General features: G+C 40.7%; 2 protein-coding genes and 1 long non-coding RNA gene across 5 annotated transcripts in view; 1 reads left to right on the plus strand and 2 right to left on the minus strand.

Annotated features, from left to right (window-relative positions):
* Positions 1–4,641: 4,641 nt before the first annotated feature.
* Positions 4,642–158,204, minus strand: PTPRO (protein tyrosine phosphatase receptor type O). 2 transcript variants are annotated; one of them, XM_051784418.1, is made up of 27 exons: positions 157,773–158,204; positions 71,486–71,759; positions 61,281–61,439; positions 59,153–59,305; positions 57,073–57,519; positions 55,920–56,081; positions 52,976–53,175; positions 50,475–50,595; positions 48,429–48,622; positions 45,964–46,075; positions 40,065–40,216; positions 36,272–36,392; positions 33,218–33,357; positions 30,458–30,590; positions 28,975–29,095; positions 27,019–27,087; positions 23,523–23,606; positions 20,272–20,307; positions 18,600–18,681; positions 17,507–17,597; positions 16,913–16,989; positions 14,489–14,623; positions 12,942–13,064; positions 11,756–11,910; positions 9,314–9,449; positions 7,119–7,239; positions 4,642–6,040 (listed from the first exon to the last, which is right to left on the minus strand). In XM_051784418.1, exons 1-26 carry the CDS (start codon positions 157,986–157,988, stop codon positions 7,135–7,137), a joined length of 3,798 nt encoding a protein of 1,265 aa, XP_051640378.1. In that variant the 5' UTR covers positions 157,989–158,204; the 3' UTR covers positions 4,642–6,040; positions 7,119–7,134. The 2 variants fall into 2 exon arrangements, with proteins under 2 accessions (XP_051640378.1, XP_051640379.1); XM_051784419.1 differs by lacking the exon at positions 23,523–23,606.
* A 38,154-nt stretch (positions 158,205–196,358) lies between these two features.
* Positions 196,359–198,852, minus strand: LOC127469775 (uncharacterized). The gene is made up of 3 exons (XR_007904065.1): positions 198,757–198,852; positions 197,944–198,060; positions 196,359–196,458 (listed from the first exon to the last, which is right to left on the minus strand). It is a non-coding gene; the product is annotated as an uncharacterized LOC127469775 (long non-coding RNA).
* A 3,335-nt stretch (positions 198,853–202,187) lies between these two features.
* RERG (RAS like estrogen regulated growth inhibitor) overlaps positions 202,188–288,358 on the plus strand; it is a 103,787-nt gene continuing 17,616 nt past the window's right edge. The window contains exons 1-3 of one of the 2 annotated variants that reach the window (XM_051784494.1): positions 202,188–202,263; positions 203,860–204,034; positions 287,863–287,919. In XM_051784494.1, the coding sequence (XP_051640454.1) occupies positions 203,974–204,034; positions 287,863–287,919 (118 nt within the window). In that variant the 5' untranslated portion in view covers positions 202,188–202,263; positions 203,860–203,973. Of the gene's footprint in view, positions 202,264–202,862; positions 203,020–203,859; positions 204,035–287,862; positions 287,920–288,358 lie in introns of those variants that run through there. The other variant, XM_051784492.1, reaches the window with a different exon arrangement.

Here is a 288,358-nt window from a genome sequence, read left to right on the forward strand (position 1 = left end):
AGAGCTTTAGGGGAGAAATTGTCTGTCTCACTCACTGCCTGTCATTAAATGCCAAGCCCAGATCTCCAAAGGCTTGGCATATTCTCTTACTCAGAATTCCCTCTTCCCCACACTTTCAGCATCCATACCTAGCCTGAAGAGTGGAGATGTGAAGCTACCTCTCACTTTTAAGTACAGGAGTAGGAAACTTTTTAAAAGGTCTTGGAAATTCATATTTAAAAATTAGTCCCTGTCTTTTCTCATGGAAATTAGGTCTGATTCCATTAAAAGCATTGTGGCAGCAACCTGCACCTCTGTTTCCCTGCTAATTACCAAAATAGGAAGCCAATATTCATCCTCTCTGCAATCCTTATTCTAGCATTCAGCACATGGTCAGCTTTTGCCCAGAAAGAGGCATCAGCTCTGAGACTTTTCTGACTCTGTGGAGTTTGGCATGCTGAGGTCGTGGTGGAAGGACCCATAGTTCATCTCTGAGGAAAAAAAAAAAAAGAAGTGGCTTCAGAGTTGGGTTTTTTTTTGAATCTGGATTAATGTGTGACTGTTGTTTAGAAAGAGCCAGACAAGTTAAGTTTGAATGTGGTCAGTGTTCTCAGAGGCATCTTTGGAGATACTTGGGGGGTGGAGGGGAGGGAAACCCCTTCCATACACTGAAAGGATAAGCAGAATAATCTGGGGTTGTATCTGTCTTTTTTCATAGTTCCTAAATTAGCTACTAATGACTTAACAAGCCAGTACAACTTGAGTTGTATTTTACCCTTTAACTTTGCTGAACTAACCTTTATGATTTCTGTGTTACAGTCTGTGAAATCTGGGGCCGAGGCAGGTATTTCCCTTTTTTGCTGGAATTTCCTTGGTGGTTTAAAGCACCGTAGGGAGCTTCACCCCTATGCTGTGCAGTTTTTGATTTTTCAGTTTGTTGGCAGTTATAAGAAATCAAAAGAAGATCTCATCTGGGGTTCCTCAAATGAAAATGTTTACTTCAAAATATTCAGTGGTTTAAATGAAAACAGTAGTAAAATGCAGTGTTCCGTTCAAAATGTTTTCTTTAGGATTTGAGCAGTGAGGCTTATTTTTTAATACTAATATTAGAAGGATATGACACATGAAAAATGTCTGACAAGGAAACAAAACAGTTTTTTATATGTCAAAGACAGTGCCTTATTAGATGTTTGATAACATAGGGACTACTTTGCTAATTTGCTACCAACAATCTGCCTTTTTAACTGGGTGGAGGGAAAGAGTTTTAGCAGTGCGTGTTCACTCAGCAGTTTTATGTTTTCAGAGCACAAACCTTTTAATATCAGCAAGGCACTTCTTCCCACTCCTTTAGGCTGCCTGTTCCCTTGGGATGATGCCATGGAGAGAGCAAACCACTGTGAAACCTCACATTTAATTCAGAACGAACATTTCTAACCAATACTGATGGATAGAGCAGTTTAATTACCATCTAGCAATTCAAATGTTAAACAGTGCTTCATTCAGAGAAATTGTGATCTGTAAGTGAGATTTTATACATATTTGTATTGCTACAAAGCACTTTGCTGTATAAATGTTGGTGGGTTTGGAGGGGTCTGAGAAATAAGTGCAGAATTCCATGATTGATGTGTGCAGAAATCAATGGTTATGAGGCAGTAGATATCCAAAATGGTATGATAGTCTGAAATGCTCAGAGCTCCCAGTGATTTTGAGTGTATTCTTCAGTCTTTGTGAACCTCTGAAAGCATCTCTTGAAGGGCTTTGCTGGACAGTAACCTCAGTATTTTGATAATTCAAGGGAACAAACAAATATAAGCGTAAGATGTAAATTAAGTCCTTCTAATTAGGAAACTTGTTAATCACAGAATTTTTATTTTGTTCCTATTGTGGGAAGTGAAGGCATTTTGAGTTTTCAGCTTTTTAGGTCATATACAGAAGCAAGCTATAGCTTGAATACTAGACCCTTGTCCAAGCAGGTATCTCCATTCATTTTCCTGGGCTGTGTCTCATGTACAAGGGAGTCATGATTATGGGAACCCATATTTCTGGCCAAACTGCTGCTTCATAGGAGCCCAGGCTTTTTATTATATTTTCCCTCAACTGTGTGTAGTGTCTAAAACAGCCCTGTATAAGGATTGAGTCTGATATATCAAGAGTATCTGAGGGAATACTTTTGTGCTCAGCCTGCCACCTTTGCATACTTCCCAACAGCATTATGTATGGGAAATGCAAACATGAGGGACTCTTTATTGGGTTCTGTGTTTATTTCACAAACATGTTGAATTTCTTTGGCAGCTTTGTTAATTTTTTTAGCAATTAAGTGCCTATTTAACTGTCTTTGGCTCTCCTGTATCTTCTTTGAGTTTCTCTGAGTTGCTTAGGTTGCAGCTTCGGCCTTTAAGTACTTCCTCAGCATTCAGACCAAAATGAATATCAAAATACTCGTCTGTGCTTCTACTCCTTGATAATTTTTGCAGTTTAAAAGAGGAGATGAAAGAAAATAGGGAGCCTTCCTAGATGCTTCCTAGCCACCACAGCAGAAAAGCTCAATGCATCCTGATCCCACACACATCAAGAGCATTAACAACTTCAACCACAAGGAGAGGCTGAAAGCAACAGCTTTTGCTGCCTCAATGAAAATATAGTTTTCACACAAGCCCTTTAAAAAGTTAGAAGTGGGAGGGAGGTAGTGTGACACTGTGGTTAATGAATGGAGGGAGGGAAAGGCTGTTTTAGTGCATAGGATGATGATGTTGATTATTTGACAGGGGAAATTTGTCTTCTTTTGGTGTAGGAAAAAAAAAACAGTAAAATGAAGTAAAGCATAAGTAAGGCTTCCCCAGCCTGTTCTCGGTCCTGGTGTGAGATTTGAAGGAAACAGTTCTGAAGACCCAAGGATGTCAAAGCCTGCTGCACAGGACATGCTAAGAGAGGCAACACTTCCACACATGGCTCTAAAACCTTCTTAGCACTTCTAAATCCTGTTCTTAGGTTTACTTGTTTGCTCCTTCCCTGGCAGCACACACAGCATGAGGCAACAAGGAGAAAACCTGCCCTAGTTTCGATGGATGGTCACTCACTGTGCAGAGCTGCTTTGACAGACATCTGGGTCAGTAGATGCTGTAAGAGCAGCAGATCAATACATAACATCCATAGTGTCAGCAGAGCTATGGACATGAAACCCATAATTCAAAAAACCTGTTTCCAAACCTGAAGCTCCAGCCAGCTTTACAGCTGCGATGACTCGGGAGTTTTATTCTGACAGATGCTGGAAACAATATTAACATGCAGAATGTGTCCAGAACATCCTTTCAGGCTTCTTTTGACGAGGTAAAACCAAAAGTATGATGTGTCAATTCAGGCTTAATGGCTCTGCATGAGTCTTCTGAACCACATCATCTTCCAGACTTGTTTGCTACTTCAGTTATGTCTTGAACGCTGGGAGAGGTGGTTTCCACTGTCATCCCAACATGCCTGCTTATGCAGTTTTGCATATTGTGGAGAGTAGGAAAAGGTATTTTTGTGAATGAGTTTTCATTGTAATTGATTTTTGGGATTAAGTAGCTATTAAAGGCAAAATACACACCTGTTACTGTGCAAATGGAATAATTTTTGACATGCATTCAAAAACTGCCTAGTAAATTCAGGCTATTCAGGCAGTGTCTTTTGCAACAATGTGATTTTGGCATCTTTGCAGCAATCTTGTACCCTGTCATGTTCAGCCAAGCTTCTGTTACAGCTAGCTCACGCTGTGATATTTTGTGGGCTTATGAATGATTTAGAAGTAACCTGCTTACTCTGGTCTGTGATACAGAATAAATACAGACTCAATGGGCAATGGCCAGGAGGAGGCTGTACATGAGAAAGAACATTTGTAGGTTGGTTGCTTTTTTTTTTCCCTGCCAGTTCTCTAGAGGGGTGTGAACGTATTTTCTGAGTAAATATGTAACGAAACTCTGAAATACATTTTTTAAAAAAAGCATGGAGGCAAGGTCTAAACGGTCAAGTGCTCACTTATAATTCTCCCTTCTGCTCACATTAAGCCAGACAAATCTTTGCTGTTCCTACTGGAATGGGAAGCCCTCCAGCTGAGGCACACCAGTGAAACAAGAGAGAAATGTGTACCACTGAAGCCTTTCTTGTTACCAGCCTGCTCTGCCCTTTTGCATCCATCTCTATGCATCATACTTGGAGAAACAGCACCTCTGCTTTAGGACTGGGATTAGTGGAAACAGTGGAAATAGTATTAGATGCTTGGAAACAGAAGAGGGGGAAATGCACATCATACCCATTTAGTAATGAGAGGGGGAGTCCTGTTTCTTTAGTACCCTTTGCAAGGACCTGTTTTATTTGGGGTTTATGTTAAGTCTATGCAGTTTTGCATACCACATGTGGGATATTTTGAAAGAAGTTATCCCTTGTAACCAATACAACGTAAATGTAGATATTAAAGGAGTATACACCTATTTACCTGTTAGTGGAATAACTTCAGAAGAAAAAAAGAGGAATATCAGCTGAAGGAGATTACCAGGCTTCTGGAAGTAGCTGAGCTTCTGAACTACAGCCTGGTACCCTGCCAGGTGATAGCAGGCCCCAGGATGAATGAAATAAAAAGCACATGCAGGTGTGTTTGCCCTTTTGCCAACAGTGACTTCTTGACAGGTAAGCAATCCAGTGTGTTTACTTTCAGTTCGTTTTGTTTACATTGAGTACCATTGCTGCTGACTTCCAAGGAGGTGACACAAAGCAACAGGTTACAAAAAAATGCCATCAACAGCCATTCTGGCAGCATCCATGTCACAATACACAATGATGTACCGGAATTATACAAAGACCAAAAAAAAAAAAATATATATATATAGCTAAGTATTCTGACTAGAACAGAAACCGACAGCAAAAAAGAAAAGAGCCCCCCACCCTGACCCCAAAGCTCCTGTAGGAATCCATACTGACGCTTTGGCAGCCTTGTAGCAATAAAGCAATAACCAGCCCTTCACATGCCAAAACCTTGTTTTTGTAAAATTGTAAATTCCTGGTTCGGAGAAATAGTTACGTCCATTAAAGCACCTTTTTTTTTTTTTTTTTAACTCTTTCCACCCCTCCAACCTGAACCAGCTTCATGTTTTTACACAGGGTTAATAATTATTAAAAATAATAAACAAATGAGGGGTATAGGCACCATAGACTGCTCGGACAGTTAAATGCTATAGTATTATATGTTAACATATCCCAGCTTGAAACTCAGCTGCCCTGTGATTAGACTGATCTAAAACAAGAGCCTCATCAGGGGCATTACTGAAAAGGTTGGCAAAAAGAGCAATCCCTCTGCTTAATTAGTAGCAGCACAGTCAAGAACCGAAACCACCCCCCTCTCTCAGTGTCGGCTGCCTGCTCCAGGCTTCGTGGTTTGCATTTCTGCTGTCAGTCCGTTCCTCAGGTCTTGTGCTCCCCCCAGGCCCCACGTACATTAGTGCTGTAAGGAAACAGTCAAATCCATGTACCCAGCAACCCCACCCTCCCCCCACGCCCTCCCATCCCCTTTTCACAATCTCCAGATTTCTTCATGTATGTTCATGCCTCGCTATTCACTAATGAGGTATTATTAGATACTAACAATGCCTGCTCTCCTAGGGACGTTAGCACTGACCAGTGACACATGAAGAAAGCTCTTCAGTCAACCATTAAAAAAATATTGCACTTACTTTAACCTTAAGCCCAACCTGCACAGCAAAAAAAAAATTATCAAAGAAATGAACCAAGAGTACCAAACAAAACCCCAATACTCTGGAGCAATCTATCTTATGCACGTATAGTGTCTTTTCCTTCATGTTGTTTAGCTGAATTTGGTCCAGTATTTAAAAAAAAGTCCAGAAATTAAACAGTTCAAAAGACACCGCAGGCTTGTTAAGGCTTTGTCTCCCCAGTGCTTCAGAAAGGTAAAAGTTTCTTTCATTGTCCGTGTACTGCAAAGCAGCAATCTCTCCTGGCACAACACCTGGCCGTCCAAACCATCAACAGAAAAAAATCAGAAGCAAGGGAAGATGGGTGTGCTTCATGGTCTCACCTGGAACCGAACAAACAGAATGCTTTAGAAATAAGAAGAGGAAATAAATACAGTTCTTAGCATTTGGCTTTACTGACCCTCCCCACAGGCTGGGAATGCAGCCCACCAGCACAGGCAGCTGGGTTCTGGGACTCAGATTAGACAGAAAACTACCTGAACAAGTGAGGCAAATCTGGGTTCTTTTGCAGGCAGGGGAATGACGTTCACAGAGGTTAATATTGGGATATGGAACAGCACAGACACACACTGGACACAGCTGGTGGTGGTGCCTTCAGCCCAGCCCTCCACCAGCTATTTGAGGAACCAGTTTGAGTTGAAAGTCTGCAGCTTCCTGCTCCACCCAAAAGTGAATATTACAGTCATGGCTGGGTTACTGCTGCCACCTAATGAACTGAAGCTCAGTAGCTGGGAGAGCAGTGATGCACATCCTCACAGCTTGTCCCCAGCAGCAAAGCTCTCCCTACATCACAGCCTCGTGCTTTGCTCTGCAGCTGGGGACTGGGCTGGGCCAGTTGCACGCCACAGGCCAGGCACAGGGGCTCAGGGGAAAAGCAAGATTACTTACCCTACTGATAGAACCAATACTGATAGAACCAATGCTGGTTCCCTGGTTCTAGATTTATGAAAAAAACGTCCCCAGCGTTTCACGTCAGAGCTTTTTGGTTACCCCCTCGCCCTCCAGCAGAGCATCCCCCAAACTTTGCCGGCCTGGGTAACCTGGCACTTGGTTAAGTGACTTCAGAATAATCGAAGGTATTAAAGTCCTTCTCTCCTTTAAGCTTTGTAAGGAGTGGTAGGACAAGTGGCAGGGAATGGTGAGATGCCTTACTCAGGAGTTCTGGATTCTCTTTTTCTTTGAACAATTAGTGAGCCCATATATTCTTACACTGCTGTGGAAAGTGCAGGGGATTATTTACTGTGACAGGCTACACAGATTTTCCTTGCACTCTCCACGTGAACACCAGAGGGGAATAAGCCTCAGAAAGCTCCTGGAACAAACACCTGTGATGCTGGCTGCTGCCAGCAGCTGGAACGTGAGGCTCTGGGCGTGGAACAGGGCAGGGCTTGCCTGACTTACCACCCGTGGCTCTGAACTAGGACTTGCTGACGTTCTCATATATGACATCGCTGATGCAGAACTGCTGCTTCTTCTTTTGCCACATCAGTTGCACACACTGGTGGATAAAAATGTACTGCTCCTGGAAAAGAGACCAAATGAGTGGGCATTTTTGTGCCTCTGAAAGCATGGCAAAAACCCAAACAGTGAAACAGTTTGATAGCTCACAGTTTGACAGCCTGCACAGCTCCATCTCTCTCACCTCAGCCCATCATGATGTACAGTGAGTTATCAGCTCCCAAAATAATAGCCCACAACTGTTACAGGGGGGGAAGCATGAAATCCACCTGGCACCATAATCACTTATTAATAACCTGAATGATGGCAGAAGAGTTGAATCTGAGCTAAGGAGGGTCTACTTTACACTGCCTAAAAATGAATGAATTCCAAGAATTGCCTTATGTGCAACAAATTGCATCCATGCCACATATGCATCTGAAATATTTTAATGAGGTTTGTGATCCTTAGTGGTTTTTTCTCTACCAATAAAAAGATAAAACTTGATTTTGTTCACAGAGCAGTTAATTATTTGGGGAGTTATCAACATCTGTGCAGTTGACACTAGAAGTAAGTTGGGTCAATCACATGCACCACTGTATTTGTGGAAAGGTTTCTGTGCAACAAGAGTAGGGTTATCTTTGGTTTTGGTTACAGACTGACGTTTCTTAGCATCATCATTAGACAGATTAAACACTGTAATTCAATTTAGAATAACCCTAGTTGATGACTTTTTGATTTCAAAGAGAGAGAAAGCAAATCCTGATGTATCCTTACACTAACCTTTATGTAAATGAGGCACAGGGAGCAAGTGGATCCCAAGCAAAAACAGCTGTTCCAAACCCCAAGTCTGGATTTCAGCCCCTATCCCCAGTGGCCTGCTGATGCCAGAGATATCAGTGTGAGTTTGAAGCATGTTTCAGACCACAGAAATGTCAGGATTTCCTCAGCCCCACTAATTTGGAGTGACTGTTTCAATTCATGATACTCTTCCTTCTCATCCCCCTTTTGGGCCTATGTCATTTGTTTTTTTAAAGTGCTCACTGAGGCATTGCCAAGTTTCCAGCATACAAGGCAACATGAACTCAGGTCAGCTGTCGGTGGTTTCAGATTTTGTAAGAAAAGACTTTTCAGTGGCCTCTGTGCCTGAGTGTCAGTGTCACCCAGTGACCCCTAAGGCCAGGCTTGGCCACTGCCTGGAGCAGCAGGAGCTCAGCAACTGCCCTTGACATCAGCCCCAGGCAAGTAATGAGGTTGTACATGGAAAAAAAATTTAAAAAAGAAAAAAAAAAAAAAAAAAAAGGAGAAAAAAAAGGAGAAAAAGAAAAAAATTACCAAAAAAAAAGCTCCACAACCAAAAAACACAACAGAAAACTACATCCCTTCTGGAATGATTAACACAGTTCTAGCTGAAATCAACCATCAGGATTTTTTTCTCTGTTTTTTACGTATGGATCTGCCTTTGGTTTAACACACTGAATTGTGATGAAAGGTGGCAGTTTGATAGGAATGATCCAGGATGGACTGAGAATAATGAACTTTTTTTCATCTCCAGATGCTAGTTATTGTCACTGCAGGTTTTCTTACTCCTCTCCTCTCCCTGCTAAAACTTTTTTTTCCCCAGCACATTTTTCCAGTACATTTTTCTTAAAACCAGAAAAATAACTACCCAGTAGGTATTTGGGTAGGGAGAAGGGCGAGGAGGGTGTCTGGCAGACTCAAAGTCCTTCTTTTCTGTTTTGCTCGTTATTTGTATTTCCATTGTGTAATTGAAATCCTGTGCTTGGCTAGATGATACCAACGTGATACTTGAACAAGGCTGCCCGATACTGATATTTCATGAGCTATTAATCCCCTCAGCAAGCTCAATTCTTTTCAATGTGGTTTGAAAATCTCATATGTTAATCTCTTCTAGTGCATTGTGTGCGTATTAATTTCACAGAAGATGAGAATAACTCATCCCCTCTGGAAGATATCCATGAGATTGCAGATATATTATCAGACCCACCTATGCAGCAGATTAATAACGTGACAGTATTACAACAAAGATGAAAACTTAATTATACCTGTTCACAGCCATTTGGTCAAGTGTTCAGGGACACGAACACACTGAATGGACATGACAGTACTTTCACAATGTTGAAGCAAACTGATGTTACCTCTGTTTGCACCATGGACATTCTGTAGGAGCGCATGTCAGACACCAGGCCCAATATGTCGACGAACTCGTGGTCACGGATGTGCTGCAAGAGCCGGTCCAGGGCTATGAAGGTTCCTGTTCGTCCCACTCCAGCACTGCAACACAACACAGACACGCATGACATGCATCTCATTCCAGGCTTTTCTGGAGGAGGCACACACAGGACAGTCAGTGCAGAGAGCAGGAGTCCTGCAGCTGTGATAATCAGACAGAGCAAACCTGAGGTCAGGCGGGCTGGTTAACCTGTTGGATTTAATGCCATGCAATCCATCATTGTTTGGTTCAGCAGAGTTCATGGAGCGGGTGGCTCTGCAAATATTTCACCATTTTAAACTACTCTGTGCATTTACACACAGAATGTGCATGCACACGCTCATCCACCCTTGGCTGTCAGCTCTTCCTGCTTTCACTGCCACCCTCACAGAGTTCATGAGAACCCTCTAACTCCAGAGGCTGTAGGCAGAAGTGCAGAGATCTGCTTGGCAGCGATTGCTGCACAAAGGCAGCGAGGGTTGAACCTGCAGGACTCACTTCCACAGCTCTCCACACTGCAAAGCTCTTGGCTTGCACAGGCACTGCACTACTGCACTTCATCCTCACAGGACAAACCACCCAGAAGAGCCTACACTCCAGGTTCTGACTTAGGAGCACAAGGCAGAAATAGCAACCACTCAGCTGAAAATCTTCATTCCCTCAAAGGGAAGCTTAGTGACTAGTAAAAAAGTCATACCTGCTTTCATTTAGGGATTCTTATGTGTGTATGATTCTTTTCATTGTGATGTCACATGTAATGTTTAAATCTGATTTCAATGACTGTGGCTTTAGAGGTTGTATAGAGTTTCACACACCATCCCAACACCATACCTACTACTAAGGGTAGAAGTGTGCATCTTGGCAAAAGTTGCTTTTTCTGCCTTCTCATATTTTTTCTGAAAAGCCTTGAAAGTATTTAAGAGTTCATCTCAATACAGTTCAACATAACTGTCACAAAACAAGTTTGTTTTTTTTTTTTGCTTGTGTTGTGTTAATTTCTTAAATAAGATGAATACAACAGAACTCTGATGTGTTCATTTGACAGATTCATTAACTGAGAAATTCATTCTGTGCCTTCTTTAGCATTTGAGAACAATTGCTGCAGGAGTTGATCAATACTTTGTTTTTCTTCCCCCACACCAATTTCATATCATTTCTACTTTTATTCTGTGTGGTCAGTAAGACATACAATACAGTCCAAAAGTACTATCTGAAAATACCTCTCTTTGCTGCTATAAGCATCTTACTGAAAAAAGAAATACTGAAATTGTTACCCAGCTCTCTGATACTTGCTTCTGTTGCTTCCCAAAACAATTACTTAGTATAAATGGGGTTTGATTTCACAATGTTGTATATAAATATCTCCCCAGAACAATATCCCCCATGAAGTTACAGGGGAGAACTGCATGATTTGCTGCACTTACAAATGCTGTAGTTGTTTGCCTTCCAGTAGAACATTAAGTGCCATGTCTGGAAACTAGAAATTGTATTACTACACAAGACTGTTTTCTGAGAAGGAAAGTGTGCAAAGTGCTGGGAACAGTCAGTACTGACCATCACATCACCACCAGGAAAGACAGTGCTGGTAGGTGCTGACTCATAGTGCAGCGATGTAACTCTCCTCTCTGGGGTGGGAGATGCAAGCCTGGACTTCCATTAGAAGTATGTCACCATAATGTACACATATTCATCCACTACAAACACCTATATATGTATTTCTAAGAAACCTGTTGTGAGTTGCTCTCCCATGAGGAGCTACAAAGAGCTTTGAAGTCAGCTGGGAAATTTGCATCAGGAACCAATCTGGTATGATATCACCACTAACATGGCAGTTGCCCACAGAGAGGACAAATAAATCTTAATAAAAGGCCAGATGACATACAGGGGAGAAATCTGACAGTATATAAAACAGCCTTTCTCCAAAAAAATCAGAAAGAAACCCATATAACTGTTAGCATGGGATACTAGTGTTACTGCTGGCACACTGAATGTTCCAAAAGCTGAATGAGCAGAGGAGGATCTGCACATCTGCAGGGGAGCAGCACTCTGCAGCTGTGGAAATAAGAGAGCAGGGGCAGGCTCTGAGCTGCTGTAAATCAGGATCACCTGCTAGGCCTCCTGAAGCCATTTGTGGATAACACCCAAAGAGATGACTCTCCTTAGAAAGAAATGCCTTAGTACCTATGGCTGCAGGCTGAAATTCCAGCTCCTCTGCAATCAGAGCAGGGGACCAATTCTACACCTGTAACATGAGAGAGAACCATGTTCAGCTAACGCATGAGCAGAACCCAAAAATCTCTCCTTCTAATCTCTTCCCAAGCTATTTAATGTAACAACTTGTAGTTCTCTGTTTCCTTGAAGCATTTACCTGCAGTGTATGACCATGGGGCCTTTAGTCTTTGCTGATTTCTGCCTGACCATCTGTACAAACTGGAGAATGCTCTCGGCAGCGTTGGTCGTGGGGACACCGTGGTCTGGCCAGGCAGTGTAGTTAAAATGCATCACATCTTGCACCTCATCAGCCTAATGGAAGAAGCAGAACAGCAGCATGTTCACAGGAGTTTTAACAGTGCAGTCACGCTCAGTCACCCTGAGGGCTTTTTGTCATTTTGTGGTGGGTTTTTTTCCTCTCAAATACAGCCTAAGAAAGTGAAGTCAGCCAAAAAAGTGGTAAAGAATGTACATGCCATTTGATTAAAAAGGGGAGGGGATAGCAGGTCATTATAATCAAAGTGGTATGAACTTCTTGTTTCTGGGTTTGGGATTTGTATTTTGCTTTTGTCTCCGTGGTGGTTCCATTTTATTTTGCTTTCAAATCAAGAACTGTTGCATTTTTCAAGTTTAGACTTTCTTCCTCTTCCTGTTCCATTCCTTCTCCTTTTCTCATTTTGCCAGAGATAAAGAACAATGCTGTTGGCAAACAATCAACACTGGACTCTCTAGAGTTTTTCTTTTCAAGTTGTAAAGAAAAAAAAAACCCAAGACCTGGGCCAATGTGGAATTGCCAGTGCACAGCTTCTCCCACGTCCCCTCCATATCCCTAACCTTTCCTTCATGAGCTGATGCAGGAAACGAGAGTGGTAATGCTTGAAAGTCTGGAGGGCTTTAATTTGGAAATTCCACACTCTCACATGTGTTTCAATACTTTATGGGAAGACATGATTATTGCAGAATTGCCCTTTTGAAAAATAGTTTAAATTTCTGCATTGGTATTTTCAAGTTTTCAAGAACAATTTATAGTAAGAAGGTGTGCCTGAGATACAGAAAAGAAGAAACTCAGACATTTGTTGTCGCTAATTATTGGCACCACAGAAGTGTCCAGAGCTCTGGTTCTACTTTTGTTGCAGTTTTGCACTGTGCTGAGAAACTCACAGAGACAACAATTTTAGGGGAAAGTTTTGTGATTTGGTCATCTGCCTGTGTGGAGTGAGTCAGTACATCAATCTCCCTTGGGTGTTTCCCACAGGATGCCAAAAATGGACAAAAGTTAAGGAAAGGCTGGGCCGAAATTACTCCCACTCCTTTGGCAGGAGCACGCAAAGTGTTTCACTTACGTAGCTAATACGGAAGCTCCTATAAACCCAGTCTGTGTGCTCTTCCTCGCTCAGCATCTCCACTGTGATATCCCCATATGCCACAGGATCTTCTGTGAAAGGCCAGTAATGATCACACTTCACCTGGAAGGGACGTACATCCACACATAGTTGTATTTATATAAATACACACAGACATAAAGAAGTACAATCAAAAGACCCTCTGGTTTAGAAATGCCTACAGCTGCAATAAGAGGTGATTTATCCTGCAATGCCTTCCAGTCTGACCATTCCTGTTTGCGTAACTGGCCATCAGCTATACACTGTTTTTCCAGAGGGTAGCATTAGTACAGTGAAGAAAGAAAAAACAGTGTCGTTGTAGATTATTAATTTTCCTAATATAATAGAAAAAATGGAACAAAACATGGGGAATGAGAATGTACATATATGTTATATATATTCTGTTATATTCCAAATATTTCTATTATAACATCACGGAAAAATGTAAAGCATCGTCCTTCTATTTTATTAGTATTTAAACTGAAAAGAGCAGAATCACAGAATGCCTGAGGTTAGAAGGGACTCCTGGAGGTCATCTCATCCAAATGCCTCTCTGCTCAAGCAGGGTCACCTAGAGCCAGCTGCTCAAGACCATGTCCAGATGGCTTTGGAATATCTCCAAGGACGGAGACTCCACATCCTCTGGGCAACCTTTGCCAGTGCTCAGTCAACCTCACAGTAAATGTTTCCTGATTTCAGACAGAATTTAATGTGTTTTCCTAATTTGTTCACATCAACTCTTGACCTGTCACTGGCACCTTGTCTCCATTACCCTCCATCAGGTGTTTATACACAGTGACAAGATCCCCTGAACCTTCTCTTTTCTGGGGTGAGGAGTCCCAGCGCTCTCAGCCTCTCCTCATGTAAGAGAAGAGGCTTCATAAGGTCAGGGAAGGTCACAAGAAGGTCAAATAAGGTCAAGGAAGGTCAAAGGAGGTAAGAACAAAGAAGGTAAGGGGTAGTCAAAGAATATCAAAGAAGATCAGAAGGGTCAGGGAAGGTCAGGGGAATTCAAAGAAGGTCAAAAAGGTAAAAAAAGGTCAAAGATTGAAGAAGGTCAAAGAAGGTCAGGGAAGGTTAAAGAGGGTCAAACGAGGTTGAAGGTCAAGCAAGGTCAAACAAGGCCAAACAAGGTAATGGAAGTTCAAATAAGGTCAAGGAAGGTCAACAAGGATTAAAGAAGATCAGAATAGTCAAAGAAAGTCAGGGAAGGTCAAAGGAGGTCAAAGAAGCTCAGGGAAGGTCAGGGAAGGTCAGTGAAGGTCAGTGACATCCAGGGAAGGTTGAAGAAGATCGAAGAAGGTTAGAAAAGTTAAAAGAAGGTCAGGGAAGGTGTGGGAAGGTCAAAGAAAGTCCTGGAATGCCTGCCATAAGGGAAGTGCTATTCTAGGTCAGGTTGTGATACTGCCTTATGATCAGAAAACAATGCAAAGACATTCACTCACCAGAAAATAATGTCATTTTCAGAGTAGTTTCTTTTACACCACGCACAAGATTTTATTACATACCCGTCTTTTCTCATTGCACTGAGTGAGCATAACAATAATCTGAGATTTTTGCTGGAGAACCATCTTCCAAAAATCATTCCTAGTTTCTGGCAGTGGTCCTTGGGTTGCAATGTATTCCTGGGGTGAATTATAACCCTAAAAACAAAGAGATAGGTGCTGTTAGCCAACATGATTACTGCTTCAGAACATGTATTTCTCTCTGGCATTCATACTATTTTTAGCTTGCTCATGTTAAATTTGAATTTCTAAAATTGATTTCTAATATAAAGAAACTATTTTATGATCTTTTGTATTTATTTTTGCGGTGGAAACTTTTGCCAGATTTGGTGCCCCTGAAATGTAAGCAATTTAGAATGAAGGACAGAAGATGAAATGGTTACTATACAAATCATTTGCCCAGAGAGCAGAGAAGGCAACATTAAAAAAGCAAGTAATAAGAACCCTAAACCAAAGTTTCAGGTTCTTCCAAATTATGTAATTTTAGGGTTTGTTTAGTTACAGGTATAAACCCAGTTATATATGCTCAGCCTGCTCACCCCAAGCAGTGCCTGTGGTGTAAGTGGAAGGTAGCAATGAATGCATGTGCTTATGTCATAAGGACTTGAAATAATAAAATATTAATTAGAATTCTGCTTAAAATAATAGAGAGCATGCTGATTCAATGCTCTTAACACATGCTCAAATTTTTTATATCCATGTATTCCTTTTCCTATCCCTATCAATATGCTTTTAGTTGGAAAGATTCTTTCCATGCTCCAAAACCAAAAGACTGTTATTAAGACTATAATAAAAAGATCCACAGAATGACCATTTTGGCATCAGCTATAACCATATTTGCTGAGATTGTATTATCAAAACTGCATTTGGAAAGTTATTTTATATCCCTAGTAAGAGTAAAAAATACATACAACACACAGCATGATCCCATCCTGAGCAAATTGGACAATTTCTGTGCTACCACAGTATGCAGATAGTAAAATTATTTGTCATTTGGGAACACTTTCCACAAATGGCCTCCTCCAGACATCATTACCAGTCAGCTCAGTCTGAGTTTTTGCACTACACAGAATTTGCTGCCTGTTTGTCTGCATGGGCTACGTCTGACCTAAATGCCAAATCTCTCTGTTAGCACAGGGACACAGATTCCCCCTGGTTTATGGGTTTGGAGGCAGGAACTCAGTGGAGAAGCGACCCTCAGGAAAAGCTAAGCATTAAGATGACGTGTCTGTCCCAGTTTCTATGGTCAACATTGTGCTACAAGTAATACTAAAGAGATGTAAAGCAGAGCTGAACATCCAAAAGGGACAGCTACTTAAAATCCTATAATCCATAATCCCATGTCACAGAAGTTTCCTGTGTTGTTCACGATGCTTTTGAATGTTGGAACATTTTTCTTTCTTGATTCTCTGCGAGTTCAGGCACTTGCAGCCTGAGTGCTCAAGGTCATGCTCTTGGCACATAGGAGCCAAGCACAGGCAATTTGCTCAACAGTCCACACATGGGCAATGCCACAGTGACAGAGAAGTGGCTTCACTGACTCACCCGAGGGCTCCTCCCTTTTCTGTAATGCTGACTCAGCTCTCTTCAGAGCCAGCTCTGCCTTCCATTCATGGCAAGAGTGCAGAGATGCTCATCTGTCTGTGGTCCCCAGGTAAAAAAACCTTTTTCTAAGTGGATGCTGTAGTGCTCTACCTCCTCTCCACGCAGAGAAACACTGGATATTGCTCTCCAGCTTACACAGAGCCACAGTACAGGAGGGTAACAGAGGCACAAACCTTTGTGGCAGTGGCAGGGATGAGCCTAAGTGACTGCACAGGTGAGAGTGGAAAAAGCTGATGAGGTTTCAGCCAACCCCTCAGTGTCAAAACATTTGGCTACAGCTCTGTGTACACTTGAATTATCCTAAAACTGTGGGTGCTACTCCCTGCTAAGTGGCTGTTCTCTGCCAGGCGGAGAGAGGGAGGCCCTCTGGGAGCACCACAGATGAGGCAGAAAGCAGGAATTCCCTCCACGCACCATCTGGGCTCTGTGCATTTTGTCAGTTGTGGAGTGTTAACCCTTTTATCAGGTAGTGTAGAAATCTAGAAAAATTTCTCATTTAAAAGTTTATGGTTTTGTTAGCTGCCTTAAAAGGCCCCCGAATCACTCAGCATTTCCTCCCCATTTCCCTATCAGTCCAATCTGGGTTTCACAAAGCTCACCCAGTGCTGCTGTGGCAAAATTTGTCAAAGTCTTCCCCTCTGCCACCTTTTTTTTTCTTTTTTGGTGGCTGACATAACACACAGTTCCCTGTAGGCAAAATATTTGAAGCTGAAGGCGACGCTGAGAACATGACTGAGCTTCCAGGAGTTATTGTGCTGTTTGCAGGGGGCACACTGCTGTGCAGGACACTTAACTTTACACTGACCAAATCTCTGTACTCACAGGAATGTAGTTGGCATTAATGTAATCAGATCCCTCTTCTTCATTCATTGAGACTAAGCGGACACGACTAAAATCATCTGTAAAAGGAAAAATAAACCACAAAAACCTTTTCTCTCAAACACAGCACTCATCCCCAACCAGGCAAAATTAAAACCAGCCCTACAGAAACTGCAAAAAAAAAAATCTATTAAAAAATAGAAAATGCTTAAATTTACCAACAGAGCAATGTTTGATTCAGCAAACACTACATGGACACACCATCATTACTGTTCTGCAAAACACACCCTCCAAGTGCCATCCCTCTGGGCTCCCTTAGGTTTCATTAAAACCACAAGAGGAAAATAGTAACACTACTCAGTAGCAGAAACGACCTTGTGCTTCTCACCTCCAAACTTTTGTGATAAAACATCCCCAGGAAGCTATGCCTGTTCAAAGCTAACCAAAACCATCCCTTGCCCGGTTCTCTGCGAGAGCAGATTTTTAGAATGGACTTTTATCAGTCAGGAAATGTGCCCTGATTTTCCAGTTTTCTTATTAAAACTCTTCTTTCCCTGGCTAGGGATGTCAGCAGGATTTAGTGTGCGTTGTACTTACACGGCAGGATATTTGTGTAGCGGTTTTTGCAGCGATTCATGGGAAGGTCAGCAGCAAAGTGGGGTATGTCAAGCCCAATCAGTTTTAGCTCCTGGGGTAACAGGAAGAGAAACACCAAGGTCAAACTCACACACGCTCGAAAAATAGTTCTTTGAGAAGCAATTACTTGTAGCAGGTACCAGACAGAAAATGTTTATGAATCACTTTATAAACTGACGTAGGACTATACTGACTTTCCTTATCTGATGCCTCTGAGTTGGACTCCAAGCAGCTGCAGGGCAATGCTGGAGTCTCCTGCTGAATGCTGCCAATACACTGCTGCCTTCCAGGCTGTGACTGCAGCTTGTCCCTCTCTACCCACATTTAATTACCCAAAAACACTGTTAAACCAGTTGCTAAGTTACTTCTGTGGTGGTCCTCTGCCCACTTAAAGGGGTTTCTTCAAGTCCTCAAGTGGCTTTTAATTTTGGGGGAATGCTTGGAAGATCTTTCTAGTCATTACCTTCAGTAGTTACATCTAATATGTATTGCATTAGAGGAAGTTTCACTGCCAGGAAGGGATCCTGCCAGCCATCTCAACGCCCAGAGAATCCTCCCCACTCCCTTTCCATGTTTAAATCTTTGGAAGACAGCCCGAGGATAGGATTTTTTTTAGATTTATACTATTAAATTGACTTTAAATTCTGGGTTATTAAGAGAATGCACCTGAGCTTGTCTTAGAGAGATCTCCTTGCTCTTACAGAGACTTTTGATGCTGCTTTCTCATTCCAAAGGGCATTTAAGATATAAAATAAAGATATTAAAATCCCAAATTCAATTCAGTCTACCAGCACATCTTAAAGTAAATGCGTTGCTCTGACAATTATCTTGAATTGATTGTGATGAGGCACTCAAATGAGTTTACTAAATGCAGGCTTTAGCAACACCAACATCCACTTTTAAATTCTGCAGAAGTGGAAGTGAAGCTGACCCACCCAGCAACAGCTCACATCGATCAACACAGAGCACAGGAACACACCACACAAACTTAACATCTTGAAAAAGCTGATCTGGGCATGGCAAGTAGCAGAGGGAAGAATCCTCAGAGATTTACCTCAAATTGCAGAGAAAATTTGTAATCTGAATCTTTGGCCATATCCTTGATGTATCCGTCAAAATCATCCAGCTGGACAGGGCTTTAAAGGAAAAATACACAGAAATTAAGTAAAAAAAAAATTCAACTTATGAAGTACCTTTCATTTGTTTCCCCCAGAATAGTGTGACTCTTGGGGATAGTCCTGTACAGGGTTAAGAGTTGGACTCAATGATCCTTGTGGGTCCCTTCCAACTCAGCATATTCTGTGATTCTCAAGTCATAAATATGTATTTGCAACTGTTAATGCTAGAAAGCAACAATAAAGAGCAACCTTGTGTTTCAGGGCCACAAAATGTGGGTGTACTGCTCATTACAAAATGCAAGAGCACCAGAAAGAGAGGCTGAGAGAGGGGTACTGACCCCTCTGGGTGTCCTCAATGCTGCAGCTGCCAGTGCTGATGATAATAAGCACCCTGTTTAAAGGGATTGGGCTTGTTCTACCTGCAGGAAACCACTGGTCTGAATGGCCCATGCACCCTTCCTACAATTAATCACTAGCCAATGAACTGCTTTTGCAGGTGGGTGCAATCCCAAGGCACAGGTGGCACAGTAAGAGGTGGTGATTCAGGACTCCACTGCAGACCCACTCTCAGTGCCATCTCACCAATGTCCTTCTGGCACCAGAGCAGCTGCTGATGCTTCATTTAAGTTGCCTCTTGTGCCGTGAGAAATGTTGCTTTCGGATAATTTCACTTCTGGAAGAGACGCTTTTAAAACTCATCTGAGCTTTGCTCATGCAGAGAAATTGATTTCATATTTAGGCTTTGATTTTTTTTCAGAAGGTCCACCAGAAAAAAAAAATCCCCCTAAACCATCATTTTGGATGCCACTGTCCTGACTGCTTTCTTTGCTGGCTTTGGGAACTGCCCACATTTGTCATTAGAGGTCAATGTCTCAAAGAGATATGGTGGTTAAAAAAAAGTGGCACATAACTATAGAAAATCCTAGAGAGCTTCAGCAGGTATGAATTAGCCTTGATTTAATGACTCCCATCATTCTACACACTTTTTCACCAGGTGAGGATCTATCTGCTATAGCAGAGGCACAGCCTCTGAACATAACGCAGAAATAATTAGGCTGACGATCTGAACAACGAAACACAGGTAAACAGCTTCCCTCACCTAATTATCATGCTCTAATTTACAAGCTACTGAAGCATGTACACAGTAATCTTCTCATTTACTTTGAGGCAATATGCCCAAAGGAACCTGTCTTATCACCACTTAATTACTCCTGTTTACCCGTTAGCATTAATGATCTAATGTTCTAGCAACAACTGTAATGAGAGCCTGATGTCAGGAGGGAAATATCAGTAGAAATAAATCCATCCCAGTTTCCCCCCCTTTGTCATTTTTAACTAAGGATAAGCTCTGTCGAAATCACTAAGTTGAATAATTGATCTTTTCCCTGATGACTAATTTTCTATCAGTAAGGAGCTGTTTTATTACAATCTGGGAGAAGAATTGCTTTTGTCCAATTATTGTTTGTTTTCTGCCTGCAGATATCTCTCTGAGGATATGTTTATCTAGAAGTTTTCTATATCTGTAACTGCAATACCACTATGACATGTACTCCATAATGCATATTTAGTCTAAGTCTTACTCCTTTAAATATCAAAGAAATTACATACTTGGTCAGCTTTCTCTTCTTTAATCCATTTTTACTCCTGTAAAAAGAAAAAAAAAAACAAAAGAGAAGTGTTTTTCATTCATTAAACTATTGTCTATTCAAAGATAATACTGATTTAAGAATGTATGCTTCCTGGTCACCATCATACTCAGGAGGAGATTGATGATAATAACTTGGACAATTTTAAGCTGACAGCAAAATTTCTGTTGACTCCAGTGGGATGCATTTTCCACTCCATGGCTCTGAGAATGTGAAAAGGAAAACCCTTGGGAAAAGGAAAACCTGTGTCCTCTATAAATCCTGCCCCAAGAGCGTTGTTGGTTTTGGGTGGGCTGAGCCCAAAACCTTGGCAGGGGGCTGTGCTGCTGGGGGGAACGTGGCACCACAACATCCCCTGGGCTGCTCTGCTCAGTCTCCAGTGGGCTGGGAAACTGGATGTCAACACTGGAGAGCAACTGGGAATGAGAAGCATCTGTTGGGTAAAGGGAAAAGACCACCATTTGCAAACTTGAGAAAGGGTGAAGGAAAAAAAGAAAGGGCCTGTTTTATAACCTGCTTGTGATGATCAATGAAGACAGTGGCAAATATCCCACTGACCTCAGTGGGACTCAAGCTTAAACCTTAGATAATGTTAATTGACTTTTAACAGCTCGAGATAATTATGCCAGTCGTGTAATACAGTCTGCACATGATTTATAAGTGATATAATTCACTAGTGACAGTGATGAGCAAATTTTTCAATGTGTTAAGCAGTACAACCCAAGGGTTTGGACTTAAGAACTGCACTACACTAATTACCACCATGTGGTTTTTTGGAGGGGGTGTGTGTGTTCATTTCAGTTTTGCCACAAAAAGGTTAAGCAATCAATCAGACTAAATAGACAAAGTAAGCACCCTAGAATAATTTGGCTAGAGGTCTGAAAACACTAATCTCCTTTGTTAAATCAGCTAAAGAACAGATTCTTGCTTATTCAAAAAGAATTTTAGTAGTGTCATTTTTTTTCTTACTGGTCATTACACAATATCTGTTAATTTTCCATGTTGAAATAATGCTATTTTTAATTTCATGATGACATGAAAATGACTTCTAGATAATTTGGTTCATAGCTTCAATTAGGAAATCAAAGGAGAAGGCTTTTAAATTTAAAACGGTGAAAATATACAGAAATAAATACTAAGAAGTGAAGTATTTTTATTTTTCTACCCCACTAAGTTTAGAAGTTAAATTAAAAAATGAATTTCCAAAATTAAGCTTTAAGAAATATTCAGTTTCTGGAGCAGCCACATCCTGTAGTGATTTTGGTATTTTGTCAAGGTACATTTCCACTTAGATAAGGAGTTTTGCCTGCAGAGTTAACAAGAACTATAGTAATATCAGCTTTACATTAATGCAGAGATTTACTTTGCACAGCTTTACTTTGCAAATACTACAAACCTCTTCAGCCTACCATGTTATCTGTACAGATACTACCTGTATAGTATCTGTACATTCATGTGGACTGTACACATAAACTCTCCATCTTTGAAGAATTCTTCCAATGAAATCCTAAAATTAATATCAGTAAATTACTCAACACATCTCTATCCCCTGTGACTATGGTAAACCTTTTAATGTTGGGCACATTGGAATTAATTTGAAAAGAAAAAGAATACCTAAATGTTCTTTATGATGGGGATGCTTCTAAGAATGCTTCTCCAAGGAACACTTCAAGAGGCAATAAAACAAACGATTGATATACATTTGTCAGCAAGAATTTCATGTGCTTTGATAGTCTCAAGAGGCCTTTGTTTCTTAGCATTGCAATTGTTTTCTGAATGTTCATAAATATTTTAAGCCAACTTGTGCACAAAACAAAGACATTTGAAACGTTAGCTGGTGTTTCATCTGTTATTCCATTTACTCTACAGATTAAAATACAAAGAGAGGGATTAATCTCACCTCATTCAACTTCTGCTCCTGTGAATTTAATCATCTACACTAAACTAGGTAGACTGATTGAAGAGGAAACCTCTAAAGAAAGGTGCACATCTGGAAAGGTGAGTTAATGTATATTAAAAGAAAAAAAACAAAGGGGCAAAAGAAGACAACAATTCTTCTTGCAGGAGCTCCACCACTGTGCAGCTCGAGAGGTAGCTGGGTTTACATCAGACAAGTTACAAGTCAATATAATAGGAACCTTGGAGAGGTGTGGAAGACTTCCAGCTGCTCTTCAGCTGGGTGCGTGTAAAGAACATGATTTCATTTTCCTGAGAGAAGAAATGGACCTTTCTTCAGTTACATAAACGCTCTCATTTCTGGGCCCACTGAAAATTTAGATGGGTTTTTTTTCATACCTACTGTGACTCAAGGGAACTCAGCCTCAGAAATCCCTGTGTTGAAGATGTTGATATCTGCTTGCCAGTGCTTTGGTGTCATGTGGTAAGACCAGGAAAAATAAACCTAAACTTCCATACCACATGTTTTGTCAATCCCTATAGCTTGGACTCAAGACCATCAGGAAATTAGGTTTCTTTACATAAATTAAGTGGTTTTGGATCATAGTAAATTTGTAGTTGTTTCTTAAATGGTTTGTAAAACAGTTCTGGTTCTAAGTAGACCCATGGCTTTGTTAGGTATTTTCAAAAAAAGCCATCAGTTGTTTACTAAATCTTTATAAATTATTTACAGACTGAAGTATTAAATATACACAGATACACAGTGAGACGTGCACACGGTGATCCAATTTTTTCACTTTGGGACTTCTATTTGTATCAGTTCTCACTGAACTGGTTTTTTTTTCAAAAGCAAAACATTTACTGTGTCAGGAGAACGTAACTGCACCTTTAAAAAAACTAAGGTATTTGACATCACACACCAAACAGGTGGGACATGATCAAGCAATTTTAGTAATAGAACAGCATCCACACAAGTCAGTGCCAGGCAATGAACAGGTGAGTAACTGGGACACAAGAAGCCAGGATTTACAATGAAGTGGCAAAAATTGCAAAGACAGCAATGAGATGAATGTGATGACCACTGCAAGATTAGCTTTTTAATACCAAAATGGTTTGGAGCATAAGCAGACGAGCCAGATGAAGCAGGGTAGCAAATACTTTGGTACCCACATCCTCTCCAATCCATGTTCTAGTACAAGAAAATTGTATCTTCAAGAGCTTCGACCCGTTTGAAAACAAAGGTATCCCACATTTTTCATGTAATAGGAATTAACACTGTTTACACATTGCATATGGAAAAACAAGTAAATCACTTACCAAGGATTAATATAAAATGCCAAAAGATAATCAGTCCAAAGGCATGAGGGTAGCAGAGTTAGGAAAGCAAACACACTTCTACGCCTGTGAGCATTAATAGATAACATACATAAAGATGAAAAAGTGAGGAGAGTTAGTAAGACAAACAGAAATCAGGAGATCAGCAAATTCTATTTTAAAAATCAGCTAATCCCATAAATCCTTCTCCTTACTTACTTCTTAAGAATATTATTAGCATCCCTAGAATTTCTGATCTCAGCCTGACACCCTCTGCAGGTTTTTCAGCTATACAACATAAAATTCTATATGATTAAAATAAATGTGTTTTATAGTATTGATTCAGACCTGTTATTCCAAATTTTAAGAGTAAAAAGGGTATGAAAATATCATCAACAGGTTTATAGCTATTACATAGGTGGTACTAAGTCTATTTTCTGATGTTTCAAGATACTTCAGGACTGACAAGGCTTGTTTTTACCATATACAGCTATTATAATCTCCCATGTTTGTTCCTGCAAGTGATTCTGTGGGTACCAGAAGATCTATATCAGATATAAATTCAGATGCTTCTAATGTCTCCTAATACTCTCCATTGAGTCAGATTTCTGAAAGCATCCATACAACATTTTAGAGAGTGCTTTAAATTATCTCTTAGGTTTGCAGCTAAACATGGTTTAAACAGTTCTTCTAACTGTGGTTTCTACAAATAAATATTCACATCAGGTTTAATTGTGGCTAAAGGAAACTGGAGTACAAAATAATTCTAAACTTCTAAATCATTTACAAACCATTTACCAGATTCTGCTACACATTAACCCAGTAAACAAACATTTCTCCAGTGGAAGGATTTCTGTTTTGTGGTTTTTTTTTTGCCAAATACACCCTCAGTGTGTTTTTAACCCTTCAGCAAATCTGCTGTCTTAAGAAGCAATACCATCCTTCTGCAGCTGTTCTAAAGAGGAACTACAAAGTGAAATTTCCTTGTTCAGTACTCTTGGCTCTTAAAAGTCAGTAGATACTGTTTTTTTTCCCCTGACAAACAAGTCATGTCAAAATGTAATCATCTCTCATCTTAATCTTCCAACCAGTGGAGGAAACTTCTGCCCAAACATAGTGAAAACTGCAAGTTATGCTTTAATGGGTTTTGCTGCTGTAAAGAAAATGGGCAGTGCAGTTTCTGCAGGGCACCTTCCCCAGGCATTGGGAGGAATTGTGTGGGTCAGCCAGAAGCAAGAGCCTGTTCTAGTTAATCATATGCCATAGCAACTGCAGCATCAGGCCTTAGGGCTCATCAGTTGTTGAGTCTCTGTGGGACTGAACTGAGGATGAAATCTGGTTTTCTCTAAACAGATTTCTGCTGCCACAATTAGGTTTCCTTTAGGCTCAGAAGAGAGAAGTGATGATTTAGCTGGAATACACCTATTTCCTTTGGAAAACTCCAAGTGAGGTTTTTACTTCCTCTTGCCCTACAGAAGCAAAAGGAATTATTTAGGCCTGAGCCTCTTTCATCATCAAATCATCACAAGAATTTTCCACACTTTATCAAATCACGGGCTAATGTGCTTGCAAACCTAATTAATATTGTTCACTGATTAAGAGCTCTGATATCTAAACCAACTGATTTCATTCAATGTATGAAAAATGTGTAACTGCCCAGAAAATACAAAATTGTTTTCATGCAGTTATGTAGTCTTTCACATACTGCTCACATGTACTGAACAACTTTACTTAAAGAAAGAGAGGCAGAGACTGCTTATATCCTGAAAACTCTGCTGAGCTGATCTTCCCTTAGGAAGCAGTGGATATGCCCATACCTCCCTTACTAGGTTCCCTGGAATGACACCAAGCAAAATGGGTTTCCTTCATCCTTCTCTTTGGTACCATATTTACCATTTGGCTGCCTGGATTGATGGTGAATCTGGTCTTCACATTAGACAACAGAGGCAGACAAAACAACTCTCAGATAAATAGGGACCACAGGATTAGGGCACACTGCCATCAGTTACATAAAACTGTGGAGATATTAAGCAGGAATATTTTCCCCAATTTATATTTTTATAACATAATTTATGTGTGTGTATACATACGTGTATATACACATAGATATATACACACACATACATACACATGCACCAAATCAAGCAACAAGAACCTTCACTTTCACATCCAAACCTATTAATTCCCCTTCCCATTAAAAAAAAAAAGCCTTTTATGGTTTTAATAACGTCTGTTGCCAGTTTAATAATTTCATTCAAGCTTGGCTATTTAATTAACGTGAGTGTTTGATCTTCTGCCTTCTTTGCCATTAATATAGTCCAAGCAAGAGAAGCTGAAAGATGGCATACAGCATACAGCTGGCTGCTATTAAAGCTGAACCAAGCAAGTGAAGCTTGTTTAATACCCAGTTAATTAGCAGCACAGTGAGGTATTGACAAGATTCACTGGGCTTGTTAGTTCAGTTTGCATGCTTATTAGCAAAAGGCTTGTTGTACTGTGGTGTCAAACCATTTAATCCCGTCCCTGCTGGAAGGCTGTGTCCTATGAGATCACGGAAGCAGTTCCCTGCACACCAACTCTTCTTTCCAACTTCTTAGCTGTCAACAAAGTTGACCATGGCTGTAAAACCCAGGCACATGTTTTCTCCTCCTTACATACTGGAATGGGGCTGATGTTACGCTTTTAAATATCTGTGCTTGGACTTGCCTTGAAAAAGGTTTTTGCAGAGATTTCTGCTGACAAAACTGCAAACCTCGAGTCTGTCATCCCCACTCATTTGATTATCAAAATAGGAGTGGAAATGACCATGCTGGTGCCAGTCAGGTAGCTCTCAAAGCCTTTTACTGCTATAAAAGCTAATCCTACAGACTTTCTTTGTTCAAATACTTCTTTTCAGCTGATGGTGACAGTGATGGTTTGGAGTCCATAGTCAGTACTTGCAACCCTTGCAGGTGGTTTTCTAGACTAGCAAGAATATGTTTAGGATTTATTTTTTTTAACAGTACTGAACATTAAGTTACAGTATATTGGAGTCTTGCAATTGTAAGGAAGTTGTCTTGCAGTGTAAGGAAATATTAATTAATGCCACTGCATGAAGACAGTTGCTAATTAGTCATCTACAGGCAAGCTTACTCCTGGATATAAATATATGGAAGTGCTAATGGATTTATAGATCAAGTTTCCAAAGTTGTGTTATTTTAGAAAATATGTCTGAAAGAGAAAGGAAAAAAAAATCCTCCCAAAACACATCTATTCAACTTGGCTGACATGTATATACATCATTCCCTACTAAAAACAGCAGGTGACAGAATGCATGTCTTCAGTCATCATTCAAAAAATAAAATACATTCAAGGAATAAAATACCACATTAGCAGGTATAGTAGTTTAATCCTAAAGAGGGACAGCAATGACATAAAAAATAGGCACTTTAACATTATAGATAATATTTGCCAAAAAGCAGAGATGGGAGAAAACATAAGCTTTGCTTCAAACACTCACCAGTTATAGGGAAGCTTTCCATCTCTCTCTAAAGATGCAAAATTCACAAAGGTTCCAGCCCCACATTCCCTGTTTCAGGAAGACCATTAGATAAAAAGTTAACATTTTTGGATTCACAATGGTTGCAGTGAGCTTGATTTAACACAGAAATCTTGGAGTTGCAGAAAAGTGCTGAACACTCACATTTGTGACTAAGTCTGAGATAATCTGTAACAAAAGGAACTGAAATCCCTTAACAAAATCAAATCCCTCGTCCAAAACCAATAAATGTTCAGCACCACCTGAGATAAAATTACCTAAAAATGCTTACAAAGAGTGAAGTGAAACAAGGGAGAAGTTGTTAATAAATTTCTCAAATAGATCTCATCTTCTGTCCAGATTTGTGCTTTCCATAGTCCAGCACTAGCACTGTTTTCTGGCCTCAGTACCGATGCTAAATATTTACCTTTCTATACTAAATATTCACTGTCCCCACTCTAAGGAGAAGATGTTTAATTGTGTCCTTTTAGCAGGACCATGGTAATTTTAAGTTGAGAAAATAATTGGGGGGAAAAGAAAAAGAATTCCTGAATAACATTCCAGGGAATTTATCACAAGTCCATTATTTTTGGCTATGAATTATAAACTGACTTGACTGTTTTTGATTTCTTGATTTAAGCAAACAATTGATTGCAGCTTCTTATTGGATTTATTTTTTAAAATTTCCTTCTGGGATGTTTATCTTCTGTGGCTAGAAGCAGTGATGAAGAGAAAAAAATAAAAAAAGCTTTGGGCTGCCTGCACAGTAATTACATAGGAAAGAGAATTAATTTAGCTGGGATTTTCACAGAGATAGTTACATGTAAAAGGAATAAATCACATAATGTTCTCTGAAAGAGATAACCTGAAAAATATGTGTGATGTGGTCATCTGTTGTATGGAATACACAGACAAGACACAACACATAAAATACAGTATCTACTAGGTAGTTAAGAGCAAGATTTTTCACTAAAGTTTTTTTACATGAAATAACTTCCTTTCTTGACATGGTACAGTAAATTAATAAAAAATATATTACATAGATTTTTTTAAAGGATGAAGACTCCATGACACGTCCAAAACTAGGAGGTAAAACACATATCTAGGGTTTGGAGAAACTGCTGCAGATCACACATGCCATAACATAACCCAGACAAAAGCCAACTGATACAGGTAAGATCACCTAAAAAAAAGGAAATTGAGTTTCAATAGCCAGGTACACGTGACTGGTGCAGACAGCTGAAGGTTCTGTCAGAAAAAAGATAATTTTTCCCTTCCTCTGTGCGTCAGAACAAAATGGGATCATTAATGATATGAGTGAACAGCAGAACATGAGATCCTCCTGGGTTCATCTGTCTCTGTGCATAGATGGCTGCACCCTGACTGCATAGAAACACAAGATTTAGGTGAGCCCAAGCTGCAGTTCCCATTTGAGGGCAGACCAGCAAATACTCTAGAGAGAGATCTCAGGACACTGGGCACATCTTGCCTCACCCCAGGGGTTTGGCTGCCAGGGCTCAGGCCTCACATGGCCTCCAAAATGCATCATCCTGGACCTGATGAACAAACCATGTTATCTCCTCATATGGAAAATCTGTTCCAAACCATATGAAAGACTCATGAAACATCCTGGTGTCCTGCTTGTGTCTGGTTGCCTCAGATCCTAATTGTCATTTACATTCCCAACAGAATCCTTATAAATAAGTCTTGCAAAGCTCAAAATGACACAAAGGTTGAGGCTTATAACTCAGGTCAAGAATGAAAGTAGATAGAGGAAGAAGACATGCTACTCCTAAACAGCAATAAAACAACTATTCTGAAGGCATCCTGTTCACAAGCATCTTGAGTAGCACATTCTTAATTGAAACTATTGTCATGATGTGTTTGTTGTTGTCTGATTTTTTTTTTTTTTTGCAATTAGCATAAATCTGGACTTACCTGGCCATTTGTAGGTGTTTTCTTCTGAGTACAATAAGAGTCACCAGCAGCAGTCCAATCAGAAGGATACTCAGGATGGCTAACACAGAGATTACCACTACATTGGGATTCATCTCAGTGACTGTAAATGCAAAAAATGATTCTCAGTTATTCAATTCAGAAGCAGTGACAACTTTGTTTTGTTTTGCCCTGAATTATGATAGTGCTATTTTTTTTAAACTGAACTAGTTCAGAGTGTTGCAGAGAGGAAAATCTGCCACAAGAAATAAAGCAAGGTTTTAACCAGGTTTTTTCTCTTAGAATATTTCTTTGGCTTAAGAAATTTCTTTTGACTTCACTCTGGCATTTTTGTTAAACTTTGGCATTTCTGATTTGGTTTTTTTTTTCCTTCTTAACTGACATTCACAACGCAAGAGAAAATGGTGATGGTAACATAAAATACAGATATTCACCATCATCTATGTTGATCATCACATTTCAACTCAGAAGTTGTTCTTCAACAACAATCAATACTTTTTCTGACCCAGAAGCAAAATAATAGGCTGAGGCTCTGTAATTTGCTGGGTGGATTGAAACTGATTAATTACTCTGGAAGATAAATTTAAACAAAATATTCTGTTTTAAATAATGACTGAAATCAACTCTCAGTAACAACACCTTGATTTAATTTTGTTTCATATTACATGGTTATGGACTATACTACTATGAGACTGGATACCCTCTTCTGCTCACTGTATATTAAAATCTCTCTACTTTGTGTGCTCAGAATAACTTTACATTCACAGTTTCTATGGAAGCATTTTTTAGATTAAAAAGCACGGAGATTTTTAATCTAAGTATCAGCCACTGAACTCCATCATGGAGTGGTATTATGTACAGGACAAGTGACTAAAGCTGTGCAATTCCCCAGATAAGCAGAGATGACACTGAGCACTGAGAAGGGGAGATTTTAAAGGAAAGTCCAGTGCTCTGACCAGTTCAACACCATTATTTTTATTTCAGAGCCAGTACAGAGCCAATCTTCATTACAAGTCTAGGGATCTTCCATCCTTTGGCTGGGACTGCTCAATGTCCTGCAGTGGCCTTTCCCCTTCTCTCTCACTTCTTTGATGAATGCAGAAAACCTTAACAGCTCATGAATTTGATTTTTCCTCTTGTTTGGGATTGGCTGAGAACACATTTTTCTCCATAAATGTCATCAAGCATTACCCTGATGTTCAGTATTGACACCACAAATTAGGTCCCTGATTTCTAAAGCCCAGAACAGAATTGACCCTCTATTTTATATTTTCCCAAGTCAAACTCCCTAGTGGGGACTTTTCTAAGGACTTTTTAAAGCTGCTTCCCCATCCCATCCACATCTGGCAGCCTTTCCATGACATGAAAAACCCTTGGGGCCAACATGACAAAGAGCAGCTTTAGAAAGCAAGGGGAAACAGATGAAGCTGGATAAGGAAGAAGAAAGCAGGGAAGTGCTGCTTACCCATGGTGGAAACCACAATGAAAGTGGGGATGCTGGGGCTGTTGTGGCTGAAGGTGGTCACGCTGCAGTTGTAGGAAGTGGCAGGGGTTAGGCTGGAAATGGTCACGACGTGTGAAGAGACGGTGACAGGTTCCTGTGGACATGGGGAAAAACACACAGAAGTTTGTCTCTCCTGCAAATGCACGAGCACAAATCAGTGCTCCACATAATTGACCGGATAAAGCAAGATCTGGCGAAAGAAATCAGCACCTTGAAACACAGGGAAGGTGATCAGGACCTGCCCTTGAAAATAGACAGGTAGTCTGGCAGAAAAGGGGACAGGGATAGGGTGAAAACAGCAGCAAGAACAGCCCAGAGCAGCCAAAGGACCTCAATGCTTTTTGAGGAGGGGAGTATGGGTGCCTCACAGCAGGCTGGTCAGGCACATGCCTGGTGGGGGCAAGAGCTGTGACCTCCAGGACACCCTCAGAGGTGGGTAGTGCTCAGGAGCTCTGGTTACTAAGCCATACAGGCAGGAGGAAAGCAAAATTATTTTTATTCAAAGCACAGCCAAGACAGCCACAACCTCTGCACCCTCATATGAATGCATGTCATCTCTGCCTCTGAGGCAGCTCCTCTGGATGTGAGCCCTTTGAGTGGCCCAGGTGAAAAACAAAGCTAGAGCAGAGCCTTTTGGTAATAACTATGATCAGACATCCTACACCTCAGTTCTTCTAGCTAGAAACTCTTTAAATAACATATTTATAAAATGTTTTAATTACTATGACCCCAGTAAAGGCTTTTGTCATTTTTAGATGTCAATAAAACAAATGAAAACAAACACAAGTACTCCATGTGCATTGACTTAAAGTTAAAACTCCTGAAGGTCCTCAATTTTTTATAGTGTCCAGTAAAACCAGGGGTGGTTTGGAGTTGCAAAAACAGAGACACTGAACCAGTAGTTTAGAAAAGGAAGTGTTATGAATGAACTCCAGATGGAGAGTACAAGATGCTGTAACAAGTCTCAAGCATTATTTACAACAGCTTGTTTTCAGTCCTGGCCTAATCCTAGGCTTGCAAGGGCTCCTGTTGCAGTGCAATTCTGAGGTGCATTATGCAGATGAAATCACATGGGCATAAATAGAAGGGAGGAGAGTCTTATTGCCTGAGCTGAAAGGAGAGGCCACTCTTTGGCATTTGCACTTGGTTGGATGTTTTCCATTTTCCCCTCTGGGAAACTTAAATTAGTCAACCAAAATCCAAGATGTTCAAACCCGGAAAGCTCTTGCTTTCCACTTTGCTGATTTAAAGATGGAGGAAAGGGACAAAAAATGTCCATGTAATTAGCATGGAAAATCACAAAGAATTTTCACCAGTTTATTTGGAAAGCATCCCTTCTTACAGCTCAAAAAAGGAGCCTTTCCTATTTTCTTCATAGAGACAGAAAAGACAGTGATGAATCCAATGAGCAGTGAGCTGACAATCTCTGCGCATTACCCCGTGCCAGACATTCATGTCAACAAATGTGACATCCACTGAAGCATCTGCCAAGTGAAGCAGTCTTTTCCTGATGTTCTTAAACCAGATCTGCTCTGCCCTAAAGTTGCAAATCCTGTGGTACCTTCCTTACCTGATCGCATCGCTATTTTGAATCTCTGCTAAGTGATAATGAGTTCATGATCTTTAGCCATACAGAGTGAAAAACCAGGAATCTAGATGTGGATTCCAAACTATCCAAAAGATTAAAGTCCATTTAAAGATTTTTTTTGCCTTTAGTCAGTGTCTTTTTCTCTTTTAAAAGAATATTAGATAATTCAGATTGGTATGCCATAGGATTAAAGAGTGCACAAGTCTCTTTTGTGATAGTCAGTGGTTTAACTAGCTTATTTTTCACTTCTTTCCCGAATGTTTCCCCCTTATGTGTGACAGTCCACATGAGAAAATGATGTTTCATGGCATATGCTCACAGTGATTCACTATAGCATCAGCTAAACCACAAAGTAAACCTCACATGTTGCACTGAATGACAAGGAATTAAATCTACTACTGCTCTCTATTTTGCACTGAACAGCATTTTCAGTTTAAACACTCCTATATTCAGGTGGCCTCTGAGCACAAGTACCTAACTGGACAGAGAGAAAAGAAGGTTCATTTCTGAGGCTGAGAAAGTGAGTCTTGAAGAAAATACTCTGAGACAAAATGCATGAGGAGCAGCCACATTTGCAGCAGAAAGGTACTCTTTGAATAGCAATGAAGCTACTACTGAACTTAACTGGAACTACTACTTAACAGATCTCAAAACCAGAAATAAAGTGTGCCAGAAATAAATAGATGCTGCATAAAAGATCTCATGGCCTCTAAATATGTCTATTTTTTCCCATTCCTTATCAAGTTACCTGACCATTTTTCCCTTCTTGCTAATTGACATTCCCTTAGTTTTGTGGCCCTTTAGATTTTGCATGGCATTTTAGATCCATTTTCACGAGTAGCCAAAGCCTGACACCGTTGGATTCACATAGCTTCTGTCCAACTAGTTATCTCACCAATAAGAGAGAAGCCAATCTTAATATTGAAAAATAACAAAATATTTTAGCATTCGAAATGCTTTAGTAGTTTAGCTTTTAAAGGTTTAATTCTGAGCCACGTTATCACATTAGGTATAAAATGTCACTGGGCTTTACATGCACATGCCAAATAGCAGAAGCCAAACCAAAAAGATGCAAGGCCCAGTCTCAGTTTCAGAGATGAAGAGCAGAAACCAAAGAAGAGATGCTTACATACCTGGACTTTTGTTTCCTGACCAGATCCAGCCTGCTGGCAGTAGACTTCAAAAAAATCAGCCACTCCTTCTTCCACCCACAGCAGCGTCACAGACGTCTGAGTCTTGTTGACAGCAAACAATGATTTTGGAGGCGCTGGTTCTGATTAAGAGAAAAAAAATATCTCCTTTTATTAAGCTTATCTTTAAGTTTTCAGACAACTGAGAAAAATGAAAAAAAATGAAAGCAGTGCCGGATGCCCTTCTATCCTTCATTTCCTTCAGATAAAATCTACCAGTGTAAAACCTCTCATGATGATAGACTACCACTGTAAAATGGGAAGATGATGAAGTGTGTTGGTTTTTCTTCTCTATTTAAACTGTTCTCTATTTGGACAGATGGATAATTACTTCACTTCCCTTTTCAGCAGAGCCCTTGTTTGAGGATGATCAGTGGATTCTATTAATAGAACAATGTTAGCAGAGACTCTTTCAGAGAAGATGACTGTCCACCTGTTAGCAACACATTTGGCCTGAGAAAGCTCTTCTTCTCAAGGCCTGCCCCAGGAGATGATAAAGAAGCAGCTTCCCACAAGCAAAGACTGTCTAGGTTCATTTAATTGTTGCAGAAGAAATATTTAGTCAATTATCAGTTTAAACAAACACTTGCAGTCTTTTTGGTTTTTGTTTTTTTTTCCCCAGGCTAACATTTAAGGGCCTTAGGCATCCTGGCTCTTCTGGTTTGCCTCTAGAGGTTGTGAAGTTTGGGCTGTACACTTCTGAACTGTTCTCCACAGTTTTCAGATTTCCTCATCTATGGATGTTTAATTAAAGCTGTCATTCTCAATTATTGGACTGATTCCAGGATTTTGACACACTGCATAAAATGAGTGATGCACAAGAACGTTTTGGTTTTATTGTTTTCCTTCACAAATAATTTGTTAGTCTCATTCTGTGAGATGCTGTCACAGGAACCTGGATGTGATGTGTAAGATCCACTACATGAAAGGGCACAAAGGACTTGTTCAAGTAGTTATAGGCATTTTGGAGATGTATCTGATCCTGAAACAATCAGATCTGTGTTGGAGGCTGCCAAAATTACATTGGCATTATGGAGAGAGTTGGGCAGGGACTGAAGCACATTCACGTGTGTCACAGGGATTGCAGTGTATATATTATCCCAGCACTACAAAGGAAAGCATCCCTCTCCCATAATTACACCCATATATCTGCTCTTGGATTCAGAAACACATTCCATCCCTCACTCCAGGTAAAAAAATGGCCTCAATTAAAATATGAGGTTTGCGTTTGGGCACCATCCCAAGCAAATCCTCCCTTTGCCTCCAGCAAATGGCTCGATTTTTCTGCAAGTGGAAAGTTGCCAGGATGAAGCAAACATCATGGAGGGAAGAGTATTTGGCAGGAATGCTTAAATGACTGCCAAGTGCCAAGTCGTCTATCACTTAGACTCAGTTTCCACTACTGCTAATTACAATTCCCATTGCTCCTCTGAGAAACAGAGAGAAGGAAAACCTCTGGTAAAACACCCCTACTACTGTCTATTCAAAGTTCAGACATCATAAAGGAAAAAAAACCCACAACTCAACCCAATGAAGAACCCACAGGCAGAAGTCTAGAAGGGATTTATCAAAACATAATTCATTCCACCTTTTAGTTGTTGTAAATGAGAGGTGAAATACCCCCCTCAGTTCAATAAGTGCCTGTCCTTAAGGAAAGTACAGGAGGATACAACTGTGCTGCAGGGTGTACAACATGAATAAGTCTGAAAGATAAAGCTAGGTGGTATTTTGAAACACCTCCCAAGAATCTTTGGACAATTGTAGCACCCTCACACACTCACCCACTCAGCCACAGGGACAAACACACACGTAACTGCACACAGAAAAAAGGCATGGGGGAAACAGTGGACAGGGCTTGCAAAGGGAAGAAGAGATTCATAGAATTTGTCTACATCTTTCAAACATTGCCTTTGGTCAAAAGACCTGGAAGAACTTCAGATTGTTGTCTCTGCACTGCTTAGCCCAGCGCCGTTTAAGCAATTTGACTAAGAGTTTTGAAAAACATAAAAGGACAATGGTTGCTTCAATACCCCTAATCCAATTAGAAATTATAGAGTACTTTAAACTCACTTCTTTCACTGTGACTCACAAAAGGTTTATTATTCATGTAGGGAAGATAATCCAGTTTGAAATCACAAACTTTTCTTTACCCACCTTCACAGTGGAGTTAATGCCTGCTAGAGCAGTCTGGCACACTGGGAAATTTCACAATTTTAGGTACCTAAGACTCAACAATTCTAAGTACATTCAAAAGAGAAATAAAATTTCTTAAGGTACAATGGTGCAGTGTCTAGTCTTCCTCCCAGGTAAAGGAAGATGTTAGACAGAAAGTCACATTTTAAAGTCTTTCCTTAAGGATCAAGTTCTCAAGTCATCTTTCATTTCTTTGAGTACATTACACATATTTCACTTATAACAAAGGTGGATTCCACAAGCACAAATCTGACTGTTTTTCTCAAGAGCACTGTCATTGATGTTATTTAAGGGTATATTTTTGTTGTTTGAAGACTATGCAGATGTCCAGGAAGACAGGAGGGGAGACAGGAAAGCAGAGCAGGTGGCATCTGCCAGGAGTGCAGACCCAGAAATAGGCTTCTCAGAAACAAGGAAGGTTCTGCTTTTTATTGAAAAATCAATCTGTGAAGTCTGAGTTGCCATTCTCAAAACCTGCATGTGTTCAAGACCTTAGGGAAGCAACTATGAAGGTGTGTTGTTGTCTCAGAGAGGCACTAAGTGATTTCCACTCTCCTACTTCCATTTACAGTCAAATTCTGACACTCTTACTTGAGCAAAACTATTTTAGAAGAGTAGCTTCACATGCAGGAACGAAACAATATTCACAGCAAGGTGAGGTGAAAATTGCAGCTTTGCAAAAGAAATGGGGTCACAGGTACATAATTCTGAAACAAGGAAGGTGCTGCATCTGCTGACAGAGTTACTTTTACAGTCAAACGAGAGAAGGAGTGAGTTAATAATTTACAAACAAACTTTTCTTACCCAGTTTCACAAGCTGGGGCAGGGAAGTATTGCTGCCTCTTTCAGTACAAGCAATCACTGAAAGGTTGTAAATGTCCCCCGGAGGCAAGCTCAACACTGCAGTCATCACATTGCGTGTCACCTGAATAATTAGACACACACCAACTTAAATATGATGCACACCATACACCTTCCTTGTAAAATTAATCTGGTTACTTAATATATTACAAAGGAAGTTCTGTGCATCACAGCAGATGTCTCCTGCATAGTCCAGGCTTGCTACATGAACCAGTTCCCACTGACAAAAACTATGAAAGCATTAATGTTTGGCAGAATAGCACAATGCAAAAACAAGACAATCTCAGGCTGCACTTTCCATATGAAAATTTATGGAGAAAGAAAATCTCCCTCACACACTGAGAGGACTCTTGCATCTAGATTTTTCAAGTTGTGCAAAATGCTAAAATGCTAAACAAGCCATGGACTTGGGTCCCCTGCAATTCTAGAGGAATTTAAATCAGGTCAGATACCTCCAAGAAGAGCACACAAGCAACATGTAGGCAAAGCCTTTATATATCCTACAAACCTGAAAATTAAATCCACCTTGGCAAGTCTAACACCTGCCAGGAGACCTGTTGACTTGACAATAGATCTCAGGGTCTGAGTTCATTCATCTGCAAGTTTGAAATCAGATATGACTCAAAACTGAGCTGAGCTTCAGAAGATTGTGAATAACTTCTCCCTGTTATTATAGTGGTAGCCTCCTCATTTCTCCAGGGTCATGGAGAAGGACACAGAACTCAAAACAGACTGTTTTTGGAGCACTTGTACACTATCTACAAAGGGCATGTTCAGGAATCTCATGCTGGTTTTCATAGTCAAGTTTCAAGATTAAGTTTTCAGTTGCAAGAGAAATTGACAGTTGTGAATAAAGACTAACGGGGCTCTGCACAAACTTTTCATCACTTCTCTAAAATCTGACCAACTCCTACGGAGACTTGGGAAATACACAAGGAGCAGGAAGAAAAAGTCAGCATTGTCTGACAGTGTTTCCTATTTATTTCAATAATCCCCTAAGAAAAACAACCATAATAACAATCTTAATAATTTCAGTAAATCACATTATGAGATTGCAATATAGTGACTAAGAGTTTAGGAGAACAGGTACACTCTTATGCCTGCAAGTGTGTACCCGTAATTACCCATATGAGCAGGACCATAAAAGTTAGTTGTAAATAGGTCGTTGTAGGATTTTCCTAAAGAATGCTCTCTGTGTTCCCTTATCTTGAAAAGATATAAAGACAAACATTTCTAAAGACATCTCTAAAGCTTTTATTTTATTTGTGGATATACTGTATTGTAGATACCCTCTATTTTTAGTCTTTTGTTTAGGGTAAAATTACATATTTGATTTTGTTTTTAATTTGATTTCATATTAAATGTTTATTTTATGTTCATTTAATATACAGTTTTCATATTCAATGGAGGAACAATTTGAACTCAATCTTGCCACTTCTGTTAAGGATAACAAAAAGTCTTTCTACAGATACATAGCAAAAGGAGGGGCAAGGAAAACCTCCATTCTTTATTGGACATGGGTGGGAACATAGTTATCAAAGATGAGGAAAAGGCTGAGGGATTTAACACCTTCTTTACCTTAGTTTTCAACAGTAAGACGGGTTGTCCTGAGGACAGCTGGCTTCTGGAGCTGGTAGACAGAGATAAGAAGCTGAATAGCCCCCCTGTAATCCAGGAGGAAACAGTAACCTGCTGAGCCACTTGGATCCTCATAAGTCTGTGGGACCAGATGGGATCCACCCAAGGGTGATGAGGGAGTTGGCAGAAGAGCTCACCAAGCCTCTCTCCATCATCTACCAACAGTCCTGGCTCACTGGGCAGGTCTCGAATGATTGGAAGTCGGTGAATGTCACACTGATCCACAAAAAGGGCCAGAAGGAGGACCCAGGAAACTCCAGACCTGTCAGCCTGACCTCAGTGCCTGGCAAGGTTATGGAGCAGATCATCCTGGGTGCAATCACACAGCACCTACAGGATGGACAAGGGATCAGACCCAGCTAGCACGAGTCTGGACCCCTCAGTTCAGGAAGGACATTGAGGTGCTGGAGCAGGTCCAGAGAAGAGCAACAAGGCTGGGGAAGGGACTTAAGCAAAAGTCCTATGAGGAGAGGCTGAGGGAGCTGGGGCTGTTCAGCCTGGAGAAGAGGAGGCTCAGGGGAGACCTCATCACTCTCTACAACTCCCTGACAGGAGGTTGTAGCCAGGTGGGGGTTGGTCTCTTCTCCCAGGCAGCTATCAGTAAGACAAGAGGGCTTGGTCTTAAGCTGTGCCAGGGGAGGTTTAGGTTGGATATTAGGAGGAAATTCTTTCCAGAGAGGGTAATCAGACATTGGAATGGGCTGCCCAGGGAAATGGTGGATTCTCCATCCCTGGAGGTCTTTAAGATGAGACTGGATGTGGCATCAGTGCCATAGTCTGGTAACCACAGCGGTGTTGGATCAAGGGTTGGACTTGATGATCTCGGAGGTCCTTTCCAACCTGGCTGATTCTATGATTCTATGAATGGTAGAGAAATTAGATTTTTACTAGAAGAATAATAACCTTACCAAGATCATGACTTTTAGAAGGAAGAGAGGGATATAATTGCAAAAATTTTTTAGAATTTAGTTATTAGAATATTTTATTTGTAGGCAAAAAAATAAAATATAGAGTTTTCTTCTTTGTTTGGAACAAAGATCCAAATACTGAAAGTTCCTGCTGTTCAGAAACATTATCAGTTCTAATCACATAATCAGATTCATGCTGGAACTAGCTCCAGATGGATGCACTCTTGCAGCCATAAGGAATCCAATGAAAGCTATGCAGGTTACTGCACATAAACCCAAACAAAAATTGTTGATGAATTTGCACTTCTGCTGAAAATACACTTTCAATTCAGCATCTGCTAAGTCTTAAGTAGAATAGAAAACTTTCCCTTGAAAAAGACTAGACACCTTTCCCTTGAAAAAGACTGAACACTTTCTTCCTGCCAACTATTGAAAGGTCAATACTGGTGTAAAGACAGTCACAGGCCACAAGCTGTATGGAACTCCACTTCTGGCTGTACACATTCCTGTTCTGCAGTGCTCCACCACTATTGCAAACACTTCTCACTGTAAGTCCAGGGGCTGCTCTTTAGCTTAAACCTGCATCTCACTACCTTGCAGTGCCATGACTTTAATCCATAATTGGTGCCGCCAGATTTCTTTTTCTAAGTGAATTTTCAAAATGTTCAAGAGAATGTAGCAAGAAATCATCTAAATGTCTAGCAAAGTTTTCTAAGAAGTGCACACATTCTGTGTGAAATCCTCATCCCATTGGTTAGTGAAACTTGTATTCAAACATAAAATGAAAACCACATAATTTATAGGGATTTTTTAATGAAGTCAGAAAATGGAAAGTGATAGCACCTGGCTTGAATCAACTAAAAAAGCTCAGCCAGTAATGTACTCTGGTTATTAATACCTAAAAATTGAAAAGACTGCATCTGTTCAATAAAAAAAATACTGTTTTACTGTCTGCAGCTCAGAAGTTTATAAGATATTTTTAAATTATCCAAATTACTGGATTACCATAGAAACGTTTTGTTCTCTGGCTATTTTGATATCTGTGAAACTTTAAACTTGCTGCAACTTTGTAATACAAAGTTATCAGCTCAGGAAAGCAAGCCAAGCAAGCAACATCACCTCCCTCCCCCCCAAAAAAAGAATAAAAAAAGCCCAGAGAAATGAGCAACACAGTCCCTACTCATACTTACACTCTTCTTGATTTTCTTCTTTCCTTCTGCAATGACCATCCAATGCAGCATCCTGGAATGAGAAAGGTCAGTACCATCTCCTCCATAGGTCCAGGTGACATACAAAAGGTGGTTGTAATATTCTGTGGAGGTAATCTCTGGTGCCACTGGTGCTGAAGGAAGAAGGTACGTGTGTTATAGACAGGGTCTAACACAGTCGATTACCAAATCTAGTAATAAACTGGATCCTTCTTCAAAGGATACTGTTGTGAAGAGAATATCACAAAGTTAGCAGAAAAGTGTTAGTAAAAGCTACTGCATCTGAGCTTTAGCTGAAAGATGTGAAAGCTGTCACTGAACCTGGGAGATAATCAGAACAAAAATACACTTCTTTTTGCAATCTTTCAGTTTAAAAAAAAAAAATCACAAAGCTACTGGCTGATACAAATAATTTTTTGAGTCAGCATTTATAATTGGAATTCAAAATCAAGCTAAAAGCCTCACATATTGCTTCATCATGTTATTGCACTGAAAAGAAATACTGAATTGGTACATTAAATAATTGTAAAAGCTTTTCCACAGGAAAACATACTGTCTTATCACTGAGCTTACATCTTTCTAGGAGGAAAAGCCCAAAACCTGCAGTTTTACAAAGAACAACTTTTTGCATGGAAGTTATGACCACCTTTCTCCCAGGGTGAAAGTCCCACCACCACAGAGGGCAGCCACAGCTAAGTCACCTGAGCACCAAGTGTCCAACCTACAGGCACGTGGTAGCTACATTATTAGGTCTAAGGTGAAACAGCTCTTCTTCATCCTCTTCCTCCCCACACTCAGCTCCTGCCCAGTACTGTCCTCTGTGCTGCACAGCTCAGACTGCCCCACCACAGGCTGTTTGATGGCTTGTTTTGTGCTGGAGCTGCCAGCAAGTCCTTGGCTCTCTGTGCAGCCCAAGAACCATAGAATCACTTAGAGTGGAAAAAACCTTTAAGATTGAGTCCAGTCATTAACCCAGCACTGCCATGTCCATCACTAAACCATGTTCCTAAGCAACACACCCATGTCTTGCAAATACCTACAGGGGTTGTGAGTCGACCACCTGCCCTAGTTGGGTCTCTCACCATCTGTGTCAGGAAGTTTTACACCCCACATACTTTGCTTTGCTGTATTTCCAGCAGACATCTGGTAAGTTGGAGTCCCTCTAAAGAATGAGGGCTGGCAACTGAGAAACTTCTCCCAGCAGCTTCCCATGGAGCTCTGTCACTGAGCAGAGGAGTTCCCTACTTGGGCACACCTCCCATGGGGTTGCTCACTTCTGCTGTTGGTGCTGGCCTAAAAGCAGGGCACTCCCTGCAGCTGGCACCTGGGGCACCACAAATTCCCACTGGAGCTCTGCCTGGGCAGCTGCATTGGCCACGGTGGGTGTGGAGCTCAGGGAGTCTATGGCTTTCTGGCAGGTGGGCACCATTGCTCCCTGGTTGAGTTGGCAGGGCTTCAGCACTCTCCCTGCACGCCCTTCTGCACAAGCTGCCATGCCAGCTGCTGTGCCACATCCTGTTTTGCCTGCCCCGTTTGTGGCACTCCTGGTCACTGGCACTGCTCATATGTGGGACGGCAGAAGAAAGACGGCAAGCTCCAGAACAACTCATCTCCTCCTAAAATAGATATTTAAGATGAGAATTACCTCCTGGAGGTGTGTCCCCACTAACTGCAGAGGGAGTATAGTTGGTCAGCACACCTTGATTGCCTAATCAGAAGCTGCAGGTTCCCAGTGAGGAGTTAACACTGAGTGGAAACCCAAAAGTGAAAGTCAGTGATGAGTAAAGATCTCAACACGCTCTCAAAGTGATAGCAGTGGGATAACCTGGATAAAACAGGTTGAATCTCTATATGCTTGGCAGATTCTCAGGCAGCAGCGTAGGGGAAATGGTATGGACTGATTGATCTTCCTCTGAACATGCCCCGTGGAGTCCAGCGTGTTTGTGCAAGGGCAGGTCAGACGCAGCTGCCTCCCTACCACCAGGGTCCTGGACACCAGCACAGCTGCGGGTTCTTCCAGCAGCCGAGAGGAGACGCAGGACGGCCTCGGAGCTCGGGTCTGTCTGAAGGGGCCACAAGATGTCACTGCTGCTTTCACGGAGGCTCCTATGACTTTGGCACTGAGATATTCGTTGGCGAGAAGATTTACTGAAGTAATCGCTGAGGAAGGCAGCAAATACAACGCACGGACAATTTAGAGCCATTTAGAAACGTTTAGTAAGATTATTCTCCCAAATTCATCATGAAGATGCCCTTTTATGCTGTTGAGAGGAAAAAGCCTAGTTTATTCAAAGTAATGTTTCTTTTAACTTCTAGAGTTCCCAGTCCATCCCTTCTCACAGATTGTGTATTCCTTACAATTTAAGGTCACAACTGGCATGAATATTATACACTAATAGTAACTTCCCCCTGTACCTCATTATTGACGACATGCTTTCCCTCTTAATGTTCACACAAATGTTTGTTTTAGGTGTCTTACAGTGAATGTCCAGCACATGTCAAATGAGACCAAGGCTTGTGTGACACACTCCCCCAGCTCCACGTGCCACTGGGAGCTGAGTGGCACAGAGAGGCTGTAGGAAATTCCATCCCACTGCTGACCTGGTCCAAAGTGACAGCTAAAAGCATCCACAGGCAGCAGATGTGATGACAGTCCCCAACATCAAGAAGACTCTCTGTCTTTCTCACTCCTTTTGCTTCTCCAAAGATAAAAGCATTCTCATTGTAAAAACAAAATGCTGGTGGTTTAAAGAGTCCTTACTTTTGATTGCTTTAAATCCAGCTGTTTACAGCAGGTGGCATTAAACTCATTAGTCACCACAGCAACACTGGCAGCACCACAATCTCTCCCTGAGTTAAAATAACAGTGTTCAACTGCTGCTGCAGGAGCCTGAGAGAACAAATGCTGCTTCTGACAAGTCTCTTGGATCCCCCAAATCTCCTCGATGCTCCTGGGGACATCTGACTAGTTGTCATGGGAGAGAGCTATATATCATCTGGTGTCTTGTAATACCCTTTTTATTCAAGTACTGCAGTTCAGTAAAGCCCCAGCCTCACTAGAGACTCCATACAAGCAGTGGGATCCTGCTTTAGGGAAATGGTTTATCCACTCTGAGCTTTCTGCAAGGTGCATTCCCAAACTCCCAGATGATCCTTCTACTTTGTTTTTAAAACTCAAGCTTATGTTCCAGGTGCAGAGGTTAGCTCTCCAGTTATACACAGAAGAACTGACAGATGGTGTAGTGTCAAGACTATGAAACCTCCACTCCAGTATGTTAAAATTTAAGGGCTTTTTGGTGTGGTTTGTTATTTGTTTTAATTCCTGGCAACCTGTGCAGGGGAGTTAGTGCTTTTGGAATGATGCAGAAAGAGACCAAGTGCTCCATAAAACCATCTGTTCCCTCTCTGGAAAGAAAGAGGCCGAGGGTGATAAAGAACTCTGCATCCCCTTGATAACTAGAAAGAGTGAAAAGGCAGCACCTAGGGGGAACAAACATTTCAAACCTGCAGACTTGACAAACTGGCATGCCATGTTCTCACAAGTTAGCCCATCAGCAGTCCCTGGACAAAGTTGAAGAGATTGCAAGTAATAAGGCAATCAGAAGATAGGAGTGTGGTGACCATTTATTGATAAGCACTTGTAATTTAACCAAATCAGTTTTCTTTGTTAGGACTCTTCACTTAAAAATCATGGTGTGATTTTATTAGCTCATTGCTACTTAACATTTCCATCAGTATTCTGAAAAAGCAGCGTTGATGAACCACTCAAGTAATGTGGCAACTGGCAGGAGTGGAGGATTTGGACAGTGCTGTGCTTCAAATTTTGCCCCCTATGCTGGGCCTGCTCACACAAAATGTGTTTCAAAGTGCCAGGTGCAAAGTTGAGTCTTTTTGGAAAATGGCATGTAGACAACATTCCCCAAATGATAAATTCTGTTAGAAAGCCACATAGTAGAAGTAAATCAACACAGATCTCCAGTGTCATGCTACAGTAAATGCAATCATCTAGATACACAAATGGGAGAGCTTTGAATAGGGAGCTGATTTTGCCTCTAGGGGAGTATTCAGCAGGCTGGTATTATACTTCCAGTTTTTATGTACTTTAGTAAAGACAGGAAAAATTAGAAAGGCAGAGTAGGGAAAAAAAGTAACATGAGAAAACACCTTACAGTGAAAGCACCCAAAGAGTTCAATGGAAGCAATTTATAAACAGAAAAAAAGTGAAGCTAAATTCTGTATAGAGAGCAGAAAGAAAAGCTTTGTGTCTCTTCAAACAATATGATAAAAGTGCAATAAGAATTTTGAACTGTATATTAAAACTAGAACAATTCAGATCAGAAACACAGGGTGTAAACTTTTGATAGTGAGAGGAATTAACTATCAATACAACTTTCCAGCTGGATATTTTCACTAAGGACCGGGTGACCTTTTTTAAGAGAGATTTTGTCAATCACAAATGTATGACATTAAGAGAGTCATCCATTTCTGGTTTTGTCTACATCTGCTAATTAAGAAGTTGATCCATTTTTCATTTAACAGCAGTAGCAGTCCTTACTGTCATCATACAGAGATTCAGACTGATACTGATGACAGCTTATATTTTAGAAGAACCTTAGTCTCCCTCATTTCTCCTGCAGGTTTCCAGAGACACAATATTGAAGTGAGTGTCCCACTGGAACATTTCCACTCTAAAATGCTGAGCCTGGTACCCAAATCAGTTGGAAAAGACATTTCTTCCCTCATACAGCAACCAACCAGCTGGAAAATTGCTTCCTCACAGTGCTACAGAAAAGTTGATTGATGCCAAAGGACAATGAATATCCCTGGAGACCCTTTACGAGGCTGTGGTGGGTGTTATGAGTTTCTGATACACTGGAAAAGTGCCAGAATTTGTCTGCACTGTAGGTTAGGATCAGACATCTCAGCATGGGAAGGTTTCTGTTGGTTTCAGTGGAGCTATGACTTAACCCACTGATAAACTTTCTATTGTGGCTCTGTCAGGCACAGGCACTGTGTTGAATATAATTGCAAATGGCTCTTATTCAGTTACTTCCTCAGGTACATTCTTTCAGTCTCTCACAAACAGAAAATCTGGGACTAGGGTAGTATCTGCTTTGGAGTGAGTGGCTGGGACATTATAGCCTGATTTTTCTCACCTGTACTTCTGCAAAGTGAACTAAACAGTGGCACATAAAAGCAAAATGATTCAATGGGAAACTCTGATTTTGACCTAACCAGCCTGGATGCTAGGAACATGTGGCAAGGTGCTAAGAGGACCTGTTTTATGCCAGTCCCTCAATGGCTGATCTGTAGGAAATACTGAAGATTCAAACCCAAAGAATCTAACAAGAGATGCCAGAGCGTGTCAAATACATGAGTGATCTCCATTGGAAGAGGGAAATCCATGTGGTTATATCAATTTACTGCAGCTGAGAATCCAGATTACTAATGACTTGCCAGTAAATATACAGAAGAGTGTTTCATAATATTAGGAAACCTAAGAATTCAGGTTTACCTATTTACCTATTGCTTCTCCATGTGTCAAGTATATGGTGTGGTAAAAGATGAGCAGGACCACTGGCCCTCACTGGAGCCATGCATTCAGCTGATTGGAAGACTGGAACAGAGTAACCAAGCACTGTGCTTGGCATAGGAAAATTTTATATATATATCCATTTAAAGCAGTCCTCAGAGCCCTCCTTAAAAATAAAATAATAAAGTAAAAAAAAACACACAAACCCAAACCAAACCAAAAACCACTTGGTAGATAAATATCCTAACTTGTAGCTATCTGTAGGTGAAGCACAACACCCAAGCCAGACTCTCTCTGCTCTTCTGCTCCCAGGAGCACTCCCAGAGTTTTTTCCAGCTGGCTGCTTACCTGTTATGAAGCTGATGGTGGAACTGTCACAGCAGCTCAGCTCTGGGTCCCCCCAGGTCACCATGGTGACCCGGAAATTGTAATACCAAGCAGGCAGCAGGTTGGCTATTCTCTGTGAGGAGACAAAAGACAAAGAGCAGCTGAGGAGAAAATCCACCAGCATGAGTTGTGACTTAAGAAATACAACGATATTTATAAATCTGGTGCCCACACTCATTTTACTGAGCTTCCATACCTTACTTCGATCAAAATCCCTGGAATTTGGCCTTTCAATTTATTAAAAAATCTGTGCAGGGAGAGCAAACACAGTTGTGATGGCTCTGCTGCTCATGGGAACCTCTCATTGATTTCCAAGGTGGGAAGAACAATACCCACAGAGCAATCTTCCATCACAAAATTCTGATGTGATGAAGGCAAAATATTTAACTTTTTTATTTTGATTAAATATGTTTTGAGAATAAATTAGAAACCATGTTTTTGACTCAAATATTGTTACTTTAAAAGATGAATTTTTTCCCAATTTTTGAAGTGTTTTTCACTTTCCATTATCATTTGTTATAAATGAAATACGAATGAAACATAAATTACTTAAGAGACATACATTAGACATGCAAATATAAATGAGATATAAATGAAGTATAAAATGCAATATATGTTATATTATAATATCACATGTAATATTTAGGTTAAATTCAAGTACTTCCATTGACAGCACAAAACACTTCAAATACTTAATTTTTATGTTTAAACGAGAAGCCTCATGATATTTTTTAAAATTCAAAATAAAAGCAAATTGGAAATAATGGACATTTATCAACAAAGTGGAAATAATTGCTATTTTTACAGATCTCTGTTGTTTGCAGTGGCCTTTTTTTTTTCTCCAGATACTACAAGACAATGCAAATATAGGGTTTGTGATCTATCTTTATGATTTTTGGGAAAAGCTGTATCCAAATTGACACCAAAATCTTGAAGTTGCTTGGACTTCTTCTGACATGCCCTGGTGTAATATTTAAAATACCAGCATCACTTTGACAACTTTAAAATAAGTTGCAGAGCACAAAATTAATGAAGTAACTAAACAGACTAAAAAGACAAATTCAGTTCCAAAGGCTCTCACCAACTCTTAGGACTTCAGGAAATAATATTTGATGATTCAAGTGGTTGGATTTTGTTTCCCCTGCCTTCTCACTGTTGCTCCAGAATACACCACTCACAGATCATTGGGAAAGTTTTGGGACATGGTGGGATTCTGGAGCACCACTAGAGAACCCAAACAAAAATTCACCAGTCCCTACCTGTATGTTAAATGCCATAACAGAGGGACAGGGAGACATTCTTTTCCTAATTCAAGCTTACTCTTTAAAATTATTCTTTAAGAAATGCTCACTTTAGCTGAGGTAACATGCTGTCAAATTTCAGACTGAAATCCAGACAAAGGCTTCCTTGAGCAGGATTTGCAACAGTAAGGGCCAACATCATCTCATTTCCTAATGAACCACATTAACTCTGGATGATAGCTTTGCTTCTTAGATGACCCAGATCACTCAGTTATTAATCTATTTGTGCTGAGTCATGATTACCAGATATTAATTACTCATTTGGTAAGTTATTTTTGTTTTTAATTTCCCTGGAGATTTATTGTCACGTACCCAATTACAGTTAAGGCGCTGCAGCCAAAATGACTCCACAAATGGTATTATGCAAATCAATTACAGTAAATCACTGTGGCTCTCACCAGCAGCAAAAGTTATTGCTACCCTTTTTGCATACTCATAACTTTCTGAACTACTAATTTCAGCTAAAATTGCTTTCTGTCTTGCATTACAACAAAGTCTGAATAAAATCTGTTCACCTTGCCTAGGAAATAATGGAAAAGAGGACGAAAATTTCACTTCATATCTGCAAAGATGCCTGTGAATATATATGTCTGGGTTTTCTTAGAGAGACCAGTGTACAGCTGGTTAAAACCCTGGCATAAGTCTTTTTAGCTTCAGAAACATGAAGGCTATTTTCACAAAAACATCTCTGCATCTAAGCCTTCCAGATGGCACACTGCAAGACTAGCCCACAAGCCCCAAATCCATATTAGCAATATTAATTATGCAGATAAGGCTTTGGACAACACTCCCCAAGGAGATGATGGAACTTTTAAAGCCTTGACTGACAAACTGACCCACAAACCAAACCCGCCTCTGGACTTGCTGAACAACAAAAAAAAGAGGCTTATCTCTTGCCTCATCACTCTGCTGAAAATTGAGCATGCTTCAGCTGGCACTCCCTTACTTCAGAACAGAAAATGCCTCTAGCATATGGGCCATTTTCTCTGCTTTGCTTGGAAAAATTGTGCCAGGCTTAAAGGCAAATGTACGTAATTCATGGGGAAAAGGCTGGGCAAAGAAGTGTCACCGGGTGCCAGGACCACACAGGCAGGGCAAAGCAATAGTCAGGAATGGTCACTTTACCACAGAGGCAGTTAAGGAGACGGTTGCTGCTATTTCGTAGTAGGTTGTCCACTCAGAGGTCATTGTTGATGGGTTGAAGTAAAACATTTCTACAACGTATTTCCTGAACACCCCAAGGAAAGGTCTGTTCCAGCTCAAAACCACAGCAGTAGGTCCCAAAGGGTAAAGTGTCAGATCCTTTATTCCAGTGGGCACTGTAAACCAGAAATTATCATTAGTAACGTGCATGTGTTATCAGTTGCACTTTATTTTAAAACAATACCTTTCCTTAATCAGGTTCTACCTATTTCTGGTTTGTTCCTTACCTTAATTCCCAAGAGCTTCCTTGACATAGTTGAATATCATTTTTTAAGCATTTGTTCTCCAGTTTAAGACCACTTTTTCAGAAATGTCTACAGACCACTTGGTGTTGGCTGCTTAGCTTGAGATAAGGCACGGGGCTTGCTTTTTCATAAATGAGAGTTCCATTTTACTTTGAAAATCAGGGTGCTTAGGAGATATTTCAAGATGCTCAAAAACAAAAGCATCAAAAGCCATGACACCATAAGAAAGAACATTTTTTATCTCTAGCACTCCTTCCCTGGGGAACCTAAAGGTTCTGTCATGTATTGCTATTCTTGCCTCACAGGTGGTGACACTGAGAAAGAGGAGTCAAGTGATTTGAAAAAATGTCACATAAGGGTCAGCTTCTGCAACCTATACTGGTCTGGAAAGCAATTACTCTTTATGACTTAACTGAGGCTACTTAAGTAAGTACTTTGCTATAATTCACAAGGGTTGCAGAGCCCCAGCTATTGCACGCTGGGTCAGAACCCAGTGTGAGAGTGGGTTCTGAGACCAGTGCCCAGATTACTTCAACCCATGCTAACACATGATTGCCTTTACCTTTATAAATCATTTACTATGCCTTTTCTTTGCTTTCTCTAAAGTGCTAATACTCACACAGTGAAAGTGAGCCTTAGGCTAAACATGGGGAGAATTGAGCACTTTTTAAAGTGGATTTTATCTTATTTGAATTTCATTCATCATTAACCACTGCTGATAATATCACAGCACAATTTTTTTTTTCAGTTCTATTATTTTAATATCAAATTCAATATCCTTTTATGAAATGAAAACTCATACGACTGTTGTGTTAGTGCATAAAAATGTCCTCTTTATAATAATAAACCTATGAGATGTTCTGTTTAGAAACTGATTGCCATTTTGAGTTTAGTAAGAAACTTTTATGGAATTGAGTCCATAAAAAAGGGGAGAAAATTAAGGAATTTACTTTGGGACTACATGATTTTCCTTTCTCAAATAAAAATAGAATTCTTTAACTACAGTGAGAAAGAAAATCAAAAGCATTTATAAAAATTGTCCAAAGAGAGAAACGTCAATAATAACTAAATATATGTTTACTTACTACCTTTTTACTTTACTGAAATATACCATACTTTTCAAATTTTTACTCAACTTATGAAAATATACAAGGATATTGCCTAGAATGAAAAGGCCCTCATCATATTCATTTAGCTGTTAAAAGGTTGACTTCTTTTTCACTTTCTTCTCTACATCACAGAGAGGATGCAGACTTAAAAATACACCTGCTCTTCCACTGGGCAGACTATTTGTCAAAAGCAGAAGCTGGGTGACTCAGGTTGAACGTTTCTCTGCAAAAGTAACTCTGTACACTGAATCTCTTTCTCTTTGCATCAAAAACGAGCACCACTAGAGACAAACATATATTCAAGTGTCCAAGGGTGAAGGCAGTTCTTTCCACAGGGCACTCTCTGTATGATTCCTGTCCATAACTTATCTCTATTTAATTTTGGTAATAACATTTAAATGTGAAATATCTTCCCTCCACTGAAGGAGTATTTTCACCACCTCAGTAATGGGCTAGGCAACACAAGAAAAATATTCTCAGGAAGTGTTCATTAGACTTGAAATAACCAACATGACAATTTTTTACTCCCTCATGGGATTTTGGACTTCATGAATATACTACACATATTTGAAAACAAACTCAAACACTTTTCAAACAGTAGGTGCAGGGATTACCAATGGAAAATGTAACGGGGTCAGAAGGTGGTCCCACCAATGGTCCTTTCCGTAAGTAGACCACAACTTGGTACTGGGCACCAGGAACAAGATTTTCAATGAGGCTGCTGCTGGAATTCACCTAATAGGAGGGGAACACATCAGATATGAAGTATTTACTTGGTTAATTAGAAGAATATTGAGACTGTACTCGAATGACTCCAGTTACAGAAGGCATGAATCCGAACACACTGGCATCGACAGAAAAAATCTGTTCATTGAGTCCAAAATGGCAAAACTGTGAAAGTGGTCAGGACTGACTTGACAAATAATCTGACTCAGAGAATCGCACTTGCCTGGCTGCATAAGGTCAGCTATCACACTGTAGACCCACTCTCTCCTGCTGTCAAAGTTTATTAAAATATTCAGGCTACATTATTAATTCTCAGGTGATATTATTCAGGCTGGAGCATTTAGACCATGTGTTTTCAATCAAAGCCTGAGGCTTTTCATCCATCATCCAATGCAGCTATGTGAGCTGAAGGCAGCATTATGGGAAAAGCTGTCTTCTGAATGCATGTAGTAAGTGACTCCACAGTGAAATCAGAGAGGAATTATTCTCTGTCATTCTCCCCTCCATGGCATTAAAAAATGTGACTAAGGGGCATTGTGTTTTTTTCTTTACAAGTTTGAGCATCACCATTAAAATTTCTGCTGAGCCACACTAGGTTTCAGTCAGAGCTGGAGGCAGAATGCCTGACCAAGTGACTCCTGGTCTGATACAATACAAAAAATCTTATCTCCTGAAGACTCCGCTAACAGCAAACGCACAGAACAGCTTTGAGGAAAAGCCTTCACACATTCCATCTCGAGCTGCAGGCTGGTATTTCCTCCTAATATTTTCTTCACAACCTTTCCGAAGTCTGTATCACAGCCACCTCTGCACTGGTGGTTTACTGCAAAGCACATGAATGTACCAGTGCCAGCACAGATTTAGTGAGGAACAGAATTTGACTTTACCAGCTGCTTTGGAAAGCTAAATCACTTTTAAATCATGCACCATGTTAGAATGGGTAGAACTTTGCACTGCATTTTCCCCCTTTTCAGGGGCAAATTCAAGAAGAATTCAAACCAGCAACCATAATAAGCAGGTATATATATGTATAAAAACTGGCAGAATTTGATAAAAAAAAAATTTGTAATGGCAGAAAGAAACAAGTAACTGCAGTTAGACCTTTCTACCTACTGGCAATAAACACACATTTACTTTTACAGATATCTCGTTTATTCATATATTAGGTACTTATTTTTGAGTTTGTAGATGAATCCTGTAGTAATTACTTAAATCATAAGTGTATATACTTGTGACCTGTGGTTTTTAATCACCTACCATATTGTTTTGCTTCCCATTTAAATGACTGGACTTTTAATAAAGAACTTGAGATTACAAGCAGATTCTGAAAAACAATTCTCAAACTGTCATGAAAAGACACTTCCAAACCCTTTAAGTTCACAGCCATTCTTGAAATAAACCTCAAAATTTTTGATAGGGATTCATTTTAAAGGACATTTTTAAGGGACACAGACTCTCATATTAATTCCCTTGCAGTCCTAATCAGAGAGTTGAAGGAGACGGAGATTTATGGGGAGTGCTAGTGGTCCCCTTCCATTCTCATGGGTGAGCAGAGGGTGCAGCAGGGGCAGCACTGCAGTCCTTTGCAGACTCCATCATCACACATATTTAGGGAGCCAGACAGAAATCATGGCACTGCTCAGAAAATGGCCTTATCAACATCTTGGTAAGGTTACTGAGATGTGGGCTGAAACCTCTCTCTCACTGAAGCCACTCGCCACTGACCCATCATAGACACGGAATCTGATGTGGGGTTGCCCTCACTAAGGGCTTCAGGTAACAGAAAACTGGCAGAAAAAACAGAAAAATGTTTTGGGGTTCAGGATTTTTGATGATTATAAACATGTCCCACACAGCAGCAATAAAGAACTGTGGTCCATCCAAATCACAGGTGGCCTGAACTGCTATTTACTTCCCACTGCTGACATCTTTTCCTATGGATGAAAAGAAAAGCTGACTTCTGATCATCTCTAAACTTCCAGAAAGTTTACAGTCAGGTTCTGTATTCATATATAGGATAGCTAAGAAATAATTTATGCTAATTTGATTATAATAATGCATGTGAGCACTCCACTTAATACAAATGGATTACAGTACCTGCCCAAGTGCTATTATGGTATGGCACCATTTTGCTTACTGCCACAAAAATGTCTCAAAGGGTACACCATAACTCATAAGCCTGAAGAAAGGATTGGTCACAGTCAGTACAACAGAAACCCTGTTTTAACAATACTGTGGTGTATTGCACTCTTCTGTTCCTAAATGCTGTGCTCTCCCCTACTCTGCAGCCCTGAGCCTGAGAGAGCCCTGGGGCACGATGATTCCAAACAGCAGGACTGTGGGAAATTTTTTTCCTGGATTTGAAAAGGCTCCAGCTTCTGCTCCTTACCTCAGTGCAGTAGTGTTTTTCAAGCCTTTGACTTTCCTTTTGCTTCTGACAGGTCAGGGAGAGCACAGACACAATGGTGTTGTTGCCGCCGCCCTCGTGTGATGCTGTCCAGGATGTCAGGGCAGTAGTGGAGCTCAGCACTGTCACGGTCACATGCTGGGGCTTTTCAGTGAGCTCCTCTATCCATTCACCTGTGGGACCTGGGACATGTCCCAAAAGCATATGTGAGCAAGCCACTCTATCCATTTGAGGCACATATGTTAAAACACCCTTCCTTCACGGAATTATTTATTGCTAGTGAGGGAGGCTGGACTCACAGTTGTCCACCTCCACAGCCCTTAGGCAGCCAAGGTGGGAGCCCCTGGGAAGCAGTCTGTGGCTTGAGTTATTTTACCTGTAGCAGAGCAGATGACAAAAGAAATGTGACTGTCTGGAAATTCAGATTGCAGTATTCCCTACTGCCTACCAGAAACCACCCAGCAATATCAGATTTGCTTCAAGGGAATGTTTAAAAGCAGCGATAGGCAATAATGTACAGATCATTGACCAATATTAAAGGATAAGCACACAAAATTTTTCGCCTCTCCACATACTAACATACCCTCCAAGCATACTATTGAGCCTTGAAGCGTGAAAATCAAATTCACAGAGGTCACCACAGCGGAGAATCTCATTCTCCATCAGACTTTTTGAAGCACTTGCTAGACAACGCGGCTTTATAGATAAAATAGCAGTTTGGAAAATAACTTCAGCTAGACTTGGTCAAAATTTAAGATTTTGTGAAAATAGTTAGTTTTCTTGTCACTTTTAAGTGATGCCTGTGACAGCTCTCTCCTTGACATTCCTCCCTCCGTGCAATTCTAATGGCAATTTACGTTTATTGATAAAAATAAAACAACTGTCAGAGCAAGAACGTGGTGTGAGACCAGCCTATAAGATTTGGCAATCCATACTGCTATCTGGGTACAACAAAAATGTTGTGTAACACAAGCCAATACTTTGACAGGATGATTCACTGACTGAATGCTACAAGGATAAGATAAGACTGAAGCTATGGGCAAAATTTATTCACGGCAGCAGACCCACACCCATGCAGGTAAAAAAGAGGAATTTGATCATTAGATTAGTCTCTGGAGCCAGTGGATGCACAAGTAGCTCTTACCATTCAGAAACAGTTTCAGAACTGCCATTAAGGGAATTCAGATTGGAGATTGGAGATTGGAATTGGAGATACTACATGTCATGACCCAGAGTTGTAGTCCCCACACAAAGTGCCTACCTTCTCAAACTTACAAAGAGGAATAGAAAAGCAATTTCAATTTAAGACTACTTGTACACATCTCTGATTTGGCATTTTACCAGAAATACATTAAAAAAAATCTATCTAAAATACTAAGGATCTCGCGTTCAACAGAATAAATAAGAAAACTCTCAAGAATCCTCATCTGGTTCTAAAAGCCTGCAAAACTAACAGACGAAACCCCAAACCCCAAATGTTCTCATGTGTTATATGTAAAATTGAAATATTTTAGATTCCTGTAACATCTTAATACTTATACCCAATGAGATTCAAGTTCATCCTTTATTTTGCCATCCACACCCCTACACTGTGGATTAGTATGTCCTCATTTCTCTCAGGTCTCTGTCCACAGGGAGAACACTTGATGGAGGACCCTGAAGTGCATACTGCTTGACCAAAATAAGTCACACCTTGTAAAATGGAATAACGTTTGACAGTAATAGCAGTGCTACATATATGCACACGTTAATGCTTTTCATACAATGAAGCTAATAACTACTCCTAAAGAAAGCCAGAAAACAGTGAAATTATAGCAGCAGAGACACTTTCTCTCATCTGCTGTTTCCTCTTTTTTCTTTGTTTTTCAGTTACTGTTTCTTTCAACTATAAAGTTGTTAAAAAAATACTAGTGATAGTGGAATTGTTTGGTGCAGTCAAGCATTATTATAAATTAAGTCTAAATAGTATTTGTAAATGTTAGGAGCTACTAAAGACACAATCTTTATTCGTAATGTACTTAAGTGCTTGAGTGCACTTCCTTTTAATATGAATTTTTCTGTCAGTTTTAGCTACTGTGTCTTGTTGCAGCATTCATGATTTGGGGAGACAGGGTCTTCCCACAAGTAAAACTGTGTACTCCTTCAAGTATTCCCCTTTCTCATTGTATGGGCATTCTATAGTGTATATCTATTTCCTTTTGTAGAAAAAGGTACAAAGGTGACCACAGCCATCAGGAGGATAATGAGCTGAATTCACCAACACCTGTCTCGCTTGCTGATCTAATTGTCAGTCAAGGTATTAGTTTACACAGTAGTTTATTATTACTTTGCCTTTTACTAAATCACCAGTTAAGAAACTCTGGGGTTCTACAGGGAAATAATAAATGACTTTTACTTCTTTAAATTTAGCAGGCTGAACTGCTTCACCTACTGTGATTTACTCCATATTTTCTCAAAGACCATGCAATTTCAGAGTTCAGTGTTTAATTGTGCAATTCCCACACTCTCAGCCTGAGCTGCCCTTCATCCCTAACCTAGTACATACAGCATACTCCAAGAGTAGGGAAGTTAAATATTACCAAGACTCTCTACAACCACCAATTATTTCTTGGAATTAAATCCTCATTTTGAAAGATGAGAAAGGGTTATTTTTTTTCAGTGAGCCACTTCTGAACCCCAGGCAGTGACTCCATCACATCCCCTGCTTTCAGTTCTTAGGTCTGCTAAGATGACAGAATGAAGGCCCATCTGGACAGGATAAAATATATAACATATTTCCATTATATTTCCTTCACTGGCATGGGGAATTACAGAAGACCAAACTCTTCTGATCCTTCACCAGATGCCAAAGGTGCCACAGTGGTCAAACTCTACATTACAGTTATGCTATTCTGGAAGAAAAAGGTGGGACTGTTGAGGTACTTACTGATGTAAAAGCTAAGTGTTTTTGCTGATTGACTTCCACGAACTTCACAAGAGCCAGAGGAGCTAAATGTTGTTACAGACAACTTGTATTTTCCTGGTTCTTTCAGTTCAGCAACAAATTTGTGAGTGTCCTCACTTACTGTCAAAAATTCCATTGAGTTCTCTAAAGCAGGAGGGGAAAAAAAGTGTGGATTAATTGAAATTTGAAAGGCTCCAGAGTCTAAGAAGATTATTTACATAATGTTAATGTTTTTTCTGCCATGAGATTAAAAGGTATCCAAAAGAACTGGATTTACATTGATAGTTCCATTTTTTGACATCAGCACAAGAGTAATTAATGACAAATTTTGCAGTATAGGAGCAGAGTAACAATTAACCCAGGCCAAATTTTCATTCTGTGGAAGGCATGATAAAATAGGGTTGTCATGACTGAGCTAGTGATAAAAATCACACCATGAGAGAAAAGGAGCTTCCATTTTTCCACCTATCGCATTCTTATTCTGAAACAAAAAAGAATTTTCCCTCAGCATGGAAAGGCTTGTGAAAACTGCCAGAAAATAAAATTCATTGGGATAAAATAGATTTTAAACCAGAAAATCTTCGAGCAACATGGTAATTTTTTGTATCCCCATCTCTTAAAAAAATCTCCTCATTTGTTACCAGTCTCTTTGTGGTCAGAAGAATGTTTGGTAGCTGTAAACTGTGACAACTGCTGATCTGAACTGAGACTACCTTTTCTGCATGTCCCCTCCAGTCCAGCTCTCCCTGAGAACCTTTCTCAGTGACAGTCTATGGTATAATGCACCTTCTTTGTCTCAAATTTCTATCAGCTCATTTCTCCTTCTTTTTATAACCAGAATGGGTTTACAAAATCTACAGTGTAAACAGTGAGATGGTATGTACAACAGTATAAAAGTTGTTTAACAAAAGAGAACTGCAAACTGTGATTTACCTCTCCTGCCCTACTTTTATGATGTCCAGCCAGAACTAGATGCTATTCAATGCAAGAAACTTCTCAAGAAATACAGGGGATCTAACAAAGCCCTCTGAAGTACAGTACTAGATAATTAATAGAGAATTACTAGTTTACAGAGACAATCCATCAATGGAATTGGAGACAAGAGGTATGAGAAGGGTTTAAGGCTCTGCTTTACCTTCCCTTTCAATATTAATATGGAAACCATCAAATGCAGTAGGCGGCTTGGGGGGTAACCAGGTCAGCACCATCTGCACAGGAAGGAAGGGAGGGGGCTCTGGCGTGGGTCTCCCAGACTTGTTGGCATCACTGGCCTCGTAATCACTGGCAACTGCATTGACAAACTCCTCTTCACCCTCTGATGACTCAGCCTCGTTAGACCACCAGAACGGCTGCGACGTGGTTTCGTACTCAGTGCTGTTCGAGCGCTGCTCCCACCAGGCTGCAGACGTGTTTGCTGCTGGAATTTCAGGTGGGTTGCCAGAAAAATGGCTAAGCTTTTCTTTCCTCACGACTTCTTGTGGTCCCACAAACGATTCTTCTGCAAAATTTCCGCTGTGCTCTTCCCAGTTGTTTCTGTTGATTGGCACAATCTGAACGGAAATGTTTCGAGGTGGGTAAGGAACTGAAAGAGAAGCAAGGGTTAGCCTTTTAATATGTGTCTGGTGTGCACCTTCAACATGTGTTAATTCCCCAGACAGATAATATTTGCAAAAAAACAATGCAGCTAGGGATACTCTGAAAGAACTTGTTCTTCTTATTTTTCTCCCTTCTCTTACAAATACATATAGAAGGTGTGATTATAGTGGGATCAAGCTGAGTATAACTTCACAGAAGAATCATGATTCAAGAATATCAGGAAGAAAAGTAGATGTGAAGTCACAGTAAATGAGACTTCAGTGCTATTACAGCAACGAGGCTATCTGAGTGTGATTTTATAACAGTGGACCTTCATTTACTTTATTGTGTCTTCCAGGAAGACCTTGATCAAGGTAAAAAATACCTGTGTAGAAATGAATTGAAAAATATATGCAAAACTAATATATGACATGGCTCATATTTTAAAAAAATGACCTTCACGTTGCCGTAGGTCTTTTCATATGCTTTTAGCAGCCACCTTTTCACAAGCATTAAACATCAGTTTAAATTTTAATATTTGTGAAAGCTTGATCTTAAGATGTCTGGTCTCCAGAAGACAAGATTCTGGCACGCAAAGAAGTGCCAGGAGGGGATCACACAGCATTTTGTCTGCCTCACTGTAGTGGCTTGTCTGCCTCTCCTTACACACGACAAGCATGAGTAGCCTCTGCAAATAATTTTGACTGGCCCCTTTCATGCTGGCACTTTACAACTCACTAATTTGTTCACCTCCCCTGTCCCAGCCACAGCCACTAACACAAAACCAGATCCTATATTCTCATTGCAGTTTATGTGAAAAATGATGCATGGGAGGGCATCAGGAAAGAAAAACGGGATCCTGTTGGTTGCATTCTTATGGTCCAATATCTGGATAACTATATTTAGGATCTTCAGGACAGAACTCAGCTGGCATCAGTTGGCTTTGTTCTGTTCAAGGCAATGGACCAACACCAGTGTATTCATCAGTGGATTTGGCCTTTTGATTTTAACACTGGTTCATTTCACTTTGGACCCTGAAAACTGTCTGTGGTCCAACAGATTACCAGAAGAGTTTTGGGCATTGTCCCAGGACCAAATTAAATTAGTTCTGGACCCTGAACAAATGCAATTTTCAGCCTTCGCAATATTGGTATCTTGGAAATTAAAAGTTCATGCTTCAGGGCACAAACTGGCCACCAAGTGGGGCAACTATAATATTCTTCTCTGTGATAGAAAACTGCACAATGAAGAAGGCCTTCTCTAACAGTTTAGCTATGATTCACTGCACAAGGAGACAGGCCAATAGAGATAGATCAATAGTATGCTCAGTGCAGCTATTCCCTTGACTTAAAAATTAATTCCTGGCACAAGGCCTAGGATATCTCATGTGAAGCAGAATTTATTTTCTAAAAAGCAAGTTTTATAACAGAAACACTCACACAAATTTCCCTTTGCACTGTTTGTACACATAACCCTATGGAACAGCCACAACATTCTCTTCCCAGGCTCCTGGCCTGGAGCAGCTCCCAGGACTGCTCCTGCACAGACCCTCCTCTCTGTGGGGTCAATCCCCTACCCACAACAGAAAGAAAAGCTGCTATAAAGAGTTGAAAGAAATGGTATGGAATGATTTTCTTCACCTGTTCTGTGCTGTTTGGGTTCGTGCTGGACCCCGCTGTATTCCACCAGTGTGCTCTTGTTGAAGGTTGCTTCTGATACCAACTGGAAGGTGATGTTACTGTAGCATATACCTGGCAGCCAGTGATTGAAAACTGTTTTACCTTTAAAGAAATCTGCAAAAGGTTTAAAGAGAAAAGAAGAAAGGAAAATAGAGGATAATGCATCAAATGTTCACTTTCTGATAATGCAACTGCACATGCTGACCTGGCAGTGTTTCAGATGTTTAAACATTGCTCAGCCTGCTCTGAGACGTGAAATTGTAACAATTCAGTTTGCCAAAAATTTTCCTGGCTGTCAAAGCCCCTTTGCTACCAAAAAAAAAAAAAAAAAAAAGACAAAAAAGCCCAGCACAAGAAACATGAACTACTTTTCACAGGCAGGGGAACTGAATCTGGCAACCTGTTCCCCATGACACTGAATATCTCAAAGAGCATCTGACAGTCCCTGCAGACCTTTAACTGCTGCACGCAAAAGCCTCTTTGGTCTTTTGCTGACTGAGGCACAAGGCTCAGGGTAGATGTTCAAAGGAGCATCCACATGCAGCTGAGCACAGGCTGCAGGACTGAGGGCTCGGCTCACATCCACTGTCAGTGCACGTGTGGCCTGAAGAAAAGTTGCTCAGGGCTATTTGGCTATGGGAAGGAGTGTGCAAGCTGATTAGTGAATCTCTTAATTTAGGCTGACTTTTTTGTTTATCAGCAGCTTTAGCATTATAGCCCCTGGAACCATCTATTAGCTGTAGAAGATAAAAATTACTGCTGGTATCCCTTTTGTTCTCTGGAAAGAGGTCACCTATATTTTCTGCTGTGGTCCAGATTTGCCCTTCCTAACTTTTGACACTTCACAGCATTGAAAATGTGATTTCTAGACCCAATTTGTATCGAAGCTAAGAGATGCCAAAATTTTCTGACCTCTGTCTGGAGGTGCTTATTTCCCTCTGCTGATTTTAAAGAGAGTTTACAGCGACAAGTCTTCTGTTCTGGGAGCCTTAATTCAGTGCCTAAAATTCAATTCAGCACATACTGGATTCCTCAAAGGCATTTTACTGCCACTATGCAATGTTAAACCTTTGGGGTTTTAGGGCCCACAGAGTATGTGGGTCTTTCTTGCCCCCCAGGGTGCTTCCCACAGGACAGTCACATTTACATCTCTCAGACAGATGCTGTGATGAAGCTATACAGGCAAAAGGGAGTTCAGTTATAAAAAATGAAAAAAGAAAGCAGAATTTGCTCTTGTTAGATCATTTAGGTAGTTAGATTGGTTGTTTAAATTGTTTAGGTTGACTGTCTAGACTGTTAAATTGATTGCCTTTGATTAGATTATTTTAAGAAGATTGAAATTTATATTACCCAGCATGGTTTATTAGCTTAGGGACAATACTGAATGCTACAGTAATATACAGCATAGTACTATTAGCACTGTGTCATTGTATGATGATACAGAACAACCAGTTTTAGATCCTGTGCCAAGAATCAGGCATATTGAATGGGTTTCCCTGCTCTGTGGCATCCCTAAGCTTTCCTATCAGCTGTTTACCAGACAGGAAACCTTGGCCAGAGGGAAGAGACTGGGATCTTTTTTAATGCTTTCAACTGACACAAAAATCCAGGGATTTCAATGAACATATCTAGAAAGCAAAAATGTATCTGTCTCCTCCCTAATGAGATTTGAGTTTCTTTCATTTTTCCTTTTCTTTTGAATTGCAGGGAAGATAAAAAGAAATGGTGGAAATTATTTTTTAGATTTTAGTGTACATGTTAATTTGGAAGCACTAGAAATTGGGGATGCCTCCCCAGGTTGATTTCAGACTGATTAAAAAAATCCAGACCACCAAGTCTTCCTCTAAAATCCAAAAGAAAGGAAATATCACTAGAACTAAGACAAAAGCAAGTTTAAAAATCCCAAGTGAAAATACCAGCTCAAATCAAAGACCCACCCCTTACTTCATTATAAAAAACTATTATATAAAACATTACCAGAAATATAAATCATTATAAACAATACATGTCAACACCACATCCAAGACCACTGTTTAAAGTGTTTCCAGTAGAGTTAGCATTCAGTTTTAGTGGAATAGTTTTCTCCTACCTTTGTACAGCATTGTTCTGTAGTCTTTTCCTTCCCAATAGCTTATATTTACCCTGGTAAAAACATTGTACTTCTCTGGGTACTGAATTTCAAACAATACTCCTGTTTCTGGAGATGGTTTGTAATCATAGATAGAAACATTGCTCACAGGAAGGGGTTCTAAAGGATATACAAACAAAAGGAAAAGAAAGGAGGAAAGAAACAGATTAATAGGCAAACTGAGTTCATCACACATATACATCATTAATGAAATAAATGATTTTGCTAGGTATGGCACAGCCCTCTTAAAGCTACCTCAGGGTTTCACAGAGGTCCGGGGAAAAGCTACTCGGGATGTTGTCAAAGCCAATATTTCTGTGTCCACCTTCCCCCCAAAGTAATTTATGTTCTTGACACTTAAGCTTTAAGAGAAAAATTGCTGTATTTCCCATAAAAAAAAGGTTGACATATAGCATTTATTATTTAGAGCACTCACAGTCATCACCTCAGAAAGATTTTCATCTTTAATACTTGCCAATCATGTAAAAGTGCTGAGAGAAAAACAACAAAACACTTGAAATTGCTTGTGACTTTGGCATAAATGTAAGCTTTTAAGATTAACTGAGAAACTTATCAGTGTAATGGCCAAAGGAAGCTGCATGAAGGAAGATTTTCTATTTTATCTACACATTCCTTTATTTCATGGCTAGTTATACAGTCTCCATTCTTACTGTGTGAGAGGGCCACCATCTTCAACGTATTTATCCACATCAAACTTCTATAAAATATAGCAGAACCATGACCATTATTTAATAGATGAAGAACTGAGGTGCAGAGAAGTAAAATGGTTTACTGGAGGACACAGGGAAAGCCTGTGCACAGAAAGGAGGTGAGGCACTGCTTTGAACTCTGAGCCAGGTAGGCTACAAAAAGTAAGTAAAACATCCCTGTGTCCTGTGATGTGGAATCTAGACCAGTGTAGCTCCACAAGCTAAGGAAAACCATGTCAATTCACTGCAGCTGGGAGTTTGGACTGTTGCTAAAAATAAGAGAGTCACAGTTTTATTCATCCTTCTTTAGCCACCAAAAGAAAAAAACCCAAAACAAAACAAAACAAAAAAACCCAAACCAAAGCAAAACAAAAAAAACCACAACCCCCCCCCCAACCTTTTTTGCTTGATGGTCTCCTCAGCAAGAAAAAAATGATAGCAACCCAACTATGCATTGGTTAAGAAGGACAAGGAGATATCCAAAACAAGGTTATACCATTGGTTGAAATTTGTCACACTAACATATTTTAATAGAGATATTTAATGTAATTATGCCTACATCCTTGCAAAGATCAGCATGTTGATTTAGTTCTTGCACACTGTAGGGATCAGGCTGCAAAACTCAGGCTGTTATTAGCATGGCCTTGGAGAACCCATCTGAGTTCAAAGTTCTGTCCTGGAGAAAAACTACTAAAATATTTTTCCCCAAAGAGCATACAGTCATGATGGGTAAGAGAAAGAGCAGATGAAAGGGAAGATCAGTATCAGTATCAAAAGGGGAATTACCCCACAGAGGGTGGAACAGGTTAATCAAAGATAGAAAAGCAAGACTGTAATGTAAGAGAAAACTAAATCCCAATGACCAGCACAGTGTTTTCACTGCAGCATTAAGTTTCCAGTGTGATGAGAAGCAGAGAAGAAAAACAACTGGGAACGAAACCACAGATGCAAACAGAACCTCTCACCAAGTCTTAAGCAGTAAGTCGTGTTGTCACATTTAACTTTGTCAGAGCATGGGAATGCAATGGTGTGGGACTTTTAAACTGTTTCTCATGGCCAAGACACTTCATTAGCTTCATCCAGTATATATCAGTATATTTGTACATCACCCACTTACAAACAGAAAATCCCAATCTCACAGACACAAACAGGCACTTCAGTGATGGGATCTATGAAAACCCTGCTGACATTTCACGAGAGCCTAGAAATAAACAGGAGTAAAGCAGATCACAGGAAACAAAGCCTCTTCTTTCTTCCAAGACTCCTCCCATCGCTTATTCCAAAATAAATAGTGGATCTGACTATCCACACGACCAGAGGGTTCATATCACAGCTCACACAGCACATGACAGTAGTTTAAATGTCAGTAACCATCTCTGAACAGCACAACGTTTACACGCAGTCGTCTTTCATGTTAGTGGGTGTGCCCTGGGCTTTCTTCTGCTGTCTCACTCACATCTGAGGTCTTGTTTCCGAAAGAATTACTGAAACTCTCTTATGTCAGTGATTAAATTACCCCATTTATTCCTTCCTACAACAAATCAAATAAAGGATGGAAGCTATATTCATTTTTTAATCCAAATGATTTTTCCTCCTGATGCTTTGATTTAATTAACCAATAATTGAATTAAGTGGTAATCACCACAGACTCTCTTTTCGTGTTGTTATCTTCCACTCACTATCCTCTCCTTGCTCATGGCTGATGTTAGCAGAGTAGCATGAGTAATATAATGCAATTTAAAGATTCTACCATTATCTTACTTCCTTTGGCACCAAATCCTCACATCAAAAGCTATTTGCACGCTGTGAAATTAAAAGAACACTCAGCAGATAACCATCGTGTTCTGTTTTTCACTTACTAACTGCTCCTAGGGTTATTAAAATTAAAGAATATGTAAAATGTCACTCTTCACTATCTGTATTTATAATTAAAGAGTCTGGTCTTTTAAATTTTACATTTTCCAGTATTTAGGATCCAGCTTGTTACAGATTTCAGTAGTTCCCAAGAAATAACCTAAAGAAGGTGCAATTATAGAATCAGAGAAATACAATACTTAGGTCTTTATAAACACTCTGTACTACATTGAAGTCATATTACAGAAGGGACCTAGACCATTTCAGTGTCCCTCTAATAGCTTGTTTAGGGTACTTCTTCATGTACAATCTCTTTATTTTTAGACTTTCAGATTATATTTTTACACACACAGATAAGCTTGCAGGATCAAGACCTAAATTTGCCTTTTTTTTCTTAGTGTCTCAGAATCTGCTGCTCCTGTAGCAACTCCTTTCCCATTTCATCTGTTTATTGGAAATTCAGCTTCTCTGTTTCTCCAGGACCTTACAGCATTTTGCATTTAGTACATAACTTGCATTACACAAGAATCAAGGTAGCATAATAAATGCACCTAACATCTTCCTCAAATGCCTTGGAAAATTCTGGATGCTAAATCCTCCATTAATGCATTCAATTTGTGCCAGACACATCAATATTTGCAATTTGGGGAAGGGGAGGAGTGGCTGGGGGTTACATTAAAAATAAGCACTATATTTCAATCCTAATAAATTTGTTTGTAATATTTGTAGGTTGTGTCACTCTACAGATTAAATTAATGATTTATTATTGTTCTAGCTGAGATGCAAGCACTACATATGGGTAGCTGAAATGGGACTGAGATCAACTCTCTTGCTTCTCACACTCACACCCAGATTAATCACTATTTACCTCCATATTGTGACTTTTATAAAAAAGATGCCCCATTAATGGAGTGACCTAACTCCCACAGGAGTCCCCCTTATTCACATGAAGAAGTTGTGATTTATATAATTTTCTCCCCAGGATGACACTATTTATGTATCTATATGACCAGTGGGAATAAGTCACAGCCAGGGTAAAGCTTCCATTACGCTGTAAACTTTAGGATTGTTTTACCTCTTGCTGAAAGAAACCTCCTTTGAGGTTAAAAAGCTGTTTTTTTAATACTTTAGGAACATAATGTTCAAGTTATGATAGGTAGAAGAGATACCATGTGCTATTGCTTATGGAAGGGAACATAAGTGAAAATCTGAACAATGATGGTATATAGTGTAATTTCTACATGGCCACATAGGATGATAAATAAAAAGGTGATATAAAACTAAAAAATAATATTATCACAAGAGCAAAGGCATATCTATTTTTCTTGAACAGATTGAGGCCAGTCATTTAGATCATCCTTACAATGGAAATTACAGCAGGAAATCATATGGTTGCAGTTCTTTCTGTTTCTTTGACTGTGATAGAGAGGTTTTTTAACCTTAAAAAGAGGATAACATGATTTATTTGCTAGAGAATCCTGAGTATTAATGGACCTAGATGGTACTCTGAGTCACGTTTCAAAATTAGGGTTGCCACAGATAAGCAGCCTTTTAAAAGATGTTTCATGTCATCCTTTGAGGAAGGAAAAGCAACCAACCTCTGAAGCTCCCAGTTCAACAACTTTGATCCATTAACAAGCCAGAGGAAAGGATTCGACCTGCTGAATCACTTCCTGCAGCATCTGGCACAAGGACAACTGAGCATTAACTAAGTCTAATGCCAATCACTTGCTGAGAGCTGGAGATCAGAGTCCCAGGCAGCAGGCCTGTTGGTCTCTTGAGGAAAATATTTTTTGTAGAAGACACTGAGGCAGAACTCTCCCTAAAGGGAATATATTTTACAGTGATGTATGTAAGGAATCATCAGCTTTTGAAACAATGAGACATTTACCACTCAAACCTCCGAATCATCAGCTAAAATAAAAGTCAGGCAGAGCTGCTCTCAATTACCATCAGAGATCCTCAGATCTTGATTTCTCCAATTCCCAGTAGAGATACATTTTTCCTACAGCACACCATAGCTTTTCAATTGACTGCTTCCCCCATTCCTTCAAATCTACAAACTCTTTTGCCTTCACAACAAAAAGAAAAGTTGACTGTGAATTTAAAAAAAAAAAATTGAGGCTATATGAGTATGAGTCACCCTGGGAAGAATAAAACAGGGCTCCATAAAAAACAGAGGATGAGTGAGAATTTCAGTCACTTATTTCCCAGACATGTTCTTTATTTCTCTCATAAACTACTTTGAAATCAATCAGCAATAACGTGGAACTTTCCTTCAAATTTTGGAACACACTAAATGAATAAAAATTTTGGAGTTACTTCACTCTCCTTGAAAAGCCAAAGGTCCAAGAGAATAGGAAAGCAGGTTTGAAATAGTTGTGTTAGATACTAGAACTACTTCTAACACTGTCCAGACTGAAGACTGGAAAGAAAGTCACTTTGATAGGCACAATACAATTGCACTTATAGGAATCTGGACAGGACGGTTGTGATTCACATGACTATTCTCGTGAAAATCATCACAGGAACCTTTAAAAGGCAGTCAGGGTTTCAGGTTCTCTCCTGTAGGTAGGTGATAACAGTCAGTCTTACCCTGTTGACCATTGCAGTCACTCCATCACAGAAGACCAGGCACAATTTGCCCTTAGTGTCTTGGATCATGTCCTTGAGTGCATGTCATATATTCATGTAGGTATGGTAATATTTGAGGTTCCCATGTTAATTTGGGCCTTTTCTAAATTTATGTTTTGCTTGTCTCTTCAGGGCTTTCTCATGTTAATCAAAAGACCACAAACTATAGGGTTTCCTTGTTTAGGTCTCATAGTCCAGATTGTTGTAATGCAAAGGATATTTGTTGCAATACGTCTTATCAGAACCTGTCATGGGTTTACTTGTTCTAAAAGCCAAGTGGGGAATTCTTCTTTCCCCTGCATCACTGTGAAAGAAAGATGTTGAATGAGGGAGGGGGAGGGTGGTTTGGCTAGGGTGATTGACACACACAAAAGAACTAGCCAGTAGACTCACATTCCAAGCTGATGGTCCTCAAAAGACCTGGGGGGGACGGAGATGGTGAGGGTTTTTTTGTTCTCCCCTCAGGAAACTGCAGGCACTTCGCTTTTGCCCTGACTCAGGGAGGGTGTTTGTGTGAAGGGGTTCCAAAGTTCATTTTGGTTTCGGCCAGGTCATCTGGCTGCTTCTGGCCCCGGTTTGCTTTCATTTTCCAGTGCCCTGTTCTGCCCCCAGCCTGGACTTGCTCAGATTTCATGGGAGAGGCTTGGCCCTTCTGTGAAGGAACCTTTGGGGCAGCTGCCATGCTGGCAGTGGCTTGTGCCTGTCTACGAAGGGGGGGAAATCCCGGCCAGAGCCAGCCGCCGACAGTGTGAGGCTGTGGGAAAAGCCTTTCTTTTCCCCTTTTCCCCTTCTCCTTCTTGGTGAGGGGAGAGATCCCCATTTTCAGCTTCTCCCGCACACCGGGGCCCCACGCAGTGACCACCAGAGCCCAACAGTGCCTCCTGCTGACCGCAGTTAGAATTGCGCCAAAAGGCGGAAAGTACTGAACTGTTTTCTCTTTGTGGGGAACTTTGGGTGCAGGATTATTGTTTAGTTGGTTTTGTGTTCTCTTTTTGTTCTGCCAGTACACATATATCCTTTGACAAAGGGCTGTTATCTTTTTCTTTCTCCATACTTCCTCAGCTGGAGCCCCTTAATTTCGGATTTACAATCGCTTAAGAGAGAGGAGCTTGGTCTTCCTCATAACTCATCCTCCTTAGCAAAACACTTCAGTCTCATTGAACTGAGACAGAGCCCAAGGGTTTTGTCAGCTTGAGCACAGCCCACATCCTTGCATTGCTTCCTGACCTGAGACATAAGAAGGATGATATGAACAGAGAGTGTGCCTTCAGCTCTTAGATAGGAAACCAGTAACATGGAATTTGAGCACAAAATAGCACTTTTTCTTCTGATTCTGCAGCGAAGCTGTATTCAGCAAATTGGACTCAGTACTACTTACCTACAGAATTCTGTAAGGCCTTTGGCATGGTCTCACATGACATCCTTATCTCTAAACTGAAGAGATATGGATTTGAATGGTGGACTACTTGGTGGATAAGCAATTGGTTGGATAGACACTTCCAGAAAGCTGGAGGCCAGTGATGAGTGCTGTCCCTCAGGGCTCTGCCTTGGGACTGGAGCTCTTTTAAGACCTTTATCAATGACATAAGACAGTGAGATTGAGTCCACTGTCAGCAAGCCTGCAGCGACACAACAGAATGAAGGGATGCCCTCCAGACGGATCTGGACATGCTCTAGAAGTGGACCCATAAGAACTTTATGAAGTTCAACAAGTCCAAGTGCAAGATGCTTCACTTCAGTTGAGAGGCAATCCTAAACATGGCACCCTGGCTTGGATCAGAAATAGTGTTTCCAGCAGGACTAGGGTAGTGATCATGCTCCTGTACTCAGCACTGGTGAAGAGACATGGGCTAGTGGGGCAGTATTAGTTAATGGTTGAACTCGTTGATCTTAGAGGTCTTTTCCAACCTAAATGATACTATAATTCTATGTTATATGTATAGTTATATAACGTTATTTTATATTTTTGTATGTCCATATTTATGCACACATATATGTATTTACAGTTACACATATATATCTATATATGCACAGACATAATGTATAAATATATATTTCGTTAGCTTTTAAAAGCTTTTCTGGCCAGAAACCTTTAAGGGGTAATACAAGTCTTCTCTTACTCAAATGGAGTCTTCTCTTCAAAAGCTTCAACCTGTGAAGGGACATTTCTTGCCAATTTGCTTAGATGTAGCATACTGCTGAGAGATGTGAATAGGAGAAGGGAAATGTCATCAAGATATACCATCAGAAAGCAGAGGTCTTTCATGACTCTCACCGAATTTCTAAGTAGCCAGTGTCTTTGAAGGACCTTGGTCTCGTTTTGACCTGCTCAATTTGAATACACACTGCTCAGATCTGCAGCATATGGCCAAGTTGAAAGACTGCATTTCCCTGCACAGTTTCCTTTGCAGACATCAGAACATCCCAGAAAACTGTTGTGAAAATCCAAGTACAGCCTTGGGAATAACCACATTGGCATCACTGGCTATCCTGGTTGATTTATTCTGTACCAGTGCAATGAATGGGGCCAATCTGCCACTGGTAAAGCTCTCCTGATATCAATGAACTTAGAACAGGAATTAATTTGGTCATAGAAGTTAGCTGCAATGTGCCATTATTTCATGAGTAAGATATAGATGGAATAAATTAGTTCTATGTCTTTGCATGGTTAAAATAAAACAAGAATGCTAAACAGGCTGAGAGAGCATAAGGCATGAAATAAAATATGAAACTATCCTAATTACTGTCTGCCAAAAAAATCAAGTTAATTAGTAGTCATAAAATCATGTAAAACAGGCAGTGGACAATAACAATAAGAGGAAAATAAAACCCCAAGCCAACTATCGCCTCATGAATTTTTGTAGGAGAAGCCAGTGGTCACTACAGGAGTTTTAAGATCTCTTCTCAAAAGCTGAAAGGTACTGAAATGCCTTAAAAAATCCCACCCTGCCACACTGTCTTTTCATTCCAAATTTACTTTCATTGCTGTAGCCTTGTGCTCCAAAAGATGAACTGCCTTAGTAGCAGAGGCTGCTACATGAGAGCCAACACTCATCACTCTGCCCGACAGAAAATATTACGCAGGAGATTGGACCCTTTCCCTTCCGAAGCTCACAATTTACTTTTAATGCTCAGTAAAACATCCTTCAATGCTGCCTGCAGGAATGTGGTTTCTTTTCCATGAATCTGGTTGTCTTTCTGTTGAGACAAAACCAGAGAAACCCGTTGTTCCCTTTTTGTTACGTGGTTCCCCAAGCAGGGCTGGTTGACTGCCAAAATCATTGGTCCTTCAAAGGCGTGGGTGAGCAGCAGAGGCCACAGCAGGAAACCCCACGATGCTGCCAGCACACACCCACATAAGACAGGTGGTGAAAAGATGTGTGGGCTCCTTTCCATCAGGAAGGACACCATCAAGATGTGGAGGAGGGAGAGAGACAAGGGATATGCCCCTTGGAGCCATCAGCCTCACGCTTCTTCAGGAACACCTTGAGGAAATCCCTTCAACCAGAAATGGGAAGGCTGAGGCTGGCTTTGGTCGGCTTCCTTCTTCCCTCAGAGATTCCACAGAAGTGTGTATACCATCTGTCATCTTGGATCACACTTTCCCTGCTACCAGAGACCTTTCTGGGCTCTGGAAATGAAAGAGCAGAGCCCTGTTGCACAGCTGCAAATGCAGCATTCAAAACCCGCTAAAAATGCATACTGAGGCTCTTTTTTTTCAGTTGCATGTGACACTGGATGCTTCCATTATATTCTTTGAAGAAAACAAATGTAAAGTAGGAAATTGGATTAGAATTATTATTTTGTATGCAAGGTTACAGCAGTCAAAGAAGAGGACATTCAGGCTGCCTACAAACCCTGAAGTTGTTCACTATGCACAGCTGTTCTTGCACTTATGCCTTTAGACTTTCATTACCCAACAACATGATATTTTTCCCATGGTACTCTTCATGGTTGCCCTCATCACTGCACAACTTTAGCACACAAAGAAAGGCTGAAGAATATATAGATGATGTAAAATCTCGTTAGTCCTAAGTTTCAGGCACACTCAATAGCATATGAGTCTACTTTAATAGGCTTTGAATGCTATCACAGCAGATGATGTTTCCTCACTGAAAAAACAACAGAGGTACAAAAAATCATAATCATTCCTCACCTGTAAACCAACTAAAACCACCCATAGATTCCCAGGTGCCATTTAGCAACAACAACAACAACAAAAATCTGGAAATTGGTCTTGCTCCATCCAAATAATTTTTTGTCATTTTCCAGATGAAGAAATCATTTTATATTCTACAACTTGTTTTCACGTTGGCACATGCAAACAGTTCTGGAGCAATCTCGGAGCCAGAAACACAGCTGGAATCACACAGAAAATCTGTGCTGCTCTGCATGATGACAGAGCAAACAAAATCCCACATCTCCCCCATGAACAATGTACCTGGAGGTAGTAAGAGACAAACTACTACTACTACATTTTGGTGACTTTTAGTACTGCTTCAACATATTAGCAATCAAAGAACATTGTTATAGCATTTAAAACAGAATAAACTTCACCATGTAACAGGAGTGCTTTACATTGAAATGTCAGTCAACACTTTTCATGCCTTGTACTAGATTTTTACAACTCCTGGTTCGAAGAATTTAGGATGAAAATCTGAAAAGGAGGTTCATCCATCACACTATTTCAGCACGTTACGTCTCAGTGTTCAGGAACGGTCAGCCAGGGGAAACCTACAGGCATTCCTTTCTTCTTGCCCAGATCTTGTGAATTTTCACTCAAACCTTCTCAAGATATCTTCCCTACTATTCTTACACAGGGATGCATCCTACACACAAGCAGGTCCTACTGAAAAAAACCCACAAACACACCCAACCTTCTCCATAAGAAGAACTGTTCTGGGGAACAACCCCCTTCCCCCAAAAAGACAAGAAACAGAAGAAAAAAAAGAGTAAGGTGTTACTTACTGGTTAACACAGTGATTGATCTTGCTGACTTGGAAACCATATTTGAGTTCACTACCAAGAGAGTTACTATGTAATACAGGCCATGGTATTTGGCATTAAAAACAACAGGGGCAGGTAAAGTGCTATTGAATTCTTCGAACTGGAAAAAGTAGTTCTTGGATTCTCCAGCTATCTTCACAACATATACAGAGGACGAGCTCACCACATCAGATGCTTCCAGGGAGACAATGATACAATTGTCTTCTCGGACAGTAACTTGGAAAGGTTCTGCATTCTGTAAGACAAGAATAAAGAGTCTGCTGAAGTAAAATAAATTATTTTGCTTTCACACATTTCCCATAAGATCATAAGATACTCATATTATATTTGCAATAAAGTTGCATTTTGTATTCCCTGAGAGAGTTTACATAAAATCCTAGCAATTATTTCAGACTACAATTCACAGTCAGCCACATAGTTCACAGGCACTTGATTATCAGGCCAGTCTCTCTGCAGCACAGGTTGGATTCTGTCCCGTGCTTTCTGATGCTCTGGATACTTCATTCCTTACATCCCGAGGAACAAAGCCCCTGTCATTCTTTCCTGACAGAAGGTGAAGTGGAGCAGAAGAAGGATGAAACTGAAAAGAGTGTCAGGGCAAGAGGATTTCCAATAAAGTCTCAAAGTCATTTAAATCCTGAAAAACATATTATTAAACCAAGACTCCTTTATCTTGCAGAAACGGGATCATATATTCCTCAATGCAATATATTCTGAAAGCCTACAACTGCAGAATAATTCTTGGCACTGACTAAGCTTTTCCAATTATGCCCATTCCAGCAAGTACCAGATGATAAGCAGCTCTCAGCACTATGTCCGTAGTTTTGGCTGACATTTTTCACTTCCTAAGCTACAGTATTTCATTTTCAATATTTCTTTTATTAGTAGTAGAGAGAAAGGAGCAATTTAACCTTGTTTCCATGTATCATGAGCATGTTAAGTCACTGACAGCTAAAAAACCTTTCCTTTTTATTAATTTCAAACCAGCTATCAGGAGAAGTACTTGTTTCAAAATAGATTCACGGTAACTAATGAGAAGGAAAAGCTGAAGCTTACATTAAGAGTTGCTTCTTTGTTTATTAGACTACACCGCTCCTTAGAATTTTTTTAACCCCCATGAAAACTGTAATATCTGATATTTTCAGTTCCCAACTCTACAGTATCTCTTTCTCCTTCATCTTCACAGGTTGAGCTCTCAGGGTAGGGTGGGAACCCATGGCTAGGTTGCAACTTATTCAGTCAAGTTCTTTCTGTACCAAAAAGCTCAATACTTCCTTCAGAGATTAATTCTAGCAGCCTGGCTACCTCCTACCTTATTGTATTTTTGTTTAGTGGGGATTCTTCCAGGAGAATAATCTTTCTGGAATTTATGCTGCAGGAGCCAGGATCCCTATTTTGAAATCACACCTAAGGTGTTGCCAACTCCTGGCATTCAAAAAAAACAAACCCCAGCAACAACAACAACAACAAAACTCCCACCAAGAACAAAGCATTTGTTCTAGGAGTGTAGGATTTTAAACAACAGTAGTTCATCTTTTCACATATTTATGCTGTTATCATTGGGCTTTGACATTTGCAGTGTACCTAAGGCAATATCATCCTACAGGCAAAACTATAGAGTTGAGAAAAAGGACCTAAGCAAACCCACTCATCTGATCCAACATGAGGACAAGGCAACAAGTCTGGCCCAAATAGGAAAACTTCTCTAAACAGCTTCAACCCTTCGATTACAAACAGAGGCAATGCAACTTTAACTCCTGATTTGAGGTGTACTTTGATTAGTCTTTTTAAAAACTACTTTTAAGTTGTTAAAATTCTATAAGCCAATGCTATCAACGGAAGAATATTTTGGTGCAGAAGCCTGGGTAGTAGTTGATAGATGGCAGAGCGATTGCTCCAAGAGGTTTACAGGGTAAGGCTACAATTATGTAAAAGCTTCCATGTGTTCTCCTTAGCCTCACCTGAATTCAACAGCCTGACCCTTGAGCAGATCAAAACACCACAGATCAAGTGGTTGTATTTTGCCTAAAATCCCAGTCTAGCATTTCAATTCACACAGATTCAAACATGTTTAGATCTGGTCAAAAACAAGCAGAGATTCTCTTATCCTCCCTCCTCCCCATTTTCTGTGCACTGAGAAAATGTGGAATGAATCTCACTTCAGCCCTCCTGATGTGGGAAGACAGCAAAAGAAAGCCCCACACGAACTGGCTTATCAGAAGCATGTGTGTCATTGTATCACAGAAACCAAGGTTGTCTTTGAAGACCAACCAAGGATTCAGCAAGGTTATTTCTACATATTAAGCTTGAAGTGCATGTATAATCCCCATAGAAGTCTGTGGGTTTTGACCTTCCACAGACTTGCATTTGAATGATTCTCTAAAGGAAAAAGAATGCTGTTATCTCTAAAATTACTCTGGCCTTCCCTTGGCCTTGCCACTGAACCACATGGTCCTAACTCAATGTGCCTACCTGGTTGTGAAGAGACAGCCAAAAGTGCCAAACAAAATTTATATGTGCAGCAAACAGTTCAAAGCAAGTTCCTTGTAGTTGGTTGTATTATAAATCATTTGTGATGTTAATCGAGTACAGCTGGAAATTAGGCATATAATTGCGGAGTCATAGACATTCCTAAGATACAATTTGATGATTTCAGAGAGGGCTCATATGGGTTGTGATTTTATTCTTTGATTCATCCATGGGTATTGTATTACCCACGTTGAAGACTGTGGTTCCATTTTTTTCCCCTCTCAATGTTTTTGTGAATCCACAGCAAATATCATTGAACAACTGATTCACTAACCTTCTTGAACAGTCCTCACACAATTGGCACAGAATGCCTCTGCTAGCTAAATAAAACCTCTCAGACAAACGCTGTGGTTACCTACGACAACATCTGACTGGGGTAAATAACTTCTTCTGAGTCCCTTATGACCTTAAGCATGTGGGGACTGTGAAATAACTTCCCTTCTCCATGTCCAGATGCTCTTGAACCACTGCTGCCATGATATACAGGCATTTTTTAAGTGACATCTCTTTAGTAGCTGCGTGCCTCGTCCATCCCATGCCTGTGCCCACCAGCATAATGAATCCCTCTCTTGAGTGGTACCTTTTCAGTGATTATTTGTCCCTCTTCCACATCACTGTGTGCTCACGGGGTTTTAAACTGCTGCATGCATGGGACACATGGTTTGTGGGAGGCATCTGTTGCTTATTATCCATAGGCTCTTGAAAGAGCTCTTATCAATTAATTTTATCTCTAAGGTTTGGATTATAGAATGAAGTGGCAGATAAGGGATGGATAAAAAGACCTGACAATCAACGTGTCATAAGATGAAATCTCCTTTGGGATTTGAATTTGACTTTGGCAGCGTTTTAAAAGAACAGACCATTCTGGTCATCCTGTTTTCCACGTTGTACAAGGTGAGGGCTACCAGACAGAACTGGGCTGGTGATTTTGAAAGGAAGGCTAGGAAAAAACCTGAGCATTTTTCCTAAGCACCGCTGGAAGTGACAAACGTGCCCCACTTAACTGGATTGTAAAGCCAGTGTGTCTTAAGACTGACAGCATCAGTATGGTAAATACACATTTCATTACTTCTGGTCAGCTACCTCCAGGATTTAATTTGCTGGTGTCACAGCTTGAGCGGCTGTTTCATGCCTGTGGGGAAATTTGGCAGGGCTTGTGCATTCAGAACCAAATGATTAGCTCCTACTTCCTTCCTAGTTTATTATTACAAGCTCGTGCCATGATAAAGTACTTAGAAACTGAAAAAGAAGGGGGGGAGTAAATCCCACAATGTGATGCCTGTTCACAGTAATTTTCAGCTCAGGGATGAGTCATGCTAGTGGAATTTCCAGCCAATAACCAGGTCCCAATTAAAAAAAAAAAAAGGAAAGGGAGGTAAGGAGATATACAACATGTGAAATAAACAATATTCAAAGAGTAATAGGAAAATAAATGGTGTGCAGCAGAGCTCAGGGTTCTCTTTTCAGAAGTCTATATCCTCAGTTCATTTCCTTTTAACAGAATGAGGAAGACCTCAAAGTTGCAAAACTACTAATTTTAAGTACCCTAGCTTTTGAATGTCTCACTCTGAAATACATTGTGCCAGAACCCAATTACCAGAAGTGCAAGTAGTTACATGTTGTGCTGTCTTTAGGAGGAGCTGTGAATGCTCATCAGCTCTGTAAAATTAAAGTACTGGTGACTGCATCACGTTGTATAATGCTAAACAAGTGGAACTAAAATCCTGAACAAATCTGACTTTTGTCAGCTTTTACAGAGTAAATCCTGCAGTATCACAGTGTTTTCAAAGTGGGCATCTGAAATCCCCAAAGCTATGAGGATCTACTTCTTCGGCACCATTATAATCACCTGCTGTATAATGCTGGACAAAAATAACATCAATGCAATTACTACAAGAAAATATTGAACACTATGTCCAGATCTCTTGGATGTGTTGGAAATACTGGTCATTTTGTGAGTGATTCTGCTACACTCATATATTTTCTTCTGGTGGCCAATAATGTTAATTTCGTTCTAAATCAAATGATGATTCATTCTCACCACGATTCACCTTACTTGATTTTAGGTACTTAAATGGAATGACTAAGAGACAGGATGACCTTTTCAGGCAGAGTACCTGTGGATTCATCTGAGATTGGAATGACTTTTGAAAGTGCACTGAAAGCCGAAGGGACTGTGGCCCCAGCCTGGCAAAATTCCTGCAGTCCTCTATCACTGGCTGCAGCGAGTCCAAGCCTTACAACAAAGATGGATTTCACGATCTTGGCCTCTGCTCTAGTCTTGCAGAGGTACCTCCACAGAAATTACCTAAGAAATAAATAGCATTGCAAACCAGGTCTCTTTGGAATTGCTAACTATCATGCTTAGATCCTACAGTTTAGGCAAAAACATCCTTACAGAATTTAGGGAGTACATCCTAAGCTTTCCACATGTTGCAGTGAATTCTGGAGCAGTCATAGACTTGAGTGCCAACTCCCAGAAGAAAGGATTGTTTGAAATGGTCTTCAAGAGTCTGAACAAAGATGTTACAGCCTTGTAACAAAAAATGTAAAGACTTTTTGAAAATAAGGGTATTTATTTCTGGGGCTTTTGTTTTTATCTACACATCTCCACAGGTTGTGCAGAGAATGTCCCTTAATAAATAGTCTTTAGAAGAAATACTACATGGGAGAAATGCAAACCCAGATATTCAAGATTTTCCATGCAAAAAAAGAATATTTTAACAAGAGAAAAGATAGCAAAAGCAGCAGTTCTCAATAATTCATGATTTGTGATTCAGGTTAACACATCAATTCTGGCATTCTGCTCTATGAATAGTGTCCTCAGCACTGTTGCTATTCTCGGTCTCAAGAAGCCAGTAATAACAATCTGCTGGTCATATTTTATAAATGAGCTTCAACATTTCATTGCTCTGAGGAACAGTTTTAAAGGGACAGGTATTTTTCCCATTTCTGCCCACAAATGCAGAATATGCAAACATCATTATGGTAGGTACAGTCCACCATGTTTTGCTGTCATTCTGAAGTTAATAGTCTGAAAGGAAATATTTTTTCACACAATCAACTGGTACTACAATAGCATTAAGTAAATTCCAGAATGTTGATTTCAGTAAGGCTGATATCTTTTATGTATCACATTACTAACACGTCCAACATGTAATAAATTATTGCTAAAGATATACTTCTATCCCATCTTTCTAGTGCAAACTGGAGAGGACAAAGCCCAAGCACAGACATTCAGAGACAGTGATGCTGAAAAAGTTTAAAACTAGATTAGAACTTTACAGATGGCATTTCTCCCTATTATTGATTCTGACTACACATGTACACCCCAAATACAACACTAATTCACACCCAGGCAGATATAGTTTGGTTTCTCTCCACTCTAGATTTTTATCTTCTCCCTAGTACTAAAATTATATCAGAAAGGATAATTCTGCTGAAGAAATATATGAATTTGGTTCCCTTACCTCATTTCAGACCTTTACAGAGCCTCTGCAATTAAATATTAGCCATCCCTTGTGGATGTACTCAAAAACACGCCAGTTAAACCACATGCTTTAATTAAAATGCATCTTCCCTCTTGAGCCTGTGTGTGAATAACAGAAAAAAAAAAGGGCACAGAAAACACATCACATTGCCTCATCAATTCCCTTAACTCTACCAAACTGTCCCTTTTCCAGTCAACACTTGTTCTCTGTCTTTGAGAGAAGAGCAAGAGCAAATTTCTGCCTGAACAAACGTAAAATGATCAGAGTTGTACATATGCCAGGTGGGAGGATGAAGTTGTGTTAGGTGGTTCCTCTGTTAAATCCCAAAAAGAACAAGTTAGGGAGAATGGAAAAGAAAAAATTACTTCACATATATGTTATCCTAAGAATATACACATTCTCCATCAGTTGGGAGGAAGTGCTTTCACAGCACAGCATCTACAGGTCAAAACACACATAGCAACATTTCAGTCTGCTCTCCATCATAGAGAAAAGGATGAACAGGTCACCTCATGCTAAGGCTGAAGGAGAAGGCAGAGTGAATGAGTTAATTAATTAATCAATCAGTTAATTAATGTAGATTTTGAATAATTTGAAATATTAACAAGAAGTCTCTCTTTCCGTGGTGTGAAGCAATCTCTGAGGTGTCTTACATTCCAAAGCGTCCCATAGGAGATGAAAAGGAACACTGGAAAAGATGTGTTTTGTGGATGATGAAGAACAAATTCATTCATGCTGTTTAGTGCTTCAGCTCCAAAATTGTGGATTCACCTCTGCAGATAATGAAAGTCTGTAATATAAGCCTCTGATGTTGAAACAGCTTCTGAACAACTACTGATGCTGAAAGGTGACATTAGAAAGTCATATAGAAAATTTCTGATGTTCAGCAGAACATGAAGACTGATGTTGCATCATGAGAAAACTGTGACCATGACCTATTCCATCACTGTTGTGCAGCTGAGAGGAACTGGACTGGACTGGTGTCAGCTGAACTTCATCTTACATGCTCTGGCAGAGAGTATGGGAGTAGAAACCGAGCCTTGTGAGTACTAACAGAAGAGAAAATGCCTTAATTTTGAATTGATAGGGTGTATATAAACCCTCTTATGTACACAAGCAAACTAGTTCTTAAAGGTAGAATGCAATGTTTTGCCATTTGCATTATCTACAAAGACCAGAGTTGGAAGGAAGTTCTCCCCTGGAGAAAATGGAGACTAAGGTGGAAGAGAAAAAGACTTTATGTTCTCTTTCCATGTCAATCTATAATAAGAGAACAGATTAGACAAAATGAGTTTACTCTTTGACAGGGGCTATTCCAGAATCCTAACTCCTTGTTCCGTATCTGCAGCTGATTTTAATGGGAATTAGGTACCAAAGTGCTCCCAAGTATTTCCAAAATTCTGAGACTACTAGAGAGGTTTTGAAATTTGAAATCAGAATCCATTGATAGAAAAAAAAAATTCTGTTCCAAATCTGATTTTGTGACACAAAGAATTCAGAAGCAGATGTGGGGTACGCTGTGTCCCCATCTAAGCTGCTGACTTCACTCTGGTCTCCCTGTCACCTTAAACAACCAGTCTGCCTTATTGTAACTCATTTTTCTATCAGTCCCTGCCCCTTAATCAGCCAGAAAAAAAGCTCCAAACACTTGCCACTTTCTTCAAGGGTCAGAGGAGTCATGACATGGTCAGGAAAACAGAAGTCTAAATCTAGATCACCAGTTTTCATATTCTATGCTCAAAAATACTTATTATCTTTCTGCCCCAAGCCATAACTATAATGTGGGTATGGCTATCCCTGAAAGACTGCTTACTCAGGTTCAAGTGCAAGTTTGCTTTCAGATCCAAGTGGAATCTGATGTTCTGTACTTCGATTACTCTGGTGTTCACGTGTTCTCTAGATTGGCAAGAGCTGACAAGACAACCTGCTGAGATTTTCTCTTGTTATTTATACATAGTTCCTGCAGATGAATGGGTTTTTTTCTTAATTAAGTATTTGCTGTGCAGGTTGGGGGAGGGGGTGTTGGTGGTTGTTTTTCTTGGTGGGTTTAGTTTTTTGCTTTTTCCCGACCTGTGCTCAAGAAGAGGCAAGCAGCCAGTGCCATTTCCCTGATTACTAGAGAGATGTAATTCTCTGTACAGCACAGGCCAATTGCAAATCCACACAGAACATTTCAGTTGTGGTTACAGCTTGATTTTCAATTCATTTCTAGCGTGGTTTTAGGCTCAGTTCAGCCATATGTACAGATCTAATAAATTCAGAGCCACATAAGAATGCTCTGTCACACGTGCTGCTCAGAAGTCATAAACACCACCAAACTCCAACACTGCAGAAACTCATAACTTGTCACTGCCACCTTCCCCTGCAGGGATAACTCCAGCAGGATTTATTTGGCCCTAGTGTATCAAGCACCTGGTTTTTAGCAAAGGAAGGAAGCGAATGAGAGGAGTGAATACAAAGAGCTTAGTAAATGGGTTGGGATTCTCAGCTGTTAGAAAGTCTTTTCAAATGTGACACTGCCACCCCACCTGCCCAAAAGAAGAGACCAGCCAGGGGAGAAGGACTGCTGCTGCCTATGAGAGGGATGACAGCCCAGGTTACTGGGTGTTATATACCTTTCATGAAATACATAATTCTGCTACAATGTCCTCTCCTAGCAGCTTAATGGCTTCAACTCACTAAGCTGAATCTTCTGCAACAGTGTTTACCAGACCAGGAAAATAATAACTCCTTCTACTTCAACTCTAATACACAGTCACCACATTTACATTTCATGGGACCCACTTGTGTGCTGTCACAAGAACTTGCTTAAATATTCTGCTTCTGTGAGTTTAACTAAGAGACTAAACATGCTGTTGCCTTCAGAGTGAGGACACCTTAATGGCACATTGGTCAGAACATTTATGCTGAGACTTCTGTACTTGGTGTAGAATTAATCTGCCTCCATTTTATCAAAATAAAAATTGTGCATATCATCTAGGCTCCTTCTGTACTCTCTAGGGAGAGATGGATCTGAAGAATTTGATTTATCCACTTAACCTTAAACAAACTGCCTTCTGCAGATGCTTTTCTCTCTCTGTGCAACTTCCATTTAAACTCCATTAAGAGTCAGATGAGACCAGAAACATCAGCTGTGTATGGTACGACGGCAGCTGCAACTCAGAGTTGTAAAGCCATTTTGATGTCTTATGGCTCCTAATCTTTTTTGTATAAATTGATATTATAAAGTTCAAATTTTGTTTACCTATTCTCTTTTCTCAGCAGTCTAAAAGTACGTGATGGCCATGACTGAGCAAGACAAATAACCTTTAGCACACAAAGCGTTCTACTCAGCAAAAGATGTAAGCATGTCCATAAATTTTTTGCCTATGTGACAGTGGCAGGCCCTGCATACAAAGAATCAATCAGGAGGTCAAGGTCTCTTTTCTGGACTTGCCAAAGAGTAATAAACCCCTGAAACTTCCTTCTAATTTGTTTTGCGTCTTTTATGGAGTGAGGTTGCCAAAAAAGTCACTCGAAGGATAGTAAAATCTTGGTTCACTGGGTGATGCTGAGACCACTGTTCTGCGGGTCCAGTGCTCTCTTAAAAGAAATTATTACTCCCTGGTGTGGTCATGTGGTTTTTAAACTTGGCAGTTATTCAGTGGCCAAGAAGGATGCAGACAAATGGTTAGAAATACATTCATCAGCTTAATATCTTTGGCTGAGGTAGCTCAGTTATAATAGTATGGAGAGCATACAGATTAAACTTCTATCTGGTTTGGCAGCTACATACCCTGTGAACACAGAATTTAAAGTATTAAACCTTAGCCAATAGTTTTCTCTTATATATTTCTCTTTTAATACCTGACAGAGCTTTTCCCCAGGCATGACAATGGCTAGCCAGGCAAGAGAAGGCTTAATAAACTGAGAGATGAAATCAGCTGAGAAAAGGCTGTGTGGAAATCTTCAATGGGAAGCCTGTTCCCTATGGTAGAATTGACTGTAAAACAAAAATATATAATTTTAGAACAATGTTACCTCATTTTAACTCAGGATTCTAAACCTTTACAATCTCTTCTAAAATGGATGAATTTATAAACAGCATGACCTTAAATGAGTCAACATGACCTTTCCCAGACATACCCCACAGTAAATATTTACTGAGCTTTATTTCATAGGCATTAATTCATTGGTAACACAAAAAGCTTTCAGGACACTAGATAATGCAGTATATAATACTATCATTGTAACATTTAAAAATATGCATAGCTTAGAAGTGACAGTGATTTTCTTTCTTACTTAACTTCTAGATATGGGTTCACCATGTATTTGTTTATGTCATTGTTCTTCCATTTTATGAAGTATTTTTGTCACCAATAAAAGGGAAGTGTGAAGATGAAGGATGATGACACAGATTTCCTTTGGGCTTTTATTTAATTCACAGCAAGTGGTGCTTCCATACGTGAACACTGGTCATTCTGCATTATACTAATCCAGGCAAAAAATAGTCTAGTTGTCTGACTGCCACTTGCAGGTCTTAGTATGGTCATTTCTCAATAACTGCAATGTTATTTATAATATTTTATAAATATATAAAATATAAACAAAAATTATAAATATATTTATATAAATAATGTATAAATATACATGTGAATAAATATATTAAAAATATATAAATAGATCTCTCTTATCTCATCAATTCCTGCACTCAAAATTCAAGCAATAAATTCATTGCCTAAGCTCTTACCCAACTTATTGACTGAATCAAAGCTTTTTCTCGTGATCCTCCTATGAGCATACCAAAATACGTGTGGTTCTTCTTCCACAAATGGGATGATGAAAAGTCACTAGAATCAGTTTTGTAAATGTATACAGATGTCTTAGATATAGATAGTATCTACAAAATCATTAGAAAAAGCAGAGTTGGGCACGAATATATTTTTTTGTAAGGCAAGTGTGCCCCTTTAAATCTCTCCACCTTCAGAGCATGGTCCCTTATGTACATCTACAGACACAACCTACCCATCAGAATAAGATGCAAGAACATGCACACTGGCAGTGGTGGGCCCCAGTGGTAACAGAAGCTGTTTCATCTCCAAGCAAATGAGTGGTTTCTCTTAGTTATTTATAGCTTTTTAAAATTTTAATTACACTGCTTACTTATTCTTTACCAGGTCCTTACTGACATCACTGAGTTTTCTCTCCTTTGCCATTCCAGTGTGCTCATACAGCAATGAAAATTCTTTATCTTCAGTATCAGTCCACAATGTTGTTTCTAAGCCCAGGTTTACTCCCAGTGTAATTTTTGCCACCTAACTCAGGTACCAGGAGAGTCAATGGACAGAAGTACACTCCTGACCCAACTGTTTCCCATCAGACTTTAGAAATTTAAAGCAGCAGAGGAGGAGGAAGGTTTGGTATTTCATCAGGGTTCTTTTTGTGGCTGACAACAGATTATATTAAATATTTTAACTCCAGGCACATTTTCATAATGCAAGAAGTAGGGAGACCACACAGAAGAAAGCTGTAGGTCACTGATGCCATGGAGTTTTCTGTCCATTCCCCAGATTTTAGAGGAGAAACTCATCACCCAACAGCACCATGAGCTCCCTACAACTCACAGCACCAAAAGTTATTTGCAAGCAACAGCTTCTCCACAGCTTAATGAGACACCAGCAGTAAGAGACTGGGTGCACACCCTGAGTTCACTTCAAGCACCAGGTAAAAATGACTGGCTTAAATCACCCCAAAGATTTGGGTCATAAACACAATCAGTTATTACAGCTCAGTCTGCAAACAAAAGATGTATTTATCTCTGGTAACAAAATTAGCTGTGCTTTTCTTATCTCTGCTGCTGCAAATACATCTCCTAGTCTGTGTGTGAACATTCATGCTTGCACATTTATGAATAAACTATAATCAATTGACAGTATTCCTCTTCCTCATCTTATTAGCCCTGTGAGCTCTTCATTCAGTTCTCACACTTTGCATACTAAAAAGACAGAAAAACATCAATGTCCTTATAAAGTTGCACACAAGTGCAGAATGTCTACATAAACAAGAACATTAAACCCAAAGACCAGAAACCATAGTCTAAAAAGCAGGAATGTCTTAGTACTGGCCACAGTAAGAACAGAAGCAGGGGAAATCTTGGATTTTTTCCCCCATTTTTCTCTACTTGAAAGCAGGGAAAAAAAAGACACGCATGACTGATGGTAATGGAAGACCTATTTGTGTCCAATTCACCGGAGAAACAGTACAAGGACATATCATCCTTGTGAAATAATTTGTCCTGTATTCCTTGAGCCAGATGAAAGTCCTATTATGTACAAAACAACATGTGCAGATGAATACAGATTTGGGAGATCTATTATTCTCTCAGTACACTGCCTTGGTGTAACTTGTCTTCACCTCTGTCATAAAAAAAGGTTTCTCTCTGAGTGTCTCATATTGTCATAACGTGTGACATTTTTGACCAACCAAGAATAGGATTGAAAGTGCACAGCAGCACTGAGGGGTCATTCATGAGTGGGGCTCTTGCTGTGAAAGAAAACTGATGCATGCTCCTGAAACATGGCACAATTAGCAAGTGTGAAATCAAAAAAAAATCACACCACACCAGTTGTTAGCAAGGCAAACAGAGCAAAACTAAAATGAAAGAGCTACATCTTTATAGTCCTGGGCAGCTTTGCAATTCAGACATCTTTACAAGTAGATAACAGTTTCTTTCTCTAAGATGAGCTCTGTGCCTCATACTGATGTATTTGAAAATTCTCCTCTTCACACTGCTATGATCTACAATGTACTGTTATCTCAGACTGTCACCCCGTTACTCCCCTAACCTGACAAGAAGTTTGTGGAGGAAAAGAAGATATTTGAGATCTGAAGAAAGATTCAAGACCGTACCTGTGTCACTTAAGTTGTGACCAGTGTCACAAAGTTTTCTCTTGAAGTGCTAAGGGAAAAAAAAGCACAGCACACTGGAGCCTCTTCGGCCCATGAGCTATTCTGTTACCTGTAAGTTTTAAGGGCTTATAGAGCAACTCATTCTTCCATATGGAATTAAATAATTACAAAAGGAAAAAACTGTACTTCCTACAAGAACGAGGTACCACTCTTGGTTGAAATCTGCTACGATCACATTACAAATAATTCCAAACACACAAAACCACGTCTCTGCCAGAAAAAAGCAGCTGCCACCTGCACAGGGTAAAGCAGAGGTTGGAAAGTAAAGACCATGCTGTTGTATTAAGCTGTCCTAGAAAAGCCAGTAGCTATCATTCAGATGCAGGTCAGAAAAATGCAGTCACCCAACATGGCATGAATACAGCTTGAAATCAAATGCCTACAGCTATCATCACCTGATACAGTACAGTCTGATCACTGTAGATGTGAGGATGGAAACAAAGCCACCTTTTCCATTCAAACATGAATCCAGTCAGTTCTCCTCAGGTTCCAGTTTGCCAGGTTAATGGCAAGATCATCCCTCCTTCTTTCACACCAGGGAAGCTGGGATCTCAACACGAGGTCTCAGGATCATGCCATCCCTCACTGTGGCTAACCCCAGTGCTGCTTTGACTTTGCCTCATGGCTAGGCAAAGTACTGCCAAAGGTTTCTGCAGCAGCTGCAGAGCACTCTCAAATCTTTAAAGGTATTTACAGATCCAGTATAAAAATTTTTGCTCTTAAAAATCCCACTGGCACCAATTTGTACCTTCACAGACCTACAAATCTGGCCTTTGTGACTTCCATGCCATGGGCTAAAGTACAATTCCTGCAGAACTAGGCTAACTCACTGATGTTAATGTTGATTTGTATTTGTTAAGAGAACTAAAGTATTTTACCTAAAGCTAAAAAACTTGCATTTTTTTTATTCCCACTTAAATTTTGAAAAAATTATTAGGAACATATTTGATATCCACATCTTACATGGTTGGTGCTGGTTTGTTTCAATTTAAGTATTTCATGTTAGCTACTCCAAGAAATTCCAGCATGTTTTTGCAAAAGCAGCTCAGAGTGAGGAGGGAGAAAGACCAAGAGCACAGACAGAATAATGATTATAATTTAAACAAAACTCCTCAAGGGGTAGAAGAAGCTACAACTGTGATAACTAATTGATTTGATTCTATACAAAAAAATGATAAGAAGGATTTTGGCCTGGTTAGACAGATTTATTTTTTAAGAGGGATTTAATTAAATACTCCTCAGATTTTTTTCTTTGAGATTTTAACTGTCAGGCAGCATATCCAAAAGAAAAACAATACCATCCAGGAAGTAATTATCTGCTTTAAGTGTGCTGTTTGACTTCTTTCCTGCTACAGTGATCTCTGGCAGAAGGAGAAAGCAAGGAAGTTGGGGGAGGAGGAAAAAAAAATGATTCAGTAATTTGAGAAGCTAAATACATTTCCCTGTGTCTCAATTAACAGAGGGAGGGCTTGTTCTGCAGCAAGGTCTATTTTAGTGACTGTGTGTCATGTTAGACACTGGAGAAACGTAAGGGGCTTGACACAGCATTATTTGCTCTGAACAATAACCCCCTGGAGCCATTGCTGGTCAGAATTGTTACATGTAGGGTGATCAAATTCGGGGGCTGCATCCACAGAGCACAGTCAGCTCTGGGTGTGGGCAGATGTTGGCTCAGCTCTGCCCTGGTTCAGCTGCCTGCCTGGGGCTGCCACACCAGGACAGATGCACAGAACAAGCCATTCACACTCTTCCCCTTCTCCACTGGCTCCAGTTCAGAGCTACATGTTTGTTTGTAAGTTTTCAAGGTGGATGCATTGCTCATATTCTTAACACTCCATTTAGAAATGTTTTATTTCTTCTGACTTTGGTTTATCCCAGCTCAATAAAAGTTGAATTGAACACTTAATATTTATGATGATGTCAGCTTTCTTATAGAATCCCTTCACTGGTTCTCCTGCACAGACTAAGGTTTTGCCCTTTTCCCCAAAGACTTTTGCTACTGTTATTTGATGCTACCCTTTCCTTATTGTTACCTGCCTCCTGTTCTGCCAGCAACAAGAGATACAAGTACCTATTTCTGCTTCTTTCTCTACTTCTCCCTGTACATGATGCTGGCTTGCCATCAAAAATCAAGAATGCCTCCTTTTTATAGAGGTTTGTAATAAACCTCAACAGCTTGTGTCAATTTGCTTCATGTATATATTTAAAAGGAAACATATTTCATATAAAGCTTGCATGTGGTCTGCTCCTATGCTCCTCCCCCTAAAAATTAACTTAAAAAAACCAGTAGTTTAGAAATGTGTTTTGTATCTCTGATTGATTTATCTGTGTTGCTTTCTGCAGTCTCTCTCTTTTTCTTCTGTATTGCTTTTTTTTTTCTTGCTCCTGGCTGATGTGGATTGATGCTGCTCCTTTGGAGACCATGCTGGTTACCTCATCCAGTGGTGACAGCAACTGGCTTGGCAGGTTTCCAGCCCTACTGGGAGCTCTCACTGCTCCTTCAGTCTGCATTGCAGCCATCCAGCACAGCTACAAGATAATGAATCTGTTTCAATTTTCATTGTTTGCTCCCCCCAAAGGATAAAGGTTTTGCATCTCCTCTGTTCTGTGCAGAAGGACGTCATCTTTAACACACAAGAACCTGACCTGAAGCAACCCCACCAATAATCTTGTTTGAAAATCCTTCAGTTGTGAACTATTTTCTAATGTCAGTCATGGTGGCCCAGAAAATCCTTCTGCTAAGTTTCCACTTACTCTGTGCACAGAAGAGCAGTGCTTTCTGACAAGAGACCAAGAAAAGTCAGCCTGAAATAATCATGTACTCCTCTATGCATGATTGCTGCAGTGACTAATCCCAATTTGCTCCCTTAACTGTTTCTGTCTCTCTCCCTTTCAGAAGGCAGCACACCCGCTCAGATCTGAAAACAAATGAGAGTGGAGGAGAAAAGGCAATTTGTCCTCATGTTCTCTCTGCCACCATGCTTCCTCCCACTCCAAATACAGTAGGAGTATGTTTTGGTTGACTGGCTGAGCCTACATTTCCAGCTATTATGTTAACAAATTGTAATGAAAGAATATTTTTGGTTAATTATGGGCTCTGCTGTTGGTGTTGCAGCTAACAGCGAAAGACTGGAGAAAATCTGCATGGTCTATGGTACAAATGTAACATGGGAAGTGCTCAAACCACAGACTTCATGGACCATCATTAAGTTTCCCAAAAAGTCTGGGAGCACTTCAGTCTTGTAACCTTCTTGCCACCCTGAAGGAGAAGATCCTAAACTGAAGTTCAGGTCTAGAAAATTTAAACTGAAGAACTTATTAAAGCTGATGTCAAGAGTGGAAAATGTTCTGTATTTCTGTGATATGATAACTTTCTTTGAAGACTTTCCAAGTACTTTTCTAATACACCTTAATGAGACCTCACAAGAATGCTATAAATACAATATCATGAGTATATGACTCATGTGGCTTATTAATTTTACATCACCTACATTGCTGCTTGAACAAGAGTGACAGAGCAGCATTCAGGCAAATTCCTCTGTGAGAACTTAGCCAAAATAGCAGTACCTGTGTCTTCAGGGGTCAATCTGCCACAAGGCTGACTAGTTAACAAGATTCAGGCTGAGAGAAATATTCCCTCCCATTGCATTATTGCCTTGCAAAACAACAACAGTACAGTTCTCTTGAGCAAAAATTTAGAGCATTCTTCTAATAAGAAAATAATCTCTAAAGCAATGTATAACAGCTCCTATGCTAAACACATCATACTATGCCAATGATCTATAGCAGGGTGTAAGGAGGAGAAGGAACTTTGCTGGGGGGATGGACATGGATCCAAAAGGTATAGATCCTCTGTGGGACTTGATTTTAATTATAAAGCAGGAGGAAAAATCAATATATAATCTCTTAAACTTACCTACGTCCTTAATTGAAAGACATTTTTATTTAGCTGATCAACTATTAACACTAAGCTCCTGAAAAGCCCTTAGTAATTTTAAAGTGTTCACTCTACTCCTGTGGCAATTACCTACCTAGGAGGTTCTGCAAACAGAACAATAATGAAGACATGTGAAAGATTTGTTTGTGTGGTACTTTACAGGAACTGTGAGCCAGACAGATGCTTTTTAATTGAGATAAATAGGACACTGCAGTCATACATGCTGATGAGAGGTCAAGTATATTAGCATGGGGTTAGCATTAGCTAGTGTAGCTTCCTGCTAGCTTAGAGGATGGGTAAGCAAACTAATGTCTGTCAGTAAACTACTGTAAGATAAATAAAAGGTTAAAGGCTTTACAGGGGGTAAATAATAGAGCTGAAACCACAGCAACTACATTTCTTTAGCCGAGTCTCAGTGGATTCAAGAAAGGTGGAAGAAACCACCCATTTCACAGTGATTTATTTCTTTCCTGCATACAGGATGATTGGCATGGCAGAATTCGGCCAAAAAAAAAAAAAAACAAGGCAAATTCTGCAGCAGCATTCACACAGGTGAGAGCACTGAAACAGGGTGGAAGGAAAGTAAAAAACCCCAGTAACTGCACTGCTATCCCAAAGCAAAGAAAGCAGGAGAAGTAGGAGAGGAAGATGCTTCTTCCTACCCTCCAAATGGGAGGAAGGACAGAGAGACCATCTTTCCAGGCTTCAGCTGAATCCCAGGAGTCTCAGCTCCCACCCTTCTCACACTGAAAACCAGACTCATTTATCATCTTTATGAATAGTTCCTCTGTATCCTGAAGCTAAATAACTCCAAGCTTCTCCATATTCAAATCTGAGAGCAGATTCTATAGCTAGGATCTACCTCTGAACTCTAAACCATCCATAACCACTGCAAGTTTCATTCTGTAAGTTGCTATGATGGCTAAGAATTTAAGACTGCAAACTTTGATTTAAATGGAAAAATGTCTATTCTCTGCCTCTGAAAATTCAGAAAACCCACTGAAGCTTAAACCAAATTAAGTGATGCATTTAAGCCTTTCCTGTAGTAATTAAAGACTGACTTAAGAACTTTGCCATTTAAAAGGTTTCTGTCTCAGCCTGGTTTGCTGTACTGCAAGTGGTCTGCATGGATGTGTTCTGTTTCTTTGACAGCACAGAAACGCTCTGGCATTCCAAAAATTTCCGCTGGAACAGTGGTTGGAAACATCAGAAAATTCAAGTGCATCTGCTCGCACGTTGCAGCAACACAGCACAACCCTCACCCTCCCAGCCACTGACTGGCTAAGGATGATCAATCCATGAAAAGCTAAGAAAAAAACTGATGACAAAGCATGTGCAATCACCGAGATATGACCCAGGAGACACGGCAGAGCACTGGGATGGTCGATCACAGACTGTCTGGGAGGAAGCTGCTCCTACAGGCCCAAAGGATTTATCGTTGTTTGTGGCAGGGTATAATCTGGAAAAAGCAGCGTTCTTGTGAAACACCTGATAGAGTTAGAATTGAAGTGGCCCCTGTTCTTGTGAGTTAATAACTTGGGGGAGGGGGGGAGAGAGGAATTACCTTAGGACCCTACTGTATTTCAGGTGAGGAAAGAAGAAGACAGTTTGGGGTTAATGAGATGGGGAAAGGAGATGGAAAATCTCATGTGGTGGGAAGAGTAGCTTATTCCTTTGACCTGCAGAATGTTGGGTGATGCTTTGCAGCAATTTGCCAATGAGTCTACCAGTTTCTGAACTTAAGGCTCCCTTTTCCAAGACCAGGGGCTCCAAATTTGGTACTTTCCACTAATTATATCCGCTAGGGAGCCATATTATTTATATGTATTTTAAATTAGCTGGTGACCTGAGCTGTATCTATTACAGTCCAAATGCAGTTTGCATATCATTCGTTATATAAATGAGGTTTGAAATGAACATAACTGTTTACTCAGAAGACATCCATTTAGAGAGTTGGCATTTCTTCATTACCCAAAATATACGATAATTGTCCGTGTAATTCCTTCAGCAAGTTAATTGCACACAGTCCTGCTCCTCAATGGAAATTATCTGTCAACTTCACATAATTACTATGCATCAGTCTCAGTTAATACTCATTCATGCTACTGCATATGTTGGACAGTATTGAAACTGGACTCAGTTCACAGTAAGGTGAGCACCTTTTTAAAAAAACTACAGCAGTGAGGCTTTTGCAACAAAACTAAAATCATGACTCCTAATTCAGAGATTTAAGTGCTACTATGGCATATGATGGAGTCCTCAGCACACAAGAGGGAGAAAAACCCTTGGGGTGGGGAGCCCTGAGACATGTACCTTTCTCCAGGTGCTGGGTATCACCAAGTCTGGACCAGTTCTGGACCCCTCAAAGACAAAACAGTCCCCTCCTGTCATGGAAGTGAGGGTTTCTGCAGGGTGTGATGCCAGCCATGGGCAAGCTGGGAGAAGATGGCAAGCTGGGGGGCCTCGTGGTGCCTGGGCAATGCATGCTGGAATGCTCTCCACCTTGGAATGCTCCCTTCTCTCTGCACGGGCAGGCTTACTCCTGGAAACTTCACCAGAAACCGAGTTTCATTTCTAACATAGTTCTGCAACTGTATCTGTAGAGTTTTATTGTGCAAAGGGATTCAGTTCTGACAGGGAGCATTGTTTACCCCTGCCACGTCTGAGGCTGAGGTACAGATCTTGAGGGAAATCCTTGAAGGATGGAATCGACACTGCCCTCAGATCACATACAAGATACTAAATCAGGCACGTTGTTTACTGTCATCTCCAATTTATCGTGAGACAGCACAAAACAACATGTACCACAAAAGGAAAAGAAAAGCATGAAACAGTGTACGTGATATAACCTAGCAAATCTGTCAAGAACATCTTATATATATGTATGTGTGTGTGCACATCCCCAAAAAACCACAAAGAATATTCAGATGACTAGCTCAAAATAAATGCAAATCCCCAAGCCCCAAAAAAATCTGACAGAAGAAGGTCTTACAAGCTAAAAATGTAAGTTTTGAAACTGAAAAGGATAAAGTGACAATCTAGGTCAGGTTTTGTCAGGTTGGTGACTGCTCTCAGCCTTTCTGAACCTTTTTGTTCCTGATCCTTACACATCCTCATGCTACAACTTTTTAAAAAAATGCAGTGTGTCTCCAAATCCCATACCTTTTTGTTAACTAAATAAGGGGCTTTGTCAGCCAAGGCCTTATAATAGTATATTTTTTATTAGACATTTACAGAGAAAAATACTCTGCAATGGAGTCTGTATTCAGAAGGGAACATAAACTTCTGGAATACAAACCCCACCCAGTCAAACCCTTTATGATCATGAGGTCATCCAGCATTGATATGAAGTAACTTGAACAAGGAGCCTACATTTTATACTCTGTGCAGGGAGTAAACAGGAAGATCTAAATTAAGTGACTCTACTAAGGTTAGCATAAATCAGCTTCCATGGACTGCTGCATTCTCATCATACTCCTCAGAGGATTGAGAAGAGCACCTCCCTACCAAATTCACCTCCTCTTGTAGACATCAGATTTCTGTAACTGTCATGGAGAACAAGATATGACCAGGTTGCAGCAAATGTAGTCCAGTATTTCTCTTTTACTGGATTAAAAATGGAGGCAATTAAAATTTGTTTGATCTCAGCACCCAGCACCCAGGTGAATCAAAAGTCAGTGGTGCCCTCATGGGTCAGCTAGAGACCAGCACTAACTGAGACCTCAAAACCCAGCTTCTTTCTTACAGGGCATCAATAAGTTACAAAAGAAGGTTTCAAAGGAGAAAAGTTAATACAGAGAAACTGTTACCTCTTCCAAAATCGAGCAACAGACTACCTGTTCCCTCAGCATCTCACCAGCCCTCCAGCAGAAGGAAGGAGAATGTGAGTTTCCTTTTTAAAGGCTTCACATTTCACACAGGTGGGGAACATTTCTCATTCATTCCACCTCCCTATCAAGACACAGAGTCAACAGACAGCAAAAGGAAGTTTGCAGCACCAGTGCAACATTGAAGTGGTTTATGCTCCAAAAGCAGAAATCTTTGGAATAAACTTTCTCTGCGTGATCATAAAACTCTCTACTTCAAACCCAGGTCCCCGTGTCAGCCTTATATAGGCAGCCTCAATAGATTACATTTATTTTGGAGGAAATGTCTGACCATGCACAAAAATCAGACAGAATTTCCTGAATTTTGGTACATGTAGCTTTGTGTGTCTCAGAGAGGACATCAATGCACCTCTAGGGGTCAAGGGTGATACTTAAAAGTTGTCAGTAATGTGCTAGTAGCTCTCCTGCTGACTTCAGAAGGGCTTATATTTCTTAGACTCTGGGGAGGGGAAAGACTATGTGAATTCATTAAGATTTTTAATATCCCTAAAACAGGGGTCTTAGATGTACAGCTCAAGATGATTCAGGAATGAAAATTTTAATATTTAAAAAAATTTAATTCCTTATGTCAAGATCATAAAAAAAAAAAAAAGCTTAGAGCCAAGGAACTGCATCAGTCTTTCTAAAATGTTATATAGGTGTATTACAAGCACTTAAAGATTCTGTCTATTCAAGCCCATTTCTATACATTTAAGTAGGCCAAGGATCAAAAGCCAGGTTCAAATTTATGCCATTTTGAACTCAACATGGTGAATAACGAGTCTTCAGCTGGTGATCTGAGATACTTTTTCTGCTATTACAATTCTTCACCCAATTTTCCTGTTGCATTTCTGGTACATCCACTTCCTGTACTGAATGAATATCAGGCATGGAAAAAAACATGTAAAAAAAAAAAATCCACCAGCTGGAAAAAGTCTAGATTTAATAAGGAGCAAGGTTTATTTGCAGGACTAAAAAGAAAAGTTTTAATTATTTGGAAGTGCTTAGCTCAGCCCTAGTTATGGGATCTCATCAAAAAAGATAATGACAGGACAGCACTATAATATCAACTGCCACATAATAATAATAATTCTTTTTGCTCTCTAAGCAATTTCAAGGAAACACACAATGTGCTTTTGTACACTAACTCAGCATCGTATTTCATTACAGAATTTCTTTAAAGTGGTCTAATTATACTTTGCAGGAAATAAATAACTTTTGATTTTTTTCTTTATGGCCCAGGAGGCGGTTCCCTGAAGAGAAAGATCTGAAATTTGCAGCTTTTTATATGATCTCTAATTATATGAAAGAGAAATCTGTCACCTGAGTGGGAGATGTCCAAAAGAACAAAAGCATGGAAAAATTGTGGTATTTTTGCATCTTGAAATAAAGAAATAAAATATCTGGAAGGAAATTAGTTAGATGAGGTGTTAGATTAGATTGATGAAGTGTCTGTTTGATGACCACTGACAAGTGAACACCACTTTCTTGTCAAAGATATTTTACACATTTCAGCCAGTATAACCAAACAGTAATTAGCTTTCCTTGGACACTCAAGAAAAATAGAAAATAAAGAAACACAGCTTGAAAAATAGTTGCTGAATAATGTAATTCAATATTTTCTGTCTTTTAAGATAAATGAAAACCAGATTTTCACACCTTGGGGAAAAAAATTTTCCTTTTAAAAGTGAAGCACATAACTTATTATTTTTCAAAAAAATCTTGTCTTTAAATATACAAGAATGTTTCTAAGGTTATTCAATTAAAGGTGATTAATATAAACCCAACAGCTATCAACAGTTGAACTTGCTTCCTCATTAAAATATCATCTCCAAGACAACAAGAAGACAAAAACCTTGTTTATTCAATATTTTGTGTTTGCAACTATGTTCATATAATTCCTTTAAAAAGTTACCTATAGCAGGGGCCAAACCACGGATTTTATGTTAAAGCTCTACAGTGGAATAAACAGTTAAAACAGCATCGACCAAATTATTTAATGCCATCTGCTCTCTTTGCAGTGCTCCAACCAGGCAAAGAGCAAGGAAAATTGCGGGATTTTCTGTCTAGCTCAGAGCCAACACAGGCAGCTCCCTTTGCCCTTCCTGCAGCTGCCAGCACGCCCTGAGGGAGCCAAGGCAAGGGACATGGCAATGCTGTGCCCCAGCGTGGCTGCCTTCAAACACTGTGGCTGGAAAACACAGGTTGGAGCCATCCTGTCCCCCAGGTAAGGACAGCCGAGCTGCACGGACCAGGGAACTCATCCTAGTGCACTTTGTCACACCCTGCCTTCCCATCAACCAGTACCTAAAATGTTGGCTTGGAAATCTGGCCCTGAAGTTTTGGAAAAGCCATAAGAGGCCCAAAACAACAGGTATTGGACAGGGTCTGGAGCAAGTGCTGCTTGGATCACAGATGGACTAACACTGTGCCTTCCTTTTCTAACCAGGCTCTTTTTCCTCTATTACAAGAAAACGAAGCCTTTTTTGTAATTCCTTATCTTTCCTACTATCTCATCCTGCTGCTGAGCCCACACTAGCAGGTGACAGATTGTGGAGAGGGCTTTTAGAGATATTGTAAATGCTTATCTGCTGTAAATCATAGCTTCATTACCTCCAGTGGAATATGCTGAGCTGTATCAGCCCAGGGCCTGACTCTACATGCTGCACTCCAGATGCCATGCTGTCACTGTCTCTGCAGAGAAGCTAGTCATGTTTGATTTGTAATTTAAATTAATAAAGAATGAATGTTATTATTTCTGCCACAGAAAAGGAGCTCCCCACACAGCAAGAAAAAATAATGATACCAAGCTCATTCTTCAGCTGCAACTCTTCAGTGGTTTTACAAAGGAAGAGAGTATAGCACTATCCTGTTTCATAAATTAAGGCATGAAAAGGAACATGTAACCAGCAGAGCTACTAGCAGATCCAGGGACAGGCTCTCATAAAAGGCAAGAAAAAAACGATATCCACAAGAATGTAGGACAGATTAGAAAACTACAGAAAAACAATTCAGAAAACTCAGGAACTGGAGGCCTAATAAAGCAAAGCTGATCTGATGGCAAAACAAGGGAATAGTGTACACATTTCTAAACATTTTCCAGTTATCAGGGATTTCTTTTACTAACATGTTCCCTGCATTTGTCAATTTGGATTCAACAGTAACTGAATAAACTAACCTTTCTTTTGACAAGGCAGACCATAAAAACAAAACAAAACAAAAAAACAAACTAAACCAAACCAGAAAAAAACCAAAACAATTCCCCCTCCCCCCAAAAAACACCCAAAATCCCCAAAAAACAAACACCATATGAAATTATTACCCTGTTCCAGAAAACGGGTAAAGTGTAGCAGTCAAGAGCCAGGAGCACAGTGCCAGTATGGACCTTTGTTCCAAGGCTTGATAAAGATCCATACAAAGACCCTTAATGTAATTGCTCCAAAGAGTTACAGCACACAGGGTCACTTCCAGCTTGGCACAACTTCAAGGGAAATTCACCTCAGCTGCAAACTTGACCCACCATCTCTGCTCTGATGTGCACGGCCAGACTCTCTGTTCTGGTCCGTGGGGTGAGATGCAAAGCACAAGCGAGGCTGTGGAGGTCTCACACTGCTGCACTTCCTCTGGGTTTGCTCTTCTCAGGGCCCTCAGCTCCTCTGAATATCCCATCCCGAGACAAGTCATGGTCCATTCAGAATTTCACCGCTCTCTCCAAAAAAACCCTTCAGTAATCTCCCATTTAATGGTAACGCGAGGTCTCAACATACGATGTATAGGTAAAAGTTAAGATTTTGAATTTTAGGACTGCTGTAGTGGGTTGACCCTGGCCAGATACGAGGTACCCACTAAAGCTGCTCTCTCGCTCTCCCTCTGCAACTGGATGGAGGAGAGAGAAAAAAAACAGCTAAGAATTCATGAGTAGAGATAAGACCTGGGAGAGGTCAGTGACTGATTACCTTCATGGGCAAAACAAGACTCAAAGTGGGGATAATACCTATATTTATTACTAACAGGATAAGAGTCAAAGAGTGAGAAATAAAACAGTCTTAAAAACACCTTCCCCCTACCCCTCCTTCCTTCCATGTTCTCCCTCCTCCCCCGCAGTGGTGCAGGGGGACAGGGAATAGGGGTTGTGGTCAGTTGTTGTTTCTGCTGCTGCTCAGGGAGAGGAGTTGGAGTCCTTCTCCTGCTCCCATTGGGTCCCTCCCATGGGAAACAGTCCTTGAGGGACCTCTCCAAGGTGAGTCCATCCCACAGACAACAGTTCTTCATGAAACTGCTGTCCCATGGGTCACTCCTCCATGGGGTGCAGTCCTTCAGGAATGAGCTGTACCAGTGTGGGTCCCCACAGGGGCCACAAGTCCCACTCAGGAAAAGCCTGCTCCAGTGTGGGCTCCCTTCTCCATGGGCTGCAGGTCCCCAGCAGGACCCTGCTCCATCTTGGGCCTCCCACGGGGTCACAGCCTCCTTTGGGCATCCACCTGCTCCAGCCTGGGCTCCTCCATGGGCTGCAGGGGGGTCTCTGCACCCCGATGGTCCCCCATGGGCTGCAGGGGCACAGCTGCCCCACCCTGGTCTGCACCACGGGCTGCAGGGCCTCAGCTCCAGCACCTGGAGCACCTCCTGCCCCTCCTTCTGCACCGACCCTGGTGTCTACTTTGTCATTCCCATGTTTTCACTCCACTCTTCCCTGGCTGGGAAGTTCTTCCCCCCGCTACCAAAACCCAGCCACAGAAACCCATTACAACTATGTGTCTTTTTTTTTTTCTAACCTGAAAGGAAGACATCTGGATTAAAATCTTCTGGCTGTAGCTGCCAGTGAAGCTTAATTAGCGTTATTAATGTGTGACTGGTTGTCCCTGCAGATATAGCCCTTTCCAGTGATGAATGACAACATGTGTCTTTATGGCCGCAAGAGAATTCCAGATAAAACTTCTATCCTTTAACTACCCAGTTATTAAGACAATCTATATGACCAAGATGAAGAAGTTTATCCCATGTGAAAAAACCAAACCAAAACCAAACTCAACCAAAACCCCAAACCCAAAAAGTATGTTGGTATGATGTATAAAATGGCAATATGAGACTCTATATTTGGGTTATTAGTAAAGATTTTTGTGACACTGCTTATCAGTTTATCTCATAATCACTAAAGTGGAATGATTTACTAAATCCTTTAAAATAAGACCATAATCCTTATTTTGTGGACTACATTACTGCATAAATTCATACAGGGAGTTCATTTAGGAAGTTCCTAGCAGAGTTGGGAAGAGACTCGAGATATCCTATTTTCTTATCCTATGCTTAAACTTAGCAGCTTGTCTGGACTTTTACAGACAAACCTAATCCAATCAATCCTCCATTTCAATCTTCCAAAAGCTTAAATAGTCTTTATGTTAAACACATCCAGAAACCAAGAGTTTTCAAACAGCTGTCCTTGTATATTCACAGTAAAGGGGTTGGTGCCAAAACACCCAAAAGCATACCAAGCATCATTGGCTGTATTACAGCTTCACCACATGTCTGCTGGAAGCTGGCTCTTTGCACTTCACCTGACACAGTTTTGAGGAAAAACTCATTTCTTTCCTCCTCCTCCTCAGTTTCACTTTTTTACTTCTGTTTTATGTTTTAGCCAGGCCTCCGAACTACGGCATTGAAGTCATCCATGTCCTCATTACCTGACTATACACTCATCAGTGCACTTGAACTGGGAATCCAAGCATTGCTCTGGCCTAGTAAAACACACATCTGTTGAAGTCTCAAAAAGGAATTGTTTTTAAAAATGTGAGGACTCCCAACGCCGGTTTATTTATCCGCCTCCAATTGTAGCTCACCCTCCAGCACACTGCACTGACAGAGATTTGCTAATTATCTTTTGGAGGTGAGCTTGGCTACCCCAGCTTTGATGCTCTGCTTTGCAATTAAATGTATTCCAGCAGCCACATGGGGGAGAAGGAAAAAAATTACAGCTTCCAGTTCTGCAATGACCTACTTACAGCATTAAAGCACTGAGGGGAAGGGGGAGGGCTGGGGAGGAGAGGAGAGGTCTAACTACAGCTTAATGCAAGCTGACACTGATCTGTGCTTCAGACCACACAGAAATCAATATCAGATATGACTTCACATCCCACAGAAAATATTGGTAAGACAAGGAAAGTTAACGTGAGGAAGAAATTAATATGAGACCTTGATTCTCAAAACCTGCAGTAGTTTCAATATCCACAATTCCTTTCTGCTTTCCCTGCCATGCTCCATACCATGGCACTCCTACAGTTTGTGTTAAATTCATGACATTATTCAAGCTAGGGGAAGCACTGTATTGAGCACTGTACAGCCACAGGCTCCCTGTCCCAGAATACCTTCTACTGAGACAAGCACAGGCTTCTCATTCCTCCTTCTCATTGAATAAGGCAAGGCAAAGGAATAGAATCAGATTTATTTACCATCACTAAGCTAAGTCAATGTCTGAGCCACAGATTGACTCCAGACCTTCTTGTCCATGTTTTAAGCCTGGCCCCCAAATTTTTCCCCCTCAGATTGTCTTTAAGATTTAAGGCAATTAAGCAGAATCATTAGAGAAAGGTGATCACTGGAACATTTTTGCATTTTGTTGGGGATCCCAGAATGCACTGGATTTTTAAGCACAGGATGTATTTTGGGGTATGGTTTCTGTTTTCATTATTCCACTATCCTGGTGTATGGCAGGGAAAATTTAATTCCTGGACTTCATACTAACCACAGTCCTTATTGGTGACAAAGTAAAATGGAAGCCACACTTTACACTGCTATAATCTAGACTCTTCCAAAATGCCATATACTTGCAGTGTGTGAAATGCCTATTGTTTTAGTAACACAGCAAACATTTTGAAAGCTTAACTGCAAGAACTGAGCCATACACATCAGTAAGCATTTAAAAATCTGTTAATTCATTTGTAGCTTTTTGTACAATATAATATAAAACGAAGGAAAGAATGAAGGAAAGCCCTTTAACTTAAGCTGGCATAAATTCAGAGTAATTGCCTGAGGACAATCACCTGCTTCTTCTATTTTTTATTTTTTTTTGTGGTATCAGATGAAATATTAACCTTCAGTCCTGTTTCCAAAGCTTTACAAATATATTGGAAATATCAATGTACGATGGCTATTCTGAACTACAGCATCTAAGGAGGAAGGGAGAGAGAGAGAGAAGTGAACATGATTTTTCATCCCTTCAGTCCCCACTCAGAATAAGGAGCAGCATCCAGCAACACCACTTGCCCCAGCCTGAGGATTTTCAGCCTGAATTATTAGTTTCCTTCAGTATTCCCTAGCTCGGTAGCTGCATTGCTGGAAGGAATCATTCACATCTGTGGAATTTACTAATCCTCTTCTGCAGCCACCACAGAAATTGGCTGTTGTCCCTTTCCCCAACTATTTCTGAGTCACACTACCTGAGGCTGTGAGCTTGTCATATCTGATAACTGAGGCAGGGTCAGACACGGTCAGTTCTTTTGTAACAAGAGACAGCCAGAAACGGGCGAGATGCTGTGGAGACGACGCTGGTTAATCGATGGACAGCAAATTACACTTTACATGATTCTGCACAGAGCATCCTTCTCTCAGTACAGTCAGTTGTGATACAATTGGCACAGAGCTGGAAACAAAGAGAAATACTGTTTCTACTTGAAATGACAGAATAATTCAATGAACAGCTCAAAGTTAGTCAAAATCACTATGATCTATCGCTATGGATAAATTCCCGAATTAATGTCTCGCAAGAAAGTTGGCAAAAAAACCCCTCCATTCAAATCACAGCAAAAGTCCCATTGCTCAGTCAGAGGTTTCATTTAGCATTGTGGCCACACATCACTGCATTGTCATGGAATGGAGGAGTTCTAATCTCAGTTTTACTCAGCCTGCAGCATGGCATCAGATAAACCAGAACTTGCTACAGTCAGTCAACTGCACCTACTTGTAAATCCTTGTGTCACCAAAACTGAGGTATTAAAATGAGCAAACAGTTGAGAAGGTGGGGCAAAAGGTGTTGGTTTGCTGGTTTCCTGAAGTGTTCCTCCCTCCTAGTACCCCTCTGTAAATGTTAATACCGCTGCTTTTCTACAGTTTGGAGAGGAGGAAGAATAGAATTTCCTTTTTTCTTTGCTGTGCACCTGAGACCCTGTCATAGGCTGTCTTATTAGATATCAGTGTCTCATATCAGTACTGTAAATTATGTACTTTGCCTTGCAGTGACATTAAGCCTCAACAGTTGTAAAAACTTTGCAACACTTGGATGAAAAACATCATCTAAAGTACACTGTATAATTAATGTGACTGCACAGACTCTTCCTCCTTTTCAAGCAGCTTCTTCAAAAGCATTCTGAGCATCTAAATCCTTTTTTCTTTTCATATGAAGATGATTGATTGCATATTTAAAAATATTAATCGGTTCAATGACAAGGTTTCTTTTAAAAATCCGTAACACTTGAAGATATCAGGAAGAAACATTGTAATTGCTCAAACAACTTAAAATGCTCATACATTTTCACTGGTCCTTGATACATTCACCCAATAAAGAGACCCTTATAGGTAAGGAGTATAATATTTATTTGGAAAAGGCTGCTTGGAAGTAATGGACTAATAATAAATAATTTGTAGAACATTGTGCACAAATTATAAAAAGCATTCCAAACAACTGATCTCATTCCTTGGTTTAATTATTCAGTTCTTTTTAGGCTAGAGCTATGTGTCTGGTATATTTGCTTCAGATCTTGAGAGAGTATTGACCAGGTTTTCTGAAGTCTTCTGCATTATTTATCTCTTCCTACCATAAGGGGTCTGATAGGCATACTGTTTCAATAATTAAATGTCAACAATTCATGCTGTTGGCCAAAACCCAGAGGACCTTCATAAATAAATAATACCATCTTGCATTTTTATAGCTTCTTTTATTCAAGGGTCTCAAAGTGCTCTGTGAATATTCATAAAGACCCCCCAAAAGCCTTGTAAGGTAATTCAGAATTATTCTACTATAGGTTTTTCACAACCGGGAAAAACAGCATGGAGAAGGATCAGCTAGTCCAAGGTCACAGCTCAAGCCAGGGGCCAAGATGGGGACAGAGCCCAGACCAACAACCCCTTCTGCCAGCTTCCCTCACCAGACTCTGCACTGGCAGCAGCAGGAAGCAGATGTGACTCCGGGGAACTCACTGCCATGGAAGAGCAATGAAAGTGGGGCAGGATGGGGGGAAATCAGTGTCTGCTCTACTCTTGATTTTTGTTTTAAACGTGTTTTATCACCACACTACCACAGAAAATGAGGGAAAGCAATGCTGCATGGTCCACTCATGTGACCCAGCACTGCCAATTCTCTGCTACTAATTGTGGTGCTGCAGCCATCAGTGATTCCAGTCAGAGCAAGGAAATATCCTGTTTTCAACTTAATCTGTCAAAATGTTCATTAGAAGTCACACGGCTGAGTTTCGTTCGCCTTTCTCCAGTCATTCTTGTTAACATTATTCTCCATGACCTCTTTTTCACTCCATGCTGAGGAAAACAAGAATGATCATAATGATTTTACATTTCTATAGTGGCTTTCATCCTACTGACACGTTGAGAGCAATGATGAGCACAGAAATAACATAAGAAGCTTTTCCAGGCATCCTGTTCTTCAATTAGAACTGAGTTTCTGAGGAGAGAAAGGCTGAATCTGAAAGCTGAGTGCACACCCTCACTCTGCTCACTCAGGTAGTTTTCAGCCATTAATTCTGCTTCCAGTTCTCCAAAGAGATGAGAAAATCCACACAGACGTGATCTCAACAACTAAAACAAACTCCACATTATGATTCCCACAACAATTACCAAGTTCAAAAAAGTTCTGATAGCATGCTCTGCTCCACTGGAATTCATTTCTGGTTTGAATGCAACGCCTAGATAAATGCAACAATGAAATATATATTTTTAAAGAAAGGAAACAATATCCAGAAGTGCTTTCACTTGTATATAGTATATGTAAATATTGTGTAAGCACACACAGAGTATATCCTCAAATTGCTAAAGATGTTTTAGGCTGACTAAATTACAGCACAAGTGATCCCTTAATTTTCCAGTGATTTAGTACTGTTTTTCAGATGCTTCAATGTATACACCTCCTCCTGATGTGGCTTCCTGAAATTCTGCACCTGAACTTATGGCTGTTATTATAGCCAGGAATACTTACTAATTTTCCAGATCTAATACAGATTGCCTAACATTGTTGTAGACTTCACATCCATATTTTAGACATAAACCATCAACGCCTTCTTTTTTCCCTTCAAATAAATGGACCACTTTAATCTGTTGATTAGGGACTTTGATCAAAATGATGACATGATGCAGCATTCACAGATATTATCATGGGTCAAAATACACACACTGTCTTATCCAAACTTGATCAATGCTCATTGCCAGTAAGAACAAGATAAAACATTACTGAAATTTAAGGCTATATTAGCTTTAATTAGGATAAATAAATATATCCTAATAAGGATATATTTAAGACTATATTTAAGTATTTAAGGCTATATAATTGGATCAATAAAAATTAAATCAATTTTATACATAGTGAAAATCAGCAAAACAGTGATGAAAAATAGGATATACGATGCTTTAATAATAATAGTACAGCCTTTTTTCCTGCAGGTTCTTTTCTCCATGTCTGTGCCATTGCTTTACTCCTTGAATCTCCCTTTCACCAAGCTTCATGTCTGTTTTCAGTTCCCTTTAGCTTGCAGAGCCATAACTTTGGAGCAATTTAGGGAAAGAGTATGTTCATTTAATTTTTGTATTTCTGTGTCCATTGCATAGTTTGCAAGTCATCCCTCCCCACATATTTTTCATTAAGTAATCCAACCCAGAAATTAACCTTATTGCTGGTTTCATCTTCAGGTGTGTGAGATGCTGAATTGTGGAATACAATTATGAAAAGACAGGGGACCATAAGAAGTCACTCACTTGGCAGTGATGGTGCCAATGTGGTGGATGTCTAAAGACCTCTTTACCAACAACCAGCTGACTTACAAACTTATCAGACCTATTTCACCCATAGGCATACATATGATTTGAGAGTGCCTTCTAACTGAATTTAGGTTCAGCATGTGATCCTGTGCCAGAATAACACCAATTCTATTATCCAACTACCATTGTCCTTCAATTTTCTATATAGTTTGAATAAATGGTCCCATCACAGCCCTTGCAACCTGGTATAAGACAAGCTCAAAGGGGAAAAAGTTGTTGAGGTGGGTGGAGTGACCATGAAAACAAGAGGGGACATATTTTGAAATTAACTTCACTGTCTAAATTTGGATTCATAAAGGACTTTTGAACCCATTCTCTAAATACCTAAGCACATCTGGTCAACGTCTCACATCTTACTGTTTATATAGTAGAGCTTTACTGAACAGCTTCTCCACAGAAGACTGCTTTGCAATGACCTATAAACTTGGATACAATTGAGTTCCTCCATGATCCAGGTACATATGTGCTGTTGGACTGTTACCTGAGACAGCTTCACATCAATTTATGTCTTCATGGTAATCTCTATGTGAGAGTGTGTGTGCAGCAAACATGTAAATAATTCATTTAGACAGACTTAAACCTGTCTCAGAAGATTAGGATATTGTCTCAGGACAGCAAACTCCTTAATGCTGGATATTTCAGTATTACTACTGAAACACAGATTTATTCACTTTTTGTATTACTCTGAATACTCTCTGCTTCCTTTGTCCTCTCCTGAAGATCCAGCAAGCAGTACAAGACAAATACAAAGAATTTTCAAAGAAGGCATTATCGATCCCATGTCACTGCTCTATTAAAATGACATTTTGCACTATGCAGAATGACTGATGCAGAAGTTATTTAACCTGATGGATGCAAAGAGCAAGAAGGCAATAGTTGCTCGCTGCACCATTATTCAATAGATAACACTTTAACTTGGCTTTGGAAAGGTCATTCTTACATAAGTGGTGCTACTGAACTAACACTTTATTACACTTTAAGAATGCATCATCCACTTTTAACATTCCCTCCCTTCCAGTAAAATGATCTTAAATCCAGTCAAAGCAATAGTGACTGAAATACTGCTAAATTCTGTTCTTTGAATCCGATTAAGTTACTAAGCTGACCTCAATAATATCTGCATTCTACAATCTGTTTTCTTAGTTCTCCTCTCAGTTTCTTACTACAGACCTTTAAAAAACAAACATAATCCGTCCCTCACACACAAATCCTGTGAATGAAAGTGAGCAAAATTCTTAAATTTTACTAAAGATTTTTCCCTTGTGTGTGCAAAACCCTGTATCTACACAGGCCAAAATTTTGTAGTTGGAGTGCCTGATACAACCAGGGAGATTCCACACAGATGGAGATGCAGAAGTAATCAGCTATTACACTAGGACACTCATTCCAGCTTTTAGAAAACTCAGATCTCTGTCTGTTATCCTGTTCTTTCCTCCTAATGCACAATCTGGAAACTCTCCTAGCAGAGCTAAACAAAAACCCTAAATTAGGAGAAAAGACTGATCAGACTTCAAGCTTTACACCACGCAAATAATTTTAGTGGTGACAACAGCATTATCTGCTTGAGTGAGGACTGCTTACACAGAGCTGTTACTTCCTGCACTGCACTCCAAGAAGCACACACACAAGACAAGAGGGAGCAGGGTACTTGGGAAACACAGCAGTGTAGTCATGCCACAGCAGTGCTTTCCAGTGCCTCATTAGTGCTGCTGGGCAGCAGTTCATTTAGATTTATTCCAGGTGTTTCCCAGGTACTACGTACTTTCAACCACAGCCAAAGCCCGCTGAAATAAAGAGCTAATTGCTAATGCCAATTATTTTTTTTAATTGAAAGAGTTTGAGTTACTCAGGGTATATCCACAGAGGTTTTTTTGCAGACAGATGGGAAAATGGTTTGCCCAGGCTTCAGGCTGCATGTGTGCAGCCTAGGTTCATCCAAGAGCCACAGAGATACAATTAACATGACCCTGTGCTTCAGTTAATTGAGCTCTGTCAAGAACTTTCCTCATGCAGTGTGTTACCAGCTTGCATGAAGACTGATGGTTTCGCTTCTGCTGTTTTCTTCTGCTCTAGAAAGATGTAAAAATGAGCAGAGAAACAGGATCCTTACAACACATGAACTTTTCAGTGACGAACTTGATCTTCATCTTCCCTGGACAAGAGGGTAGGGCGGATCAGACAAAGAAGGATGCTCAGAAAGTGAAGGGTAAGGAAAGCTCAAGTGGATGAAAAGAAAGCTCCTCAGCCTTGCTGAGTGGATGGCAGACCTATGAGCAGGGGTAAGCAGGCAGCCCTTTTTTGTCCCACTCTGGCACGTGCAGCCCACAGCCATGGCACGCTGCTGGAAAGCCTCAGCCTCCTGCCAGTGGTAGAGAAGACTGTTGCCTTTATTCTCTGCCACACCAGAAAGGGACTGAGTTTGTAAAAAAGATTTGTGCCACGAAGTCATGGAAAACCTTTGTCTCCGGCAGAGCATGGAAAATAAGCTGCCACTGAGAGGGTATGTCAGTTTATTTAGGGCATTTATAGCATTCTCACCTGCTGACTGTTTTGTAAGGAGAGATTGGTTGTCAGTGCTAGGCCACTGATCCCTGACAACCCTACTGCTGGGGCCAATATTTTTACTTATAGTGTAAATTTGATGAGATAGGTAGCATGGGGACCTCTATTTGTACCTGGGTGCAGATGAGAAGCAATATTAAGCATAAGAAGCAGAGATTTAAAGTCAACAGTGTGGCTTTACTGTCTTTGATAGCAAGTCAAACAGACCAGATGAATCTTTCAAGGGACCTGACCAGCAGCAGCAAAGTATTTCTAACACAAAGAGCTGCGTATTAATAACCACTCTATGTTGAGGATCCCATGTGATAAACACACCCACAGGAACCCAAGGCTTGTGGTGGCAATCTTAAAAGTTCCCAGAGGTCTGATTATTTTGCAGTGATGTTGCAAGCCTTGTCAAAATGCATTGCTTAATCAATCTGTGCAGCATCACTGCAGCATCATGCTAACTGGCTTTCCCTGACAGGGTAACCAGCACCAGCCTGTGACCTTTATTTCTGCACATCTGTCACACATTAACAGAGCAAATAAAGCACAACTGACCATTATTGGTTCAATAATACCAGTCATTCAAACTGACAAGGTTTGCTAAGATAGAAGGAAACAAGACTGGAAAATCTTTGGTCTGGTCATTTCTCTCCTAATATTTGTGTTTACTACATATTTCTTTGCTTAGTAATACCCCTTGATTCGTAACATCTTATTTTACTAACTGATCATATTCTCAGATTTATTTTTGTAAGGCAAGAAGGCAGCATTCCATACTCTATTATGATCTTTCACACAACTCAGGCCAGAGAACACCAACTAATTTTTCTTAATGCTAAAACCTCTGTTTGAGCCATAACACAGTTTTACACAGATATCCAGTCTTGGTGTCACCTGTATCAACATTTCTCTGTCTTATAATAGATAAAAGAAAAACATGTATAAACGAGGTAGGTATTATTGAATAAAAGACTTACAAGTGAAGAAGAATCCATTACTTCCCTAAGTTTCTAGAGAGATTAATTATCCATAATGTGTTTTTTTTTTCCATATTAAACTCAGCATCAAATCCTCAGATCTAAGAGAATAAAAAATATAGAGATCAAAACACTATGTGGTATCAGAAGTCTCTTTTCCATGTTGGTTCTTCTAGACCATAACCAAATTGACTCCTTTCCTTCCCATAGATAAACTAACTTTATCCATGGGAATCCAACTTTAATCTCCCACTCTAAGGAGTGTTCCCCAAGCATCACTCTCATACCTTTTTCCCTAAGCCTTTTTCAAATTTATGGCATCTGTTTTTAAGACATATATGAAAAGCACAGCTTAGCAGCAGCCTGCAGAATCACAAGACCAGGCAGTTGGATGTCATTATAAGATGGAGCAGAAGCTGGATTTTATTAGTCCAGAAACAAAATTATTGGTGGAATTGCATTTGCTTGTAATAAAGAAACCCTATAACCAGTAATGGAGATCTCTGATAGAAATGAACCTAAACTACCCAAAGACAGCAGAAAGAGATCTAGGAAGAACTAGAGATATTAAGAAAAGGAATTTTGTTTCCTGTAGTATTATCTTTTTGCTGAAAGGTGAAAATCTATCTCTAGAGAAATTCAAAATTAGGAAGGGCCAGTTTGTTCAAGCCACATACCAGCTCTTACTAAGGAGTAAAAAGTGCCTCTTTCTATACTGCCTTTCATGAGGAATCCTCATTCTTTTGTACAGCTGTTAAATGTAAATATGTCTTGCTCACACGAAAGATTCAAGGTTGGTTGGCTGGAATTATACGTATAATACAGAGCAGGAAAACTTAATTTAATCTCTCTCTGTTCTCCCTCAGACAGCCCACATAAAACAAGCCATGGGAAAGCTACTGGAATTAACTTCATTGGGGAAAACCAGTAACAGTTTAAGGGAAAGTTTTGCACTTGAGATGAGCAGCAATGGGGTCCTCATAAAATGTGGCCCGTGGGCGGCATGAGCCTGACCTGTCTTGCCACCCTGTCCCCAAGAATCATAGAATCATAGAATCATAGAATCATAGAATCAGCTGGGTTGGAAGGGACCTCCAAGATCATCAAGTCCAACCCTTCATCCACTACAGTTGTGGTTACCAGACCATGGCACTAAGTGCCACATCCAGTCCCATCTTAAAAACCTCCAGGGACAGAGAATTCACCACTTCCCTGGGCAGCCCATTCCAATGCCTGATTACCCTCTCTGTAAAGAAATTCTTTCTAATATCTAACCTAAACCTCCCCTGGTACAGCTTAAGACCATGCCCTCTTGTCTTGCTGAGAGTTGCCTGGGAGAAGAAACCAACTCCACCTGGCTACAACCTCCTGTCAGGGAGTTGTAAAGAGTGATGAGGTCTCCCCTGAGCCTCCTCTTCTCCAGGCTGAACTGCCCCAGCTCCCTCAGCCTCTCCTCATAGGACTTTTGCTTAAGTCCCTTCACCAGCCTTGTTGCTCTTCTCTGGACCTGCTCCAGGACCTCAATATCCTTCCTGAACTGAGGGGCCCAGAGCTGGACACAGCACTCGAGGTGTGGGCTCGCCAGTGCTGAGTCCAGGGGCAGAATCACTTCCCTGGTCCTGCTGGCCACACTGTTCCTGATCCAGGCCAGGATCCATTGGCCTTCTCCTTCTGGGCACACTCTGGCTCCTGTTCAGCTTCCTGTCAATCCAAACTCCCAGGTTCCTTCCTGCCTGGCTGCTCTCCAGCCACTCTGTCCCCAGCCTGTAGCACTGCAGGGGATTGTTGTGACCAGAGTGGAGGACCCAGCACTTGGCCTTGTTGCACCTCATCCCACTGGAATCAAAGGTCCAGGTCTGCAAAGCAACAGCAAGCACTGCTACCTCTGTTCTCAACATGAGGAATGAGCCAGCACACTGAAAAACATGCAATCAGGTAAATGTCTCATTCTTAGCTTTTCCCCAGGCTTGTGCTTTCAGCTTGATGTCAGAGCCTAGTGACCCTCATGTCCTGGACTGCAAACATGCAATAGTGCCATGGATCAGAGTGGTGGGAACCAAGGCTCTAGTCACATCACAGCAGTGACAAGGTGGCAAAAGGAAAAAACAAAGGGACCTGGTAATTTTTCCTTAAAGCAACTGTCTAAAGTCCTGTGCCCTTTTTCCCAGTTAAATCCTCTAAACTAAATCTGCTGATGGACTATGGCAAGTTGTTCTGGCCCAAGACACATCCAGACATTGGTTACTGTTGTATAAATGAACTAAAAGTTAAAACTTTGCTAAAAAGAGAGAAAAAAAGAGAAAAGAAAAAAACCACAACAAACTCTCCTGATCAGTAAAGAGTTGAGAATGTGTCTAGAGAAAAAGAAATCAATGCAGTGCAAGGTACCCAAGTCTGCAGAGACTCTGAAATGACAAATCTCATGGCGATATTTATCCCAGGACTTATTGATCTGGAGGAATTTCATCAGCTTCATCTTGTTCCTTCCTGTCTAATCAAAGCATTTCCTATCCCCAAAACACTGCTGTCCTCAGTGGATGATAACAGGACTGTCAGGATGCCACAGGAAACATCATATTACACTCCACTAAAAATTTTGCATAGTTTTCAGATAACTCTGCCAGACACAAGTAAACAGCATCTCCACGAGCCTTACCTCATGTAATGTAGAACTGCACGCTTATTTTATCAGCAAAAATTCCTCCTTTATGAAGATGTAAAAGCCTAGAGTGGTAAGTGCAGATATAATCTTTGTTATTCTGCTGTAACCATTTTGCTCTATTAAGAGTCCAAATTCCAGCAGTCTTGCTTTTGGATAGCATTGTATCTCAGCACGTGCAAATTGAATTCAAAATCAGAGACAATGCAGACTAGTACAGAAACGACTTTCTCTGTCAAAAGAGCCTAAAAAGTACTATGTAACTGTAGATTTTGTAACCAAAAAAAATACAACTGGGAGTAGCTTACTAGTGCTGGTTATAAAAACCTCCAGGGGTTTGAGTTGTAGGTTTGGGTTTGTTTGGTTGGTTGGGTTTTTTTAATGGGGGTTGGCAAAGAATATAAAAAACTTAAAAGTTTTTCAGGTGGCAGAGCAGCCCTGCCTGCCTAAAGACCTTGGAAAAAATGTTACAATTTTAACATGGCAGGAGGAGCTAGATTAATAATTTAGGACGTGAAGAACCAGCAGACCTCCCTTATTCTCAGAATGCAGTTCAGGGCTCCTCACTCAGGCAGGATGCTCATTGCCATGCCTGCAGCAGCAGACTCACAATCTGGATGATCAGTAGAAAGATGACCTCATTTGCATCCACTGTTACTCTTGTTTTGCTAATGATAAAACAGCACTTTTCCTTAGGTGGAAATTACTCTCCCTAAGAGAGGTTCATGTACAAATGACAAATTATTGTATTTCCTTCTTTGTGATATATTTGGCTACGGAGAAAAAAAAAGATATTTTACACTTGCATCTATATAATGAAAAAAAATTGCATGTTTGTTGTTGCAGCATGCCACTCAGCATTATTTTCCTAGAGCCCATAAAATTTCAGTGTTGCTTTTCAGGTTTTCGAGGAAGTTTGATGGATACCACCAAGCAAGCATTTCACTAGTCCATTATTTCCTCTGCATTTACGTGGGTACTGCATGTGGAAAGAAATGGCCTTCTAAAGCATCACACTGGTATTTACTGTTTTCCCTGTATACCTGGTGAAAAAAATCTTTAGCAGCCTTTCAGATACAGAAGTGGAATATTGGCATCTCCACTCTTTGCTCATACCCTAAAAACATTTTTGAGAAATATAATTTCTCTAGGAATATCTCCCCAGTCAGCTGTGGTGTCTTTGAAGACTAACCCTCTTTTTCCTTCACATACATGTGTGATAAAAGAGGATGAACAGCACAAATTGTGATCTCCAAGGTCTAAAGCCCTCAACTTTATCTACGGAAAGCAACTACAAATTCATTTTCTATGTATTGTACCTAGAAGTGTTTTGCTGTGTGGTGTCTTGAAAGGCTAATTTGATCTACTCAGGTATGGATGAAGAACCAATCATGACACCAGCACATTATCGTTGCTTTCCCTTTTAATTTAGATGCAGTCACTCCTGATAATCCCTGTTTGCAGACTGAAAGCCTGAGGAACTGCAGGGGATGTTTCTCCATCCTCCCTTCCTGCTCAGAGATGCAGCTTGTGCTCTCCGGGCTGGAGAGACAGCCTGGTGTCTTTCTGAGGGCCCCTTTACCAGCAGTTGGTCCCCTTCAACAGTGTTTAATTTGCTAAATTTATATATTTCTAATGCAAAACATCAATAAGGTAGCTTCAGGACAGTGATCATAGTTTGTGAGAAAACCCAGCCCAGAAATCCTCAACTTTTTACACCTGGTCTGAGAGGCTACCCTGTCCTGCTTTGCAAGAAAAGGAATACACTGAATATGCACAAAAATGTCATGAATTTCTCCATCACACCAATGTCTATTTTGATTATTGCAGCAATTTAAATACTAAAGGGATAGGCTATGCCTAAGCTGCCGTGCTGGAGGGAAGTGGGGTGACAGTGTGGCACAGCAGCCCAACACCCTGGCCCCAGACTCACTGCCCCAGCTGTGTGGAAGTCACTCACCAGGAGGTGAGCTGTCAGACCAATACCAAACCACCTCGCTGCCAGCAGCCACACATGACTGCAGCAAAGGGGTCCTGGCAATGGGAACTTCCAAATTAATCTTCACAGACTCAGTTGTTTAGAGCACGGTGCTAATAATGCCAAGGTCACAGGTTTGAGTCCTGTACCAGCCATTCACTGAAGATACAGACTCTATGATCATTGTGGGTTCCTTCCAACTCAGAATATTCTGTGGCTCTGTGAGTGTCATCCCTGACACAGATGGCCTTTACTTTCAGCTGTGCCAGCAGCTCCACATGGGCAAAGATGTCCTTACGTATGAACGACCTTGGAGGTGAAAAGAGCTGCTGTCATGCTCCCAACCCTTTCAAGATACGGGGATAGAAAAGAGGAGAGGAGAAAAAGTGAATCAACCCTCCTGGCAGTGGGATCAGAGGTGTCCCCATAAAGGCAAGGGGAGAAGAGCTGGAGCTGCTGTGTCACACAGAAACCGGGGATGCGACAGAGATGAAGACATATATCAAATGATAAAGTAAGATACAGTCCAAATTTAAACAGATTAAAAGCCAGAAAACCAAAAGATCACAAGAGACACAAGAGAGCTTCTGGTAGCCAACAACACCCATCACTGAAACACTGGTGTTTCTCAGTCTCCCCCGTGGGACAAGGCCTGTGGCAGAGGGGCAGCACGGAGAGGCAGCACAGTCCCCAGGCAGGGGACACCCACCCCTGGGCAGTTTTGCTGTTGAAATTTGAAATGCTAAGGCAGCTGCTACTGGTGCTCCCATCCAGCTCCACAGAGATGCACGGCACGAAACCCCACATGGAAATAAATACTGATGGCCTTCCAAGATTCCGTGTCCTGCCATTTCGCTCTGTTATTACACTAGTAGTGGTGAAGCAAAGGCAGAACATAGCCACACAGACATAAACAAACTACTTTAATTTCTTTCAGAAATTCAACTCCCTGCTTCTCTTTCTGTTCCCTACTCCCCTCTCAGGAGTCAGGGAACATTTGTTAAGTTTGGCTTTGAACACATGTAATAACCCTCCTAATTTGCTTTTCTTGGCAAGCACCCCTCGCCAGCCGTCGCTGGTTCTGTTGTTAGGGGATGACTATGAAGTTACAAAAACACACACACACACAAAGTCCTGAGTAATTATATGTGCAGTACCTGCTTTTTAATGCACTGTGGTGTAATTACCTTTTTCTCAGCTCAACTTCTTTCTGTGCAGAACAGCTGAAATCTCTAATTACCAACTGCAGCAGCGAAAATCTCCAATTTGCTCCCAAGGAAGTGGTATCATTAAGCCAACTCGTTATATGTGCCGCTTGTCAGGTGAGGGCTGTAGAAATTTCACCCACACTTAGAGGTTTCCTCCTATGAAGTCCAAACACCACGTTCTGGATAAAATACTGAAAAAAAACCCGCTCCCCAGGAGCAAAAGCCAACAGGCTGACCCAGGCAAGAAAGTCACCAAAGTCAAACTGATCATGAAAGACTTGCTGCTGGATTTCAGGGTTTAGCCCTAAATGATGACAAGCACCATTTTCTTTATCAGCAAGGGTCAGAGTTTGGAATATTGCACATATCAAAGGAGGCACCCAAAGGGTGCCCAAAGGCTCATGTGGGGAGTACTTTGGGTGTTGGCCCAAACTGTAGCATAGTGCTGGGTAGTTTAAGAGCAGCTTCAACAAGTTGCTGCTGTGCCCTGAGCAGAGAACGTGCTGGTTGTCAAAGGACATACAACTTTCTATAGCTATCTGGGTGCCCAGAGCAAAATCTCACCCAGGTTTCAATTTATGTATTTATTTTTGAATACTGAGTTCAGTTTTTGGCCCTTCACTACAAGAAAGGTATTGAGGCGCTGGAGCACGTCCAGAGAAGGGCAACAAATCTGGTGAAGGGTCTGAAGCACAAGTCTTATGGGGAGTTGGGGTTGTTTAGCCTGAAGAAAAGGAGCTTCAGGAGAGATCTGATCACTCCCTACAAGTATGTGAAAAGAGTCTCTTCTCCCAGGTAACAAGCAACAGGACAAGAGGAAATGGCTTCAATTTACACTGGGGGAGGTTTAGACTGGATATTAGAAAAAATTTCTTCACAGAGAGGGTTGTCAAGCTTAGGAACAGGCTGATCATGGAACTGGTTGTGGTACCAGCCCTGGAGGTATCTAAAAGATGTGTATATGTGGCACTCACAGACGTGGTTTAGTGGTGAACTTGGTAGATTCATGGATTTCCTTTGCAAACAGTAGGGAATATATCACTATAATAGCCAGGGATTAGGGTCATGTTCTTTAGTTTTTACAGTCTTGATTCATGCTGTTGAATAGTAAGTGCACTTTGGAAGTCAGCATGACTTTAATTCAGATATGACACACACAGATGCTGAGAATTCAAAGAATTCCTGAATTTACTATGCAGAAGTTCTAAAAAAACTTAAAGCCTTTGTGACTCAACCATTTCTCTACCAGGAACTCTACCCCACAACGTCAGCCTTTTAAACATCTACAAAAGATGATGCCAATAAGTTATTTTTATGTGAGCATACCCCCTCTTCCCAGAAACTAAATGGTGAAATAAACCAAGCGACAAAATTTTAGTCACTTCTGAGCAGATTTAATTAAGGAAACTCCATTTTATTGCAGACACTGTCCTATTTAATCTCCCACTCACAGGTTTTCTTCTCACTGCATTTTTGTGCAATTAAAACAAGACAAACTGGAATGCCAATTAAACGCCTTTTGAAACAACAGCCACCCTTTCTGACACCTGTTTAAAAATGCATGAACTGACACACTTGCAAACTAATTTTGGCATTTCTGCAGTGGTCCCAATTGCCTGCATTCTAGGCTGCTGCATTTTATGCCTCAGGAAAGCAGGGAACCTCAGCCACTAACAGCCTCTGCATCGCAGTACTGTGAGGCAGAGGAAATGAGGGGGGTTTCCTAAAGCATCTGCTGAGACAAGGAGATGTGGACTTTGGCTTGGAGAGACAGTCTCTGTCTCCTGACGTTTCAGGGGCCCTGTTTGTTATTTACTTGTATTGACCTACCCCAGACAGAACCTCCTGAGGAACCATGATCCTGCTGCCCTCTGCCAACCCTCTTCATTCACCATCCTCAGACCAAGAGAAGACCTCAGTCTTCCACCTTCCTTTGTGGCATCCCTTCAGCACTGAGCCACCTTCTTGAGGAGGAGAAACTTTCAGTTTCATGGGAAAAGTGGGAAAGATGAGGAGTTTCATCTCTGAATAGTCAGTTAGTGGATGTATGTGAGGTTTCAGGGGAAGATAAAACCACACACTCCTGGAAACAATTCCAATAATCCTCTCTGAGGAAATGCACAGTTAACAGGCTCCACAACCTTATAACAAGGCTTCTGAAGTTTGAGCTGGGTGGTAGCTCCAGGGATGCATTACCTGGCCACTTTGAGAAGGACAGAGGTTGGATAAAAGGAGACACTTTCTCTTGTGGTACGAATTACAATTATACTAGGAATGATGATAAAAAAGAAGAGTCCGTGCCATTGCTTGAAGGCACAGTACTCACATATTGCATTGCTTCACTAAGAGTGATCATTTCCAAGAAGAAGCTCTCCCCCAGTCTCCTTCTCCGTGTAGCCACACAAATGAAGGCATGGGAACAGAATGGTCTGAGAGTACAGACAGGAGTGAGCAGGTGGAGGTTACAGCAGGGGCAAAAGGGGCTGCTTTTCTGGCATGGCTCTAACCAGCACCAAAGGAAAAGCTGTGAAACTGCCACCTTATAAAAGCAGCCAGTGAGGAAGCTCTGAGGCCATGGTGCTGTGATTGAGGTGTTCCTGCAGCACTGCTGCTCCTCGCTGCCCTCCTGCCAGCATCGCCCACCCCCTCCACCCCACAGCCCTGCCAAGGCAGACCACTCTGGGGCCCTGCTCTGAACCCAGCCCTTAAAATGATTTGGGTTAAAGGGAAAACACACAGGGAAAGAGAAGGAAAAGCCTTGGCAGGAAAGGATAACCAGCACCATGGTACTGTTCAAAGCAAAGACTTGCAAGCAGTGGGGTCAGGGGTCACTGTGACACTGGGATGGGAAAAAAGAAGTGGGGGAAACCCAAAGCCTGCATGGCTGCCAAAGCCCATGCTTTGCAGACAGAGTCTGCTAGATTAACAATCCCTGAACTATCCAAATCTTGCCTGACAATTTAAAATAAGGTGTTAAAAAATTGCTGACTTAATAATTAACTCTTTCTGCAATTCCGTTCACTGTTTCCCAGCACCCTTCCATGCTTTTCACCCACCTCTTCTGGTGGAGACTTTATGCAGCTGCTTCCACCTCTGCAAAGCTAGTGGAAGCAATAATAAGTCACTGGTAAGGAATAAGACTTGGTACAAACACAGCTGCTTCTGTAGCAACCTCTCACAAACCAGGTCCTACATCAGCTTAATTATGTCAGCGCTGACACTGCTAAAAGGCATAATCATATCCTCCTTCCCTAGAGACTATTTTTCTTCTGTGCCCTTTTTCTTCTCTTATGCTCTGTTTTCTCTCCACTCCTATTAAAATTGCTAGGTATTTTCATAAGAATCACACCAAGAAACATTTTATTTCCTTGCATTTTTCATCCAAACGTGTTAATAAATAATTTCTCACCTTTCTAAGCTCTGCTTGGCAGCAGTGAAAGATTATTGCATCTAGTGGGAGTACCAGTTACAATTTTTTTTGCCTTCGGAATATGCAGTTTTTTTTAGTTTTTACCTGACTGGAACATCAGTTTAAGTGATGGGACATTGTTCTTTCCTCTTGCAGAAAGAAATTTAGATTAATTTTTTCCCTATTTTTCACCAAGATGACACAGAGGTTGCAACATCTTCCACAGAAGAAAATAAACACAAGGTGGGAGAAAGGAAAGAGAGCAGCAGGGAGAGGAGGAAAAGCCAGATTAAATGAAAGGGAAGAAGACAAAAAGGTAAGATATTCCCATTTGAAAAGTTTTGTTGCCTTTAACTGCATCTAAACATGATATTTTGGTGCAGATTTCATATGTTTCATCTCCTGGAGTCATCACTTTCTGTGTATATGGGGCCCAAAAGAAATTGAGCTTATGGTCAAAAGAAAAAGGATGAGTGGTGGAAAATTAGAGTTCAAGCCCCCCTGCTCACAGCATCCCACACAAAGGGCCTGATTTCCAGGCTATACATTCAGTCACTCTTATATTGGAGCACTGCATATTATAAACTCAGATTGTGGCAGCTCCAGCCACAAAGGCTGAGAGGGCCATCATGAAACCATCAATAATTTAGGGAATTTGCTTGTAAAATGGTAGCCTGCAGAAGCAGGTGGAGGACCTGAGGGTTGCACATCACAGAACAGTATTCAGGTCCTTAAAATACTACTTCTTCCAGGATCAGTCTTTCTTCAAAACTAAAGATTTCATTACTCACCCAGTAATTTTTTCAGTGAAAGTCTCCTTGGAATTGATACATGCCTAAGTAGAATTCTGACTGAGGAGTAAAAAAACTAGCCCAAGAAATCATTCTTAAAATAAAGCTAAATTTGAGTCACATATACACACAATTCTTTGTGTAGGAAGATGAACCACTATGCCAAGGTTTTGAATCTAAACCCAAACCAACAAATCCCACACTCATACAGTGATGCTCTGTATTTCTTCCTTATGTGTTCTGTTTTATTTTTTTGCTAGCCTTTCTTGCTACCAGTCAGTTTTTCTGAAAAAAAAAGATGTTTACCTTGGTGGCATATACTGTTCTCCCCCTGCATCTGATAATTAAGCTATAGTGCACATCTGCTTAGTCCTGTCAGCTCATATCACAGCATCACTCCATCTTCAACCACCTGCAGCTGCAATATTGCTGATCAAGCTGCCTGGATGTGTCTTTCCTAGGTAGATCTTTGGTGTGGAACTTGCCTCTGTATTTGTGTTTGAACAGCAGCCAGTACAAGTCCCCACACTGCATGCATGTAAAAACTTCTCGAAATCTGAAAACATGAAACACTGAAAGAGATTCCAAATTATTTCTTTTTTTTAAATTAGGAAGTTAAAACCTATTTTTCCATCTCCAGACAGAGCCTTAAAATGTCCTATCCTAGCAAGTTCACATATTAATCTGAGTGCTACACAGCAGTGCAAAGCAGAAGTAATTTTAGAGAACAGAAATAAAACTATACCAAAACAAAAGCTTGCATACAGTTCTTGACATACATTAGTGATCTATGCTAGTCAAAACCAACCAAAATATTTCACAGTCCTTGACTGCAAGCCTTCAACCTGCTCTGATGTCTAGGGCTGCTTAAAAGGTCATTTGCAAGCCCTTTGGTATTCTCAATTTATTCTGTAAACCTCTGATGTATAGGACAGACCAAAGCAGGTCAGTTGAACTTCAGGATAAGGGTGACCCCACAGGTCCCTGGTATCTCAATTTCTACCAGATTTGGAATGCACTTGATGACGCAGAGCAGACCTGCAGCATCAATTCTTCTTGTGCTTAGGGCCTTGACATGCCTTTCCCTCTCCAAGAGGGAAGACAAGTCTAGACTAAGAGACCTCTGGTCCATACAGCAATTTTTAAAGGGCAAAGGAACCAGATCAGCAGCTGCCAAGAACTGCAATTACAAGTGCATGTGTATTAAAAAAGCTTGTTTGGACTTGTTTATTAAGGGAGGCTTTGCCTCAGCCTGACCAGCTGCCTCTGTTTGCCTTGAATGCATTTTTCCTTTTGCCATAGGTAGGGATCCAATCTGCTGTATGTGTGCCTTTATATGTTACACCACCACAGCACAGTAATGACCCACTGATGGGCAGCAGACAAGCAGCTAAGAGCAGACTTATATTGCAGCATTTTGTATTTTGTTATTGAGGCAAATATGACCATTACTGAAGCAGACAAAATGACATACATTTGTTTCCATAAGATACATCTTGGGGTCATTATTCACTATGATGATTAACATTCATTTTCTTTTATGTACAAGAGACAATGGTGACTATTTATTACCAACATTCATTGCTTCAAGGAAGAACATTTTATGATAGATGTTGAACATCCTGTACTACAGTTCTGTCACAGGAAATTAGTATCTAGCATCCTATGAAAGGCCTGTCTGCAGGTGGTGGTGTCATCTTTTTTGAAGAGTATTGTAACTCTAATCTAACCACAATTGAGATTTGTATGTACTAGATGTTGGACAGAGTAACAACTAGTCCTTTCCCTAAAGATTTTGATTATTAAAAAAAAACAAACAACCAACAGACAGACAAAGTGTGGGAAAAGGAAATGTTAGCTGAACAAAGTAGCAAACACAGTATAAAAAGACCTAGACAATAAAATATCTGCAGGTATTTACTATAAATAATATAGAGATTATTGAAAGAAACCCAAGGCAGGAAAGAAAAGTTAATGCACCTCTTCAAAGTCCTATTTTTGCTTTTTTCACAAGAAGTACATCATTTCTGCAAGAGTCTTTCTAAAAGAGTCTTTAAATGGAGGGTTGGACCTGATGACCACCTGATGATCCCTTCCTGTTTTAATTATTCTGTGGCACTCCAACCCCATTGATAACTAATGAGGCATCTCCCTGTCAGGCAAGAATAAATATAACTGTATAGAGAAAAATAGAAAAGATATTTATCTCCCAGCATCTCTGTTCTCAGGGATTGTTTTTGAACAGCATGTCTAACCACCTCAAAAGGATATGGCCATATCTTAGCATCTTTGCTACAGCCCTGAGTATAAAGAAGCATGACAAAGAACAGAAAAGCATCACTTAACAAAGCTCCATCAAAATCATGTAGACAGATTGACAGCAGAGTTAGCAAAATAATGCATCAAATAACAACCAGCAACTTCATGGTGCTCTCCACTCCTAAAGTACCATTTCACAGGAATAAGCTTTGCCAAAAGGGACTCCAGCCTCAGTCTAGGCAATCCTGAACACCTCAGTGCCAGGACTGCACAGACTGATCACCTTAAAGACACTCTGACCTCCTCAGCCTACGACCTGCACCACAGAGACCACAGGTTTCAACCCACCAATTTCTGGATCTGGCCCCGTGACCTGCTGGGAGGTGTCACCCAGATCATGAGCCAGAACTTCTCAGGGAGGAAGGAGGACATGCTACACCTTGCAGGGTCAGCCCTTTTTGAGGTGAAAGCAAGAGGGCACATTTAATTCCAGCAGCAGCAAGTGCAACACAGCTGTGCCATGTAAAATATTAGCTTGATTAAATGATGTGTAGGAGAGGTAATTCATCACTGGTGGGTCACTGGAGGAGGATGGCTTATATACTCATGAGGAACATGGGGAGAGCAGAATGCAAACATAAGCAGCCTGGCAAGAATGTACTGACATTTCACAGGCACAAACACAGACCCACTTGGATTTCCACCTTCCCTCCACCAACAAAATGCAATCTAGATGCAATGGAGAAATGAACTCTCCTTCCCACCTTGCCAGCAGCCTTGTTATACCTCCAGCAGCACTTCAGCATCCTGCATGTTCACTCTCATTAGCTTCACCAGGGATCCGCTTACTGCAGGATCAAAGGAGTCTTTTCCTGGAGGGTTTGTGCCATTGATAATTTGGATATCTGCAGTAAACTTAATCTATCTGCACTACACTACAGAGATTTGAGGCAGGGGAAGATTAAAGTGATTTGCCTAAGACAACACACGCAGTTTGAAGAAATAGAACGCAGGTTTCCACAAAGCCCAGGCTTAAAGAGAAGAAGTCTCTACACACATTAAAAGCCTCCAAATACACATTTGGAGAATTAGGCTTTTGCTATCACTATATTAGATATCTAAAGAAGGAGGATTTGGAAATAGGCTTATGTTGGTATTTTTGCTGCTTTTTTACCCTTTTCTTCTTCCCTAGCACATCTTAATTTTCACTATGAAAAGCCCAATCAAAGAAGTCACACAGGCCTTTTGCATACGTATCTTATCAGCAGACAACAGCTCTGGGAGAATGCTTCTCCAACATGCTTGGTCCTGCTAAAAATACGTGCCAGTTTTTACAGTGATTTGGCAACACGTCACTCCGAGAGGAGGTTCAGGTGGTTCATCACCCACGGTCCAGTCCTGGCTGTGGCCACAGTGCACAGTGAGAGGGGAGACTGAGGAGGCAGCCTTGGCTGTGATGGGTGGCACTGGGAAAGGCAGGGGGCACACACACCCCTTGGGCTCGGGGATAAATATCGAGGTTCCTCTGGAAAGCACTTGCGGGTGTTCCCTTTCCTCAAAAGGTTTGGGAGAGAGATGCAGGTGCGACAGCAAACGTCACTTTGGCTTTGATAATGACCTTATGCACAGCTAGCCTGTTCTTTGGCTTGTTAAATTCCAAGTTTCCTGTGGGTAAGAGATGAACATTACTCTGCCACTGTTTTCAGGGCTTTCTGCCATGTTAATCTGATTATCTATGACAGTTTCTGTCAGTTTGTTAGCGAACATCCAATTATTCTGCTTGGCTTTTAAGTTTTCATACTTTTCTGGCAACGGGCCTGATTCTGGTCCTTCTTTGTCCTCATGTCTTTAGCACAAATTTTAATGTAAAAACAATCCCACAGGATCAGAACTGATACACTTGTGGTTTATAAAGAGTTCTTTAAAAATGGATGCATTCTTTATCTCTAGCAAGCATAAAAAAAAATGCAGAACTGACAGCTGAAAGAAATAAATGGCCCTGCACTTGATCTGACTACATTTCTGTAATTGAAATTTAAAGTGTAGTACAGAAGGGAGGTGTTGGGATTTTTTTCCCTTCCTTAAACTCTTGTTTCGATCTTAGTTTTTCTTCTGTGTTAAAAAAAAAAAAAAGAAGGAAAATACAGTAAAGTTCCATAAGTAAATGGCACATTTTAAACATAGAAATGAAACCAGAACCGGATGGATTGCTTTCCAAGGCATTTGACATTGGAGACAGCATATTCAGTCTGACAGCATATTCAGTCTGACAGCACATCCTGTCTTACAAATAGTTTTTCTCAGATATGAATTTGCATGGGATAGACCAATATGACTGGAAAGTGGCAAGGATATAGTAAGCTATGAACAGACAGAAAAATTTATGTCCACACCATTATAAGGTGTTCAGTGCCTAATCCTTACAAATCACTAGCTTTTAACTCATCTCTGTTTGAGGATCCAAAAATATTTTGCCCCAAGCCAGCTGTCACTTCTTTAATGTCTTTGTCAATAAAACCAGTAATGTGTGGTCTTCATGAATTCCTGCCAGCAAACTCTGTACCTTTCACATTCTAGTCTGTTCTAAATGTAAATTTTTGTCAATGATGTCTGTAAATAGCATATGTCTATGTAAGAGGTTTTTGCTGCAAAGGAGTACCCACTATTTCCTACAATGGTATAGCTCCACTCACAACAGCATCAGCAGGGGCTTGGTATGACAATCTCCTGCAGGTACCTATTATAATTATCTAAAGTTCTATGAAACAATTATAAAGATGATGGGGGTTTTTTTTGCTCGGGCTCTATGTCTCTATTACAGCCAGTAATCAACATCAGTGATACCTGCAGTAGTCAGCATTTCCCCTCTCCAATACCTCAAAAAGAGAGAAAAGCTTATATTTGGCAGAGTTGATCTTGATAAGTCAACACACAAGTTAGTGGAAGCAGTCATGACACCCTGGCAGACACTCACTTTAGCTCCTCACAAGCAACATTTCACTAACAAACAAAAGATCTCCTTCAGTCCCAACAAATCTCTTCTCCATCACTGCCTCTTTCCCTCACTGCAAGTTGCTGGCAGGGAAAGACATGTTCCAGGAAGGATATGCTTCTTCATAGAAGGAATGCCTATTAATGCACAGTTCTAGTCTATAACAAATGCTTGCAGATAAGGGCTTTACAGTCAAAATTTTGGGAGCAGAGGGTGCTCTCTTCCTGCCCCTCCACTCCTTTTTTGGAAGGTGATATGGGTTAACTACCCCTTGGGGCCACATATAGCTCATGAACAGCAACAAGCATGATAACAATGCCTTCCATCCCAGTAAAAACTCTGCATCCCACCAACCAAAGCAGGAACTAAAGTTAGCAGCCACCAGAATTAATTTGAAAATACTTTTCTTAAATGTTATAAAGTGGGTATAAGTTTCCATCATACCAGATGTCATGCTTAGCAAGAACACCACAAATCAAGCCAAATTCCATTGCTAAATATTAGGTGCAACATTCTGTAGCATCACAAACTCCAGCATCTCACTCCATGATAATTTGTTTGCACAGTTCCTTCCAAAATGAGCCTGATCATATTGGGTGTAACTTGGCATGGATTTCTCATAGTCTGAGTACTACAAGCTGCCATCAGGCAAGGATCTTCCCAACAGTTCCGCTTCTTTTCATCTTAACAATGATAAATGAAAGAGCAGGCAATAAAACTCTCAGCATTTTCTCCTCTGGGGAATTTTAAAGCTTGAAAAAGTCTTCTCTTTCAAGTGCAGGCATAAAATATGTGCTTGGATAACAGCAAGGTCGGGAATCAGATGTTCAGAAGGAAAAGTGTTGTGTGTTGCTGCTGCCCCTTCGTCCCTACTGCCCCTCTCCAAGATGATTATTCTGAAGAGAAGCCGGGGAAAAGTGTGTGTGTCCGTGTGTCTGAGTGTCTGTGTGTCTTGTGTGAGTGTGTTTGTGTGTGTGCACATGGAGCACGAAGTGAAGACTTGGGAAAACAAGGTAATCACATCTCACAGTTTCAAACTCTATCACTAACAAGGGTTAGCAAGAAATCCTGCAAACCCTCCTACTCTGCCTGCTGTGGTATCAAACAAACCTGTGCTCTAGGGGGTTTTATGGGTTTTTTTATTGTCTCAGGCTTCATGGCTGCTGCTTGAGCCAGCCTGCTGATCTAAATGGGCCAATTAGGTACACCAGCAGCCAGGCAGGCATACTAGGAAACTATTTGTTATACTAATTCAACCCCCTAATGATCATTGATAGACAGGTTTGTAACAGAACCACCTTGCGAGGTCTGTTGAGCCATGCAGGCAAAATTTGTCTCTCTGTTACATCTGTTCAACACCACTGAAAGTGATTATGTTCTGAGACAAAGGTGGAAACAGAATATAGCCCACACTCTTGGGTCTGGGAGATAGGATTACAGAAATTATTAGCAAGTCTCCAGAGCACTGTACCAAACACAAGTTTATAAGCTTACAGCACAATCGAATGAGCGGGGAATGGCAGGGGGACTGCTCACTGTGCATCTCAAACCAGGCAGATTAAAAACATAACTCTTGCTTATTGCATCATGTGGGCTTTTCTGAAAGGCATTTAGAGAGGGGAAAAAAAAAAAGAAAAAAATGGGGACTTCAAAGTTTTAGTGGCAACAGTGAACAGCACTGGAGCAGAAAGGCGAAGACAGTACACAGGTAATGGACACTTGCCACACATCTCCCACAGAGGAGGTGCTTCTGTTAATGCCCCAGCTTCCTTCCTATGTACAAGTGTTGGCTGATCTTCTCTGGTAAAAATATCTAAAACTTTCACTGCTGGATTAATCAGAAGAATGTCACTTCATAGTTAAAGTAAGGAACTGGAGTGGAAAGAAAAAGAAAAAACCCTTTCTGCTTTATTTCACCTTTAGGCTGAAAAGGAAAAGTGAGCACTTCAGCCTTCAAAAAGTTTAACACCAGCTTCACAAGTGCCTTTAATCTGAATGCAGCAGCAAATAGTTCTCCAGGGGAAATTTGGCAGCCAGGGAACATTGCCCACCCTGATCTGCCACCTTTCCCAGCTGTCACAGGGGCACAGCACCTCTCAGTTAGTCCACACCCATAAAGTGCTCCACTCTCCTTTAAACCAAGGGTTATTGTTGTAAACCACAGAGTCAGCAGCTACAGCTGCAACAGAGAAAATAGTGTGATAATTCTTCCATAGTCCCTCAGAGAGATAAGAGCAGCTTAATTCAGTCCTAACTTGTATAAAGCTCTTGAAGATCCTTAAATGAAAGGTGCAAAACAGCCTGGATGATTAGCTGTGTTTAATCCATTTGATAATTACCAGCATAGTTTGAAGAGAATAAGTCAAACCAGTAAATTCAGGGAGAATATGACACTATCTGCTGCTTGATCTATTATTAAATACAGTGGTATATTGGATGCAGTGCTTGTACAGTTATACTGCTGGAAGGTACATACAGGAACACCTAGAAAACTGAAAGACAAATGGGAGGAAAAAACTTTCTCTTTATATGATTATTATTGTCTGTATAGGCCATTCCTTTTCTTCAGAAATCACTTTCACACATAAAAATCAGGCAGATAAGAAGAAAATACATCTGCATAAAATCACCACCAAGTATGGTGGATTTACAAGCGAGTAAGGAATTTAAAATACTTGTAAACGTTCAAATTTTGATCATTGTGTTTTAAAGCTACTCTTTGCTCTCTTGTATTCAGCCTCTCTTGCCAAGATGCATGGGCAGTGTACAGCCAAGGCACTGAAGATGCTTGGAGCTATTTCCATAGCAACAGACTGTGGTGAGGTAATACACCTGAGATATCAATGACCTCAGCATGGAGTCTGGATGCTCACAGACAAATGAAATGAGATGGATGAAAATTTTCACATTTCAGTGGGATTTTTAATGAGCAGGAGAATGGACCCACAACAAAAATTTCCAGATAAAATATTTTTTTTCTTTGTGTCAATCCTAGGATATATATTCTTGTTAAAGAGGGGAAGAAAGAAAGAAAGAAAAAAACCCAAAGCCACGCTTGTGTCTTCAGGAAGAGCAAAGTTGACACAAGCAGATCATTTACCTCCTTTTTGCTTCTGTGTGTACAAATGCACTTGCTCTTCCTGACTGAATGCTTTTAACTCCATAGAGAGCTTTTATTTACTTCAGCAGATTTTAGTTTAGGATTAGCACAAAGGTCCAGTTTCCCTTCTAGCTCACCTTCTCTGTGTCGCTCTCCCTAAGAAATTCCCCAGTTAGTTCTTGTCAACAGGGACAAGAATCAGAAGACTGACTTTGAATGTGTAATATTCGTTTGTGAGTGCATGGGAGACAGCAGGCAACATTTAATTTTAAAATACTAAAAATCCTACTGTTTGAAACAGTAGAACTGTCTACCATATCTCACCTTGGCTCTGAAGACCATCTTCCAGCTCACTGCAGTATTGTCTGATTTCCCCTGTCTGGCAGAGGAAGATCAGGACCAGCCAAAGAGAAGAGGGGGAAGGTCTCCTTCTGCAAAGACCAGAGGATGTGAACCTGGCATTCAGAAAATGCCTCCCCCCCATGCAGTGCTTATCCTCATTTGCACCTTTCCTCATGGGCCACTTTGCCCATAGGCAGAAGGCAGATGTGTGTCTCCTGTGTAGTATGGGATGTCTTTGGCTCTCTGACTGCAGTGAGCACAGGAGCTCAGCCCAAGCCCCTCCTAACTTTGTGCTTCTGCATGAGCAAATAAACCAGGTGAACAATGCTGGACCTGCACCTGAGAAGTAAGATAGACATGACCAGTCCCATGGAAGGTAAAAAAGGAATGAAACCCACAGATAATGCCAAAGTTGGTCTGTTCTCTGGTGTATCCAAGAAAAATTTTTTCTCAGTCCTTTCCCCTTGTAAGTCAAAGCTCTTGGTGATTTCATCAAGATGTAATGATTGCCAAGAAATAAACAAGGTTTCTCATTTGTAGATCCTGTTATGATTGTCAGCTACACAACCAGTTCCCAAAGATATGTGTAGGACAGGACTCCATTCAAGTTACTGCTGAATCTAACAAAGAACAACTCATTCTAACAACCCACCCATACTTACAGGATGTCTTTAAATCCTGACTGCACCAAGCTAGGGGTTACATAAGTGATAATTTATAGGAGAGAAGTTCACTCTGGGTTCTCACTGAATTCCATAATGAAATTACACTGTTCCCACCTCACTTATTCAGTGCTAATGCCAGGGCTTTGGGCAGCAGGGATGTGGCCCAGCACGTGTGATTTGCAGAGCTGCAGAATAACTGGGCAGTTGGGAAGTGGGTTGAGAACACCTGAGAGAGATCCAGCGCCTGGGTAAAAAAAGATCCAAAAGCTTGTAGGCCAGGTTTGGCAGCACAGGGTTGTCAGAAAAACTTGAGCAGCAGTGTCCATGCTCTGCAGAGGTGGGCATGATTAGACAAGAACTTCTCTTCCTAATTACTTGATTTTTTCCTTTTTTTCTGATAAATTCAATTAGTGCCAGGAAACCAGTGTTTTTCCTGTCCCTGTAGCTGCCCTTGAAAATGCTTTTCATCAAGACACAGAAAAAGCCCTGATAAGTTTCAAGAAGATCTTTTCTAAACTACTCCTTTAAACAGATGAATTTGCAAGTTATCAAACACTGTTAAGGCCCCTTTCCATCTGAAAGTGGGAAGGTACTAACTACAAGGAAGCAGAATTACATTAACATGGTCAAAGTCACCAACACTGCTTCAGTTTTTTAATGAGCATCTTTCAGCAAAAATATTGCACTTTCCATTTGGAAAAAGCCATTAACATGTAGTATAATATTGATCAGAGGAAGCCAAGGTGGAGACCAGGGTTTGCACTTTGGTACTTCTGACAGTGCAACTGCAATGGCATCCCACTCCACCTCCACCATGGAATTAGGTGACCTGGTCATTTATGTCCAGGTTTTTGTGTCTGCATCTGAGGTTGTGTGCCCTCAAAAGAGAAAGCACCAACATGTAGCAAAAGAAATGGGGTACAAATATGCAATATAGACATATATCTGCTGCTGCATGGGTTGGCTAATTGCTGTGTTGAGTGAGTGCTGACCCTTTGGGCACAGATTAAGTGAATAGGGCTCAAGGGAGCAGAGAACCCAAGAGAATTTTGGACCAGTCCATCTTAGCAATGACTTAGGAGTCAGTTCTCTTTGCCTGTCTCATAGCCCAGGATAGGCACATAGCTGCTAATTTTCGGCTGACTGATTTCACTCCATTAGAAACTTCACCAAGCTTTGTTTTGGTTTTGTACATGAGAAATCAGCCTGTGCAGCGGTAGATAAGTGCTGATGATGCTGAGAAATAAGTCAGTCTAAAGATAAACATAAGTGGCACAGAAGTAAAAAAATCCCAGAAACGCAAAACAAAACAAACCCTCAAAAAACCTACACCAAACAAACAAAAAAACACACAACCCAAAAACCCACACGCCCCAAAAACCGACCACAACACTTTGTAAGTGGCTTGAAAATTAAAACATACAAAGTATACTAGCCAATTCTGATCACATAAGGAGCAGACCACAGGTTTGCTCTGCTGCAAACATAACAATCACTCTGCAGAGAAAGGAGATTTTCCAGTGAGAGAACTGGGTCAGTAGAACTGGAGTCTGGGCTTGTCACTTCAGCAATTTAAAGACAAGTCAAGTTAGTGTTTAAACTCCAGGCTCTGACTCAAGCAATGTGAACAGATGCCATACTGAGAAAAATCACAGATAAACCCATTTTTGCTGAGTTTATTTACTTTTTGTTAGTCCTACTTCACCTGAATGTGCTGAGAGTTTGGTGCAAAAATTCAACAAAACAACCCAGTTGTGTCACAGAAACTCAGCTTTCCCTCATGAATATTTATAGACTGCAAATTATAGTCATTGGCATTGTTCAGTTCATGCCAAAAAAAAGCAAGTGTCACATTCCTTTCACTTAACTTACTTGATATTTCTGCTGATAGGTCTACCTGGGTTTGAAAGCAAACAGGATCTGTCTTCCATACGTATATAATTCCAAGAAGACTGTATTGGCAGAACTCAGTATTATAGTTTTATCCTAGAAAGACTCATGCTGAATATAAAGGATGACAGGATAACACAACCTGGAACTGTCTTTCACTATGATTAAAAGTGCCCAATAATGTTTATGATCCTTTCCTCTCAGCAGCTGCTCAAAGATTTAATGCTAATAAAAAGGAGTATTTTGGAACAACGCTATTTTATTGCAATCCTCTTCATATTCCTGACCTTCACAAGAAGGTGAAGGCCATCCAGCGGACTAAGAAAGGACAAATTGGTGTAACTCAAAGAGCCAACTGCAGTGAGAAGAGAATGGCAGTACTCAGTCCCTGAAGTATGAGAGCAAAGGTCAAGGAGATCATGAGCCAACCCCAGAAAAATGCAAGACATAAAATTTGCTTCTGAATATGGATGAAATCCTCATCTACATCTTAAGACTATGGTTTGAAAATACCTCATTCATCAGGCTGGGTTGTTTTTTTCTTTAAATTACCTCATGAATCGTTTCATCTGAGGTGATTTTACACCTATGCTGTGCCAACTTCTAAAGGAAATCAGAGTGGAGTCCCCTGAGACCACTCATCTCCTTGAGACTTCCAATGCTTTGTTGTCACAGTGAAATCAGAAATACACTGGGAGTATTTTGTGGCTTGAGGCATTTGGTATTTTCATTTCTGGGATGAGAGATTTATGCAAATTCACATACAATGACAGAGAACTTTGAAGCTTCTAAGACGTCCTTTCACTGCCAAAGGGTTGATGGAAATTTTGCATTTCCATTCAGCGGCTTTCCCGTTCCTGTGTAAAACATTATTTTCGCTCTTGCAAAATTTCATTCTGTAGAATCACTATTAAAATCACAGCCCTAAACAGTAATAAATCTTGTTATCACATCCCTGTTGGTACTATTGGTTTAAACCACAACTGCTCTTAAGGCAAACTTGTGAGTCCAGAGCGCAGCGCGCTGAAGGCAGGGCTGTTACCTGGGGGATATTCCTCTTGGCCCTCTGTGGCTGTGTGCTTCCTAGAAAATGAGATTTGCAGAGGAGGAAATTAGACAGCTGCCTCCAATTGAATTGCAATGAGATTTGAGGACCAATTTCCCATAAATTTGGAAAGCTGTAGTCGGGATCATGCCCTGGCATGCAGGTAAATGAGAAATGCTACCCCGGCTGCTTCCTGCTGTCCAGAGGTGTGCAAATGTGTGGGTTTGCAACAGTTTCACAGCTCTCTCCTCACCCTGGAAGGCTAAACCATTTCACTTTTGGGTTTCCTCCCCCTGCCAATTTTATTCTAAGCTGAACTGACAAACCTCTTCATGGTTAAAATTGGCTTTGGGCAATTGGTTACTGAATTAAGCTGCTTTTCTTTAGCCTATTTCTATTCTGTAAAGCCTTTCTTCTACTTCTTTTACTTCTTCCCTTTCAAGTAATATTCAGATTTCTATATTTGTATTTTTTATCCTTTCTTTTTCTTTTTTTTTTTGGTGTATTATATGTAATATTTGGAATAGTACTGAGATAATCAGCCAGGAAAAATTTCTGCAGACAGAAGACCACAGAAAATTGGTTCTGTAACACTTAACGTGAATATCCAGTTTACGTGAAGAGAAAGAGCTAGAAAACTGGTAATGGTGGAGTGGAGTAGGTGTCTTTACCACACCAGGTGATCCTGACAGAGCCTGCTCCATCGAGCCACACTTGTGCTGGAAATTATGGAAAATTGGTTAATGACCTGCAAAAATCAGCTGGAAAGAGGAAGGGAAATCCCACAATTAAACTGAGTCATTTGTTTGGAGAAAACACTGAACTCCTCTCTAATAAGGTGTTAAAGAAGATGCAAAGAATGAGAAGATTAGGAGTTAATGCCTTTCTCTCTCATTCTGTGTTTGGATGGCGAGAAATGCACATTTGATATCAGTAAGATGGTCAATGAACCTCCTTCCTTTACAAATGAAAACCAGAATATCAATTCCACTAAAGAGCCAGTCTTACTCTTTGCAAGATTTTTTTTTAGATAAAACCCAGCTGAACAAAATGGAAACCTGTTGAGAGATTTAACTGTGAACTCCAATTCTAAAAGAGCGTTTAAAGATCACGGTGTGCTACTAAGACATTAAGTGTTCTATATTCTATTAAGAACAGCCTCAAATCTCTCAATATCTATTAGAAGCAAGATCTTGTTCCCAGTGCCTGGAGAAGCAGCAGGTAATTACCAAACAGACAGAATAGCTGGAGGAAGATAAGAAAAATCATTATGTCACACAACCTTGAATTACGTTGATTGCATATGGAGAGGCCACGGTGTAAAGCCTTACCTCTTGTGAGGTCAGTGTTAATGCTCCCATCAACTTCACTTGCAAAAAATTTCATACAAAGGTTTACTTACTGAACACTTGAGTCATCCTAAAGCAATTATAAGGGTTACGGTGGTTATTAATGAGGTTTCTAATTAAGGTTTCTATGGTCTTTACATAATCCTTCCAATTTACAGTACTATAGGAGAAATTCACTTAAAATTATGACTTTCTCTGCAGACATTACAGTTGGGGCAGGCAGGAGAGATACTTTTGTATCTTCTCATGTATTAAATCTTCGTTTTGAAATTTGGAAGATGCACAAAATTTCAAGGCAAAGACATGAAAATTACAAAACAAAAGGTTTATTAGTCCTTTCCCCCCTTTCCTCTTTCGCAAATGTCTTAATGCCTCTCCTGTGTCACATTTTGGAGGAATTTTCTCACTAGCTACATTTTTGTCACTTCAATTTTATGTCTAAAATATTATTTTAAGACACCAGAAAGGAGAGAGGGGCCCAAACCAAGGAACTGAAAGCACAGACTGCAGTTCTATTACTAGTTGGAGAATAAAATTAGATTTACTGGTGTTTCTTATACACACCATGAATGCCTCATTACCCAATGGTTACAGCAGGAGTAAGCAGAGGATCTTGTGATGGACAAAAAGTACAGATTCACCCCAACAAAGTGCCTCTGGGGAAAGAACTGCAGCATGTGGAGCTGGCATTACTTTCAGTGGCATCTTTAGTGTGGGTAAGAACTGGGATTTCTTCTGCAGAACTATGAATTTGGCAGCTTTCTTATGCAGAATATTTAGTTAGGAATAAAGAATTTGCCATGTGTTGATTCTTTCAAGCAAGTGAATATGAGCCAGCTGCAATTATAAGAGCTGGTGTCTCCTAAATTCTTCCTTCTTTGTGTGGGGTGTTCAGCAAAATCTAGCTATCAGGTTGGGAAGGATGTACAAATAACTAAATGCAAACCTCATGCTCATCTTCCTGGTAGTCTCCAAATAACCCTGCAGTAATTTCCCCTCACTATCAGGTAAACAACAGATTCCCAGGGGGGTGGAACTTATATGCAACTTGTCATGTAAGTAGAGAATAATTAATTACACTTTTATTTACAGTTTGTCTGATAAGAGCATTAAATGGCAAGTAACTAGAAGAATTCCAAGGTGCTGAAATGTTTGCTCTCACCCACTCATCATGTAAGCACAAGGGGAATGAAATTAATTTGGCACTGACTTACGACATGGTCCCTCACAGCAACAGGGCTTGGTTTTTCCAAAACAAGAATCACAGATGCCTCTCTCCTGAAGCTGAAATCAAATTTTGTTGGTGCTCCACAAAGCAATAAAATGTTCTAAATACATCAGCAGTCTTAAAAGTCATGAAACTCCAGTTATCTACTCTGAGGTCCTATAGGATTCCCATGTTACTCAGATTATGATCTGAGATATGTCCTTTATTTGTCTGACTTTTTTCAATTCAGACAGTGCTACTGGTCCATGTCTCTGCTTTGTATTTACAAACACCAGCACCTATATCTGCAATAATTCAGGAGCTTCAAACACCATCTTGCCCAGCTAATTACAAACCCACTGATTTCTGAAGAAAGCAAGAAAAGAACTTCAAGATGAAGAAAAAACAAATAAATAAAAAGAAGGGACATAAACCAGGCATAAACCAGTTACAATATCCATGTCATATTCACTTGCACCTTGCTTAAAATTTCGTTCTGGTGGAACCAGAACATCTGTCACAGGTCTCTTAATACCCCTCTGACAAGGTGAAGACATAGTCACATTAAGACCTCTGCACTTGCCAGTGAAACGTGTAAGCTGTTCTTCTGCTTAGTATAAAAGAGGGCCTAAGATTTAAATTGCAGTCATAAAAGTGAAATAAAAAGCAGAAAGGCAGAAAAAAGAAAGCGAGAGAGGCTGCTTTTATTTGAACCATGAAAAAGTAATTCCCTGGGATTAGCATACTTTATTTCCTTTGCATATTCTTTTCTGAATTAATTTCACTGCATTTTGATAATGATCTTCGCGAGTGAAAATAAATTGATGCCAAAAAAAGTTATGCTAATAGGAATAAATGGCTTGAAGGGATTGGAAAGTGGATATACAGCCTCTTTTATAGGTTCCTACTTAATCCAGCTCCAAGGGCATTAGAGAGCAAATGTTGCTGCCTTCTTGTGGCAGCAGATAAGCCTAGCTGTCAGGGTCATCCCTGAAAAACTGAGGGGCTGCAACAGGAGCAACAGCCTCAGAATAGATGCAAGTGAGAAGGTCAGAAAAAGTGTTACACCAGCATATGCTAAGGAAAAGTGCAGCTTCACTGGTCCAGTAACCAGCTGTAGCTGTGCCTGCATTGGGGTGTAATGATGGTCCAGGGCAGAGGCACAAGGGAAGTTCTGCCTTTCCATGGAAATGAGGCTTTGGTGTCAGTTCCCCAGTTCTTGGGTTTTTTTCACGTTAACAAAGGGATGAGGAACACAAGCGAGAAGGATTCCCATGGGCTAAATTACCATCAAGACAAATTGAGTGACGGCTCTAGGAATTATAACCATCTGTAAGGGGTGTGTGAGGTACAGCAAACTTCCTCCTGTAAATGCAGTGGGAAAAGCTACTCGCTCTTTTGTGTAAAGCAGTGCAAGATTGGCAGGTGAAATGGAAATATTCACATGGGTATTAACTGTTATCATGTACTGCTGGTATTATTCAGTTTTTGAGAGAGAAAAACCATTCCTAGCCACTCAGTTTACTCAAGAAATATTTGTTTAAAATCATATTACCATAGGATTCAGGCGTTACTTCATGAATTTTCACAGCTTATGGGTCCTGACATATGTTTAATTATCAGACAGTGTGTGAGGGTTTTTTTTTCCCCCTACTCATACTATCTTACATATAAGTCTTATGTCATGTTATGAATAATAGAAATACATACTGATAAGTATAATTTGTAATAAAAGCAATGTATTATTCTGATTCGAAAAGGAACAGGACACCTGAACTAAAAATCTATATAATAAAATTTCCTGTGACAAAAAGAGATAGAAGAAACACAAACCTGACCCATCTCCAAAACCAAAGCAACCAAACAATCCTATCCCCATGTTTTATCCACTGGCAAAATCTGTTGACCCACTTCCCTGAAACTCAGGCAGCAGAAATGGGTTGCATCCAGGAGGATTTCTGCAAACCACATCTCCAGCCTTGCTTGTTTCAAAGAGCTGTCAAATTCATATCACACTACACTTCAAAGACCAATTTCAGCCTTTCAAAGGGTGCTACCAATTTGTTTGAGCCTCAAAACTGTGTTTTGTAAAATGTTAGTAACAATAACAAAGTCAGTTAACAGAAAAAAATATTATGGAGCCTGACGTGAACACAAATATTATAGGAATGCCTGTTACATTTAAAGAACATATGACAGACATGAACCAAAAAAAGAAGACCACAAATAAAATTAAAAAAAACATACCCAAACAACAAAGAAACCCCCAACCTTTTCCTTCTGTATAAAAGAACCACCACAACACCATGTTAGACTGAGAATCAAGTAAAAAACCCAAACTACTAAATGAAACCCAGCAAGGAATACAAAGTGAGACAATGTAGTTTCACTATGTACTATAAGAAGCATGTAAATAAATATCTCAATGAAAAGAAAGCACTTTAAAGCTGATTTTACTTCTAGCATTGATATTTCAACCTATGAGAAGTGAGGAGGATTTTTTACAAATGAATCTCCTGTGAGTCCAAGGCATTTTTAATAAGCAGATTAGGCATAAAAGGAATAAATGTTATTGTTTCTCCTTCAGCTCAACATGAGATCTCTGTGCCACTTTCTGCAGCACTTTATAACACAAAAGATTTCCAAGAAATCTAACTGGCTGCCTGCCAAAATAAGCGAAATAGGCAACAATACAACAACCAGCACAAAAGATTTGGAAAAACCTCTACAGTCTGTAGAGATCCAAAAGCTGGGGGATGAGGGAGTAAATTACTTTATGACTGTAATCCAAGACTTATGCATTTGTCTTGTGATGCTGAGAATCCAACACAGGTTATACTTTCTGCAGTCAGAGCTGAGTAATCACATACATGGCTTTGTATGCACCCTAAAAGCCAAGTTACACTTTTTTTTTTTTCTTAAACATTTAATTAAAGATTTTAATGCTTTGGAGAGAAGAGAACCTAGTGAACACAGTTTGAAAAGGTACATTATAGCATATCTCAAACACAGGCTGTCAGCCTTGTTTTCTTCTGCATAAGAAAGCCTTGTTTTCGGATGTGTAACATCAAAAGCTGATGATATCACATGGACAATCTTTTAATAGGTTAGATAAGCATGTCAAAATCTGCATGCCTGTTCAGACCTTTTGGCCATGCAGTTTTGTGTGATCCCATGCAGTTTCTGCTACTAGCCAGAGAATCATTTCTCTCATGCTTTTTCAGTATTTCTACCCCTAACTGGAGAAGATGTGATCATTGAAATGGAAATGCATCCAAAAAAATGTTGGTCGACTCTTCTCTGTCTCCAAAAAAGCAAGTGGAAAGTCACTAATAGATATTTCTTTATTTCATCCATGCTTTTTTGGCTTAACCTGTAATATGTAGAAGGGAAAGAGGACTGACTATGTTTCAGACTAGTTTCATCACTAAGACACCAGGGTGAAATCCTAACTCTGATGGCAGCAGAAATCAATTCTGGATTTAAAACATTGGGTTGAGGCTTTAATATTCACCTCCCATTAATGTTCTTCTAAATCTCTGCCAGAGCTTTGAAAACCTTCATCCAAATGACTTTATTCAAAACTGCTGAAATAACCCAGAAGCTTTCATGAACAAGAGATGCTGAAATACCTCTGCTTTTTGTAGCATAGAATCACATGCAGCCAAAAGGTGCATTTAAGAGATATGAACTTCAGTAACAACATCCAACGAGTCTAATGGGAGTTTCAAAATTATAGTGGAACCAGAGGCCAGGCAGGTTTCACTGTGAGGCCTAATAAATATTACAGATACTTCTTCTAATATCGACTCTGAAATTTGTGCAAATCCTATGTCAGGTTTTGGCAATGCTGTAGAGTGATACAAAACACAGTCCTATACAACTTCTTGTATTAAAGGGAGCAGAGACAAAAATACCACCCAAGGAAAACTTGGCATTGAGAAAATACTAACGACCCTTCTCCCCATTAGCTGAAAGTTTTTTCTAGAATAATGAGGGGAAAATGTACGTCCAGTGTTTCCAGACATCTATCCTTCCAGCACCACATACCAAGTCCCTGGGAGCAATGGTGCTATTAGTAAAGTTTAAAGTTGTTGTCAGTTCTCAAAATGACATGATTTTTTGAGGCACAAAAAACCCACAAAAGTTCTTGCCACGCACTGCTAGAAAAAAAACGCACCTTTCACTTTTCCATATAATTTACAAACAGTTTTTAAATGAAACTTCATTTGAATCTCAGTATTTAAGGATGCCAGGAAATTTCCAATGCTGCATTTTATTTGGTAGCTGTTGTCTCCAAATCCCTCTGCCTGTGCTGTCATGCAGGCAAGAAAAGCCAGCACAAAATGACCCAAGCCATAAGGGAAGACACTCCTGGACAGAGGGGCTGGCTGCTGCCAGAAAACCTTGAGTTTCATCACTGGATTTATGTCATCCACAACTGAAACTATTCAAAACTGGGGCACCTGGGCTGAGCAAGTTGGATTTATGCTGTCTGGACAGAGATGACTGGGTCTGGGGGGTAAGTTATCACACCTTTGCACTCCTGTGAAACATCTGGGGATACATAATCCACTCCCCTCCACTGAGTATACAGCAAAATGTACAGCTCATGCCCAGGCTATACACATCTTCTTAAGGGCTAATATGAGGTAAAACAAATCTCACCACAGACACAGGTCTCAGCTGCAATGGCCAAGGTGCAGAAAGCAGTTTCTCCTGTGAAGGGAGGACCTGACACCAACACAGGCTGGTTATCCATCGCTCCCAGGCACTCCTACTGCAAATGCAGCTGCACTCCATTGCCAAGCAATTTTAATATGCTTCTGCTTCACAGTCTAATTCTGCTGCTTCTCCCTCGTGGAAGCAATCCCACTCAGTTTAACAGGATTACACATGTGGAAGGGAGTTTGGCCCTGTGCCCCCTAGCTATGGAGCCATGGAAACATCGGTTCCAGCGCAGGCTGCACACTCAGCAGCTGAAGCCCTCACCACCACAGCTCTGCTGCTCGCTGTAGCTGACCCGATTACACTAAAACCAGTTTATGCACAGGTACCTGAAGCATAATCACATATCCCAATTGTGCTGCAGACCCATCCAGCCAAAGCACCAGTGAGTAATTGCCACCATCACAGGGGACCAGCCCCAGATCTTGCCTCCTCGCCTGAGTGTACTCCGTTCATTGTGTCAGCAGTACACCTGGTCACATTGACACTCCTTTGGTCAGCTCTCTACTGACACCACTTCTACAGAGCATAAATTCCCAATAAGTGTGGTGCAGAAGCTGCTCAGCTGGGGGAAGTCTGATCTGAGCTCACTAATGCCTGTCGGAGTCTCCTCTTAAAATTGCAGAATTATTAAGGTTGGAAAGAACATCTAAAATGATCAAGTCCAACCACTAACCCAGCACCACTGTGTTCACCACTAAACCACATCCCTAAATGAACAACCAGAAGTTAATCCAGAGGAATTTAGATCTGAAACCATGCCTCTTGTGCTTCTTGTGTAAGAGACCAGTTTCTTTTTTTTTTCTTTCAATTTGTACAATTGGAATGGATTAAGCAATGCAAAAACATGATCTTGAGGGTGTTAGGCTGATCACTAATTTAGGGGACTACCCAAGCAAGGAAGGGTTATTTTACCTAATTAAGACAGAGCACAGTATTTAAAGTCAGGGCATTTGCATTAAAACAGAAAATTCAGAATTATAAATACTGTTGAGTCTGAAAGTCTGATTGTTAATCTCTCCTCATATAACAATGTTATACTGACAGACATTGTAAATCATTTTCTTTTGCTTGCAGTAGATGAAGCCATCACTCAAAATGCTCAATTATAAATCTGAATACAATTTAAAGGTGAACTTTCTTTAGTTCTATTAAAGGTGGAAGGGCAATGCTGATGGCGTAATACTAATGTTAATGTGTTAGTTATGACAGAAATTTAGTTTGTATTCAATAAGTTACTCATTTCTGTGATCAGAACAGGCAGCAGTTTGTTCTCCTGGCTCTTATTCCCCTTTACACAAGAGCATTTGGTGCATCATGGGCAGGATACCCAGCTGTAAACTGTCTAAAAAGGACATTTTAATCTATAATTAAAAAAGTAAAACAAAACATAAAATAAAACTCAGTATCTTCGTTGTATATTAATGACAGAAAGATAAGATTTGTGGTTTACAAACTGCAATTAACACAGATGCAGAATCATTAAAATATAAAATACTTCATTGTTAATTTTTATTTACCTATGGAGACGAGACAGACATTAGCAAGCATGAGAACACCAGCGCTAATACTCTCTATCCCCTCAGCATCTTTAGGTGCCAGACTTTAATTATCTTTTGCCCCACGCTAATCTGCAGACATTCTTCCACTTCAGCAGAAACTTTATTGAAGTGAAAACCCAAAAATAATAAATTCCAATGAGAACTGCAGCTTACCAAAACGAAGTCAAGCAAGGTTTTAAATTAGTAATTGGTTTGCTGACCAAGTAAATGCTTCCATTTTGGGTCACTTTATTTGCTTAATAATGGCAAATATTTTTAATGTATTTCATCTCCAGACCCTTTTTCAAGCAACAGCTGATGTACATCTAGAACAGCCTTACTTCATGACAAATCATTTCTAGAGATTACCAGAAGACAACTGAATTCCCAAGGTTAAAACTGGTTCTGGTCTTCATCAAAATTTTGGCCATTCTTTACTATCTGTCCTTGTTCCCCATTAACAAAGATAATTTAGGAAACCTGTCACAGGACATGAAAGGCAGCAGTCCCAGCATGATTCCTTCACAAATTTCTAGGCTACTGCCTTGCTGCTCTGCCTGTGGTTATGTCAGTGTGACAGGAAACCAAACTGCTGGACTTGTACAGAAACACATATGCAGATGCTTCTGAAGGCATTCACAGTTCTTCCTAACACATTCATAAGCATAAAGGCAACAACTTCCTCTTAACTCTGTGACGTATCCTGCACATGCACAGCAATTTCAGCACTCTGGGGAGGTTGGACCTCCTGCTTAGGCAAGGCTCCTCAGCCCTGTAAGCTCCTATGAGCAGCATCCAACCTGCTCTGGCTACCAGACATTCAGAAACTAAAGAAAGATTTGTAAAGTCACCTGAATGTGTCTGGACAATATTTCTGCAAGAAAGAAGAGGAAATATCTGCTAAGCCACCCGACTCTTGGCAGAGCCACCTGCAGCTTGTTCATTTGTCCCTGCCACGTGCCACTGCCTCACCTCCACAGCTCAGCCTCTCTCTGCTGCTACATGATCCACATGCCATTCAACATTCTTCCAGAGCCATCTGTCCAGCTACACCACCTGCTTGAGATCCCCACGCACCAGTGAAGCCACAGAGTTGTGCCCTCAGCAGGACATTTCTCTTGCAGTGGTCTCACACCACCCCCAGCTGCAGCCTACAGCTGTCATTCAATTCCTCGGATGCTGGAGCCTGTGCCTAGCCACCAGCTTCCCATCCATGGATTGGAGACCCCCAGTGAAACTCTGTGAAGACAACCTTCACAAAACATGCTTTTGTGGCTTTAGTTCATTATTTATTTGCTTGCACAAGTCGACAGAGTGACCGGTTTTCTAGAAAGAACTGTAAGTTTTGTAAGTCAAACACTGATATTCAAAAGCAATTTCATTAGTAGAAAGCATTTCTGCTGATAATATCACTGATTAAATTCCAGTATGCTGTGTGGGAGTCCCACCACTGTTAGCAATTGTGGGTTTTGAACTCAGGGAGGGCCTTAGTATAAATCACATAACCACAGCAATAGTCCTGGAAAATCTATTTTATGGGCCATCAACCTGTCCTAGTGTAGAGGAGGACCAATTTATCTACCAGAAAGCTTAGAGTATGATAAATGGAAGAAAGATATATCCAGACAGACAAAAATACCCAAACAAACGTGCATTAAATGCTTCCCATGAAAAGGTGAAGGCAGTGGGGGAAGAATGAACATCAATTTTAAGCTCTTCACAAAGGCTTGAAGCTCCCACCCTACTGAGATCACAGTACAATACTTTTAAGACAATCAACCACGTATTTCTAAAGAAGAAATAATTTTTAGTTTGGGGAAAAAGCTACATTTTTAAATAAATCTATTTATCTTTTACGGTAGCATATCTATGGGATCTGCTGTGTGTTGACTCTGTGCTGGTATCCCAGAGCCAGCTTGGTGGTGGTAAATGGCCAACCCAAAGAGTTTATGGAGGTATGTGCTTATAGATATTCAAAAGCTGTCTGCACACAGTCCTGGGCATCCAGGTGGCCTTCCTTGAGCCAGGGTGTTGGACCAGACGACCTCCAGAGGTCCTTTCCAACCTCAACAAACTTGTGATTCTGTAAACTGCAGCAAGGACAAGGTTCTGAAGACCAGCATAGTTACAGCCAGCTGAGCTGAAAGTCACAGGGACTTTCGGCTGGTTTTAGTTCCATTTGGCAAAAATCAGTGTAACAACATTGCTTTAGAAGATCATTTGAATTCACAGTGAATTCAGGTGACTAAGCTCACTAATTGGCCCTTTTTTCCCTGAGAAATATGATCTCTACTTGAATAGCAGCTATCTTCACTACAATAGTCATTTCATATACTCATAGTCTTTTTGTGACTATTTAGCATTCCACTGCTAGTTAACTACTGAGCTAAATGGTGTGTGCAAAGTAGCTTTTTCTTTCACTGTTATAAAAGCAATCCAAAATGTTTTCTGGAGAAATACAACTTCACACAGAAGTCAAAAGCAAAATACTTGAGAAATGAGGTTACAGAGTTTAGGTGAGGAGGGTGTGTTAGAGGCTGGGTGTGAGCCAGAGGGGATTGAGCAGGGTAAGTGCAGATGGAGGAGAATCAGGGATGACAAGTGAAGCAGAAGGGGAAGAAGTGGGCTGGAGAGGAAAGAGGCCAAGGAAACAAGAGCGAGGGGACAAACAGTAGAAATTATAAACACGAGAAATGGGCTAGTATTTTATTCCTGGAAAAATACAGATCTCATACAATTGCAACTATTTGCAAATACCTTCAAGTGGTTGTTAATTGTTGAATATTCCTTGACTGACATGCCTCCATGTTTCTTTAGAGAGAGCTAAAAGCTTAGGACTGAAATGCCCTTTCTGGAGAATAGAAATATATCCTGGGAAGCTTCTTAAGCTTCTCTATCCTAGCAAAAACTATAAAAATAATGTTTATAGATCAATCCAAATTATTATTTTGCCTTTCAAACTTTCTGAATGCCCAGCCTCTACAACATTTTTTGCACAGCATTAATAAATAAAACATTCACACACTCTGCCCATTAAAAAGAAATCATCTAGTATTTAATTCATAAGGGAAAGGAAAAGGTTCTTTGTCTTTTCACTTTCCTAGAAATTTCTTTCAGCTCTCCAACAAGGTGCTGCCTCAGAGGTGCTCCTTCTTTCCCCCTCAAGTACCACATCTAGTTTCACAAACTGGAGACCAGATTAGCCCACAGTTTATCCATGGATAAGCTCCCTGCCAGCTTTTTAGGTGCCAGCCAGCACTCTGTCATGATAATATGAATGGTAATGTGAGCCCTTGGAAAACATCTGTGCTGAGGTACCACATTGTGGCTTGCACCCATTGTGTGTCCAACAGAGATGCACTAGCACAGTCCAACTTCATTGTGGAAGAAGAAAGGGTACAAGTGACCTCAAAGGGAAAGGACCAGTTGAAAGCATGGTGTTGCCACCTCCATAACCAGCAATGCTGCCTTTCTCTGAAAATGGGGAGATAGGGCATCCTTCTCCAGCATGGAGCTGCAGGGATTGAGGAGCACCATTAGCAAGGCAATATTAGCAATCCTGGCTGAGCACCTGCCTCCATGACCCCTGGCATGACTCACAGGCAGGGAAAACTGGGATACAAGAGCAGCTGGATCCTTTCCAGCACCTGGGCAGGTCCCTGCTGCCACCCTCTCATGCCACACCACGAAGCCACCCTTGTGCTGCAGCTGTACACGCTGACAGACAGTATCAGCAAGCAACTCCTGATGTAGAACTGGGGGAATCTACAAAGCAAGATAAACTATTCTGCCTTCTCTTCTCCTCCTGCGTGAGCTGCTGCAGTAGGGACAGGATGGAACAGGGACACCAGCAGGCAGGAACTGCTTCTAGTTGCCCAGTGAGACCAGGCTGGCTGAAGAGGTGGGGGAACCACTCAGGAACAACTCAAGACTACTATCATCCTCTGTTTCCACGTTTCCTCTGAAGTCCCCATGCTACAGGCTACCAAAATCCAACCACTTCTGTAAAAAAACAGCATCCACGGAGACTCCTCCATCCCTGTCACAAAACTGATTTTTATTTTTTTTATTAAAATCCATATTTGCTTAATCCCTCACAGTCAGAATAATAATATTTAGTACTGGTCAAGTGACACAAATAGTCTTGCCTCTCAAACTACATGATTTATGGATTGATCTGACTGGTTACTTTGACACAGCTCCTTCAACCATAACATCTTTCTGTTCCTCTAGCAGCAGAGATTTAGCATTTCAGGCTGAGTACATATGTTGGAAAAGAACATAATCCTCAGCTCTGGGCATAGGAGTTCATGGTAAGAGGATGGCTCTGCATACAAATCGAAAATAGTGAGATGTAGAAAAGAAAAATACACTAAACCTCAACATGCATATTATGAAGGCCTTCTGGCATCAGAAGAAATCATCAGTTATTTAGCTTGGCATCTTTAGAAACAGAGGGACTAGAGGGGGGAAAAAAGGCAGCAAAGGAGAGAAAAAAAATTGATATGACCTTTAGTTCAACACACCAAGTAACGACTTTGGATAAATACACACAGAGAAGGAATATGCCAATATGCAATGAGGAAAAGAGATAAATGAGACTAGACCATTTCAGCAGAGAAAAATCGCAGAGCTCCCATTTTACAGTCATTTCTGACAGCACAGAGAGGGATTTATCAGGAACAGAAGGGGACACTCCCCTTCCCCTCTATTAGCCTTCTTAACATAGCATGTGCATTCCTGGGTGCAGGATAGGCACATCTCTGCAGTCCATCTGTTTCCTCTTATTCAGGCTGGGGTTCATCTCCTAATGACTTTTCGTTATCATTGCAAAAATTCACACTGGGCATCCAGCAATTACCCGTCACACAGTACTGGAGGAACAGGGTGTAGCATTTCTGGACAAAAACGTAAAGAATCAATCCCAGGCATCCTCTGACACCACTAGACTTTGTTCTTTAAACTTGTAAAAGACAAAAAACCCCAATGCACTATGGGAAACCAGGGTACATATGAAGGAGATATATATATATATATCCATGTGACATGTAACTGTCAGGCAATTACAGTTTTAATAATTTATAAACCTTTCAAATTATTAATATCAACTGAAATCATGCATTTAAATTGTGTTGCAGGCAAGGGGCTCTGTGGCAGAGCCATTTCAGCCTGGAGCCCTTTCCCACATGCCCTGCAGCTCTGCTGGGCAAAGCAGTGTGTGAAGCAGACCTCGAGGTCTCCTCCTTCTCACTCTGTGTGCAGTGGAGGCCAGAGAGTTCAGCATAGCTAAATCTGGCTTTGCAGAGAAGTTGGGATTAGAGGACCAAACTTTCTGAAACCACAGTCTGAGCACAGCTGGTTAGCCCTAGTCCATGGACGACATCTCAAAATCCCTTCTATTGATTTCTTTTATGCTAAATACAGAGTAGCGCAGAGGTTTTTCCCTTTTTTTTTCCCCATAAATTCATCTTCTTCTGTATAAGCTCTGTTCTCCAGGATATCTTCACACTCTCTGCCAACACCTTTTACTTCACAAGTGGTAAGCACATTCCACAGAATAATCTTTCTTTCTTCCCAAAATAAATTAAATCTGGCATTGTAGGGTCTCCACGGGAAAAGCATCATTTTGTTTCTCTAACCAATGACCTTATGAGACCTTTTTTTGAACTGTATGATATCCTTTTATGCTGTTCACTGGAAGATCTGACTTTTTAAAGATACAAGCACAAGGCTTTTTTATGGTGAGATTGTTTGGATATTGGGATTCATGAAACAGAATTGGAAGACATAACGGCCATAGAATAACCACCATCTTGGACTTCGTAAGCTGAAGTGGGGAAGGTTTTGTTGTTCAGGTTTTTGTGGGGTTTTTTGGTGGTTTGGTTTTGGTTTTGTTTGGTTTTTTTGGGGGGGGGGAAGGGGAGTATTTTTTTTTAAATTCTGTATCCTGTAATTAAAAACTAGAAATCTGTATTCTAGCATGGACAATTAAACATCTGAAAGTATGAGCTAACTTAATTTAAAGGCAAAAATCTGTGAAAAAGCTAATGAATTACCAAATTCATTCTTCCCTCCAACACTACAAATCATTAGTAATAAAATGCTGATATGATGTGGAGTCAGGCAGCAGAAGCAGTAATCACAGCCCTAAGTAACTGTTCCTTTGGAGCTCATTAAGTGTATCGAGTCCCTGTAATTTCCTATTGATTTTGGGATTGATGCTTCAGTTATCAATACAAAAAGTGTAAGGGGAATTTCTAGGAAAGATTCCACATATTCCTTTGAGACGTGTTTTTCCACCTTGACTTATACAAGTTTCTCTCACTGGATGCAGTGCTGAGAGATTTCTCTGCTCTAGCACTAAGCCAGCCAGGACACAGGCCAGTCCTACACCAAGAGCCTTTCATTCACGTTGCAGTACCCCTATGGTAAACCTTTAATGGTTTCCTGCATGCCTAAGACCTAAGCTTGTAAAATATATGAAGTCATGGTTCTCCTCCCAGAAGTGTAATTCAGAAGAGGGAGGGAAAAAAAAAAAAAAAAGAGAAAAAAAGAAAGAAAAAAACCCTCTCGAGAAATACGAACCTGTGAAGTGAATGTGCAGTGATGGCAGACACCTGCCTGACTCTGCAGAACATTTAAGTGATAATTAGGGCATATTCTAACACTGGTAGTTCTACGAATATGATCCTTGATATTATATTTAAAGCTCAAGCTTCAAGGCACTGATGAATGCAAGAAAACAAGCCTAGTTCAGCATAGAGCTTGTGACTGCAACCCAGAGTATGGAAATCTACAGGCAAAGAAATCTACAGCCCAAATTATTTTTAAATTAATTTTTAAAAAATCCCAACAAAAAAGCCGGGTTTATAAAACAGTTTCATGTTTTGAGTACCAATCCATGATTTTTTAAAAGACTTAACAGACTGTCATTCCTCTCCTGCAGGGTCCTAAGAGGTTGTCCTGAGAGGTGGTGGAATCTTGATCCTCACAGATACTCAAAATTCATCCAGACACGGCCCTTAGCCCCTGACCTACTTGGCCTTGCTTTGAGCCGAGGCTCAGACCAGATGGTCTCCAGAAATCCCTTCCAGCCTCAAACAACTCTAAACTGTCACAGGTGTCCCTGCATCCTCTGAGGTGCACAGAGTCCCTCTATACTACATCCATTGCCATTTTGATGACAGCCAGGGGACAATTCTGAATCACCTGCTTTCTCAACACCCCTGTTGCAACCATTTGCTTCCTCCTTTCCCCACGTGCTGCAGTTGCCCTCTGCACCCTTCTAGCTGTGCAGTGGAGTGAGGAATGTCAGCATTACTGTCAGCCTAAAGCCAGGTAGAGTAGGTATCTATGATAGTCCACTAGCTCTCATATGCTTTAACCATATAACCAGCACTCATAAGGGCAATAAACCCCTGCCTCTGGGGGGGAGGGGGGGGAATGAAACCTTTCAGATAAAAATAAAAATGCCTTGATCAGTAAGTGAGTTTTACCCACAGTACATATTGACAATGAAGAGTTGATCCTATACAATCATTACAAGATATCATTACTAAAATCCAATCTCCAAACAGGTTACATGTTTATTAAAGATTAGCTACCAAAAGAAAAGGTGTGCAGAAATAACCTCGTACATAACTGGAACAGACAAAGCCTTCAAGATATGCTCTGGTACTTTCCAAAATGCTTCTGTTTCTTTTCCATTTTATCTCCTAACCTCATAATATTCACAAATATGTTTTACTCGTGTATGAAATAATGTCACCTGCAACTATTCCAATCACACCACTCCTTCTGGTGAGGCCATAGGGAAGCCACTCTGGCTCCGCTCCAAGCTCATGCATCATATAACAGACATTCCAGAATCTGTGTCCTCCACCTGGACACTTACTGATATCCTGACTTGAACTGTCCATCAGCTTGTGTAGTAATGCCTACCAGGAAAAACTGGTATCTAATTGTTAGGCTGTTAGGCAACTCACAGAAAGCCCTTTGTCCCAGCATCAACCATGATATCTGCCATAGCCAACTGGGCTCTGGCTTGTTGCTTTGCTGACCTGGTTTCAGGTGTGATAGAGTTAATTTTGTTCCTAGTAGCTGGTAGAGAGCTGTGTTTGGGTTTAGCATGAGAGTAATGTTGATAACACAGTGATGTTTTAGTTGTTGCTAAGTAGTGCTTACCCTGACTCAAGGACTTTTCGGTGTCTCATGCCCTGCCAGGGAGCAGGTGCACAGGAGGCTGGGCAGGAGCATGGTCAGGACTGCTGGCCTGAACTACACAGAGGGATATTCCATACCACAGAACACCATGCCCAGTACAAAAACTGGGGTTGTTGGCCGGGAACTGCTGATCACTGCTCAGGAACAGGCTGGGCATCGGTCAGCATCAGATGGTGAGCAATTACATTGTGCATCACTGAATCACAGAATCTGCCGAGTTGGAAGGGACCCACAAGGATCGAGTCCAACTCCTGACCCTGCACGGGACCATCCCCAAGAGCCACACCATGTGCCTGAGAGTATCATCCCACCATTTCTTGAACTCTGTCAGGCTTGGTACTATGACCACTCCCCTGGGGAGCCTGTTCCAGTACCCAACCACTCTCTGGGTGAAGAATCTTTTTCTAATATCCAACCTAAACCTCCCTTGACAAAACTTCAAGCCATTCCCTCAAGTCCTGTCACTGGTCACCACAGAGAAGAGATCAGTGCCTGCCCCTCTCCTTCCCCTCACAAGGAAGTGTTAACTGCACTGAGGTCTCCCCTCAGTCTCCTCCAGGCTGAACAGACCAAGTGACCTCAGCTGCTCCTCATATGGCTTCCTCTCAAGGCCCTTCACCATCTTCACTGCCCTCCTTTGGACACTCTCCAATAGCTTAATATCTTTCTTATATTGTGGTGCCCAAAACTGCCCCAAATTCCAGGTGAGGCCACCCCAGTGCAGAGCAGAGCGGGAAAATCACCTCTGGCAATGCTTTGCCTGATGCCCCCCAGGACATGGTTGGCCCTCCTGACTCTTACTGAATTTGCCATCAACCAGGACCCCCAGATCCCTTTCCATGGCACTGCTTTCCAGCATCTTGCTCCCAGTCTGTTCGTACATCCAGGTGCAGAATCTGACACTTTCCCTTTTTGAACTTCATATGGTTGGTGATTGCTCAGTCTTCTAATTTGTCGAGTCTCTCTGCAGGGCCTCCTTGCCTTTGAGGGAGTTAATAGCTCCTCTGAGTTTTGAATCATGCAAACTTGCTCAATATCCCTTACAAGTCATTTATGAAGATGTTGAAGAGTACTGGGCCCAAGAGGGAGCCCTGCAGAACTCCACTAGTGACAGGTGGCCAGTCTCATGTTACCTCATCCACTGTTACCCTCTGTGCTCAACCTGTGAGCACACCCATGGTGTGATGTGTTTATCCACCTGTGTGCTGGACATTTTGTCCAGAAGGATCCTGTGAGAGGCAGTATTGAAAGCTTTGCTGAAATCCAAAAGGATTATATCATCTGGCTTCCCTTGATGGGCGAGGTGTGTTTCCAGGTTTTATCAGCAGGACTTGCCTCTCGTGAAGCCGTGCTGGCTGTGACCAATGACTGTTGTCTTTCGGGTGTTTTTCAATCCCTCCCAGAATAATCTTCTCCATAACTTTACCAGGCACTGAAGTGAGACTGGCAGGCCTGTAGTTTCTGGGATCCTCCTTCTTGCCCCTTTTTAAAATTAGGACAATATTCGCCAGCTTCCAGTCAGCCAGGACCTCTCCAGATTCCCAAGACGACTCAAAAATCATAAAGAGAAGTTTTGCAAGGACATCAGCAGCTCTTTGAGGATCCTTAGATGAATCCCACCAGGCTCCATAGATTTGTAGGGATCCAGCTGGAGCAGCAGATCCTGCACAATTTCAGGGTTGACTGGGAGCTGATCATTCTTGCAGTCATAGTCCTCCAGCTCAGGGCACTGAGACTCCCTTGGTCTGTCATCCACATTGAAGACAGAGGCAAAGAAAGTGTTAAACCCCTCTGCCTTGTCTGTGTCCCCTTTGTGAGGTGACCATCCCCATCCTGTAATGGGCCAAGGATATTTCTCTACTGCTTAGTCATTAATATATTTGAAAAAACTCTTTTTATTGTCCCCCACATTTCTGCCCAGCTTCAACTCCAGTTGAGCTGTGGTCACACCAATTTTCTCCCTACAAAGGCAAGCATCATCTCTGAATTCTTCCCATAAACTTGACCTTGCTTCCACTGGGCATACACCTTCCTTTTTTGCCTTATTTCCAAGAGAAGATCCTTGCTCAGCCAAACTGGCCTTCTGTCTCGTCTTCTTGACTTCCAGCTTTTGGGAATTGCTGTTCCTGTGCCCTTAGAAGGTGATGGTTGAAAAGTGACCAGCACTGATGGACTCCAGCACCTGCACTTGTCTTAGATTTTATCTCTCTCTTTGTTATGCCCCTTTTCATTACTATCATTATTATTACTGTATATTACTTTATTTCAATTTTTAAACTGTTTTTATCCCAATGCACAGGTTTTTTCTGATTTTCCTCCCTGTCCCACCATGTGGGGGGTAAGTGACCACATGGGGTTCAACCACAATACTTTGCCAAAAGACTCCTGCAAAGTTCAGGTCATTGACGACAAAACATTAAAAAAACCCCCTAAATATTGTATTTTTAAAGAATATTTATAATGTGCAACAAATATTGCTATAGATCCCATTTAAAGCTGTTGTGAAGCATTGTAGTCAAGGGGCTATTTTTACTTACTGCTATTGTTAATTTCTTTTGACTATGCAGCCCTCTAATTCTTAAGTTTTAAAGCAAGCAAAAACATGTCCATGCAGAAACAGACACAGCTCAATAATCTCCACAATTGCTCAGCTTATACATCTAAGAATACATTCATTTTTCTCTTCTTCACAGAAAGAATTCAGAGGGTTTGACTCCACCATGAGTTCCTCCAAGCAAGAGCAGCTCTACTACTCAGTATGTAACTTGGACTCATTGCCAGCTGTTAATTTAGCCATGAGAAATTGCCCTTTAGAGAAAAATTATTCCAGACACCAATCTTAAATTATTTCTCAAATTTTGGTTCATTTCTACATTTCAGATAAGCATATTTTTTTAACTGGTATTTCCATTTGTGTTATCACAGCCATGGAAATCTACTGGTTTCTAATCAACTGGAACAGTGTAAGTGTAGAAAATAATGTAAGTCTAGAAATGTAAGTCTAGAAAATAATGCCTGTGTTCAGACTGCACCCGAGCTGAGCAGGATGAGAGTTTATGTTCTGAAGCTCAAAGGCCCCAGATGGTCATTGGGTTTTGGTATAGCTTTGACCCAGCTAGCCTATTAAAGGAGCAGGGACCAGCTGTATTTTTCAGATCCAGAAACAAGTAAGTATCTGGTATTGATGTAGAATTTAGTTTCCATCCATCCATGTATCTGTGGTAATGTTGCAATGCCAACAAAAGTTGCTGTAGGTTGAAATGTACTTACATCTGAACTCTTATTCAAACAGCCCCTGGAACATGCAGAGGAAGAGAAAGAGGAGACTGATAGCTCTGCCTGGAGAAAAGCATCCTATTTTTTGCCTAGTGCTAGTCACAAAGCTTAATTTCCCTGCAGAAAAAGCTCCACTTGCAGCAGCAGAAGCACTCACATTAGTTCCTATTACACTGGCTTCAGCAGTGAATTGCAACACACCACTTCTTGCCAATACAGCTGCTCCCTGAACAAGAAGGTTGCTCAGGGTTTATCTAATGGGGAGTTTCTTTAAGCTATCAGACTCTCAGATTCTGAAAATCAAACCCCTCCCACGGCCTCCAGCTTGTGCCACCAACACTGCAGTGAGCCCAGGGTCCCTTGCACATCACAGTTGGCTCTGTGCTGCATGTCAGACCTCACAGCATCACCCGGCTGAGGCTGCAGGTCCTCCCAACACGGCTTGCTCCAAAACCCATTTAAAACAACACAAAAACATCCACTGAGTTCGCTTGGACTTTGGACCCGTTCCCAGAAGCACAGGAGAGTCTCTGATAGCTCCCAGCACCCTGCACATTTAGAGGGAACCCGTCAGTTCTGGTTCCAGCTAACAGACATTGCTGCTGCACGTGAACAACATGTGAGATAACAAAATTATTATCCCTATTCCTAGAGTGCTTCGATTTCAGCCAAATGCTGGTGACATCATATAGTGCCACCATTCTGCAGTTTTCATGATTTCCCCCCCAGTACTGCTGAGGAAACCTGATGAGCCTTCAGAGCCTATGGAGTTTTGAGTTCGTTTTCAAAAGCTTTAAAAATAAAAAAAGCATTTTTGGTTTAACATGTTATTTTGCAACGCAACTGAGAAGTAATTTTATACCAGAGATCATTTTGAAATACACTTAGAAATTCACTATGTATTCATTTATCTTTCAGAAAATGTCATAGTTTTTCTTGCTGTATTTAATAACTGCTAGTTAATTATGTAAAATCCCATCCCATCTACTTATTCCTTCACACAGCAAAATTAGAGAGCTTGATTCTACAGTCATTACTCATAGAAGGAGAGGCATTGATTTAATGGACTTTCCTGAAAAAGGATTACAGTATAGGATCCTCTGATATTGATTTTGTGACATCATAATCTTTTCCTCAGAAGCAGACACTGATGACTCAAGATAATATCAGTACAATATTACGCAGGGGCAGCCAAGTTCGAGGAAGAAAATTATATAAAAAACCTCCAAACTTCCTAGTTTACAGTAAGTTGACTGCAATAAAATATTAGCTATGTTCTCTGTTTGGAATAAAATTCTCTTTGAAAAAAAAGAAAATATCTGAGTGATGTTTCTCTCTTTCATCTCTTGCCCTGCTTTCAGTTACTTTCACAAAATGATTGTGAGCTAGAGCATTTTTTGTAGGTTAATGGGTTCTCTTTGAAGGGATTAAAGTCACATTGATTATTAATTATTTTTTGATGTTTTAAACTGATGTAAATGTCCAGAAGCCCTGAAGAGCAACATCCTGTAGAAATCAATACCAAATAAAAAACAAAAGTAACAAACAACAACAACAACAACAACAAACTCTCTGCTCAGCTCCTAAGGGAAGCAATTGTGACTTCTGTTTGGAAGGTATGCTGCTCCTTGGAGAATACCAGCAACTGGTATATATGATAATCATTTATAAGTTATCTAGAGCATCCTTATTTTGATGTGTCTATCTTTCAGACTTCAGGCAGAGTCTCCAGATACTTTGCATACAGAATAAAGCTAGGCCCAGCAGAGCTAAGCACATAATAAATAAACTAATTTCATTGCTGTTGGCAAATCTTCATTTTTTTTCTTAATTCTGACTTAACAGTACTTTAGGAAAACACTAATTAGCATTATTTCTGTGGATTTTTTTTCCTCCACCAATTCTCTTTACTGTTCTTCACCCCATTTAATAGGATGTTTTATCTGGTATTTTTGCTTGGAGTGGGGAGGTTTCTTACTTGAATTTAAAATTCCTTGCTCTTTGTAAGTAGAATGAGACCATTCTTTCTTGTTTAATAGATTAGCAAGGAGTAAAGATTTTCCATGTTAAAATTACTTCCATATTAAAATGACTTCCATATGAACAAAGAGAATATGATCCTGAATAGCTGTGGTACAGATAACAGACAGGAGACTAACAGCAGGTTACACATAGGGAACAAGACAACTGGGGAAAACCTGTGGTCTGCTCTGGGGTCTCATCTCAGCCTTGAAGAACAACCCCTTCTCAGTTGATTTTAGGGATGTGCCAAGAAAAATATTGAAAGCTGTTAAATTTGAAGGAGTTGCTGATCTGATTAACAACTTAGTGGCTGGGACTAAGCTCTCTTATCCCAAAGACACGGCTTTCACATGATATGGAAGTCAACACAACTGATTCGAGGACCTACAGGTTTGTAGCACACGAAGGAGTTACAGTTGTTCAAACCCTTCTGACATGGCTAGAGGACCCATGCCTCAATAACCTAAAATACACTGGGGCCAAACCATTTCAAAGTCACATCTGTTAGACTGACAGGCAACCTTATCTGTTTTTTACGAGAGAACTTAAAAAGGAATTTAGGATTTTTCTCCCCCAAAAGATTCATATCTACCAAACAGCTACCTCATGTTAAATTTCTGACTGACATAGAATAATAGCTCTGAGTTGTTTACTTCTGTTATCTCTGTTCAGCTCCTCTGAAGTGCTCAATCCTTGAGTTTAAATGTTCTACTCAAATTTTTCCATCCCTAATATTACGTTTTCTGCTCAGTCACAGTGCCTATCCCACATATTCTCTTCTCATGTCCGTGCTACCACCTGAAGACCAGTATACTAAAATCTGAGTTTAATTCCCTTGAAAACATGTCCTGCTTGCTCTCTTCTCTGTTACCAGCAGCTGTGTCACCAACTTTCCCATCACTGATGCTGACTGTAAAGCATTTCTTCTCTAAATAAGTGCAAGAAGAGAAACTGCAAAGATAACCATAGTCATTCAAGCACGGCACCTACTACTTTTGCTCTGGTTATTTTTATGGCAAGTCAGACATGATGCACTTAATTTTATTTCTGGAACTCCATTTAAAAGCCACAGTGATTTCCCAGCATAAGAATGAAGGAGTTCCCAAAATGGAATGCATCATGTTTGGCTTGCCAAAGAGACACCAAACACCTTCCTTAGGAGTTGCTCCCTTCACTGCTTGCATTCATTCAAGATTACACAGTGCTATGAAAAGCAAGGTAACCTTTGTGTTTCCAGTATCTCCCTTTCCCTATTCATCTGTTATATTACGTTGGTGGCAGCTGGCATATGTTGCCACATTCCTCTCAAAGATTTTCCTCTTTTCAACTATACATTGATAGAAGTTTAATTAAAAAAAAAATTGTAATAGCTTTAGTCTGCAAAACATTTAATAAACCAGTCTCTTCATTTTATGAATGCACTCCTAAGTACTAAACTCCTTAAAGATCTTTATTTTGAAACATTTTTAACATTTATCAAAACTCGATTTTTTTAATTTAAATTGCATTCAATTCATTTTTCCCTTAAGAACAGAATCTTTAAAATCCTGACTAACAAAAATGAAACCACTAGTTTACCAGAAGAGTACTCAGGACAACAATACATACTTCTGCAATGGAAAACACAAATAGTTTTAAAAAACCACTTTGACTCTAAATTAACTATGAGCCTCTTAAGTTCTTCAGCAAATACACCTGTTTTCAAAGGTTTATTTTTTTGACATTTATTGTCCTGACCCATATACCTAAGTAAAAAAAAGTTCTCTCCTCCAAAGCTGAGACTGACTAGTAAAATAAATCTCAAGGTGGACTTACACAAGACTTTGTTCAGTTTAACATTCATTCTGAAGCTCTGTAAGGTCATTTCGTGATATTCCTCTGTGTGGTGACAGCAGAAATATAGAGATTAGTGGGTTTCTCAAGTTCAGCCAGCACATTGCCCAGGAGTCCTTTAATCAATGGCCGTGGGATGGCCACAGGTAGGTTTTCATTCCGCACAGTCCCTGTCTGAGCCCGAGTGAGGGATCACCCTTTAGTGCGGCTTCTGACCGGGGTGAACTTAGAAATTGCCTTCCTGACCTTGTGCAATTTGAGTCTGAGGCTCATAACTCCTGCAGGCAGGAAAGATCTTTTCTCAGTGGTCCCCTGTCATTTCACCGCAACGAAATCAGAAATTTGCCAAAGGGTAACAGCAGACTCTTATTCCACTCGCAGAGAGGGTTTTGCCTACTACAGTTCCGTAAACATGAGTTGGCATAACCATCCCCTTCTTTAGCTTTGCCCCCTGGAATCACCCTGGCTTAGAAATAACCCATAAAAATGATTAAATGAGAGAGAACATGACTTTTAGAAGTTTTGCCTACTTATAATAAAGTTTTTTTAAAAAGAAAATGTATGCTTTTTCTGGTAGGATGCTTTACTCTTCCATACAGCCTGGATAGTCTCAGACTAGTGGTAAGCAGAAAAGACTGTTCTACCTCAGTAGTTCCTCTGAGCCTGTCCTATCATGAGGAACACTTACATTTGTTTTGCAAACAAAAATGAACTGGTAAGATAGGTCTGGGGTTTTTTTTAAATCTTATTTTGATGCTAATAGAACATGATCATAAGGAAAGAAAGCAAACTTTCTTTCTTGGTAAGAGCTTCAGCCACCATCTCTTGGAGAGAGAAGAGATGCTAAAAGGACTCCATATCAAAATTCACATAAACATGTTGCTTTTCCCAGGCAGAAGGAAAGAGTGGTGATGCACTGGGGTTCCCAGCTGTGAAATCAGCCTTTCTCTCAAAAAGGTTTCTCCCACAGAAAGAGGCAGTATCCTGATGGTATGATCTTTACTTCAGATTATTAACTGAAGATGCAGATATTCTTGAAAATTACACCAGTAGAAACATATTTCATGTGTTGGGTAAGGCTGAGCCGAGTAAAGTCTTACAGAATCTAAATCTCTCTGAATGTCTTGGTGCACATAAACCTGAAGTAGGACTTTGCTGTGATGCCAAACTCCATAAACTGATGTAGTATTGGATAGAATTCTACCCTGCTAGACACAAAAAGCTGTCCTTGCTAAGAGAGAGAGTGTTGCTGCTTTATATGAAGAGCATATATAAGACTGATATATAAGGACCTCAGTCTCCTGGAAATATGATTTGTATTACTTTATTTGTAGAAAATTTTCCTGAAGAGTGTGATCCCTCCTATTTAGTCCATACATGGAACTACTCTGACAACCAGTTTTCTCATTATTTTCCTACTGAGAGCATTGGTCAGAACATCTTGGAGGTGTAACAGATTGTACATCACGTCCCAGCATCAGGTTTGGCTTGTTCAAGGTGGTTTTGTCTTCTACTTAAGCTCTACCTTGTCCCACAGTAATAATAAAGGCAACATAAAATCATTCAAGTACAAGATACCAACAGCATGGACGTACCTCTGACATACCAGTCACATAACCCAGAGTAGAACTTCAACTGGTCAAAGCTCAGTGCAGTCATGACTAAGGAAAGGTTGTTGGATTGCAATTAAAAGATACAGCAAAGATGACATCACTCACTGGAATCAGGGAAAGTGTCTACTTCTCATTGTTCTTTATTTAGCTGAGGTACAGCTTTTCCCTTCAGCTGTGATCAGCCATGCCTTTGCCACACCAAAATGAGATGATTATGAAGCAAGCAGCTAAAGACTACGCCTTCCATCCATTCTGACTGAAACAGCAGAGAACACAGACCCATTGCAAAATGGCAATATATTAAGAGATTCCTACAGCAGCATGGTTGGAGTCTTTTCTCTGAAGCAAGACACAGCTCTGCTCCTCTAAAAAGTATTGTAAATCCATATTCATATTTGAACTCACACACAATGCCTTTCTTCTGCTAATTTCTAAACCAGCCATCACACAAGAAAACTACCGAAAAAAAAAGACAATGATAAAGGTTCAAGATCACATTGCTATATTTCCAAAAATAATATTATAGTACTATCCTGGAGCACAGGAAGCATTCACATCACGCTGTGAAAGAAGGAACTAAATATTACTAGCCAATGAGCAACCATATCAGGCATATGACATGCACTGGGCAATATCCCTGTTTGACCTCCTCTAGTCACTGACTGTACCAGCAACTTCAGACAACGTCAGGATTTAGAACAAATTGGAATCATTACTTTGCACCACAGAATGACAACAATTGGAAGAGAAGAGAAAATGTGCTTTGAGCAGTTTTGTCACTGTGCAAAGTCTGCTGATGATTTTACAAATTGCCAGATGGGCATCAAGGCCACATCAAGCAGATTCAGCTTAGCAAGTGACATTTGGGCTGCTGACACTGAAACAGCAAGCACACAGACGTCAGTTTTGCCTGTCTTCAGATTCATCAGCTCAATGCCACTCCTTTCTCACCAAAAGTAACTTCTAGATGAAACACCAATTTAATAACTTGAAGCTGGGTAATTTTAGTATTGGTTCAACAAGTTGGCAGAAGTAAACAGCACAAAACTAGGGAATGCCTTGTTTTGAAATTGGTTGTTTTCAATTGTTTGACACTGCAAAGAAACACACAGACATTAAAGAAAACTCAGTGAATTTCAGGCACATGGCATTACTGATGTACCTCCATCTGAAGCTTTACCTTCTCTTACACTACAACATTCTGCTAATGCTCATCACCTCTCTTTGTCTTTACAGTCCCAGGTTTGTCTGACTTTTATCCAGCTGAGAAGTGATGGCTACTTTCCAATGAAAACCTGAGGCCTTGGCTGCCTTCACACCTTACCAAATTTCTTGAGATGTATTATTTATTTTTCAAGTATAGTATTTTACAAATTTAAACTATCTATTATCTGTCTTGCTTTACCACAGTAGTGCTATTAAAAAAACACAGCACCAAAACAACTTCATTTATTTTTTAAAAAGCCAGGATTTAGAGTAATGTAAATTGTGTGATTATGGGATAAAACAGATACTTAAAACTGTGTGCACTTCTATATTTGGGATCAAACTAGAAATTTAATCTTTCTGCTGGGCCCTAACATCCACAGTCTTATTTTCTTACAAATAATTCTTTTGCTTTTTTTTAATCACCAAATTCTACGGAACAAAATTTTTTTCTGTGTATTAACATTTTATCTTGCATAAATGTATGTTTCAGCAGTTATGAAAATGAGACAGCTGACAGTTGACTACTATATGTGAACAGATGCTGCGAAAGCTTCCCTTTAAATAGTTCTGTCAATGCAATGTCAATTTTAGAAGCGACACCACTGCTGTTCTAGGACATGATCCTGCAAACTCTTATTCACACAAGGAGTTCTGATGATTTCCCCAGAACATTTACATGACTCCGAAAGGTCAGGTCCTTAGTTGCAGAGCTCTCCTTAACAGTGACTGACAAATATACAAAAAAGTTTTTAGCAATGCCGAGCTCTGTGCTTTAGGGCAATGACATTTATAGTCAGCAGTATTCACCTAGACAGTACGTACATTTTCTTTTGGAAGTTACACGAAGCACATTAAATATGCTTGAGAAACCATTAAAGGAGCGAAAGCGTTGGAGATAAAAAATGTCATGTGAAACCAAGCTTGCAGCATTAGGCAGAACTTTGAAAAATTAATCTGCCGAGAAGATAGGCTGAGCCTGAACATGGCACACCGCTGATCAGAAAAGAACCGTTCAATTCTGCCAGGATAAAACCAACACGACACACCACCCTCCCCTTTGTTAGCCGCATCTTCGTTAGCGGGTGTCTTGCCGGGGGTGAAGGTAAGCGGGGTTCGCGGGAGAACCCGGCGCGGTGCCCGGGCGGTGCTGAAGGACAGCGCGGCGATGCCGCCGCCGCCCGCCCGGCCCGCGGGGCAGCGCTCCCCAAAACGCCACATCCCCCTCTCCCAGCGCCTCGGCTGAAAGCCGGGGAACTTCGGAGGGGACAGAGGATGGGGGTAAGCGCCGCCGCCGCTCCCCTGGGCTGCCGGCACTTTCGGTGGGGATGTGGGAGAGAGAGCGCACCTCGAGCCGGGGCACGGCGGACAGCGCTGCTCCCTGCCGCTCCCCCGAATCCACACGCACATCCCCCGGGAGCACAAAGAAGGGACAGCCGGGGATGAGCTCCTGCCTCCGTCGCCAGCGGGCCGTGCCCGGGCGCGGCGGTCCCGCCGGGAAAGGCACACAAAGGCGACGCGGAGGGGGCTCGGTGCCCACGGGAGCGGGGGGACCCGCACCCCTTCCCTTCCCCGGCGCTTACCTTCAGCAACACAAAGAGCCAGAGGAGACAGGAGCGGGCCCCCGGGGCCCCCCGCCGGCGGCGGTCGGGCATCGGGGGGGACGGCGGCCGCGGCCCGCGGGGGCGGCCAGGCAGGGGGGGCTGCTGCTCCTCTGCCCCCGGGACCCCCGCCTCTGCCCCCCGCCTCCCTCCGCTCGGCTCCGAGCCGTGCCCGGCAATGGCGAATTGCGGCAGCATCAGGCGGCCGGCGGCGGCGCCGACCTCCCCGCCGAGAGGCGCATCCTGCCGCCCCCCGCCCCTTTTATTTGGGGTTTGCGGCGGGGAGGGGGGAGAGGAGGTGGAGAAGGAAAAGGAGGAGGAGGCGGCGGCGGGTGGTGTCTCCCCTCCCAGGAGTTTGGGCGATCGCGCCTCTCGCCGCACGGGCAGGGCTGGGAGCGGCGGCTCCTCGGCGGGGGCGGCACCGAGCCCGGCGGAAGGCGAGGGACGGGAGCCGAGAGCCCGGAGCCGCCGCCCTCGCTCCCCCCCGCACCGCCCTACCCTCCCCACCCCCGGCCCTCCCTCTCCCGACAGCATCTCCCCGCCGCGGGCAGGAAAAGCAAAGCGGCGGGCAAAAAGCGCATCTCCGCTACCGCTCCCCATCGAGCACCCCAACCCCTCCCCGGTGCCGTTCTTCCCGCCGCGATGGAGGGACAGAAATGCCGCGAGCACCCCGGGCTGCCCGGCTGGCAGGGCAGGGAATGGACCGGGGCTTCGGCTCCTGCGGGAGGAGGCTGCTGAGCTGCGACGCTGCTGGAGCTGCAGCTCCAGGAGCAGTGGCCGGTACCCAGGTCTTTAGTACCAGCTGAAGGCACAACGCAGACTTCCCCGTGGCTGTTCTCAGAAGGCAGGTTAAAGGTGTGGGCAGCTCTTCGGGTGTTTAAGGCATAGGTCTGAACCTTCAAGAGGTGGAGAAGAACTCATCCTGTCCCGCGAGATACTCAGGCCCAGTGATTAGAGGGGCACACGGACAAAACTGAGGTCACACCCCCTGTTGTGTGTTCCCCTACCATCCCACCCAGCAATCCTGCAAGCTGATCAGAGCCATCTCCAAACTTAAACATAGGCAAGCTATTCAACTTAGCTTAAGAGGGCATCCTCAGAAAAAAAAGGAGTGGAAAGCCCAAAACAAAATCCCAAAGCACCTGAACATCAGCACCTGAACAACTCCCCCATTCAACCACCATGATGAAAAGAGTCTTTCCAAAATGAGAAGACTGCACCAGAATCTAGTTTGTCACAGACTACTCTCTCTCTCACACCAGTATAAATTAGGATACATCCTTGGTGCCACTATCAGATCAGTAACAAACTCCAACCTAAACAAAATAGGGTTTTAAGTGTACTAACAAGGCTTTGTCTGGGGCATTAAACTTCAGAGCAACTTTGGACCTAGGTGTGGTTCCATCAATTATAGTAATGGGCCACCACCTTGCTCTTCCTTAAAAAAATAAAGTAATGGCTAAAAGTAGATTCTAGGATTGTTTTCAAATTTTCTGTGTCATTTAGGCAAGATGAATTCTATTAAAGTCTTGTGGGAATGTCCTTTAAACTGAACAATTGCAAAGTTGTTTAATAACAGCATTACTGAATTGGACAATAATGGATCTGTGTTTCAGAGCCCTACCCAGCTTACACATGGCATAATTTTGATTTCCTTATAATTTGGACCTTCAGTCAACAACAGCTTGATTTCAAAGTGGCCAAAGCCAGAGAGGGATGTGCTTATTTTGTTCTGAAATGGGCCCTTGAGCAGTGATTTGCCACACTTGATTGGGATTAATCCAGAAAGTGAAGGAGAAACTCAGCTCCTGTGTACATACTGGCACAAAGCCTAAATTTAGAAGTCCAAAAGGCAAATGCTATTCAAATCTTAATTTGTAAGAAGCTGGGGACAAAAAAGACCCACTCAATGCTACCAGTGAAGGACACAGACCTCTCTGGGGTACCACCAGACTTGGTGTTTTCAGCATTATTTAAAATTGGTATGCAAGGGGTTAACCATAGCTAAAATTCCTTCAGCACTCACATTTAGGATGAAGAGAGAGGTTATCTGAAAGACAAAGAAGTGCATTTCTTTAGGAAATTAAGATTGTCATCAGTACTTGAGAGCTGTGGATTGAATTTTAGGCAACAAGGCTCTTGTTTATTAAGAAAATTGAACTGCATCAGTCAGTGATTTTTAACCTTAGGACTGTATTTTATGCTTGCTTCTACAGCAATATTCCACTAATTTACAAATATTTAGACATTAAAATGATGATGACATAAGCAGATTTTAAATATTAAAGATATATAAAGAGAACAAAATTGAATATAAAATGCTAGTAGCATTTTAGCCTCAGGACAACACTACCTGAATCAAAGAGTTAGAGTGAGGAATAGCTGAAAGAAGTGAGAAACGTTTCTGGAATGAAACCTTCAGTAAAGGACCAAGATATTAAAGCATTCTGGTCTGGCTGTTGCAGCACAGAAAAACGCAGCCAGGACAATTCATGGATTGCATTCTTTTTAAGTTGTGGGATACTCAACTATTTGAAGTTCCAGTGCCTTGAAAGATTCTAATCTGCCAATAGAACCTAATCCTTCACAAAATGATCATTAAATGTTTTTCATTATTAAAAAAAAAAATAATAAATTAAAAAGGTGTTTTCCAGCAGCTATTCAGAAGTGTGCTAGGCACAGGCAATAGAACAGTTCCTCCCACTGAAAGCCCACACTCAAGCAGGGAAAGAAGGTATAATGTGAGTAAAGCAAAGATTGGCATACTGGAGGCATACTAGGCTTTTTCAATAGATGATACCTGGAAAGCTGTACAAAGCATTTCTTAGGAATGCAAGAAGTTAGGATATGAAAGATAAGCAAAATAATTTTTTTCTTTACTGAATGAGTGAAAATAAATGCAGAGCAGAAAAATGGGAGGATCTAAGAAAACAAGGGCAATCTTATTTGTTTCTAGAATTTAAAGAGCAAAACCAGCGAGTCTATTAATAAACCAGTAAAGCTTTAAAAATAACAAGACAATGAGATATCTTTCATGTAGTCATGGAAAAAAGAAACAGGACGATCAGTAAGTGTTTGCAACTGCTCAGTTAGAGAATCTAACTGATATGAGAGTATTTCAGAAGCTCCATAAGTCCTTCAAGCCCTGATGCACTGGTCAAAGGTACACCAACAGTCAAAAGGCTTCTAAAGAGCTCTGTAACCCTCCACATAATACCAGGAGGAAAGGAAGGAAGCATTCAGAAGCATGCCTCACAAATAAGCCTGGAATTCTGTTTATTTGAAAGAAAAACATTCAAACATTTGAAAAAAAATTAAAAAGCAAAAAAGTGCTCAAATGGGGAACACATTTTGGAGTCAAACAGGGCTTTTTCTGAATCAGATACTGTGATTTTGGTGATTTGAACTAAAACTTTTTTTTTTCTCTCTGCTTTGCTTTCCAAAAATCTGAAAAAAACTTCTTGGCAGAGTACAAGCTGAAACACATTTCCAGTTACTGAGACAGCCCTAGAGCAAGGACTGAGTCAAAGCCCTGACCTTGGCATTTGTGGAACTCCTGCAATATGGAGCAGCTAATTGAACAGGGAGTCCTTCACTCCACCAGCAAGTTCCCTTCACTCACATAAAACTGACACTTGTGAATATCTTTTCCCAGAATTTATCAAAGGTCATATGTGGCATTATAGAATATCCAGAACTGGACAGTACCCAAAGGATCATCCAAGTCCATCTCCTCCATTATAACATGGATACATGACAAGAGCATGTTGCATTACAAGCATATCTCATTTTCCCTTTGGAATATGTTCTAAGCATATGCTTGGAAGGCATCCTGATTTTTTCCTGGGCAATGATGTACACTGGGCTCCAGTGCATACCCATCAGAGCAAGTCTGAGGGACATTGGTTCTCTCTAAATGCACCTGGTAGAATTATGCCAAAGCATAATTCTCATATTTAGAGCAGGGGGACCGGACAGCAAGGTACATAATGGGGTATTATGAGAGAGAGTCCTGTCTGTACTCACTAGATTTACTGTAAAATCTGGGGATGGATTATTTTCTGACATATGGTATGCAGGAACACGGAAAAGATACTGCAAGGTATTATAGGACACATCACTCGATGACAAAAACCTTTAAAAGAAAATCCTCTTGTGTTTTAAGAGCACCACCTGCAAGCAGGACTCCACATCAAACACACTGTGTCAAGAGCTTCTCAGGTAGCTCATCAACCACTTGGAGGTTGTACAAGTGACCATGCCAGAGCTTTACCTTTAATTTAATGACCTGATAAATTAAAACAACCGTGGTTGCTTGTATCGTGATTTAATGAATGTAGCTTCATAACTAGACCAGTACTAATTAACAGATACCACCCTTGGTTATCAGAGAAAAATAAAAATCAGGATGTTTTGTGGTTTCAGTGTTTATAAAAATGTTCCTGTTGGTAGTTTTCATGGACTTAATTTAAGGTTTACGGTCAATTCTTCCCTTGCCCCTGAAAACCACAAAGCAACCCTCAGTCAGATATACAAACTTTGCCTGGCCTAGGGGGAAAAGCTATAAATTAGCATTTATTCTGAGTTGCAGCATAAGCCCAGATTTATGTGAAGCTTCACAGACCTCAGCAAGTCTGGATATATACGGCATGAAATGAGGTTTACAAAAAAAAAAAAAAGCCTCCCTGTTAGTAGAACAAGTGCTAGTCCATGAAATTTCAGAAGAAAATCTATTTTTCAGTGACAGATATTCTTTTGAAAACAAAGTGTGGATCCTTCTTAAATGTATTCTCACCTAAAGCCCTTTCATTTCAATGACAGCAACGGATAAAACAATAACAAAAACAAGTGCAAGGGTGTCTAGAATAAAGCACAAGGGTTGGCACTTAAACATTCTAGTGCAAATTTATCTTCGCTTTCAGTTCAGGAAAGTACAGGCCCTGTGACTTTTAAAAGTACGTCCCACAGTCCCCCTCACAAACAAGTTGTCAGGTTTTTTTAAGGCCTGTCTTTCCATGACAGAAATGATTGACACACTTCAGTCGTGCAACCTGAGCAGCTTCCAGATGCTGATGTCTTTCAGCACAAGAGAAGCAGTGAACTAGAGCACAAAAGGTCATTTCCCCTTTTTTAAAATAGGCAGGAATCTGTCTTTGACATTGAATCTTTTCATCACAAATAAGCCTATGAGAAAGTTTGTCTGATGTTTATTTCCTTGAACACTGTGCAGTGTTCACTGAAATAATGAGTGGAGAGGAACTGCCTTGGTTTCTGTGCTTTGTTTTGTTGTTTGTTTTTTTTTCCAGAATGGAAGCAGTAAACTTACTAATAAAGGCCAATGAAATTATTTAACATTTAAACAGTGTGTGCCACTTTCATTTATCTGTCCTAGGCTATCTGGATACTACAGAATGCCTGAGAAACGGAGCAAGTTCTGTGATTAGTTTTATATATAAAAGAAAAATTCATATATGTTTACCTTTCTAGTGAGCTATTAAATATTTGATCAACCCTGCCTGTTATCAGGAACCATCTCTTTTATAGTTCTCTCTCAAGTTTCAGCAGATATGGTTGATTTAAAAAAAGCACAACTAAATCCCCCGAAAAATTCGCAGCAGTTTCTACCTGTTCTTATTTTGTATCATAGCCTCAATGCTTCCTTCCAGATGCACTTTGATTCTCCATTTTTTGTCTATTATCTGAGCACATTAAAGACACACACTGGAGAAAGAGGGAGGTTGGGAATTTCTGACTATCTTTAGCACCTTCTTCAGCCATATAAGTTGGCAGGTGAAAAAAAAAATTAAAAATCAAGTGATTTTTTTTTTTTCTGTTTAAGATAGGTACATCTTTCTGGGGGTAATTCTCAGTAATGTAACTGAATTTTACATTGCTGAACCATCCAGACATTTTATTGTCCTGAAAAAAAAATGAAAAGAAAAAATATCCAGAAGAAAAAAACGGGTTCCAGACTGATCCAGTCAGCCACAGGCTTTAGTACCTTTCTCCTCTAAAATATATTGACTTCCTGTGACCCTCAGGGGCTCTCCTGATTCACAGAAATCTGAGTCATAGTTACAGGAAACATTTCTCTCCCCAGAAATTTGCAGTAGGAGCTGAAATTTTGCACAGATAACATCCTTCTTTTCTTCCCTGGCATCTCTGCTGAATTTTTTTCTCTGTCTTCATGGTATGGGGTTACCATATCCTAATACAAGTGTGCACTTCTTAAAGCAGTGCCTTTTCACTCCCATTTCCCAAGCAGCCTCAATAAGAAGACTTTTTGCATCAGCAATATTTCTTTCCTATGCAAAGATAATATAAGCTTCTATCTATTACTTCCCAAACACAGGTGTTGCAGCATTTTTCAAGGAAATAAGAATAGGTGCCCCCCTGGCTCTGCAGACAGGGGAAGTATGTAGCTCATGTGCTCTGTAATATCAGCAGTCCATGAGCAGAAGCACCTCAAAGTTTCACCTCAAAACTGAAGAAAAAGGAAGCTCTTGTGCAGTCTGCAGTCAGATTTGTTGCCTCTTCAGCAGATATTACCCATGGATGGACAGCAGTGTGAAATCCAGATTAAGACAAAAGGATAATTTCATTCATTTGGCTGTAGTACCTTGTTATTTTACCCGGTCCCTGTCCATATTCCCACAGTAGCATCCTTGATGCCACTCTTTTCCCCAGGATAAGCAGCCCTGACCCAGCCTGGTGGGATACTACTGCCAGTCTGGCCACAACCCCACCAGGCTCTCCCTCACCCCTTTGCAGTGAGACACTCTGCTTAAAGAAGGACTCTCAGCATCTTTCCTCTACTTCAGGAAAGCCCCAGCTGATCAATCAATCAACAAGATCCAACTGAAGCAATTGGTCACACCATTTGATTAATTGTGCCAATTACCAGGTGCTCAGAGTAAACAATTTCAAAAGCAACACAGTATGGAAAGTGGGCCTGCAGCTATGTGAGAATGGGTCAAACTGCTTGAAATCATAAATATATTCATAAAAATCCCATTTCATTCGCTAACAATTTACTTCCGAGGGGGCGAATTTCATTCAAAGGAGAGAGAAAAGACAAGGTTCAGTAAATGTGTTATTGGCACAGTCAGGTATTCCAATCTCTGAGGAAAGTGGGTTGGCAGGATTCAAGAGAATTTTACCTATTATAGGAAAATACAAAGAAAATCTGTAAATTTACCAGGTAAGGCAACAATATTTGCTATTTAATTTCAGTGTTTAACATTTCAAAATCTCAGGGGTCAAAAGGACTGTTAAACACAAAGGACAGTATGATGCAGGATATTTTTTTTTCGTTTTTGCCTTCCTGTACATTATATGTGGGCTCATTCCAGAGTATTTAAAAGAAGACGTCCAACAGTAGGAAGGGAAGCAAAATCTTTTTCAAATATAAGTGTTAGAACATTCTCTACAAAATATCCCTTTTCATTTTCAGACCCACTACACACCTGACCCTAATAAAAAATAGCCTGTTTTCCTTTTTCATGATCATCTATTCAGTTTATATAAATTAGCACATTAATATGTCAAATACACTCATTACAAACTAACACACTTTTACACTAGTGGGAGTTGCATTATTGACCTCAGTGGACATAGGGTGCCTTATTTTTTGGGGAGTAGTTTACTGGACACTGGTATGATGAGTCAGCCAGCTGTTTTTTTTCTAACATGATTTTCCCCTCCAGGAACACTCCTTCACAGTTCACATAGAAAGAGCTGGGTGTGAAAATATGCAGAGACTGTGGTTTGCTGTCCCTGCCCTGACACCCTGAACAACCCCTTAAATCAGAAGAAAGATAGCAGACCTGAGCAAGTCGGTCGGGTAGCTGTGCTGTCAGGGTGAATTAGGAGAAGCTGAGCCCTTGGTTGCTGCCTTCAGCTGAGATCAGCACCAGCACCTCTCCCTCCAACAGAGCAGCTGAAGCCTCAGGTGGGCTGAGCACGAGTCCCCCTTGCACATCTGAAACTTTCTGGCCTCTCTGCCCGTACAGGTGTTCACTCTCCACCCAGCCCCACCAGGAGGATGCCATGAATGTTTGTGTCCGTCACCACCCCATTGAGCAGCACCAAGGGGATGACGGGTGACAGCTTGCTCTGCCTGGGCTGGGAGTTACTTTACCATGACCTGAAATAATTTGTGTTTTCAATCAGCCTATTTGCCTGACGCTGGAGGAGGACAGAGGATGAGAGCTGGTGGCAGTGACACTGACCTGGGTTAGATTGGGACAGCTGAGGCAGAAGCCAAGTGCCTGTCCTCTACCCCTGCAGCACACTCCTGCTGCTGTCCTTACCCACTCCCAGTGGCAACACCCCAAAAGCTATGCCCACCCAATGGCTCAGGGTGGGATAATAGGTGAGAAGACACATATTGCCCAAACCCAGTGCAGGTATCAACCTAGTATACTTGGAGGCTTTATTCAGTCATGGAGTTCCTCTGTCCTAAAGGAGACCACTTGATGTTCTGAGTAGGCAGAAAGGACTTTACAAAGAATAGCTCATACTGATTCTGAAGAGAAACCAAAGTTTGAGCTGACAAAGACTAACATATTGTCTCCTACCCTGACCCACGTGGTCCTTACAGGGTAGCATTGAAGTCTACTGAAATAGAGTGGGAAAATAATGTACTACTGCATTTCAGAGACTTAAGACTATCAGTCTCCAAGGGGGGTGGCAAGGAAAAAAAAAATCTATCACTGCTAGCACTGTGCAGAAAAGTCCCTACATTAGTTTAGCCAAGGTTATCAAATCCATGACAAATATGGGGTTTGCTTTCTTATGCTTCCAGACAACTCACAAATCTCAAAGTGCCAAATGAACTGAATTGCTATGAAATTAGAGTCATACAAAACTACATGCAACAATAAAACCCAGAACAATCTTCATTTCCATGGCATTTTTGTCATAATTAAAAATATTCATAGAGCTTTACAAAGCATGAAATTACCTTGGCATTTCCATATCACAGAGTAGAACCTTGGCATTAGCTCGGGGTAAAACTCTGGAGCCCTGGGAGGCTGCACATTGCACATCAAACAGGCGTCTGCAGAGCTGTTCAAGTACATGCAGGATGCCCTGTACAACTGGAGGCAGCTACAAAACAGCTGGAGTGGTCCAGTGCTTTTGGACAAGACAGCTCTGACATTTTCTGTCAGCTTAGGAAATCTGCACAGGGTGGGAGGTGGATCAATAGCGTAGAAAACATCAGAATGACATTATGGGGACTTGGAGAGAGGTAATGTGTTCCCAAGCATAATAGCTTCAGCTGCAATAATTAAACGTGGAGCTTTGCTCAGGCTGTGCATGACAACAGCCCCTCTGAAGCAGACTGCTAGCTGACATGACCCAAATAACATGCAGAGGGCTAAAAAGCACCAAAAACAAAGGCACCTTGGTACAGTAATCCTCACAATTTTTGAGTGGAACCAGAAGCAACTAATAAAGGATGATGATCGTGAGATTGGATATTCCTTACATTTCTATTCAGCAAAGGAAGTGAAAATGTGGAATTCCCTGTTTGAAATGGGGAGAAGGTGCTGTGACTGCATTCTGACAACAGCTTACTCTGCTAGAGCAACCCATTCATGTAACAAACATCCACTTAAGTCAATGGATCAGTTTATAGGAGAAAATAACATTTATTCAGTGTAAAAGGATTAAGAACTTGGTCCATGGAATTCACAAGCTGAAAATAATTCGAATATGTGCCAAGAATGCTTTAGCTTAGGGGTTCATACCCCTTTTCAACCCATCCTGATGTGGGCAGCACAACACAACCTGCTTTCCAAGTCTCATTATATATTTGCTCCCAGGAATTTCACTCAGGTCTGCTTCTAACTTGGGGAGCTTGCTGATCTTGGACAGCTTGAAATAAAGAGGATTCTATTATTTCAGTAGCACACATGAATACTTAGAAGAAAGGCAGAGATACATGTTGAGGTCAAGAATACCAAGACACAAATTTAAGTACCCTTGTTGTAAATGTTTGACCATGAAAGCCCTTATGAAAGGATACATATAAAAACCCTCAAACTCTTCAGTTTCTGTCCCATCACTGAGTGAAACAAGTGATGTTCTAATAGCAAGGTGGATTTGAATGCATTGCCATCAAAGTAATTACATTTGACAGAAATGAGAAATGGGATCCTGTTATATATGGCAACACACTTTATTACAAAAATCAGACTGTGCTAGAAAAAACAACACAACATATTGAGGTCAACTGAGATTCCTGTAGAAAAGAGGACGAAACTAAAATGACAGACAACACCGAGATGAAAACACAGATTTTCAGGATAATTTTCAGTGCATTCTAAGCCTCAGAGACTTATCTACAAGATTTCTGTCAATCATTATCATGGCACTGATCCATCCAACATGAATCAACTATTTTATAATTTTAAGGTGCAATATTGATTCAAGTAGTCAATGTGACAGTAATCAGAAAGGTGAGGCTGGTTACTGTGCTGGGAACATGTTCATCCTTGCAATGGTAGGAAAAAACTTTTGCTGGACTCAGTAGCCACAAAGGCTCAACTGAGCCTGAAAATGGTTGTTTTCTTCCAAGAGTCTCATGAGCAGAGCAGACAAAGAAACACAGATAGACACGTTCTAATCAGTGGAATGAAATTAATAAAGTTGGAAAATATTTTCAAGAAAAGAGAATCAAATAGTAGTGGAAGTGGAAGCCAACTGAAAATTTACTGGTAAGATCATTACCCGTGCAGAATACACACAGATGGACATTTAAGGTCATGCTTACATCCAAAAAACAAGATCAGGAAAGAGTCTGGCAGGCAGTCTCAGGAGTAAGCAAAACCCTTGCCTGGTAGCAACACAATCAAATCCTCCAGATTTCATATGAGACACAGGTGCTGCAGTATCCTGATGTGGCACCAGGCATAGCAGTGTGAGGTTGAGATCAATCACTGCCAGCTGCTGAAGTGCTTGCTTTTGCCTCTCCTCCCCACTTACAGTATTGTGGGAATCCAATAAACATATTTCAAATACCCTCTTTTGCCAAACTGTCTCTTTTGTGTTGAGTGCTCCTCTTTTGTCATCACCAGGGCATTATCTACCTTTACAAATATTGGTGTCTTCTATGGATTTTATGCTTTCTACTTATTTACACATCTGTTTTAGTTTATTTTTACTCCATATTCTTTAAGTAAACTGACCTACTTAATCACTTTACTTTGCAGCTCCACTGAGTACCACTTATTAGTGTCTGTTAATGTCAAAACATCCTGCAATTCTTTATTTTTCTGGCACTTTCTCTGCACTTGCAAAGCAAAGTAAAATCAGCAAAGGAGAACAGCATTGCTAACCAGCTATTCTTAGTCCTTTATAAGCAAATCTGTAAACTGTTATGATATTCATTTTCAGTACAAGCTCTCCAATAACTCTAAAATATTTGAATGTTAGCATCAATGTAATCAAGTTACTTTAATTTTCAGTAAAAATGCATAAAATTAAAGCACTATCAGATTACACTTTGTTTTCATGCACTTTAACCCACACTGAGCAATATTTTGACTTTCATTTTAGTGTGGCAAAGAGCTTCACCATATTAATTAATTAAGCCTTAAAATCCCTCTCCCTAACAGGAAAATCTTACTATCTCCATTAAACAGATAGGTAAGCTGGAGTCAAACTGTGTCTAATGACTTGCCTGACTAAATGACAAATCCAGGAATAGAGCCAAAACCTCCACTTTCCCAATTCCTTCTGCTTTATCACCAAAAAACATTCTCTGACTCAGGGTAAGCATGCACAAACTGCCTCAATATCTGTAGCTGGCTGGGCACAAAAACAAATTTCACTGCATTTCTTTTTTGGTCTTCTATACAGAAAGACTCCATCAAGGCATGTTCTAATTAATATAGGAAGATGGTCAATATAATATGTTGACATCAAAGCTCACATTTGCTGATAGTGTAAGCCATCTCATTAAATGGAAAGAATTAATTATAACAGTTTATCAATGTCAAGTTCTGAACTAGAGGCTCCCAAAGCAGGGAATGCATCATTGCACCTCTGTTTGAACTACTTTTCCTTTGCTGACAAAGTCAAATATGAATGTGCCAATGTTTATGAACTATAAAGCTTTTCCAAATCCATGCATTATTGTCTGACTCTATTTTGCCACAGTAAAAATCAATACAAGCAGCACACTAAATTAGACTAGCTATAAGAGATACAGTGCACGTGGAATATCTGTGGTAGCCTTCTGAATACATCAGTGTCTCGCAGCAAAATTAATTAAATTGGTATCAAAGATAACTCTATTGCTTAATATCTTTCAGTGTTTAAGGAAAACCCTTCAATGAACTTAAGATCCCCTCAGGTACATGAATGTCATTGGAAACTAATAGCTGCTAAAGTATGCCTGTGCAAACTTGGTAATATTTCAAAGGAGTATCTTTTATGTTTTGGTGGGAAACATCTATTAATTCCTATTGCTCAGGTTATTCCATGGGTTGAGAGGGACATTCAGAGATATGCCTTTAATGTTAGAGGGATGGGGCAAGGAGATACACTAGACTACTTGATACAGAAGGAACACAAATACACCAGGGTATGGATGTACAACCCATTCACCAAGTGCTGCACAAATTGACACTGACAGTACAAATCTTCTCACAGCAGCAGCCATAATGTCCCCCTGGACCTTGTTTGTGGGTGAAAATAGAGCTGAACATTGAGGATAATCTTCCACACCACAGAATGCAAGTTTGAAGGCCTCTAATCCTTTTTTTCCCCTTATTTATTATGGTAAAGAAGTGGAGGGACATGGCCAGAAAAAAAACTTCAGTTCTCTTAAACTTTGTTCTTACTTCTCTTAGAGGCAGAAGCACTGCAGCAGCTTCACAGTAACTCTTGTTCATGCCATACCTTGCACTCTCCTTTTCTGCCTGTGTTGCTCCACATCAGTTCTGCAGGGGATAAACTGCATAAGCAGGTATTCTATGCAGAGGTGTGCTCAGTACCTGCACACTTTATTAATCTCTCTTTAGGGCTCAGTTTCATAGCTGACAAATTGCCTAGTTAGCCCAGGGTCCTGGCCAGTGTGTATTGGGTAGTTTTACCTGATGGAGAGAGTCCAGCCAGGGCAAGTGTGTTTTCAGAGCCCCAGGGCTCCACCTCAAGATTAAGCAAAAGAAGAAGGAAAAGGGACCAGATCCAGGAAAAGGAAAAGACACCTTTAACTTCATATATCCACAACCGTATGTCATTACATGGGGCAGCAGTGTGCACTAATCACTAACAATTTTCCCTAAATATCACTTTTCCATCGACCTCAAATTCCAGCTCCTTTTTACTGACCTTCAAAAAGCTGGTATATAACCTGACATCCAACAATTACCAGGCACGATGTCAAAACATAATCCCAGGAATTAGCAAAAGTCCATCTAATTAATTTTATTCTTCACTCTAATATTTAAATACAGAATAATTCTTCAAGGAAGTATGGATGCTGAGGAAATACAGAGATAGCTGCCACAGTTACAACATTCTGACTGAGCATGAAGCAAGCAGGATCCAGGGTTTGGCTGTGTCCTATTTCTGGTCTTTGTCAAATATGGCAAATTGGAGAAATTATGTTGGTATTTACTCCTTCACAGGCATTTATTGGAATAAAGCTTCCAACAGGCACAAGTTCCCATTACACTGAGAGGCTAAGACAGTATATGTGTGAACAAATTGATTACTTTATGAAAAAAACCCAGTAACACAGAAGATGGTTGACAACCTTATTGCAAATCAGAATCTTATTGATATATTGGTTTTGCATTACAGAATATTTGGATGTAAATGTGAGAGAAACAGGCCATTCTGCCCGTTTTTCAGTTTCAGAAATAACAGTTCTGATTTCCCCTACAAAAAATAAATGCATTGAGTAGGGGAAAAAAACCAACCAGGAAGAGAACACGAAGGGATCAGAGAACAGCAATGCTGGTGTCTCCCACACCAATTAAAAAGATGAGAATTTAAAAAAATGTAATCAAGTCCCTCTACCCTATCCTCACCACGAACCACTGCAATTCTCTGCCCCAGCATCTCAGGGTGTTCCTCCTGCCTCTTGACACAGGTGCTTGTCCCTGTACACTGAATTATGTACAGAGGGTTACAGGGAAATGCTCCACCACCAGCCGAACTGGGGCTCAGCAACTCTGTCAGCACTTCAGCTAAATTCTCTGAAACATTGCCACGGTGTGGCAATTGAAAGTATATGACTTCAATTTTCTATTCTACAGTTAAACAGATTTCTATTGCTGTAAATCTGCTTTTAACTTTAATGGCAGGTAATGCTAAAGAGAGAAAGATTTCTGGCAAAGAAATAGCTCCAATTAAGATAGAGAGAAAAAAAAACCAACAAACAGAAACAAAACATCACCAAAAAACGCCAATGCAGTATAAGTAACACTAAAAACCCAGGTACACCAAAACCACAGTAACCTTCAGACACTGTAGTAACATCACTGAGACCAGTTATCATGATATTTTAAAATTAAACATTACACAAATACTATATGATCAAAACTTATGAATTGCCATTTTTAAGCATCTTAGTAAGTATAAATCCCAAAGATTAAATGGTCATTTTCCACTCTTGATTGAGGGCAAGCAAGGCAGATTTTTAATTATTATTATTATTTATGTGACTTTTGCCATGGCATATTCAGAGGTAAGGCAGGCAGGGTTTACCCACACCTCGCTGTGGACAGCAGGGTATTACCACGTGTCTCACTGCAGGCAGACACATCCATTTACATTTTATTTTTTTATTAATTAAGTATCATCAGATTTTTAGTAAGCCATCAGGGAGGAGTTTAATGGGCTCTCGTACAGGGCAAGCACTCCACTGACAGCATGGAGCCCTTCCAGTCCCTTCACCCTGAGGCTGAGATTCGTCCTGTACTGATCACAGAGGGTTAATCACCTGTCAAGGAAGGTTTATGCACATGTCTAAGGAGACATGCTATGGAGGGAGAATATTTTTTAAGTTTTACTGATACACTGACAAAGATTTCAGTGCAGATTTTAAATTTCATAGAAAGATTTTAGCATACACACCAGTGACATTATTACAGGGGAAAAAAACCCCAACAAATAAACAAATCAAACCAAAACCACCAAACCACACCAAAAAAACCACCCCCCAGCCCCTACTGCCCCCCAAATAAAACCTACAAAAAACCCCAACACACACAGGTCTAATTCATTAGGGGACTGTGAAGCCCACAGTTTCCAAAGCACCCTTGAGTTTGGGAATTGAAATCTCACTAATATCAACAACCGCTTTCAAAAATCAGAAGAGAGAAGGTTTGGGTTTAGTTTATTTTGTTGTTTGTGGAGCTCTTTTTAATTCCTTTTAAATTTAGATAGTAATGCTGACTCAAATGGAGTTGCTCCTGATTTAGGCTCAGAGAGGAACACACTAACTATTTCTCATGGCAATAATGTGCCTTAGAAGCACACAGAGAAAGAAAAAAAAATTAAAAACCCAAACAAACTCTATTTAGCTTTTTTCCCAGAAGTAAGTAAAACAACCTTCCCTCTCCCCTCCCTACACAGTAACACTCTGTATGTCTTAAGAATATAAATGAAACTTAAAAGAATATAAATTTCCATCACGAGGAAAATCGCAAAATATTCATATATTTATCTAACATTGCAAAGGCATTGCTCATTCAAAGAAATGTTTTGCTGATTTCTCAGGAGTAAGAAAAAGTAATTTAACCTCTGAGGTACTAGAGAAACTGTGCTCCTCCTGTCCACAGAGGCTCAAAGCCCAACCCCACATAGAGCAGACAAGCGCTAGATTTCGTGCTGTTTGACATGACAGATAGCAAAATAAACAGGAAAAGCTGTACCAGTGTGACAATAAGTTACATGACCCTCAAAAGCTGGAAAGGGGAGAACTAAAGATACTACAGAGCTTTTGAAAATACCTTGCTGTTACGAAGACAAGTAAAGAGAGGGATACTTGCAGACTACTTAGTTGCTTTCATGTTATATATTTTGTCAAAATACAAAGAACTCATCACACTTTTTATAAAAAAAAAAAAATTAAATGCAAATTACCCATCAAAGTGTTTTGGTTGCCCTACACTGGAAGTTAAAAAGGTAATTTTTTCTTGTGCAGGCAGAGAAATTTTCTTTGGAAAATAGTTGGCATTTTTAACCTAGCCTATTATTTGGCTTGCTTAAATCTAAATTTATAAGAAGAAAATCAAGTCTCCCATTCAGAGATAAATGTGTGTTGGAACACATAGTATGACTGGGCCATTGAGTTTAAACAAATTCTCCTTATTTTGCAGAAGTACTAAGTGTGAAAGGAAATTAGTTCAGTATCATTTTTAGCTGCTTGTGACATTTCAAAGGTCATTTCTGCTCCTCATTCTGCCAAATATATCATGCAGTATAAGTACCACAAAAAACACAAACAACATCCACAATACTTCCTGGGTTGAGTCACACGAAAGTTTAAAAACATATAAATCTAGATAACCCCTAAGGTGTGGTTTTTCTCCTTAACAGCAGAGTTAACACGGTGATTAATACACATTTCTCTAAAATAAATGAAATAGCATGTCACTAACATGAGCCAGACTCACCGGGACAAGCCTGTGAGATCGAGTGAGGCCACCTTGTCTTGCAGCATAAACAAACTGTGTAGGACCCTAGAAAGGCAGTAGTGCCTACAGGTGGGTGCTTGCTCCCTCATTCTCCTACAAATGCCTGCAATTAACCCATCAGCATCACTGGGACACACAAAATGAAACAGCTTCCTGCCTTTAGCCCCATCTGAGGAAAGCAAAGGAGAAAAAAATGCCAGGGCTGTGATTGGCGTTTGAGCCACAATGGCTAAATTTTGGTTAAAATCCCAATGGGCTGCACATGGGGTGGAGCTGGTAAAGCATCAGCTTCTGCTGACCCAGCCTCTGTGCAGCTGCACCACAGCACACAGCAGAGGAGAAATCCCCCCCACCTCCCTTTCTGAGGGTCTGAAAAATTAATTGCAATTATTCAAGGTGGTAGAGAGCTTATTGATTACCTGGGGGGCAGAGGCAAAATGGAAATGCTGTCAGGCTGTGTGACCAAAACTATGCAGAGAGAAGCAGCATTATGTCAGCATGCACAGCTTTAACTTCAGTGATTCCTGTTTTCAGCCTGCAACAGCACTCAGTCTTATTATTATAATGTAATGCTGTCTATGGGTTAATAAAAAGAAACCATGGCTATGGAAAGGGACCTCATGAGATTTCAAGCAGCAAGGATGACGAGATCCTCTCTCAGCCCTTCCCAGTAAACAGCAGTGCTTTTCCATCCTTCAAAGAACCCCCAAACACAGCTGAACATCAGCAGCCTGGGAGAAACCCATGGAAAGTGAAAAAATCTGGTGCCTGTATTCAGCAGCAAATGTGAGAAGCCTGAAGGCAGACAAACAGTGGGAGCTTAGGTGCACCATAGTTAATGCAGGGGCTGCCTCCAACAGTAGAGGTGCTTGTTGTTTCTTTCTGCTTCCCCTGCCACCTTTTTCTGGTAGGCTACCATCTGCAGCCCCTTCTGCTTCACTGCAACTCCAGATACTCTGGGTAGGGGCTGTCTTTGTGCAATGTGTTTTGGGTGTGGGGCTTTCTCAGGGCATGTGGGAGCCTTCAATGGCTCAACCCAGCCAGATCCCCATGGGAGGCTGCTCCTGGGATCAACCTTCAAGGAGAGATGCATACACAGCTCCAACAGCAATTTCTCGCTCCCAAACACCACAAAGCTCCCAAACACTGGTCAGACCCTCCTTCATGGAAGACTAGCAGCACCCAGAAATCCCCACTGCATCCAGGAAAAGACTCTTGTTTGGAAGTGGTGTGTCAGTACAGTTGTAATCAAGGTAATAATTGCAGGTGATGTACAGAAGGGCTGTGCTATCCAAGTGTCCAATTAAATCTCTGCTTAGGGTTTACCAACCACTTTCAAGTAAGCACCTGCAAGTGTGCTGCAGATAATAATTCTGCAGCTTGGTTAGCAGAAAAGTTGTGACCACAAAAAGGATCCTAAGCAGGTGCTCCCAAAAAAGTGAGAAAATATGCAATGGATACAATTGATTTAGTCATACATGGGCAGGTACCCACATCTTCCTTCCTTTTCTTTTTTTTTTAACTTCTGATGAGACACAGAACCAATTTCCTAATTACTCACATGATTAGTAAACATTCCATAGCTCATCCATTAAGATTAGGGGTGCTAAGTGCACCATCATAGCCAAGTTCTTGTCTGGGCAATATGATCTAACTCTTTAAAAGCTCTTTCCTGTATCAGCTGGATGAGATACTTCTTCCCCTTCTGTAATGGATTAGCTGCAGTTAGCAACTGCTGAGAGTGACCCTTCCCATCACTTTTAATTGTAATTAGCTGATTGTGGAAGGGAGGCTTTAAAGAAACATGATGAAAAATATGCCTTACAAGGAGAGATTTAGATCTTTTCACTGAACCCTGAAAAAATATCTCAAATTATTGAAAAGTTTTTACTATTTCAATCTTCTTTTCCTTTGTTGTCTTAAATTTATGTTTTGTTCAGAAGCAAGCCTAAATTGAACGCAGCAAGCAATCCAAAAGCACTACTACCAAGTAGAAAAATTTTGATCCCTCTCCTTCTGCCTTTTGGGGATTTTGACTTACAGAACTGAACATTTTATTTGCTTATGACTCTAGGTCTCACAAACAGTTAGTTACAGAGATGAAAAAAATAAAGGAACTCAGCTGTCCTGAATCTCCTTCAGAAAAAGACTTTTAGAAAATACAGCTCCTGCTGCCAGACAGGACTCTCCTTGGCACTCCCAACAACACAACTTATTTCCTGACAGCCTTGGCATTTAATCTCAGATTCTCAAAAAATTTCTAGCTGGAATGGAGAAAAACAAAGCCTTATTTTAAAACATATACTGTAGCCTTCCTATCTGATGCTCTACAAAAACACATTCTCAGAACAAAAAGCCAAAGTCTTCGAACATTTTTCAGTCTAACATCACTTATTTATTACTATCCAATATTTATTTCACACAAAGACTGTAATAGTTGACCTCCACGTATTCTGCAATCAGCAATTTTCCATTCTCTGTATTTCATTTTCAAAACAAGAGAGTGCTGCTGTTAATAGAATATTCAATCTGTCCAGTGTTACCCTTCAGAAAACATATCACAGGTCTGGTTCACTTTACCAGTCTGTCCCCAGGTACATCTGCAGGACCCACAGCCAGAGACTCTTCTGGAGCAGGTGTATTAGTCTCAGCACCACACTCCCAAAAAATGGCTGGGCTGCATTCAGAGCCACGTTGGAAGTTCACACTGGCTTGGATATCTCTATTCCAGCCTCCAGCTCACCAGGGACATGCCTGGGGTTAGTGAGTCCCTCCTCAGGTAGCAGGGCTGTAGGGCTGCAGGTGTTCATCCACAGGAATAAAGTTAGGGGTTCATGTTGATGTCCATCTGCAACAAAAAAGTCGGAACGTGGAACTTTCACTACAGGGCACAAACACACTCATTTTACACAAGCCAGTCTATTTGCTGACAAAACAACACAGTGTAGCCTTCACTTAATTCGCTGTAACTTTAGATTACAAAGAAGTTCTTTATTAAAACAGAAGACATTGCAGAAAAAACTCGATTACATGAAGAATTCCTGCTGAGGAAATTCTCCAAATATAATAGATTTCTCTAAAGCATTTTGAAGCATCAGGGATATCTTGGGAAGGTTTTATAATTCTGTTTTGATTCCACTGGCTCTTATAAACAATACATTTCCTGTATACTGAACACTTGTCATTAAAGGATCCCCCTTCTTCCTGAGTTTGCATTACAATTCATCCTCTTCTAAGCAAATCACTGCAGGCCAGATGTCTTCAGCAAAGCTTAAAAACATTAATATGCATCCTACCTTTCCTTTCCCTTTTATGATCTGCCTTCATTCTGACAGGACTGGGGATTTATGACCAACAGAAGTTTACATATCACAATTCACAGAATGCAGCAGAAGCAAAACTCTAAAGCAGAGGCTGAAACAAGAGCACGGCCCCATCTGCTTCTCCTTGGCCTGTGGTGATGTAACTAGGATATGAGCACAACACAGCCTTCCAAGACAGAAGAGAGAAAGAAATTGAGAGAGTTATGAGGTTTCAGGAGCCCAATTCTAAAAACACCCTACAGTCTGACTGGAGCATATCATACACAACACAACATACAGCTGCAAATGATACAGCCTACATCAATCTGATGTCTTTGCTCTGAAATAAGGCAAGAAATATTCCAAATCCCAGAGAGAATCCCAATACAAATATCATGATTGAAACTAGCCAGAGAGAATAGAAAGAAGAACACCAAATAATTCTGAGGCTCTCAATTATTTTAGAAGGAAGTTTTCCAGTTCATTCTCATTTTGTCCCACATGCTTGTAAGTCCAAAACACTTACTTGAAGTACATGTTTTTCACAACACATTGCAATGGATAGTTTCAGCATCACTAATTTAATTTAGCATAACCTACAACCTCTATGTTCTTTGAGGAATGATGTGTTAAAAAAAAAAAAGAAGCCTTGAAGCTTCTCAAGGTGGAGAAATCCAGTGTTACATTTAGATTAAAATATAGTGTTGGAAATATAGTTCTTCCCTTCTTGCACATATCCTTTCCCATTTCCAGCTGCATCTGAAATAGTAGCAAAAAGTAAGTCCACTTAATTAATATTTCTCAAATATAGAAGATATATGCCATATATTGTTATAAGACTTTCATCTAAGAAAAATAATGGACTTGGAAGTTGTGCAGAACTTTTACAGGAGTGAGAGCTAATTCAGAAAGAAATGAGACATGCTGCTTTTACTGCCAACATAGCAGAATAAGGATGAGTTTCTCAGCTTTTCCAGCCCTCCTTGGTCTATACAACATTAGGCTGTCACCCATAGGGCAGAACAGGACAAATTTCTACCTTAATTTTTCCTAGAAGAGCCATGTGTATGTAATACTGCAAGAACTTTTTGGTTGTTTTTATAGTGTTCACTGACAGAGATGGCACTGATCACCTTTGCAGCTCAACTTTTTTTCCCACCAGCAGCTCTCCTGCTGCAGCTGACCACTTGTCATCCTGCATCCAGGCAACACATTCTGCAAGCTTTATATCTGCTTCATTTGCTCATTTCAGAAGAAAAATCTTGTCTGTGAAACACTTGCCAAGCAATATGGATTTTTATGCCACATTCCAGACCTTCAGCTGAAAGAAGTCATAGAATCATGGAATGGTTTGGGTTAGAAGGGACATTAAAGATCATCTAGTTCCAAAACCCTCCTGCCACAGTCAGGGACACCTTCCACTAAACCAGGTTGCTCAGATCCCCATCCAGAGATGGGGAGTCCACAGCTTCTCTAGGCAACCTGTTTCAGTGTCTCACCACCCTCACAGTAAAGAGTTTCTTCCTTATATCTAATCTAACCCTTCCCTCTCACAGTTTAAAGCCATTCCCTCGTGCCCTGTTACTACATGCCCTTGTAAAAGGTCCCTTTTCAGCTTTCCTGTAGGCCCCTCTAGGTACTGGAAGGTGCTGTAAGGTCTCCCTGGAGACTTTTCTTCTCCAGGCTGAACAACCTCAATTCTCTCAGCTTGTCTTCATAGAAGGCAGAGTTTCAGTGAAATCAGCACATTACTTTGTACTTATTAATTTCTCTGTACACCCCAAGGAGGGAATGTAGCCTTCTGAAAAGCAGCAGGATACTATACACTGCATCTTCTAACATCTCTCTCAAGTGAACCCAGCACCTGCCTAATCTGAACACAAACTAATTCAGTGATGACCATTTCTTGAATTTGGAGTGTTTAGATGCATCATCATCCTCTTATTTTGGCTTCTTTGTAGGCATGAACACATACATAACAGGTTTTATATCTATATATACATATGTGTGTGTGTGTATATAGTGTACCAGTGAAGCATTTTCTTTTGGTTTATAACAATTTTATCTTACTGTTCATTCTTGTATTTCATTCATAGGAATGAAGGCGTAGAACTAATGTGCGTACTACAATCAGAATGTATGATTAGTGAAAGAAACTATGAAGAAACAGAAATAATTATTTAATATCTGCATTTAAATACAATATCATTGAATAAACATACATATCAGCTATACTCACTCTTTGCTGAAGTATAGGTTCCCCTTGAACATAATTTTTAAAAATGATCAGTGACTGCACTCAACCAGAGACCTGCCAATAACTGGGAAATTCTCTTCTGGTGCAACTCACCTGAGGCCAAAATTCCCTGCAAGTATAAGCCAGGGAAATAAATGAAGCTACTGAGAAACATACACTGCAAAAGAGAGTGGTGAGTGACTCCAAATAGTTGAAACCACAAAGAGAAATTTAGCTGGGCCACCAAGACTGTTGTCTGACCTAAGGAGAGAACTGAAGAGAGAAGGAGGCTCAGAGTAGACCTTATTGCTCTCTACAACTACGTGAAAGGTGGTTGTAGGCAGGTGGGGGTCAGTCTCCTCTCCCAAGCAACAAGTCCCTTATCCCAAAGACAAGAGGAAATAGCCTCAAGTTGTGCCAGGGGAGGTTTAGATTGGATATTAGGAAAAATTCCTTCATGGAAAGGGTTCTCAAGCCCTGGAATGGGCTGCCCAGAGAAGTGGTGGAGTCACCATCCCTGGGGGGATTTAAAAACCATTTAGATATGGCACTTGGGGACATGGCTTAGTGGTGGGCTTGTCCGTGCTGGGTAATGGTTGGCCTCAATGACCTTAAAGGTCTTTTTCCAGCCTGACTGATTGAATGATTCCATGATTAATGAATTCCTCTCTCTTAAATCAGCGAAACGGGCATTTTTATAACAGGAAGAGTGTTTCAATTATCAGTGTCTCAAAGCAGCGCTACATTTTGCCTTTGAAGAATATAACCACGCATTTGTGCTGGCTAATGCCCCGCCCTCGGGCTGTACCAGGGCACAAACCCATCCCACTCCCACGCTTGTGCCCGTGTCCCCCTCCCCGGGCAGGCTGCCGTGGCCCCTCCAGCTCCCCACCAAAGAGACCTGCAGGTGGCAATCTTGGATCGGTTTTTAAGGATTGGGTTACGCACGGGAGCCTGAAGATGTAACACAACCGTCTTCTCATTACTCGTATTTTCCGTTTCATAGATCACTTGTTTATTTTCAGCCTACACTGGGTATTCACCGTAAGATACTTTCCAGCGTCGAATTAACTTTTTTTTTTGCTGATACTTGTGTTTAATTGCCCCCCATTTACAGGTTTCCTACATGTGTTTTCTGGACTGATGAAGTTTTGGGAATAATTAGATTTCATTATATTCTCTGCTTGATACTTTCTGTGGTCTGTACTTGGCCGACCTTGACAGGCTCAGAGGAGATGTAAATAAACATTCCAGGCTCAGTACATTTAAGACTCCTTTGGGCAAAGGATTTATTTCAGAAGCCTCGATATTTTAAGCACTGCTACAAGTAAGCAAGAGTATTCATAATTTCCTTTTCTTTTTTTCTCCCCAAATGAGCAGCTGGAGGATAGTAATTGCCCCTAGATCTCATCAACCCCATAACGTAGCATGAGCTGCATATGGGTTTAGCCTTCTACATCATCATGACAATCAAAGGTACAGAAATTAAATTACAAATGCAGCACCATGGCCATGTGCACACCTTATCACACCATAGCAACTGATCCTCACCCAGGGGCTCCAGAGCCTTTTGAACCCACAGAACAGGGCAGAGGAATCACCAAGGTCATCTTGTCTGGGCTGCTCCTCCTTTTTCTCCCTCCTAACCACAGGAAAAACACAGTTAAGGGAGTAAATACAGTTAAGAGAGTAAAAAATACAGTTAAGAGGCAGCAGCCTCTCCTGGTGTAGCTGGGATGGGGACGAAGTAGCAGCTGCATGGGACAGTGCTTGGATGTGGCTCAAAGGGCTGGGAAGTCAGGGGTAAGCAACTCAGCCATGCCTGTGGTGGGGGCCAAATTGCTAAAGGGGCATGAAAGAAGGTGGAAAGGAAATGTTCCTTCCTCTAAAAGTCTATAGGTGGGACTCAGAACAGCAGCAAGAGATGGTAACAGTGTGAATTCCTGCATAAATGTTAGTGACATATTGTAATAAGGAGTATAGAGCCAGGAGGTGGAAAGGAACTTTTGCTCAGCTGTAGTATCTCCACTGGAAGCCAAAAAGATCTTACATATCTCAGGATCCCAGCTCTCTTACTTAGCTAGATGAGAGAAAGAAATTTTTCACCTTCTTTAACAGAAGCACTGGAGAGAAACCAGCACTCACAGCTTGTAATTAACTACTGCAGGGAGCAAAAGATTATTTTAAAATCTCTTAGCCCCTCTTCAAATTTCCTTAAATCTAATATTACACGTACAATGAAGAGCATTACTTTATATCGCTGGATTAACCTGCACATGTTCTGGGACTGGTGAAAGGATACACTGCATCTTCTGCATTTTGGTTACTCTGAATCTATTTTAAACTGTCTGAAAGATACTATTTCTTGATAGCCTCCCAGTGGTTTACCAGTGTACCCCAGTAAGGTCCATATCCAGTTCCAAAAAGGGTAGGAAAAAACCAAAACACTACAGTTATCTTTCTATCAGAGATTTCAAAGCTTTTGAGGAACAGAAGTAAGCCCCAGAAGGTGCTAGCAGTTGTGAGGGGAACTAATCCCATCCAAATTTAAGTATCAAATGTAAGAACCGAGGTACAGCAGGATTCTTCTACAGTCATTGGTGAGAATTAGCACTTTTGGAGGAAATTCAGATGTTAAACTTTCTACAAAGACTGCATCAGAACTGAACAATGCCTATACTTCTAACTCAGGCATCTGAGGTATCAGGAATTCCTGATTTCTCAATTCTTGATACCCTGTTTTTATAGAAAAATAATCGCACAGCTTCTATGATTTTTTTTCTTTTTACATTAATTTGGGTGACCTTGGGAAAAGTAGTAAGAAACATTAATAACCACACTAGTAATCACAGATTATGCTTCATCTGAATGCACCATGGATCAGAAAAAAAAAATAAATTGTGTAGGTTATTTCAGACAGAGAAATTTTCTACTGTGAATATTGCTATCCCATAGGAGAATATGCCAACATTTGAACCTTTGTTTCACACACTCTACTAGGAGCAGGGCTGTGATCAAGAAAAAAAACTTAACAGCAATCCCACCCTCAGAAATCCTCTGGAGAACTTGCTGCTGAGAAACCCCATCCTGAAGGCTGCCAGAAGCTCTAATCAGCTAATATATCAAAGCTCTAGTGTAGCCTGTCTGCTCCCCCGACCTCAGCAAGAGTTAAAATAATTCTCAGGGGTCAATCTAAGAATAAGCAGGAAAATATGCATTACTACACTCTGTAAGACTGTGAATGGATGACGGTGATCAAGTCCATGCTTTGATGCTGCATCCAATACATTCTTAGGCATATTTCAAATTCTGAATTTCTGTGAATTTAGCCTCGGCACAGCAAGCCAGAGGTGCAGAGAGGCATGTGGCTTACTCACATGCTTTGTGCCAGGCAGGCACGCTCACATTTTTTTGCCTTTGTTGGCATCCAAACAGGGCAAACTGTCACTTTAACAAAGCAGTTAATTTATCATGGATGGAGAGGGTAAACTAGATTTTTAACAGTCAGGAGACATTTCTTCCTCTTTCCATTACAAGCCTTCAAAAGGTCACACGGTTCCAGCCAAGGAGTCACTATCAGCATCAGGCTTAAGGGGCACATGTGACTGTTGCTGTACAGCTCCTTCTCACTGGTTTTACACAGTTTCTCAGATATGGAGGTGGATTACACCCCTAATTACACATTCATCTTCGTAAGTCCATCTGAGTTAACTTTCTCAGAATATCAAGTCATTCAGCTAATAGCAGAAAACAACAAGAAAAAGGATTGCTCCCTGGGATAACACCTTTCTTTTTTTTTGTCTTGTGCAGAGTGAATAGTAGTTTCAAACCTAAACATCTGAGAGGCCACCAGTTTTCCACTTTCTGCAGAGTATATGATTAACCCCAGTTTGCCTGAAGCCATCAGGGGTACTGAGAAGCAGCCACTTCTGGAGCACAACAAACACTGTACCCAAGTGTTTGTTTGAGGATCCTCCCCCACCCTGAACAAGTAACAAGCAAAGTTCAATCTCCTTAGGCACTAGAAAAACCCACAGACATTCAGTTAAGTGTAGTTTCCCTTTTTCAGGAACGTTGTTAATGATATAGGCTGTAATGTGGGGTTTTTTTAATTGTTTTATTTTCTACCACCCTGGCAAGCATCTTTATTAAGGAAGCAGCATTATCCCAAGTTAGACTTTGGTACTTTCACACAGTAAAAATGACTTTCCAAAACAAGTAGCCAGGAGCCCTGTGCAGAAATTGGCCATTCGACTCCCAAAATTCAGTGTGGACGAAGATTCCTCCCAGACAAAAGGTGCCCTCAAAGAAAGCTTTTGCTGCCCATGGAGTGCTGAGAGTGGCCCACCAGGTGCACAGGAGAGATGGAGGGTCAGGGCTTTCTTTCCTGGGTGGAACGGCTTTCACTGAGGCTACTTTTAGAAAATATTATTTCTCAATTGAACCAAAGCAACCCTGGAATATCCTGTGTGAGCAAGTGAGACTGCAGGAGGCTATAGGTCATTATCCTTGGATGTATTTTACACAGAAGATCAAATAGCTGTAAATTATCCCTGAGGTGGGCAAGATTAAGTCAGATAAGAGCAACTGTTGTGGTCATGCAGAATTTCAAGGCTCTGTTCCAAGTCCAGGCTTTTTGGAAGCCAGTGATTAAACACTGGAAAAAATGTTAAATGTTACAGATAATTAGAACCATTTATTCAGTGGGAAAGGGCATGAACTGCATTTTCTTAAGGAAAAGCAAATATAGAAAGACTACTACCAGCTTGGTTGAACTGCAAAAGCACATCTTTCCTGTTAAGGTTAGATGATTCCTATGTAGGGTAGCAGACAAAAGGACTCTTGTTGGTTGTTTGCTATCTAATGTTTATTTACCACCTATAATGAAGCGTGGCATAAATGTAAAGGAAGTGGTATACTGTAGAAATTTTCTTAGTAGGCATTTGTGTGGTCAAAGTCTTGGCTGGGTGCTTGCAGTAAAAGTTAATTGTGGGGCAACCTTTGCTTTGCATACTGAGAACATAAACAGCTGGAGGTCTATCTGAAATCTGAATGTAGCACTCCAGCAGTTTAAGAACCATCTGCAGTTACTTTCATTCATGTCTTCCTCTTAATCATCTTAATGATTAACCAGTATATCATCCAGTGGAAACAGTAAAATACCACAAGCCATTGATTCTGAATTAGGAATTCCTGCATCACATCAGCAATTTAAAATTAGTTTATAGTAGGGTTTTTAAAAACATCTATTTAGAAAGATGTCCAGTTTAGATTAAGACACAAAGAGGCAGCCTGTTTAAATAACTTGAAAATCATTTCAAATCTCTGTCCAAATACAAATGAAGCTGAACATGAACACACTGGGGAATTTAGTCACCTTCTTTACTCCCCATTTCTCTTCCTCTGCATGTCCTCATAACTAGAGACAGCTCAGATTAAATCTACATATAAACTTTATGTCTGGATCCAAATATCCTGTCTCAAATAGCACAAATCACAGTCCCAGATCCAAATGTCCAAGGAGAAAAAAAACCAACAACAAGCATTGGATGTTAATGCAAACCCTGGGAAGCATGAGGAGTTCTAAACCAGCTTGCTCTAAGACAATGAGCGTGAGCTCAAAATTGAAGCTGAACTCTGAGCCACATGAGAGCTACGGATTCCTGGGTTGTTTGCACAAATCACTGCTTATAAAGGAAATTTTTGTCACATTTGGTTTGGAAAGGAACATGCAGAACCCAAAATGCAGCAGCCCTAGACCCCAGACATAACTGGCCCCGCAGGACTTGAAACCACTCAAGGCCCAGCTATGGGAGGAAGCAACAGGGTGACTCTCCCACTCCAGGAGCCTCTGCCAACACACCTCTCCCGGGGCTGGGAGGGATGGGGAGTGTGGTCCTTTTGCTGAAACACAACCTGGCCTTAGAGAGGGGAGACCACAGGCAGATCCAGGCTCCCCAAAATCAGTCCTTGCTGTCACCCCTTAAGGCAGACTGGCCAGCTTTGGGCTGTCTCTGAGTGCTCTGAGCTGCTCTCCCACCTCACTCAGCATGGAATGCTCTTACCAAACCTACATTCAGTGTCAAGCAGTTATCCACAGGCATACTTGCCTTATGAAAAGAAATTCACCATTCAGATACTGCCTTTTACCCCCACAGCCTAAATACTTCTCTCCTGTCTACTTGAAAAGAGTAGGAACCATGGAACAAACCTCTAAAATGGTTTAAGAAAGATTTCAGCTCAAGAAACAGCAATCTGCAAGGAATGGGTTATGATATAGCCTGCATCAGTATGCTGATGGTAAATAATAAGAATATATTACACATATCATTTATATACATGTACCACTAAACTGCAAAAAGAAGAGTGATATATACTGCTCAAATAACTAGAATGGACACCAGAAGTATTTGTTTCAGAAGAAAGCCAGGAAACAACCTCTACATCCAGAAAACAAATGCAGAGGCATTTTCGTATGCTTAAATTCTGATTCTAAATTCCAACCTAACAAATTTGGGTTGAAAGTTTGAGGGCAAAAAAAAAAAAAAAGGAATTTTGCCACAACAAAAATTATCAGTTCTCAAAAACATTGTATTATTTCAAAACTTGTTTAGAAATGAACTTATTTGGAAAAAAAAAAAAGTTGAAAATGTTTAAAGAATACCAAAGCTACTTTCTTTCAGCAGGTTTTGCTGCAACTTCCTAAATACTCACTTGACTTTACAACCCATTGATATGCCCTAGCTAGATCCTCCTATCTCTCTTCCAAGTTCAGCCCATTGGTCAAATCTTTATCACTTGACCAAGATCATTTCTTTGAGGGCTTAATTCTGCAAATCATTGATATTCTGGCCCCAGTCTACAAAGCACTTGGACAGACATTTGGCTTCAGTGAAACTGCTGATGGAATTAGAGTTAAGACTTGAGTACTGGTTTTGGATCAGGGCCAGAGAAGATTTTTCTTTGCAGGATTAAGTCCTAAATCTCCCTCCAGAAGTGGTTCAGTTCCAGTTCTTTACCCAATGTTTTGTTCTCTGAATTTCTTCATTTGCTTTTATCTTTTGGATGAAAATCAAGGCCTAAGGCCTGATTCACTCATATATTGTTGCTCTTTTACATGAACATAATAACTTCAATGAAGTATCTTAAATCAAATCTGGGAAATTATTATCTGGGTGAATGAATGTGTTCATGCACTGCTGGTTTCAGACAGCTGGTCACTAGGAAAAAAAGTCTTTCCCTCTGTAGATCCTGCTGTACAGTTGCATAAAACTATACCAAAGTATAATTTTCCTCCTCTTTGTGATGAGAGGGAAAAAAAGCACAGGTTCTTTGCCAACAAGCTCTGCCTGGTAACAAGCATAAACCAAGAGGACTTAAACAAGGAAGAGAAAAAGGAAATAAAAATCCATTACTACCCTCCAATAAGCTTTAAAGGCCTGCATGTTTATGAGAGATGATTAACTTCTAGATGTAGCAAGTCTTTAAAAAACAAATTCACAATATTTCTGGCAAAAATCACTGAGGTAGAAATCCGTGGTATGCTAGGGAATAAATTCTCATTCACCTATGAGGCATCAACAAATTCTGTTTTTCTTTATTCTAGTTGAATTCAAAACATAGTAAAATCAGCCCTTCACATTGCTGTAGACTTCAACTCCCATGCATTTTTACCTTGTTTTTCTGTTTGAAATTATTTGACAAAATGTTGTGAAAATCTTATAATTTCCACAGGTTATTATACTTGACACCATCATACTGCACATTGATGGACAAAATCTGCTCTTTGCCTTCCCAAAGCATGCAGAAAAAGTGACACAATCTCTTGACTTCCATGTCTCTCCATAGCTCTGACAATAGCTCAGTCTGAACTTCAGCATGTGAGTGGATTTGCAGATCACAGCAATTTTTGCAGTTAAATAGAGCTGTAGAAAGTAATCACATCTCATTGCAAAGCTGGCCAAAGCTCACCTCAGACACGCTGTATAAGAGAAAAATTACATAAGAAGCAAAGCAAATCCTTTCAAAGTCAATTTTGATTTAAGGAGAATGCATCATCTGGCAAAACCCCTGTTCCTTATTTATCAGCTGAAAAACATCTTGCCTAATCTAGTAAACAGCAATACCAGCTCAAGTTAGCTTTAAGACAAATGATTCTAAGCAGATTGTTCCCACTTGCATCTCAATGAGAGTGCTAGAATTTTAAATACTTAGTATTTTTATTATAAATGCAAATTGCTTATAATGTAGTAAATCATTGATTAATCCTGATTTTCTTTAATATATTGAGCACTTAGTTTCTCTTTTTTGAAGGAGTATTATTTGACTATCCTTCAAAAAACCAGATGGTTATTGAGTAAGTGTGCTAAGAATGCTTCTGGATAAAGTTACTATAATTAAGGACTTTCACACACGATCCCTCAAACAAAATCTGCTTTGGTAGAAGTCAATAATATGATGCATGTTAATTCTCTAGTGTTAATATTAATACAATCTTGTGCATGTTTTTCCTTCAGTGTGCTTTGACAGAAACATGCAGTGGGGCAGCCCTCAGCAAGCAAAGCAAGCTGAGCTGGTCCTGGGATAGATGGATCTTAAGAGTTAGTGAAATACTAACATCAACAGATCTGTGGTATCTTGAATAATATGATCAGTTCCAGTGCCCTGCTAGAGCCAGGGCCCAGATAAGCTGCCCACATTTATACTGATGTGTGGAGATGCAAGAAGAAATGCTTTGTTTTGCTGCCAGATGGTTTCCATCTGCCTTTTGGTAGAAGCAAGGCAGACTACAACTGCTGGGGTGTGCTGGGGCCTTGTCTTGACTTGCATCAAAATACATCTGGACATGCACACAGCCTGGAAATCTAAAGACTATTCCAAGGTTCTAGAGTCTGGGTGTAGCCTAATTTAACCAGCAAGTAAAGAATAGGTTCAAAAAGGTGTTCAGAAACCTGAATTTCTATTCATGTTCTTTTAAGAACTGTAATTAAATATCTGTTTGTCTCCATGTCCCTTCCTACAGGTTACAGAACACTGCTGTGGCATCTTTACATGCAACTCCTACAAAGAAAGCTGCTGCCTTTCATAGCAGCTGCAGTTCCCAAAATTATTTGAATTGTCTCTCTGCTTGTCTCTCTGAAAAGACTGTGTTACTAGTCTTTTCTGTGTCATTTCAGATCAAATATGCATTTTGCGTGCCGTTTAAATATATTACATAAAAAAAAAACCCGCAAAACATTGCACACAATATGAAATTCCAGATTTAATCTGTCCAAAAGCCTTCATAATTTACCTTCACTAGGTGTATACTCAGTGATACATTTCTTAATTATATGATGCAAATGATTATTTTCTCCCTGCAACCCAGCCTTTTCCACCAAACCTCCCCCTAAAGGACTTTGCCATTGTTGCATGTGGTCCACCTAACAAGCACCTTCCTCCAAACAACATGTTCCTGAACCCATTAGGACTAATTACAGTTAAAAGTGACCAGCAAAACATGCCTGCTGGCAAAGACCACAGCTCCAGGACTGGATTTCACGGCCCTAGAAAAAGTGAGCTCTAACTGACAGGCTCCACTAAGGAGGATCACAGCTGCAAAATACCTAAATCAAGGTCAAAATTCAGCCCCTCTCTCTTCAAAGCCAGCCTGTGTGTGTGCTCCCACAACTTCCCTCTCCTGAAACAGTCAATCCTCTTTGCAATTACACTTTACACTTTGTAAAAAAAGTGTATTCTAATAGTTGGAAAACGTCAGACTTTTTACATTTTTAAACCCTTCAACCCTGCCATCCAGGTCTTCAAAATAGCCAAAGGGACAATGAATTAGTTCTTTTTCAACAATGAAGAAATAGACAACTTTGGACACATGTGAGTTATTACATATTTTGAAGGATAAAAGACCAACCCCAAAAACATGCCCTTTCAAAATACCCAGTATTTTTTCTTCCATCTGAAAGAAAAACTAGTATATTGTTAAATGAACAAGAAGCTTAGTTGTGGGCAAATCTTGGAAAGCAAAACTTTTATGTGATACCTGAATCATGTAATTTCTGTGAATTGAGAATACTCCAGCCTATTCTGCTTCTATCACAAACATACCCCTGGTTTTGGTCATTTATACTTCTTAAAGAGGAGAAGAAAAGAAAAAAAGGCTTTTATTCTAAGAAACTCTACTGCAATTACTTTTATTATTTTATTATTTTCTCCATTTATAGGCCGTTAGTCTGTCATTAGCAATTGGTGAAAAATTTTCCTATGCATAAACAAAGCAAACCTTATGGCAATTAGTGCTATCTTTAGAAAGCTATTAAATTTTTTTCTCTATTCCTGCCAAAGCATGACCTCTTTCTTATGATACAATTATCATAATTTTGAATATTATCATTACAGTCAACCCATGTAAGCATGCAACTTTATCAACAAAAATTACATCAAGGCATTGAAATACATAAAATTCAACCTCAGACCACAGAATTCTAGAATACTTCAGGTTGGATGCCACCTCAGCAGGTCCTCCAGCTCAGCCTCCTGCTGAAAGCAGGTTCCACACTGAATTCAGACTTGCTTGCCCATGGCTTTCTTGAGCTGGGATTTAAAAGTTTGCAAGAACAGAGTCCTCAACCTCTCTGGGTAGCCCTTTCCAAGGTCTGATTGTCCTCAGGGTGATATTTTTCCCCTTTATGTTAAGCTGGAAGCCTGCACCCAGTATTGGCTTTTGGAGTCTAACCCTGCTGAGCTTCAAGGTTAGACAAGCTCAAGTGTGTTCAGGGACATGTGACCACATGACATGATGTGAAACAACTCATAAATTTGGGTGTCATCCTTGCACAGGGCTGTGCTAATCCCTATACTCTTCCAAGTTCAGAGTATGCATGCTAAAATGAGCCACAACCAACACAGGCAATTTCTCTGCTCCATACCCTCCAATCATGGGCTAACAGGTGATGTGCCTTATTTAGTCTGTGACAAATACAGGGAATAAAATTACCATTACATTCTAAAACACTGAATATATAGGTTAATCCTATCATACAATAGGCTAGACAGGCTAGAAATAAAAACATACTTTCTACATCGCAGTGATTGTTACAGTCATTGCAAAAAAAAAAAAAGTCAGGAGATGTAGGACCTTGGGCTTAAAGGTGGTGTTTAAATGTAAATGCTGCTGTCTGAGACCAATAGCATCAGAGAGAGGCCTTCAGTAAATGTAGTTCAAACTCAGCCACTGAAACCCTATTGTTAACAAATGTTTCCAACACTTTTTTCAGATACTCCCAAATACTCATTGCATAGGATTGACAAAGCTTTTCAGAGTTCAGTTATTAAACCAGGCAGACATAGGATCTGAAGCTTCTCCACCCCACTTCTTTTTGGAAATGTTCACTCAGACAGTGCTACTGTCCTGATAACAGAGGGAAAACATTTCTTGTTATGATTTGCCTACAGAGCTCTGCTTCACTCTCAGCAGTTTGAAACCCAATACATCACAAAATAGCTATCAATGGTCTGGTGGTTTTGGTTTTGTTTTGTTTTTATTGTTATTCTTCTGTTTTTCTTATGTATTAAATGAAAATGTTTAAAGAGTTTTGGTAAGGCCCCTGTCTAGAAATTTCCTCTGTGTGGCAGGAGATGGCTGGCTATTACATTTCAAAGGCACCACATGTAGCATGCAATGAACCTTTTCTGATAAATTCAGAGCTCATATGTAACAACCATCTGTGGTTGATGTAGCCATTAATAAATATTTCTAGGAGTCTGCATTCCTACATACCATCCTCTTACCTGGCACAGGAGTGGGAAGACACCTAAGGGAGCTGTGAGTCTTAGGAGGTAAAGGGATTAATTCCAAGAAATTAATTTTATGTAGGGAGGCTAAACATCTTCACTCCATTTGTAAGCAGTGATCAGGAGATGCTTCTGTCAAGAGTTACATGAACCAGAAATCAAGCTCTGCAGGTGTCCTGAGTTACCTGAAGGAATCCTTCCTTTTCTACACTGACAACAGAGCAGCACTCAAATAGATGTATCTCCCTTCCTAAAATAAAAGCCCTTCAAAATTATGAAACCACATCCCCAGCTTTTGGTTGTTTACAGGGTAGTTAAAATATTAGGGTTGTTTTAGGCTGGTATACATGGAAAGCATGATTTAATGAACAGCCCCGCTGACAGTGTTGGTTTTGCTCTGCAAATTTTTGTTCATTAATACAACCTTCCCATTAGTCATGTGAAAAATGAACACAATCAGGAAAACACTGAAAAATAGAGGATGAGTGTGCAACAGTGGCACAAATTTAAAAAAATGAGGGATAAATTTGCACCCCATTAGGGAAATTTCAATGCATGTGTAATCTTAAGAGCTCGATATATTTCTTCCATAGCATTAATTTAACACCATTTTAATAGTTCAAAGCAGCACCTACACCAGGTTTCTCTAATTATCACACGGAAGCAGCTTAAAGCATATAATTGCTTTAAATTTCCTGGTATCATCAATAAACAGTAACTTCATCAGTGTTTTAACACAGTTGAAGGGCTGTAAAGAATAGACTGCTTCTTCTCTTGGAAGGCAAATTTTTACACTGGATTATTTTCAGAGGTTATTTTTAGTTTGGCTGGATAGCTAGCAGAGTTTTGGTGCTTGTAAGATTTATATAAATCATGGAAGAAGGTGGTTTAACGATGCAGATGGCACAGGGCCATGGAATGCACATGCTGCCTGCCTTAAAAAAAAACACCATGAAATGCATTCCTCTCACCATGGCATCCCCAGGAAACCTAAAAGGGGAAAATATCTTTGTTTCATTTGAAATCCAGCCTAGGAATTCAAACTGCTAAATACAGATTGCTAGTCTGTGCCTTTTAAGAGGTACTACCCTGAAGCCCACGTCAAGCAGCTGTGTGCATCTGGAGGTGCAGGGGTTGCCAGGGGAGTGACTGAAGTTTAGCACTGAGGACAACAGTGGACTTCCTTTAAACCAAGCTGTCTACCCCTTTAAGGCTTAAGAGAAGGCACAATCAAGCTCTTTATTTAGCTGCAGGTGATGATGGTGACTGCTTCAGATCTTATAATAAAGGCAGACAGGTTTCAGTTCACCATTAAAGTGGCTATGTAAGTTTTCGATTGTGAAAGTTAGAGGAAGACAAAACCACGAGTTAAGAGTAAAGTTTTTTGGGTGAAAAGCTCTCAGGAATCACACAGATGAAGCTTTCCAGAATGCTTCTGTTGTGGTCTGGAAAACAAAAAATTGTCCGCAGACCAAAATTATACACAAAATTGTACCAGAAACACATTCCATTTTTATAGATTTCTCTTCTGTTAAAACAAGAATAAAAGCCACAGACTTGCCTGGTAGGTCATATTGCATAGAATGTGAATGCCAAATTTTTAAATACTGGAGAGAAATCTTACACCTCCAGCTGCAGGACAGTCACTTCAGAAATGGGGATGGACCTTGAGAACTAAACCTTCAAGACATCAGGTGGAAATAGGACTTGTTTGACCAATAGTAAATGACTCCATCAGAGCTACTTACTTAAATAATTTCAAAGTCAATGGAAAAAAAAAAGATGAGTGTGCTAAACTTGATGCATCTCACCAAAATAGGTCACTGACTCTAAGAAGAGGTAGGATGCCTGTGACCAGTCTCCAGCTGGGTGAGAAGGGTTGTTGGAAGTCAATTGTATCAGCAGTAAATTGCCAGGTTGTACTGAAACACTGGAGCCTCCAAGATGCCTTCAGAGAGAGAAGGAGATGAACTGCCTGTTAGAGGCAACTCCATGGACTGCAGAAAGTTAGAGCAGTAGCTTAGAACTAGATGTGTATTAAATGGATGAAATAACCCACTCACCCCCAGCTGTTTTTAACAGGATACCACTAACAGTAACACTGAGAATGGAGACACCAGTTACAGACACTCTCCACATATGATCATGTAGTTCTCAGGCTGAAACCTCAGCCCCTTTTCTGACTGAATCATGAGAGCTCACAATATAGAGTAACCTACACACAGAGAAACATTCATATCATATGCAAGACTGATGGTATGGGCTCCCTCAGTTTGGCTGCCCGCTTGAAAACATCTAGAACAGAACTGGTATTTACAAAATAGTGAATTGCTGTTGTCTGAACATCAGGCTGGTATGAGACACGTCAGATTCCACATCCCTTAATTAAATCACTCAAAAGATGAATAGTGATTCGATTAACAGTAATTTTAGACAAGAGTTGGTGTTTTCGAAGCAACAGAAAACTCAGAAAGTGTGTGCTTGGGAATTCTTCATCATTATCATGAGCCCTTAAAGACTTCCCAAGCAGACATCAAAAAATTTGAAACACAACTATCTTCTAACATTTTTAACCAAAACTTTTAGGTAAGCAATTGATGAGCTTCTATATAAGTAGTGATACTTAAAACCATTTATACTATATTCATCAGTGTTACTGCTTTGTGCACAACACTTTCAAATATGTTGGTGTCTCCTTGTTTTGCTTCAAGGACAGCAATGAGCTGTTGTTTTGACTTTTCAGCCTGAAACACAACAGAAAAGTCTTAATCTTTCACTCTTTGCTGCAAGGACTTCAGATTAACTCTGTCCCTAACCAGACGTAAATAGAATCTGTAAATAGATATCATCTTGACTATGGAAAAAGTACTGGTATTTTTGTTTACAATGTCACAGTTTAGAATAAATTTAACCCACACCAGCCAGAGTGTTTTAAAATTCTTGTAACTAAGCTGTTTCACTTGAAGTATTCTTTCTCAGTGCTCATTTGCACTGCAACTGTATGTATGAAGTGGCTGAACTGCAATCATTTGTGACATTAGAGAAAACATGCTGTTTCATTCCTGAGGCAGAACACCCAAGTAACAAACAAAAAACCCACAATGTACCATTGTACAGGATGTTCTTTAATCATGCAGGGACATTGCAGCTATATTCATTGCTCTAAATTATGAGTTTTCTGTAGGATTTTTTTTCTAGATAAAGCCAAAAGAAAAAATAAATTAAACTAATTTTAAGTATTAGCTGTAAGTACTTAAAAATGAATAGTTTGTTCTTTTAGTATTTTGTCTGACTAGCACCCAAAACATTTAATGAATTTTTAAAAAGACATTATTATTATGGATGATACCATGCTAATTAAGGGTATAGTATAGGCATCAGAGAATAGTGTTCCTTATGGAGGACTCTTAATTGTATTCCTGCTATCCTACTATCAGTGGATACTGAAATAATGAACAGTTTAAATAAACTAGCTACTGTTTAGTTAGTTAATTTCTATAAAAATGTTACACTGTTTTCCATGGGATTTGTGTTTATATGAAGATGGGAACCCTGGTTAAAGAACTAGAGACTTAATTTTTCTGCTATTTTAATTACTGCTTCTTATTGAATCCTTCAAGCTTTGTCATCAGTTGAACAGGGAATCCATAGGAATTTGACATGTGCTTAAAAGATTTCTGAACTTGTGGTATTACTAATTGCTTTTTAAAATTAATCCTTATAGAGTTTTCTCCACCTCCCAGGGTAACATACTGATAAAATTGTTTTTGTAACGTCTATTTGCTAACATTTCCTTCTTTTTCTTTGGAGGGTACCTCTGACTGCCTCTCTCATTCTGTCCTAATGAACTTTTATGCTGGTTTATTAATTACTCATTTACAAATGGTGCCTAAAAGTCTTTGTCTATCCCCAAAACTTTTACTGCACACACAGCCCCAGAAACCAGCTCACAGAAACTTTGACAAGCAATATTATAACAGTAATTATTATACAAAAGCTAGATTGGTTAGCAGTAATGATTTCCAGACAAGGATGGATTTTTCACTAGTGCCATCTCCTCATGTCCTGTAGTCACAGAGCAGAACAGAAATGCTCAGCATCTGTTACCAACTCCAACTATTTCCTATAATGCTGGAAGAGCTCATTTCCTTCACCAGCTGTGCCCTGAACAGAGAAGGGTCCGAGGTTGCTTGAGACTCTTCATTGCTTTCTGCATAATGAATTCAGGGATAGTTCCAAAAAAGTATTTAGATGATGCTAAAATGTCAAGTATTTAAGTAGTTGGTGGGGTTTTTTTCTGCTCCACAACTGGTCCCCAAATATTGTGGAGAAAAGTGGTAATGTAAATTCCAGAGAATCATTCTCTAAAACAGCACCAAAGAGAAGGAATACACAGGTGCACTTCATGGCAAAATTACATAGTCTAAGCACACATGATGGATGATGAGATGAATGAGAGAAGAAATAATTCAGTCCCCAACAGCCCTGGGTAGGTGAATCAGGTTTGAGTTAGCAAGACTGATGGACAGCAGATCATTCAACCCTTGACTGAAAAACATACTTACTATTTTTCCTTCAAGATGTTCACAAGATGCCATGAATTGTGCAGGGACCATTCCAGTTGCAGAGTGTTTGGATACACAAAGCTTGGTTCCCTAGCACAGCACAGTCCTGGAATACAACTGATGGATTTGGATAGATGAAGAAGGACAAAAATTGTAAAAATATTACTTGGCATGATAGGCAGTGGTCACAACACATCTGTGGACAAACATTTATCAAGCTGATGTTAGGGATTTTAAGGGCTATATTTGAATGTGGATGATGAATTATCTTTATGTGAGCCTCTCCCACAAGCACGGCAGACAAGACAGAAGAAAGCACAAAAGCATGTTTCTGGAGAATTTATAAACATTACTGGATTTTATAAACAAAATTCCTGTCTCTTACACACAGTGAGAAAACAAGAAAAGGATAAAAGTCTGTTTCTCTTAAAACAAACAAACAAACAAACAAATCTCATTTTCTGTTAATGTTGTGGTCTGGCTAACATAAAAAGAAGCATTTCAGTTCTGGATAGCTTAGACAGAAGAGTCGAGAAAATTATTTGCATGGTGACAATTTCTTCCCTTTCCCCCCTTTTATCTTTACCCTTCCTTTAGCCAGTGCTTTGTATATGATGCCAAGCTGAATTTTGTCTTTTGTCGAAGAGTTCTGATTCCATCCCTCTCCAAACTCACAAGACTACACCATCCATAAATACCACACTATTTAAAGTCAGGATGCTATCATTTTGTCACACCAAAGTTTTCATAGGTGTAACTAAACATTCTTTATGGCAGAAACTGCTGCATTTGTCTTTGCCTTAGCCACAGGACTGCAGAGTGAGCCCTTTCAGCGACGTCTATGGATGTTCTCTGGCAGCATTGTGTATCCCCATCCTGCTACCTGGCCATGCCCAGTATTCACACAGCACCTTGTTGCACGTGTTATCAGGCCCTTTTAGGAAGGACATGTCTATTGTGCCAAGGTCACATTCCCACAAAGCAGTCTCTTGTCATACACTGTCAGACAGGCAGACACACTCTATGCAAAGGAACAGCCCACACTCAAGATTTACCTTGCAGCGTATCCCTGAGCTTGTTTGAACCCTGCCCCTGAGAATGGATTTGCATCTGAATTACTCGGGTGGGAAGCAAGTCAGGATTTGATCAGGCATGGATAAAGATTCCTGCTTAAAATCCAAATTAACATACGGCTCTCCTTGATACAAGAGAGAGAACTATACAGAACTATTTTATACAACATGAAATGGCCCCAGTAAAAGAAATGGGGTGTATGGTTGCCAAGACACTCTCCTGTGAAAGGGAGTTATAGGACCAACCCATATATGTCACACAGCCCATTGGCTTTGAGTTGGAAACAGAAAAAAGGATTCAGGAGAGTGAGAGTGAGAAGCAGTAGGAGGAAGAGCGCTTCGAATTCCATTCTAGGCCGTGTCCCACAAAAATCCCAGAGGACGTTGTGGGTGTTCTGGAGAAGAAAGAAATGTCAAATCCACAGCTTGGCTTCAGAATGGAAGATGGAAGAGTGGCCTCCCACCTTTCCAGGCATGCTATGACAACTGGCACCACAGTATGCCAAAAGCAGATGTTCCTCAGTCTCACCTCTTTGAACAGGCCTGTGTCTCCTCCATCCTACATCTAAATATCCTCCAAAGTCCCAGCAGTCATTTGGAGTCTTGAAGATATTAACGATGGCAGCAATTTCCCCTTCCCATTCTCCTGATTAAACAGAAGGAAGGAGGCAGAAAAAAAGATGAGAGACGTAAAACTCCAGATGTTGTCGACACCAATATCTGGTTCCACCAGAGAATTTGAACACTGAGGCGATGATGAATTGCAGTGGGATCCCTACGGCAACCCAGATTGCAATCATAATACCATGGAGGAAGGATAAGGGCTAGCATTCATTACTGTGAACAGTAAATGAATTTATGACAATTTCTACTGGTCCTTTCAAAGAACGTGAACACATCTGTAAGAAATTAAGATGACACAGCGCTGTAACTCATTCATTAATAAAGTCTGGTATTGCACATTTGTTGCAAAATTTGTTGCAACTGTTACCAGTGGTTTTTAATTCTCTAAGTGGATGTTATTAAAACCATAACACAAATCTCTCTGGTGGGAGGGTACTAACTAATTTGCAGACTATTCTTTAGTTGATTTATTTTTAGTCCAGTCTTACTTTGGTGAAGAAACTGAACTTCTTCAGGTTTAAAGCAAGTAAATATTTAGTCATTAAAAATATGTACAAGAGAGTTACAGTCATCCCACTTTCTTTTTGATAATACATAATTAATTTTACACTATCGAAAACCTCTTAAAGGACCTCTCTGTGATCTGAGTAACTGTGGAGGGAGAAATAATACCAGAAAAGCAAACTCTAAACAAAGAGCAAACCCAATAATAACATACCAGGCTGTGATGGAGTCAGAGCAGTCACAGCTGTATTTCTGTGAGTGTGGAGTCACAGTTTGCCCATTTTTAAGGACAGATTATCAGGATACAACCTAGTCAATGATGAGAAGAATCAAAAATTAGCAAAATTTCTGCATTTTACCCTGTGCAACAGGAAGAGTATCTATTGGCCACGTGTCATAAAGCATAAGCTAATACCTTGCTACTCCACTTGGCAATAATTCCTACTGAGCTGTGTGTCTCAGCTTTGCACATCTATCACTGTCAAATATACCTGACAAAAGTCTTGCTACTGCAACAAGCCCACACATCTCTGCACAAACGTGCCAAACACCTACTGAGGCAGAAGGTCTGCATTAGGGCACAGCATAGAGGCATTTTCATGCATGAGATCCACAAGATGTTGTGAAAAGCATCCCCTGTGTATCTCCTGTGCCCTTCAGAATGCTGAAGCCTGGATTCTGCCAGCAGCTATGCAATGCACCTTCGAGTGGTACTAATGGGGAAGCTGTAGCTGCCTTGGCCACTCCATTAAGCCTGCCCATGGGAGGCTAAACACAAACAAATATTTGCAGGATTGTGGCCTTATTTACTCCATTAGACATGAAAAATTATTAAGAATAAACCTTGCATCTTAGAAACACATATTTGATTTTTCTTCTATATATTGAGGGAAAAGTTGAAAGGAAAAGAAGTTATAAATCCTTGGCTTACGCTTAACAAAACTCATCACAATAAACTCAGTGTTTTATAAGCTACAGGAAAAAATATGAGAAAATGCTATATTAATTTGAAAGAGCAATACTTCATATTGACTATAAATCAAACTAACAGTAAAGGTCATTCATGATTTAATGACAAAGTTGTAATTTTTTTAACATAACTGAACAGATTTATGTACATTACTGAAAGCCAACACAAAAACATTCAGAAGATATTCTGTGAAAATTAAGAAAACAATCTGAATTGTTTTGAGGTGCAGGCCCACATTACAGAACCTGCAGCCACAGTTTCCATGTTCTCAGCATGGCTGGGCCCAGCTCTTTGGTGGTGACTCAGCTGCAGTGCCTGTGCTCCCCAAGGGAGAGGAGGTCGCCTGCTCTGCCTTATTGCAAGGCTCAGTGTTGCCCCTAGGAGTCCAAAAGCCACAGATAAACTCACTGATGACTGTGAGTAGAAACACTTCACTGCTTTGACAGGTGTAGAAAAGGAGCCTACAAAAAAGAGTGAGTAACCCTTAGCTCCATCTCAGCCAATAATTCCCACAAGCCAGCTATCCTGTGCTGGGACTGCTCTTTTTCCTGGTAAAACAAGAATACATTTTTAAATATATCAAAGTACTATTTTAAAAAATGAATTAAGCTGTGAAACACTATGACTCATCAAAGATGCAAGGGGAAAGAGGGAGAAATCCAGGGCACATGGCTCTGGTGGGTGGAAAGGGGTTTCTCCTGACTTCTGATGGATCAGGCTGAATTTAGACTGACAGCACACAGACTATCTGGGTTCAGACCCCACATACATTCAGCTTTGCTTCCTTTCTCCCTAATTTTCATAAAATGGAAGGGTAGAAAATTAACCTGCCCCATCATTCAGGCAATCAGTGGTCTTCACTCAATGATCTCATTACCCATTCCAAGATAACAACCATAAGCATTTTTTTGATCAGCAGAAGTGGCAGTGCCACTGAGAAAATATACCATGTCAGACACAAGTACCAAAAAAATATTGCTTATGACAAAGCAAGGTGGCCCTTGGTCTACAGGACTAAAGCCTAAGGCTTTCAAAACCCATTTTGGGTAGAAAAAACTCCACTCAAACTCATCAATATTATGTATGAGAAACACAGTGAGTACTCAGAAAACAAGTAGCAATTGAAGCAGCCCTGGACCAGCCTTGGGCCTGAACCATCCAAAACCTTTGCCTGTGTCCATGTTTAGTGTTTACTAAATTCTTATGCCTTGGCACCAATAAGAGACTTCAGCACAAGCTGACTGCACAGCCACTAGGATTTTTAATGACCAATAAATTATCTGCTGCTTTGGAAAAGCCAGTTATCATATTTAATTTGACAGCCCCATACGGCGTGAATTCCACAGACACAAAACAAATGTCAGGCCTCGAGACTAGTGCACATTTCCCCAGATGCAAAATAGACACTCACCAGTTCCTCTCTTAGGAGGATGGAAAAAGCTAATCCCTCTAAATTATGCAAACCAAACAGTGAGTGAAGGCTTAAAGATCCAGCGTTTATTTTTAACAAGTAAAGCATTAACCACACAACTGCTTTTCACATCTGCCTTTTATTTTTTTTTTTTTTTTTTTTTTTTTTTTTGCTTTTCAATGATATGCAGTGAAACTATTTTAAGATCTGCTCCTGAGTGCCTGCAGCTGGCACATCTTGGAGGGAATAGTAGGTGCTCATTTCTCCTCAGATCTGCCACCCTGCCTCCTAAACGTTTATCATGCTCCTGTAGAGAAACTTGGACCATGGAAGATCTTCTCCAATCCAACCCCTATTTAATTTTGCATCAAGGAACACAGTGAGTGGAGAGCTTTTTCTTTTACTCGCTTTGTATCTCATTCAGATCTGGGCTGGAACAGAAACAGAGGAGGAACATCCACTGAACTCTTAGTGCTTTCCAGTTCTGGTTCACATCTGTTACTAATGTATCTTTATGTTACTGGATAGTTTAATAAACATGGAAGTAAGAGCTGCCTGATAAATTTGGTCCTGTAATTTCAGAAGTTGGTCCCTGGCTGTGACACGAACCTCTTGGAGAGGCTGATGTCTTTACACCATTCATTTTACACATTTGCAAATTGAAGTAACGACACTCTCCTTTGCCATAAGCCACGTGAGAAAGTCGGAAGAGCTCTGCGTGAAAAATTGATGCTACCGGAAAGCGGTCTAGGGGGGCAGCAGCCCAATGGGGCAGCAGCCCTACTGTCTCTTTGCTGTCATGTGTGTCAGGACAGGGAGACACTCCGGCTCTGCGCAGGGTTGCACAGACTGGTGCTGGCGAGCAGCACTAAGCGAGCGAGAGGGAGGGGAAGGAGAATACCTGAGACGCTAAAATAACCCGCGGAGCAGACTCGGCGCTAGCAAGCGCTTCGCTCAGAACTCGTGCAAGCGAACAACAGCCGTAATTAAACGCTGCGGTACCGCCGAGCGCTCCCAATTACAGGGCTGCGTCCTCTCCTCCGAAAAAGCACCGGCCCCGGCACCGCCACTGGCATCGGCCCCGGCCCCAGCGCCGCTCCCGGCGGCCCGCAGGGGGCGCGGCGGCCCCGCTCGGCGGCCCGGGCGCTGCGGGAGCCCCGCCGGGCGGGCGGAGGGGCGGGCGGACCCTGTGCCGTGTGCGGCCGCGCCGCTGCGCCGGGGGAGCGCCGGGGGAGCGCCCGGGGCCGGGGCCGGGGCCGGGCCGTGCCTCCCTCGCCGAGCGCCGCGCCGGGGGCACCGCCGAGCGCGGCCCCTCCGCGCTGCCGGCAGCGCGCAAAGAGGTGAGCGCCGGGCGGGGCTGTGCGCGCCCGCGGGGGGTTTTCCGCGGGTGCGGAGGGGAGAAGGGAGAAGCCGGGAGGTGGTGGTGGGGGGATGAAGAGGATACCGTGCGGCGGGAGGATGCGGCGCCGGGGGCCGCGGTGCCCGCAGGGGTGGCGGAGCCGGGCGTGCCGGGCAGCGCCGGTGTCCGCAGCCGCGGGAGCCGCCCTGAGCCGGGCGGGCGGGCGGCACCTGCCGGGACCGCCCGGAGTTACGGGGCAGGCGGTGATGAGTCGGTATCTGCACAGAAAGGTAAAACAGACCTGCGGGGCAGCGGCTCGTGCCGCAGGCGACGGTGCGGGGTTAAGGACCGGCGGGCGACCGGCGGGGCAAACACCGGTGTTCTTCTCTCTCTGTCCCCTCCGCCCATCCCGCTGCGTCCTGAAACAGTTCGTGCTTCTAACTGTCCGTGCAGAGTGAGAGTGATCTGATACTTAGGCTTAGGCAAAAGGAATCAGGAGCGCTACGACGTCAGACATGAATCGGGACCCTTCTCGATGTAAAGTGTCTTTACTCTTTCTTTTTGCAAGCTTTTTTTTTTTTTTTTTTTGAATAGGAAAAAGCCTCAGGCTTTTATTTCAAGAAACGTGTTTGAAATGCATTTTGCTCTAGAGCAGATAATGCTGACATAGTGAGCTTCCTACGTCACTGTTACAATTTGTGGCTAAAGTGGGTACTTCAGCACAACAGCAAACCTTCATAACACGTTGCATTCACAGGTAAAGTTCTACCCTGTTTTAAAAGTAAAGTGAATTTTTGATGTTTAAGTCAGGGCTGAGGATCATCATCATCATCTCAGTTGCCATTTTTCCCCTCAAGATCTTAAAACATTCTACAGGGACGGGTATGGTTATATATTTTACTGTCCAGGTTGGAGAAATCAAATCAAAGAGATGAAGTGTCAGGTGACTTGCTCAAGGTAATGCAGTGAAACTGTGAATATAGATAATTCCCATACAGCCTGTTAAAGGTACATTACCAGCAATTCTGGCATTCTTTTGCTAACCCCATGCTTTGCTGAACATTTATGTGTGAGCACTAGCAAACTTCCTGGGTACAGATTTGCTTAGTACAATGGGCAAGGTAAAAGTGCTTAGAGGTTTTTAAGCAACTGCAGCTGAGTAATTGAAACCTTTTTGGAACTGGAGGGCTCAGGGAAAGATTAGCTATCTGCAGGCGCTACTAGTGAGTGCTCACAGCTATTAAATAATATTCTACAAAAAGTAATTCATTGCAGTTGAGTCAAATACAGTAAATATATGCAATTGCAACTGAAAGAGAAAGAAAGAATAAGGAGCCTTGTAAGGCAGGCACTCTGCCTTGTTGAGTACCTTTTGCAATATTACAGTGCCAGCATGAAGCAAACAGCAGTAGCCAGAAAGCTGAGGGTAGGTTTTGCACAAACAGTGCCAAATATGTCAGTGGTGTTACTGCAATGTTTAAAGCAGGAACGGAGCATCGATTATCGTGACTATTTAAAAAAAGCAAAAAGGGAAGGGGGCGGGGGGAAGGGAGAGCCTGGCTCCTTGCAGTTCCATCCTTGTGGTATTCTTCCCCAGGCTCTGCATTGACGTCACAATGACACAGTGAAGCCAAACACAGGAGCTGGGAACAGTTCTTCTGCTTCACTTTTGATAATTGAGTGAGTTTGCCACCACCCCATTCCTTCCAGCATGGCTAAGAGTGCAGAAGTGAAGTTGGCGATCTTTGGTCGGGCTGGTGTGGGCAAGTCAGGTATGTTTGTCTTCTGCTTTTTTCTTCTGCTTGTCAACAGGCAACTTTTTCCTCCCTCTGTGCAGACAAACTCTTTGTACAAAAGGATATCTGTGACCTTATTCTTGTTAGGGTAGTCAGGATGAGGCCAGAAATTCTCTCTTACTTGGTTTTTCATGCTATTTTCTCCAGGTTCTCCAGAATAAAAATACTTTATCACTTTTCAAGAAAAAGCCCAACAACAAACAAACTTCCCAACCCAAATCAAACCTAATTCTCATGAAGTAAGTGGCAATATTCCTCTTTTCCAGTGGAACAGAATTAGTACTATTCAGTTTGTCTCTTCAAAGCTTGTGCTAGATGAAAGCATTTATATTATGGTCCCTCTCCCCCAAGATCAGATCCTTTTTTAAATATTACTTCTGTAATAGTTGTAATTCTGGTTGATTTCCACAGGAATCTTAGACTCAACAACTCAAAGAATTTTTGTTCTCAGTGCTCTCCTGGTTTTACATTTTTACCAGGAAGCCAAGAAAATACGATGTGTAAAGTTTGGATTTGTAGAGATCTTTTGAGAAATAAACATAGTCTGGTGAGTTCATATGGTAGAAACACAAGGGGGAGGCATAAATGTTAAAAATCCATTTCTACAGGCAGCCTTTCCTTCGATGAGATAAGGAGTGTAATATGAGAGTTGCAAGCTCCCTCAGGTATTTCGGTGGTGTTGCATTAACTTGACAGCTCCATGACCACTCTAACATGTCATTGCCCCACAGGGATGAGGAAATAAGGAGACTTAGTCTAATAATGCTCCTGTGCCAGTTTGGGAACTGTAAGATACTGTTTATTTTAGAAAAAGGAGATAATGATGTACTGGTAAGAGCATTAGGCTAGACTCAGCTGCTATCAACCATCTCCAGTTCCCCAAAGTGACTTTGTATTAGACATGCCAAGGTTCTGTCCCATAAATGTATTATTGTTTCACTAACTTCAGAATGGGTTGTTTATAAAAGCACGTTTACCCAGAAGGTATTTTACCAGAACACTGTCAGTGAAGTAGCTCTGTCGGCCTTCACGAAAAAAAAAGGCGTATGTGAGGCAGAACTTCTTGGAGACTATATTGCTTATTCAAAGACAAGGCAGATTAAATTCTACCTTTTTGAATGGAATACCTGAGGGAATTCTGATAATATACTGGGATAAATTTAAACTGTTCCTTCTTCCCTGCTGCACTCACCCCACTCCTCTTTTGTGTTTGCATTTCACTGTCATGTCTAAGTTTTGTAAATAACTTCAGTGGTTCTCCTTTTGGTTTGTCTTACATTTAGTTGATGGTTTCTGTGGTTGTCCAGTCTTTTGACTGGATTGAAAATAATGCAAAAGAATGTTGAAGTATTTGCAGGAAACTTGAAACACTAAAAAAGAGTCCACTCACCCTGGTATTCCTAATAGTTTGAGAGCTTGTCTTTAAAAAATACAAAACTACCTGTTAAGTGCTCAGTTAAAGTGCTACACCAGCATAGGATCAACAAGAGCCTTTTTTTTACCTGTTGCATCCTTTTTGTAGATTTCAATATACTAGGATTTTGTGGTAAAAATGTTTTCCTGTGGTCCTGGAGCCGGGTGGGAGATAAAAGAAATGAAAAGCCAATAAAAACATCCTAGTCCTTCAGAATCCTCCTCCTCTTTCCTTTTCTTTCCACTTGACGTGCAAGGAAATATTACATAAAATATGACTAAGGTCCCCTCTTTTGACTGTGACCACGTATGTGAATCTGTGTGGAAACGAAGGCGCAAATAAGTGGGCAAGAACAAGAAGGTGAATTTAAGGGGGTGGAGCACTCTCAGCTACCTCGACAGAGCGCCAGCTGTGCCTCCCAGATTCTCCAGCTTGCTTATGAAAACCCCTCTTGTACATTCCCATAAAAGGATCCAGTTTCAACAGCTCAGGCAACTCCAGAGAAATAAGTGTGTCTGTGTATCTGTGTGTGTGTGTGTGAGGGGGGTGGTGTCTGAAAATACCTATTTGCCTGTAGCCAACAGTAACAATAGTGGGAGCTATGAAAGTGCTAAAAACAGAACTGGACACAAAGTAATCTCCAGATAGCTGAGTCTGATTGATAATACCCTGCTAGATTAGTGTTGATACTGTCTTTTTTTTTTTTTTTTTTTTTTTGGTGTAACTGTGTAGTTCCCTATCCCTGTGACCAGTTTGTAATGCATTGTTGAGGCAGGATCCTGTGACCATAGCTTACTGGAACAGACTTGGCCAGACAGCTGAAAGATAAGCCAGACTGTAGAAGCAAGAACGTGAGGCAGAATGCTGGAGCACACCAGAAATGTGCAATGAAAAGGAGATGTTGGGTGATAAATAAGGCCACTATAATTGCCAGAAAATCATGCCAAAATATGGTCACTGGCTTGCTTTCTTGGCTTATCTTCATTTGCTGAGGAAGAGCCAGGAATTAGGTTCTTAATCTCTAAGTGGCTTCACCACCTGACAGCATCTGTGGAGTTACAGACACAGCTCTTCTTCCACTTCCTGACTGAGACTTTGGATGAGTGAGTCAAAGCATCTATGAAGAAAGAAGTGTTGTGCTTCAGGACATGTGGACAATTAAAGCTGTCCCTCATATGCTATGAAAGCCATTAGACCTGTTGCCATTACTGAGAGTTGAGGAATATCCTAATCTCATCAATGCTAGACATCTGTTTAAAGGGGTGCAAGATTCCTTGTTCTGCAAAGTAGTCCCTTCCAAGACTCTTTCAAACACGAGGTGAACACTGTTCACAAATCTGAGTAGTAACAGTAGGATCTCAAAAGAGTTAAAACCAGGGAAGATAAAACTTTTCTCCACTTTCTTGCTGCTTATAAGTTTCCACGGTTCAAAGGTTTAAAAAACAAACAGGAAGCAATGGCAAGTGTGAGTGTCAGCTTTTCACTGTTCTCCTTCCTTGCCTTGTCTCCTCCTGCCTGCTGGGGAAGGCCAGCAGAATGGCTAGTCCATTACCTGTCCTGTTTTGGTTTTTTACTTAATGTAGACCTAAACCTTTCAAATAGAAAAAGAGGAGCAAACCAGCTCAGAAAGGGGTACACAAAAGTGGCCCTATCTAGTTACACTGAGTAATGGGCAAACTCATCAGGTATGAGCATCCCAACCTGTGGACTAGATGCTCTTCCGTTTATCCAATTCTTAATGTATTAAAGTTGCATAAACATTGCTTTAAACTAGCTGAGAAAAAGCAGATGAGGAGCTCTGCCTGAGCCAAGGAGGATTTTGCAGCTGCTTCACTTGGGAAGAGGAGGAAATGCTCTGTGGGTGGGAAGGTAGATTGCTAAGCCCTGCTATAGATAACAGGGCTGTACCTCCTAATTTGGACTAGACTCAAGTGGCACTGAGGAGAAGAGAGTTTTTTTAAAGTCTTTTTCTTTATGCCCAAGAGGAGCTTGGATGGAGCGGAGAATTAAAGTTGAAGTTAATTACTTAAACACTGCTGTTTAAATTGTTCTTCTGCTGGATCCTACAGCTTCATTCCTATGGTAACAAAAATTAGAATTTCCTAAATAGCTCCTTGTAAAATTACAGTAGTAGCAATTAATAAAGACTCGAGGCCCTTGTTCTTCCATGTTATTACAAGGTACAGTATGTGCCCAGAAAGCTAAAGAGGAGTGAAAATGCATGAACCAGAAAAATAGGGCATATACTGGATAACACTGCATGGGTGATGCTTTTCCACCCCATAACTCAGTTGACTATGAATGTTCAAAATACATCTGCTTAAGAGCCTTTATATTTTGGCCAAAAAGGAGACAACGTCCAGCTGCAGCATGAGCTAACCAACTTGCCTTTTTGCTGTGTGTGTGCCAGACTGACTACTATGGTTTGCCCAGCTATAGGCCAATGCCATTCTCATGTGTCTGGACAGGCCGTGCAGCTGCACATGTGATGTGGGACATGGAAGTCTGTGTGGGTTCTGCTGGTGTTTCAGCAACAGGGAAGATCCTAAAGACCCCACAGGCTTCCCCCAGTAAACGTGCCAGGTATGCAAATCACTTGCTTATGCAATCAGATACATGAGGCACAGGGCTGTTGTCATCTTTCTGTCCTGCAATAGCTCAGATGCTTGCATTTGGGCAAAAGGGTGACCAGTAAAGGGGCTTTAGTAAGTAGGTATGGCAAAGAGCCTGTCCCATCACAGAAATTAAGATCTCACCAACTCCAGTCATTTTATTGTCACAGTTGGGAAAGTTGTGAGCAAACATATATTTGTATCTGTTGGCTTATGCTGTTTTCCCTGACTAACCCAGGATGAAAGTTTTGCAAGTTCCTAAAGAACAAATTCAAGCAGGAGCCAAGCCAGAGAGGCCTTCAACAAATCTGTGGGGTTTTTTTGTTATTTGGTGATATGTTTGAGACATACTATCAGGGATCACTTCCTAATTGCAAGGTCTGGGCATGTGTGGAACAGAACTGAATTCAGCGTCACCCCACCCCCATTCAAAAAATCGTGTGGGTTACTGGGAAAGAAGCCCAAAGCGATTTTTCTACTTCACAAAATCCCTGCTCATATATTTCCCCCAAATAATTTCGTTTCAGGGACTTTTGGGGAGGAAACATGAGTTATTAAGGAGCGATTAGTTATCAAACTCACAACTATGCTAGTAAGGCAAGGAAAGCTACCACATGAGCTTCAAAGTCCATGCTATAACAGTTGATGTATCAAGGGAGAATTACTGTAATAAGGTGTCTCTGAAATCCAGAAATGTGGCTGGAAAGAGACTCTGAATTTTCTGTTGTGGGTTTTGGCTTTTTTCTTGTGCTAGTGGAATAGATCAGTAGCCTTTTTTTTCTTTGTTCTTGAGAATGGCAGTGACAATCAGATGCTTAAGTGATTATTCAGTGATCAGGTTTAACACCCACCGTATTAATTGTCCTGTATTATTTTGCTAGTAAAGTACTCATTAAACACTCCCACTTTTTGCACCCTCTGGTTTTACACTCTTCAACCAGCCCCAGGTTTTTGAAGGTGCTGTGCATGTACATGTGTGTGTACATGTACTACTAGAAATGTAACAGTAATTAGTTCACTAATTTCGAGACTATTTCTTCGTCAGTAAGAATGCAAATATGTCCTGCTGGAGTAGGTAATATTCCAAGCAACCAGTTGCATTAACATGACCTTTCCATGCTCCTATCCAGTGGATGATGCTGATTCCTATATAGAGAGTGAGCCTTGGGTTTACGGATCAATGAAATAAATTACTGTCACCCATGAATATGTCTCCATGCTGGCAAGGAGAGGGGCTGCTGATGTAGTGGCCCCAAGACGTGCAGTTTTGGGGACAGTGCGGGGCCCTACTGTGATCAGCAGTACCTGTTGGCCCCCCTCACATGCTGCTTGAAAAAACCTCACTGTCCTTACCTCACAGACACAAGCTTTTTAGTCAACAGTCTTTCCTGGACTTTCTCAAACTGCATTTGTTGATTCTTGTTGTGCTAGAACTAAAGAGAAGGAACACCAGGAACTTGGGCTAAAGTTTGCTCTGAGTGGCAAGACCGTCTGCTTGTATCTGTTACCTCCTCCCTTTCCTCTGCTTGTTTGCCTGTCCATGGTTCACTATAGCCTTGCCTTTGGTGTAGAAAGCATTCATGCTCTGCTCAGTGTTAGATCTTCCTTCTGCCTAACCATGAAATAATAAAATGCAGAATTTCTCTAACCAAATGCCAACATTGTTCATTCAAGCATCGCTGCCTCCTCTGTTCCATCTCATTTAACTACATGTGACATCAGCTCTACCTGTGTCCCCTCTGTGCAGCTGGTGGCAGCTGTTAGAGCTAAGACTAGTCCTGCTGTTCCTTGTTTCTGTTTAGGTTGGGCTAAATATAGCCTGCTGTTTGATTACCGGGAAAGGAATGCCAGGATTCAAGATTTATGTCTGCAGCACAAGTTTTTCTCTAGGCCTGTGCCTTGCCACCCCCTGCAGCTCTTGCCTTGATGAGATAGCCATCCTGCTCACTTCTGTCTCCTGTAATTTTGCAGAAGACAACTGTAAAGCTTCCTGGTGGAGTCCCAGGAATCCTTGCAGTGTTTTGGTCATTCTGCTGTTCCCTGCCAGGGCACTGCTGTGTCCCAGGCTGCTGACCTTCACAGGCCCTTTCAAAAACACCAAGATTTTTATTCTTCCGCAACCTTTTTGTTTATCTGGAGTCCCTTCCTACCCCTTGCCTTGCATATACTTTTTTTGCCTTCTTTATGCTCAACTGTCACCCTTGGCTTTCCCCCTGCCTGTTTAGTAAATGTTGCCTAAAGCCTGCATATGGTGAAATGGCTTTGTAATTTACACAGGAACTTTGTATTTATAGTTGCCTTCCCAGCCTCATCACTTTGTGCTTCCTCCCATCTCTATTTCTCATCCCCAGCCCCTTTGTTCCTCTTTGTTCACACTGTGACTGCACTGTGCATCATTAAATGCTCAGTGCACGACATCCAGATGAGCTAATCCTGGCAGCAGTGATGTGATGCAGCAAAGAACAGTCGCTCTGAAGTGGTTCCTACTGTCCTGGAATCCACTCCTGGGTTTGGACTTTGAGGATTTTCCAAGCTTTGACTGCTCCAGGCACTCATTGTGTGAAGCCAGCTTCACACAGGTTAAAAATGGGAAGCAGTGTCTATCTTTACGTAGCTAGCCTTGATCATTACCTATTTTGGCTTTGTGGCAGAGCAGGAGAAACAAGTTATGACTGTATTTCTCAAGCAAGCTTTCTTTTTCTGCGTTTGTCATTGTGCCTTTTACATTTACAGAACCCAGAAATTCTCAGGTGTATGAAAAACTAACACTGTCTTAAAGTAGGAGGATCAATGAAATGCTTTAAGCTTCAGCTGAGCCCTGGTTACAGGGCTGGGAATAGCTGCTGTTGACTGAAGGTGTTTGTACCCTCTCACCACATGCTTGGCAGGCATTCCCAACACTGTGGTGAGCAGGAGAGCAGAGGAATTCCTATAAGATAGCAGTGGGCAAGGAAATTGTGGCATCCTCATCCATTTGCTGCTTTTATTCCAAGTCTGTTCTTGTTCAGCTTTACTGGCAGTCTTTTATATACCCCGTGCTGCAGGGGCAGTTACAACTTTGGGTGAAGGCACCCCTCAGCTTTCCTCACCTCTCCACACACAGTTTACAGGGCTCTGCCAGAGCACTCCCCATTGTCATTCCAATAGTTACAGGACTCCCACCTCAGCAGCTCTCAGCCTGGCCTGCTGTTTGAACCCACATTTCTTTCCATTCACAGCCCCTTCTGTTTTCATTGACTCCTACCTCTTCCTGGAGACAGAAAAATAGCTGAGAAGGGAGGTGAATCTTTTTCTGTTGCCTTTTCATAATTCTGAATGGGAAAAGCCCTTTTTGTGAATGTTTCCCACTAGGTAGAGCGTTTATGCTTCTGGAGTCAGTCTGCAGCTGTTACAGTTTCTAATGGGTTTGCCATGTAGGTGTTGGGAAATGCCATAAATTATGGCAGTGACACTGTAGATAACTCATATTCTGTGCATACAGGATGAAAAGATGAATGGCAAGACAAGCATGAAACTCTGGGGAAGGAAGTAGTAGATGTATTTAACATATGTGCAGCTTTAAAATGTCACAGAAATTGGCTGGAGTTTCCAGCTGCTTTTCCAGAAATGTTAGGCAGTAGTCTGCACACAGGAAAATGAGAGAATATGTTGAAAACATCAAGCCTGGTTTTGAAGGCACGTGAAGCTGCCAACTTTCACAGGTTGTTTTGCTGCTGCCACTCTGGTTGGTAAAAAAGAAGCTGCAGAGGAGCAAGAGCAGAGGCCTGAGGCAGCAATGCATTACCACGTGGGAGCTGTTTAGATATGTAACTTGAAAAGTTTTCAAGCTGGAAGGATGCAACTGGACGATGCATAGGATATACTCCCCCAGGGAGGGAATTTCTTTAGTGCTTGAACAGCACTGTAGCTTTCCAAAAGGCTGAGGGGACAGTGACCACACCCTGCTGCAAGGTGTGCCACTGCAACTGTGGTGAGGGAAGGAAGAGCCTGATAGCCTCAAGTCACCAAGGGAGTTGTGACTCAGGCACAAAAGCTCCTTTCCATGATTTCTCTTCAGGGCCAGGGCTGCTGAGATCCTGACGGATGGCTCCCAGGCTGGCAGCAGTTACCCGGCATCTGAGACCCAACCCCTGCCGGCCCTGTGGGATCCTTAGGACCTTTTATGGCTCAGGCACTGACATTAATTATTGACAGCAAAATAAAGCACAGAAGTAACATTTATTTTCCTTAAAAATTTATTGGGCAATCCTGTCTTTCACCGCTTACCGAGTAGGGCTTAATTTCATTTTGACCCACAGGACCACAAGCACAGAAGGAGCTTGTCTTTACTTCCTTTCTCCCTTTCATGTGGCTATATTTGCCATCCAACTCTCAGTCTAACTATAATATAATCTATCATAGATTTGCACAACCCTACTCTAGAGAGCTGCTTTTGTCAGTGGCATATCTCTGTGCCTGCCCTGGGAAACAAAAATCCCACTCCCTACAATGGCAGAAGCTGTCAACCATGATATTTTCCTGACCTGCCCAGCAGGACCTGTGCCCTTGAGGAGCTTTGCAAGCAAGGGAGAACTTCAAATCTGACATTCAAAGCAGGAAAGTGCAAGAAAGAATTAGAAGCCAAAAAATCAGAGTGGGCTATTTATTTCTTCACTGCAGAATATATTGAAATATGTTGAAGAGTCACCACAGAAGAATGCAGTATTAGACCCATGGGTAGCAGGAAAAAACCCCCCCCAAAAAAACTCCCCACCAAACCCCATGCTCTGCAAAATGTAGGGCATTGGAGTATGAGTGCCAAAACAAACACCTTGTGTTAACCAACCTCAGTGGCAGCATCTGTGAAGCCAAGCACTGCTGCTTAACCCAACTGGATTTTTGTGGTTACATGCACTGGAGTTGGTTCTGCTCCAGGCTGAATTCCAACATGAAATAATTTAATAGTGATCCACAGCATGAGTTTGTCTGTTAGATCTATTTCCAGGCAAAGCTTCAAAAAGATTTATCTCCAGGTAAGAAAATTTGACCTTTATCTACAGTGAGCATGGTAGGTCTTGAGATTATCAAGGAGGAGGAGAGAGGTATATCAGTGTTATTATTCACGTATTTATTTAGAAAAGTATCCTTCAGGGACACGGGGTCTTGCACCTGTTCTGGCAGTGGGTGCCTGTTTACCCCCACTGAGGATCTGGCCAAATAAACTTCTTTTCAAAGCTAGGAGTGAGAGGTGGGCTGCCTGCCTTCCACTGCTGTGCAGTGCTCACACACTCACCTTTCCCCTTGCTGCAGGAGGGAGCTGAGAAAATTGCCCTGTCTCCTGACCACAGTCAACAAATTCGCTAAAGCAAGAGGATGGAGAGCTCTTGTGATTCATATCTAGCAAGAGCAACTGCAGATGTGGCCCCTGAGTCCACTCCTTCTGTTTGTTTATGTTTACCTTGCTGATCAAATAACAAGAACAGGAAGCACAGCAATTTTCCCATAAATATGCACAGTCCTGAAGGAATAAACCCTGCCTCTGAAGAGCTGTAAGCAGAAAGGTTGAAGACAACAAGAGACAGGCAACTTGACACAGTAAGCTGTGTCCTGGATAATCAAACATTCATATACTTGTCCTGCTGACAACTTTGTCACTAAAGAAATAGGTTTGGGCATAGGACTGTGAATAATCCAGCTAGAGACTAGCAAACATAGGTTGGCCACAGATGGAAAACAATCCAAACTGAGCAGGAAGAAACACATGCTTTTGATAACTGAAGAGTGAAAAATGTAAATTCTCCCCATTAAGTGTCAGTGGAAGAAGGGTTTGTTTATGAGCTGTACTAGTAAGACATGAAAAGTAAATGACACATAAGAAAATGACAAAAAACAATACAGGCTCATTTTTTTTGCCTGAAAAGAAGGGACTGACCCAAATGGATGTTTCAGACCCATTTGGAGAGAGGGGCATACTGGTCCTGGAAGCACCAGCTAACCACCCTTCTCCTTATAGCTGATTCTGTCTCAGTGAAATAAAAGCAAGCACAGGCTGAGGCAAGAAATCAAAATATTGCTTTTGATTAATCTTCAGTGTCACATGGTAATCTCAACTACATCTCATGCAAGAATACTCTTTTTTTTAGTGTTTGGTGTAATTAAACCAGTCTATTTCTCACCAACCACCACCATGCATGCTCAGTATTACCTCGGTAATTTCTTGGCAAATTTTGTTTGCAGTTTCTGACCTGGCATCTGAAATAACCAAGCCTCTCTTATGAAAACAGACTCACCTCTATTTTGAACATGCTCAGTATGACTGTTTTCTTCATTAATTTTCTATTTAAGATCTAGCATGAAAGAGGCCCCTGAGATTCAACTCAGCACCCCCTGTGGTGGAAATTCACATAGTGCTCAGTTTGTGTTTGGAGGAGTTTGGGAACCTGTACTGTAAGAAATACTTGTTCTTAGACAGGTGTTATGTATAGTCCTGCAGACTTCTAGGACTCCACAGAAACAATCATGCTCTATTTCCACTCCTTCCTGCTTGAAAAGGCAGACACGTTGGATTCAGAACTAAGAAAGAAGCTTCGCCTGTTCTATTTTCCTAGTCTCTCTCTATTGAATAAACCACCAAAACATAAAGGAATTTCTTTACTCTGTTTTATTTTCATGAAGAACACTCGGTAAAGTTGCCTTTTTCCTAAGTAGTTCTAGTATCTACAAAGTTTCTGTAAAATCATGTGCAGTTACTGATGCACACGGTACAATAAGCATCAGCTCAGGAGTTTGGCATCCCTGTAAAGATGAGGCAAGAAATAGTCCATGGAAAATGCAGAAGAACCTTAGAGCAATTTCTTAAGTTCTCTCATTTTACAGGTATGAAAAGTATTGTGAGCTGCCTGCAGGTCTCCAGATCCAGCTGGACAAAGTTTCAGTACCATTAAGACTAATTTCATGTTCGTTTGTATCATGTATATGTATCATATCTCACCTCACAATAGGTCTGTGCCTGAAAGACTTTTTAATCACCTCAAATAATTTTGCATGGCTCATTTTATAGCATTTCTTCAATTGCTAAACATTTTACTGAATGGTGCTTTCTAATAAACTGTGAAAATGTTAATACCATCAAGTGAGAGGAACTTTGTTGCACAGTGAAGTGCTGCAAATATTACTTTCTGTTCCCAGTGCCACAGCACAGACAGGGACTGGCTGCAAATAGAAGCAGGGATGAACCTGCTAGAAGAGGATGACCTTCACAGCCAAGTTGAAACAGTGCACTGCCACCTTGGATCCTACCTTTAGTTTCTGCACAGGAGGTAGCTGACACGCACGTTATTCAGAGAGGCAGGGAAAATATGATGACCAACAGCAGGAGTTGGAACAGGGGTTAGGGAAACATGCTCATGACAAAAACACCTTAAAGATTGATTGTGCACTATCATTTTCTGTTCATTCCCATTAATGCTGTTGCTCTTGGCGAAGGTTAAAATGCTTTAGTGTTTTATGGATAACAAGGCAGAGGATGGAAAAAAGTCTTAAGTTTCAAGCGTGGGCGGTCTGACTTCGTGTGTCAAAAGTACTAAATCATTGTGCAATTCCAGGACTTCTCTGTCTGCTTTAGCAGGTGACTCTGAAGAATCCAGGGATCTACACTCCTGTGTCATTCTAAAAGCATATTTCACGTGACATTTCAGAAAACTTTGAACCTGCTGATTGCAAAAGTGCTCTCATCTCAAACTGTTCTTGTGTGCCTCCCAGAGTACTAAACCAGTGAGAGTAGTTTTACACTTGGGTCATTCTGTAAGGTGTAGTCCAGTTGCACCTCTGTGGTTTCAGTTTATCCCTGTACATATCATATGAGGGATAGAATCATAGAATACTTTGGGTTGGAAGGGATGTTTCTAGGTCACCTTATTCAACCACTGTGCGATTAGCAGGGGCATCTTCAGCTCGATCAGGTTGCTCAGAGACCCATGAAACCTGGCCTTGAATGTTTGCAGGGATGCAGCATCTACCACCTCTCTGGACAACCTGTACCAGTGTTTCACCACCCTCTTTGTAAAAAATTTCTGCCTTATATCTGATCTAAATCAGCCCTCTTGTTTATAACCATTACCCCTTGTCATATCCCAACAGGCCCTGCCAAAAAGTTTATCCTGGTCTTTCCTATAGCCAGTACTGAAAAAAGCCTTATGGGTTTGGGACACCTTTTAGCACAGGGCAGGAATGTCCAGTGAAGGCAATAATACCAATGTGTGAACTCCTCATATGACTCAAGGACTTTGGTGAAGTACCAAAATGTGACCAGAAAATTGTGTTACCTTAACGCAACATCGTAGACACTGCTTCTAAAAAATATTGTACCATAAAACAAGTTATTTAGCACCTTTCTGGAGGAAGACTTGCACCATCTGTGTCTCCAGAAGCTGAGTCATAGCAGCTCCTTCAACCCAACACTGTTGCCTAAATATTGCCACACAGGTAGTGCTTTTGATACCACACTTCAATGATAAATAACTGAAGAAGCTGAATGGCATTAATGTGAGATACATGCATGGACTGCCTCTACCATTAGGCAGGCAGTGCAGAGTTCTCTAGCCTGTTAGTCTCAGCAGTGCAGAACTTGTCCAATTTTAGGTGACTCGTGGACCCTCTAGGATTTTATTCCTCATTAAATAATTTCCCCGGTGACAAACATTTTATATCCTTACTTGCAAGGGGGTCAGAGTAGATGACTGCAGTAACCCTTTGTGACTTGAAAAATATGATCTTGTTGACCATGAGTATATTAAATTGAGAATTTTTCCCTGGTACTTAGTTGCCTTATTTTTTTTTCCTTGACCTAAAACACTGCTATTAGCCATGATCCTCTCCTCTGGGCCACTTGAACTTTCCTTTTTCTTAGTAGAGTTTGTATTCTATATGTCTGCTTGTTCTTGCACGTGGAGCCCCATCTTTATTTTATGAAAGAGATGATTTTCGTGATACTGTTATGAAATCTCTTCTAAGAACATTTAAGAAAAAAAAAGTAACTTTTTGTATTTGTTTTATTTAACTTACAACTTTATGGCACTAAGTTGAAAGCATTAGCCGAGTCAATATTTGGACTGTGCTACAGGGGCATTAATGAGAAATTGCAAGTTTTATGCATTTGAACTCATTAAAATTAACAGCACAATTCGTGCAACAGTGGTTTATTTGCAAGAATAGGGATTAAAAGGAGCATGTGGCATAGCAGAATACAGATGCAATTTCTTCTGTAAATTCATATGACGATCAAAACAAGAATTCAGGGTTTTCTGCTGACCCATACTAACATGAATATTTTTAGCTCTGACCGGGGTGTAAGATTTGAAGACACACTGACAAAGAAACAAAGAGCTTGCACAGAGGAGATCCTGCACATATTGGGAAGGAAATCTAGAAATTAGTTTTAGAAAGAAAAATGTAAGTTAACACTCTTAGAAGGTGAAAAAGAAAAGTCACAGAAAGGTGAGCTTTAGTTACAACTCTTCAAAACTAGAGGAAGAATTCACAGGATTATTTTCAAAGCTGAAGAACATTAGTTATGAAAAATTAAAGATTATTAGGTAAATTAGTTCAAGGCTCCACAAAATGCTAGACTAAATAACCTTGTACAGTGTCCTGAACAAATGTTTGTGGCCCTCACAGATAGGAGGTTGACATATAGATAATATTTTATTTCAAACAATCTGAATTGCAGCTAGTTGGTGCCACTTCTTTTGCACTGTTTTCTCATCCTTAGAGGTGATAACCTGCTAGGAAGGTCCCAATTTAAAAAAGATTCTTTCTGTTCAGACACAGCTTTAGAAAATTGGAAAAGCAGCGGCTTCAAACCACTCACTGAGGGAAGGGTGAGAAGGTAATGTTTTGGGATGTTTTTTAAAAATCTCTAAATTAAGAGTACATTTTGTCAGCCTTAGAACTCCAGGAACTTGAACAGAACTGATTTGGGAAAATCCACACAGTGACATGCAACACGACTTTTCTTTCTCCAGTCCTCCAGAAAAAGCCTGTCTTGAGTCTCTTCTGAATTGCCATCATTACTTAGTTTCCTTAGCAGTATTTCCACAGTAAGAAGCATTGACAGACATCTGGAGATCAATCCAAAGTCTGGAAATAAATGAAGAAGCCTGTGTTTATTTCTGTGGACTTTTGAGCAGGGCCATCAAGAGCAGGGTCAGTTATGACATAAGCTGTGCCCACTGTCCTTCTGTGGGACATTTCCTCCAGGAAGGAGAGCAGGAGTCTGGGGTGTCCCCATGCTCAGTGCTAACAGACTCTCAGAAAGTAATATAATGAATTGAAAGACAAAATACAATTTGAAAGCAAGCATTGCAAGGGCAAAATCAGGAAAAGTGTGGTGTGCTATTTCCTCAGTCATAGGTAATGCACTGTTTTGCCTTCAGAATTTCCTGCAAATTCTTTAAACCACATCAGCTGAAAAAGTTATGGTTCACACTTCTTTTCCACCCTGGCTTGCAACAACTCTAGGCTGCATATAGCACTGCACTAACATGCCCTTGCAGTAGCATGTATTTCACACACTGGACAAAAACACAAAGGAGCTGATACCAAGCTGGTAGCTGTTCCAGGAGTCTAACCCAGACCACTCCATCTCAAGCTAGACCATGACTTCTTGGACCAGGGACTCTCTTCCTGCTGTCTGCATGGTTTGAACTGCTACTGTAAGCGTGTTAGATTTTTCAGTCACATAATTACAGATGTACCACAACCTTCTGTCTTCGCCTCCTGGATACAAGGACCTAGCAAAGAGCTTTTTATCACAGGACAATAAAGAGATTCCCACAATTAGAGAGATTTTCTGTTCAACAGCAATGGGGTACTTCTACATGAGCCTGGCTCAGGCTGCTGAGAGGAGCAAAAAAAAAAAAAATAGAAGTGGTTTGTTAAGAGCTTTGGCAATTAAAATAATGAGGAGACAGTGCTAGTGACTAGCACAAAGGTATCAGGATCCCAGGTTCAGTAACAGGAGCTATTTAACTGTGCTGCCTCAAAATGCTGACTTGTGTAAGAAAAGACAGCGTGGCTCCTGCATTTCTTTCTCTCACAAGGATAAGTGTCATCTGTCAGGCTAAGCCTCAGTTTTCAGTCTGGCAGGTGGAGCTGGAAGCAAAACTACTTAAAGTAGCCTTAAATAGTGGTAGGGTAGTACCAGCGCTCTTCTGAGTTTCTTAGGACATTGCCTAGGTTTAACTATTCAGGATGGATATTTCCCTGCTCAGTGTCTGCTTCAGGCTGCTCTTTTTTTTTTTTTTTTTCTGGAAGATGTCTGCAGAAGCAATAGAGACATTTCTAAGAACAGGGTTAGGAAAAAAACATAGGTTGTGTCTGTGTTAAAAAATATTCTTGCAGCTACTTTACCCAGGTGTTATAGTATTATCATTCCCCAAAGCAAGAATACAAAATATGGCAAGAGGGGAGTTAGTAAGTCAGCAAGGGTATGCTTTTCCTATGCTTCTGAAAGTATACTTGTGTTTGGTAGCAAGCCAGTGCCTCTGGAAATCCTGAGTTGTGTTTTACATGCTGGAGCTGGAAGTTAAATTTTCCTCACAAGTTTATCCTTATGGAAAACATTCCATCTCTGGGTACAGGACACTTTATTTTCTGGGAGCCATGTAAGGAATAAAGGTGGGTACACTGGCCTTGCATTTTCCTTTTTGTTGGCACAGGGGTGCTCTGAAGAAGTAGTGAAGTGCATGGGAGACAAAAGTCCAAAGAGATGAAGAGCAAACAGCAATTTAGGATGAAGATTGCCTTTCCATTAGTTTATCTGAAACAGATTTGTCTCAGGAGGCAGTTCTAGAAGCTAAAAAACGCAGCTCCCAGCCTCAGGGATCAGTGGCAAAATTTTGGCCTCATCTGACATCCAAACCTCTGCACATCAGTGTGAACCTTTCTCTCTTCAGTCTTTGATGGAGCTTTTTGCACTCTGTATCTTTTTTACATCAAGTGTAACTAGAAATAAAGAATTAATCCAACTCACCCATTTAGAGACACTTCCCTCAGCCAGTTAAAGACGCTTCCCTGCTGGGCAGTGTTGCAAAATGTTGGCAAAGGGATATCTCCCTCTTGCTCCTACTGCCTGTTGGCTAGTTACCCTGTGGATAAATGGAGATCTCCTGTCTCAGTGGCTGTCAGGCCAACCAGTACCTCTCCCAGCACAAAAAAACCCTTAGCCCTCTGCTTTGGTTTATACCTCACTGGTTCAGGAGAAAATTTAACTTAAGTACAGTAAGTATCAACATATAGGGAAATGGATATACATGCACACAGACAAATATGTCTCTCTCCAATTATCTTTTGGCAGCAGGGGCTTATGGCCTCATACCTTTGAGTAGCCCGGGCAGAGCCTGCAATCCTGCAAAAAGTTCTGGTCTTCAAACAAAACAAGGAGTTTATATTGGCTATTTATGAATTTAAGAAACTAAAGTGCTGCTGAAAGAGAAAAGCCTGCCTCTGTAAGATCTCTTCTCAGACACAGGCCACTGAGGGAACATCAGGGTATTGTTTATTTTTCTATTTTTCTACTGTCCTAGATAGAAGCCATTCCAGAACAGTTACTTTTTCATCAGTTCCTTGTGGCCTTGAGTGATTTTTCTTTTTAGGTTTTTTATTGGAGGGCTGGAATACTGTGTTCAAGTGAGGACAGTGAGCAGCTTGGGAGGCAGTTCTAACACCCTGAGTATGTAGAATGCAGCAGTAGCCCCAGGTACCACTGTCAGTGCATTAAGTTAATGCTAGGTGTTCACCTTACTTACAGATATTTGTCTTAGTTAAATGCCTGTAAGGGTCTTAACAAAATTAGTGATTCATGTGCCTTCCCCAAGATTTAGCACTTGCATGGCAGTGAGGAAGCTTTTGTTTATCCTGAGACTCCAGTTTAGGCTGCCCCAAGTGATGAGTGCAGGGCACTCCATGCACTGGCATTTACACCAGCTCAGCTGTTCAGCTTTGGTGGAATTTTATGGCCTGTTTTACTGTGTGATGAATCTCATCTGATGGATTTGCTGGCACCTTACTTTTCACCCCTAATCTAAGGATCTCACCCTCAAAGCTCAACACATTTGCCACCAACACAGGCACCATTTAACACCATTAGAGCAATTTTAACTAGGAAATTTATGTTAAAAGAATGCATGTACTGCGTGGAGACACATCACAAATGAGCATTAAATGCATACAGTAAACAACAACACTGACATGGGTTTATATTTGGTATTACTTAGCCTAAGTCAGAGCCTTATACACAACGAGATAGTCATCTCTTCAGCTGTGTGTTTTCCCCCAAACATAACAAGTGAATGAAGTCGGTGTGCTGGAGTTCATCTGCTGCTGAAACAAGCTGCGGGGAAAATAATTCATTTAAGGGCAACTTCAATTTCATGGTCGCTCAGAAAGTGAGTTTAATGCAATTTCTTTTTAAAGTAATTTCTCCCCTTCCCTTCAGTTCCCTCCACTTTCTGCTTTGGTGCTGCAATACCAAAACAAGCTGTCTGAATGACGTTTGCTGCCTTGTCCAAAACTGCCCTGAGGAAAAGTGTGTTTTCCCAGTTGGGAATAAGGCCGATTTTGCAGACTCTTGAGAATCAAATAATTTTTTTGACAAAACCCTAAAACTCTGAGAGTATATCCAGACTTGGAATTTTGTTTGTACATTACTCAGGGAAAACCAGGAAAAAAGAAAAGGCATGGGCTGGTATGTAGTTCTTCATCCATGACACCTTATTTAAACTGTATCTTTGTTTGCTTAAGCCCTAAGGACATGGAACTGAAAATTTAGTTAAGTTCTACTCACAGGGTAGCGTCACTGGCCTGTGGAAGTGTTAAGTTAGTCATTCTGGCTATTGCTGAGTGTGTTTGCTAGGAGAAGCAAAACTCCCCTCCAGCATTTGTCCCTGTACACAGGAATTTAAGGGTCTGAAATTCCCTAGGTCTTGCCTAGGCTTTGTACACACTGCTACAAAGAGAGTTTTTAATGGATTTCCACTGCCTCCCTTTACCATCTTCCCCCCCCACCCCGTTCCCTCCAAGATATCCCTTTGCTGAAGGACAGTAGAAAGGGGGGTCATGCAGCTCTGCTGCCTTTCTGGGGGACACATCCTTCCACAGTGGATGCTTCTGTGTCTGACTTTTCCTGCTTAGGCCTTTGCTTTGTTCAGAGCTTTCTGAAAGCTGTATTTATTCGCTGTTTCGACCGCGACTTGCAGGGGCGTGAAACCAGTGTTTATATTAATCTGAACCATATAAATTTTGCAACTACAGCAAGTGATAAAAGTCTGATCTTCAGCAAGGATCAGGAGATGTCTACAGATCCAGAATGGAAGCTTTTCCTCAAGATGTTTCTATATTTTTGTAGATGAAGAAGATAAGGTGATTTCGAGAAGAGCTTGAACCTTCTTGGCTTAAAATCTGCTTAAAAAGGAAAAAAGTTAATTGCTCTACTAGCTTGATAGAGAATTTAGTAATTTTCTTCCTCTGATATGGGAAGGTTGTGTGTCCCTACTTTTTTGCACCTCCTAGAGAATCGTAATCTGACTTGCAGTGTCATTCATACAGGTTTACGAGTGTTCAAAGGTACTCTCAGTGAATTTTAACTGCTAAAGAGAACAGTTTTTGTATAAATAAAAGTGCAAGGATCACATTTACCTGCACACAGCAAATGAATGACAGTTCTGAAGTCCAAGTGTTTCTACACCAATAGTGAATTGGCAGCCAGAAAAAATACATACATTTAAATATTTAACCTTGAAGTCATGTTGTTGTAAAAACCTGAAGTAACATCATATTACAGTGTTATCCAGGAATTGCATCTCAATTTGTTGTTGACAGCAAGAGACTTTGGTCCCAGTTTTCTAGCATCTGTTCTTAATTCTGCTGCTATTTATTATATAAACTTAAGAAAACTTCCATAATTTTGGATTTCGTTGCTCACCATCTTATGCTGAGATAGAAGGTGAAGGCTTTATTAGTCTCAGAGAAATGCTTAAAGTCATTGACTGGAAGGACCTAAGAGGGGATGGTGGAGAAAATTCTCTGGGAATAGAGTAAGAGAAGGGGAAGGTGGAGGAGAGTTCCTGCATTCCTGTGATACCTGCAAGTGCTTCTGCAGGATCTGTGGCTGTCAGAAACCTGTATAGAGTCAGTTTATGACTGAATTTGCTTTGCAGTTGAGGTGGTTAGAAGAAAATGAGAAATTAAGGGAATGTAACAGCTTTGCAATGAGAGACTGGAAAAAATGGGACTCCTCAACTAGAAAGCAAAAGATAGAGGGAAGATATGATCACAAGTAACACACCATTAAAATGGTGGGCAAAAGGAACAGAAAGTTCACTGAATATAGAGTTCATTGAATATAAGGTCACTTGATTAAACTAGTATAAGATTGGCTTAAATTTACTATGATTCCATTCCAGGAATGGACATTCCTGCATAACATTTTGAAACTCCTCAGCATTATCAGGGTGACTGAACACACGTCTCCAAGGGCTTTCAGGCAAAGCTGAGATTCTAACAATGTCTGCTGCCATCAGTCAGGTCTGCTGTAAAGGCAGAAAACGTCCAAAAAATGAAGTCAAGTCATGAAAGGTGGCAGTACTTCTGTGACTAAACGAGACTGCAGCTGGCTGTCAGTCATCCAGATGATTTTATATGCACTCAGCTCCACAAATAAAAAAGATTTCTGAAATTAATCTATTTCAAATGTCTATATCAAAGAAAAACAACCATTACAGGTGGCATATTAAGTCTCAGCACAGGTATTTAAAAAAAAGGCACAAAAAGACTGTTTTCCTTACAGGGTACCCCTTTAACCACAGAAACAGCAGGATGGGGTGTTTCTTAAGGCTGAGCAGATGAATTGTGTCTATCATATAGAAACTTCTGCCAACAGGTTAACCACACAAACCAGTGCTAATGAAATGGAGAGCAGAATCTAACTAGTTGCATTTCAGTTTAATGTGAATCTTAAGTTGCTGGCTTATATTTTATTCTGCTTCTGCCTGTCTCCTTTCTTTTGCAAGGGCACTTTATCTGGAGGGCAAGTTTGTGATAGCTGGGCCATCCATAGGGTTTTCTCTTCCCTTGGAAGCAGGTGTAGACAGCCCTTATAAGAGAAGATAACACACAAAAATGCTTATTCAGAAGTCTAACAAAATTTCAAGTTAGGGCTATTCAAAGTGTTGCAGATTTGTGGGGTTTGTTTGGTTTTGTTATTTCATTTTTTTTTTCTCATTGGAACTTTTTTGTGTTGTTTTGGTTTTTATTTCCTCTTTAAACAGTTACCCAGATTTCTAGGAGTAATTTCTAAACCCCTAATCTATATGTAGCCAAGCAGAAAAAAAGGTTTGTCTCATTATAAACAAATACTTGAGCTATACCGCTGTGCTTTTAAACATCTTTATCAAAAGCCCTGTAGGACTACAGTATTCTTCAAAAGAGCTCTATCAACCTGAACATGCAGTCTTGATAATTTTAAGTCCCTTTGTTAAGAGGACTACAATTAAATCACCAAAGCAAGAAGGTGTGCAGCCTACTTGTGCCCAAGCACAGGGTGGTTTATTTTGAGGATTTGGGCTGTAAGACATTCTTTGCCTGTGTCCCCATGTGCTGTAAGGAGCACATAAGGAAGCCAGGAGGTTATCTGGGCATCCAGTGGGTGTGCCATGATCCAGTTTCCAAGTTTCATGGTGCTTTACGTAGAGTTTTAAAGCAAAAGTCCCATATCTCCTAATGAGGACTGCAGACTAGGAAACAGAAGCCAGAGGGTTTATCTCACTCCTTGTGTGGTCTTGGTAAGTCACAATCATTGGCTACCTCAGCTTCTCCCGGCTCCTGAAGAATATAGTAACTTTTAATTTTCTGCTTCCTCTTTAATTATAGTAGGAACCAGCAAGCCCCAGCAGAGACTGGAGGTTTTTCTCTACTCTTTGCTAGAAAGCAAAAGTTCTGCAAAAATCAGCTGATGTTTGTGTACCAACGAGTGCCTTGTTTGCAGTGCACCATATGGATTCAAAGTTTTTGTCTGGCATATTCCTGCAAGCAGATGCCTGAAGAAGCAACTGCTCAGCTGAAGTTTTTAACTGGAGGAACCTCCCATTTCCTTTACGCCACAACCTCCTCCTTCTCTAACATATGGAAGTTTCATGCAGTTATGACTCAGGGGAATGTTTGTCCTTAAAATTAAAGAGCTTTCCCTGAATGTATTCTCTGTGAGGAGTTTTTGTTGTCACCTTTCTTAGAAACCATTTGTAGAGTTTCCATGCTTCTGTAGAGTAGATTTAATATGTTGGCAGAAAGCCCTTCGCCTGTACTAATGTTATGGGCCACTGCTTTTGGGGAGAGGTTTGCTATCTTGGTTGGCTTCAAGACCAAATGAAGGGTTTAATGTCAGCCCAGCTGAATGGTTTGGTTCTCCCACTTTTTTATCTGCAAGAAACCCTGTGGGAGATGCAGCATAGCCTTAATGGGAGGTGAACTTCCTTCTTTATTTGGGAAAGATTATGCAAACAGCAGCTAGTGAAAGTAAATGGGATGATGTAGTGTCTGCCTGAATTAGTTTCTCCTCTGTCTCATGATGTAGTTTTTATTAAGGAATAGATGTCTTACTTTGAAAAGTAATGACTTGAACCCAAGTTTCACATCTGTCAGAGAGGTCTTGTACAACCTCAAGTCAGTCACTTCAACTCTGATTGTTAAACTAGATGTTCATTTCAACAAAGCCTGGGGATGACAAATGATTTTAGACCTTTAAATAGTTGAATATCACATCAGTGGGTGGCTCCACGCGTAAGCATGTCAGCTTGTGTTGTAATTGTGTAAAAATGGTTTGGAGGAAATAAAAGATATATCACTATATGTCATAGGACATAATGTATTTAGGGTTGCTGAGGAAATTAATTTACTGGGAGAAAAAGTAGATTAAATTTGTTTTATTGCTATTTACCTCCTTGGCCTCCAGTTAGTTTTCTCTTATTGTATTTTAATGTCAAAATGATTTTCTTGTCAAAGAAAGGGACCATAAAGATCATCTATAAGAAAAACATTTGGAGGTGTGAATGTGGGAAATGCCTGTTTCCCAGGGAGAAAAAAACCATCGATTAGAATATTTTGAACTAAGGAGGTTGTATCTTCACCTGTACCTTCACCATCTTGTCAAAACATCTCTGGCAGTATCCTCAAAGTCCAGTGTCCTGTCCATTCACTGGGCACCCAACAGAGCATGTTCTCCATAAGGAATCTCAAAGGTGGTAGGATCCAGGCAGCCTTCTGGGTGCTCCTGCTTGGACCAACCAGAGTCCACTACTCAAATGCCTTCATATGTCCTGCAGAACATATCCCTGTGCTCCTGCATTTCCTCCCACCTCACTGCTGAGGCATTTTAACTCCCTCTTTCTCCCCCCCACCCCAAAGTCATTAGGCACACAAGCCCATACATGTCTAGGACACGCTGGCTTGAGGTACCTTCACTGAGCACATTCAAAGAACAGTCTAGCTAAATACCACAAGCACAACCAGAAAAAGTTACAGGGACTTTTGCTGCTAAGAGGTCTGTGCAGTTCAGAGGATGGGACTGTGGTGCTTTTGAAGACAACAGTTTCTGTAAGAGGAAGAGCTATCACTGGGGCCCCAGCTGAATAATAACCACAGAGTATCTTTTTAGCCTCAGTGGGATATGGCATATCTGTATTCCCAATTTAAGCATGTTTTGTGTTAAAGAGCAGATCAGCATCCATGGATCCCTGTGCAAACAGCCTGGATGCTATACAGCCTTCTATAATACAGGTTTTTGTTACTGCTAAATCAGTAATTTGCACTGGGGTTTAGCAAGACAAAATGCCAGCAATGACAGTAACACCAGTTCACACTGCCATGGAGCAGGGGGTCAACACATTTGGTACCTGACCCAGGAATACACCAGGACCTTTCTGAAGGGCATGAAGCACATTATCTTCTAATAGAAGCAGAAGAACATTCTGCTCTCTGTGTGATGAGGGGCAGGCTTACATGCTTGCTTTAAAAAGACTGGAGGTTAGAAAATGTTTCTTAATGGAATGTAGGACACTCAGCAAGTTGGTTTAAAGAAAATGTTTTTCCTCTTAGTCCATTTTAAACCCTCTCCCTATGTTTTTCCCATTGGCAGTGAAGCACTCATCTGAAATAGCTCTCCCCTGTAGAAACTTCTGTCCCAGAGAGCAATGTGGTTGAGAGACCTCCATGCAGTATCCCAGTGGTGTTATGAGCCCCTGAATGTATACCTGATGCCCTTTTCCTATGACAAGCAGGTGGGTTGAGACATTAAAGCGGCCTGTAAGCATCAGGGTGCAGTAAGAATTAAGAATGCTTCCTTTCAAGAACCACTGAACCGGTTAGAAGTCACTGCAAAGCAAGGAGTTACAGGAAATATGGGATTCTTTTTCCTTATGAGTAAAAATTTACTAGTAACAAGTACTATATACACACACCCTGCTCCACAGGACAGCTTAAGACAGATGACAAATTTAAATATTCTGCCCATGCCAAAGGACCTTCCTCCAGTATTTCTGCCTGCATGCATAGGGACTTTGCAGCTATAGGTATGTGAAGGAAGATGTGCAGAATTTGTTCTGCTAATGGACAAAGATGAGCTAGCACAGCCTTAGAAGTAGATTGAACCTAATTCATCTTCAGCACACTGCAATGGCAGGCAGGTCTGCAAAGAACTGTCCTGGCATTCTCAGAAGACAAGGAAATGTCTCTGAAATAAGAAGAGATAGTGCAAATTTGGAGCATAATGACTATTCTAGAATACTTCTCTGTAGAACTGTCCTGATTTTATGATTAAGTTGAATTCCTTTTCAGGTATTTGTCTTTGCTCAAAATACAGCTCCAAGAGTTCAAACTGTATATCTTTCATTTCCCACATCAGGGATTCAGAAATAAAACACAAGCTTCCAGTATTGTCTGTAGGATATCAAATGACTCGTGGAACTGTCAAATCAAAGTTTTGCATCCTGGTTTATAAGCAACAATGATCATATTCCCTGCCTGAAGGGGCTTCAGTGCCTTATGCAGTTTTTCTTACAGGTTCTGCAACAAGATTTGCAGGGGTGGTTCAGGATAATGAGATGAGGTTTTCTTTAGCTAGAGTTCAAGACAATAGGATTACACTTTATCATTGCTTCAGGTAGTGTCACTGAGACTGTCATGATGGACACTGAGAAGTGTTGAGACTGAACTCAGTAGAAGAGCCAGTTTCTTCACTGAACCTGGTGAGAGATGGTATTGTATCAGAAGCAAGGCAAAGGAATATTGATCTTTCAGACCTCTCACACCAACTTGCATCTTGTACCATCCTTTAGGTCTTCCTTTCTCTAGCATATGTGTGACTGAAGCTATACAGAGCATACCAAGTCCACTACTGAAACAGATTTTGTGTCTTTAGGGAATTCATATGCTGCTGAACTCTAAAGGTTCTCCACATTTTCTAGATAGCACGTGGTGTTTATATGCATGTGTTTTTGATGGCTGCTGGATCAAAATATAGTACCAGCAGCTAACAGATGATTACTAGATCACATAGCAGGATACACTGGCGTACAAGGAAAGTAGGATTATCAGATCCTGAAAAAACTTTGACTTGTTGTGTATCCCATAGAAACAGCATAACATTTTTCTTGGAGAAGGGCCGCTCACAACTGAGTCAAGCCAAAAGTCTAGAAAAACAGCAAAAAACTCACTGACTAGTTCAGACCCAAATACTAAGCCTTTAGTAGAGAACATTTTCTACCTAGGAAGGTTTTTCAGTGCTTTCCATTGACTGTAGCCAGGCACCACCTCTGTTTTCATTGCATCAGATCATTCACATCCCTTGAAAACACATCCTTTCCTAGGATCTGCATGTTGTTGAGGTCAGACAAGCAAAGGCCAGTCTGTAGTAAGGGCTGCATCTCTTCACCTGGGCTAGGAAATAAAGTGAATTCAAATAGCCTGGTCACTGTGCTCTGGAGGTATCCAGAGTTTGCACCCAGAGCAGACTGGCATCTAAACAGCATGTGCAGGCTGCCAGCCTGCCAGCCCAGTGCTCCCTCAAGACTGACCCTGAGATTACCCTGGTTGGTGCTGATAACACCAAGGTTGTGGGATTGGTCCCTGTGTGGGCCAATTCACTTAAGAGGTGGACTCAATGATCCTTGTGTGTCCTAACTCAGAATATTCTGTGATTCTCTGATTAAATAGAGAGCAGATTCATGCTGGGATGAAAGAGGAGAGCACCTGAAATCACGGACAGTGATTCTGACTTGCAGATGGGGCAGCAGCTTAACTGAACTCCAGTCTTTTCAGGGCTGGAGACTGAATTGAGGTTGTTAGAGGGGAGGTGCCCATTTGACAGTCTTGATGGCATTCAGTGTTTGATTTTGTTCCTAGATTCATTGTTCAGTGTTGCCCAAAGCAGCAGCTTGACACCCACATGGCTGTATTTCCCTTTAAAGGGAGAGGGTGAACATGGACACGGATTGGATTCTCATCTTGTTCTCCAAAGCATGTAGGAAAGGCATTGGAAAACAAGTCATAAAAGAGGCTACTTGGAGCCTTGGGTATGATTAAAATAAGTTAGGAGCAGAGCTAGATAAATAATAGAAATGCCTGACTTACATGATGGGAGGAACCTTTGAAGTGGGATTTCTAAAAAACTCTAAGTCTCTGATCCCGTGCTGTTCAAACAGGTATTCACGTCAGTCTGGTCTACTGTGATATAAAAGAATGTGTATGAATGCTTCCCAAGAGGGATCAGAGGGGGCATCTGGCTTCCAGCTTCAACACACAGCCTCACAAGGTGCTCTGAGAGTTGCTCTTCTTCCATCACCATGCTGAATCTAACACTTCTGGCCTAAACGTAGGTACAGTTTGCACATGGGAAGTAGTGCACATATAGTTGTGTTACAGAATTGACACTTTCTGCATAAAAGCCATATTTCAAGACCAGGTTTTCATTAAATTGAGTTTAAATGGATTCCTTTGCATCAGTTAGATTAACTTCAGAAAAAGAAGTACTTTTAGCCCAGATGTTAATCATAGATATCTAAATTAATAAAAAGCACTTTATTCTCTACAAGTGTTTCATGTTCAGATGTATTTTGTTCTCAAGGACAAGCAAATCTTCTAACATTTGTTGCCAGTTTAAAAATCAAAAATATTCAATCCCTGTAACACCACTCACTCCTGCTCCACACAAAAAAAACCAAAAAAACCCTCCCAAGAGAGCAGCTAGAGCACCTGAACTTGCTTAGTCCTATTCTTGAGCAGAGACCACTAATCAAAACCAAGATTGGTTGAATAGTTCTTTTATATTTGATCACATTAGAGGGCTAGATGAATATACAGCTCTTCACAAAAATGGGCCACAGTTAAGGATGTATTAAAGTCACACTCCTGCAAGATAAGATGAGGGATACAAGTACTCTGATATCAGTATTTGAAAGGAATAGGTGAGAATTAAAGCTTTAGAATAGATTTTCCAGACATAAAGCATCTTATCCCAAGGCTTGCATTACACAGCTTTATGAAAAGCATCAGCAACAAGCTATAATTCCATGCTTAGAAATACACGATGATCCAATGTCCTCTTGTAAACTCATCAGTAACAGCGGAATCTTGATTCCTTAAGTGGATAACTAGTGGGCATTCACAGCCATACCCACTCCCATTTCAAGCTCCTTGACCCAGGAAACAACTCCCTAGCAGAAACCAACAGCGGTAGATTTTGGAGTCTCACAAAGGATCTGTTATTTTCAGCACACCCTGTTTCCAACTCCATGCATTTACAAAAGCGAACCATAAAGTGATTTTCTTATTTAAAAAAGTCATGGCTCGTTTTTGCCTCTGTTTAAAATCTTATGCAAGAGAAAATGTTAAAACTGACAAGCTTGAAATGAAATATCAGAACGTTCCCTGACCTTGTCATCACCATTCGCTTTTTACTTTTCTGTGCAACGAAAATATTTAAAAAAAAAAATAAATCAGCATATTCCCATGAAACTTGATTTTCATGAATTGGCATTTTCCAGTGAAAAAACAAAAAAAAGCTAGCTGGAAATTTTTCAAGCCTCTCTCTACACAAGAAATGCAAAGCAGAAAAATTGCCCCAGCCAGTCCAGTTTGAATTCCCCAAGGGATTCTGATTTGCTCTTTTAACTCTGGCCAGAAGATAGAGCCTTGCCTGAGTTCCCTCCTGTAATAATATATACTGTAAAATAGTTCTCACTGCTTCTTTAGTTACTTTACACTGTCATAAATCTACACATGTGTTACATTAGTAGAATTGATGTGTGGGGAAGGCACAGAAATCCCTGTCCCATATCCAGGCACAGGATCAGCGTTTGCTTCAGGAACATCCACGGTTATTGGTTTCTGTGCAGAGTCACATGACTCCTTCCCAGCTTTCTGACCTTTTATCCCCGTGGTGGTGATTGCAACGTACATCCCTTTCCAGCCAAAGCAGAATTCCACTCTTCCAGGGGTTAATCAAGCCCCAGGCAAGTGCTACAGGGCAGGTCTCCTACTACTCTCCCATGGCTCTACAGTCCTTATCCTCCCTCAGGCTGCTCCCACTTCAGGCAAGCAACCAGACACCTCAATCCTTGTCTTTACAAACTGAAAGTTTTGTCTCTTGTGGAATAAGCAACGTGGCAGTGGGATATATTTAGCTCTGCCAGGAGAAGTGAGTGGAGTAGAAGTGCTAGACAGGGGCCACAGCTCCTCAACAACCTCACAGCACTCTAGGTTTTCATCATGCTTCCCACTTCATCTCCAGATATTGAATTACTTCACAGAATTACTGCACCTCACAAATTTCTGAGCAGTTTTCCTACTCACCCAAGAGCACACCCTGCAAGCTCAGACTACCCTAAGCAGCCCAATTTAAAGGAGTGCTGCAATCAGCTGATCTCCATCACCTGGTCCCCTGTTTCCCCACGGCCACAGACTGCATTTCTTATCAGAGCTTTGTCCTGTGCTACTCCCAACCACCCTGGTGGAGAGAATGATGGAGAACCAGCTGCCCTGGGGCCAGCTGGTGCAAGTGACAGGGCAGATATAGTGACAGGGCTTTCAGCAGGGGCTCTGCAAGCCTCCTGGCAGCTCTCTTTACTTCACAGGTTACTCTGGAATGAAGCTGATGGGAGAGAGAAGCCACTATGCTATAAACCTGCATCAGACTTCACAATCTAAGCCCATTAAAATAGTCAGAAAGCAAATACCAGCAAACCTGAGTATGGAAGATTTTGGGAGAGATTATCATCTGTATATATAGTCTTGACATGTACAAGAGTGGACTGCCTGGTTCTAGCTACTGAAATTGGGAATAATATACCCGAGTGCTCAGCCAGAGCCCAGAGTACATTCCTACATCCTGAGGAAATCGGCATTCCAAGAAGTTACTATGGTGCTAAAGTACAGTTTTTAAAGCTGTGACTCTTGATGAGGAAAGTTATTTATCTAAACATAAAATTTCAAAATTACAAGCCATGATCTATGAGTAAAAGCTGTATTTTGGTGGTTTACAGCTACATTTGATACTGGCCTTGCTAATGATGTGATGTTTTTGTCTGTGCAACCTATGAGTTATCCAGCAAAAGTACAATATTTCAGCTTTTAATAGCTGAAGGAGAGTTTATTAGGGAGAGTTTTTGAAATGGTGCCCTTCAACAGAGTAAAGAGGAATCCCTTCTGCTTGTGCAGAAACATTGTGCAAGTTATCTCAGGATGTGGGCACTATCAGCCTATTATGCAGTATTCCCAATGGGCTGCAGATTTCAGAAGTAGGTAATTTATTGAAAACTTGCCAGTGTTTTGCTTCAGTTTTTCATAAGTCTTCATGGTTTCATTCCTATATTTCCTCTTTCCAAGATAGAGATGAATTAGTCTTCCCATCACTACTTTGGCTTTTTTTATTAGATTTGGTATTTCAACATAGAGCCTTGTACAAAGGGTCAACAAATGTTTATGCCCTATATCATTACACCAGGAATTGTGCTGAAAATGTGGCCTTAAAATGCTCCACTGTATATAAGCCAAATACCACCTTTTGAAATGCCAAGGAAGGAGATGACTTATAAATCTCAGAGAGAGAGTGTTTCTCTGAAACAAAAGAAATAAAAGGGAACTGTTTTTTAACTAATCTTATTGTAAAACTATTTTCTTGTGTAAGAGATTTTACTGTTAAAAACATATCTCAAACTTTGATGTAACTTGATTAGAAAGGAACACAATCTATTTTGACTGTATTTATCAAAAGTTTCAGAACATCCTAAAATAGTTTGGAAGTCTTACAAGAATACACTTTATAATGAGATTTTTGGGGCTCTGCTTCTGCTTAATCTAGAGCATAGAGGGGAAAAAACTCCACAACAGTGTTTAAGCAGGATTTACTGAGCATGAAAAAGGTTTGGCTTGAGATGGGAATATAGTTTTGTTTCGTCTCTATTGTAATATTAATATACACATTTTATGAGCAACATTTGTCCCTGCTAGGTGTCCACTGCACAGAATACCAGTTAGGTATACATAAGTACATTTCCATATGTATTTTGTTACTGTATTTTATTGGAGGGTATTTTATCAACATCAGCACATTTGACATAGCTTCTCCCAGGTAAACAAGTGACAAGATGAGAGTAAAGGGCCTCGAGTTGTACCAGGGGAGGTTTAGATTAGATATTAAGAAAACTTTCTTTACTAAAAAGATGGTCAGGCAGTGGAATAGGCTGCCTAGGGGAGTGGTGGAATCACCATCCCTGAAAGTGTTTGAAAGGCATGTGGATGTGGTACTTGGAGACATGGTTTAGTGGTGAACAAAGTGGTGCTGAGTTAACAGTTGGACTCGATGACATTGGAGGTCTTTTTCAATCCTGGTGGTTCTATGGTTCTGTGAATCCTTCCTAAGGAGGGATGAATTAATACCAGGGGTGATTCTATATAACTGGACTTGGGCTGCGTAGAATGGTAATTCATGGATTTATGTGGAATTTGGAATTGCTGTTGCTCAAAAAAAAGTGTAAGAGGATGGTATACAATTAGAAAATCAGAGAACTTGTCTAGTAGAATCACAGTGTAGAAGATTTTTTTCTGGATGTGCAAGAGCTTTGGAATATAATGATTATTATTGAGACAGTGTCTTAAATGTGCTTTGAGTTTACTCTTCTCATCTCACATTAATTTACTGTAGTCCATTATTTTTTACGCTGTAATTCTATCTCGAAGAAATTGGGAGGCGTGAGTTTAATTGCACAATTAAAACAAGTCTAATAGATGAGGGAAAAACAGTAAGGGGAGGTACTTCTGGAAAAGTGTGAACTGTCACAAGAAAAAATGTGGGATGAGAAAATATGTGAATCCAAACATCCCATTTTGCTATTGTCCTTGTGATTCTGGTTTCTTAAGGAAGCTTCTTTTTCTTCCCCATCATTCTGTCATACTCTGTCTAACCATCTGTCTCTTCTTCTAATTACTTGCTGACCAGACTCCATCCAAATTTGACAAATAGATGCAGTTATCTGAGGCATATTATATTCTGATAATGCACATTAAGCCCCAGGTGAAGAAATTGTTCACTGTAAGCTGTCCTCTTTAGACATCTGAGCTTAATCTTGAGAGCCACATCTGAAAAAAAAAAAACCAAAACCTGGACTCCATTACTATCCCCCCTCCCAGGTTCAGTTGCCTCCATAGTTGTAGCAGTTCAGTTCTCAGCACACCAGACCAGATTGTGTTGGGTGCTTATGCAAACACAGACCAAGAAGAGTACAAGAATGAAGATTGTCATGAGAGGACGAACAGAGCAGAATAATGTGTAGAAAATAGTTCCAGAGTAAAATACATCTAGACATACAAACATGAGAAGCAAAGCACTGGCCTGGGCAAAAAGATAGCTCTGACACCATCCTGGACTGGACACCCAGGAGCCTTTTGTATTTGCATCCCATGGTATTTATTTGGTCCCTGTGGGGTTAATCATCTGTAAGCCAAGCTGTCTTGTTGCTTCTTCCACACAGCTCAGTCTGTTGACTGTGGGAGAAATGGCACATTCACAGACCACTTATGTCCCATCCCTGTCAGATCCCCCGTTGTTCTGGCGTGTGCTTTCCTGGTGCTCCCACCTGCCTCTGCATTCACTCTCCATTTTCACTTCATCATTCTTGATGATCACATATACTGGAGGATTTCGATGTCACATTACTGTGGATTCACATGGTGTAGCAATCCTACTGGCTTTGCACAACACAGCTGCAGGTGGAAGGGCAGAGGGTTTCGCTTTTCCCTGGCATGCAACCAAACAGCTCAAAGCCAGCCAGTTTCTCCTTAACCCTCTTGCCATTTAGTGGGCATTAAAGACCACATCAAAGAGAACTAGGAAGCCATAAATGAGAAGGCAGAAGGAAATACTTATAAAGAAAGAATGTTTTTGAGCTGAATAAACTTATCATCCATGAGAATTAGTAGGGCAACAGAAGGCGTTGCTTGCCATTCCCCCGTTGATTCATATTGGTTATACAAGAAGAAGTGACGAAGAACTGCACTTAAAGGATGAGTCTAAGTGCATCACTTCTTATATTCCCAAAATGAACCAAAGGGAGAATTAGAAGACTTCATTTGAAAGGATTTTCGAGTGCTGAATTCAGCTGCAGCTCAGAACCTGAATTCGTATGCCAAAGCAGATGTCTCTGTTGCAGATGACTAGTTAATTATTCATAGTCCATGAACTGCAATGAAAACAGACCTGCAAAGGTAATTTTATGCTTGTAAGTCAAATTCACCAACACTGAGTAAGCAGGTGCAGCCCCACCAATTGAGGGAAATAAGTCCTGACAGGCCACCAGCAAAATTAGATTGTTGTTTAGCGTGCAGATGGCAGGAGGTTTTGGAAGAAATGGATGTGGTTGATTTGCTTTTCATAGCAGTTCTAATGTAGTGTGCAGCTATATGCTGTGTATTTACTACAACTTTTACTTTACTACAGCTGTTCTTCTTTCTGGAAATGAATGCTTCCAGGCCATGGTAACAGATGATACACAGACAGTGCATTTCATTGATTCTCAAAATGCTGTAAATGGTAACAACCTAGGATGCTGAAATTCTCTGTACCCTGCAAGATGAATGCCGTTGCACAATATCAACCTCCTGAGAAAACACCACAGTCCTTTCTGCAGAAGAAATGAAATATTTAGTCTCTAAATCCCTGTGGGGCACAGCTGAAGCACAAAGCTCTGCTCTTGGCATGATCTCCTAGTGTTGGTGCTGCTCATCCCCAAGGGCCAACCAGCCAGGCAGAAACTGCCTGCAGGCCCCCTGCATTTAAGGACATAGAAGCTGGGGAGAGAGGGACAGGAGGTCATTTGCTCACAGTTAGGGATGTTAGCATTTTGCCAGGAAAATGTTCTCCTTTTGGCACATTTGCCATTGGGAGCAAGTTGTTTCACTTACTCCTGAAATGCATCTTTCTTAAGGGAAAAGTGTGGATTATTTTTCGTAGCACAGAGTAGCTGTAACTTTTCTGGACAGAAAATGAAGGGCTTCCTTAGCCCTCCCAGCTTCTAGAATGGAGGCTGGCAGAATGGATGTGCCAGAAATAACACTCTCCCCTCTCCTGCAAGGTCCTGGTCTGTCCTGGTCTCCCTGCTCTGCCTTGGAACCACACTGTGATCTCTGGCAACCTCCTGCTTTCAGTCTATTTACAAAATGGGGGCTTGCAGTGCTTCCTGTACTTCCAAGGCCTACAAATGTCCAAGATGGAAGATGCTAGAGAGGTCTAAAAATACAAAGGCTGCTAAAATTTGGAGAGAATTTGGATTGGAAAAGCCAGTGAGAAACATCTGGGATCTATCCGAGATCTAACAAGATGCATTTATTTCCAGTTAGACTTTGTCATCTGGGTGGCAATGAATCAATGAGAGGAGACCTTCTATTTCACATGTGCTCTAGAAAGACACTACATTATTGTTTGTAATACAAGTAAGTGTTGGGTAATATTCCGAATAGGACTGCTTTGTACTTTTGTGCCTCTGGCAGTGGTGTTAAGTCCATAAATATTGCAGTTCTGCATTGAAAAGTGATTCTGCTTAAGAGAGAATTTAGATAGCTTGAAATTTGGTATTATTCTGACAAGAGACATATTTTAAAATTCTCTATAAAAAGAAAAAGCCAGGGGACTAGAACTTTGAAGCAGACATCTTGGCTCTCTTCCCCACAGGCAGTGCAATGCCAAGAGCCCTAAGAAACCCAGCCTTTGTGCTGACTGATCCCAAAGCTTCCTGGGTTATGAAGGAAAACTGTCAAAAGAAACCATCTCTTCAAAATGTTTCAATTTTGAAAAATAAGCAAATGCTAGTGGAAAAAAAAGAGGGGGGAAAAAAAAAACAAACCCAAACCCAACTCTGCTGGAATTTTTCTCAGGAGTGCTAGTAAATATTGAAGTGCAATGGCTCCAGCTAAGCAAACAGGAGAGCATACCCTGCTGTCTATCTGTGCAATCTGGCAGTGGCAGAGTAAGGGCATATTGGACCTCAGCAACCAAGAGAGTTCTGGATCTCGAAAGAACATCATGTAATGAAACAAAGAAAGATAGTGCTTCTTTATGAGCTAAACCATATTTTGCCATGCATAATATGGTAAAGCCATATTATGCATTATGCATTATACCATATGATAAAGCCATCCAGAAGGGAACCTGCCTTTGGCCAACACAAATAAAAAATGTCTTCAGGAAAAATACACATCTGTTCCCCTGTTTGATTGGCAAAAGCATCACTGGTATTCCAGTGCCACTCTAATTTACAAAATTAGCCCTTAGGATAATTATGGCTGTCGTCTTTGAAAAGGGTTTTGAGTTTTGCACAGGTACTGCTCTATACATACAGTACAAACCAGTATTATTTCAGCATGGTTGCTGGGATACCATTACACTGCACATTATGGGAGTACTCATGTTAGTGATATTGCCAGGAGGGGGTGTGAGGAGAACTAGAAATATCTTCCCCACCCACCCTTTGTACTCAGTGTGACGGTAATTAGTGTTCCCAGTTTCTAAACTTTGTAAAACATCCCAGCCAGCTCTGAAGAATTCAGCTTTCCTGTGGTAGCCACACACCTTTCCTCCCTCCCTCCCTGAAGGAGTGCAAACATGAGCCATGGCCCCTCAGCTGTACTGGAGCCCATCAGTACAGCTCCTCACACACTCAGTATTCAGCATGTCATGTGCTGAATAAATGAAGTTAAGCAATGATTTACCTTCCTCTGTAGCATCTCATCCCGTTCCCTGGGCATTTTGCAGACAAATCACCATCTAGGTCTGCAGTGATTAAGAGCATTGTTTGCTCTAGCTGCCTAATCTATATTTCTCCACGTTCCATTTTGTCATTTGCTTTTGGAGTTCGTGTTTGAAGAGCTATGACTCACTCTACTCATGCTCCTGCTGCTTGAAATTAAAATAAGAAAACTCCTCCCTCTGAAACCCACCCTCCCAGTTTCCTAATACATTGCTTTCTGAAGCCATGCACCACCTTATAAATGTTTCACCAGTAGGGAGCTGACAGAGCATTCCCATCTGTAACATTAACATAGCCTGTTTGGAAATACTTTAAAAATTTAAGATATTGTGTGGAACTGCCTATGTGACTGGGAGAAGCAGACTTAATGGGAAACTGAAATACTGCCACCTTGGCTTTGAAAATCTAGGCCCATCTTGAAATCTGCTTCAGCTATTTTTATAGATGATGAGCAACCACCCCTCTCTACCTGCAGTGTTGGTGATTAGCATATCTGCGACTGTGGCCCTTGCCATCTTGCTCTGGCCCTTTATAAATTGACCCACTTTTACTAGAACATGGTGCCTTACAATTGCCAGAGCCTAAATAGGAATGCTTGAAAATCAGCTCTGCCTACATTTTGAAAGAAAGGGAGGATTCTGTATCTTAACAGTAAGCTTTTTCTCCTGTGTCTTACCGAGTATTCCTAGCAGTAAACCAATTATACAGTCCTTCCTTTGAGCCAAACTCCTGCCCCACCAAAACCACTGAGCTTTACCATTGCTTTGGGCATGGCTGTTGTGGGATTTCAGCCTTAGGCATGGCTACTCCATGTGAAACAGTAAGCTGGAATCTCAACAAGCGAGCACTAAATATGATCCCTAGGGAAAGAGAAGTGAAACAACTGGCTGAGATGCATGCATGCTTGGAGTAATTAAGCTTTTATGTTGGCAAGGCTGGCTATTTTGGGCTTTGTGGCTAATAGACTTACAGACCAGTTCCCAGAGCCTGGAGAGCTCAGAGCTAACTCCATTTGAGGCAGATTTTTCTCAGAGGCAGCTACTTAGCACGGTCTAAAAAAAAGCCAGGGCAACCTGAGGGGTGAACAGTGTGAATGACTGAGGCTAATGCCCAGTCTTGCTTTCTGCCCCTGTGCCATTCAGTGTTATGTACTTGTGCTGTGTAGACTTACAAGTTCATTCAGCCCTGTGGGCTTCTTTCTTTCTGAGGCTGTCATGAGCAGGAGCCCTTGGCAGTGGATGAATCTACATCAAGCTATAAACCGGAGTTAGTGAAAGATAGTAATTAGTGCAGAAAAAAAAAAACAACCACTTTTTTTTTTTTTCCGGGGTTGCTTTGATTCTGAGATGCAAGCACAGATAGTCAGTATGCCTGTTCTCAGTTCCTCTGAGTAGGAGGAAGGCACACCAAGTGTTATATTGCTGCTTTCTAGGAACTTGCTTAATTCTTTCTCGTTCCCTGTGTCGCATATGGCATCTCTGTCGTCATGCAGGATGCTGTTCAGCTCGTGTTTTAGCAGTGCCCACATCACACACTGATGACATGCAGTTCTCACTGGAGATGAACACATAATGCTATCGCAAGCCACCCCTACTGCAGGCCAATTCATGAGTGTATGTTTGGGAAGAAATGGGTGGCTTGAAAGCCCGAATTCTTATTTCATTTCCACCCATTGTGCGAATGTTCCGTTGCGCTGAGGTCTCACTCTATCTGTCAGCTTGTCTTCTGCAAAGTGGTGATAACCTTACAATAGCAATCCAGATTTTCAAAAGAACTCAGCCTCCCACTCTGACAGCCAGACTTTACAAGGAAATCACCTCCAATTTAGGCACCAAAATGCAATGTTTATAGGTAGAAAAGAATTTTAGCACACTGTGTCCTCAACTTCTCGCGCAATCTGTGCAGCAGACGCTGCTGTGAGCATTGTTGGGAACTTTGGAAAATTTGCACCTACTTTAAGAATCTAAAAGAGAACCCAGCTTTTCTGAAAATCTGGATCCAGTTTAGGTGTTGAGCACTCAAAAATTTGAGTCTGAGCTCTCTGAAAAATCTGGCATCTAACAAAGGGGTGCTGTGAGGATAAATTAATTAATGTGAGATCCTGGGGTTGCAGTGTTGACAGGCCTGGTAAACCTTGTCAAGGAGTGAGGAAGAGTTGCATGCGTTGAAATTTCGGGAAGAATTCGTCGTAGGCGAGAAATGATGACCCACTGTGAGTCTGCCACAACACAGGGAGAACCACAGTAGGTTCTCCCATAGCTGAACTCTACCACTGGTAGAATGAGTACTGTTGCCAGTGACGGATGTGTTACTGTTGGCACACAAATGTAGGCTTTTAATGAAGTGGAGAAACACATAGTAAATCTTTAATCCCGACTTCCTAACCAAGAAGCACAAAGAATATTTGAAAGCTGTTGCTGTTAGCTTCACCAGAATATTTGTTTTCAGATGGACTTAAATTTTCCAGATGACACTAATATCCCTGAAGGGAATGGGAAGAAGATGAAACAGTGTCTTTGAAACTGCTGAGAAACTAGTTTTGCAAAAGAATTGTGCAAATACGATAATTGTGTGTTTTTCTTTTTACCAGTTACTCCATATGAAAGGAAGGGAAATGCATCTTGGAGATGCCTGTTGTTTGTTTGTTCACTGGTGAAACTCCTGCTTAGTGAAAAGTGCTTGTTACTATCAAGGGACTTCACTTATCCTCTCAGGGGCAGGCATATAACCTTGTTTTGGGGGAGGTTTTTCTAATGAGAAATAGAAAGGGTCTTACTTCTAATGTAGTTCTTTTATTTCCTGATATTTTCTCAAACGCAGCTGAAGAACAAGGCCACGTCTGGCACATCCCCACTGTGTGAGGCAGTCACACTTCAGCAGGTTAGCTTCACGTTCCAAGGACCATCTATCTCTATTCTGTAGTGAGCTAAACAGCCACAGTCTAACAAAGATGTAATTCTAATGAGTTCAACAGAGCTATGGCATATCAGCAGAGAGGGCAGTCAAGTAAATAATCTTTTTGCAGTTATACTAGTTATTTGTACATGCATATATACATATATACATATATATACATAGCATTCCAAGAGCAGTGGAAACCAGCAGGTTTGGCATTTTTGCATTTTATTAGCTGTTTTGCCTCTCTTCTCAACATTTCTTTCATAAGCTTAAACTTTCTCTTTTGCCCTTGTGATACTTTCACACCTGCTTCTGCCAATTAAAAAAAGAAAAAGAACTGAGAAAACGAAATGATTTCTGGAATGTGTCAGCAACAGGTAGAAGCTCTTGAGATTGCCTCTGACATACAGGAACAAGATGTTTGAGAGAGAGCTGTTGAATGCTCAATTAGTACTCCCAGAAGTGTCAAATGAATGGAACCAACTGCAGAAATATTTCGGTGCAGTCGATAGATTGTTTTTCAGCCTTTGAGAAAAGGACCTACTGTTTCACTCTGTGCAGCAAATGAGTTCTCCCCTTCTCAACCCTGTGCTATTTTGCTATTTTTTTACATGGTTCAAGGACACCTGCAAAAATAAACAGGAATGGCAAGTTACAGCCTCCAGAATGTGTGGAGTACCTCAGCTAACTAGTTTATGAATAGCAAGACAGGTGGATACAATGACTATAGTATCTTGAAGTATTTTTGTTTGGTTTTGTTTTACTTTGAGCAGTGGCTATATTACACTGTGTGATTCTGACAACAGTAATGGATTCCCAGAGTTCAGATGACAGGCTCCATTTTGAGCTACAGGCCAAAAATCATGCCGCCAAGCCCAAGAACTCAAAAATTATGACCTATATTTCATCTCAAATTAAGGGATTTCTTCACAAGCTGATGGAACTGAGTTTGTAAATTAAAAAGAAAAAAAAAGGAAACATTGCTTGTATTTCAAATTTGTATTTTTGAGTCTCTGTAATGTGTTTGGCTACATTTCTGTCTCATGTTTATAACCAAGAGTCATAAATTTCTGGCTTAGTAGTAAAAATAGAGACCGTAGTGTGACTCCGAGAGCCAAAGTTTCAAGTAAAAGGGTGTTTTTCACTAGAATTGAAAAAATGACAGAAGTTAGAAATTAACCTTTTGAGTGCAAGAAGATTCCAAGGATAACTAATTCTGGTTCAGCCCAGTGCACATTATGAGAAAGTTGCATCTCAGCTTGAATCCCTCACTAAGGTACTCAAGTGTAATAGCCTCTGCAAGTATTATTTGCATAACTTCATTAGGTTTGTGATTGCAATCATTCTTTCCCCAGTCTTTGCTGAGGATGAGAGCTTCCTTTCTGTTGGCCAGGCTTATTTTTGTGATCAGAAGAAGCAGATAGAAATAAAAGGAAGATATGGCTAAGTCAGGTACTGGGCGTGACTGAGTGCATCGTGCACCAAGCTGCTTAGAAGAATGAAAAAGCAGAAGTTATTTAAACTTTAAACCTCAAATCACAGTTGGATTTTAATCTGAAGTAACAAAGAAATTTTTAACAGCTCACTATACTTAAGCAAGTAAGTTTTAGTACTTTGGTATTTTGCAGTGAGATCAAGGACTATTTTTCAACAATTTAAACACTTAGCCTTGAGTAAGTCATAAAGAGTCAATCTTCTCAGTTCAGTCATGAACTATTTATAAGAAAACTGCATGCACAGGGAAGCCTCAAAGAGGACCTGCCTGGAAAAATGATTCAGGAAAAGAACTGAACAGAGAAGAGAGACAGTGGTGGAGAGACAATGGGTCAATAATTTGCAAATATTCTTTGTAAGCCTCTGACCTCTGACAGGCACAGGGCCATTTATTAATTGATAATTTTCATGACGGGTTGTAGAATATACTTACAATACTATTCTGGGATGGACAATAAGTGTGTCAGAGAACAGAATAAGAATTCAAAATGATCCTGGTGATTTGGAGAAGTGGTGTAAGATGACTATTCGTCAAAGAAAAAGGCCACTTCTATTTAGAAAAAGGTTGTGATACAACACAGAGAAGTGGGAAGTGTTGCACCAAGGCTGAAGAAGTTAATAAAATTAACAGAGCCTAGGGGTTGTCTGACTGAGTATCACGTTATCCAGCAAGGACCCTGAGGGCTATAATTAATCAGAAGCTACGGCCACGAGTCAAATTAGCCCGTGGTAAATAGGAAAAATATTATACCATTATGTTTAAAACAGAGTATCATATGTAGTAATCACTCCACTCTACCTGGAGCTGCTTAAGAGTGAGAAAGCAACAAGAAGCATTCAACAAAAGCAAGGCTCTTAAATTTGCAGTGATGAGGGTTCAGTTAGACTTCGAGGCCAAACATTTAACAGCAAGGATGATGGACCCTTGGAACAGATTGGGGAAAGCTGAAGAATCACAGAAGGCATAAACCCTCAAGATAAATATCTGTCAAGAATAGCTATAGTTGAACTTTCACAGGGCAGATTTGGTGACATTAGGGTCCTTATTTCCAACAATTTGTTGATAAAGCCTATATAAAAGAGGAAGAGCTCAAAGCAATACAATACCATCACCATTTCTTTAGCATGGGCAAAGTGCCTCCCTTTTGGTCCTAACCAGTTCTGTGGTGACAGCAGCTGTTTAGTGCATAAGGCAGCAGAAACAGTACAAGGGTGAGGGGAGAAGTGTAATGAGGGTGTTGACTCAGCCTGTATGATGTGTTGTCGCCACAAGATGCTCAGTAAAGAGGCAATAATAGAATCATAGAATCAGCTGGGTTGGAAAGGACCTCTGAGATCATCAAGTCCAACCCTTGATCCACTACCACCGTGGTTACCAGACCATGGCACTAAGTGCCACATCCAGTCTCATCTTAAAAACCTCCAGGGATGGTAAATCCACCACTTCCCTGGGCAGCCCATTCCAATGCCTGATTACCCTCTCTGTAAAGAATTTCTTCCTAATATCCAACCTAAGCCTCCCCTGGCAGAGCTTAAGACCAAGCCATCTTGTCTTGCTGATAGCTACCTGGGAGAAGAGACCAACCCCCACCTCAATACCATCTCCTGTCAGGGAGTTGTAGAGAGTGATGAGGTCTCCCCTGAGCCTCCTCTTCTCCAGGCTGAACAGCCCCAGCTCCCTCAGCCTCTCCTCATAGGACTTGTGCTCCAGTCCCTTCCCCAGCCTTGTTGCTCTTCTCTGGACCTGCTCCAGGACCTCCATGTCCTTCCTGAACTGAGGAGCCCAGGACTGGACACAGCACTCGAGGTGTGGCCTCACCAGCGCTGAGTACAGGGGCAGAATCACTTCCCTGGTCCTGCTGCCACACTGTTCCTGATCCAGGCCAGGATGCCATTGACTGGGCACACTGCTGGCTCCTGTTCAGCTTCCTGTCAATCCAAACTCCCATGTCTCTCTCTGCCTGGCTGCTCTCCAGCCACTCTGCCCAGCCTGTAGCCCTGCAGGGGGTTGTTGTGACCAAAGTGACCAGTGGTAGGGTCACTGCCCACCACTTGCTTCCAGCATGGATGATGGTGTAGCTTGGGCCACGTAAGTCCACATAAACATAAGTATTCAGAGGTCAACTCCTTTGGATTTTACAGCACACACAAGGATGCAGATGCCTGGCCCAGACAAAAGCCCCTTCATGCCTCCTCCCTCTTTTTTATCCCTGAATGGTATAAAGGGCTGCTACAGGAAAGTACCTTGCCCATGTTTGGGCTTCTAGCAGGATTCTTATTTAACATCTGTGAGAGAAGTCTAACATCTCACCTGCCTCACCTCCTCCTGGAGCCTGTTATAGAAGCTAACATGGTTACCTGGAGCTTCAGTCCTTACTGACTGCAGACCTTACTCTAACTTGGCTCCTTATAAAATGTTAAGCATAGAAGAAAACACTTCAAAAATACACTTGAAGAAGCCAAAAGAAAGAGATAATGAGAGTCAAAAATAGAGCATTTTCAGGCACAGAGTGTGTACAACCCTTGAAACTCTATTTTCATTTTAGTTTTCAGTTTTCTGTCTAAGAGTATGAGAAAGTTCTGGGAGAGTGGGAGAGTACTTTGACGTGCACACAAAGTTGGCAGAAAAAATGTTACCGAGTTTGCTATTGTATCAAGAGCTTTACCACATTGACCTCAGCACATACCCAGTCATTCCTAAAGTAATGTCTTTCTTCTGAAGTTCCCTTGTTTCTTATTTCCATTTGGAAACCATATAGTCAATAAATAAAACACTAGATAGGTTCCTAAACAGAGAAAGGCACCAAATCAAAGTAGTTGAAGGGGTGAACAAGACGGTGGCAAAAAAAGGGAAGATTAGGATAAAGGTTGCATGGAAACTTCTTCTGTTTGAAATAATGTTCATAGCATTTTCTTAGCATCAAACTAAGAAACCCAGGGTAGAAAAATTGGTTGGTCACCTGTACTGTCTCTTGTGTTTTCATTGCCTTCCCATGGGCTTATTTTCCTGGGAAAAGCTGTTTATTCAGCTAGCAGAGACATAGTTCTAACAAGCAGAAGACAAAAGAAACACTGACCATTTGCACAAGATCTGGAGGCATGAAGGGAGAGAGTGTCTCTGTATACCTGTATTTTGGATGCTATTTAAAAAAGACTCCTCTGTAGAGCTGTGCCATGGAGAAAGATTGCTTCTTCCTGGCATTGTGGTTTCAGTTCAGCTGTGGGCTGAGCTTTCTAATCCAGGACAGGAACATAATTCAGTACATATCAAACTGGACAAATGTGGGGATCATCCATGAAGTCATCTTAATGTAAACAAGAAGGTTGTTTTTTGGAGAGAGCAAAGTGTCAAGTCTGGGAACAGATACTTAGTGTTGTATGGGGAGGTGAGACTCTCCTGTGACAGGCCAGAGCCAGTTTTCACTTACCCAGAGCTGGTATAAGGATACCACAACCTAGACTCCCAACCAGTTAGACTGTGGGTACTCAGGTTTGTCCCCCTTATGCAATAATCACATTTCCAATGTATAGCCTTTACATCACAGCTCCCTCCCAAATAGCCTATGCTTGGTTTAGCTAAGCAACCAGAAGAAAGGTCATGTAAACTAGAGCATCTGAAATAATCAAGTATACAACAGATCATTTGTAGTCTCACAGCAATGAAACTAAGTTTACATAAATAAGTCCCTACAAGCCTGAATTATGTTATTAAGGCATTAAAACAGTCTAATTAAATATAAAGTGTAAATTTGAGGACTTTAATTGAAGGGCTTACCCAAAATATTTAGCTGAATCCTCATCAATTACCATCTCTGTTTTCTCCTGCTGCACTGTCATCTGTGCAGAGTTTAAACAGTATGCCATCAAGGGTACTTGAACACTTGCTTGCCTCCAAAACTCTTAGTGGATCCACCACTCCCACCTTAGTGGTGTGTGTGTTCTCAAAGATGCTGACTCTCAGCCACAACCCTGTGTGGGCACCCAACACACTCAGGTGCCATCAGCAGCGTGAGCTCTCTCGCGTCTGCGTCAGAAGAGAAAAGAGCATCCTTTCCAAAATCTTCCTTTCCAAGATTCATTGAGCACTGGTGACAGCTGCTCAGCCTGTGAGGTGCTGTGAGGTGCTGCTACCCATCCAGTGAGAGAACATTTGCAGCCAGCTGCCCCGTGCAGCCACAGCAGATGCGTGCCAGTGACAGGAGGTCCCTCTCCACAGCTTATTCCCTGCCCTGGGATCACTGGCTTGCCTCCCACACCTGTTTTTTTATGCTCACCACGGGGGGTTTTGTCGGTGGTCTGGGTGGAAGCGTGCTGGAGAGGCAGCAAGGATGGCTGGCTGAGTCACAGCCCGGGGCTGCTGCTGTGGAGGACGGCAGCTAAACTCATCTCGAGGGGGAGGACTGGAGTGGTATCGCAGTCTGGGCGTTGACTGCAGTTGGTTTTATGCTTTACCAGCTGATGCTGGTGAAGTGCACAAGTTGCTGAGGGTCCCTGTGGGCTTTTTTGGCAGCTGTAAACCCACAGCACATGGAGGTGCATTGCCCATGCCCTTTTCCTCCCATTTGCTGGGAAGCTTTCCAGAGCTGTTTAAGTTGAACTAGGGCATGAGCAACCTAGGTATAGCTGGTCTAAAAAAGGAACAAACTTGAAATGCAGATGCAAGGAGATTCCAGCCTTTTCTAATGTCTCCATGGAACTTGATCTGCAGAAGCCACCAAGAAGCAGCCAGGCAGCAGAGATTCACGTTTTCCACACACTGTGGAGCTAAGGGATTAAGCCTTCTGGTGAAAAGTTTTGTGTCCCATTACTAGCACCTCAGCTTTTGTGTGCTGATGACAGAAGGACTACCTGGTGTGAGGAATTGCATTCCCACACAAAATTTTAAACCTGAAATCCTAATTTAGTTTTATTTTTCCTTTAGGACTTCTTTATTGTTTCAGGACTTTCGGTTTAATTTATGCCCTGTTATTTGACTTTATTACCCAAGATGCCAAGATTTATGTTAATAGAAGAAAAGGCATTTAAAATGTCTCTTAATATATTTCCCTTGAAATACATGAAGATTACAGCTGCTGCAATAAACTCATAATCTCTGAATGCTAGAATGGAAATGTTTGACGTTAACAGGCTGCTTTTAGAAATGAAATATCTGTAGCAAGGACATGGAGAACTTAGAACCAACGTCTGATTGTGACTGCATTTGAATTTTGTGTGCTATTTGAGATTCAGGGGAGGAAATGTTAACTTTTACACATACCTCAACACTTCTTGATGTCAACCAGAAACAGAGGCAGCAAGATTCCTCAGGAGAGACTGCTCCTATGACAGTTTGGATTTGGCAAGAACCAAGGAGAACGTGAAATCTTGTGAGAAAGTCTGATCCTTCCTCTTTTCCAGTCTCAGTGATTTCCATGGAAATTGAATGCTAGGGAATGCATTCAAAGATTTATATCTCAACTGCAGCATGAAGTTTAAAAATCTGGAATGTTATGGTACAACTTTGGGAATAGTTTGGTTTGAATTAGCACTGAGTTCATGACGTGCCCTGGTCAAATATGTGACTGGGAGACTCTGAAGGTGAACAGCCATCCTGCAGCCCTTACTGCATATGATTTCATTACTTTTAGAGCATGGAGGCAGGCTTTTCATGTGATGGCTTTTCACATACTGTGAAGTAGCAAACGACAAAGAGATGAAAAGAGGTGCTCTCTGACTAGGTTCTTTACTCTGCCACAGCAGTTTTGTGCCACCTAAGATTTTACTAGCTCACTCTAAATCTGATGCAGTGGAGCAGAGATTAAGTCTGGGTTTAGAAAATCTGGGCACATTTGAAATTAAAGTATTACAGCAGAGCTGTTGTTCGTACTAATGTTAGCAATCCTTAAGTGCTTAAATAAGATGAAGACCATTTTTGTAGACATGAAACTCCCACTGAACTCTGCTGGCATTGACAGGGCAATGACTAATTGCTCAAAATAAATTATGATTGCCTACTCTGAATTCCTTTTGCTAAGAATCTAGATCCTTTTGATATACATGGGGTTATATAAATCTTCCTTTGGAAAATGAACGTCAGAGTGTGGGTCTAAGCATGACGAAGACCTTAAACCTCCACTTTGAGCTGGGCAAGACATTCATCTACTGGGAAGGTTTTGTTTACATTTTAGGCATTGATTGCACAGTGTATGGCAAAACAAAATTATACCTTTCCCTTGTCCTGGAATACTGCACTAGGAGGAAATCAGCCTCAAAGTGGTTATACAGCCTGAAGGAATACAACCATTTTTCTAATTTTCAGAGGATCCCAAACGAATACAGTGCTGCTTATGTCAAGAGATGCAAACAAAAAGAACAAAAAACCCCAAACAAACCCTAATCTGCTTTAATAATATCAATGATTTACTAGTTCCTTAATAAAGGAATCATTCTAGTGTTTAGTGTATGAATATATTCCATCTCAGATACACAGATGTAAAAACTGAAATATACCACCAAACCAGCCCAGGTAAAAGAAAAGGCATACATTCTTATAATTTCTTCACATTTCCATCTATTGAGAATAATGACATTAGACCAACTTCTAGTTGAAACAAGGTCAAAGTGATTTCAAAGAAATCAATAAAATCCATCCCCAGTTATCTATGTAACTGAAAGCAGAATTTTGATCCATTAATGAACCCTCTTAAAATAGGAAGTATCAGACTCCAGGTACATGTATCATCAGTTCAAATTAGATTTTACCTCTTGAAACCTTCCAGCACAATGAAGAAACCCAGAGGCATATAAAGGAATTTCACAGTCAGTAAGGAGTACAGCATCTGTCCTACTATTTGTATTGTCATTCCTATGTAGAATCACAGAACGTTTTCTTATGTTCATCACTAATAAAGTTTTTATGGTTTTAATGTAAATTCCTTTTTCTGTTTGCTTTGGGCATTTTGTGTGCCTTTTTCTATAAAATCTGGAATGATTCTTTCTCCCTTTCTAGTCATTATGCATTGTTACCATTATTTTTTTTAGGTTATGAAAGACTCAGAACTAGTTCCTTGCTGTATACAGACATGAAAAAAATCACAGTCCCATCCCTAAAAAGCTTAGGAGGAAAATACTAATATCTTTGAGTTTATCTATCCTCTTTCAGGAAACTAAATTTAGCCCGTAATATCTTTCAAAGAGGAATCACAACTTTATGGGAAAAAATTATTTATTTGAGTCAAAAAAGGTACTCAGTAGAATCTTAGTTGGGGGAGTTATCTGACTTTAGTAAGACTTCTGAAAATGTCAGGTTTTGCACTTTGAAAGATATTTTGCTATTCCAGTTATACTGGGAATTACAGTTCTCTGCTCATGAGCCTAAAAAAAGCCCAGAGTGAAGCATCTATTAGCACAATTTAGCCACTACAGCCTGAAAGCAAAGATCAAAATGTTAATCAACTCAAGGAAATTGCTGTGTTATTAACAGTCACCAAAGGACTTCATAATATTAGTAATACCAAACAAGGAGTATGCATATAACAGGATATTTGGATGAGTTTTGCAATTATACTCTCTTCTTGGAGGCTGTATTTCATTATTTTTTTAATTAAAGAAACGTGGGATCTGTATTCTGAAGGGTTTCATTTGAAAGGTCATTAGACTGAGTGGAATAGAGTAAAAACTAAAGAACAATATGTTTGTACTTGTCCATGTCCTAGTCATGACTTTGGTGGGAGTTAAGAGCTAATTCTCTTAGATGAAGCACGTCGCTGGAAAACTGAAGTTTTACCGTATCATTTCCTTTCATTATATGAACTTAGAGGAATTATGTGAATTAGAGGAATATTTAATACAAATTATGGCTAATCAGAAGTCAGTTTATAGGTAAAGAATGATTTTGATGACAAGTTTGTAACTAACTGTGGTCCATAACCACAAGGAATTCTTAGGGTGTTTTACTAAACATATTCACTACTGTAACATAAGAGGTTTTAAGGCCATTTTTCTCACATGGAGATTTATAGAATCAGATGCAAAACTAAATTGCATGGTGTCCACCTTCTGGAATCAATGAGACAGATCTCCAATGTTGAGAAACTCATTCAGTATCATGGATCTGCCTTCCACCCCCCCTAGAGTACATAAAGGTACTGAGGTCTTGAAAAAATAAATGATCAAGTCTTCAAGACTGAGGTCTTGAAAAAGTAATATATGATGATGCATCTAAAGATTGTATAATAGATACAAAGTAATTAAATTAAGATATAATGGAAAACCTGAATGCTAAATACTTTAAGTTTGTTTTTTACAAACTTAACAAGCATATTAATGACAAAAAAAATTAAAACCTAGATGTCTCTGACAGGTAGTATTAAAAAATGGTTGCCCCATTTATTTTATCCACTTAAACATTTAGATTATATTTCTTGTAAATAAAGCTTTTATATACAAAAGGTGGAGCGCAGATACAGGCACACAGAGGAAGAAGATTGCTTCAACTCTTCCCATGTGTTTGTCATAGCATTTTTAAGGTATAATAGTGTAAAATTAAATAAAGTATAAGGTATTTTAGGAGTATTGTCATATTTTGGATACCTGAGTGTTCTCTTATGAACGCTGAATCAAGCTGCCTTTGCAAATAAATATTCTCTCATTGACTCACTCTTGCTGGATACACAGCCATGTGCTTGTGGATTTTAAGAAGTACTTTGCCTGGAAAAGAATGGATGAAAGCATTTGAGAATATGACCATCACACATATGTCAAGTATTCCCAAAGGGAAGTTGACATGGCACATTTATCCTCATGAGTTTGATCATCTAAACATGCTGTGACATTCATCCATAACTGAAAGACTAAAATGCCCATTCTAACCTCAATTTACTGTAATTCTCTTCTGTCTGTAATTCAAGAAAATGGCTCTGTTTTCAGAAATGACAGCCAAAAACCAGGAGGATGATAGCCATGCACCTGATTTTTAGAGTGCATAAACTGCTCCTCTGATGACCTATGAGGCAAAGTCATGAACCTGCTGTTTCACGGTGATGCTGGATGATGTGGACTGCAATCAGTGCTGTCAGAGGAAGCAGACAATTCTGTTCATAGGCTGCCACTTAGTCGTGTAGCTTTTGTACCTGCAGGGTAAATAGCTTTAAAACACACTTTTGGAGGTTAATTCTCCACTGTGATAATTATTCAGACGTTGCACTTTGTATGCAGTCTTCAGTGCACCTAAGTATCTGCTTCATATGCATACTCTCAGCTCTGCACATGCATATTCCCACACAACACCCACAGCCCAAAATCTGGTAGGACAATTTAGTTGTAGCTGCAAAACACTCTCCATCCAAAATGCAGTAGTTTGGGGGTGAGTTGAAACAAAGACTGCAAATGGGGCGTTTTGTCCAGTTCAAAATGAAACATCACATTCATTTCTGCAGGTTAGTAAAGCCCTTATGTTTACACTTTTTACAGAATGACATCAGATCAGCAATGAAAAAGCTGTGTCCAAAGCAAAATCTCTGCTTTTTCTGAAATAATTTTCTCCCTTCTTTCAGACCAGACTACTTGCTGATTTGACGAATGGTTTCAGTCTTCCTAAAGCTGCATTTTCCTTATTATTGTTTCCTTATTATTGTTTTGTTTGCAAACCTCCTTCCTTCTCTACCTCCTCTCCTGTCCCTGAACTTGATACTGCAGCAAACTGCTTCATCCAGTCCATCCCCATCCAGCTGTGGGAAGTTGCTGAGCTCCAATTACATCCCATAGTCTATTGGAAAGAAAACATAGCTGAGTTGTTACCACAGGTGAGAGGAGGCTTCCTATCCCTCCCCCTCCAACTTGTACACAGGTAAATCCTAAGTAGGAATATTTGTTTCCCCACTGATTAAGGGAGAGTTTTTTGAGACCAGCTATGGGACACAGCACAGCAACACAGCCCCCACTAGCTGCCCCTCAGCCAGGAGCTGCTTCCCTTCAGCGGGGCTGCAAAAGGCTCAGCACAGGACACTCACAGTACATGGCACATGTGGCTGGTGTACAGAACTACAGGCAAAAGCTAACCAGCTTGTCTTCACATTTGCCAGGCTCTGGAGATACACACAGCTGATTACTGTGTCCTGACCAAGGGGAAAAATACACTAACACAATGGTTTTCAACTGCAGGGCTGTGCAGAGCGTGAAGATGCACACTGACTTCTCATCTTCCTCTGAACCAGGGAGTCAGATGATTTGAGAGGAATGTTAGGGTGGATCTCCAGACACTTCTGGCTGTGCTGGAGGCACATCCATCATGATCTCCTCCTGGCTGCTTAGGTCTTTGAAGCAGAAGAGGTGGGTGGAGGGAATGCTGAAGGCAACAGCCCTGCAGCTAAGGGCAGCAGCCACATCCTGGGACATTCCTCACTCCAGACCCCTCCTTATGGCAAAATGTGAGAGCAACCTATGAGAAAACTGCAGTTTTCTGAGTCTGTGAGTTCCAACTAAACTGATGAGGGGAGTAAAGAGAAAAAGGGAAACAAAATATTTGCAGCTGTTTGAATGGGAAATTTCTGCGTCCTTAAGACCTCAAAATCAGGTTTTGTTCAGGCATCGGTACATGTTGCTGTGTTGGTTTTTACAAGACACCAGATGCTGATCTGATTTGCTTCACAGAAGCTATTAGCAATCCAGGAGATTCAGGAGGCTGCTGATAAGAGAAAGTACAGCAGCCCTGCAAAATTGTCTCATTAAGCATCAATAAAGTTTGAAGTGGGAGCTTTCATCTACATTTGATGTCTTCCCAAATATGTGGAGTAGTTGAATATGCTCATTTTTCTGGATAATAAAACTATTACAGTAAACCTTTCAGAAAGTATTAGATTAATTCACCATCCTTCACTGAAGAGGCAGTTGTAGAGATTTTTTTTAAAACTGCATTTTTTTTTATGTCAGAGCTTTGGAGGATACTGCTGACATTTACTTACGAAGTTTTAATTAAGTATTATTTACAATGTACCTGAAGCTGTTGTTAGAAGATTTTTTTTTTTGTGTATGCTGTATCAGCAAACCTAAGTAATAATTCCATCTGAAGCTGATGAAGTATAAATGTAAGTTTAGAGAGTAATTATAGTTGGGTAAATATTTTCCATTTGATTTTTTTAGTTTCTCTGTTCTGCTTAACAGATCCTTTCTGATTCATGCTGAAGTCTCTCCTGAGATGCAGTTCCTTTGATGGAACTGCTCTAGGCTCCCTTTGAATGGAAGCAGCATCAGGACAAAATATGTACGATGAGTTAGAACAGAAAGTGAGAAGCACATTTGCATTTAGGATCTCTGCATTTACGGTTTCACTGAACCTACCTGAAGCCATTTGAAGGCACTCACTTGTCTAAAGGGCAGAGCTGGAGAACACCACCAGAATCCTGGTCCTGTAAGCAGTTGGACTTTGTGGAGCAGCTATAGATGTAGCACTGCTCCAACCTCAGCTTAGAGCAGCAGCTGGAGGGAAACGGGGAATAGAAGGGAAGAAGAAAGCATAGGCAGGGATTGTATAGTACAGCCAGAGTGCCTGCTTTAGGATTCCCACTGTGTTCCCAGAGTTCCTATTCAGAGTCAAGTCCTCTGCAGTGAGTTTGCCATCATTTAGTGAGAACAGAATTCAGATCAGAAATACTCTCGAAAGGAGGCTAAAGTATTAAAATTAAGAACAGCCCTAGGAAATTACAGCTGGTGGACTCACACTTCCTACCCCTGTGATCAAAGTTTGTAGTCTGCTGAAATTTTAGGGCAGGGAGGTGGTGCTGTTTTGGATTTTTTTTTTAAAGTTGTGATGGTTTAGGTATTTGCCATCAGACTTTTCTAACAAACGTTATCAGCACAATGACAGAGGCTAAGATTTGCAGCTTGCAATAGCTGAAATTTTCCAGTATGCTCAAGTGATTTAAGTGCTTTGGGGATTTCTACCCTAATTCCTTGAGGACAAAACTTGAAGTGTCACTTATAGCAGAAGAAATTCCCTCAGATACACATATGAATAACATAATTTACAGTTCAATGATAACTAAACATTCCGAGCAATGTATATAAACCAGAACAATCGGATCCAAACATTGGATCTGCCTTTCAGACAGACTGAGATCTGGTTACAATCTTTATAGCTGAAGCATCTTTCTAAATATCCCTGAAAGGAATGTATAACAACTTACACTGTAATATCTGAACTAAGGGGGTAGAGGTGGATATGAGGGGCACCTCAGAAGCTGTAAAATAAATAGCCAGTGTTGGGATAAGTAAAGGAAAAAGTCAATAAAAAGCTCTCTTAAACTTCACGTGTTTGGTTCTGAAGCTACAAAGCTGTTGAATTGTGGACAAATAAAATGAAGTGATAAAAGAAACTGAGCCAAACAGATTCATGCTTGTATTTGTATACATGAGGTCATCTTCAAGCTGCAAAAAAATCAGTTCAGAGTATGTCCACACTGTGTAATAAATAACTTCTCTGCATGCTTTGCTCCCAGATCTGGTCCTTTGGTTGTCTGCGTGGGATGGATTAAAACAACTATATTCTTCCACTCCCCTCCAAGTGTGATTCTGGGAGTAGTTTCCTCTGAACTGTTCCTATAGTAGTAGGGATGAAGAGCAAAGCATGTTCTCCAGGACCTCCCCATCAGCCCTGCACTCTCAAAGACCCCTAAGCACTCTCCCATTACTCTCCCATAGCGTGCAGTAACCATCCATCTTCCTGGGCTATAGAAATGCCACTCTCTTTCAAGCTGTTGTACAGTCTACACGAGATCACAGGCACTTCTACGTGAAAAACTGCAAGCAAGAAACAGCCATGGGGGTCTGTGGGGGATCTGGACTGAGCACTGGGTGGTCTGAAGGCAGCTTGTTGATTCTAAGTAGAATTAAGCCTGAACGGCGGGAGCGTGACCCACTTTAAAACACTGATGGGGGCAGTTCCCCAGGGAGATGCCATTAGCAGGGTACACGGTGCCCTGTCCCTCAGAGAGCTGCACCCAAACTGGGCTGCCTCAAACTACTGTTAAAAATGAACAACTCTTTACAAATAGGACTGATTGATACCGTGAGAAGTCCAGAAAGTATCGGTCAGAGGTGCTCAAACAAGTTAAAACAGGGTTTTATGGAATCAGTTATTTCTACTGATAAACTGAAAGAAGGAGGTGGACTTAAAGTTTCTGCATCCTAAAATTTTGTTGGGCAGATGGGAAAAGGCTTATGATTACAGACATCAAAGATGAGGTAACACGCTGGCTTTTGTACAAGGACAGTCGGACCTGTCTAGATTAGAGATTAGGTAATTATGTTTAGCTGTTTTAATAAGCTACTTCTCATCAAGCATAAATGTAGTCTGATTGGTAATTAAATTGGCTGTAGTATGAATGTCTGCAGTTTTTCTTTACACAGGCTTCACTATATTTTGTTGCCCATTCATTTCAGTCTCTCTTCACATCACTGTGCCACATGTAAAAAAATTAACTTTTTGGGAGACCAAAAAGTTACACACTTATGACATACAGCAATAAACCATTGATTCAGTGATTACAAATCACTAGGTGTCATTTCAGAAGCCTTCTTTCTCCATCAGTGGTACAGATGTTGAAGAGAAGCTGCACCTTGTGGCTATGCACAGAACAAAGACCACACAGGGGTCTCAGAGATAAAACAATTAGTCTGTAATGACAATTAAAATGTAATGTCAGTGTTTATTAACAACAGTAAAATGTACAATGATCAGACATCAGGAGGAGACAAGACTCTTAACTGCAATTTTATCCTAATTTGGCTGTGTGAGAGAACAAATCAGTGAGATTTTGGAACAGGCTGATGTGCTTTATGTGAATGCTAGTATGAAAAAAATAGTGAATGGTATTACCAAAAGCAGTAGTTTATCCTGTTGAAACTAGGAAGATTTCAAGAGATCTTAGAGGGTATTATTATTAGAGGATGTTTAAGAAAATAATCATTTTGCCTTGGGAGAAATCTCAGAAAATACACGACTGTTCATATTTTTAATTCTTTTGCTCTTTTGTTATTATTTTTATGGTGATTAGTATTGGAAAATGAAAATATTTTACTTCTTAATGGAAAATGAATGTGGTCCTGTTAGGTAAAAGTTCAGACTATTCTGCAAGCTCATTAAAATTGTCAGTGAAAGAAAAGCAACTTAGAACCAACAGGCTTGCTTTTTTTTCCTGTGCTGGTACAGAAACAGACAAAAATCATCAGATCATTTAGGTTGGGAAAGATCTTTAAGATCATTGAGTCCAACCATTAATCCAGCACTGCCAAGTCCACCACTAAACCATGTCTTTAAGTGCCACATCTACACATCTTTTAAATACCTCCAGGGATGGTGACTCAACCACTTCCCTGGGCAGCCAGTGATCCACAACCCTTCCCATGAAAACATTTTTCCTAATATCCAATCTAAAACTCCCTGGTGCAACTTGAAGCCATTTCCTCTTATCCTGCCACTTGTTACCTGGGAGAAGAGACCAATCCCCACCTCAATACCACCTCCTTTCAATTAGTTGTGGAGAGTGATAAGGTCCCCCTGAGCCTTTTTTTTCTCCAGGCTAAATAAACCCAGCTCCCTCAGATGTTTCTCATAAGACTTGTGCTCCAGACTCTTCACTAGTTTTGTTGGCCTTCCTTCAGCACACTCCAGCACCTTATGGTTGAATGGGGTTGTTTTAACCCAAGTGGAGGACCCAGCCCTTTGCCTTGCTGAACCTCACACAGTTTTTGTCATCCCATCGATCCAGCCTGTCCAAATTCCTCTGCAAAGCCTTCCTGCCCTTCAGCATGTCACCACTCCCACCCAACTTAGTGACATCTGCAAACTGACTGAGGGTACATGCAATCCCCTTGTCCAGATCACTGATAACACTATTAAACAGAACAGGCCCCAGAAGTGTTCCCCAGCATTTTACACGTGAAGGAAATTCCACAGTTCTGTGGAAAATGAAGTTTTACTTTAAAAAAATATTTTCTAAACTGAAATGTTATTCTAAAGATCTTGCTTAGTATATAGGGTGTTTGTTCTGTAGACCACACAGGACAGCATGAGAAAGCAGGGCCAAACACAGACCAAGCATAAATCAGTTGTTAGCTTAAATAGAGCATTGGACTAGCTGAGAAACTTATCCTTATTCCGCTATTTTGGTAGTAAAAGCAGCATGTCTCATTTCTTTCTGAATTTGCTTTCCTGCAAAGGTTCTGCACAACTTCCAAGTCCATTATTTTTCTTAAATGAAAGGCTTGTAATGATATATGGCATTAAAAGATAGAGGAGAAACCAGTTCTATGGGTCAGTCTGTCATGGCTTAAAAAAAGCATTAAGTCCATCTTCTCTGAATTTGGAAAGTTTTCCTTAAGAAATGAAGCCATGGAAGATAGATGAGCCACTGGCTGAAGGGAAGAGTTATTATGTAGTAATAAAACATTGCAGAAGACAGAGAGTCAGCTTTTCCCTGGACATTTTAGAAGTTTCAAGATATATCCCCCCTGCCACGACATTTAACCGGGGCAGAAGAACCCCCTCCCACTCAGTTATCTGGGAAACCTCATTAAGCCAAATTCTGCTCCTTGTTACGTTTCCAGCAGCTGTTTAAAGACCACATGGACCCCTGCATGGACCTCAGAAGGCCTAAAGTTTTGCAAATGCTTCACCACTAAGTAATAAAGGTCTCGCAGCACCTTGCACTTTTACATCTCTAGACTGTGCTATTGCTATTCATAAATCTTTATTCATTTTGTATTCTAAATATGAGTGACAACGAGAGCAGTTATAGTAACACTGCAGTAGTAACACTAATATAAATATTTTTCATTTGCATATTACTGCACGCTAGTGATGGCAAAACTTTTGCACGGAGGAAGCATCTTCAAGAGTAATGATCACCCTAGCATGGAGAAACCATCTAAGACGTGTATCACAGTGAGGATAGAGTATGTTTTAACTTGTACATGCTGTCTGAGTGCTCACTTTTACGCTGTGATTAATTCCTCTGTATGGAAAACATTCCTCAGATAAAAATTATACCATAATCTGACACAAAATAGAGCTGAAAAATTAATTGACTCAGCTGAAATGAACTAAAAATTGTGACACATGTTTTCTGAACACCATTGAACACTGTAAACCAGATTACACCCTCATTCTGTATAATAAATGTTTGGTAATGGAGTAAAATAAAAGTGGACCGTATCTTTGCGCTTGCAGGATTGTAAGTAAGAAGGAAGTCCAGTAAAAAAAAGAAAGTACTTCAGAGGGAAACCAGGATGAGAGAAAAAACACATTATCAAAGGGGGGATACACTAGTGTAGAATTGGAGGAACCTAATGATAAAACAGCTCCATGAAATCTGAAAATACAGAAAAATACTTTTTCATAGAAATGCATTTCCACTGCATACCTCATTATGCCCTTGGGAGTTCCTTATGTATATCGTCAGCATAGAACAGAGTGAAATTCATCTTTGGAGTATTTTGCTGCTAGCTGGGAAATCAAGAAAATGCTCAGAAAGAGGAGCTGCTAAATGCATTTCTGATTCCCAGGAAACAGCATTGCTAGTGGCAATGACTAGCAATATTTTCTACCTTGTCAGACTTTCGGCTAAAAGTGAACAGAAAACTTCATGCTAGGAGGTAACAAATGGTATGTGGGAAAGCAGCAACAAGATTATGTTCCTTTTCATCCTTGGTTGAGATCTATCCCACATGGCTGTTGGTCAAAAGTCTTTTCCCATCCAAATACATCTGGAGATAAGCCAGGATACTGGAGAGTCATTACAGCTTGTTGCTGTCTACATCACATCCTAACTTGATTCATCTGGGATTTGTGCTGTTCATTTGAGCATAGAGAGTAATATGTTCTCTCATTTGCTTGATGCAAGCAGGGTGTTAAGCAATGGGACTAGTAGTGAGACCATGTCCAGCAGAGCTGTCTCTGTGTCCTGGCTCCATCCCTAGGTCTTATCCATCATCTGCAGGACAAAGCTTCAGCCCAGTGGCAAGCCTTTTTCTTCCAGCTTGAAGCCTCAAGTGAGTTCTTGGTGATCAGGCCACCACTCTAATTGTGCTTAAGTCTGTTGTGAAGACCAGACTATAGTCATGGCTCTGCAAGTTGGGTTGTATGTGGTACTGCTGTCCCTGGGATGTCATGTCCATGGGAATACAGATCTACCAGCACCCTCAAGAAGGGACAAGTCCCTTGCTGGTTTGTGAGAATCAGAAGAGGATGCAGTACACAGTGGTTTTAAATTGTTTGTGTTCACTGTATTATAACAAACTTTGAGGCAATAATTACTTCCCTGGGGTAATATCAACTGCACTAACAGCATGAGAAATTTGATCTGCCCATTTCCTGGTTTTGGCCACAGCTCATGAAATCACAACTGTTGAATGCAGAGCCCTGATAAAAGGGCCATTCTCCTCTACCTACAGCTATTTTTGGTTCTTCACGGCTTATAAATAAAATAACCTTCGAGACTGAAATTGGTCGGGGTTTCTTTTGCAACCAAATGGCAAGTGCCTTTCGAGTCCTTGGAGAGATGGGGGAAGTTAAAATAATTTTTAAGTCACAACTGTGTTTTTGAAGTGTTCAAAAATGGAAATATGTTCCTAAAAAAACCAGATACACATATACTCTGAGTTTGATCCTGTCCCTGGAGAAGCATTCGTAGCTTCAGTGAGTTCCATGGAGTTACTGCCAAATGACATGAGCTCAGTGTTTGCTTCAGGCCATTTTGCTATCACAAAGAGCAGCAACATGATAAGGATCACAATATATTTCTGAAAGGAGGGCAAGTGTCGCTGATAGACTGGTTGCAAAAAGGTCATTCATTAATGAAAAGGTCATGAGTGATTGCAAGGGGTACAAATGAAATACTTCACTTCTTTGGAGCTTCATTTTGCAGCCCCTTTAATTGTATTTATCAACCACATTTTCCTAATCTTTTCAAAGGTCTGTCTTCCTGCAATCTAAGGTCTGTCTTTGGAAACCCCAGGTTAGAAAGAGCCTTCCCTTTTAGTCTCTAAGCCTGAGTACACAGTGGAAAAGCAAGATAAGAGGGAACCTGCACTTTGAAAGATGGCTCAGACCAAAGACACTGCCCAAAACTGCAGGGTGCATAAAATGCAGGTCTGAGTACAGGCAGCAGCACTGGTGTTATATGAAGTATCAGGCACTGGTCAGGTAATTGCAGATGGCATTTTGAACCAGCACACACTTAAATATGTGAGCATGTAGAGACTAAAAGCATGAAGTCTTACCTAATCCAGAACACAGTAGCATCCTTGGAACAAAGCTCCAAAGAAAATTAAGTCAAAAGGGATGCAATCTCATAGAATCAAGCATGAAATGACTGAATATTTTACTTTCTCAACCACTCTACCTCAGGCAATGAAAGCAAGCTTACACTCCAGGGTGAGAAGGAAAATTTATGATGATTATGGAAATCAACCACTGTATTTTATTTGTCCATGGTGTGCAAGTAATTCTCCGAATCCAGAATAATTGTTTTTGTTCTTGTTCCAAACACAAACAAGGAATGTGTCCAGAATTAGTGCAAACTTTTAAGTCTGTTTTTCCAAGATAAAGAGCTGTAGCATAAGTAAGAACACAGTCCTACTTGAGGGGTCACAAAAACTGTTTGACTTCATGATTTGGACAGCAGTAGAGGTCAAGGTCTCCAGTTCTTGCACAATATATAATCCAAAATGGAATTAAATTGTAAATCAATTACAAAACACTGAAGATTTTATACTATGTAACTTTTCCCCCTCTTCCACCAAACTAATGTAAGTGAGCAAGTATGAATGGATAGTAACAGAGGCAACTAATGTTAAGGATAACCCCAAAATATTTGTATAGTTTTTCCTGTTCCCTGTCTGACCTGCTCTGTTTTATGTCAATTTTGACTTTAAGGGGTAAGGACTTGTCTTTCTGTACTGTGGTTTATGTAGTGTCACAGATGTTGATATTGATCTCTTGCAGTAAAAGTTTCTGTTTGATCTCTCCAGTGTAAGAGCATGAATGTTATTTTCATCAGGGCCTTTCCAGTTACTCGATTCATTAGTTTTGCACAAAGCGGGATTGTAACTGGGCAGGGAGAAGGGGGAAATTGTATGTGTGGAGTAGGATTTAGCAATTCCTATATTTTCTATAAGACAGAGGCTATTTTGAGGTCGACTTCGTCTCCCTTTGGGGAAAAGGTACCTTGCCAAAGCTGAGGGCAATGGCATCTAATTTTCCCATCCACTGCTTGGAAAGTATTTATTAAATAAACTTTTACCTTCTCCCTTCTTAATTCTCAAATGATTCTGTGACACAGTAACCTTGTTCTGAGTGTAAATGTCCTGCCTCTCCCCAGTCAGAGATAACAAACATCCTTGGCCAAACAGTACATCTTTGTTTTTCACAACAGAGTTGCTTTCCCACTGGTTGCTTAAAAAGCAAAACTAATGTTTTGCCTGTGGGAACAATTTAAGATGAGATAAACTGTGGGTATTAGCCTGTCAGAGGTCATCCCAAGCTGATGTTATAACCTTGTTCTGGTGGGTTTATGAACTTTCCTGTAGCAGTGTCCACAGAAATGGTTTAGTTTGGATCATGTGATAGGATTATGAATTTGTAAACCACTGTCAGAGGTGGCTATTCTCCTAAGTGGGCTCTGACTGACTTGGCATTTGCATTCTTGTAAGGAGGAAAATCCTTAGAAATGCAGGTCGAAGGTATTAGTAGGAAGCAACTCAAATTCATCTGCAAGAAGAAGGAAAAAAGTAGAAATCCCAATATTTTGGGATTACATCATCACTCTTATGGGATCAGTTGAGCACTATTATTGGGCCATAATTACTCCAAGGCTGTTTGACATCCTGTGATGTCAAATTTAGGTGTCAAGTCCTATAGAAAGTCTCCTGTGGAGGAGATGTTGAGGGAGAGTAACACTGGGGCTTGGTTTCAAATACTGGAGTCCAACATGCCTGCATGTTCATGTTTACATGGGTGCTCCAACAGAGTCACCCAGTGCCATCTGAAACGGCTACAGGAGGCTGGCTGGTGTGAGACAGGACCTGTCAAGGACCCATGCTTTTCTAAATGGCTGCTAGAGCCACGTAAGGGCCTGTGGGGAATTTCTAATGCCACTTCATGCCTTCATTCAGCCATCTGAAGTGAGCCCCAAGTCTCTCTACTGCTCCTTATGCAGACAGCCAAGCAGCAAATACAGCCTGGCAGAAAAAAAAATTCTTCCCTGCAATTGCCCCAAAGTAGAGGGGAAACAGGGCATCGCTGTCTTCTTAAACTTCCAAAGATTTTTTAAATTTAAATCTTCTCTGACACACACCAGTAACATTTGAAGTTCTCTGTGGAGAGAGGGAGTCCAGCTCAAGGTCTAGAAAACAATTTGATATCCTGAGATGTTGAACTATGACAACTAGTCAGCTGATTTGCCTGTCAATTCCTGTCCTTGATTCTCTTTGCCTTTCACAGATAATCTTTTAGATAATGTTGGAGGTTGTATTTGAATAGCTAAGACATTTTTGACGTTACTCAGGAGGAACAGCATCATTATTCTGGTGCTTTACAGCCTCAAAGTGCTTCAGAACATACAGGCATTGGTTGTTTGCTGTGCAACACATCCCTGGAGTCTAATCTTGCAAGTAAATATGTGACTCATTCATCCTACAACAGTGTGGGACCATAAATATCAGGCACCTCTTTGCTCAACAGAAGGCCATATTCATGTGTGGTTGACGAATGCAAGTCCCTAGATAGTAAACACTCAGGCCCAAAACAACCCAAGCCTGCAAGTGGGAATTAAAAGCTTTGCTGTTTTGTAGAATTTCATATTACAAGGTAGACCACGTAGTCAGTAGATCAAGAGTAGTCCCTGATGACGATAATGCTGTCTGACTTCAATACCAAAAATATATAACAGGTATTAAATAAGTTTTGTTGTCGTTCATGTCTTAGTATCCTCTTAAGGCCAAAAATATGTTCATTGTGTCCTGAACTGTTTCCAGTTGCTTGACAGATTCTAATTAATACATTCAAAGGGACAGTTTTAGTACAGTTTCCCACAGACACTTCTATAGCAATTGTGTTCCAAGGGGACAATAAAACCACAGGGAAATTTTGCACTGTAATAACACTTGGCTGTTTATCTATGCTCAAAGTTACTTGGGTGTTACATGTTCTTTCCTGACAGAGGAGTATGAATTTAAATAGGAAAATACCAAGAATCTTTCAGGTAGGGGGATGCATCATCCCGGAGATTTTTTTTCCTTTAGCAAAAAAAATTCAGTGATCTTAGCAGAGTTAGAAGGAGCTTAAGAACACATACATGCTCCTTTGCACTCATTGAATTTCCACTTAAACTGTTCGTTGCTGTGATGCAAGTCAAATACAAGACAGAGATACCATTACAGAAGTGCTGCTGGAGACTCCAGCATTACAGGTGCATTGACACAAATCAATGTGCACAAATTAATGGTTTGGAAGCCAAATTCTAACACAATAGCTCGTCAGAGGACAGTCTGGAGGAGGAAAAAGCATTTTAATTTGGCTTTGAAAATTTCACTTGTTTTCCTGGCTCCTTTTTTGCTAACAGCTGATTCAAACCTCGCACTTTGAGAGTGCATTCACCCTAGTACATGTCTAAGGATACATTTCACATTTCAAACTTTTAATCACAGCCACAGAACATTGTTCTTCATAACATAATTTAGTTCTGCAAACAAGAAAATGAAAATGTCAAGCTTCATCAGTTGCACTGGTTTTCTAGAGCAATCTCACACTTAGCTACAGCCTTGACAGGGATGTCTCCCTACAGTCTTTCCTTGCCCTGTTCAGGTCCTAGGACCAATATTCAGAAGCAAAAACTCTCAGCCTGAAAGACTTTATTGGTTACACATGACCCCTGGCATGAGGGTGCAAAAGAAATAGCTGTAACCTTCCAGCAAACCCTCCACATCTACTGCACAAGAAAATATGGTTCTCTACTGTAGGAGCTGCCAGTCTTCCACTCCCATGAGTAGCAGCAAGGCAGCTTCTCCCTGTGATGATTTTCCTGCAGTGCAACAACTTTTCAAGCTTCAGTTTCTAACTAGAGTGTGTAATTTAATGAGAGCTGAAGCCCATAGCAGGAGAAGCAACATCAAGCAAGATGGGCAGAGAGTTCATTCTCTTCAAACCTTCCTACATTTGAAGGGAAATAGCCACTTGTGCCACAGTATTTTGATTCCAGGGTAAATGCTGTTCCATGGGTACATTAGACAGGTCTAGGGTCTAACAAAAACTACCACAATAAAATTATGCCGCATAATAAATAATTCACATTCCTAACTGCTAAACTCTAGGTTGCTTCAGCTATACCATAATCAAAAATTGCGCTTTAAAAAATTAAGATGAGGGCACTTCAGAAAATTAGAGTTCACACCAGAATCTACAGAGTATGGGATAAAAAGTCAGTATGGAGAGGAATTAAGAGAACATGTAATTATAAAGGGAAGGGTGAAATGTAGTCACTTCTTCCTGTTTCTCTAATGTTACAATGTAAGCAAATTGCTCTCTGGAAAGATTAATAGCTGGTACATTTAGTTTAGAGCAAAGTAAGAGGAAGTAATACTTCAAACAGCAGCTGTTTAACCTGTGCATTGCACATCCAGAGAAGATCATAGCATCATTTTCATTGTCAAAATGTTGAAACAGTTTATGGTCTTCATTAAATAGCTCTAGTTATAGGTGGTATGTTATTGAGAACTTTGTGAAAGAGTCAGAACTCAGACCTGAGTTCTGTTTTATTATGGATATAGATGCTGGGCTCATACTACCAGGGATGTCTAATCCATGGCTAACCAGAAGGATTGGAGTCCACAGCATAAAAAAATAACCCTGAGGTCTACACTGGTGGGTAGTCAGGAATGTTAAGCAATAGAAGGCAGTAATCAAGCATGCCAGAATTTACAAGATGAAGAAAAGATTCACCCGTAAACAGATTCATAAAAAGATTGGGTAATATATGGATCCTAATCTGGAAAAGTCTTTGAACATATTTCATCTGCAAATAAAGTGGGCATCTTGTGGCAGAATAGTAACAGACTGTCTCTAGGTTGGGATTACAGCCACCTTGAACCTCGCCAGTTCTAAAAAGTTCACCCCTCACTCCCCAGCTCAAATTCTTGTTCAGTTAAAAAAAAAATTACCCATAGGAGATCTTTATTTTTGGCAACACTTTCTTTTTACACTGAAGGTAAGCCAGTGCTACTGGACCAAGTCTTCAGCTGCTGTAAATCAACATGATTCTGTTGGTTGGACTGAACCTCAAGTGAAGCTCAAACTCATCTCTTATTTTCAGTCAGATTGTTGGGGTCTGCACAAAAGGTTTGCCTCCTGCTCATTGTAGTTCGTGCAGGTCTTGCTTCACTGGCCATTTTCCCTCTGCTTAGAGCCAGTGAGATCTCTGACCTGTTCTCATCAGTGTTTTCACAACCTAGGAATGAAGTAACCAGAATGGTCACTCCCTCCTTGTACCCCCTTGTAGACAAGTGGAGCAGAGTGGCACCCAGGGTGCTCTTGGATTGTCACTGCACTTCTAGGACTCATAACTGAGAGTTTGGAAGAAAACTACTCCAGTCACATTTGAATATTGGGTACAATTGAGTTTTACAGATGCTCAGGAGACTAGGGTTGTCAGCAATGAGGGAAGAACCCGGGAACTCAGATTCTCAGCATGGGAACCCTCTTATTGTCTGAGCTCTGTCAGCTCTGTTGCATAAAGCTCTAGAAAGATTTTCAGTTTTCCTGGGTAGTCCAACCACCTAGACCACAATCATAGTAAATGCACATTTTCTCTGGGATCTGTTCTTTGCAACTCGTAGCTTAAAGAACCAAGAGTCATTCTGGGACTTCGTGACTTCGTATGTGCTCCCTATTCTATGTTATCCACATATACAGATATGAATCATGTGTGTGACTCCAATTTTGCTAAATATATATATATATGTAGCTGAATATATGTCAGAATATATAAGTAAATTTTAAGGTAAGGTAAGAATCTAGAAGAAGATACTTGCAACCTCTAGATAGATCATTGCAGGCACAATATTATGAGCCTACTATTTTTCCCCCACATGCCCTCTGAATTTTTGACATACCCTTGCTGTCATACACCTTGCATTATTTGTTCCTTTAAGTGAATACTAATGCTAAAAGAGACTGAGTTGATAGCAAATTGAAGGAACATTCAATCTAATCAATGCCTGCTTTGAACTTCTGCAATGTTTGGAGGGCTTGTCAAATTACAGCATTTACACAGTGCAGCTGCCCTTCCTAAGCCTGCACATTGTACACTATTTAGTGCTGCATGTAGGTGCCAGGAGAACTCAGGACTGTGGGTGCATGTGCAGAATGTCTTGATGTTTTCTTGCAACCTACCTCTGGTTGCAGAAGTAATATCAGAATTTTAAGAGAACCTTCTGTGAGGAAAGTTCATTATTTTTCTCCTGATCTCACTCAAAGCCAACCAGAACAGAAGCACACGAAAAAATTATGGGAAAAGTAAGTTAAGGGAATTATTTAAGACTTCAAAAGAAATACTGAGCAATTAAAGTTTACAGAGAAGCTTCAAGTAACAGAAACAAATAGATTAGTTTGGATGAAAGATGTGAAAGAGAAAGATGGTATTCAAAGTCACTCTGAGTGCTGTTTTTCCTCATAGAAATATACTTAGCAGATGTAATATACTTTATATTTTATAAAAAAAAATATAGGTAATAAAAGTTTTAACTTTACAAAAAATTCAGCCTACACAGCAAAATGTCACATAGTAGCATTACCTGTTGGAGTCCAGAACTGGAGATTTCTTTCTACATCAACTTTGCAGGGTGGCTTTCAGCTTGTTAGGCCATATCCATACACCTCATGTTTATCACTAGAAGAAATATGTTCTTCTAGTGAGTAAGTCATCTTGCAGAACTGTGGGTGAAAATATACTTATGTAACACCTCATACCAAATATTTATATCAACTTGCTTATATAGCTGAAAACATGACATGGATAGAAGCGACTTGCAAGTCTCTAATTGTGAATCATTAACTGGAAAACAGGAAACATCAATTGCTTATCAGCAATAAACTGGCAGGACAGGCAAAATATTTTGAAGGCTGTTAGATACATATGCAGGATTCAGGAATCCAAAATTTAGCTTATATTAAGTCAGGGTAATATCAGGAGGAATGAGATACAGACACTAGGTGAGAAACTCAGAAAAGAGTAATGCCAAAAGGGATCTGGAGGCTGCAACTGAAGTACAAACAAAACAAAAAGTTGTACAATTGTATGATTGCAAAGAACAGCAGCATATCCTTGGGTTTTTGTGTATGAAAGTTCTTATTGATGTAAAAAGAATGTAACAAAAATCTGAAGTATAAAATTTGTTTTGGTACGTAAAACATAAATACATTTATGCCAGGTTTTCTTTTATTAATTTCATGGCATGCTGCAGGCAAAGTGAGTATCGTGGTGGAGACTGGAGAATAAACAACAACTAAAAAGATAGGGGGTCAGTGGGTGAATATGTAACCAAAAAAATTAAAGGTTATGAATAATCAGGAAGACAGTAATACTAAGAAAAACTAAGGCTACTGTCTTAAGTCTTACTCTTACAAAACCCATATTCGTATAAAGGGAACACACCAAGAATTTTATTTATTTATTTTAGACTATTCTAAATGTTCTTAATTATAGAACAAATATTGCTATGTTATTTGTGGAAACCAAGTGAAAGACTGCAAAGCAAATATGCAAGTAAACTAATAACTGGTGTTTATTCAATTACTGTTTTGTGCAAACAAGCAGAGTGTTTTAATATCAGTTTGTAAACATCTTACCCAAACTGCATTTCCAGTTGAACATCATCTACATGCAAATCAGTTTAAAATAAGCACGTGCAAGACCAGGCAAAAACTCAAGGAAAAGGCCCTTAGAAACTCAATAAGAAGGGTCAAAAAAGGATGAAGAAAATCAAGGAAAACATAAATGTAATTGTTCAAACTTTGTACTTGCTAAACAATGTCAGAAAACTCTAAACCACAGAAAGACAAAAAAAAAAATCTACTCATCTTGTATAAACTCAATTGTGAATTGGCAAATGAAAGATTTTAGACAAGGCTGTCTGCCAAGAAGAGAAATGGAAGTCCTGGCTGTAATTAAACAGATTGCCTATTCTTCCTCTGGAAGCAGCAGAACAAAAGCTCCTCTTTGATGTCTCTCAAAACTTCCCCATTTCTGTGGCTCTCTCGATGAAGGCCACCTGGCTCAAGGCGGGCTGGATTAGGAACAGTGGAAGGACTGGAGATTTTTAGGATTTGCAGCTGTTTCATTCAAGTGCTTGCGTGAGGAAAAATGATATATTTGGGGAAAGAAGAAGTGTTCCAGCTGAGGATCTCCCTTCCTTCCTGCCAGGGAACTCTGAGAGGGAAAAAGGGCAGCAATTGCCCTCAGCTATCTCCCCTCTTCTGCCAAGAGAGAGGTGCTTACAGTGCTGGTTGCTGGGCTTGCTCCTATGAAGGAGGGTAAAACAGAAGAGAATTTGGTTTTCAAGTATAGAGGTTATTAGCTGGAATGAATAAACCATATAAACTGTACCTCAGAGTTAGGTCCCTCTCAGCAGACCTACTGCTTTCCTCACTAGGACAGTTAGAGCATGCATGAAACTGAGGACATGTGTCCTTTACTGAAACATCTTATTCTTCCCAAGCCAGTTTTCAGGTTTCTGAGGTTTTCTACCTAACAGATGTTGCTTGAACAACCATTCAGTTTTCCTATTAAGGATAAGTCAAGGATTGAGAGTTTTTAGGGTATGATGCAGTCCCTTATGTAAGGGCAAATCAGCTGAGTAGTGACTTTTTTTTATAGCTTCCTTTCAGGTACACTTTTCCCTTACTCTTCCTCTCTCCTGAAGTGCACAGCTCCAGAATCTGGTGCAACCCTGCACCGTGCCAGCTGCTCAAAACCCAAGGGAAAGCTGCTGCTCCTGAAGGTGCCCTTTGCCATCTGGGCTTGGCCAGCTGCTCCTCTGAGGGATGCTGCAGGGTGGTGGCTTTGTCCCGAAGCTCAATAGGCAGCGTCTCACAGGAGGAATTAAGGCTCTTCTTTCCAATCTACCTTGTTTTGGAAAATCTTCTGAATGTTATTAGATTCTGTAAGACCTGACCTTTAAAAGTCAGGGTTGCAATTAACCAATCTGGCCAGCCCTACATCAGTAGCTCACACTAGCCTAGGAGAGGCAGGAACCAGACAGTTCACTGCTGACTAATGTCGTTACAGAGGAACAGGAGGTGGACTCAGACGCTCTAATTAAACGGCAGCAGATCTGCTCAGCAGGCTGTTATGACTGAGTGAGAAGCAGAGATACCTTGCAAAGCACTCTAGAATCCCTGGCCTTCATCTAATTACATGCCACAGCCATTTTTGTGGGATTTGCTGGCAGTAGCCTGTCATCCTGCCGGCAAAAAAAAAAAAAAGGGAAGGTAGCCAGAGAAATGGGAATCCTCCACTGCCAGTGCTCTGGTCTGAAAGCCTCTACAGTAACTCACCTTGCCAACATTAATGCATAAAAGCATGGCTAGAATGGAAGAAAAGGCAGTGTGGCCAGGAGATTGCCTTCACTGTCTGTGTGAGTGACTCTGCTTTCATTTTTATGTCAGAAATAGCCTGCATCCAGTAGTGCCTCTGAAGATCAGAGGAGTCATTTGCTTGGGTCTGATTCAGTGTTTCTTTACCATAGGGAAAGACTCAAGGCCTAGAGCCTCTGGCCAGTGCTAAATGGTCACTTCTCTCTCTCCCTGTCCCATCTATTTCATATATGGACTTAAACAGCAAAATAGGAATTCTACAGAAAGGTGAATCTTGTGGCTCTGTTGGGCTTTTTTGCTTTTTCTGATATGTCAGTTGGCTGGAATTGTGGACTGCATGTGTCTGTGCCAGTGTTTGCTGCCCTTTCCTACTGACATTTCTTGCTTCTTTCTCTCTCTTCATCCTGCTCACAGTAAGTTGCCTCTGGTTCGGTGCAGCCCTTTTCTGTTAACACACAGGAAAGCTAAGACTTAACTGCTTTTTACTTGAATCAAATAGGTCAAGCCTAAATTTAGCTTTTATTTAGGCTGGTAAACTAATCACTCTGCAGTTCAAACACAAGTCAGACCTGGGTGGTTGTTGCTGATTGTTTTGGGCCCTCACTTCTGTCATCTCTTACTCAGAAAAGGAGACGAGTTTTCTTAACAGTTCACTGTGAAAGAACCACATTTACTCACCGAGAGCCTTGATCTGCCCCTAACCTTCCTACAGTATGCCAAAAGTACCCTGCATTCACAAGGAACCCAAATACCCTTAACATTATTGAAAGCTGAATATATGTGATGGCAGGGAGAACACTCTTAAATGTGGGCATTAGCTCCCTGTAGGAGCACAGAGATGAGGTCCTCCAGATTGTAATCCAGTGCAGGAGCCTAATCTCTCAAATAGAAAAATCTTAGAGAAATTAGTCTTCCAAGGCTAAAGCCAGCTGTAGGAGGTAGATCCCTAACACATCTCAGATATTAGCCTAAGCTTCCAAGTTTTCTCATGTTTAGCTGATTGTGCAAGTGGCCAACTATACACTTCATGTCTGCTGAGTAAGTTGGTTGCAAGAGCTTGGGCACCGATTTGTTTAGGTTTAAGAACCTAATTTAAAACTGTTTGAAGCTTCCTAATGATTTCTCAGCCTCTGAATTGCCCCTCTTAGTTATCTTTGAGTACTGCTAGTATGATTTGCAGTTGAAAATTATACTTCTTTTTCTCGAAGAAAAACACTCTTAGCATAAATACCTCTGAGGAAACAAAAACCTCTTAACACTTTTGTACTTGCTCCTGATTTATTTCTGTGTTTTTTTTCACTTCTGCTTTGCTGTCTCGTATAACACAGTATTGTTCATCAAATTCCATAGTAATGCACAAAACTACTAATTATTTTAAATAGAAGTTATGGGAATAATTATATATATTGCTATATAATATATAATGAAAGTCAAAACTGGCACAGGTGCAGTAATACTTGCAAAGCTAGTAAGGGTTGTACCTCTTCTTGGAAATAATAAAAATGACAGAAATTTCAAGTTATAAACAGGGAGTGAGGGCAAAAAGTTTTATTAATTATGTCCCTATTTGCATCTGAAAAGCTTAAATATACTTACACTTATGGTAAATGAGAATTTTCAACAGAGGCTGATGTTGGAAGTAGGCCTTTGAATAAAAAGTTAACCTCACTGAAGTGATTGGGAAATCTTTCAAATGCCTTTTAATGATTTCCTAATCTTTTAAGTTGGTGTCACCCAAAATTTTGACAACCATAGACCACATGATATTATAGGAATTTGCTCACAGTGGGCTTTTGGAGACAAATAGACTTTATGATCTTACAGAGCAGTAGAAAAACTATTTTGACAAGACTATGTGGAAAAGACCCATGGGCTGTGTAGCCATGCACCAAGTCTGTGGAGTGACTAGTTACTTATCAACCTCCTTTTTATGATACTTTACTGACCAAAGGAGACAAAAAATGCATACTTGCTGCAATTCATGTCCTATTATTGGAGAGAAGCATAAGAAAATTTATATAGTACATAATCTTTTCAAATGGAATAAAGTAAATTTAATTTGGCTTAAGTCATAGACCTGTCCTTTGTATGGGTGGATCACAACTTACTTGTCTGTATTGGAGAATCAAGACTCAGATACAGAAGTCTAAAGATCCATGGGAAATTGGGCCAACACTACTTGGATGAGTAAGGGGAAAAAAGTGCATGAGAACATTATTACTAAGAACCAGTTCAAACTTTAGTTAGCAGAAAAGTTATATTTTTCTGTGTTAAGCTATTTCTAGTAGAGAAGAAAAAAGATTTTGCTTAGAAGAGCAGAAGAATCAAAATAGATCAAGCAGAATGATGGGGAATCCTGCTGTGAAATTTTACCTACATTTGAAGTGTTTCAGGTTTTCTTTCACAAAATGGGAGGGGTCATTGAAGGGGCAATAACCTAAAATGGCAACACTTTGATGAAAAAAGTTTCAATCAAGTCCCTACTGAGAAGGGCAATGATAGTCATAATGATACTAATTTTTCTCTGCATATTTCCTCTACTTTCCTTACATAAATTTAACTACCCTGTCTTGTCCACTCCCCCCTCAGCCCCTGATTGTACTAAACCAGTGTTTTTACCATGACACCTTTGGCACCCATCCCTGTGTGCCACTTTGGTACCTCTTTAAATTCATTTGTGGTTTGCAACATGTCCATATGGTGCTTGTTATATGCTCTGGTCACAGCTAGTGGTAAGCAAGCTCAAGTCTGGTGGGGCAAGACCATAATGAAGCCACAGCTGAGTCTAATCCTAGCTAGCAGTTATTGTCCATGTTTCATTAGCTGTCTGTTTATGGACATCTGTGGGATGTTGTTTTCCTCCTCTGTCAAGCTAAGTGCTTACTTCAGTAAATTAGTGTAGCTTGAAGAAAGATCTGCTGGGAATAAATAGATGAGGGCTTTGGCTTAGTGGGAATGGCATGAAGAGACAGGTAAGCACTTGGGGTGATGCCTTTGACCAGGACTGGACACTTATAAAACGCTTCCAAGTGCCAACACAAGCCACAGCAAGTGCCTAAACCCCCACTCCAGCAGTAACAGGTGAGGGGCTGTGATGCTGCCCACCAGCACCACCCAGACAGTTGTGGAAGGCCCAGACAAGCAGATGAACAATTAAAGACTAGGGAGAAAAAGTAGCCAGTCAGTTTTTTAAGGCATTCTACTCAGTAAGCACTCCTTTTCCCCATGATTTTGGAAGTGATGTAGTTTAACCAAGTTTCATAAGAAAAATACCAGGAGTCAGCCTATCCGCAGGAGAGCTGTTGACACATAGCAGTTGTACTTTCATTTACATGCAAGATGATTTTCCAGGCACAGGCAAGCTTTTTCAGGCCATGAATAGCAAAGGAAGTACTTGAAAAATTAGCAAAATGTTTGCAAGAACCCTCACACAGAGGACATTTGAGAGAGGAGAAGCCATCTCTTTAGGAGACCACTCTATGGTTCAGGAATGTAACCTAAGCCTCCTCCTTTCCAGTTATTGCAGGCACCAGGATTTCAGTCTTAAACTTCTTTCTAGTAGGGCTGGGTCAGCTGCTGGTATCAATTTGAGAACATTACTTATCTCATTGCACCTAAACAAGTCCCCTGGGGGCATGAGCTTCAACCTACACAAAGAGAGGCAAACCTGTTGATGACTCCAGTAGGTTGTGCCTCAGGTTGCATTCAGTACAAAAGTCATCCCAGAAATACATCTGGCTACCTTAAGCAATGGCAGAGCACTTCCCAGCTGTGGAACAATTTAACAGCCCAATCGAAAATAGCCTTCTGATGCACGTTCCTCTAGGAATAATTGCAATGGCATGTGAGTTTTGTGCCCTTTCATTGTCAGCTTTATTTCCAGGAATGTTTTTTCTTTTTTCCCAGCCAGTGCTTTCTCTCTCAGTGGCTTATCTGACAATGGCTCATAATGGGCCTGCTGCTTCTCTGCTTTTCCAAACACACAGTCCTGGCCTTATCTGCTCTATCAATGAGTGACATATCTTTAAATGTTGTACTTTATCTAATTAAAATGAGCTTATATTGTTTCCACCTTTTTTGACCAGACTGTGCTCATTCCTTTAGAGTACTGAATTATTCAGCTCTTTTGGCCACTTCTCTTGGGCTAAACCCTGAAGAAAAGGAGGGAGGGGAATTCAGAGAATGAGGTGGAATAACAAAATTCCTCCTTGAGCTCTGATCTCGATAACAGCAGTGAGAGCAGGAATTGCTGTTTTGACTGCTCATCCTCCAGGACAACAGGTAGAGCAGATAAGTAGTTAAGCCTGGCTAGAGTGGGAGAATGCCAGAGCAATGTTGCTCAGGGGCAGGAGTAGGATGACTGGTTTTTACTGCTCCCCCTAGAGCTCCTTGCCACTGAGGCTTCATCACATCTGCCTTAGGTGGGTGAGCAGGAGCTGCCACAGCCCTCCCAGGTGCTCCACCATCTAAAGAGCAGGACAGGGCAGGATGGTACATGTAAGTAGAGTTTAAAAATCATGTGTTTCCTTCTATATGAAACCAAAACAATAAAGAGAAGATTTAAGACTACTTAAAAAAAAAAATAACCCTTGCTCCTGTAAGGAAAGCGAAGCTTTCAGCTTTGGCTGAACTCAGCTGGAGCTGAAGCGTTCACCTCACCCCACAGCAGAGTCACTTGTGAGACCACAGGACTCATCTTCATCTCCTGGGGAGGCTGAATCAGGGTGCACTGGGAAAGTTAAAAATGCCAGCTAAATTTGCCTCCCTTTTTAAAAGCAGTAAGGAACCAACAGTTACAGACTATTCTTGTGGTCTGTAAACAGCTCATTGAAAATGCACCTTCTAAAGGTACATTTGTGAAAGCATTGTTTCAGATCCAAGCACTGTTTATATTTCTAAAACACTTCTGCTTTGTCAGCATCAGTCAGTTTGCAGTGATAGTCCATTTATCCCAGCAGCAATAGCATTACACCCAGGTTCCAGATGAAATTGAGGAATGTACAGAGAAACTAAAGACCAAATTTTTCAACAGCTGCTCGGGGGCTGAAAGAGGAAGCTAGGTCTCAAAAGAAATTTCTAGAAATGTCCTAGTGTAAGTGAAATAACTAGGTGTAGGGTGTGTTTCCTCCAACAGCAAAGCCCATTTAAGCATTCCCCACCTTCCTCACAAGACCACCTCCTGCTCTCACTTTGCCTGCTTTGGCTGTTGGAGGCACTGTGCCTTTTTTGGGGATAAGTAGAATAGTCAGAGTTAAAAAACCCCAAATAATAATAAAAAACAACAACAACAACAAAAAACCCAGACCCAAACACCCAACCCACAACAAACCAACAAAAAACCCCAACAACAAAACAAAACAAACCCAACAAACCAGTTTGGGGGTTGGATCAGGATAATTTCATGAATTCTGCACAGAATCCACCCACACACACAACTGAATCAGCATGGCTGAGTGGGTGGAGTTGGAGAGCTACAGACTGGGGAGTGACAACAAGTCTTGGTTGGCAGGAATGGATGGGATTACACTGGGGAAGGGCAGTCCTTAGAGACCAACAGCATTTAAATGCCACTGGGCATCATACTGGCTACCTCTGTGCTGCCAGGCACTAATAGCCTTTAAAATGTAATCACCCATTATTCTGGGCAAAGCCAAACAAAAGGCATGGCAAAGTAAGGAATGTAAAGCACTTCTTGGACTGGCTCCCTTAGCAGCTGAATCAGCTTTCATTACTAGCAATTGGAGATTTTCTTGCTTGTCAAATTGTAGATTCCCAGGGCTGTGTTTCCTCATGGCTCTTGTGATGTCATTGTGAACAGGAAAGCAAATGCAGATTACTGCAGTCCGTGTATGGCACTCTGCAAGTCAGTAACAGGATAAATAAACATACACTGTCTTATTCAAATGCTGGCAGAGAAAGTGGAATTGTTTATATTCTCTCTACTCCCTCTAAAAAGAACATGGGGTGAAACTGAGGAAGTGTTCTTAAAACAAAGCATTAAAAGAAAAACTTAGCAATGAGAGGTTTATCATGCTGGCCTGAGAAAATCCTAGAAGCTGGTATCAAGCTTCCTCAGTCCTGGAGGATCCTTGAACCCCTTACACTGTTATCCACTGAGGTAGCATGTACCTACTGAGCCTCAGGATGGAGGAAAACACGAAGGGAAAGATGGCAATCCACTTGCAAAACTGCCGTGGGATTTAAGTCCCCCAAGAACAAACAGGAACTTGGTGGTTGCAGTCTCATGTAATAGGAATGAAGAAAATCCATCACTAAGGTCACTTCAAACTGGATAAACCACTGAATGAGAGATAATTGAAAGAGTCTTGAATGTGTGATTAGTTATCTTTCCTATCTGTGTAATTTCTATGGACAAGAGAATCTCACACAGATAGCACCTCAGATTTTTGGGGTATAACTCATTATTTCAGCATGGAGGAATGTAGCAGAGCTTCTGCTTAATATAGACTTTTAACTAAGTACAGTTAATTAGCCAGCTAAGACCAGAAGAGCACTTCCTGTAGCTCTTGCACTCGCAGGAGGCAGAGCCAGGTCTCCTGGCAGCTGTGATGAACATCATAAACTAAGTTATGTTAATCCCCCAAATTGCAGACTTGAGATAAGTCAGAGGTTTTACAACATCCATTATCTACTACTGTGTCTTTTACTTTGTTTGAAGACATGTGATGTCTATTAGCTGAATGCCCTTAAGCATTGAAAATGAAAGCAGAAATTTACCATTTAAATTTAGATCATGCTTCCCCCCTGTCACATACAAACATAATTTTAAAGTTTACTCTGAACATTTCCCAGGATTGTGTGTCCAGATTCCGAGCAGAAGGCTAATAATAACCCCTACATTATTATAGGCACCAAATGGGTGCTCATAAAACTGTAGTTACAGCCAGAGATAGGAGATGATAGTTGTTTATCAAAAGAATTAATTAGTTTAAATTCATTTAAATCTGTTACTAGTTCTGGGAAGCAAGCACACCACACAGTAGTATACTGGCTGGACTACTTAGCAGTATTTATCTTTGCCTATCATAACATGCTCTGATAAGAAATCACTACTTGCAGGTTCTGGGATTAATTAATCTTCCTACTGACAGAGATTGTAAGGAATGAGCAATGATGTGAGATCAGGCAGATCACCAGGGAGGCTTCAGCCATAAGCAGGCTTTGGTCACTAGAGATTTATGAAAAAGTTGCTCTCCACCCACACCTGCTCCTCCAGCCTGCTCCACAAAATAAAAGAGGTGATGCTGGGGTGATACTATAACATACTATTAGGTAGCTACCAGTCCCATCTCCCAAAGGGTCACTTTTTTGCCTCTAGGAATGAGCATCTCTGCAGTATGTCAGAAAACCTTTCTTTAGACTGAGCTTTCTTCTTCAGCTAATCGTTTCTCCACTTTGCAACACAGTTCTTTTTACTGTGAGAAAGAAATACATGATCCATAGTGTTTACCTCATGTTTCATTTCCATTGTCAATCACAGCTGTTCTGTCATTCACTTTTGTTTTTCTCCAGTATCACAAACCCTACTGTGGACATGATACCTCTTAAAGAGCTTCTCTGCTCCTGCTGCCGTGTCTCTTAATTCTCAATGTGTAGTGGCAAAGCTGTTTGCTGTAATTAAAAATAAATTGCTGGTACAAACAGAAGTTTGAGATTCCAGGCGGCACGGAAATAACAGGAGCAGATATCATTACAATACAGAAAAGGAGGGAGGGTAAAAAACCAAAATAGCTAAAACATGAGAACAGCCATCATCAGGACATTTGCCACCACTTTTCATGAGATGCTGGAGGCAGCTGGAAGACATACACAGTGTTGCTAGCAAATAGTCACACAAGCCTGAAAACCATTGTGGGGCACTGTCTCTGCTCTCACATGCCTTTCTCCCATTCTTCTGGGAATTTCTCCACGTGTTTGCTTCAGGTACTTGGCAATGAGCTTGTCAGAAAGAAAATAATTCCTTACCCTCTCCCCTAAATTCCAGGTAGCCAAGGAGCTGCAATACAATATCAGCTAATAGCTGATTTTGAAAAAAAATGGGTCCCCATAAACATTGTACTGTGCACTGTGTTAAAAAGATGTAACATTTATCAATGCTTGTGTCATCTGGCTCATAAAAAAAAGGGGATCATGAAAAATCCATGACTCAGTTTTCAATATATTGTGTTGCCTTGATTCTTCATCTCCCTGTGACACAGGCACCTTACAGGCATGTATCTATCAACTGATTTGTGGCACATCAATCACTAGGGCTAAAACAAACTTCTGGTGTTCAGCTAAGCTCTTTTGTCAAAGAAAGATGGAAATTGCACAGGACATATGATCTTTCAAGATCTTCCTGTACAACTTACTCTATCTGGATTGTAATTGCAATGCAAAGTTTTTCTGGGTTATCTGACATTTCCATGGAGCCAAATCCAGAAAACCAAGGTCTGCATGTAAAAGAAATGAAGTACATCACAGAAAAAAGCCAGGGAACAGCTTGTTTTTAATTTGATGCAAGCTGTAGTCTCATTTGATGTAGTATATATAGACTATAAATAAGACAAGAGAATTATTACAGTCAGGCTGAGGAGAAGAGAGTGACAGCTAGTCTTCAGATTCTGACCACACAGAAACACCCAGTGTGGTCAACTAAAATGAAATATGGAGTTCTACATGCCTTTCCATCACTGAGTTCCTGAGGCAAATGAGAGAAGGTATACTTTATGCCATTTTTAGTTTACCATTTGTACTGATCTGTACAGACTTAGTGAAACAGTAGCAAAGTTGTAGGCACGTTGACAAAGGTACTTTTTGCTATTGTGAAAGTTCCAAGACCAGGCAGTGATCCAGCATTAGTGCCAGTGGCCTTACTTACAGTGTGTTAACTGCCCTCTCATTCAAGCTGACTCACTAGAGCCTGATAAAAATGTATTTTTAAGCATTTAGAGTTACTCTAAATCTTCAGCCTAGCCGCAGAGAGTATGTTGTGCCTCTCCAGAATGAGTTTGTCAACCAGAAGGTACCACGTGAAACAAAATGTCTTTTGCTGCTGGCAAGGACAGCAGTCAGCAGGATGATGAAACACAAGCCAACCCACAGAACTACCAAGCACTAACCCCAACAGGAGGCAAATTGGTTCCTTGAGCTCCTGACCGTCAGGCTCCCCCTCAAGCAGGGCTAAGGATTTATGGCCAGGTTGCTGCCAGCAGCCAGGATGCTCTCACAGGACAGCTGGGCCTTGCAGATCAGTCCCTACCCCGACCAAGGACTCACACAGAATTGTCTTTTCAATTTATTAGAAAAATTTCATCTCCTTTTGTCATGACACTGCACCTCCTCCCTTACTCCCTGGGAAAGTGGTCCACAGGCCTTTCAGGACATGCAGACCTTCTCAAATAAGGCATCTTCACTTCCCTCCCCTTTCTCCCAGTTCCTCCTATTCACCTCTTGCCTTTTGAGCATGGGAAGGGGGACAGAGCAGGGGTCAGACCAAGTGCAAAAAAACCCACAAAATCCCCAAACCAAAATAACAGGACAGCAACAAAACTCCCCACTTTGGCACTGGCCATGTATGTATGTATGGCCACTCCTTCTGGTGCTCATGTATGTTCACCCCTTTGCCCTGGCAGGGGATGAGGCAGCAGCTCCACACTGTCCTAGGAGCAGTTCGAGGCATCTCCAAAACAGCCAGACAGCCCTTCCTTTCTGGACTGTCACTCAAGTGTCTCATGTAGCCTGTACCTTGGGTCAAGCTCAGCACTGACAGAGCAAAATCAACTTGGAACCCTTTCGATACACACAAATCAGCTGAAGCCGAGTAGCTGGTGTTGGCTAAAGCCAAGAAAGTGCATCTTTGCCATCTCCCTGTAAAATGACATCTGGATAAAAAGACACAATTTAGTTCCATGAATTTCTCCAGTGTAATATAAAACAACAGTGAGTAAAAGAATGAAGAAGCTAGTAAAGCTGGATCTGTTTGTTTGTTTGTTTGTTTTAAATTTGCATTTCCTGAGTTGCACATTCTTTGCAGACAATTCGTGAGGTGTTCAGTCATTTCCTTTGAAAGAGAAATCTAAAAACCGAGATTCCTTCCAAAGACTGGCCTTTATGTTCAAAATTTTCCAACAAAAATTCACTCATGCCAAAATGCTTTGACAGGAACCAGAAGAATATCTTGCCATTGAAAGCATTATAGAATTTCCCCCCTTTATTTCCTTTCTTTTTCCTTTTAAAGATGACTAACTAATTAGACCATAAAAAGAGAGTGGGATGTTTTCTGAAGTCAACACTGGAAGAAATGTAAGGAAAATAAAATATAAAAAAGCTACAGCCCCCTGAAAATTTTAACATCTTGCCATTGTCTTAATGAACTGGATTTTTAAAGAAAAAAGCTTTCCACCCATTCTTTCTTTCCTCCCCCCACCTCAAATCTTAACTTTTTTACTTTCTACCTTGGGATGGGGAGTGGGGTTTATGTCAAAGTTTTATACTGAGAATCCTATTCTACTTTACTTTGCCCAGTGTCTTTCAAAACAGCACAAAAATTCAAACCTTACCCATGTCAGTTATCTAGAAAAGCAGTGGTTATTTATATGATTTCATCCATATGGCTTTCTCTACAACCCCATCACAAATATACTCTCAGACACACATCTGGAGGTGTTACCATTAACTATGTTTTGGAAAACCATATGTGTTTGTGATAACAAACCAGAAAGTTTAGTCTTCACAAAAGGAGTGGCGTAAGTTATACAATGAAGTCAAGAGAGGAGAAATGGTAGAAGTATGGATATTACACACTGTGATCCTAAAATGACCACCATTTAGGCACACCAGTGTGATCATTTGTCTTTTATGAAGGAGACCTGTGGAAAAAAAACCAACCCAACCTTATACTGGAATGATGTGTTATGGAATGGGATAACGTAATATAAATTAAGCCTCCTGCTTATATTCCATATGCAGCAGCTATTGTAAAAAAAATGCCTCCAGCACTGAAAGCAATGGGCAGAACATAAGTACAAAAATACTCCTGTTCAGTGGTGATGGGATGAATGACTCCTAATCAGAGTATTTTGGGAAAATCACAGTAGACTGTCCAGATGAATACACGGAGATGTTCTTTTACTGTGAAATTAGCATACCAGAAGCAAGAAAAGAGTCACTTCCTGCTATTAACATTAGCATGTGGTTATAATCAAAGGTTTTGACAAATGACTCCTGTGTTTTCCCTATGCAGGACTGAATAAAGAAAGTGCCCCTCATTTCACTAACAGGCTCCTGCCAAGGTTGGTTTCTCCTCAGCCTCCGAGTAGTGACAAATTTTGATTCTAACCTGGGGTCCAGACATCTCTACCAGTGAAGGGAGATACTGGCAATTCCTTAACATTAAACTTGATTTGGACAAAAGCTGCAAGCCTACCAAAGCAGGGCCAGGCATAGGTTGACGTTGCAGAAGAGGTGGAGCACCCACAAGACCCTCTGCCCAGACATGTGAAGGCAGATAGCACCTCTAAGCTTGTCAAATAATCTGATGTGGTGCTTCCTTCCAGTCTGCTATTCAGACAGTTGAGATGAATTTGTAAATACACCGTGCTGTGGACTGGCAGAATTTCAGATCAGCTCCTTGAAACACGTTGCTTTTCCCCAGGCCCTTTCCAGTAAAAGTTCCTAAAATCACTTATCTCCCAACAGCAGTAAAATGCAGTTACATCTGAGATAAACTGAAATTGCAGTTACATCTGAGATAAACTGAAATTGCTGCTCACAAAAGAAATACTCCTCAAAACCTTGTAGAAATTAAAAAAATGACAGAGGCGCTAAATACACTGACATTTGGTGAGGCCAAAGGATGAAGAGACTGCTAAAAATCACAGATGAGTAGGACTATGGCCTCTGTGTCTTCCACAGTAGGACAGTCTTTCCAAACAGCTTGTCAAAAGAAGGTCATTTAATGACATCTAATTGAACAACGTAGTGATTAGTATTTGGAGAGGTCTTTGGAGTCCTGCTACGTGCACGTTCAGCATGTAAAATGTTATTTCCTGTAAATATAAATCCAATAGGTAATGCTTAATATTTACATTTGATAATATATTAGTGGTTTTGAAGTATACCTGAACATGGAATGTTGGTTTAGTCCATGATCCTGCTGTGGGGACTAAGGTAGATGTTTGAGACAGGTATTCCCGTTGCTTTATACCCCACCAGAACAAAAAGACATTTGAACAGTTTTTGGTGTTCAGATTTGAGTCCACAGAACTGAAGCCCACACCATTACCACTGAAGAAAAAAGGCTTACATTACACTAAGCAATTTAACCTCCTGAAGGGCAAGAGCAACACATTTCATCACACAGCTGTTTAATCCTAGCCTGTACTTACTATAGCATAGTACATATATATACATAAATATATACATAAATATATACACACGCTGTTTTATATAAATTGCTATATAGTATATATATAAAAATGAATATATACTTTTGTTATTTATATATTAAAGTATATATAGTCTTTGTATTTGTATTGTCAGTTAGTGGAGGACCTCCCTGTACCCTTAGAGAGAAAAACAAAAGCATAAGCAGTAACTTTTCTGAGCAGTTCACTGCTTAAGACAGTGACTGCAAACTGAGTAAAATATGAAGAGTTTGAGACAGCAAGACAGTATAAACCAGAACATTTTATACTTGGCACAGTTCTTCCTTTCCTTTTTCCTCACTGATCTCATTTTGCTCCATTAAATTTACTGTAGTAAACTTCTACTTTACTGCATTAGATCTGAACGTCAGAAGTGACCACAGTGAGGTCCAAGAGAGGAAGCGAACGCAGAGAAATCCTCCTGTTGATGTCTTGCTCACCTCTCATGTACCCACATCACTGAATTCCCAGACATACTGTCAAAGCTGAGTCAAACCACAGATGCAGAGCCAGAAGTAATGACCACGTGTTTATATCCATCACTTATCGGGATCAGAAAAGGATTCCGTATTATAAGTTCATGTTTTACAAACACACACACCCCCACACACACACAGAGACCCCCCCAAGTGACCTGCACTTTCAAGAGCAAGTTAAATTCTCAGGGTTTTATTTTTAAAACAAACCATTATTTCCCAAAACTGGACACAGAGCTGCATAAGGAGGCAGTGCATCACATGCCAGAATCCAGTGGCACTGCCATCCTGCAGGCTGGAACTTACCACATGATGCTCCAAGGGGACTAAAATTCCAATATGTGAAAGGCCTCTGAGAAGGGTAATGGGGGATGAACTCTAACAAAAATACACACTTTAAAAAAACTAAATGCTTCATTTGTGAAAGTGCCTTTTGATCGTTATAGCCTTTGGTTTTAACCACTCTGGTGTCTCCTGCCAAGTGTGGTTTTCTGATGACATATCATCAGGGCACCAGGAATGGATTTGTTCGTAAGTCAAATAATGAGACCACCTTTAGACTTTTTTACAGCTGAAAATTCTCATGGCATAAGAGTCATCATACAGTTATTTCACTGCTGAACTGTTATTTTTCTTAGAATAACTTTGTAGCTTTTTGGGAAGGGGGATGTTTTTCAAATAAAACCCTGCTTCCCTTCTTCCCCAAAAAACTCAGCTTGCATTAGCTGGAACACCACCAAATTTGTGAAGACGTGTATTCAGACAGATTGTAAATTTAGCCAGAGCATTTATGTTACTAAATCCAAACAAAGAACTAAAGCAAGACGCAAAATATCACACACAGGCAAAAAAGTCCCAAAAGATATGGACTGAGATTTTTAAAGCTGAATAAGGGCCTCAGTCACACAAATTCGAAAGAATTTGATTAATTGTGTGGTTGATAATCTCAGTTTATATGCCAAGTTAATTTCTGATCTAACTTCATTGTCTTCAGTGGAGTTGCACTACAAATGTGTTTGACAGATAGTCATGTTTCTTCTCCAAGAATAACTTCTGAGGCAGAAGGTTTAAACGTGAGTGAATGAAAGCCCCATGCCAAGTTCTACCCTAATTTATACCATGTACAAAACAGCTGACTTGGAAGTAAGGGTGTAAGGAAAGGCAAAAAGAGACATGAGTCTGTTCTTCCTTTGCTGGGACATTACATCAATTCCCTTAGGTAATGGTCATGTCTCTGAAAAACACAGTGGGAATCCAAAAAGCAGTTTGTTGGAGATTCTTTCCTTCTAAGCCTGCAAGTTCTTGTATTTCACAAGCAGTAAGTGTTCGGGGAAGAGCCTGGACCAGTCTCAGTGGAGGGCTGTGAAAATCACTCCTATTAACTACTGCATCAATCCTAGTCTTGGCTGCTTCAAAATGCATTTGAGGATAACCACTGGAAATGGCCATTTTAATATGAATATTGGAATTAGCTAGTTAATTTAGTCAGAAAGTAATGCGTTTCAGACAGTCTCAACCTCAATGTTATTTTGAATCAAAACCTAGCATTTGGATTATTTTTTTTCAGTCTGTTGGGCTATTTTTGGCTCAGTATTAGTATTGGAGTTAAGCATGTCTAAAGAAGGTTGACAGGTCACAGGGTACACCCAACTTTTCTAAGGTGAGAAGGAAGTAATGCCCATCTCAACTCTTTCTATCCAGTGTTACTAAGGGCAGGGGGAAGTTTTATGGCTTTACCTGAAGCATGATTTATGCCAGCAGCAGAAATCTGAGCACTACAGCTCTAAGTGTAGTGAATTGCTAATGTCCTCACTTCTGATTCTTCTGCTGGCAGTTATTTTACTGAAAAGTGATGTAATCTGGCAGTAAGTGAGCTCAGCATAAACAACATGGCTCCACAGTAATACCCCTGCTAGGGCAGCATGAGCCAGCAAGCTGGTCTCCAGAGTGACAGCCCAAGCACTTGGATGCCCTTCCCAGCTCTCCTATCATGGACTATTTTCAGTCAAATCAGGCAGCAGTCACATACATCGTTTTCATACTCATCTGGAGGTCACAGCCCCATCTGGTAAGCACCCCAAACAAGGCAAAAGCGATTTCCCACCCAACATAGATTGCAACGCTTATAAACTGAAAAGACTCCAGATCGAGAGCATCTCACGTTCCCCACCTGTGAAATGCAGCTAGCTGCTCATCTTCAGCCCCGTGAAAATGTGTGGAGGTGAAAAGCTTTATAGGATGGGCTGTGATCATTGCCATGAAAGAGAGCAGGAGTATTTTGAAGTAATTGGCTGGGTCAGAGGAAGGGAGGCTGAGCAGAACCAGCCCTGCAGGAGCAGCAGCTCTGCACAGCCACGAGGTGCACGCCCCCAGAACTGGAACAGAGTACATGGCTCTGAAGCTGACACTTCCCCACTCACCTGGGGTTGTACTGAGGTGTTTTTTTCTTCCCTTCCCCAGGCCCAAGCAAGCCTTATGCTAGTACTTCATTACTGGCAGTGCCCAGCAAGCTCACTGAGCTTTTTGTGCTCCCTGCTGAGACCTGCCAGCGGGGAGACTTAATTGCCATCTGGCCCTGTGTTTGGCAGCCACCTTCATTTCTTTACTTCAGCTATCTCCTGGATATGTGATTATTTATGTATCTGTATGTGCTGGAGGCAAGTACAACCTGTTTTTTCCCTTCTCACCAGAGCTTAGATCTGTGATCTTTAATTCTTCACCTTTGCAGCACTCCACACCTGTACCAGTTCATCCTCTGTACAAAGCTGTACCTTCCTCCTCCCAGGCTCACCTCAGGAGCTGCAGTCCAGTTCTACTTTTCCTTCTCATTGCTTGTCACCTTCTCACTTCCTTCTTTTGGGCTACCTCCAAAATCAGCTCTTCTCCCTCCACTCCTTCAGAGCTGCTGCTTTCTATCACCTGCCCTAGACATTAGTGCATGAGAGACTTTCTTCCAGTCCTCTTCAGCATTTTGACCCTCCTCTCTAACAGTTTCCATCTATAAGTATAAGGTTATCACAACTAAGTGGGCCATGTTTAAATATAAAAATAGCTGGACAGATTCCCCCACTCTCTTCTGCCTTTCAACTAAGAATTGCCACATCTACTCTGAGGGACAAGGAGAGCGTTTCTGCCAAGGCTAAAAAAAAAAAAAAAAAAGAAAAAGTAGTATTTCCTAAGGAAAATAGAAACTTAAAATAACACCAATTTAAAATTGCCTCTTGTGTGGTGATCTCATTTCCTTATGACTAGCTTCTTATTACCCCTCCAAGTATGAGACATAGTTAATCTTCTGAAAACTAATTTCTGTTTGTCTGATTAAGCAAATCTTAATTCATTAGATTTATTCTTCAGACTGTTGCCTTCTCCTGCTCTTGGGCACAGAAATCTGGGATGTAGGGCATTCTCACGGCTTTCATTTTGAAAAGGGTTAGAACTGAGTTTAGCTGTCACCTTTTACTGTCCATCTGTAACCAAAAGAATGACCAATCCTACAGGGAAAGCTTTTTCTACAGCTGTAATGGCTGCAATCATAGCTAGTGCAGTGAAATCTCTGGCTTCATCTTGGAAATGCAGAAAGGATTTTGAATAGTTGGCTGTAGTAAATGGTTCATTTACTAGAAATGAAATTAACTGGAATTCCACTAGAAATTCAAAGCATTGCTTAGTTTTAAATTTGAACATAATCAAAGTCTATATAAGTTGCTTTTAAAAGGGGTGGAGGGATAGAAAAAAATTAAATATAAGAACATAAGTAGCAAAATCTTAGCCTATAAACTGAAACTAGGAACTAGCTAGTCCAGCGCTCCAAAATCTAAACTTTCTTCTTTATTTCTGCAAATTGATTAATAGCATTTGTTGACCGTTGGTTTAAAATATTATAGCTGTTTGCTTCAAGTGACAAGTAGGCAAAACATAGAAGTTAAATTGTTACAAGGAAGGCATGCCAAAATAGAGAAGGAAGCTATTTAACCAATTAATTCTGCCTTAGAAGATTTACAGTCTGAAGAGGAAGTTTTCAAGAATGAAATTTTGAACAAACCTCACTTTGAAGCATCGAAGCATCCTGGTTCAAAAACTGCCAGCTCTTTTTCTACTGCTTATAGAAAACCTAAAGCATCCAAAGTAATGTTTTTTTCTGAAGGTCATCTGCTCATAGCATTGGAAATGGGGTTGTTTTGGTTCTTTAATGGTAGAAGCTACTGTGACCAAAAAAAATAAAAAAAAAAAAAGTGGAAAAAATTAGAAAGTACCGTCAAAACCTTCTTGCATTGTTAGGTGGGTAAATGATGAATGCTGTAAAGAGTTTTGTTTTTATTTTCATTTTTTTTCCACACTCCTAAAGTGTAGAGTGGGCCACGAACAGTGAAAAGCTCTCAGCTGCTACAATAAGCGACACTGAATTCTGCTGACAGTTCAGGGAAGCTGCTCCATGTCCCTTTACATGGAAAAGTTTGCTGGGAAAGCTTAAAAAAAACCCCAAAAAACTGTCGAGTTGTTGTCTTGTGTTTCTCACCTGAAATCTTTGTCTCTCCAGCTCTTGTCGTGCGCTTCCTGACCAAACGGTTCATCTGGGAGTACGATCCAACGCTAGGTAGGTTATTTGATTCTGTAAGCATTGTGTGCTGCATGTAATAACAGGGCTGAAATAATGGAAATTTATAAAGTTGCAAGCCGTAGTCAGCCTTTAAATTTGCTGGGCAAAGCTTCTCTGTGGTCATTTAAAGCTGGAACAAATTGTTACCCGAGGCAGCAGAATAGAGAAGCAGTAACACGCTCAGTCAAAAGCTGAATTACTGCATGGGGCACGTTTCTGCCCACACAGGTCCGTGGGAATTTTGCCATTGAAATCAATTTGCTTTTTCAATTTGCTTTTTCAATCTGCAGATTATTTAGTGTGCAATCAGTTTTCTGCTTTTGAATAGCCCAAACAATCATCTGCTAGAGAATGACTGGAATACAAACCTTAAAAATTCAGGGGAAAAAAAATTGTAGGTTCTTACTGTCGCTAGACACAGACTTAGGTAAGTCTT

Source organism: Manacus candei, unplaced genomic scaffold (assembly GCF_025592945.1).
Source record: "Manacus candei isolate 608988 ecotype Guabito, Panama unplaced genomic scaffold, ASM2559294v1 h1tg000018l, whole genome shotgun sequence".
In the NCBI taxonomy this organism is placed as follows: domain Eukaryota; kingdom Metazoa; phylum Chordata; class Aves; order Passeriformes; family Pipridae; genus Manacus; species Manacus candei.

What these genes read in the sequence shown, in the direction of transcription:
- PTPRO (XM_051784418.1), bottom strand. Translation starts at nt 157,988, where the DNA reads ATGCTGCCGCAATTCGCCATTGCCGGGCACGGCTCGGAGCCGAGCGGA. An exon ending in TATTAATATTGAAAGGGAAG is followed by an intron (nt 56,082 to 57,072) that starts GTAAAGCAGAGC and finishes CTCCTGCTTTAG; the next exon opens with AGAACTCAATGGAATTTTTG. An exon ending in CTACACAAATATCCTGCCGT is followed by an intron (nt 16,990 to 17,506) that starts GTAAGTACAACG and finishes TTCCTTTTACAG; the next exon opens with ATGATTTTAGTCGTGTCCGC.